General features: G+C 42.0%; 5 protein-coding genes and 2 long non-coding RNA genes across 12 annotated transcripts; 3 read left to right on the top strand and 4 right to left on the bottom strand.

Annotated features, from left to right (window-relative positions):
• The first annotated feature begins 566 nt into the window (after positions 1-566).
• Positions 567-13,893, top strand: DLD (dihydrolipoamide dehydrogenase). The gene is made up of 14 exons (XM_065840342.2): positions 567-663; positions 1,605-1,680; positions 2,433-2,512; positions 4,536-4,604; positions 6,963-7,032; positions 7,401-7,501; positions 7,844-7,987; positions 8,153-8,254; positions 8,527-8,717; positions 10,001-10,171; positions 10,583-10,772; positions 11,172-11,309; positions 12,690-12,779; positions 12,885-13,893. The coding sequence occupies exons 1-14, from the start codon at positions 625-627 to the stop codon at positions 12,948-12,950; spliced, it is 1,527 nt and encodes a 508-aa protein (XP_065696414.2). The 5' UTR covers positions 567-624; the 3' UTR covers positions 12,951-13,893.
• Positions 13,894-15,988: 2,095 nt separating this feature from the next.
• Positions 15,989-60,436, bottom strand: LAMB1 (laminin subunit beta 1). Its single transcript, XM_065840328.2, has 33 exons — positions 60,227-60,436; positions 59,897-60,066; positions 57,462-57,597; positions 55,395-55,468; positions 53,193-53,381; positions 53,019-53,082; positions 51,333-51,535; positions 49,958-50,078; positions 49,590-49,778; positions 48,419-48,598; positions 48,005-48,117; positions 46,982-47,061; positions 44,338-44,473; positions 42,145-42,303; positions 41,327-41,454; positions 40,775-40,898; positions 40,032-40,236; positions 39,728-39,871; positions 39,400-39,631; positions 38,747-38,910; positions 38,022-38,246; positions 36,931-37,148; positions 36,752-36,848; positions 27,149-27,518; positions 25,315-25,499; positions 23,878-24,119; positions 21,609-21,812; positions 21,085-21,229; positions 20,134-20,341; positions 19,775-19,916; positions 18,753-18,929; positions 17,287-17,446; positions 15,989-16,442 (listed from the first exon to the last, which is right to left on the bottom strand). Exons 1-33 carry the CDS (start codon positions 60,261-60,263, stop codon positions 16,306-16,308), a joined length of 5,358 nt encoding a protein of 1,785 aa, XP_065696400.2. The 5' UTR covers positions 60,264-60,436; the 3' UTR covers positions 15,989-16,305.
• Positions 60,437-60,504: 68 nt separating this feature from the next.
• LOC139826935 (uncharacterized) lies at positions 60,505-62,504 on the top strand. 2 transcript variants are annotated; one of them, XR_011737067.1, is made up of 3 exons: positions 60,505-61,272; positions 61,424-61,697; positions 62,105-62,504. It is a non-coding gene; the product is annotated as an uncharacterized lncRNA (long non-coding RNA). The 2 variants fall into 2 exon arrangements; XR_011737066.1 differs by having other exon boundaries at positions 60,515-60,712; positions 61,548-61,697.
• Positions 62,505-64,978: 2,474 nt separating this feature from the next.
• On the bottom strand, positions 64,979-108,357 carry LAMB4 (laminin subunit beta 4). The gene is made up of 35 exons (XM_071803425.1): positions 108,133-108,357; positions 106,929-106,991; positions 105,548-105,705; positions 101,785-101,920; positions 100,297-100,370; positions 99,464-99,652; positions 99,039-99,102; positions 98,303-98,517; positions 97,382-97,502; positions 96,521-96,709; positions 95,296-95,475; positions 94,401-94,510; positions 93,844-93,923; positions 92,705-92,855; positions 91,629-91,760; positions 90,713-90,898; positions 89,455-89,576; positions 88,635-88,755; positions 87,478-87,655; positions 85,992-86,135; positions 85,535-85,766; positions 83,797-83,954; positions 82,024-82,248; positions 80,716-80,936; positions 79,403-79,499; positions 78,631-79,006; positions 78,115-78,275; positions 74,768-74,973; positions 73,669-73,872; positions 71,938-72,082; positions 69,943-70,150; positions 68,306-68,444; positions 67,881-68,057; positions 66,733-66,886; positions 64,979-65,328 (listed from the first exon to the last, which is right to left on the bottom strand). Exons 2-35 carry the CDS (start codon positions 106,960-106,962, stop codon positions 65,189-65,191), a joined length of 5,427 nt encoding a protein of 1,808 aa, XP_071659526.1. The 5' UTR covers positions 106,963-106,991; positions 108,133-108,357; the 3' UTR covers positions 64,979-65,188.
• Positions 108,358-109,510: 1,153 nt separating this feature from the next.
• On the bottom strand, positions 109,511-118,163 carry LOC139826936 (uncharacterized). 2 transcript variants are annotated; one of them, XR_011737068.1, is made up of 5 exons: positions 117,712-118,163; positions 114,577-114,728; positions 113,988-114,247; positions 113,374-113,470; positions 109,511-109,859 (listed from the first exon to the last, which is right to left on the bottom strand). It is a non-coding gene; the product is annotated as an uncharacterized lncRNA (long non-coding RNA). The 2 variants fall into 2 exon arrangements; XR_011737069.1 differs by lacking the exon at positions 117,712-118,163 and adding an exon at positions 116,850-116,923.
• ERGIC2 (ERGIC and golgi 2) lies at positions 117,434-145,397 on the top strand. Of its 2 annotated transcripts, none has more exons than XM_065840181.2 (14): positions 117,434-117,456; positions 122,804-122,949; positions 125,792-125,900; positions 127,839-127,885; positions 129,052-129,122; positions 131,969-132,009; positions 132,768-132,869; positions 133,800-133,895; positions 135,613-135,668; positions 136,645-136,743; positions 137,909-138,006; positions 141,626-141,788; positions 142,647-142,726; positions 143,379-145,397. In XM_065840181.2, exons 2-14 carry the CDS (start codon positions 122,844-122,846, stop codon positions 143,442-143,444), a joined length of 1,134 nt encoding a protein of 377 aa, XP_065696253.1. In that variant the 5' UTR covers positions 117,434-117,456; positions 122,804-122,843; the 3' UTR covers positions 143,445-145,397. The 2 variants fall into 2 exon arrangements, with proteins under 2 accessions (XP_065696253.1, XP_065696243.1); XM_065840171.2 differs by lacking the exon at positions 117,434-117,456 and adding an exon at positions 120,363-120,520.
• Positions 145,398-151,455: 6,058 nt separating this feature from the next.
• LRRK2 (leucine rich repeat kinase 2) lies at positions 151,456-219,299 on the bottom strand. Of its 3 annotated transcripts, XM_065837539.2 has the most exons (51): positions 218,912-219,299; positions 218,743-218,828; positions 214,479-214,585; positions 213,527-213,615; positions 211,478-211,612; positions 209,659-209,793; positions 206,099-206,230; positions 203,181-203,300; positions 201,879-202,003; positions 201,262-201,341; positions 200,380-200,486; positions 198,595-198,724; positions 197,633-197,757; positions 196,009-196,139; positions 194,915-195,059; positions 194,478-194,617; positions 192,997-193,125; positions 192,739-192,909; positions 190,824-191,079; positions 190,411-190,599; positions 188,843-188,961; positions 187,999-188,068; positions 187,319-187,539; positions 186,561-186,811; positions 185,254-185,402; positions 183,356-183,449; positions 181,273-181,459; positions 180,720-180,901; positions 179,967-180,196; positions 178,802-178,929; positions 177,374-177,592; positions 175,016-175,217; positions 174,316-174,404; positions 173,175-173,362; positions 172,094-172,248; positions 170,941-171,087; positions 170,596-170,787; positions 169,699-169,845; positions 169,269-169,369; positions 168,906-169,096; positions 168,097-168,257; positions 167,113-167,283; positions 165,142-165,242; positions 164,797-164,991; positions 163,643-163,836; positions 163,278-163,350; positions 162,284-162,468; positions 161,225-161,377; positions 160,292-160,500; positions 156,991-157,065; positions 151,456-155,157 (listed from the first exon to the last, which is right to left on the bottom strand). In XM_065837539.2, exons 1-51 carry the CDS (start codon positions 219,069-219,071, stop codon positions 155,036-155,038), a joined length of 7,593 nt encoding a protein of 2,530 aa, XP_065693611.2. In that variant the 5' UTR covers positions 219,072-219,299; the 3' UTR covers positions 151,456-155,035. The 3 variants fall into 3 exon arrangements, with proteins under 3 accessions (XP_065693611.2, XP_065693622.2, XP_071659525.1); XM_065837550.2 differs by lacking the exon at positions 218,743-218,828 and having other exon boundaries at positions 218,912-219,000; XM_071803424.1 differs by lacking the exons at positions 200,380-200,486; positions 201,262-201,341; positions 201,879-202,003; ... (6 more) ...; positions 218,743-218,828; positions 218,912-219,299 and adding an exon at positions 199,662-199,805.
• Between the last annotated feature and the right edge of the window lie 10,559 nt (positions 219,300-229,858).

Raw genomic sequence — 229,858 nt, 5'->3', positions numbered from 1 at the left:
TCCACCCTCTTGGCCAAGAAGGCAAATGGCATCCTGTGGAGTCTCCTTCTCTGCAGACATTCAAACCCACCTGGACACCTTCCTGTGGAACCTCATCTGGGTGTTCCTGCTCTGGCAGGGGGATTGGACTGGGTGATCTTTCGAGGTCCTTTCCAACCCCCAACATTCTGTGATTCTGTGATCCTCTAACAGATGGGTAACTAGTCCATGGTCTGAGTGCTCTGTGTCTTGTGGCGATGGATTTTGCTATCGACAAATGACTTGTCAACAAATAAAAGCCAACAGCAGTGTGCTCACACTGCTACCAGACGCTTGGGGGAAGGAAACCCTGTAGGGGTCACTTGTGTACAGCTGGGACAGGTGAGTTACAGCGCTTGCCTGCGGCCTCGGTCAGCTACAGCAACGTGGCAGTGCCACCTGCCGCTTTAAGAGCCTCATCTGCACGGCCCCGCCCCAGCCCCTCAGGCCCCGCCCCCGCGCGCCGCTCTCAGCGCTGCACCGGGCGGCCGCCTCCGCCAGGGGGCCCCGTCGCGCGGCGGTGCCCGCTCCTCCCGCCGCCCCGCCCCACCGCGCTTGCGCCAGTCCGGAGTCCTTGCGGCGGCGGTGAGGGCGCGGGCCGCGGCCATGCAGCGCTGGGGACGTGTCTCCTGCGCGCTCGCTCGGGTACGGCGCTGGCAGGGATGGCACTGCCGCGGGTCGGACGGGGGAGCTGAGGCGCGCCGTGCTTGGGAGTTCGGGCCTGGGGCTCTCCACGCGCCCCTCTCCGCCGGGAGCGGGCGTGACGGCGGGCGGGCGAAGCCGGAGCAGGCGCCCTAGGGCGGTCGCGGGCCTTGGCTGCGGCTCCCGCCCTCCTCCGCTGTCGCTTCCGTCGCAGGGAACGGGAGGCGCTCCTGACCCGGCGCTGCCTCGGCACGGCTGCGGTGACCCGGGCCCGCGGTGCGGCCGGGCCGCAGGCGGGAGGTGCGTGGGCTCGGGGCCTGGTCCCTGCTGCCGGTAGTCTGGGCTGTCGGTCCTCCCGAGAGCCGAGACGGCTGCGGGCTGAGGGAGCGGGGGCGGAGACCCGTGTGGCTGTGGAGGCCGGGGCTGTCAAGACCGTTCCCGCCTTCGGGCAGCACCGGCAGCTTCAGAAGCTTTCAGGAACGTCCTGTACTCCGGTTACGGGATGATCAGTGCTGGTAGTAACACTGCTGTCCCATTACAACAACAAAAATCTTGTCCTCCAGAACCACCTCTGAGACATGGCCTGTTGACAGGAAGCAGCCAAAGGGCATGGTTATGGAACAATAAGACTCTTCATAAACTCCTGTGGCTGTGTAATTTGTGTCATCAAATTGTTTGAGACCCCGTGTGTAGGGTTGAAAGTTTGTGTGGTTAGAGGCAGCCTGAGGCAAGGCTGATGTGCACACAGGTGTAACCATCAGCCAGGCTGCAGAGTGGCTTCCACCTCTTATTCCAGCCACTGCCCTCTGTGTCCACTTAACTTGTGTTGTTCCTGTTTTGGTTAACTGTTGACTCTAACCGTTAATCTGTGTGTGGCCAAATGCTTATTTTTCTTCAAGGGTAGACGTAAACTTTTAAAACTAAGGGGTTTTTTTCATTTCTAGAGGAGCCATTTTGATAGAATTCATCATGGTCCCCAGGGAATTTGTGCAGTGCCACAAAGGACCTATGCCGATCAAGGTAATTAATTGCGAAGAGTTTCTTTGAACAAAAAAACCCCAACCTAACGATCTCCCCCCCCCAAAAAAAAAAAAAAAAGCTACAAAAAGCCAAAGCAGTGCTTCAAACTTAGAATAAATCTTCCAGGTGACAGTGAAATCCATGTCAGCATGGAGATTTAGATGAAAAATAGTGGCTTGTTTGCCTTGATGTCAAGCTAAAGCTATAAATAGAAGTTGAACTTTAAATAACATACAAACAGTGATGGTAATTGATATTCCAAAGGACATAGTGGTTACAAGATATGAATGATTTTCTCCTTTACAAACTACTGGTTTTATGACATTCAGTGAGCATTAATGTTTTACACTATATATCAGTAGAAACTTTGTTGAAAAAAATGTTATAATAAGCTATCCAGACATCTTTGGTCAAGTCCTTAAAAGATTTATAAGAAGAGGATGGGTCAGACAGAATTAAATTTCTTCATTTCATTTTACATTATTTGCCCTGTAGAATTTAAGACTGGCTGTTTTTATTGCACAGTGAACACCTCCATGCAACCTTTCCCTTTGTCCAAAAAGTTACTTTCAGATGTGAGATGTAATTTACTTACCTAAATCCAGTTTATTAAGTTGCGTCAATGTTAATGGCTATTTTGCTTTTAAAAACGTATTTTCAAACACAAATTATTTCAGAAATGCTAATCTGGTATTCCCGTGGTAAAATTTTAGTTGCTGAAACAAAAGTAACTCAAATGTTCTGTGTTCCAGTTGATGCCGATGTCACAGTTATTGGCTCTGGTCCTGGAGGCTATGTTGCTGCTATCAAAGCAGCTCAGCTTGGATTTAAGGTAAGATGAGACCTCGCTCAGGTGACAGAGTATTCATCCAGATGAACTTGAAAGGTGTTCGTGTGATACTGAAAAACTGAAATTGTTCTGTCATGTCCAGGGCCACCAGGTACTGTTGACCTGTTGGCAGTCTTTACCTTGCTTACCCAGATTATTGAGCTGTGGAAATGGAGATGCGAAGGTTTTTACTGTCTGTAGCCCTGCTGCTGACATAGCTGCTCAGGACAGCTGGCTTTTGACTGGAAGTGGTAACTGTGGTGGGCTTGTACTCTTGTGGAAAATAAGGTGAAAAAGAATGCTAGGGAGGAATTTTTCTCCAAAGAAAGAAAAGGAGTGGGGGAGCAGGTTGGGGAAAGAGACAGTGGCAAAAAGTCCGCTGAAAAACTGTCCTGAAGAGCAGACCGAAGGAATTCAAAAGTGGAGAAAATAGTTTGAACCAATGTTTTTGAATGTGAGTAGAGGAATTCCATTGCTGTGTGAGAATTTTAGAGGCAAAAATAAGCCTATAGCAATATTATGGTATCTCATTTACATTTATTTATGTTTGTCTCTGTTGTTCTGTCTTTAAATGCCTTTTGAAAGAGGCAGCTAGTGATGTGTCATTTAGTTGAGTGTATGAGAGTTGTGTGTGTTATATGTGTATAATGTATTTCAGATTTTCTAAACTTATGAAAATACGGAGTGTGACTTCTGCAGGATGTTTTGCCTTCACTCTTTGATATAAGACCAACTTAATCTCTTGGCATTGTGTTATTCTTATGTTGAAATCCGAGAAGGTGGTGCTATCAGTCTTGAGCATATTCCTGCTGGCTGGTATGTCTCAGTGCTTCTGAATTGTGGCACCTGGACTTTGTTGCTGAGCTATTAGTGTCTGAGAAGAAAGGTGCTCAGTGCTACAGGTTTCAGTTGAGACTGAGGCCTTCTGCCATATAAATTTGTCATCATGTACATCAGGTGCTGAAAACAGGAGGAAAGGTAGATACCGTGTCTAAGTGTGTTTCTGTGATTTGATACGGTGAATCCTGCTCTTTATGTTACCACCATCTGTATTTTAGCACAAAAGCAGGAATTTAAAAGAAATTATGGAAGACTTTCACCTGGGTAGTCACTTCTGTCAACAGGTTGCAGCTCTTAGAGTGTAAACTGAAGAACTATTATTTTGAACATGTATGCACTTTGCAAAGAAGTAGATGCCAATTCTTTTGCTTCTATATAAATGGTTTACAATACTCTTTCACCCCCCCTCAGTGATCTGGTTTTACTTGAAATTTTGCCAGTTGTTTGTGTGGTGTTTTTGTTTGGTTGGTTTTGAACAGTTAGACATTGGCAAGTTGATCACAAGGAGGTGAAATGTTTTTCTGTCCTTGTTGGTATTGACCTGATTTTTGCTTGGTGTTGCTTTACTTGATTTTTATCCTTTATTTCTAGATAATTGGCACAACCTTATAACAAAGGGTCTTGCAGGATAGTATGTTTGAAGACGGAAATGTCATTTGTGGCTTAGGAGTTTTATTTTCTTTAAATAATAGATTCCCTCGTGATTTTTAACATATATTGGTTCATTTGTCTGTTGTTTGTTTGTGATTACTTGGTTTTAGGAATCTTTTGCATTATCTACATTTTTTGCAGGTGTTTTGGGGTGTTCTTTTGAATTTGTAAGGGTAGCATCCTTCACAGAACTGCATGTTGTATTTGAGGCAACTTAGTGGATTTTTGAAGAAGAACAACAGCATTTAAACTTTCATAAAAGTATAAATAGTGCAGTGGGGAGTGTGGCACTCTTCTGGTAGGGAATTTTGTTGCAAAGAGCCATTTTGTGTTTTTTAATTTAAGAAAAAAACGAGGGAGGGGAAAGCTGAGAGACAAATAAATCTAGGAATGAATTTAATTACATACTTTTAGAGCAAGAGTTATTGGATAAATGCCTGGTCTTCGTCATTAATTCTAATTTGTCAGATACCCTGTAATAAAATTGTGGCATACTATTGCTAAAACGTTCTTTTTTTCCCCCCTTCTTCCTCAGACTGTCTGTGTGGAAAAAAATCAAACCTTAGGTGGAACTTGTTTGAATGTTGGGTGTATTCCATCCAAGGTAAGTGTACATGGTTTGTTGTAACTTTATTAAAACAACAGATATTACATGTATCATTTCTTAAATGCCTCCTTAATCTTTTTCCAAGATTGACGTACTTTCTTTAAAAATTGAAATTGCAATCCAAATGAGCTGAGGATCCAAACAAATAACAGAGAGGGTTAAAATTTTATTTGCTCAATGTAAATGTTTTGTTTGCCAACTCTGTTTTGTGGACTTTCCCAAAAGAAAGAGAGGAAGAAAATGAAAACTAGATGTGCATACAGATTTATCTTGTTACTCTGAGCTCTCAAGTCTGTGTTGTGACTGATAACTGACTACAGTGTTCACTGTTTGAGGGGCTGTACTATGTGAAATCCTTGATCATCTCATATCACTTCGTGCAAAATAAACCTTCAGTTTTGTCCCAGATGATGCTCTTGCATTGAAGGATGCTGAACTGTTTCACTAGCGGTAGAGAAAGTAGATCAGAGGGAGAGGGGCACCTCTGATCAGTCACGAACTCTGCTTTTGGCTGGATGCACCATGCTCTGAAGAGGGCTGTCTCTCTCCGTTGACTGCAGAAGAAAACCTAGTTGATTAGCTCTTGAAGACTTAGTCTAGGCTGAAATGATATTCTCATCAGCCCCAAAAGATGACCTGTGGAGTGGGGCAGTGTGGAGGAGTGCAGGTGGGGAGGGAAAAGGGAGAGTGCAAGATGTGCACTCCACGAGAAAGGAGAAGTAAGAAGCAATTCAGGAGAACCTAGAATTTGACGTTGTCTGTGCAGTTTTAAGTAATGTCAGAACTAGGGCCGTGTTAGAACAGTGCTATTGCTGGAGAGCCTTATTAGTCTGATCTAGTCTATCTAGCTGGGTGCTAATGAGTCTGCCTCATTAGCACCTAGCAGTTGAAGGAAGACACTGGTGATGACAGGTTTGTAAGGCTGTAGTAAAAGACATAATTTTCTTACCAGGATCCCTGCTAACTACATTGCTGTTTCTAATCTGTTGGCTCAGAGAGGTTCCATTAGGGTAGTTGGAGAAAATGCAGTATAAATACAAAGTTTTTTAAAGGCTATATTATTTTTCCTAAACATTGTATTAATAGTTCTAATGAAGTTCAGAATCTCTCAATATACTGAGGAAAAACTCACTAATGAAGTATCAATCAACACAGCGTTACTTTGAAAGCTGGGAACTTTGCTGGGATCTATTTAACTAACTCTTTTTTTCTTGAGTCTTTTTTTTTTTTTATCCTTTGAAGTTCTTAAGAAAATACCTCTTAACCCATGGCTAAACTTGGATGCTATCCAGAATATTTTTGAGTGGCAATAAGTTTCCTGAGAAGTGGATACTTAGGCTGCACACACTGAGGCAAAAACGAACTATTCAAAAACTCCTTTCCAAAAAGCCACCCAAAAGAATACATTTGGCGTGGAATTTTTTCTTTAATTGCTGAAGTCTTAAGTGGTGGCTGTGTCTTCAACCATATTGGAGGTTACAGATTCAAGGTTGTGACAGGATGCACAGTGGTCAAATGAAATTATCTTATTGTGACAGTATTAGTTTTACTCAAGTGTGTGTATATAAGGCGGTTATCTCAAAATGCGCTTTGAATGTTTTACTGTACCTGCTTTCAGTCTGTGCAGACTTGCACTGATGTCCTTGAAAAGATACATGATCATTTAATGTTTGGGATGGCTATAGTGAAAGACGTAATTCTTCTTACCAAGATCTCTCCCTCACTATATTGCTATTTCTAATCAAAATACAGGTTCTGCATTTCAAGCTGCTGATTTATAATCATAAAAAATATTCAAACTTTAATTTTGAGTGTCCAGTGACCTGAACTAGCTCTAAACCATCGGTAACTTTAGCACAATGCCTCAACCACTAAATTTAACTCACATATGTCTACACAGGCTAAAATAGGGATTTCAGTATAGATTTTCCTTGTTCAGTTTTTCTGTATCCTCTTTTTGACAAGTAACCTCTTGTCTGGGGTAATAAGGAAATTCTCCCATGAGTCACTTAGAATTGTCTTTCATTCCTCTCCTTAAAGTCTGTTCCATTTATTTTTTTTCATCCTTGTGGAGTCGTGTCCAATTTCTCTGGTGAAATGAGCAAAAAGGATGGGTGTGAATTTAACTATTTTCTACTTTTATGTTAAATACGTAACTTTATAAAACACTTTCGTAAGAGATATGGTGTACAATTTCTGTGTTTGAAATACACCTTTTTAAATACCTATGTCAGACTTCTTTATAATGAGAGTGTTTTGCAAATAGTATCGGGGGTTTTTTCCTGATAATATAAAAAATAATTAATTCAACTGCAAAAGTATGTCCCAGTTCACATTTTTCTGTGTGTATTTTAGGCCTTGCTGAACAACTCACATCTGTATCACTTGGCCCATGGAAAAGATTTCGCTAGTAGAGGAATTGAAAGTGAGTGTGAAGAGCTACGTGCCTGTTGGCATAAATGGTTTCCATCTACAAGCAAGTTTAATCATTTAAATCTGACTACTATAGTTTTCTGGTCAGAAAACTTTTTAGGCTTATAAATAATGTCCTTTATCTGTCTGTTGGAGGGTTTGGGACATGTGTCTGTTCCTTGAACCCTGAATCCTGGATACATAAGTTATATTTGAAAAGTTCTGTACTACTTTTTAATATAGCAGCTGTTGAATGTAACCTTGAGCATTTAGTAGGGCCATTCAATACATCTTACTATGTCAGAGCTGTTAATTGTGTTTAGGTTCACTCTTTTAAATAAAAACACTGCAATACTTATAGGAGGTTTTTTGTAACCTTAGTTTCAGGAATCCGTTTGAATCTAGAGAAAATGATGGAACAGAAGAGTGGTGCAGTGAAGGCCTTAACAGGTGGAATTGCTCATTTATTTAAACAAAACAAGGTTAGTTTGGGTTATATACTGAGGTATATCCATGATTTTTTCTGATCTGAATTTCTTGCTTCTTATGTTGTTTTATTCTTGCCACAGAAATTAATTGGGGTGACTGACTCAGCAAGGGCAGAATTGTAATGCTTCTCTTGTAGGAAATTTTTAAATGAACAGTGCCTTCATTCTTAATCTACTTAAAAGAATAGTATACAATTACTCTCTGATTTGTACCAGATGGTGATGCAAAGGTATGTGTTATCAGCTTCTCTAAAGCATTAGTGAGATTCAGGTTAAATGTAGCATAATTTATGTAAGTAATTTGAGTCTGAATTTACTGTGTTCTGATTACTAAAGGTTGTACATGTATCTGGGTTTGGGAAGATAACTGGCAAAAACCAAGTCACTGCAACTGCAGAAGATGGCAGCACACAAGTTATCAATACAAAGAACATACTTATAGCCACGGGCTCAGAAGTTGCTCCCTTTCCTGGAATTACTGTACGTATTTGAAATCCTCATGGTACTTTTTTTCAGTGTGTTATATCCACATAATTTAATGTGTAATACTTTTTTGCATGATTGCACTTCACCACCTTTGTACTTCATATGTCATGTATAAAAATAGATTGTGAAAGATCCCTTTGTGGGTTTCTTTGTTACTAGATTGATGAAGATAATATTGTGTCATCCACTGGTGCGCTCTCACTGAAGAAAGTTCCTGAAAAGATGGTTGTCATTGGTGCAGGAGTCATTGGCGTGGAACTGGTGAGAGGATGTTTAAACCACTTGGCCTTTAATTTATAAAGCAACAAGGTGTTATTTTTTTGTGTGACATTTGATTGTGTTGCTGTGATGTTCAGTTGAGCGAAAAAGCTGGGGACAGTTGGACTTGTTTTATTCTGCACTGTAACATTTGTAAAAAGTGATCAGTTTGCTGTTGTCGTGATTTTGAAAAATTTAGAGTCTGTGGTAAATATTAACGAAATCTGAAGTTTGCTCTTCAAAATCTCTTTTTACCTATATTGTTGTGACTACAGGGTTCAGTTTGGCAGCGCCTTGGTGCAGATGTGACAGCTGTTGAGTTCATGGGCCATGTTGGTGGAATGGGAATTGACATGGAGATCTCTAAAAACTTCCAGCGTATTCTTCAGAAACAGGGACTTAAGTTTAAACTGAACACCAAAGTTACTGGTGCTACCAAGAAACCAGATGGAAAAATTGATGTAGCGTAAGTGTTTAACATACAACTAACAGAATGCCATATATATTTTTCCTCCCAATCCATCAAACCTATTTAAATACATTCTGGTACAATTTTTTTAAACAGTTCATTGACTTGAGTTTCTGTGCTAGTATAAAACCAGTGTAGTTATAGTGAGATCAGTAACACAAACAGAACTCCAAATCATTCTTTTAAGGGAAGATCCTTGCTTCTGGTATAATTAACATAAATATTGTCCATACTGTAATTTTCAAGCCATTAATTTTTGGCTGCTTACTGGAAGGGTTATTTTGTCCGTACTTCCTCTTGTCTCAAAATAAGCGTGGCAGATTTCATTGCTTTTGAGCAGAAATAAATGAAACTATCCTAGAGTGTCTTTTAATGGCCACACTCAAATCTTTTCAATATGTGTGGATGAACAGCTAACATAAAAAGATGTAAAGCAAATTTGCTTTTAAAAAAGTCCATATGTATACGCTACTTCTGTTATTTTTCTTGTCAATCTCTATTCAGAAACTGTAGTTTTGAGTTTTAAGATAATTATTTATGTTACTTAACAAAAGTGAGCTTAAGTGTTTTTTCACTGAAATCTTAGTATGGTGACTTGTATTTGCTGTGTTACCATACCTTGGGATAGTCTGTCCTCCACCATTGTAAAGCTCCTGCATTTGGGCTTCTTTTTATACCATGCTGGATCTCTCATGTAGTCTGTTTCTGCATTTATTTAGAGTTTCGTTTGGGTTCAGGAGTACACTTTTGAAACACACTTCCTACTCATCCCCGCTTACCACGCTTTGGTTCTTGCACTCTCGGAGCACGTGACCCACACTTGTTCTGGGTGCAATGAAAAACAAAGATGCCCTTGAGGGATGCGCCTGATGCAGGGCAGCTTCTAACAGGTGTTTGGTTCTTGGGCCAGAAGCAAGCTTGCTCAGGATACGTGACCATACCCAACCCAAAATATAGGTAATTTGGATGTCAAGTACTCAACACCAATTATTTTGCTGTACAGATTTATCATATTAGGTCGTGCTACTTGCTAGTGGATGTATACCCTGAATTTCTGTGTCTGAGAGTTGTTAACAAATGTAGTTAAGAGGTATTGTCCCTTCGTCCCTCTTCTTCTCCACAGCTCCTGCAAGGCAGAAGCATGGGGCAGGCTGAAGATGAGTGTTTTGGATGCCAAATCCAGACAGGAGGTCACCATCTGGATCATATGAGTTACTAGTTAGAGAAATACAATGCTGAAAGTTTACAGCTTAGCATTTTTGCTACTTATTTTTCTGTAGTGTTGAAGCTGCTGCTGGTGGCAAAGCAGAAGTAATAACGTGTGATGTGCTCCTAGTTTGCATCGGCCGACGTCCTTTCACAAAAAATCTAGGTCTTGAGGAACTTGGAATTGAACTTGATAAGAGGGGGAGAATCCCAGTCAATAACAGATTCCAAACCAAAATTCCGAAGTAAGACTATTTTTTTTTTTTTTACTTAAGCAGAACACTTATTTTATTTTTAAAAGTTTAGCCTACTAAAGCACTCTCTGTCTGTTTTAAATGCAGAACACAGCTTTCTTTTCCGAAAGCAAAACTAAAGGTTTCTGCTTATTTCAGGAACTAAAGATTTTTAGTCAACCTTTGAAGTTTTGTAATTTAAAAGTCACTGTGTATATTTCATACTGCTCACACTTCTTGAAGTGTGGTCATTCTGTGGAAACTGCTCTTTTAAACTTTGTATTTCTTTTGAGATTTAGTATTTTAATCTGTTTTGATTAGAGTTTTCAGTAACGTGTTTCAAACTGACTGTTATATAAGGTAGCCTAGGTGTGCTTAGGATGTTTTTAAACAGTGTCTCATTCTGTTTCATTGATCTGATAGCATCTATGCTATTGGTGATGTAGTTGCTGGACCTATGCTGGCCCACAAAGCTGAGGATGAAGGCATTATTTGTGTAGAAGGGATGGCTGGGGGAGCGGTTCACATTGACTATAACTGCGTACCCTCTGTGATATACACCCACCCTGAAGTGGCCTGGGTCGGCAAATCAGAAGAACAGCTGAAAGAAGAGGTACTGTTCGTTTTCTTCTTGGACAAAACTGTTTTCCCATCTTGAGTGTGGTTTCACTGCTTAGTAGTTTAGCAACTTTTTCTGGGAGAATTTCTGCGTCTGAATTTATTGGTTAGGCGGTGTGTGATTGAATTATTCTCCTCTGCACACCACTCTCCCAAGGATCACAGTTCTCTTTAATGACTTTTATTTTGTGAAGTTAATATTGTTCATTTGTTAATTTTTTTTTTTTTTTTTTTTAATACCATCTTATACTCCTTTTGGTGGTTGTTCTGATGCATTGCTCTTTGTGTCTTATGTGTCTTGTTTTTGTATTGCGCTGTTCTGGTACTTACCAAATTGTATGTATGGTTGTGTTCTTGTTGGTCATTAACTCAGTAACACGTATCTGTTCTGTAGGGTGTAGAATACAAAGTTGGGAAATTTCCATTTGCTGCAAACAGTAGAGCAAAGACAAATGCTGACACAGATGGCATGGTGAAGATACTTAGTCAAAAATCAACAGACAAGATGCTGGGTGCTCACATCTTGGGCGCAGTAAGTATTGTAAATTGTGCTGCTGTCTTGGCCTTGTAAAGGTCTTTTATTCAGTGTTGCACAGTTGGAAAGTAGTTGTCAAGTTAGGAGAAGTGGTGCTTGTAAAAAGAAGGAAGATTTGAGTCCACCATAGCCAGTTTTATTTACTGTTCTCCAGCCCTGCCCTCCTTCCCACTTTTCTGTTACTTTGGTGTTAGACCCAGCATTTTTTTTTCCCCTAGAATTGCCAGGGTTAATTGCTTTCTCTGCTCAGTAACTCTTTTTTTTAATGAGTACTGTCAAATACTTGGAAGTTGAGGGAGCTGAGCAGACTGTGGCTTTTTCATAGGTGTTTTCTTTTTTCCCCTCTCTGGGCTTCAGAATTCAGCAAAGCTGGTAACCTTACTCTGCAGTCACCAAATCTGGAGTCAGCAGCTTATGGAACTCTGATTACAAATCCTTTGTAAAGATGAGAGATCAGAAAACTATATTTGGGAAAAGTATAGTTTTCTAATGTCTCACACATTACAAAGTTAAACTCTGATCTCTCTCTGTTTTCTTTCTTAGCTTTAAATATTTTTTTCCTAGAAAACACTTCCACTTCATTTTTTTATACAGCTTTCATTAAGAGCAACACTAAAACTGCTCTTCATTTTCATAGAAGGGAATTCCTATGAATCAATGTATCATCAAGACTAGTAGATAGGCTTTTTCTTTCTGAATTAGATTCTCATAATTTCCCTTAGGAATATGTACTAAGATATAATGCTAGTTATTTTCTTTTACAATGCCAGTCATTTAAAAATCAGCATGCCTTAAAGGAAGCACAACTTTGGTTTATTGGTGTTTACTTCATTGGGAAATGGCTGGGAGAAAAATCTTAAGATTGTGGATCTGAATGCTAAAAGTGCAACGAGATATCACTGTTTTTGACTTCACAAGTAAATGTTCTCTGAGCAAATACACATAAATACAACAAATAAAAATAGAGATGCAGATGTAGTAACATGCTTTTGCTTTTCTAATTACCTGACTTTCCAGGAGGGCTTTGAAGTTTTGGGGAGGTAGATTTCAGCAGTGCTAATATACACTGTATTAAGAGCTTTCAGAGTGCAGGTATTATCTGACCAGTATCTTGTAGTGCAAGAATGCTGAGATTTTGCACAACTCCTAGTAATGAGAGAACAAATACTCTTAATAAGAAATATGTTTAGATTTATGGTAGGCTTGAGGACAGTCACCAGACTGATTAAGTACTTATGACTTGGAAAACATCTGAAATGCTAGTTATAATACAACTTTTCTAGCAGAAGGTGCTTATTTATAAGCTGTTAGTGATTCAAGAGAACCTGGATAGCGGCATGAAGATTTGTGCTAACTACAAATACTGTTAAATTACAGGGTGCTGGCGAAATGGTTAATGAAGCTGCACTTGCTATGGAATATGGAGCATCATGTGAAGACATAGCCAGAGTTTGCCATGCCCATCCAGTAAGTTTTTTCTAAACAGACTGTTGAACACCAGGATTACACAGACATGCTATAATTACATGTAACTATTAATGACTTGTACCTTCTTGTGTTTGCTCTCTACAGACGGTGTCAGAAGCCTTCAGGGAAGCAAACCTAGCAGCATCTTTTGGCAAAGCTATCAACTTCTAAAATGAAAGTGTAGATCTTCGTATGTGTACAGTACATCTCTGTAAACAGACTGTGGGCCCTTATGGAAGGCTGAGTCTGAGGGTTTTAGGACTGAATTAAGTGAATCTCTTCATTTTAAACATCAAATATTTAAACAAGTAGAGTTTGGAACAAGTGGAATTATCCAGTCTTGTGAATTAAATACTTATAATTACATGTTTATTTACATTATGAATGTTGCAGAAAAACAACCTGACAGAGATTGTTCTCTTTTTCAAAACCAAACATTTTGCTGCTGCATGGAATTACCAGGTATGCTGGTCAAAGCTCTGAGGAAACGTCCAGCATACCTGGTGTTTTCTTATTTGAAGTAGTGATAGACTAAACCAGTTGAATGCTGGCACTTAAAATGCCGCTGGCACTTAAAATGCCACTGTCACTTCCGCACAAAAAAATGTGTTTCCTTCCGAAAGGATTAACTTTAGTATTTAAACTACTTCTTACATACAAGTACCAAAAGTTGTTTTGACCTAGTAGTATTAGGATGTTGGGAGAAGAGGGGCTTGTATAGATCAATTAAAACTATATTGACTTTTTAAAGAGAAAATTACTCTGTGTGTGATTCTCCACACTCGTGTTTTCATATTGAAAACTCATTGGGAAAAATTTAGTGCTGATAGAGAAATTAAAGATTGCAGAAAAATTAATCTTACTGCTACTTAATCTTTTTTGTTCTGAAAGGTTCCACTTTTCCACTTGAAACGCTAAAACTGGGTAGTGAAGCAGCACTTGCTGTTAAGTGCTGTGCCATGAGGGTTACTCTGCACCTTCCACACATAAGGGCTGCAGTGTCAGCTCTCCACACAATTAAGACATACTTCCTTCTCTTGTTCTTCTGTTTTCTATTTTTTGCTCTCTTGCTGTCTCTTCTGTAGCAAGAGAGCTTAATAAATATTTAACATGGCTGGAGTGTCGTCTTCGGTTTGTTTGCTCATCATCCCTGTTACTCCTTTTCATGTCTGGTTTGTCAAATACATGAAGTAACTCACAAACAAATGGCATCTTTGGAAGATCCCAAATGTGCATGTGGAATGTGCCCACTTCCAGTAGCTCATTTTAAGTTTTGTTTTGCAGGGTGCCATTTCTTCTTATTATTAGGTTCTTCTGCCTTGAAGGAAACCTTAATATCTGCTGATATTGTATGTCCTTTTTCATTTTGCCATTGGAATAATAGATGAGAAATGTGCATCCGGAAAATGCTACAGAAGCTACTTGGTTTTGAGTGGTTAGAGATGGTCATACCCTTCTGCCTTTCTTTAGAGCGTCTTATTCAAGTATTGATCCGTTATCCATACTGAGTGATGGAAATATATGCCAACATTACTGTTTTATTAGGATATCAGTTAATCAACAAACACCATTATACTGTTCTTAATTTTTTTAACTCCTGTTTTAAATGTAGATGGAGTTCAACCATGACAGCTTGTTAAGCTTATCACCAGGATATGAGATAATCTGACTCATGGATCTGCTGGGTTAAGTGAATTAACGTGCATCTGCTTTCAGGTGTTAGTAGGAAGTTTCTGAAGGGAAAGCAAAGGTAAGACAATAGCCAGGGAAAGAAAACTTGATTCTTTTGATAGATCTTGGCATTTTTTAATCACTTCTACCCCCTGCAGGTAAATGCTATTAAGTGTTAAGCTTGTGCTTCACAAGTTCTTTGTAGAAGCTTTGCTCTTTCAGGAATAGCTTTGTGTCCATTGCCTCCACCTGCCTCAATACTTGTGGCAGTCTGACTGCAGTTCAGCCCTGAGATCCATCAGTTACAAATTCTAGTATCTCATTTTGTACATGTTAAATGAAATTTTAAAGACTGGGAAACTTTCATCAAGAATACTACTAAAACTGTACTGGAGATTATAGTTTCCTAAACACTTGAAAATAAAATTCAAGGTCTTAAAATTGTTACTGTATTGTTACTTCTCTTGCTGTCATTCCTGTTCGAGTTTAGTGTACAAAGAGTGTTTGTAAAGTTAAGATGAGCTACTGAGCCACCTGTTGATGTGGTGGCAGTTAAGTCTGAATGTTGCAAAGCTTGCAAATAGTATTTTTAACAGCTACCAAAGTATACTAGCAGTGAAATGGATAGATTTCTGTTCCTGTGATAGATTGGTTTGTTTGTTTGCTGCAGCATTTGTAACCTATGGGCCTTAGAGGTAGTTATTTATTTAAACATACTGCTCTTCAGTTTGCTTAGGTGGTGATATGTTCTGCCATAATTGTCCTGACTTAGTCAAGGTTAGGTGAGGTGCAGATGTAGATTGGTTTGTTTGTTTGCTGCAGCATTTGTAACCTATGGGCCTTAGAGGTAGTTATTTATTTAAACATACTGCTCTTCAGTTTGTTTAGGTGGTGATATGTTCTGCCATAATTGTCCTGACTTAGTCAAGGTTAGGTGAGGTGCAGATGTATTTCTCAGGTCAGAGTTAGCAGTCAGGGTGTGTAAATGCACATCGCGGTTTTGGATGCTGGTTTGTGCAGCTGATGAATGTTGTAAATTGATTTGTGCAGTACTGTACAATTGTCTGAAGGTGCACTGTTCTACACAAATTTGATCTGAACTATGGTGAACTGGATGTTACTCTTGCTCTTTGAAAAAAAAGTCTTGTTTGTGTTTGTTAAGTGCAGGCTATTCTCAGAGCTGTCTGTGTACAGCTCCTTACCTGATTTACATTCCGTTGCTGGTGAACTTCTGTAGTTCCTTTTGCAGAGAGGCTTGATCCCCCAAGCTTGGCTTGTCACATAAAATCGGTGCTTGAAATGTAAACCATGTTCACCCTTTCAGTGCTGACCTCTGTTTTTACTTCATCTATCAAGTGTTTCATAATGAGTGACGTGAAACCAGTGTTAAGCCTAAACTTGATATCATGCAGAGAGTAAATAATCCTTTTTGAGTCCTGTGGTATAAATGCTAGCGAACCACACAAGGATGGTATTTCTTCATTCCCTTGTAATTTTGTTCTGAGCAACCATCCTGTATTTCATAGTAATTGGAGCCCTTATTTAGAATTACATAGTTGAAGCCAATATTTTATTAGATCTCTAACCAGTTTAAAAACAAGACTTGCTAAAGGATTAATTGATGGTCCATTTCAGCTACTGAAAACAGCAAGAAACTTAATGAGTCATGCTAGGTACATACATTGATACAAAAGTATTGTTTATTTTCAACGTCAAAAAGTTACTTTTCTTTGGTTCTGTGACTTGAAAGTCAATATAAAACTTGTTCACTTTATCAGGTCTTAGTGTAATGTCAAAAAGAACTAGTGTAATACTTGTAAAACCCATCCCGAACACAAGCATTTCCTGCTCTCGTTTATAAGCAAGTGCTATAAACAGCAACCTTCTGGCTGATTGTCTGTAAGAGGGAGCGAACTGTCTCTTCCAGCTCCACCAACTGCTTGGCTTTGTCTTCCAGAACTTTCTGATTGTTTTCATATGTATTTTCCAAGTCTGTCAGCAAATGAAAGGGAAAAACAGCTTAATTAGGGGTGGTTTGATGCAGTAAAATGTAAATAATTATTGTAATGGATAAACTACTACTCAAATTTATTTTTATTGTGGAGGAGAATCTGATTAGAAAAAAAAAGGCTCCAATGGCACCTTTTTGTTTCCTTAACACTGGGACATAAAATAACAAAGAAGTTTATGTAAGTGGAAATCCATGATAACAACTGTCATTCTCTGTTGTATGGTGGCTTTAACAAAACAGTGAAATGTTTTGGCTTATTATGGTTAAGACCATTTGGTGAGTCGTCGTAACTGTGCAGGAGCAGCTTGAAGGGAAGAACGAGACCCTGGACTGGACAAACCAGAAGGAAAACTTCGCTCCCTCCCTGGTGGCTACGGGCAGATTGGCCCCTCCTGTTCCAGTCAACTTTATCTGGCAATGGGAAATGTTAAATTAATCTGTAATCTGGGACTGACATATCTGATTTAATTTGTTCTAACAGCTTTCTAGGGTGGGGGAAGCACTGTTTGAGGATGGGGATCTTGCCTGAAGGGGTGAGTCCTCGTCCTAAGTGTGGTAGCTGTGTTCCTTCCCTGAGGTGGGTCTGGGAGCAGCAATAGGTGCCACACCAGAAGTTTGTGTCTCATTGTACACTTCAGCTTTTTTATGGAAATCTTTGATTCAGAAGACTGTGTTGTGTCCATAAGAATAAGGAAAGGAGATCAAACCCCAGTAACAAAGAATTAACTTCAATTTTTTTCCCAGCTGCTGATGAGTAGCCAGTTTAACAGTGTGACATGGTGTCATATTCCAAGATGACAATTTACCTCCTCAAAACAGCCTTACCTTTGAGTAGCTGGAGTTTGCTGTTTGCTTGAGCCAACAAAGCTTTAGCTTCATCTTGCAATATGCTGGCTTTCCTCCTAGCATCCGCCGACTCTTCTGTCTTCTTAGCAATGAGATCTTCCACTGTTTTATACTTGTCGTTTAACTCGCTGTTCAGGACCTGTTATTCCAGATAGAAGCACAAGATGGAGCTCATTCAAAAGGGAATGAAGGCAATGGGAGTTTGCATTTCCTCCGTCTTTACTGACCTGGGTGTAAAGGGAAGTCTGCAGACTGTTAGCTCAGTTAACAAAAACAGAAACAGTGTTGGGCTATTTCCTACTTAATATCCAAGACTATAGGAGTTGGGGTGAAGACTCATCAAGTTGCCCTTGTGCAGATCTGTGGCTGGTTTATGGCTTTAATACCAACACTTGGCAAGGATTTCTGGGATTCAGTTACACAATTCTGTCACTAAGGGAAGCCATGGCTCCTAGTGCAGCTGGAAAACTGCATATGGTAAGGACCTGGCCCTGCCTCTGGTTCAGTGTTTGCATGCAGGGAGGAATACCCTTGTTATACCCATTCAGTAGTGAGAAAAGCTGCTGAGTTTGCGTAGGTGAAGGTGCTGGAGAAGTCATGAGGTTGGGTTCTCCCCTGTGCTTTTCTCCAAGAGGTTAAAATTAAATCCTGTGACCCAGCTGAATTCAAGCAATAAGTAAGTTAACAAGCTGCAACAATGCTGCAAGTCTCTTGTGTTTACTCGACAAGCCACCTGAAATACTACTTAGTGTTAAGAAATAATTGATTTGATGGATAATACATCTTTCCTGGCAGAAAATGCCTCTCTGGAGACTGGTGGGCTAACTCAAGACAACAGACCGGAGCAATGAAACTTCCTTTGGCAGATTTGTCAATTGTGTTGTTAATGAGGATTCTTTTGCTGTTACGAAGGTGTGTAGCAGACATTGGGAGCAACGCCATGTGGTCACAGGGCAACATTTGCATCTCTGATATTTAGAAATTATGTGGTTTTATGTCAAGCTAATGATTTTTGTAATTTGATTCTGTATATGCCAAATTCCAGGTTGTTTGTCCTGAACCTGTCATTGTTGTAGAACCATTAATACTCTGTACAACGGGGAAAAAGAATTACCAGTTAACCTGCAGCAGATAGTGAAGCTGAGGGACAGAAACAAAGCTGTGAAAGGCTGACAGTGGGACAGCATGACAGGTTTCCTGCAGCTATTTTAGAACCTGGAACCTTCCCAGTACTACTTTGTATCTGGTAACAAAGTAAGTAAAAAGTAGTTTATCTTCAGTAACTGCGTTAAGTGCTTGTGGGTCTTTTTTATGTTTTGGTTTGGTTTTGTGTCCCCAACACCTGATGAATAAATGGAATCGCAAGTATTCACTAGTGTTCCTTTAGCCAAACCTGGGTGAGCGTTTTGTTGGCTTTCCCTTAGCATCTTTCTTGAGCTTCTCACCTTTTTAACTTCTTCAGCATTTTGTTTTGCAGTAGCAATTGTTTCTTCTATACTGTCCACGTTCTCTGAATTTGTAGCAGCCTTTTGCTTAAGGTCTTCAACACTCCTCTCTAGCTCAGACAGACGTAAGGTAGCATTGTTCAGTGTTTCTTCAGATGCTGCGTTTTCCGATTCAATCTAAGAAAAAGGAACAACAGTTACATTTACAAAAGACACTGACTATAATAGTAAGTAAGCTCTCTGGATAAGCCCTGATCAACTAATTGGTTTGTGTCCACAGGTCTGATATGAAAGCCAGTGTTTTATCTTTGTTACAAATGGCAAATTGCAGTCAGGATGAACGAGCCCACTGCTTGAAGATGGGGTATGTATGGGGCTGCCAAAGTGTTAAGGAACATAGCTAAAAATACCCGATTGTATTACACAGGCAAGAATTGTCTAATCCACAGCAAAACTGAAGTTAGACATTTGACCCCATCATTTAATAACAGACTGGTGAAGCTGCCTATCTTCTAAACTGGCCAAGCTCCATGAGTATAGATAGCAAGATGCTTTTGTGAGGGCTATGAGAGGAAGTCTGAAAATACATAATCTGACAAGAAAATACATAATCTGACAAGACTACGGTAATTACTATCTTAATCCAGCATTCGTTTATTTTAGTCTGATGCCGCGGTGGTGTGTCACACAGAGCACAGCTGTGCCAAGACACTACCAGTGTGGTGACAGGTACGACTTTCCAGGGATCCAAGCAGACCTGCTGCATGAGAGGGCTACAATCCTGCTCCTTCAGCTTCACTGGTACAGGACATGGGGTGAGAAAATTCAGAGCGAATGGTCCCCTAGCATCTGTCATACCAACTCAAAAGTTTACATGAAGGCAAGACTGGTTTAGGTTCATTTTAAGTACAGTCTTTGATTTGTACTACCCAAGAGCCTTCCCTAGACAGGCTTACATCAGTTTCTAAATACCAAACTTGGTGCTCTTTCTAGATCTTAAGAAATACTTATAAAGAACTCACAGAGGTCAGGAGGTCTTGAGTTCCTTTAATATCTTCATCAGCTTGTTTGATGGCTTTTTCAGCTGCATTTTGAGCTTTTTCAGCTTCTTCCAGTGCTGCTTTTACCATGTCTGCAGTGACCTTAACATCTGTTGCACCTTTGCTGTGGAGCAAAACTACGTTAATGCTAAATATGCTTTTACTTGGAACTAGACAAAAACCTAGTCATACACTGCAAAGGGTCAATTTTACCCCTTAGTGAAGGAATGAGAATCTGCATTGGAACAATTTAAACTCTGCATTTTCTGATATAAAGAGATGGAAGTCTCATTCCAGCTACTGGTGATGGAAAACAGGTAATACAGACCAGGGTTGCATACCTTGCTTTTTTAGCTTCCTCCAGTAGCATTTCAGCTCTGGCAATGTCTCCAGCACTCTGCTGCAGAATGACCTCAACATCAGAAAGGCTTTCTACTCGCTCACGAATATCTTCTGTCAGGGCCTGCAGCTGCTGGGGAGTGCTGGGCATCTCCATGTTCAGCACTTCATTAGCCACGGCCTCGATGCTATCCAGGTCAGCGCTGTCTTCTAGTAGATGCACACAAATGATAAAGATGTAAAGAAAAAGCTTCCCCCATCAAGTCTCAGTACTTAAATTCTTGTTCAACTGCTGCCTTAAGAAGGAAAGTCATGGGGCAAACATCCTCCCCAGACTTAGAGAAAATCAAGGTGTTAAAAGTGTTTCCATAGGGTGAAGCTCCCTTCTCAGGAGAGGCCCAGCAGGCGCGTAGGCCCTGCTGGCACGGCTCTCTTGGAAGCCGTTTGAAGATCCCGGTGATTAGCTACACCACGCTGGGGCCGTTGGGGGGAGACCCGAAGCCAACAGCTGCACGTAAATGTATTTGTGCTAACAGTGTGCTCAGCCTTGTGCAAACAGGGGAGGGATGGGTTTGCCATGCTGCTGCTCGCCAGCGAACAAGGCCCTCATTTAACCTCTCCTGCTTTCTTACAGAGAGATAAACTCAGTTTCTCACTTCCCTCCCCTTTAATAATACTTAGTCTTTATAATCAGAACTTAGGAACACACTTGGCAAACTACAGCAGTACAACAGCTTCAGCTGAAATGAATACAAGAATGTGCTACGGTTTGCTCTCACTATCCTATTGTCTTGGTTTTCTCTTGGTTCCAGATTTCATCATGCACACTAAGTCTGGCTGGAAGTGGGGGGATGACACACAGCTATTGCATTATCCCTTAGAAGATGATTCAGAGCTAAAGGTAGTTTTCACAAACCCAGAATTAAAATGTAATTTAAATGTAAGGTTTTTACGCATTAGGAAGTCTCTGATCTGTTTAATAAGCGCTCTCAGATCTTCATTGCTTCTGTCCACTTGCTCTTTTGTAGCATTGGTTTTGAGCAAAACTTCTTGTGCGTTTTGTTTTGCCTCATCAGCTCTCTGTTTTGCCTCAGAAACCTAAAGAGGAAAAATAGAAGGCTTGATTGCATATTTGCTTATAATTTAAGGCCTGGTTTAAAACAAAAATTCAGTTGAAGTCAGAGGTGATAGTAATGAGAAATGGTTTTTCTCATAAAACCCAGAGAACACTTCTAAGAGCTGGCCATGATCCGTACCAGCAATGCTAGTTTAAACAACTCAGGCTAATGTTTAGAGCTTCACCCTAGCATGCTCCTTTCTGAGGAGCTTTACAAGCATGATGAAATTACACAACTGAAAAGAGGTATTTTGAAATAAGCCAGGCACATACTTTGTCAATTAGTGTCTAAACTTGTATTACAACTAAAAGATTTTTTTGTTTGTTTTTTAATATCTAACAATTGATTTGGCAGATTACCATTCTGGAGAGTTGCTCAACTTCTGCTAACGCGCTGAGGATGTCTCTGTCAAAATCCATGGCTTTCTGCCAGGCATTGTGAGCTACGGTCACCAGCCCATCGCAGCCAGGTCCTCCACACTTCTTCTTTCCATCGTCTGTTCGACAGTTCAAACCGCCACACTCGGACTCGGCACAAGAGGCTCCTTGGGGGGTGCCACACGTCTGCAAAGACACATTTGACAAAGGGAAACAATCACAGCTTTATTTCCATGGCTGAGCCGCAGGGGAATGGAGTCAGACACTGTTCTACCACCACAGAAACACAGTGTGTTCCCCGTGTGTGTGTGTGTGTGATTAAATGAGCTGCAAGCTGGAGGTGGTTCCTGCAGCAGGTCTGTACCAGCACAACTTTAATTTTCTTCTGCGCCCCCCACACCTTCCTGCCTGTAACTTGGTTACAAATATGAAGCTCCCTGATGGCAAAGTAGCTGGAGGTTATGAGGGAAGCCCTGCCTTGCTTTCTTCATCTACTTTTCCTGTACATTGTCTTTCACTGGAAACCTGCCCTTAAGCTTTGGTTCAAGCTGGAAGCTACTCCTGCCTATGTGGCTTTTGTTTGCAATCAGTCTTCACGGCTGTTGGAGGAAAAACTGGCCATTCCAATAAGCTGTTTCATACGGAAGAACACGTTTGGTGCAGAGTAGTATCTTTTCCTTTGCGTTAATGCCGTGGAAATGGAATATGAGCTGAACTGCTCCAAGTTGAAAAGGAAACTTTTTTCATCTCCATTAAAAAGCTGTCCTGTTCCCTTCCACCAAATGTTGCTCTGATTTCATCTTTCCAGAACATTTCCCAGTTTGTGAATCGTTGTCAAGGATGTGTTCCCATATAAAATTTCAGGGTAGACTTTTTTTTTTTTTAAAGCAAAATTATTTTAATCAGCAACATTGTACTGAGAATTGTCCACTTGGTCAATTCTTTGGACAATGAAATAACTCGGGAGTTGCTTCAGCCAGAAAGAAACTTGGAAAATTGCTCATTCCTGTGAGGTTCTTTTCCCTTTCCACCCCACCCCTTTTGCCAAATGATAGTCACTAACCACTTACTTTGCAGCCAAAAAACCACTCTGGGAAAACCTGGGGGCTGTGCCAAGTTAGCAGCAGCTGCCTCCTGTGAAGTGTAAATGAGTCCCTCTTACCTGTTTGGCATGCAACCCGCGGTAACTAGAAAGCAAAAAGGTTTTTTTGTGTGTGTCCCGTGATTGCACCTCCAAGCAATTCAGTGTTTATGGCCTTGATAAACATCTACCCAGGATCTTCAGTCCTCAAGAACAGTGGGGCAGGAATGTAGGGGAAGGGAAGCTAAACAAAAAGATGCCTCTTTCTTCCCTGCTGAGAACAGAGGAGGGCTGGGGGAGTCGGGAGGGATGACTGCAGTTGTAAAGGACGGGACAATTCAGCGTGTGAAGAACTCATCCTCCAGCAGAGGCCTGGGCTGCCCAGGGGAGTTAATGAGCAGCCCCCGGCCGCTGGCCCTGTGCCGGGTCGTTCTCTGAAAGCAGCTGCCCGACTTCAAAGCAAAACCGAGGGAACACCCAGCCTCTCCCAAGAAAAAGCCACCCTCGATCGTATTTACAGATGAGCAGGCAGCTTCAACAGAGAAAATGCCCTTTTGACTCCAGCTCCCTGTACATTCTGCTTTGTCTCGAGCAGGAGGACGGGAGTGCGGTGATGCCGCGGAGGGCGGCGTGTCAGCGTGAGCAGAAGCGGTGCCTGGCTGGGTGCTTCAGCCACAGCCTGTTGCCAATACATAACCTGTACCCCACACATCATAACCTGTACCCATGGAACTGCAAGAAAGAGGAGAAGAGCCTGGAGAAAACAAGCACATGGACGGAGGACAGGCCTAAGAGGATGGATCTCAGTCCAACAGGCTCACTACAGTTTTTGGCCCATGGGAGATCTATCCACAGCAAAGAGCTTTGGGTTAGAGCTGGGGTGAGGAAAAGTCAGGTGCTCTGTGAGGGCTGGGGAGAGGTAGGAGGGCGCTCAACGTGAAATGCTGGTGCCTGAAAGCCAGTAGGTCTGACAGCCCACTGATCAAACAGCCCTGGTCTAGCCCACAAAATACCCCATGAGTCAAGAAACATGCACTTTTGACAAACAAACTGCATCTCACACTGTCAAGCTCTAAACAGTTCCTCCCTGCCAGCACTTCTTAGCAAACCCCACTTTATTTTCGCTACAGTTTTGCTACTGTTTTGCTACAGTGGTTCTCAGCTGTGTACCTTCTCAGCCACTTCGGAGAGGTCCAGGCTCTGCAGCTTGCCGGCCAGTTCATCCAGAAGGCGGGACTGCTCCTCTTGTTTAGCCTTGAACTGGGCCTCCCTCTCGCTGATTAAGTCTTCCACTTCTTGCCGTGTTTGTGCTGACAGCTCCACAGCGCTGTCAGGGTACACAGTGGAGGCATTGACCCTCTCCTCTGCCTCCAGGGACATCTGGAAATACTTGGTGATACTGTCCAAGGCCCCTGTAGAAATCAGATGGAGCTGCTCACAAATCTGTTAAGTAACGCTAAGTCCTTATGGAGGCTGGCAGGTGCCACATGAGGGTTAGGGATATGAATATCAAGTTAAAACAAACACTAGCTTCTGCAACTGTATTCACCACCATTGCTAAGATGACAGAATTTGGCCTCTTGTGGAAAAAAAAGTTCTTTTCTTGCTTGGTTGACGATGCGTCAAGTTTGCTAGATTTTAAAGTTAAGCCTTTCTGTGACCCCAATGATTGAATTCTGCTTGCCCTGAGGGCAAAAGGAGATCCACAGGGCAACAGTGTTTTCTAAGGATTAATTTATCCCACCCGTTCTTATTGCTTGCCCTGGGATGTCTGGCTTATGGAGTCACTGCTTGGAAGCTGGTCAGAGCTTTCCCAAGAAACAACTGCTTGATGAAAGATGCTGATTTATGGAACTGTTAGTTTTGGACAACTCCGGGAGAGGCCCTGAGTGGGTGTGAGGGACCCCATTTGGGGGGCACAATCTGCAGAACACCACAATTGGGGACTCCTCCATTCTACATCCTACTTGTTTTACTCTGCAAAATCCCATGTTTGCTAAAAACAATCTCAGGCTTCCTGCAAAGCAGGACAACCTAAAAAAAAAATTAAAATTCCTTTGTTTCAAATTGGAATTAAGTCAGCTTTCAAAATTTCCAAAGAATCTGGTAGCATTCCTCTTTCTCCAGCAAATTTGGATTCTCAGTCCCTTTCAAGGTGTCAATGGGATTGCAAGGCTTGGGTGGCTCAGAAGAACTCAGCCCTTACAGTGTGCTCTTAGTCACCAAGACCCAGGTAGTTTTTCCAACCAGGAACAGCAATTTAACAGACTGGGGAGAGCAAGGGAAATGTCCAGGTGTATTGTGGATTCTGCTGCACTTTCAGCTTTTTTGTCTTGTCTAAAATGTATTAATCAAGAGCTTTTGAGACAACCCTGTGCCTCAAGAACTTCAGCCAGCTTTGCAACATGCAGAGGGAGAGAGAAAGGGTGAGGGGGGCAGAACAAAATTCCTGCTTGCATCAGCAACCCTGCTCATGCACAGAAAGAAGCCACCCTCCTAGGAACTGTGCTTTATTATAAGTTAGAAGATTAGCCTGGTGTTTAAAACCATGCACTAATTAAATCCTTGGCTACCCCAATGCTTTCTCCCCCTCCCTGCGACGCTTACCCCGAACATCAGAGATCTTGATGAACTCTAGCTGTTCTGCAAGCTCTTTCACGACACGGTCTAGGCTTTTGGCATCTGTCTCCAGCGCACTCAGGTCAGTGTCTGTGCTATTGCTCTTCGCTGCTAAGGCTGACAGGTTTTCTTCTATGTTGGCTATCTTAACTGTAACATCTGCCGTCAGCTTTCTGTAAAACAGAGGCACAGGACAGGGGGAGGAGGAAGGGTTGTAAGCCTCGTTGCTTCACTTCACAGTGGTGGTGAGAGCGGTGCCGAACTTCTCCCACAGCAGGACCTGTCCTCCCTCGGTGGAGCTGTGATGTGTAACAACACGCCTACCTAGAACACTGGTTTGTTTCCTTTATCATACAAAACTGCTTTTTAATCTACAGTGTGTTTATAAACTCAAAGCACCAAATTGCTCAGAAAACAGCTGCTTTGTGTAAGATTAACTGGAAGCAGATTCCAGAGGACTGGTGTAATGCTCTTGTGTCATGGCAACTGCATAGGTCAGGGTTGACTACTATGATCCATACATAATTTGCTTCCCATCCCACACAGCTACAAATGCAGTTTTGATTACCACAAGCTCATGGGACAGATCCGAACTGCAGGAAGTGGGGCGGGGGGAAGCCTTAGTTTTAACACAACGGATTCTTTTAACTCATCTGTAAAGATGCCTCCTCATCAGCCGTTTCTCTAGGTCTATGAAGGAAAATCTCCCACCCTCAGAATTCAGCATGGCCTCAGTGAGCCACAGAGCAGGCTTCAGCTCATGGGATAACCCTAAAAGGAGAAGCAAGTGTATGTTACACATCAGTGCTGCTGCGGAAGCAAGCGGGCATAGGAAGCTATTCCCACCCGTGGTGATCCCACCAATCCCAGTGTTTCTGCATTCTGAAAGAATAAGGCGGTATTTAAGCTCTGTGAGCAATTTACAGCTCTCAATGGCCCAACAGCTTGCTGTTTTCCAAGAGTCCTTCAAAGCCCAGTACTACTTCTATACAGCCAGAAGGGAGCAAAACCAGATACATATACAAATATATACATATATAGTTAGGGAAAAGCAGCCCCTGTGCTGCTCTGACGTCCCTCAGTACACACAGATCCCAAATCCAGCAGCAACCCCAGCTTTCCAGCTGGAGAGGGGGAGCTGCAGGGCACAAGCCTATCCTTAATTGAGACATTTGTGCTTTATTCTCGCCCCTTGGCTTTGTGCAGTCCCCTTTACAATGCCCAAACAAGCTCAAGCAGTTGCACACACAGCTAGAAAGCATCTGTAATCCTACTTGATGTTAAACTGCCCCATCTGCCAAAGCACAAACTACCATCTTTTGTATGCTTAGCCCTGAAACAAAATAGAAGGCTCCTACTTTGAGAAAAATGGAAACAATCCTTGTTATGAAGCTGGTGCTTCCCCCCACACACTCAGAGTTCAGAAAGGATCCCAAGTTTCCAACTCATCGGTTACACACGGAAATCCAGGAATTTAATCTCTCCCCTCTTCATTCTCTCACATAATAGCAGTGTTTGTCCTTTGCCCCAGGGGAGCGCAAGGCAAACGAGAGGCTCTGCAGTAATTAGCTGCCTGGTGTGCAGTGGGAGCAGGACAACCCCTGCCCAGAGAACGGCAGCCATGCTGCTCCTGCCTTCCCTGGCCGGGATGCGGCTGGCAGGATGGATGCTCAGCGCTGTGCTGAGCATGGTGAGGTGCTTCGCCAGCACGGGAGCCCCAGCGCACCTCACCCAGCCAGGGTCACTCCAGTAAATCCCAGCTCACTGGCTCTCCCACTCCTTCCCACACTAGACTTATCCACACAACTGTGACCGTACTCACTCAGCTTCCTCAAATAGATTCCCAATGTTCTTCAGGGGCTCAGCAGCTGGATTTTGAGCAATGATGGTTTTAATTTCACCGAGCTTCTCCTCCAGGGTGCTGAGCGTCTGCTGGTATGGGCCAGTGACTCCAGTGACTTTGAGGGCATTAGCCCTATCCAGGAACTGCTGAGTCCTGTTAGCCAGCTCGCTGACGATCACGTCCCAGAGGGCGAAGCACTGGTGGCACGGCACGCAGTCAGGGAAGAAGCCCGAGTAGCCCCGGGAGCACTTGTCACAGCGCGGCCCTTCCACCCCTTCATTGCAGATACACTGCCCCGTGGCACGGTCACACTGCGGGGTCTGGATGCCACGAGGGTTGCAGTCACAAGCTGGAAGGAGAAAAAGGCACACGTGAAGGCTACGGTGAGGGAAATGATGTTGACATTGGCAGGGAGAAATAAACATCAACCAGTTTTAATGGAGTAGCGACGTATCGAAGTGTTCCGTGTCTGGATTATAATCAGATAATTACGGATGTGTCTGCTCAGCTATGGGGGAACCAGAGCCGAGTGTGGAAGGGGAGAAAGACAAGGCAATAACTCTAGCGGAGACCAGGATTTGCACATCTCAGAAACAACCACAATAATGGCGAAAGGATGGACACTTCTTGCAACGTTTGGATGTCACTTGGACTGGCATTGAAGACAAAGATTCCAGTTTCACTCCTACAATGAAGAGTAAGTAGGGTAAGGCTTTCCAGATGGGATAAGAAACAACAGGCAGACACATAGCAGAGGGGTTTAAGAGCAAAACATGGATGAAATAGAAAAAGTGAACAAGGAACAACCATGTGCTGTCTCCTCCAGCACAGGAGTAGCGATCAGCTGAGGAACCCAGCAGATCAAAAATGAACCACCCTCACATGCACCTCCCCAAACCAGTACAATAAAAGGACAGAGTTGATTCCACAGTACTTAGTTTAGTGGTGGAGCTCCCTACCGCAAAACACGTCCTCCTGAAATAGACTTTCTTATTTTTGTAACTGTGAACACCTTCCTATCCTTATATGCCAGTAGGGTAAGACCCAGGGACTCCAGGTGGTTGCCACATTTGGGCAACCAGGTTTGGGCAACACATTTTTTGAATAAGGTTTCAGAATAAAGATGCACCTCTTCAGCACTAACCCACCACAAAGAGAAGTTACTCAATTAACTTACTGATACACAGTTAGTTGTAGAAACACAGACACACACTTTGTACGGAATAAGGCTATCAGGAGAAGCCTTTCCATGCAGCTGAGCTGTCACTTGACCTCTCCTCCTTCTTAATTACACAGGTACCAGCACCAGCATAGGAAATTACCAACCTGCAAAGCTTTTAATAAAGGGATGGTAGCAAAGAACAGAAAGAGGGACCTTGAAAATAGGCAGGTCATCTACCTACCATCGTGGCAAAATACAGCCAAAGCAGGTCAAGCACACATTCCTTGACTAGGAAAAGGACCTCCATACCTGATAAAAGCCTTCACTTACACATCCATTTACCAGGCATCCTTGAAAGAGGTTAATGGCTCAAAAAGGTCCATAAATCAATTCAAACACCCCAAGCACATGCCCCCTTGAAAAAAGGGCAAAACACAAAGCCGTTTTCAAGATTGCACATTGTTTGCTTCAATGGCAAAACACAGTGGTGGTCTTCAGTTCAAAAATTACACAAAGAGCCTCAGCAGAACAAATCGCTCCTCAACAAAACGACTTTCTTGTACAATGTGAATATGAGAGGCAAGAGACAAAAATAACCTCTGCTGCCTGCACAATTGAGCAAAATGGTCCTTTGTTCTTTGAATTACACCCTGACACAAGAGATTGTTTTTACTTTACATCGAAAGTGCTTAAGTAGTCAACTCACCATGGAATATGTTCCCTGCAGGCAAACTGTCAGAGTTCCTGTTTGAAGGAGGTCAGTTAACCCTTCTGTCAACTAATAAGGCCCTCGGTATAATGATGAATTGTTCAAATTCCTCTGCATAGAAAGAGGCTAAATAGCATGTGGTTTTCTCAAAGATCCCAAGATTTGATCAAGTTACATGAATACCTTCTGCTGGCAAATCAGATCACTATATTTACTTGAGGATTTAAAAAGCTTAAAGCGAAAAAAACCCACAACATGTTGGTAATTCTACTCCTGAATACCTATATGTTCAGGAAAGCCAGACAACATGGCTTTAGTAGCATTTACATGGTAATGTGGATTCCAAAATCTGTGGTGCTAGAAAATGCTGGGGAAGGGGAGAGGAGAATTTAAGTACTGACTTGTTTGCAAAGTGAAAACCCAAACTCCATAGCTGCCTGTTGGGAGATGATAAAGAGCAAAGAACTAAACCATTCTTAATACAGCACAACAGTTGGAAGAATCATATTTTTAGAATTCTACAAAACTTCTAAACTGAGCTCTGTGGGACCCACAAGAAAATTGTACAAGGCAGCCAAAAACATTACCGGTTTGGTTTTTTGTTTTCCAGTGGAGGATTCTCTATCAAAGACAGAAGCAGGCAATGCTGGCTCTGCACTACTTCTGTAGTACGAATAAAACATATATAAAATGGTTTTCAAAAGGGCTGGCTTCACACCTGCTCTTTCTTTTCTTCATGATCTTCCAAAGTCATTGACTGTGCACAGGACCACACCAGCTTTCAACCCATAAGGTAAAACTGAAGATAATTTTACTTCCATTTTTAGGTAAAATCACTTAGTGTAAAGGAAAACAAGAAAAGCCTCCCTCGGAACTGGAGTAAGAAGATTCCAGTCAATTTTATTTTCTTTCCATTCTGAAAATTTCAGAGGCATTTCTACATGTTGGTGGTATGGTCTTTCTAGCTACAGCCCTTGGACAACTCCTTACTGTGGCCCGGACTGAAACATTTTTTAAATTCTCACAAAAGCATCACTGCTCCCCTTACAGCTCACATCCTCTAAGCAAACCTTTCATCTCACAAATGACACGTGCATGCCAGTGCTTGGTTACATGTGATCTCCTTTTTTAGAGTCTAGATGACCCTAGCCAAGCACTTCAGCCACAGTTGAAACCACTTCTGTTCCTTGCTAGAGTCAGTCCCCAAGCACTTCTATGAGATGCTGGGTCCAAATTTCCAAAAAGGCATTAAAAACCAAATTTGTCCAGCCAGAAACTCACAGAAACTGCTCTTCTGCTCTCTGAGGCCATCTGGAACAGGACTCCTCCTTTAAAGGTCCTGGAGATGGTGGGAGTCCTCTACCCTGTGCCCTGGCCATCACCATCAGGATATTTCACACCCTGGAATGGAGCACATCCAAAGCCATTGCAGAAAGCATCTTCCCCTATACAGGACAGTGGGAATCAAACCCTCAACTGACTTCAGCTGTGGTGACTTCCCAAGAGGAGGTGAGCAAGCCTGAGACAAGATCATATAAAGGCTTCTAGGTAGTGAGGAGCACCTTAAACACCATGGGCCACCAGGCAAATAGCCCAGTGCACAGGTGTCACTTTTTTGCCTCATGCAATGCCTGGTTACCAAGCACTCGCTGGCTTTGAGATTTCAGGGCACAACTTTTTCCTAAAGGGACAAAAGCACAGAGACAGTGGCAAGATCTGTGTGAAAGCAAAGGAGGACCTCCTAGTTGGCATGGAGCAGAAAAGGCTGGCACAGGATCGGCGAATGGCTCAAGGAGAATAACCATGTGCCAAGTTACACACTCATCATTTATGACAGTGGGTGAACACTCATCAAAAGGATTCATGTGACATTTGATAATCACCACTAATGAACTGGGATGCGAACACAGGAGATGCCTTGATTCCCATCACCTGCTAGAAACAGTGAACACTGTGCCAGAATAACCAGCATGCCATGCCCACCATCATTTTTGGCCAAAGCACCCCAGCATCACATCTAGCCACAAGAGAGTTCTTGCTCTTCTACCACCTCCTTGTTAATGTCCAACTACTCCTATGGCCACCACGTGAGCTGACTCCTGTGCGGTCCCGTACTAGTGATGCTCTCTATTACAGCAGTTTGGCTTCTGAGGTACTCAAACAGGCTAATGCAAACATGACCTTCAAAGTATAGTTTGGCTCTGGAGATTTTGGCTCTACCCAGCACACGCGTAAGTCTGATGTAACACCTGAGTAGCTATACCACATCTAATTTTAGCATATGCATGGTTTATCTAATTTTCCCCAAGGAAAAGAAGCATGCAGGCACACCTAGGGATGCAGAAGTGTTTCAGATATTATCCAGTAGCTGGCAATGGCTTTATACTTCATCTAACGTGCTGTCTGTGGAATAAGACAAAGTCCTGTAAGCTCTTTCAAAATGCGTTACCTGTGTTTATGTCATTAGCAATTTGGAACAGTGGTTCATTTTGTGCTGTAAAACCACACAGATACTGAGTTTACTGCAATGTATTTAGATGCCTTAAGCAGTTTGGGTTGGAAATGGCCTTCAAGACAAATGGCTGATTATTCTCCCTTCATCCAGAAGGGTAGATGAAGGCCAGGGTGAGGGGCTGCAGGTTAACACAGACTGGGCTGCTTGCTTTGAAGATCAGCTAGACAGGGATCAAATGCGTTCCCGGGCAAGCAGGGCAGGACACTGCAGTTCCTCCCACAGAAAATATACTGGATGAAAAGAAGTTTTTTGAAACCATTGGTCAAAGATTTGAGGGTTTTCAAAGGAGCATTTACTAAGTAAAACAATAGGTTTCTGTTTCGACATGTCATTTTGGAACTGGGTGTATTGTTTTCTTTAATTGAGTGTTTAACTCAATCAGACATTCTTCTGTGGCATACTCCGACTTAAGTGAAATCACATTTTTGACAGGAAAATCTTTTAGCCAAATTCTTCAGTCAGGATCTGCTGATCAGCAGCTTACAACTACAAAAGATTGGAGCTGCATCTGTCCACAAACACATGTGCACACATGTCCACGCACAAACAGTATCCACGAGTGATTTTTATACCACCTTGATCAATACATTTTGCTTTCAGTAATGTTTTTTTCCTGATCTTAAAAGATTAGAGTAACACTCACACATGTTTATTGAATGTAGTCTTGTAGGAACCTAAGGGGAGAAATCCCAAGGCAGTAAATTACTAGCTCAAGTGGTTTGCTTCAAGCTCACAAAGATCTATGAGCCGCTTTATCTTTCACTTACTCTGACAGCACTGCTACCTTTCCCTCTCATTTTAAATATTTACAACTCACTTCCATTTGAGCTACTGTAATTTATTATGTGCATATTTGCATATCACTTAATTTAAACTAAGGTGTGCCAGAGCAGCTGATAATACAGCCAAGATGATAAAATGGATACTGAAAGGGCTGTACAGAGATCAGTCTCAGTGTTTGATGCTTAGTTGCAGGAGGCTAGGAACAAGTGAGTGTCATACACCATCCTACACAGAACAGAAATCATTTTTGCAGAAATATTTTCTTTGAGACAGGGGACAGAGAGCATCAAATGTTTAACTCCTCCGCAGCAAAAAAAAAACAAAGGGTTTGTTCAAACATGATTTCCTGGCATCATTTCCCGGTGGTAGTGAGGCACTATGATGATAAAACCATTCAGCAATTTGTAAGGTTGAAAGTTTTGCAGAGCTAGCAAATTTCTTCCGAATAATCAGCTATTGATTTAAATTACCCTGTAAGCATATTGCTAGCTCCTCCGCATTATCATTTTCAGCAGGAGTGTTAAGATAAGATCCCAGCCTACAATTACTAGAGTTATGCTGCACTTTAACATGCTAGCAGACCTTGCCAAAAGGGCAATTTTCTGCAAACAATCAATATTTTAAGACCACAAGTCAACTGAAATTATGAAATGCAAAGTGAAAATTGTATTTCCTTTCGTGTAGGATGTCTGACTTCCTTTAGACACTTTGAAGGAAAAGAAACATCTGCTAATCTTTTTCTCTGCACTATAAACACCTCCTACAAAACAGCCTACATGAACAGTATAAGAACCAGGTGTTGAATTAAGATTACAAAGCCTATTCTTAAACGGCAATGAACAGATGTTTTGGCACCAGCTACGTAACAAAGACTAAAAACTGATAAAAACAACTTTCTGCCAATGTATGCAATGAGTATTTGATAAAAACATGGCTTTTTGTCATCTTAGTTCAATTAAATTCTGTTTCTAACAATCGGGCTTGGCAGTCAAGGCCAACACACAAAAATATTGACAAAGGTATGCTTCTTGTAAAGAGCAGATAGCAATACAACCCAACTTGCGATCTCATACAGTGCCTTTTTACTAACTGCACTCTGTTCTGTTTTGTTCAATTAAAACAGTCATGATAGTAAAATTGTCATCTTCATATTATACGAAACATACACTTTGATTATATACTGTGCAAGGGTACTGTTCGAGCTGCCTCTGCAGCCACACCGTATCTCAGAGGCTTCCTGGGAGCAGGAGCCTCCTGCCAGAAACGTGCTCCGCGGGCTGAGGTCGGCGCAGGGCTCAGCATGCTGGGTCCTGCACTGTGCTTGCCAGGCTTTGGAAAAGCTCCAGCAGAAATGCCTGGGAGACTCGGAGTTTGATGAAAATTGTAATCCTGCTATTTACTACCTTAGCAAGGATTATGCACACACACGTTCGCATGCGGGCTCGTGTAGAGCTGCTTGTAGCTTGTAGCTGAAGCAATGGCCAGAGAGTCCTGCCAAGGGGCTGCTGCTGCTGCCTTCGAGCAGACAACGCTCACTGCACAGCTCCTGCTCGCTGTAACCCTCTTGGGGACCCGCACCAGGCCAAAAGAGAGGCAGTGGGCTATTCCCCATCCTCTGTGCCTCTCCTGTGCTTGTTCCAGGCATTATGTTACATAAAATGAGTGTTTCGCTTTTTTAAAGCATGGGGTAAGCAGTCTCCAAGAAAACAGTCCTACAGACTGGCTGCAGTGTCTAATCCCCAACAGACATCTGTGGCTGTTGGGATCATACCCAGTACTGAGACACTGCCCAAATGTAGGCACCCACCTTAGCTTGTCTCGGAGATCTGGTTCCAGTGTGATCACTGGGGACATGCGGAGAGGACACATCAGATGACGCTTTCTCTCCACTGCAGGGAGCACAGACTGCAAATCAAAGCACCCAGAAGGGGTGCAAAAACCTGCCGCCCCCAACTTCTGCTTCACTCTCTCCCATCTTACCAAGATTTCCACAAAGCAGGTCACAGGCAGCAGCTGGCAATTGTCACTGCCACTGATGCGGATGGCGGTGAAGTGGGCCCTGGAGCCTGGTTTCCAGTGGAGTGTGCTGGGACCCTGGTGCCACATCCACAGCTCGGTGCTGCTACTGGGAACCCATGGCGGGCTGTGGCCCCTGGGCCTGCCCTGGGTGGGCCATTTTGTACATCTCCACATAGCTATGTCCAGAGGCTATTTCCAGGCACTTGTGTTCACAGGAGCTCACTTTTTTTAACTATTTAAAAAATTTGTAACGGGTGTCACAGCAGTGTGGGCAGTACAACCCCCACTTCTCAGCAGGAGCTTGTGTCTCCTGGTGCCAACAGCCTGAAGATCTCTTGTGAAGAGATGACACATTTCTGTCCCTTGATTGAGGCACCCTGCGATTTCCAACCGTGGGCAGGAGCCACTTGCCCCAGGTGGTGGAGGATCCATCCCTGGAGTCATTGGGACTGACATCCACATGTCTGCATCAGCTCGGTGCCCGCAGTGAGGACCACCCATCCATATTCACATGGTTCAGAGCTCTTTCATCATTCCACACCCAGATCAGTTTGGTTTTTCTTCCCAAAAGCGGCACAGAATGTGGCCGCTTTGGCTGCTCAGGCCACCACAAGTATTTCACTGAGCACAGGTGGCAAATGCTACAGCCAGGGGTCTGTGTCCCCCACTGCAGCTGAAGCTGATGTCTTCATGACAAATCCTCTTCTCAGTTCCAGCTTCACCTTGGCCACAGGTCATATTTAAGTTATTTTCCAGGGACATTGCTCTGCAACTCCTTAAACGGAACATTTCCCAGTTTGCTTGCACACCGCTTGCTGCTGAGAGCTGCTCCCTGCCCACGGAGCGGCTGCACAGCTGTCAGCCTGAACATCACCCCTTCACTCATGGGACCACATGAAGGCTGAGAAGCTGCTTCTCCTCCTGCCGAGGAAGGATGGGAGACAGGGCGGCAGCACCGTGGGGCTGGATACACTCCATGAGTGAGCCCATCCCTGGAGCCCATCCAGGGCATTGCACCCCAGGCTGGTCTGGCTCAGGCCTGGGCACCAGCTCTCCCCACCTGCCACAGAGACGTCCCATTGGATGCAATCCTGAAAGAATATCTGCATCTTCACCCAAGCAAGTCTGATGTGTCACTTGGAGGCAGAAGGGGCAGTGGGTTGGAAAGAGAGCACAGAGTTTGCATGGTATAAACAGGTTCCGAAGAATATATCCTCTCTTTACTTCAGAGATCTTAAAAAGTAGGTTTTCACATGCTCAAAAGGCAGCACAAACTCCGTGAGAGGCCAGAAATGCTGCTACATGGCAAAATCCTGCTGATAAGGTATGCAGATGGGCTCCATCAATAAATGCTGATGGAGACAGCTGATACCAAGAGACAATCCCTGCCCCAGAGCAGGCAGGGTCAGCGCCCCTCACCATGCCAGAACACACACAGCCTTCCCGAGAAACCCAATATGTACTCAGGAACCGGGACAATTCCCCAGTCCTTTCATCTGCTGCATTAACCAAGTAGCTGTGACCTGCCTATCTGGTTAGATAATGGGCTCTAAGGTATCTCTATTGTAAGGGATTTATTAAAGACCACAGCAAGCACATTCCTCCCTGCAGGAAAAAAATACCTTAATCTACTGCAAACCCTCCTGGCAAAGGCTCCTATTTGAACAGATCAGAGATACAAGTTTGTTCTGGTCTGGACAGTGTTTGAAGTTTCTTTTCCAGCTAATGAACAGACTTGTTTATAATGAAAGGACAGAGAGAATCCAGTTTTCTAAACAAGAGACTTCACGGCGCTCTGTTTTGCGGCATGTAGCCATGACTAACCCACTGCATGATCTCTGCTTGCTTCTTTATTCTCATCTGAAGTATAAGGAAAAGTCTCCTGCTAAATCAAAAACCTTATTTCTTCAGCCCCAACCTCCCTAACAAGACAGAAGAGGAGACAGGAGTCTTCCACTATATACAAACAAAGGGCAAAAGCAATTAATCTCCCGACCAATTCTCCAACCCAAACACTTGGGCTACATTTTCTTGCCACACTGGCTTACCTGGCAGCACTGCACCCTAACGGTTAAAGAAGAGTTGGTTACTACACAGGACAACTGTTCCTAAATAAGGGTTCAACAGAAATAAAATAAACCAGGCAAGCATCAGGCTGGGCTCCTGCTGTGCCTCCTGTTCCTGGAGGCACCAAAACCCCAGAGACAGACCCCACCACACCTTCCTCCCTCATTTCCAAGGCTCATGCGGGTGCTGGCGAGGGTCACACCAGAGGGGCTGCTCCTAGCAGTGGTGTCCCAGTGCACTGGGAGGTGACAGTGTGCCCGGCCACTGCCCAACAGGTCATTTCCAAAAGGAGCAGGTAGGGTGCACCAAAGTGGGTGCAGGACTCACCTTGGCACTCCACGCTTGGGTCACCCCAGAAGAGTTCCTGGCACTCCCGGCAGGTCCGGCCTCCAAAGCCCGGCATGCACTGGCACTGCCCTGTGAACTGCGGAAGAATAACACGAGACATGACCACCTGGCACCGGAGCAGAGGCCGAGCCACCACAGGGTGTCCTGAGCCCCCTCACCTCGTTGCAGGCAGGTCCCAGGGAGCGCGCAGGGTCGCAGCCGCACTGCTCGCAGCCGGAGCCACTGGCCAGGCGCCATGTGTTGGGGGCACAGCGGTCACAAGTCTGCCCCACCACGTTGGGGAGGCACCGACACTGCCCTGTGGCCACCTCGCACTGGCAGTTCTCCGAGTCTTCGCAGTCCTCCCGGACAGTGCCCAGGTAGTTGCAGACGCACTCTGCGGGAAAGAGCGTGGTGCCTCCATGTTAGCCTGCCCTCTCGTTATCAAACTGCCCATTGCATTTAGTTTATTCTCTGAGTCTCCCCCCAGAGGTGTGGGTAGATATCGGCATGTCCCAATGCCCATGGCCAGGCCTGGCTGACTCAACGCTGAATGACACCCAGCACCGCACAGGAGCCCTCCTCATGTCCCAGGCTGGCCACCCCTATGGCTTCTGCCCCAGCACAGAGGAGGCAGCAGGAGCCCCTCATTCTAGCAGCCCAGTCTTCCTCCTCTTCTTTCCTCCCTCTGTACATAATCAAAGCCCAAGCCTGCCTGGCTCCAGTCAGCTGGCTACGGTGATGGATCTGCTTGGAGCAGCCGATGGCGTGCCCAGCACAGCAGGGCCCTGCTCACCTGCCCAGCGACCTTCTGCCCTGACAGGCTGTGTCCAGCACTGAGGGAAAGGAGGGTCTGCCTGCCCACCACCTGGGTCAGCTCACTGGGCAGGACTCAGTCCCACTGCCCAGCCACATCTGCAGGAACACCGGTGTTAACAAAACCCAAACCCTCACCCTGCCACGTGCCACCTCTGGAGAAGAGGGAAACAAAGACGGCTAACATGAGGGTAAGAGACCCTCCTCCTACAAAAGCCTCCTCCTTTCAGCACATGTAAATGCTGTCCCTGCTCTCCCTGACAAATGTAAAGGACTCCCATCCTGGCCAGGAGCCTCACTGAGCAGCAGGGCAGCTGCACACAACTCCAGCTGGAGATAATTAGGTTTCCCTTCCACCCCAAGTGCTCCCAGGTAAATTCAAAAAAGCTCAGGCAGCCGCTGCCACCCCCTGACATCGCTGGCAGGGGGGACACAGCCACATCTCCCCACTCACTTCTGCAGTCCTGCTGCAGGGCACTCCCATAGTAGCCCTGTCTGCAGAGGTGGCAGTTTTCCCCCTCCGTGTGATACAGACACTTCACGCATCTTCCCGTCTTCTTGTCGCAGGCCTCCGGGTCAGTGGTGTCGATGTTGTTGTTGCACTGGCACGGCTGGCAGGCGCCGCCAACCTCGTCGGGGCTCCCAAAGAAGCCAGACGCACATTCATCACATCGACTGCCTGTTTGAACAAACAGACACGGTGGGAATTACCATCACGGCTTGCTAACGAGCAGCCCCGTAAATGGCAAGACTGAGGCAAGACAATAAAGGTCATTAATGGAGGGATGTTAATTGAATCATGCTCAAAGCAACAGAGGCAGTGCCTGGTAAGACTGCAGCAGCTTGGTGCAGGATGGATGGTACTGTCTGAGGCATCAAGGCACAGTGCTAGCAGTGCCAGCACTGCCAGCGTGCCCATCGTCTCCGCTCCCCTGCTGTCCTGTCCACATCTGCTGATCACCAGTCACCCCTCACCACACTGCCAGTGAAGAGGTTCACAGTGGTGCCAGCATCACCTGCACAAAACACTCTGCTCCAGCACCTTCCAAAAGCTGCCAACCTCCAGCAGCAACACACTGCTACTGGTGCTGTGGTCACATGCAACAACACATAGGAACATACACCTTCCCATCAGGAGCTTCAACCCAACCAGCCCCCCTTTATACACCCATGATGTACCTATGTATCCCACACTGCAGACACACACAACTTGCAGTGTGACTGGATCCTGGTAACAGCCGCTGGAAAACTGGCGTCCGCTCTCGGGGCCGTCAGGGCAAGGGCAGGGGCGGCAGTGGTCGCCTGATCCCAAGACGGGGTCTCCGTAGTAGCCAGCCTGGCACCTGCACAACGGGGTACACGGCATGTAGGGGCCTACAGGCAAATGGACTGAAGCCTTGCCAATAACTACACTTAGGTATTCAAACACCACAAAGAACGAAAGGACAGAAACATCTTTACAGCTCTCCTGTGCCACTGATGCTCTGAGCAGCCACAGAGGCAGATTTGTCTGGCTTATGCCAGCATAAGAGCAGGAGACCAAAGGCTGATGTCTTTCAGTGGAGAAAGACTCTCTGAAGCCCCAGGGTACCGCAGCATGCTCTCTGGCATCTGGGCAGGCACTGCTGGGAGGTTTGAGGCCATGGGCTGGGAAGATGGGGTCCCTGCTCCCATCCTCCTCCGGGATCACCAGTGCTGCTCTGGCTCCCAGGGTGCAGGGACTTATCCCCTGGATTCACACCCACCTGAGCACCAGCGCCAGAGGGGAAAAGCTGTGTGCCCATCCTGCCGGGGGAGGGAGAGTGGCCAGGGAGGGGACACACGTGCAGTACCTCTCGCAGCTGTGCCCCGTCGTGTGGTCACGGCAGCTCAGGCACTCCCCGGTGTAGGGGCTGCAGTCGTCGGCGTGGCCGTTGCAGTGGCAGGGCTGGCAGCTGGGGAAGCCCCAGAAGCCCGGCAGGCAGCGGTCACACTGCCGCCCGTACACCCCGGGGAAGCAGTGGCACTGGCCCGTCTCCGCGTCGCAGAAGGCGTTGTAAGAGCCTCGGACATGGCACTCGCACGCTGCAAGGAAAGGGAGAGAGGGGCTGTGTTTCCACGGCAAGCCCTAAACACAAGGCCCTGATGGCCACACAGCCCAGAGCCAAGGTTTGAACGTACATCGGCATCCGCTCGGCCCGAACCCAAAGGTGCCAGGGGCGCATCTGTCGCACTGTCTTCCGACGACGTTGGGACGACATTGGCACTGTCCTCCGCTGGGGTCACACACTGAACTCAGGGAGCCCTGGGGGTCGCACTGGCACGCTGAGCGGAGAAAAGCATTGGGGGGAATGAGTACCACAGCACAGGTGTTACTCACGCCTGCCTCATCCCACGCACACGCCTTCCCCGTGCAAACCGCTCTGCCTGCAAGCACCATCCAGCTTCCAGGTGCAGTTTGCCCCACAAGTAGGTGGTTACGTACATAACGCGGTCTCGTGTAATAGAGCCGAAATGCTGAATATGATGTTCTTGCAGACATCAGTCATGGGGGTTTTCACAACACTCCTGCTGTTTTCCAGACACCGGTATCTTTGGAAAGTTTCCCAAGCGCTGTTTGTGACCACGTCTTCGCCTGACCCTCCCACTGTGAATATGTCCAGTGATTTGCAGTATGGCATGAGAACGAGCTACAAAACAATTTTACAACGACAAAATGTCACTGTTTATCAACAGCCTCCACCAAAATTACTGAAATTCACTATTCTCCTACTTCCTATTACCCTTTTTTAGTCAAAAAGCAAACAGCCAAACAGAATTTGGAAGGGAAATGACAGGAAATCCGTAGTTTTTGGTGTAGTTCTGGTGTGTACCAAATTCTTACCAAATCTGCAAAATTCTATTCATCCAAAAGAAAAAGGTAGGCATTCATGACATACATGGCACACATTAACCTTTCCAAAGAAAAAAACTGTGAAAGTTAAGGTCTGTGGAACTAGCTGTGAAACTGTAAAATACAGCAGAAGCCTCTTAGAAGAAAAAGAACTTGCATACTATGCGACTGAAGAAACCTAGCTGCTTCCATTTAAAATCTCGCTTCAGCTGTAAGCAACGACATTGTAAAACATTACTTTGGATTTACATTGATGAATCCCAGAGGTGATGCAAACTTTCAAGCACTCAAATACACTTTTCCCCCAGAGCAACCCCAAAATAATTTCTACTCACGGAGTCAATAAGCGTGTACGGACTCTCTGTCTCTGTATCCACCGAGGAGTACTGGGGCAGTTCCAGGCGGATGGTGTAATTCAGCCCCTTCTCAAAGCAGACGGGTCGCGGGAGAACAACATATCTGCATTAGGAACAGGAAACAATTCTTAATTCAAACATCCAGCAACATAAAGTGTTTCAGGTGGCCCTATAAAGCAATTGAGATAACAGAAAATAGCCAAGACCAGGAAGAACAAAAACTATTATGTGAAGGAGGTGGTTTGGAGGTTTGTGCAAGTCAGAGCCAGAAAAGCTTATCAGCCAGCAAAGAATCACACTGATGTTCACTCACAGGCTGTGCAAACACTTCCCCCTCTCTTTAATCAGTGAAAAAAACAAATCAGACAATGAGGATAAGTTAAAAGCTTTGAGTCTACAGACATAATACTAAATATGTTTTTATAACTGGAAAATAAATTTAATTACTTTTCCAACTGAAAGCATGACATTTCTGTTTCAATTTTTTTAATGTTTTTTTTTCCTCCTTTTGGCCTGCCCAGTTATACTGACCTGGAGCCGGGTGACAGCGAGACAACCTGATTGTCATCATCAGGAACTGTGTTGCCACACCGGCTACCCGTGGGAATCTTGCCTGGGCGCGAGACGCTGATCACAGCTTTTTCCCACTGATCCGGCAACTAGGGGGGAAAAAAGGCTGATCAGCATCAGGCAATGGCTGTAAGCGTCTGGGAGCATCCAGAGCTCGGGTCAGAAGAGCCCGCGCACAGACACGGTGGTCACTGTACTTTGGGGAGGGAGGGGAGGCAGTTCCAGCATCAACGAGGCATCTACTGTCTGGGCAAAAACAGGACAAGGAATGTGTCCCTGGGCATCCTCCAGGCTCTGAGCATTTCACTGCAGTTGATTGCTACCTCATTCTAAGTAGCTGGGGAATTTTGTTCTTTCCCTCTACCCTGTGAATTATCCACAGCCAAAAACAACCACTTGCAAACTCTTGGCTGCAGGCATTCATCATCCAAGACTGAAAATCTGTCTCCTAAGGCATGTAGCATTGTTTCCACCCACTAGAAGCCCATCTGGCTGATGCCCAATTTATACTCTCGTCTATCCTGACGGGACTTGTCACTTTTTAATTTGCTCATTAAACAGGTGCTGAAACAATCCAACAATACATGAAACTGTAAAGCAAATAATACTAGGGATAATCAAAACCTTCCTGGATTTTCATGCATCTCGGACACTTAACTCAGCTTCCATCCTTGTCTTTGAGTCCTGATGACTCCCACAAGCACTGGGCTCCTGTCAGTCGTGCACAAGGACATACAGGCCCTGCCAGGAGGCAGCAATGCCCCTACTCACAGACCTACCTGTGGCTCATAGCGGACCAGAATATCGTACTCCATGGAGTAGGGGATGTTGTTGATGTAGAACTCCAGGTACGCCCCCTCAGGGACCCTTACAAATCCTATGCCCGTCCATGATGGTGTGCGGTCCGGTGTGTACTGGCGCTCTATTATGTTTACTCCCTACAGGAATAGGGAAGAGAGATTTTAATACCAATACACTAAATTTGCGAGCCCTCTGATGATGGATCACTTCTGGATCGCAGCATCCATTGTTTGCATCCCAGAGAACACGAATTCTCTTTTAAACCCGTGGACATGCACACCATTGCCCCTCTGCTTAACCATGTGCAAAAAGCAAGAAAGATAAAACAACATTGCACAACTCTTCATCCATTTTTCTGTTGCAACGGGGAATTAAATTTAAAAACTTGCTCTGAGTAACTAATCCACCAGCTACGACATCTCATTCACTGTAAGGACTTTCACACCGTACTTGTAGCAGTAGGATTTACTGCAGTGGTACATAACTGCTCTATTAACCGCCCAAGCTGAGTGCTAATTACTTCCTGACTACACTGCACTGCTCCAAACCAAACCACTGCTCCTGGTAACATGTGAAAAGCAGATCATGGCCATAATGAATCGGGCATCACTAAATAACAGAGATGCTAATCATCGATAGATATTTAATAGCAAAATAAATACATGTTCACTCCTTTCAGTCTGAGATGCCAAGTTTGTATCTGCTACTCTTTATATAAAGCAAAAAAGAGGAAAAAGGCAACAGAAAATGGAAGCGTGTTGTGTTCAAACTTCCCATTTCAAATATATCTGCATCCATGAATAGTTCTCTGCACAGAACAACATCCTGTGCATTCCTACGGAAGTTGCTTCAGAAGAAAGGGATAAAATGTAAGGAAATGACTATATGTATACGTATCGCTTCAGGATGTCCCCTCACGTATTCTCAAACTCTTTGAAGAGAGTCTGTCTGTAAGTTATTACCCTTTGACTTTGCACAAAGGGTCAGAGGATGGCACACAGGACTTGAGCAGGGGTGTGCAGCTGCGGGGAGCACAGGGGCTTGGCATCGCCTGAAAATTCCTGCAACTCTGCGCCACTTCATTTTGGCTTGTGCTGGGCCTCTACCTGGGAATTCAGAGTTTTATTCTGCCACCAGACTTGTGAGAAAGCTTTTCAATATTGGCATTTTTTAAAGCAGTTTGTTTTGAAGGTTTCAAAAGGCAAACCTGTGGCACATCCCCTTGCTCTGCTTAGCCAGGTAGGTTTTCACGCCAAGCTCCCCCAGCCCTGAGCCCCAGCAAGGCCTTGGGTACCACCTCTCCAGCCAGGCAGACACAAAGGCACCAAAACCCTCATGCCAGCTCACGCACCCTCTGCTGCAGTCCAACCTCTCCCCAGTTGTCTAACAGCAAAAATCTGCTGCCTGGGCTGAAACTGCAGAGTGGCTGCATTTTGACTGAAAAAAACAAATTAGGACCAAGTGCCCCAATTACAAGCAGACAAGGATCTGCTGCTATAGAGAAACCATTATCTCATGTCTCCAACTCCTTGCTGGAGGCAAAAATAATTGATGTAATCACCTCGCTGCTGTTAATGAATTAAAAGCAAGGCTGTAGGGTAGTGAATGGAAAAAGCCAGAGACCCTGATGTACCATCCCAGTGGGCTGAACAAGCTAGAGGGAACCTCACTTACAAAAGCAGCTTTCTGCACCACCAACCATGGTTTTAGTCATTATTAAAAGAAATGCTGCTGATGTACAGAAACTCTAAAAGCTATGGCATTGTGCTTAAATGAGCGCTTTGTTCCCTCTCAGTTTCAGTGGCACCAAAGAGCCAGTGTCAGTGTCCCATTGCTCTTGAGGTAAGAGGGGAACAAGTGGGTGCAGTGGGCATGTACGTAGAGGGGTACAGAGAGGGACACTGACAGGAAACAAACTGTGCAGTCATGACCAAAGAAACAGGTTTAAAAAGAAAAATGGCAGTTTCCCCCCCTAAATTACTAAATTATTTATCGATACAAAGATTGAAGAGCTACAGGTTAATGGTTTTCTGATACAATTCAGTTTTCTGTTTTCCACACATTAATTGCAAAACACTTATGGTACAAAGCTGATTCTTCCAAGAACTGAATGGTGAAACAACCTTCCCACAGCTGTCCAGACACGCCAGCCCACTTGAACTGCTACTCACGGGACCCAAGCTGGCTTCCTCCGCCTCGTAGATGTAATGATCGAGCGAAATGAAGTAATAGCCAGGTTCCACCTGGTTGCACTGACGTCCAAACATGTGGGGCCGGCATTCGCATTGGCCAGTTTCACTCGAGCAGCTAAAATGGAAGAGCAATGAGTTTACAACACCTCTTGGCTACACCGAGACAGTGCTAGAGCCACATCCCGCTTTGGCGTTTAAAGTGACGCAGGAGGAGGAGCGGTTCCGGACATGGCTGCACCGAGATACCAAATGTTCTCGGGCTCTGCAGCCGGACCACCTGCACTGCTAACATGGCAGCACAGTGCTGGGTGCAGTCTAAGCTCAACCCAGCTATTCTCCTCCCAAACAACTGCGAGGCTCAGGCTGGGAGCAAGCACAACCAGGGACCATTGCCAGAGGCATTTTGCCTGCGCCTTCCTTTGTCTGGATGGCAGAGGATCTCACGCTATGGATGCAGGAGGTTCCTTGGGGCTCCACAGCAGTCCTGGGAAAGCTTCACTTGCTACCACAGACACAGCTAAGAGGCATGTCTGTCCTGCAAGCTGAGGGCAGCCTTCGGCTACAGGCTCATGGGCCATGCAAGCAGCGTATCTGTACAGGCTCAGGTAATGCAAGAACATGCATGACCCTGCATGCCCCAGGACGTGAAGGTGCTATCGTACACTGCAAAGCGTGTCCTCAGAGATCACCCACCAGCAGCTATACACAGGAAAAAACCATACCCAGATGCTTTAAAGTGGGATAGACACAACCATTGCTGGGGAATGGACGTCTGTCCAGGGTGACATACAGCAGTTCCACTTCATAAAGAGCCATTCTCTTTTCTCAATACAACTCTATCCCCAAACTGCCTTTTGATGGTTTTATTGTTCTCAGAGAGTCTGCCCTGCATTATGAAGAACCCTTGGGCAGAATGTATTTCTGCATGGGCCTGGTTACACTTTTACATAGGAAGGTTTTCTGGCCCACCAAAAGATGTCCCTTTCTTTAAATTCGAGTTGAATTTAGAAACGTTCTCTTAAGTCGAGACCCCTGTTTTCCATGGAAAATCTCTAGCTTTTTCAGGCTCACATTCCAAGTGCAATTTTTAACTGAAACCATTTTTGAAGTTGCAGAAATTAACTTAAACGCTCGCTTTGAGATGCCAGAAGTGCCCCAGCTGCCCCAGAAGGGGAGCTGGGAAGTTTCCCCTCCAGGGACAGCAATGACTCCACCACCTGGGTTACAGAGCAGGGATGAATTTTGGGCAAGGTGCAGCTGCCCAGGTGCTGCAGCCCACACTCTGAACAGCAGCCAGGAGGCGGCAGTTTGGCAGCTGAGGAGAGGAGCCCTGGGGAGGATGATGCTCCACTTCCCAGCTGATGCTAGAGATGGAAGCTGGGAGCTGAGCTGGGCTTCGCAGCTCTCCTGCAGCCAGAGGAAAGCGCAGCTGCTCCCTGCCCACACCAGGACACTGCACGACCCCTCCCTGCCTGGTTTTGCAATCGCTGGGCTCAGCACATGGGAAACAGGCTGAAAAGCCTTGCTGAGCCACGGCCAAGCCAGACCCCAGACCCTTGGCAGCGGCTGCACCGGGGGAGCTGTTAAAAGCTGTGCGGTGTAACCGATCTGCACGCAGTGAGCCAGCACGGAAGAATAAATAATCACTAATGACCACGCAGCTGTCTGCTGAGGGGTAATAATTCACTTGGGAGTGGAGGGGAGAGACAGCCCACGGGACATTCCCACAGTGATCCCTGACACTGATGGGCTGTCCGCAGGCTGTGACGACCTGCAGGGACTCACACCAGGACCAGTCCCAAAATCCCCTGCTCTGGTCCTGTGGGCTCCAGTGGGAAACAGGTTGTTCACCCCTTTGGGAAACTTGTGTGGCTTCAGACAAAAGTAGGACTTTTCAAATGGTTTGTGGAGGGAAGGAAAAAAACAGAGTGAAGGAACATGCTGTTATTAGAAAGCCTTGGGTCGGGCACACACCTAATGGGCAGAAAACTGCTCTGGTCAAAAGAGCAGTCTGGCTACTCAGCACCCCTCTGACCAGGAATTTAAGCCAGGACTTTCCATGCTCTTACTGATGGATGCTTTTCTCTGAAAAATCTCTGGCTCCCCCCTGGCCAACATCCCACCCCACGCAGCACCTCTGGGGCAATACAGCAGTATCATGCAGCTGGCATGCTTTCGCCAGCACTGGTGGACAGACTGACAGACTGGCCTAAGGGACAGTTTGTGAGGAAATCAAAAGCCAGCCTGACAGCCCATGTTACGGCCTGATTCCTGCTTTGATCCTGTGACAGCAAAGCTCTGACATGGTCCACAGTCCAGGTTACAGCCAGGGCAGAGCTCACACCATGGCTGGCTCCTACCCTGGCTGACCAAAGCAAGAGCTGCCCTAAAAACAGTTTTACATGTTCATCTGCACTGGTGGCACTAATGGAGGCTGCTCAGCATGGAAAAGACAAGTATGCCTCTGTCACCCCTTGCTGCAATCAAGACTTGCCACTTTCTGCACACCAGAGCAGAAAGACAGTCCCAGACACCCCCGTCCACCCCTGGATGTTGTGGTTGCAAATGAAGCGAAATTTGCAGAGGTGAATGATTACAAGAGAGCAACCAGGCTGAGACTCACTTGTTGTTCAGTGCTCCTCCCAGGTCGCAGTCGCACGGCCGACATCCATCCATGTCATTGCTCAGGCCCCAGTGCTCAGGCTGCAAGAGGAAACATCACCGGTGCTGTAACCTAGTGCCAGTTTAACCCCATCTATCCCAAAGGTCTAGTCCGAAATACTCAGCATAAGCTACCCCTGACTGCCCCCCAACTCTACTCACACAACCACCAGCACAACTGCCCCACCTGGTCTACTCCACTTTGCTGACCATCTCAAGGGCTTGAGAAAAAAAACACATCTTTCTGCCTAGCTTTGAAAACAAGATTCAGGAGGACTCAAGCTCGGAGACCTTACTCCTGCTGCACCATTTACACCAGTTTGGGCTCTTGATCCAAGAAGGGCTTGGAAAATCACAGCCCAGTATAACACACCGCAGCAGAGACCCATGCATGGGGTGGTGGGGCTTTGTATGGGGCACTGCCCTTGCAGAGCTGCTACTCTGCAACTTGCTTGTTGGACAGGCAGACAGACTTGTTTAGTTTTTCTATGCAGTTCACTGTTAGATAAGACAGCCTGTCAGTGTTTATACAAACACATCCAGTTGTCTGACAGTGTGTTTCTATAACACTCCAGCACACATAAACACTCTATGGAAATGTATGTGTATGAAATAATCCCTGCCTAAAATAATGGCCTATATAGAAAGCAATTCTTCTGGTAACACTACTTCTCTGACCATTGTGTCTTTCACCACAGCGAGGGCTTCAGCAGAACTGCCCCAGATTCCTCATTTTCACACAGTTACCACAATGGGTATCCTAACATCTCACTCCATACCATCCTGGGAATTAATTTTTGGATGTTCTTGTGTGCCCTGACGTGCTTCCAGGGTGCTTCACAGCCTCTGACTTGTCTACTCCAGCCCGAACACCAGGTGCCCGCTCATGGGCAGAGACGGCAGCCAGCACCTCGCTCCACGCTTTCCACATGCCAGCCTCCCTCACACCAGCGTCTGCTAATTTATTTTATGGTAAACTACTTACCAGGCAGCGATCACACTGCCTTCCTGTCACCAGGCGCTTACAATAGCAGTTTCCTGTCTCCGAATCACAAGGATTCCCCCCGGGATGGGTACCCAGAGGATTACACGCACAAGCTAGATTGGGAAATACAAATAGGCAGGTCAAAACACAGGATTGGAGTTACATTTTAGACAGTATCAAACTTAAATTTACATTAAGGCTTCCCCTAAATTCCCCAGGACAGAGATTAATTGCACACTTTGCCCACCACTCATCACAGTAAAACTTCCCTGGCTTCGAGCCTTATCATTAAAAACAAATAAGGATGATTCTGCTATTTCCACTGAAACCACCCCACAAACCAACTTCTCCCACCCCTAGCAGCTCCTCAAAGAGCTTTTGATCACACATAAAGGAACATACATTTTTACTCACACTGACAACCCACTGGGTCATCGGCACTCAGGCCATAGAAACCTTCTTTGCAGAGGTCACAACGCTCCCCTTCCACAAACAGTTTACAGCGGCACTGTCCAGCAATGAGGCCAGTGGAGAAATCAGTGTAGCGATCGCAGATACCACCATTTTGGGAGCCAGCTGGGTCACAGTTGCAAGCTAAGAAGGAAGCATCGCATGTGTTTTATTAACTGCTATAAAAGAAGAAGCCAAGTCTCACACTGAATTATTTAAACTCAGTTGCTGTGTAGAGACTATCACTCCTGCAAATATTAGACATGACATGGGTTGAACACATAATGACCAGATTAATTTCCAGATTCTCAAAGAGAAAACAAAACCCAGCCAGGCTCGCTCATGACCTCCAAGACAGCCACCTTCTCCCAAGGAGAGACACTGAGTCAACCATGTGCCTTTGTGGCCAAGAAGGCCAACAGTACCCTGGGGTGCGTTAGGAAGAGTGTGACCAGCAGGTGGAGGGAGGTTCTCTTCCCCCTCTTCTCTGCCCTGGTGAGGCCACATCTGGAGTTCTGTGGCCAGTTCTGGGCTCCCCCATTTTAGAAGGCCAAGGAATTATTATAGGGAGTCCCCTGGTGGGCTACAAAGACAATCAGGGGTCTGGAGCATCGTTCTGATGAGGAGAGACTGAGAGAGCTGGTCTGTTCAGCCTGGAGAAGAGAAGGCTGAGAGAGGATTTCATCGATGTTTATAAATATCTCAAAGGTGGGTGTCAAGGGGATGGGACCAGACTCCTTTCAATGGTGTCCAATGACAGGATGAGGGGCAATGGGCACAGGCGGTTCCACCTGAACATGAGGAGAAACTTCTTTACTTTGAGGGTGCCAGAGCCCTGGAACAGGCTGCCCAGAGAGGTTGTGGAGTCTCCTTCTCTGGAGACATTCAAACCCGCCTGGACACATTCCTGTGTGATCTGCTCTGGTGAACCTGCTTTAGCAGGTGGGTTGGACTGGATGATCTCCAGAGGTCTCTCCAACCCCAATCATTCTGCAATTCTGTGATCTTTGCTTGGGAGCACGGCACTGGCCAAAAGAAGATGGGGTAAATCCTAAATTCCCCAGGGAAAGCCCTGGGGGGCCACAGCTTGAATCACCACAGCCATTCCCAGCCCAAGGAGCAGGGCTGCACTTACGCTCACAGACATCAGGGTCCCGCAGATCTCTCTCTGGGTGCTGGAAGTAGAAGGGCTTGCACTGCTCGCAGTTGCGTCCTATGGTGTTGTGCTGGCAATCATCACACACTCCCCCACTGGTGTTCCCTGTCGTCATGTACACAGCCATGTCAAAGTGGCACTGGCTGGAGTGGCCATTGCAGTTGCACTCTGTGACAAAGACAAAAAGCAAAATAAGAGTCTGGTCCCAGGGGAGATGCAAGTCTGCGGAAAAGACACACCAAAGTCAGCCAAAAAACAGGCAGGGCTTTATATATTGCCACAAGTTCCCAAGTAACAGCACATCATGCTCACATCAGACTCCAGATCTGTGTTTTACTCAAACTCACTTTTGCATGCATTACTATTGCGGCCTTCAGCGGGTCGCCAGGGTAAGTCATGGTAGAAATCCAAACACTGTTCACAGTTTAACCCTTTGGTATTATGTCTGCACATGCAGTGCCCATGGACCTGTCATTTAAAAAAAAAAAAAAAAAAAAAAAAGAGAAATGGAGTTAGTTATAAAAGAGGAAGAGAAAATAAACAAACGTGCTCTAATTAACGTGAAATATAGCTAGTACATAATCAAAATACTTTTGGAGACTTTAATGCACATAACTGCACAAAGACATAAAGGGCCACAGGAGTGTCCTTAACCTGTCAAGGTAAGAATGTCCTCATACAAATTTGGGGTTTTTTTACTGGAACTAATGCCTGAATAAATGCTTTCAGGCATGAACAAGGGGAGCATAGTTCCAGCTCAATAATCACGAAAGCCTCTTGGACCTAAAAGTCAACTGTTTATTAGCTGTTAATTAGCGACTAACATGCATCTAGTTACATCTATATGTCACTAGCCAAGCAACTTCTTCCCAGCCCTGTCTTTGTTCTCAAACCAAAGATAACAGATTGTTTGGATGGGTTTTATTCACCAGCCCCAGGCTTTGCTTCAGCATGCACAGAACAAGTGCTGAGCAGACCAACACTGACTGTGTGACAGCGCTGCCTTAGACGATGGGGACTACCAGCACTGGAACCTCCATTTTAAAGGCAAAGCCAATCGCACCGCTGCTCAGATGGAAAGCACAGGGCACTGGAGCATACCCGCGGTGCCGGGGGCAACCATCACAACCTCCCTGTGTGCCTCCACGTTTTCATCCAGTTAATAACTCACACATTAACAGGGGATCTATTTCTGCTTGTCAAGCAAAAATCATGGGGGAAACCAGAACCCAGAAGGGCTGGTGCAACGGTGTGCAGCGCAGGCAGCAGGATTCTGCTTCGGAGCCTGCTGTTAGCTAGGGTTACAGCCTCTGCTTCTTAGCTGACAACCCCTACAAATGTAGGTCATGTCTGATTCACTAAGGTGTTTCATCCTTTGGTGCCTCTATTCACTTAACTTTTAGGGCAACCTAAACCACACACCCATCTCTGGCTCAATGCGGTTACACTCCCTTTCTGCATTCCTGCCTTTTAATTTCGTCAGCTCTTTAACATAATTAGAAAGGGAATGCTAAAACACTTTTCACCCAATCTAGGCTCTCTGTGCTTGATTAGTGCCGATAATGACAGATATGTTTACTGAGGAGAACTAGTTCTAATGGTTTTCTCTTTTGAAAATTAATGGTGGTAAGGGGGGTACACTGCCATTTTAAATTTGTGTTTAAATCACAATCCAGAGGCACAGACAGGAACAGTTTTAGGCAGAAAAGTGCGAATATTTACCATTCCTTCCACTTCTTCATTAAAGCCATCCACTGGTGCACACTCGCTGGCATGTCCATAGCAGAAACAGTTCCCGCGAACCACCATGTCATAGATGGCGTAGTAGTACTTCTCTCTGATCTCCATCCTCGAGTCCAAGAGATTATCCCCCAGCGTGTGCAGCTTGACAAATTTGACTCTCAGATTTGTGATCTTTAAGAGGTCTGCAGGGGACACGAGAAAAAAAAAAACAACAAACACCGTTTTGGAATTATTTACCAGATATTGTATTGAATGGGAGGAAGCCAGGAGTGACTCCCAAAGCACACTTCCTATGGGCAGATTAGATCACATTTGATTTCAGCACTTACATACTTCACATCACTTCACACTCCCACACTTTTTTAAATATGTTATTTTACTACAGATTGATCACTATATAAGTTAGTTTAAGCTTAATTAAAAATACCAATCTATTTTACTGTAGGCATAGACAGGCACAAAGACATATGTTAAAGGCACATGCAACAGTACCACTAAGGAAACACTGGTTCCTTGGGGGTTTAAAACGTAAGAAGGGCAGAGACCCGATACTGAAGAACCGCTGACAAGCGGATCAGGAGCTTTAAGAGTTTTGAGCTTTTTGGAAAAAAATCTCAGTTGGAAACAAGACACGAATATATTCTTCTTTCTTATACGGCCAACTTTCCCAGCAAATGTAATCAGTTACATTTTCCTGAAAGAAGCAACACCCCATCACTGACCAAACACAAAGAAGTTCTCAAGGGATAATCCACAGGAAGACAATTTGCAGTGATTAATTCAATCCACATGTTCACTTTGATACTACGAATCCTGTGTAATTTCTTACAGCCTTGAAACTAGGCTTGAGAAAGCACTCCAAGCCCAGGAAAGCAGAGTTTGTCCTTTAAAACGTTGGTTAAAAAAAACATTCAACTCAAATAGCAACTCGCAGACACTCTTCTACTTCAGATTTTTTTCTTCTGCTCCAGTTAGTTTTACACTAAAGGACGCAAGCTGAAACTGAGACTGAATATTAAATTGGAGGTCAAGTTTAAGGCCAAGCACTGTTTCCTACTTGGGCCAAATGCCCCACAAGGTTTCCATTTGAGCCACGCTTAGCAGCAGATCTCTCTACCTTCGCATTCCTGGATTGTCACGACCATACACGAATGCTGCAGTCATTTGTGTTTTATGACTGCAACTGTGTGGTCCAGCCACTCAGTGCTATCAAGGCCAACTGTGCTGAAGTCACGACTCAGATGTTCTAAAAAATAAAACACAACCCCCTTGATTTTAGCTAGAAATTCAAAATGATGTAAGTATCTCTGTAGTTCTGTTCCTTTGCTTTCTGAATGCTGTACAGTTACAGGATCACATTCCAACATCTCTCTTGTCGACCGGATGTACTGGGGGAGAGGGGTTCTTTAATGAAACTACATCCCTTATCAATTAAGAAAAGGACCAACTACAATGATGTGTGTAAGAGCAATCACTTCAGTTGACAACAGCAATCGTTATTTCCCAGCAGGTCACTATCTGAGTCAGGACAAGAAGCCATAAAACAAACACATTCATAAGACTTCAAAACTGTTATCAAGGCTAATGTATGGTTTTATTTGTGGCTTACTGTTTTTTTGTACAGAAATGCTTTCAAATGAGCCTGGAAGGTAACTGCATACATACTTTGAATCCTTGGACTGTATGGATCTTCAATTCGAAAAGCAGGATCTAAAACACGATATATTACCTGGAGGAAAAATGGTACAACAAAAGATTCATCTTTAAAAATAAGATAATCTAAATCTGTATGGAAAAAATCTATACAATAAACATATTGGCAAAAAAAACCCCTCTGACCTCTCCCTCTGTTGAAGGTTCAATGTCAGAGTATCGCGAGTCACAAATGATATCATCTACTTTCTTCATGGGTCCAGTCGAAATCCCAGGAAATGAGCTCTCACAGTCGTATGCAAAATACCTATATACTTGCCACGTTTTTCCAAAATCAGATGATCTTTCTATCAACATTGCAGCGGGACGGAATGTCTAATAGTAAGAAAATGAAGAGATTTTATTTGGGTAATTACTACTTGCATTTACATTAAGTGTGAACAATCCACATATCTGGATTTGATTCTCTCTCCCTGCATTGACTATTTCCAATAAATTGAAAGATTGGAAATATTTTTTGGCCAACATTCTACTTTCTCCTCAGAGGTAGATCTTTGAAATAACACAAATCCAACCATGGACTAAACATCTTTAAAAAGATGGCACTCAGGGGCCAAGCGCTTAAACAATAAATAGGCAAACGTATGCTCTTTGGATTCCAAATCCTTTCTCAAACCTGGGAGGTTCAGCTTCACCCACTCTTGCTGCATGCGAGTCCCCCAGTCCCAGGGACCCTCCTCCAGCTGCCCTTGCCCAGACTCCATCAGGCTGCATTCACTTCACACAAACCACCATCCTTCTTACCTACGCGCACTCACCTCCAGAACAACTAGCTAATGAGATTTGTAAAAGATTTTTAATCCCTCTGACCTAAAAATCTCACGCTGCAATTTACACACTGCGTTTCAAAAAGCAGATATTAACTTAAGATCTGGTTTGCACCTACCAAGAAACACCAACAGCCTCTTCATTAGTTTCCTGTATTCAGAGGAGGCCCTCCAAGAGCCAAGCACAAAAGCGTTCAGTCACAGCTGGAAAGAAATGTTCTTTCAGCTTCCTGGCTGAAAATATCACCCAACTTACAAACTGGTATCTCACCCAACAAAAAATGTAGCAACCCAGAGGTAAGGCAGCTCAAGTGTCTCTCACACAAAGTCAACACATCATCATTAAAGCTATCTTCCCTCTGCAGTCTTCCTCCTCACAGCAGACCAAGCCACAATGGCCACAGCACCTGCATGGGGTCAGGGATCTCTTGGGAGTCCCTTGCTGCTGGGGCCAGAAGAGAGGACCACATTCCACCTCAGCCATCACCTTGGAGCGTGCGGAGAAACCCAAGCCAGTACCACAGGCAAGAGGAAGCAGCTCTTCTAGAATCACAGAATCATTTAGGCTGGAAAAGACCTAACACTGCCAAATCCACCGCTAAACTATGTCCCTAAGCACCACATCTACATGTCTTTTAAACACCTACATGGATGGTGACTTCATCACTGCCCTGGGTAGCCTGTTCCAATGCCTGACAACCCTTTAATTGAAGAATTTTTTCCTAATATCCAATTTAAATGTCCCCTGGTGCAATTCCAGGCCATCTCCTCTTGTTTAATTGCTTGTTACCTGGAGAAAGAGACCAACCCCCTCCATGCTACAACCTACTTTCACGTAGTTGTAGACAGCAATAAGTTCTCCCCTCACTCTCCTGTTCTCCAGGCTGAACAGCCCCAGTTCCCTCAACCACTCCTCACAGGACTTGTGCTCCAGACACTTCACCAGCTTCGTTGCTCTTCTTTGAACGTACAAAAGCTGACAGTTAGAAATTAAGAGATTAATTTGTCTACATGTAAAAAACAGGGATTTAGCCCTTCAGTAACTGCAGCCTCTGAAACCTCAGCTGAATGTTCCCACTAGTGCTTGCCTGCGATTTAGGGTGTACGGGACATAATCTGCCATTCCAAGACATCTGTTTGTAAAGAAACAAAGACACTTTGTGTACAGATGTTCCTTCTTCCTTAAGACCTTTCCATTTGCCAAATGAAAATGGATACCATGGCCAAGTTTGGTTGTTTTTTTTTTTAAGAAGAAAAATCCTTGCTAATATATGATTTAGTTAATTATCTTCTAGAACACAACCACCACAGAGAGAGAGAGAAGCAACATAAACCCCAGCTTCGGTGTAGCTCCTTCAGCAGCCTCACTGGAATTCAAACACAACTCACACCACAAGTCACAGCTCAGCCTTCCTGTGCTACTTCAGCAGGAGCTAATGCTTAACAGCTCTAAAAAAATCAGGCAAAACAGCTCAGACAAATATCAAATAGACAAGAAGGACTAAGAGACCTCTCATTTCCTTGTGTTTTGAGGTTTGGCGTAAGGCTGTGGCTTTCTTACCTTGAAGGTCATAATGAGATGAGTGAAATGAAACTCAGCCTCCAGGTTCAGCTGGATAGTCACGTTTTCCAAACCTGCAGGGGCAGAGAAAAGAAGCCGTGCAGCAAACAAGGACACCCATGAGCTTCTACATCTAAATTTTACCAAAGCTCTTTGCTTCAGTGGCACAGAGACTCTTTGCCACTTGTCTCGGTTATCAAAAAGTGACGTGAGAGTTAGTGCATTAATGGGGTATGGAGGAGACACCAAGGATCTGCTGAAGACTATCACACATGGGATTCCTGTGCGTTATCTGCACCGAACATCTTACACCCAAAGCACAAGCCTGCCCTGCCATAATTTCAGATGGTGTAACACAGCTGGCAGCACTAGCTGTGGGGTAAGGAGGGGGACTGCTTTGGGCTGGGTTCTGGCACCAAAACACCCAGTGGCCGATATGAGGGAGGATGCTGAGCCCAGACCCACATGGTGACCCCACGCTGTCCTCACACCCTGCAGCCCACCTGGCAGCAACAGAGGCGCGAGTATCTGCAGCCCTAACACCCCAAATCTCCCCAATGGCTGGTGGGGGTGGTTTCCCACCTTTCTTCACTCATTCTGTCCACCTGGACACAGGAACAATTCCTTTACAACCTGGTTTGAAATACCCCTACAGAAACTCTTACAGCCGTCCTTTGCAGCCGTGAGGGCTAGGAGACCAGTCACAGGTAAAAGGTTTTGCAAACACCACTGTGTGACTACCTACAGTCAAGGACTACACAAAAAGAAAGAAAAGTAGTTACAAATACTATTTTCTCGTGTGAAAAGACCTCTCAAAACAGCTGGATACTAAGTATATTGTAGTTAGAAATTTAAAAAAAAAAAAGTAAGATTTATGAAGAGGAGAAAAGGTAAAAAATGAAAACAATGAACCAATGAAGTGCTTAAATTTTTGACCATCTGCAATTTTATGTGGAGCATGCAGCAACGGGCCCGTCTGCTGTATGCCTGAATAAAAGAAAACTTGAATTGGATAAAAAGAATCATTTGTTTTTTATTGTTGAAGGACATTTTCATGACCTTATGAGCCAAGAACTTTTCTGTGTGAATGCTGCCAAGCCTGTTGCAAAAAACATGAATTATTTGGAACACTAGAAGAAAGACGCTGGAGACGAGCGGTTTGCTAGGCTGATCTAAATGGCTAAAAACGATTTAGTGAAAATCTTTCGTTACTGGGCAGCAGCAATGTTACAAATGTTACCATTTTACTTTAATATACAGTAAAACAGCTACTGTTTATGCATTTGCAGAAGTCCCATCCCATCCAGCTGGCTTTACGGCTTCAGGGCAGGACTGCTGTGTGAGAAACTTCGATGCCTTGTTTTGTGCATGAAGGCATGCCAAAAGCATAGCCATAAAAGCAGAAGGGCAGAGGAAGGACTCCAAAAAAATAAAAAAAGCCATCAAATTAACATGCAATGATTTTTTTTAACTAGCTGGTTTGCTTCCAATGCTCATTTTACTGTCTGGCACATGGATTAAGGAATTCAGGGAGCCCAGGAGGGGGAAGGCAGTTTGCAGGGTCAGAGATACCCCTGGCCTTGCTCTCCCGGGGCAGGGGAGGGGAGCAGGAGGGCTGCGGGCAGGACGGCAGCCCCGGCTCTGCGCCCAAACCTCCTCCTCCCATCTCCTCCACCCAGCCCAGCAGCTGGGGAAGCCCGGGGTGCTCCCTTGGCAGGTGCCCCGCAGGGCCGACTCCTGGAAGGCTGCTCGGCTCCCACTGCCCAGACAGGAGGGACAGCTGGAGTCAGTGTGGGAAACTTTTCTCTTCAGGAAAGGATTCTTGCAAAGTGGTGGGTCGGCTCTTTCTGACACTCCCCGAGGGCTGATGGGGCTTAGTTATGGATTAAGGACTGCTCCAGGGCACACAAAAGCAGCCAGTTTTACTCAGCCCTCCTCGAACAGCATGATCCTTCACTCAGCAGTAACCACCAGGCCAGAGATAACAGCAAACCCGCAGGTACCCTTAAACAAAAGGAGGGAAAGCAGCTCCCAGCCCTGGATTCGGTGCCCAGACAAAGCCCCTACCATTTTCTGACTGCCACCAGAGCTTCAGGCGATTTGGATCAAACGTGGTGACCACATTTTCAATGCGATGACTGTCAGGATTGAGAGTATCATGGAAGGGATCCTCGGAGTCACATATGAAACATTTTTTGTCCTCCTGAAACAACAAAATAATCAGCATTACTGATTTTATCCGTGGGGCAATAGTTGTTTCCTGCAGATAAGAGTATTTTCCATCCATATCACATTCCACTCATTTTGCCTGCAGGAGTCATCAAAGGTATTTGTTTTGTTGAAATTATAAGTGTGTTTACCTTTATGAATTAATGCAAATTGTCAAATGGAAAATATGCCAGGAATTTCATAAACTTTATTTTTAGGAGAAGTATGTTCTCTGTTGAAATTGTGGTTCCAGGAAATCTCTTCCAGCGCATGTATTCTCTAACAGAAGTCAGAACCAAAGGCAGCACCTACAGAAAATCGCTGAACTGCTCCTGAATTGCAAAACTGCCTCTTCAACAGCTTGCGTGAAATAACACTGGGTTTTGGTAGTTAACCTCGAAATGTACATTCTCTGCATTAGGGATACCTCCAGTGAGGCTCAGTACATATTAAGGGGCCATCAGTGGTTTAGTGACCAAGACCTTTCAGCATGGGGTTAACTTTACTCTGAATCCAGCTTGTCAAGCTCCTACCTAAACCTTGCATCTTCAACTGTGATCGCAATCCCAGCTATGCACATATAGTTTGCACACACTACGAGGTGTGCCTATAAAAAAAACGGTTGGGTGCAAGTCTGGCATGTGCTGCTTGGGAAAGCTGGATGCCTCTTCACCAGGAGGACAAAAAACCATCATGACTATTATCATGAATAACACTACTTTTTACATTGTCCTGGTGACTTAAACCATCACTTTCCAATTTTGCAAGGTAGGTTGCAACCAAAAGAGAGCCAACTTGCGAGGGAGCCCCAGCACACCAGCAACTCATCACTGTCAAAGCTACACAGGCATCATTTCTCCAGTGGGTTTATGGAGACAAATGTGGTGCTTTATCAGCTAAGAATGTGAGGGCTGGCAGGTCTCTGCCTCACACGCTTTCCAATTCACCAATTTTGGCTTCAGCAGCGCCTCCCAAGCCTAGCACTTCACCCCCACAAAACTCCTCCAGCAGAGAGCACAGCAGCAATTCAGGGTCCCAAGGAAGATGGCCCCTCCTGTCTGCTCCAGGCTCCTCTCCCCAGGGCCACAGCCCCTGCCTCATGGAACAACTTGCTCCTTCTCCCACCAAAACTGAATCCTAGAAAGCCCAATCCTGCAAAGCACTCAGCATGGCCAAGCCTCATGTTATAAAGAGGATACTTGGCATCTTCCTGAGATTTCTTCAATACCATCTTATGGTTCAGAAGTAACCAGAGACATCCCAAATGCTGAACTGGGGCTGTGAGATCAGAAATAAGGGCACGTGAACTTCTGAAGTGATGCTTTTTACTATGGCACTTCAGCATTTTCTGAGACAAGAAAACGTAACAAAGTTCCTTTGTTATTTTGTACCAGCAAAGAAGCTAATGTCATCAAAGACAATCCTGACATATTACAAAAACGTTCCAGCAAAGCTAAACCCCATGTTAAATCAAGTATTAACTCCACTAGACAGACCAGTACAGTAAAACTAACGGCAGGGGGAAAGATTTGGTAACTTCAGAGCACGAATGGGCCAAGTGCTGTAGCCCCTCAGGCAGGGCTCCTCCTGCTTCCCCTGGGTTTCCTTCCAAGCGCCAGAATCTGGCCCTATTGTCTCCACAGTAAATTCAGCCGGAGATTATCCCCTTACTTTCGGTTCAACAGAGTTCCACATATAACTGATATTTTATTTTTCCCCACCATCTCTTCTGTCTCAGAGATTTTAAGTCTGACGAGCTGCTTCTGGCTCAAGTAGGAAAGCGCTCTGTGTTTTCCACCAGATGTTCAGGACAACCTTATTTGCATCCTTTCACTTGGAGACCATATAAACGTAATTACATTACAGGAACAGTGGCCAAAACTCTACCCGGGTCCTACAGACCACTCTCAATCAGGAAGCTGTCTAGACGGCTCTGGCTAAGTTTGAAAATAAAGCATAATTGAACTTAACTGCGGCACATTCCTCTTCATAACCTCGCTGAGGAAAAGGGGGTCGGGAGCCGACAGCAGAAAGTGGTTCTCTGGACCCGCGTTGCTTTCACGGGGCGTGAGGTCCCACACCGGGGCACGACTCAGCCCCACGGGAGCCCGCTGCCGCACCTCCCTCCCTCCCGCAGGCAGCGGCTTAGCCCCCGGCCCAGCCCCGCCGCTGCCCGTGCGCTCCCAACGCCGCCTCACCCGGGACGCGATGCCCAGACCCGCCAGCCGGGACCGAGCCCTGCGGCCGGGCGGGGCGCCCCGGGGTGCTGCCCCCACGTCGAAGCGCGGAGTCACCTGGAGGTGGCTGACGATGCAGTAGGGCTCGGGCTGGCGGAGGCCGCAGGTGGAGGAGGCGGAGAGGCGGGCTGCGCGCCCGATGAGCAGGTCGCCGGTAGCAGGGTAGCAGCTGCCCTCGGCGCAGCCGTAGCTGTACTCGGGCTCTTGCGCCGCCGCGGACCACAGCGCTGCGCGGCCGCGGAGGGAGGAAGAGAGGGATGAGAGAGGGATGAGAAAGAAAAGAGGAAGCGCGGCCAGGCTGGGAGCCCCGAGCCGCCCCGGCGGGCGTTGCAGGGCTTCGCCCAGCCCGCCGTGCCCCGACGGCGGCGGGAGCGGGGCGGGAGTTACCGAGGCAGCAGCAGAGGTAGAGCTGGAGGCGGCCCATGGCGGGCGGCGAGCACCGGCGGGACGGGACGGAACGGAACAGGACGGGGCTCCCCCTCCACGCTGCTGCCGAAAGCTGTTGCGCCGGCTGCTCCACGCAGGCGCCGCAACTCCCCGCGGCTCTCGGGGAGCGGCTCCGCACCGCCGGGCGCCCCCCGGCCCGGCCCTCCCCTCCTCCTCCGCCTCGCCACCCCCGCGGGGCCGGGCCGGGCCGCCCCACGCGGCCCCTCCCGCCCCGGCCCCCCGCCCCCGGGACTGCCCCGCCGCAGCGCCAGGCTCGGGGGAGAGAGCGCAGAAGCGGCTGCTGTCGAGGAAGGCAGGGTACCCCAGGCAGAGAGAAAGGCTGGGGGAGAGCGGCCTGGCAGCGGGCCGGGGAGGGGGAACGACTGCCCTGCAGCAGCCAGGGAGTCCCGAAAGGCAGCAGGGGGACTTCAGTCCCCGTCACCCCAGGTCGTGCCCCCCGCCCCAGCTTTGGGAGGGGTCTCTGGGAAGGGTGCAACAACCGGGGGGGATCACCGATTGGGCGACCCCTCTCCCTGCCCCTGTCTGTGGGGAAACAATGGAGGAATCGAGGTTTTGACCCAGTCCTGATGTTTGCCGAGACAGCAGCGGGCCGGGGGTGCTGGCGGGGCCGGGGACAGGGCATGCCCATGTGCCAAGGCCCGTGACCCAGCAGAAGGTCGGGGGTTCGGCAGCGTCACCACGTGTGACGCTTGACGGTCTCAAATCGCCCGGTGCCCTGGTGTTAACACACGGGCTCAGAAGTGCGATTCCTGGGGCCGCTGCAGCCGCGGCTGGGGCTGACACTGGTGCGGGCACAGGAGCCCGCTGAGCTCGGTCCAGCCGCGCCGGGCTGGTTCTTGTTAACCGGGAGCATGCGGTGCCGCTGCTGGGGCGGCTGTGAGGGACAAACAGCCCTTAACTCGGGTTCCCTGGGCTTCACCGGGGGACACAGGGCTTTTGGCAGCTCTCGGCAAAGTCCCCTCGGCACGCAGGGGAAAGGTTTACAGGTAAATAAGCAGCAGGGAGCGGGTACGAAGGATGGAAGCATTTGAACAGCACAGCCCTAGCTGCATGCAGGCTGGGACAGATGCCTGGGTTTATACGCCCAAGTTTTGCTTGGGCACATGCAACATGTAAACTCGTGTAAATCTTTACCAGGTACAGGTGTCCCTCAAGAACACTTTGCCCTCGCTCTTTGTGGTGCCGGAGTAAAAACGCTGCAGTGTGTCCGTCCCAGCAAACCCTGCCGAGGTAGGTAAATATGTTCGTTCTCATTTTACAGATGGATAAGCAGAAACAGAGAGATACCGAGTGACTTGCCCTAAAGGTTAAACACCAGGTCTGAAACATAACCCAGGACTCCCGACTGAAGAACTTGTGCGGCTGTTTCATTAAAGATATCCAGGAAATTAAACCATTCTAAGCTAATAGGGTGGGTATTGTAATTCTAAACTGCTTTGGCAATGTGGTCTTCTAAATTCACAAAACTAACTCAGTTTCACAATCCTATCACGTAATTCACAGCATGGCTTTGTTTTTTAGCTTCAATACAACTAACATTTTTGTTCCAATAACAGAAAACGTTTTCCTCTGCTGCAGTTAGAAACTCCTCTGGTCCAAGGCAGACAGGCAGCGGCGTTCTGCAGCATCACTCCGTGTGCAACTGTGCAAGGACAAAGTGTTTCATTGCCACTGGATTTTTTTCTATTCCATATTTCTGCAATTTCTATTGAAGTTTTCTCCATTTTTTTCGTTGCTTTGGTTGTTTTTATGTGGGGGGGACTTTTTTGTTTGCTTGTGGGTGGTTTATTTGTTTGTTTGTTTTCTCCTATTTTATAGCCTTGTAGAAATCAATCCTCCCTTAGACCTACAAAGGGCTGAAGCTGCCCTCCAGATCTCCCTGCCGCTGTGGTCAGGCTCCTTTGTGCCTTGCTGCAGACAGGGTGACAACACACTGCATTCCAGCCTGGGGGTGACCTTGCTGCATGGCATCAGGGATTGAGTTGGCATCACAGCGGTGACCACGCACCCGTGTGGGGAGCACAGCCATGGACTGGGGTGGCCACTGTCACCCTTCAGAGGTGGCTGAAACCTGGGTGAGACCACCAGCATTCACCATGCAGGGAAACAGATGCAATGAACTTGTTTGTGTCCGTCCCTCTCTCCAGTGCTCATGAGAAATAGCTAGTGAGAGTATTTTGATTGATTCTTCAAATAATAAAAATTCAGTTCTGTGTTATATCCTGTCCCTGTGGTTGGTGAGGTGGCTTTACAGTCTTAGGGTGTCTGTGCTGGGTTGGAAGTCTTCTTGAAGAACCCAAGTTCAGAATTTGACCTCAGTGAGACCCACCTGATCACCCGCTTTCTTACGACATTGCAGCGGTTGAATGCCTAGCAAATACAGCTGATGAGATCATTTGATCATTGATTAAATATATCTTTGATTATATATGATTTTGGTTAAATGTTTGCATTTTGATTATTTTCATTGAAGTCAAAATGCTCTACAGCAAGACAGTGATTTCAATGATGTTTTCAATAAACACTTTTCTGAAGCCATTTCCACAAGAAGGAGAGCTGGGGGAACTAAAAAATACTTATTTTTGATCAAGATACAGCATTTTCCCACACATTAACTTTGCAAAAACACTAGAGGTTTTTTGCATCACTTTCAATGGTGAATGCTGCACAGTTGTAAACCTCGGAAGCTGTCACAGAATGGGTTTGGTGTCCTGCAGCCACTGGTCCTGCCAGGTCTGCTTGCTTTGTGTGTCTGAGCATTCCTGGAGGAAGGCAGGGCAGGTCGGACGCCACACTTTCTTCTTCCTCTTTCCGCTTTTCTTCCAGTGATTTCTGTTTCCCCTCATGGATACATCTCCCGTCCAGGCCACAGCCACAACTGCTGTGTGTTTACAGACTTATTCTTTGTTGAAAGCCATATGGGAGCTCTCACAGCCAACAGTCCATTTTAGGAGGAAATTATTTTTCAACCTTCTGCTTGTGAATTCTGAGTTTTAGAGCCATGAATGAAATAATTTTGGTTTATATGGGAATTTCTTTCCAAGAGCTGCAGTTTGCCTGTTTCGGGTGCAGTGCAGGTACATCAGGGCCACATTGAAACCTGCAGGAAATCCTTGATTAGCTGGAGACCTGCATGTGAGCAGCTTGGTGAGCTGTGTGCTCCAAATATAAGAGAGATACTCAAGCTCAGTATGGCAAAGTCAATCTAAATATATTCTGATTATAGTCTAGTAACTTGTAAATAAGCCTCATACCTCACAGATTATTTTTAAAAGTGTTAAAATTCAGAAAAATCTAAACCATGAATTAAGTGCATACCTGCATTCGGGTGTCTTTGTTAAATTGTATTGAAGTTATAATTTGATTCCTTTCATTTTCATAATATATGCTATTATATGAGTAATGCATGTTGGACACGGCCATGGAGCACAGCTGGTTTGAGTTAGAGGAAAATCTCTAAAATCTCATCCATGCCAGCAATTCCCACCCAAGCCCCCCAGCACAGTGCTAATTTAGCTATCCTAAACACCAAGTGATAACTAGGGAGGGTTTATCTCCAAGGGATGGAAACAATGCTTGCTTTTAGATAAGGATTGTTTATGTGTGCTCCTCCCATGAGGATGGGTAGTTGCTCCTGCAGAGCCTTCCTCCTTTTCCAGATGCAGTCTGGGCTGGATCTGAGTGCTCTGCAGCAGCTCTGGGCTTCTCACCCCAGCTGGATGAAGCCCATGAGGGATGCTTGCTGTGGGACGGTCCAGCTGGGAATTACATGACTGGTTTTAACTGAGGAAAAGCCATCTTTAGTCTGTTCAGCATCCTGCAGGAATATGTATACCAAGGGTGGGATTTTGAAACTGAAGCGTTGCTCCCTTTGGTCTTTTTAAAACTCTAGCGCTTCTGTAGCATTTGCTTAGCCCCAGTCTCCTTTTTTATAGTAAGAAAAGGAATTATAAGCTAAAATTTAGGTCAAATCCTGTGTTCTTTATGGCCACAAGAAACTGCTGAGTGAACCCTGACTTCTGCTTGTAGTAAAAAAAAATGGATAAACTGTTTTTCAACATTTGTGGCCCTTTAGACTCACAGCTTAAACCTAAAAGCTGGAGTTATCCTCCATTTCTTTGGATTAATGAAAAACATAGGAAATCCCTTATAAGCATATGAAAAAAAGGTATTGCAGGAGGGACATTGAGAAATTAACCTTAACAACAACTTGATGATTTGGAAGTTGTGTTTGGCATTAAGTGTGCACTGCCATCCAGTGGGCACCGGGGAATTTGCTCCCTGTCACCCACCTCCAATGGCCCAGTGCTGCAGTACTCAGCTTTTTCAGTTAACATAGGGGGAACACCACAGGGTCAGAGGTTCGTGGTGACCCTCCTGCTCTGTCCCAGCGAGGAGATGGGGATGGAGGAGAGAGAGTACCCTGGGGATGCTGCCGGTTGTCAGCAGGGATGGCTACAGAAGCCCACAGCCCTTCCTCTGCATGTGCCCCATCCTGGTCGGTGCAGCCCCACCCGGGGTCGTGGCACAGCCACAGGTTATTGTGGGGCTCAGCAGAAGACACAGGGTGTTGGGAGTCTCTGAGGCAATTACATCTCTGAGCAATCCTCCTTTTGCATTTCCAGCCCTCTGCAAGGAGAAGCCCTGGCCTGTGGGCAGGAGTGTATTTTAGAGCTCCCTCAAAAACTGCATCCTGATTATCAGCAGGTTTATTAAAAGGTATTTTCTTATTCCATATGAACTCAACTGGCCAAAAATTCTAAGAGAAAGTTACGTTATTTGCTGTGCCAAAACACTATATGCACCTTCAGAGGAATTTACAGACACAGCCACTCGTGCTGGGAAGGGAGGTGGTAAGCATGAAGACTTCAGTTGCACTTTACCTGATGGTCTGTTCAGACCCTAACTTTTGCATGTTGCATACTTGCTTTCCTGCTCAGTGATTTCATTTTTAATGGCTATTACTTGTTCTTCTAGTTGTCTCAGTTGCTCTGCCTTGTCTTGTTTGGTTTGATTCAGGTCCCGAAGCTTCTTCTCCAAATCTGGAAGAGTAGAGACATGCAATGATGCTCATATTTGTTGTGTAAGTAAAATCCAGGGATTAACAGTGTTTCTTTTCCCAGCAGTTTCAGAAGCAATAAGCCCATTTCAAATGAGGAATGTTATGTATGCAACTGGAGGGAAAAGTCTGCCTTCTAGATTTTGAGAGAAACGTGACAGAAATTAATTTCTCAGCATGTGCTTTTGTCCATCAGCTAGTATGGGGCAGGCCGTGGAGCTCTTAAAGGAGTTGCCTTAATTGGAAACACTCAGAGGAACAGTGTGTCCACTGACGTGTGTAAAGCCTGGACAATTCGGGCGTAATGGGCTTAGATCTCCCTCATTTACAGGACTCTTTCTGCTGGTCGCTGTGAAGCTACACCAATGTAAATATACTGGTAATGAGTCAAAATCCAATTCACTGCCTGTTTCCAATGCACTTATTATCTGGGCATTTGGAGTGACTGGGATGCTCTTAATACTGCTCTTCAAGGTGTCTGCTTCAAGTGTTCATTCAGATCCTGTCCTGAAGAATTCGCTCTCGGGATGGGGTTTCTGCTTCTGTTTTGCTGATATTACACAGTATTTTTGGACATCAAGTCTGGAAGGATCCTAGGCCCAAGGATTCCAAGTGGAAAAGGCCAGACCTTCACTACAAGCAAAATTTGGTCCCTGATGTGCAATCACATTACTGTTCTGTTTTGCTGACCCTCTAAACCTACCCAAGATGCTGTGTGAGGAGTAGTGCCACGGCAGCCACCGTCTCCACCACCCACGACCCCTCTGCCTCCCGTCCACAGCCCCGCAGGCCCAGGACACATTGGCTTCAACTGCACCGCGGTGCCTGTGGGTGGTGGCACCAGAGTGTGGACGGGTGTTTCTCTGCGTGTTCCAGCAAGCCAGTATTTGCCCCTGGTTTGGTCTGCTATTGCGCAGAGATAATGTCTGAAGGGAAACAACTGATGAAAAACAGCTGCCCTGCAGTTCTCTGTATCACAAGCCGTCACTCAGGTAATGTAAGAAAAAACAGGGTGCAGAGGAAAGATTCAAGGTCCAAATGCCCAGGCCAAGTGTATAAATGAAAGCTCCCAGGTATATCTGCAACCATGTTTTATGCAGATTTTGTACTTGTCCTGGTTTTGAACTGTCAGAAGCAAATCACCACAAGTCCCTGTGTGAACACTTGTTAAACTCTGCATATAGCAAACAATTTATGTCATAAAAAGCACATAAGCCAAATAAATGTAACTGGTTTTAAACTGTTTGGGTAGCTTCAAGCAGGGACTTTCACCAGTTAAATTGTTTTAAACCTGATTTCAGGTGAACTTAGTCTGTTAGTGTCTGTGGGCAAGGACTTCAATTCAGAAATGTCATGATTTTCACTGCTATGGAAGTGAGAACACCACCTGTTATCCTTTTAATTTTTCTTTCAGTCTCTTCAGCCAGTTTTTCTGCTGCTTCTTTCAGCTGCTTCACTTTTTCTAGTGTTACTTTTGGAGGTACCTGGGCTTTTAGCTTTTCTTGAAGAACGGTGTACTTTCTTTTAATGTCAGCAAATTCCTGTAACAAAAAGCCGTTACTTAGTTTAAGAGCATCTCATAATTCATCTGGCTTGAATAGCATATTTGAATAAAACTTTAAGTCTTTCACTCTCTTAAATCATAAAAAAAAAAATCTGTGAGTATACATTGAACAATGCTTTGCAAAACCTGATAAAAATCAATTAAACTGCCAGTGGAGCAATGTAAAATGTCAAGGGAGGGTGAAGATGTAAAGAAAATATGGTTTAAGATTTCTAAAGCTTATGCTGTTTTTACTTCTTTTGATAGGGCTTTTCTGTACATTTCATTTTTGCTATGAGGGTTAATTCTATCATAATGAATTACCTGTAGCATCATTATTTTTTAAATTTTATTTTCTTACATTTTTGTCTGTAGTAACTTTTACTGGCTAACTCCATTCCATGCCAATTTAGATTGCTGTTGAGGTTGCAGTTTAGATTTATACCAGGTTTCTTATAACCTGGAAGCCTGGTCATGCTCCAAGGTTGTGCTGTGGGTGCCTGGTTCTCCTTGCAATTTAGCAAATTTCTAGCTGCCTTCATGCATTCTCAAAAATTTGAGCTACTGAAAAGCACCTAGCCAACAAAAACTCCAAGTAACTCCCACAGCAACTTTCTCTGAAGGAGAATGGCATGGGATGAATGGCCAGGCTGCTTCCATCAGGCACATATTTTAATATCTGGTTTTGTGATTTTTCTGTTGTGTTTACTGGTGCCCATGGTGACTACAAGTCTTATACACAGTCTAAGGAAAAATGTCACGGAGTAGCCAAAGAAATGTGTATGTTTTCTTTCATTCAAGCAAACAGAAATGTTATTTGCCAGAAGCCTTAAAATAAAAAATTATTCTTAACATGTGGCATTTTACACTGTATGGAAAATGTTAACACAGTTTTGAGGAGACCAGGGCATCACAATTATACTTCTGAATCAAAAATACTACAAAACACGGAGCAAGTATTTTTCCCCTTAATACACAGCAGAAAGGCTTACATTATCAATATTCTGGGCTTGCTTGTGTGCTGCTTCTGCCCCTGCTCTTGCCTTTGTAGCTTGATTCTTGTTCATCAGCATTTTTGCTTGCAATGTGGCAATTTCATCTTCCATCTCAGACTGCTTTGCTGACAAGTCATTTAGTTCATCATTTGTCTTGTTCACTTTGTTCTCAGCCTAAAACAGAGCAATCGAATGCTGTGGTTTCTTATGCAATATCTGTCCAGCTTGCAGTGCATGATAATGAAGGAGATTTATGTAAACTAATTAAGAAGAGGAGACCCTTAAACATTATGGAATCAATGTCATATCTGTGCCACATTCTGGTTTTATTTATTTAAATTTAGATTAAGAAAACATCAAGATAAAGTATCCTTTCCTAAAATGTATGTAGTAAATCAATTAAAAGATTTACAGTGAGATACCTGTGAGATTTGTGTTCTGATGGCCCGTATCTCTTCATTTAACTTTATTAAGGTGTTTTTGGAGTGTCCTTGGGACTTCACAACATTTTTTAGTTTATTATTAATTTCATCCACAGGCAGAAGAGCTTTAGCTGCTTTGCTAAAATGGAAAAATAGAAGCATGTGTAGTATCATGGAGTGAAGAGCAAAGAAATAACATATTTCAAATGCATGTTCACATGCAGGAATGTTCCTCTGAGTCAAACAACAACTGTCAGAATTGTGGTTCCTAAGTTGGCAAAGCAAAACCTCAGTAAGGGACGTTGTGTGGGAGCACATGAGCTGCTGGATTAAAGGTGAGGCTGGATGCTGCCAGCTACCAGCTGGTGCACAGGTAGTAAGGACAGCTCACTTATGGGTGAACGTATTTTCTATCTCTGTATTTTAAACCTCCCAGTGAACTGTAGGTAATGATCTATAGGTCCAATGTGGACGCACATAGCTACTTCCTCAGTGTCATCCTCAGCAAGTTTGCAGATGACACCAAGCTGAGTGGTGCAGCTGACACATGTGAGGGACGGGATTCCATCCAGAGGGACCCGGACAAGCTCAGGAAGTGGGCTCACCTGAACCTCATGAGGCTCAACAAGGATAAGTGCAAGGTCTTACACCTGGGTTGAGGCAACCCCCGGTATTGATACAGGCTGGGGGATGAAGGGATTGAGAGCAGCCCTGTGGAGAAGGACTTGGGGCTACTGGTAGATGAGAGATTGGATATGACCCAGCAATGTGCTCCTGCAGCCCAGAAAGCCAATTGTATCTTGGGCTGCACCACAAGGAGCGTGGCCAGCAGGTCAAGGGAGGTGATTCTGCCCCTCTGCTCTGGTGAGACCTCACCTGCAGTGCTGAGTCCAGCTCTGGAGCTCTCAGTACAGGAAAGACATGGACCTGTTGGAGAGGGGCCAGAGGAGGGACACCAAAGTAACCAGAGGGCTGGAACAGCTCTGCTGTGAGGACAGGCTGAGAGAGTTGGGGTTGTTCTGCCTGGAAAAGAGAAGGCTCCAGGGAGACCTTATTGTGGCCTTTCAGTACTTAAAAAGGGCCTATAAGAGAGATGGGGATAGACTTTTTAGCAGGGCCTGTTGTGACAGAACAAGGAGTAATGGTTTTACACTGAAGGAAGGGAGACTTAGGCTAGACATGAGGAGATTTTTTACAATGAGGCTGGTGAAACACTGGCACAGGTTGCCCAGAGAGGTGGTAGATGCCCCATCCCTGGAGACATCCAAGGCCAGGCTGGACGGGGCTCTGGGCAACCTGATCTGGTTGAAGATGTCCCTGCTCATTGCAGGGGGTTGGACTAGATGACCTTTGAAGGTCCCTTCCAACCCAAACCATTCTATGATTCTCCTCTTTGACTCAGCTGGCAGAGAAGCCACAAGCTGGTGGGAGCTGCCGCCTTGCAGCAGGTCAGCTCCTGCAGCCCAAGTGGTCCTGACTCGTCCCTGCTGGAGGGACCCTGTGGAAATGCCAAGCTGAAATCTGCTGCCGTCTGAGCTTTCCCTCCAGTGCTCCTGCCTGGGGTATGGAGCAGCCCTGCTGTGCACTGCGCCACCCCAGCTCAAGACGTCACATCAGTACGAGAATACCCTACTCACTCAGCTTCTTGTGCCTCCACCAGCAGTGTCTGAGCTTCCTCCCTTTTTCTGTTTCTCTTACTTGCATTAATTTTGTACTTATCACAGGGCTTCATAATGCTCCTGATTTTGTCAAGCATGACTGTGAGCTCTCGTGAAGTCAGGGGAAGGTTTATTTGTAGAATGTAATTTGCCACCTTCTCTGTGTCTTCTGGAGGTGCGCTCTCATCTGCAACAGAAACAGAGCTGAGAGTATCCTGAAGTGGCTCCTGCCTCCTAGTGAAATGTAAATGATCATTATGGCTGCCTACTCTTTGAGTTATGTGGGAGAGTAAAGCTGACAGGCACAGCAAGGGGTAAGTGAATTATCTCCAACATTTTGTAATTTAATATTATGCTTCCAGGTACTGCTGTTAGTGTTGTCAGGACTGGCTAAATGAGGATTTGAACCCACTTTGAACTGGGTTATTAAAATTCTGATGTAGAACTGAGCCTGTGGAAGGTTTTAAATCGGTGCATGGCACAGCTAGATGTGTCAGAGCCCATTTCTCTGTCAGCCCCCAGATCAAAGAGGTGCTGGAGAGACTGGGGTGTGAATGGAGCTTTCCAAGTCGGCCGGTGGGTGTAATCCCTTCCCTGGAGCTGCCACAACATTGAGAGTGGGTCCTTCGCTGGCTAATGAGAAAGGCCAAGCTACAGAGGGAACTTGGGTCAGACTCAGATAGGATGGGAATTTAAAGTAGAAAAAACAGATTTTCACAACTCCCCTTACAGATGATCTCGTCATAGTTCTTTGCTAAGAGGCAGAGGCACACAGAATTAGAGTAGCCAATGCCTTGTGAAGTCTCAGCATCACCTCTATTTTCTGCTCAGTTCCCTGTATAGACAAGACCTCGAGTGTTAAAACAGTTAAAACATATTATATATTTGTGCTAGTGCCCCAAAGTAACTCACCAAGAATTAAATAGAAGACAGTTACTGTGCGAACAGTTGTGTATTCCTGAAAGCTATTTTCTATAGAAATATATTCATCTAAAACTACCATTCACATCATTATAGAGTACAGCAGATTTAATGTAACTGTACACATCTCAGATGTTACAGTTCTTAAACTTCAATTAACAGAATAAAAATTCACAAAAAAAAGCTTTTGTAATTGTTAGTAAATGCCAAAGGCGGAATTTGTAATTGCTATCAAATAAAAATCTGAAAACCTTAAGGACTTAAATAGACTTTTTCTTCCAATTCAATCAAATAACTTCAATATTCACCAACAAAGAAGGTCCTCTGGCCTTACTGCCGTTTGGATGTAGAGGTACGAGTGCCGAAGGACTGCCAACATGCAGTCCTGAGAAACTACGAGATCAGCTGCATTCAAGAGATTAAAAGAATCCTACCACATTTGAACTCCTTTGATGTGCATCTGGTAAAAAAACTTAGAGTCTGTTTCTTACAGCATTTTTCTGCAATTGCGAGGGTGGAAAAAGTTTTAGGGTATGTATGGTTGTTTTGTTACTTTTTTATGAGAGCTGTGAAGTTCTACCAGAATCCTTTGATTCCTCGAGTTACAGCTTTATGGAGATGACAGAGCAATATGTGTCCTAATTCCCACGCTCCCTGCAGAGAGCCTCTATTTAGGGGCCTGGAAGAAGGGGGTGGAATAACAATTTGAGGATGTTTTGGACAGGCCCGAACATTATATATGATATGAAATTGTGGTAGTAGTTCTTTACTCAGATACACTAGGAACTGATGGAATTATTTGCATTCTTCAAATAAAGCAAATTAATAAAAGCTGAAAATCGGAACATAATGGATATATTGAAAATTAATACCAGGTACTGTCACCTGGGAGAAAGAAGCACTAAAATAAGAGATTGAAAAAGATTGCACAGATCAGGAGGTAGACAAGAAATCTGATGCGTATACAGATAGATAATTTTTTGGCCATCTATTATGGTATATTTTATTGGAATGTATATTAAAAAGGAGTCAGAAAGAACTTTGCGCATTTACCTAACAAGAAGTCTTTCACTTTTCGGACAAACTCCTTAGTGATCTCTTGGTCAACTTCAATTTGATTCTTAGCCCTCTCCAGTTGCCCTTTAAATTGTGAGCCTTTCAACTTGCTCTCTTCTGCCATTTTCCTGATGCTTTTGACCTGGAAGTATTATTAGAAATAGTACCATTTTCTGGAAGTTATCTATCATTGCTTGGCAAGTTGAGCTCTGACAAAAAAATGAGTTTGATCCAAGCCTCAGCTGGAATCACTTGATATGGCTTTGAAAAACAGTAGGGGACCCCTTTGGGGAACTCCAGAAGTTGTTCCATCATGCCCTTCATCTGGCCTCAGAAAAGGCCTAAATCAAGCTTTTTTTTTTTTCTCTTCACAACCACTGCTAAACCACAAGCCCTTCTGTTTCTGAAAGAAGGTGCTGACTGTTACTTTCTGTTGCAGTATTGCAGCACATCAGTGATCAGGTTCAGTACAGAAAAATGCATGTAATTTCATTTTCCTTTTCATATTGGAATTGCTGTTAAAAATAGACTTAAGAGGACACAAATAACACAGGTAGAGTTTAAGGCTTGTCTTTAGAAGTTACATTTTGCCATTACATTAGTATTCTTGATCATTTAAATGAGAGTTTTAGATTAATCATCATATTCCAATAGTATTTTACTTTCTTTGGGCTATGCTTTGCCTTAAGGAAATGCACAGGTACAGCTGCTTTGTGGTTTGTGGAGGGAAGAGATTTGCTGTTTCCTCATGAAACCAGGAAAACTGTGATTTTTTTTACTGCTGGAGCATCTCAAAATACTTGGCACATATTACCACAGAGCTGCCTGAAGCTGGGGAGTGCTAAAGACAGGGTCTCAGCAGCACCAAAGGCAATGTCCCTGCAGCCTGGAGCTCCTCACCTCGGTGTGGGATGTCTTTTGCTGCAGCCCCTCTGTGTCCTGGGGCCCAGGCATGTGCCCAATGGCTCATTTCTAAACCCATTTGCTGGGATGCAGAGTGTATTTTAAAAGGAGGAAATGGATGCCCAGGCACCCGCCAGGGACAGGACAAGGCCAGAGCAGAATGACATTTCTATTGGAAAATGTGTTTTGCCTGTAACTGTAACAGGCATCATCTTTGATTGTTAATGAGAACAAACTGTCTTAAGTGGTGTTTTGGTATTTATCATGTTGCATTTGCCACACTTTGCTTGTGATATCTTCACTGCTGCTGTGCAGTACAGCCAACTACTTGATGCCCTTCTAAACATCACTGGGGGCAGAAAATCTTTGTCTTGAAATTACTTGCAAAAACTATTTAATGGCAAATGTAGGAGTAGTAAGATGTGTAATTTGACCTTAATGCCATGCACAACAGCAATCCCATTGCAATAAGCATGGGCCATACTCTGGCTGCTGACTAATGGCACCATTTGAATCTTTCCCAATAAAAATATAGACAATATTAGCCTGATGCCACCAATTTTCATAGGCACAGGGCATCATGACCCAATGAGACATTGACAGTTGTGAGGGAGAGGAAAGCACAGCTAGAGCCACAGTCGCTCAGTGGGACTGGCACCTAATACTCCCAGTACTGAGCGATGGTAGGTCTGTGGTGTTGGGACAGAGTCCATCACTAGGTCACTGCTTTGACCAAGGAGCAGGTGATTTTTTTTAGATTCGAGACCTCCCAAATGTCATCCTCCATCCATTTCACTGAACAAACGTAGGTTTGATATACAGTACCTGATTCTCTGGTTCCCGTAGCTGAGTAGTCAAGTTATTTAGCAACAGAGCAGTCTCCTCAGCTTTCCTGAAGGCATCAGTGGACAGTGGAAGAGCTCCACTGCAGTTTGGGCCACCGCACTGCCTAAGTCCGTGCCTGTCCCGGCACAATGCTCCCCCACAGGCTGCTGTGACACAGGGCTGGTCTCCTGGCACACCACAGATCTGCAATAAGGAAGATGCTTATGTCAGAACTCCTCTGGGCACCTGAGACACTCCTGAGGGAAGGAAGATGTTTGACATCATATGAACAGTGAACACAGGATAGCATTTTCCCAAAGAGAGAGTGGTCTGGTCTCTCCAACGATGGGTATCGCTGCCAGTTACGGGTCCCCCTTCCCCAACTTGAAGGATTCAGTGGCAGCCCATGGCTCCAAGCCTGTCCTTGCAGGAGCTGTTTGTTTGGCTCCATGTGTTGCACTAAGACCCTTGCTTCACTTCTTTATGGCAAAAGGGCTGAAACTGTCCCCTGGCCACATCCAGCCCATGGGTCAGTGACCTGTTCTAAAAGATCCAGATCACCTCTCACAAAACATGGTACCATGTCTAGCCCTCTGTATATTTTGACACAGATGTTGAGACTAAAGGCCAAGATGGATGATCTCTTGCAGATCTGGCAGTGTTGGCTGAAGGTGCTTACAGGCACTAATTGCTGCCATGCAGAAGGACAGAAATTCCTTCCCCTCCCATGGGTGATGCAAAGGTTGTTTGAGCATTCCCCATCCACTCCAGGGCAAAGATGCTCTGCTTAGTTTAAGTCACTGATGGAGGAGGTTTGGGTTAATCTTTCTGAATATACACTGAAGTCCTCTTGAGACTAGAGACTGCTGAAACAGTTCCTTGCACTGGGCCTGCCCTGGGAGTAATGGCTTCCAGAAGGTTGGTAGGAACCACAGCTGAGAAGTGCAGCTGTTTCTGACATGACTGCAAGTCTGTGCCAGGGATGCGTTGTTTTCCAGATTTAAAAATGCATGTAAGCACCCTTTTAAAACAAAAACTACTAACAGCACCAAAAAAGAGACTTTTGTTTAGCTCCCATTCAAAATTCACAGTGCCTTACCTTTTCGTTCAAGTTTTGGATGTTGGGAATCTCGATGCTCCTGAGCTGCTCCAGCACATGGCTTGCTTTCAGAGCCTGACGTCCCAACATAGCGAGCGCATGGTCCCTGGTGTACTCTGAGTATCTTACAACAGGAGTTGTCCCACTGGTCTTCTGCTCTGCCAGCAATGATACTTCAAAGTGTTTCCTGATGTTGCTGATGGCCTCTATAGCAACAGAAATAGGGTTTACTACTGACTGCATTTTGATTGCATTTAATTCATGTATTTACTTCAATTCTGGACAAATGGTGAGTGACAGGTGGTTCAGTTTGGTGTCACTGGTGTTTGATTTGGGACACCAGGAAGGGACAGGAGCTGCCATTTCCCCAGTCAAGCTTTTTAGTCCTTTACTCAGCCAGTTGCCAAACAGCAATAGTTACTGATCCCCATAAAACCTGCTAAAGTAGATGCACGTTCAGTGATCCCATGTCATTCTTCAGAGACCAAGGTGTATGAGAAGCCAATGGAAGGTAAAAAAGTAGGAAAAGGATCCCATTAATGACACAAACAGCTACTGATCTGCATTAATCAGTAGCACATCCATTGCTGCGTTGATTTGATAAAGCTCCTGTAATTTATGCCGTTTTGAAGTTTACGCAGGAGAATTGTTTCTGCCAGTTTTAAGACCTATGAAATGATCAGCTCTCTGAGCGCAAGTCAGGAAAGCATTTGTCCTGTCTCTGTTCAGCATAGCACCCAAAAGTTAAACAGTCTGTTGAACTGAGGCCAAAATTTAGATTACAAACGGGAATTTATGAGTTTTCTTTGGCTCTGGAAAATTCAGTTTCAGAGTTGATGTATTTAAAAAAAAAGCATTTCCATGATAAGCTTATAGGCCAGGCAAAAATTACTTTACGGCAAGTCTTTCTTGTTTGCTTAGTGTAAGCTTTCCCTTAAGCAGATTCAAAAGGGTTGGAGAATATTACATTTTTTGCAGATTCATAGCCTAAGGAAAGGACTCTGGCCTTTTGCAAAACACATAATTTAAAGCTGCTCCTGTCGAGGCTTCCCAGATCTCCAGAGAACCCAAAGTTTTCCTCAAATCTCCAGACAGAAGTATGTGCAATGAGCCAGAACTGACGCGTCTGCAGTGAAAAAGCATTAGAGATCACTGATTAACATCCCTCTTTGTACTGGTAACCGACTCACTGGCTGAAGTCAATGACAAGGCACTCGTCAAGTCCTGCCTACTTTGAATCAAGCACTAAAGCCCTTGACCTTCGTTTGATTAAAGCTGAACAGTGTTTAGTTATCGTGTGGAAGCAGGGCTATTTATTTTATCTTGTAACTCTGGGAAACAACATACAGTTTAAAGTTAGCTCCCTATACAAAATACCTGGCAAGAGGCTGCTGTAACTCCATATATAAGCCAGAGACTGTTTTCTGTGCAACAATTCTATCACAGCAATATTTTACTGTGGTTCAGCTCTCCATTAAGTGGCCCAAATGCATTTTCTGATAGAGCCATAAAGCTTCCAAGTTCCTTTATGTTAAACACAGCGTCTTTGCACAGGCTTGATATACAGCCTAGGAAGACGTACTCACTGCATTACCATACCACGGTGGCTGCAAAGCTAGGGGCCAAGGCTGGAAAGCCGTAATTTAATGAGATCTCATAAACTGCAAACATTCTTTTAAGGACACTTGTATCTTGTTTTTTTACAGCGATTGAAATTCATCATTAGATATTGACATTTCCAGGTCAGCCAGCTGAGTTTATGCCTTTGAGGAAGTCTCTGAGTCCTGAATTCTTGTTCACTTGATCTTCTGCAAAGAGAGGTAGGTAGGATCCTATTCCAAACATGTCTCTAGAGCACAAGTGCCAAATGTGCTCCAGATGGGGTACATGGCACATCCTGCTCTACCCCATCTGCTTGGGCCAGCAAAAAAGAGAGGAAGAAGCAGACAGAGCCATACCAAGGATGTGCTGCTGGTCCTGAAATGCAGATGCGGTGAGGGAGCCAGGCTTTCTTCTGGATACCAGAGAAGCTGGTTTTCTTGAGGGAAATGTTATTTCTGTGCTGTTAGATGCCTGGTAGCAAGACCAATGAATGGCCCTGACCAGAATTTCAGCTTAAATTCAAGGTCTTCTCCTCCCCACACCCCCATGTGCTTTTTATAGGGCTGTTTATCTGTCTCCTGAGGCTGAAAGATGAAGCGAGTTTGGAACATGACCAGACAGCACCACGGATGCTTCAGCTGTACGTCCAGTGACCTCTCTGGGATTTATTGGGTTTTTTGCCTTCCTGCCTTTCTCAGAGTCTGTACAAGACTCAGTAGAATCAGGAAGCGGAGCCTGGGAGTGCTGTGATGGCTGCTCACATGGGGACCTGCGTGAAAGAGCTGGCCCCAGGGAATTGCCAAGTACAACAGGGCAGGGGAACCCTAAATCTTAATTAATCCCTCTTTCCCTCTCTTCCTGTCCCTCAGCTTTGTATTCTGTTGACTTTTCCTTTTTTTTTTCGTTCTTGTCTAGGCCAATCTTTTTCTCACTCAAATGAAACACAGAGGAACTGTAAATGGGCACACATTGCATGTATCTTGTGTCTTCTGTGGTGCGCACATTATCTTCTGGGTGTTCGTATGTTGGCAGCAGTCTCTTTGGAGAGTATACTGCTGACAATCTCCTGCTGCTGTGGGTGATCTAGCATCTGTTTGAGATTCCTGACTGATATGTCCCTTTCTTTCTCCAGAAACCAGTCTGTGACACTGTCATTACTGCTATTAGCAGTTGATGGAGACTATACTTAGCTCAAGCACAGATGGTGTAATTCTTTCAAAAATTCCAAGGAACTCATTCTGACTTCACATTTTTTGGTGATGGAGAGCTAGTTCCTTACCACATAAAGTCATGTATTTTCCCCTGGGAACACTACAAAGTTGCACTATGACTCTCTGCTTTAATTAAACAAACCATTGCTGTCCAACATTCTTTAAGTATATTGCTAAGAGCAAGAGGAGCCAGAAGTGGGGAAAATAATCCTTTGCTGTTCTACTGTATGATCTGCGAGTCTATACTGTGAAACGAGGGGTCTTTTAAATCCTGATTCGTCAGGATTCATGAGACTTCTGACTGACATGACCCTGGCACATGCATCTGAAATTTAAGATGCTAGAAATCATGGCATTTTAAGATAAAAAGGGGCTTGGAAAGTCAGTATAAAGTGTTGTTAGTATTTACATGTTTGCACTACTCTAGGGAGCTAAAATCTAGGGATCTTTGAAATGTTGTACGGTTCAATGGTGAGAAAAGCATTCTGAAATTTCATGGAAAACTTCACCCATTTCAGTTAATAGCTGCCTTACCTTGGAGGTTCAAGTAGTGAAAACTTTGGTGCAGATGTATTTTCTGCTGTAGAAGTTCATACACTAGGTCAGCTTCTTCCCCAATGTCTTCTATATTCTTGTCAAGGTCAGGAAACTCATACAGCGGACTGTGAAGGGGACCCATTTGTGCAACCTTTTGTCTGAAAGGGAAATGGCAGTTATGCAGAAGTCAGACTGGGTTGTTCCTAAACTAGAATTGAGATACACAATATTTTAGAGGACAAGAGAAATTTCTAAATTATCAGAAACATTTACTTGTAATGGCTTGTTTAGAAAAACTTTAGAATGAACTGGAAAATTCCAGCATTTAAGTATATGCCTGTGAGGGACAGATAACATATATAAGGATTATTTTTTTCACAAATCTATTGAAAACAGTGGTTTAGTAGGGTGCTGATCAGAAGCGGGACTTCGTGTGCAGGGGTGGCTGGTGCAGCCCATGGGAAGACTGCTTTGTCAGACAAGGGATTTTTTCAGGAGCAGCCGAGCCCTTACTGAATGTAGCCCTGAAAATCCCTGATGTCTGAGAGGGTCTCCAGTGAAAGAACAGGATGTCTCAAAATTCTTTCAATTTCAGAAATGGCATCTTCAAAGGCTTTGAAGCGCATGTCACAGCTGGGCCTTCGTCCTCCTTTAACTTCGAGATTTGCAGCAAACCTCATTAACACCTGAACAGTCTGAGCAAGGGCAGTAATTTCAGTGTCCCACTGATCAAAACAAAGATGACATCGATGGCAAGAGGGAAAGTCTTTCTCAAAGCCACGGCCACACTTGTCACAGAACCGTCCGGTGACGCCAGCACGGCAGTTACAGGCGCCGGTGGCTCTGTCACACGTGGGCTGGCTGGTTCCCTCTGGGTTACACTCGCATGCTGCAAGAAAGGGACAGCGAGTTACATCCAGTTGTTCTTTTTTTTATGGCATTAACAAAGGGAAGAGGTAAAATCGTGCATTTCAATACAATACAAGCAAATGCAAAAGGAAATATCATGCATTTCAAGACAATAAAACAAACCGGTGCTTGAGTTAGAGACACATGGACTGCCTGGCTAATGGCTCTTCTTCATCTCTAACTTCCATAGCCCCATCATAATCATAGAAGGAACAATACAGATAAACAATATAAACACTTTTATGTATCTCATAGACACCAATGTATGAAAGCCTTCTTCTCTAGATATACGTCCTATCTCCCCTATGAATATAAAAGGTAAATGCTTCTTTCGAGGCAGTTTCTAATCCAGTTGTCCCCACTTAGTAATACTTACAAATGCAATGTGTCTGTGAATTGCCAAAATAATTTTCCTCACATTCATCACAACATCTTCCACTGTAACCTGGCTTACATGGACACTGGCCTGTAAGCTGTAAAGACAATTAAGGATTAAATAACTTCCTGCAGAGTCATATGGCTGGATATACATTATTTACTGAGTTTCTTTTTCTCCCTGTGACTTATGTTATATAGTATATGGGCACTGCAGTGACACTGCTTGCATATGATCTTTGAACACCACGGTTTATGGAGTATTGGCCCACACTTGCCATCTTCCTCCTGAAGGCTGTGAAAATAAAATGGGCTTTGAGAGGCAGCTTTACTTTACTAATACAAAAGATTTTGTATGTTCCAGTCTACAGATGCTCTTTGACAACCCACCCTCTGACTATGATCTGAGAGAAGATTCTTTTCCTTTACAAAACAGATTAATTTTTTTTTTTGCTTGAGCAAAGTACTGATCTTAACATTTCAACTTTTAACTATATATTAACTGTAACTGAAAACCTCAAGGGTACATTATGGACACTGCCCTAGAAAATTTATTTTGGAATTCAGCTCTTAAATTAAACCACAGGGAATTACAGATCTGATAACTGGTACAGCTCAGAAAAGCAGTAGTAGTTCTTTAAGAGCTACATTTGCTAGGAAAAATAATAAATCCACTATATAGTCTGCAACAAACAGAAATCATATTGAAAGGAAAATGTGAAAACACATCAGCAAGAGCTTGGGACAAGCTCCTGGTCCTCTGAAGTCAGCAGCAAAATTGCTGTTGACTCCATGGGACCACAATTTCAGCTCTCTATTCTGAAATGTTGGGGTTTTTTCCTACATTCTAGCCCTAAAAAGTGCACAGGAATTAAAGATGAGAAAAGGTATTCTAGTGGTCTGATAGATGAGGCATGATTAATGTAATGGCCACAGCTGCTACTTTATGAAAATATACACTTAAAAAGTACTCATTAGGCTCTTGGGTCCAAGCCTGAACTTCCTTCTTCCCTATACATATACTTGTGAGGCAGTTTTTTTCCTATGTGACATTTTCTTAAAAAGTATTTCTAAGGCCCATTTGACAAAGAAATACACAGGCAAAGAGAAATCGCTTATAAGCAGAGCCACATCATCAGAACATCACATTTGACATAATGATTCAAAGTGTGATTGCATCAACTGCAGACTTCTGAAGACTTCTTGCTTTCAGGGAGCACAACAGAAAACTCTCCTCATTTATAGGAGGGTCCCCATTGTGCCACGCCAAAACACTGCCACCCCAGTTCCCAGAAAGCAGAGTGATTTTCTTGCCTGGTTGCACTGGTTGCTTTGGGAGTTTTTTGGATCACAATCACAGATCTGACATCCTTTTCCACTAGCCAGGTCCCAGTAGCCAGGGGCACACTGGTCACACGTTGTGCCCACCACGTTGGGCAGGCACGGGCAAGCCCCGCTGGCTGGGTCACACAGACAGACTGCGTCCCCCCCTGGGCACATCGCAGGGTGAACACCCGCCGGATTGCATGTGCATCCTGGAAAAAGAAGGGCAGTTACTGCAGCAGATGATAATATGGACAGCGGATGGACAATCAGAGCTGTATATAAAGCCCATGCTGTATGTTTACTTCTCGCACGCTTGAATACATTTTTAATCATCTCATACAATTTACTTATATTTCTGTTGTAGCTTATATATCGCTTTGAGCAAACTTACCAGGAACTTTCAGTACTTTTAATACAGGCACAAAAATGAAACATAGATAATTCTGAATCTTATTAGAATGAAATGTTAAATATTTTGGACAAGGAGAAGCTGGTTTACAGTAGGAAATATCCAGCGTGAGAAACTGCAGTAACCCAAGTATGATAAGGAGCCTTCCTTGTGAGGAGCCAAAAGTTAGTGCTCAACCATTTCTAATGGACATCATCTAAAAATGAATGAAGAATAGGCTTGAACTGTATTTTAGAGATTCCCAGAAAGAAAGTTTATTGAAAATACCTATATTTGTCCAGCCTGCAGGAATTAGACTCTCAATCAGGCATATTTGTGAAAACAAATTTGAGAAACATTGGGAAGAAATTTACGCCCTGCATCTTCTTACACTCCTGCTTTTCTGTTAAAAGTGAGGAGTTATTGACTGTGTCCTCATGAAATCTGTTAAATTGCCTGAACAGTCTCATTCTAGCTGCTTAATGAGCACAACTGGTAAGGCAGGGAGCTCAGCAAGGGATCATCCGGTTAACTAACTATTGCCAGGTTGGCATCAGCCAGCAACATGGATAAACAATTACCTTTGATTCCTTTACTTTTGATTCCTTCCTGAATGGGCTGAGTGCATATTTATTTTCCTAACATTTTCATTTCACAAATGAGTATTTTCCTAGGACTGATATTCAGTATGACATTTAGTGAGACTTGAATTACAAAGAATTTAATAGATGTCATATTAACAGTTATTTGTATCACTGAATAGAAATGTATTTGGTATTCTCATATTTTGCTCCATTCGTCTGCTTTAATTTTACTGTCCATCCAACATCTAAGCTCTCTCTATATCCTAACCTCTTTAAAGCTTTTCTTGGTGGAAATACACAATTGCAGTGCTGTTGCTTACTTACTTTGACAGTCTTGATTGAGGGCTGAGCCAAAATACCCTGGTTTGCAGAACTGGCAGTTTGCTCCATGGGTGTTGTGTAAACACTTGGTGCATTCCCCGGTGACCCTGTTACAGGACTCTGGGTCTGTCACATCAATGTTGTTATTGCAGGGACACAGCGCACAGCCGTGCCCACGGCTGCCTGGGTTTTTGTAGAACCCACTAGGACAATCGTCACACCGATCGCCTGTGAGAGAGGAAGGTAAAAACATCTGCTGGCTGATGGGAATACAAGTGAAACATGTAATTCTCAGTAATAGTGTTAAAAGACTCAGACTGTCTGTTCAAATGCACACTTCCAATGGGAAATATCCAACAGTATGAGACTGTTGCCCTTTAATCCTATAATCAGATAAATTACATCTCCTACACTGAAATCTGATTGAAATGCACTCTCCTTATCGCAAGTCATTTTTACCAAGGAAGTCCTTTCAGTAGGAATAAATAGGTACAACATCTCAGACAACACCTCCAAGTATCTTTTTTCCAGCAAAATCCTTTCAATGGCAGGGTAGTCAGGGTTGCCCATATTTGCAGGACATTCCCCGTGGAGCTTCACCCCAACAGTGTCATGGGAAGATGTGAGGTGCCCTTTCCCACAGCAACCCGGAGCCCATCAGAAATGTCCTCCATTCCATAACCCAGAGGAGGATCCTCAGGAGGCCAGACAAGCTCTGGGACGCTCTGTCCTTGCTTGCTGGCATAGCAATTACTTCTGCACACTATCCAAACGCCCAACCTGACCGGGGTGCTACTTCTCTGCACCTCAGAAACCTTTCTGGACAGGCTGGTGTTGCTGGCACCTCATCCACTGGTTCCTCAACCAAGGACTCTGCTCCTTCGCCGTGGTCCCCAGGACCAGAGCCTTTTACAGTTTCTGAGGAAGTGAGCCTGGTGCCATAGAGGTGACAAAGAGCCCTTCCAGGAAGGAATAGGAGGAAGGAAGTCCAGAACTGAGGATTATGGTGGTTTGTGAGGACAAAAGGCCCCTGAATAAGTACCAACAAGGATCAGTTGGCCCTCAAGCAAAACTGTTCTTGACTTATAAAGGAACCTGGCCTAAGTAATTAGTTATTGGCAGTGTTTCCCATTAGGGTTTGCTTCTATCACTGGAGATCTTTCTAATGCCCAGGGAAAGGGAAATATCTCCAGTTTTGCTTGCAGAAATTCAAGCTAAGTCAATGGGATCTTAGGAAGCAAGACAAAAGTCTGCTGCAAAAATATTTGCACTTGAGACAGCTGAGAATGGAAACCTCATTTCTAAATTGACCATTTAAATGGTGAAACAGTTGCTTTTGGGCATAATGTCAAAGCAAGATTCTTCTATATGAGCTCTGATCGTGAAATCTTATCAGCTCCTGTTGGTTCCCCGTTCTTTCTGAGTTGGGCTTCCAACGCTGCTTTTTTGGAGGTAATGAGCAACTGCAGTTCTCCTCTCCCCACCAGGATAACATAGTGTCCCTGGAAAGGAAGTTTGCAGAGAGTGCCATCAGATTAATTATCTGTATCTATATAGGTGAATCCCTTTCTCAAACACTAATTGCACAATTCCCACTCTTCTCAGTCTGGACTTCCTCACCTCATTTCAGTAAATTTGGATGTTAACTTTTCTTATCTATTTTATTACAATTATCTTACTTTTCATTTCTGAACAGAGGATGTCTGGAGGATGGTCATTTTTCCCTCTTACATTCATTTTAATAGAATCAAAACCAGTCCTTATTTTGCTTTGTACCTGAATATCCCTCGAGACAATTGCAGACTAGTTGTGCAGACTGGGAGTCTTGGTAACAGGAATGTGCAAAATACCTATTGCTTGTAGGTGCCCCTGGGCACATGCATGGGCGGCAGGCTTCTCCCTTCAGAGGGTTTCCATAATAGCCGTCCACACACCTGTCAAAGCAGTCAACATAAAGCAGTAGGGCTTGTCAAGCGCTCCTTTCAGTCTCCGCAGGTGAATTAAATTATATGCATGTATAATTAATTTAACATTCCAGGTCATTGTAATGCTATCCCCATTAATTGGTACAGATATGTCCAGCTTCAAAGGCGTTCTAAAATGGAAAATCTGAGCTGCATGCCCAAAATCTGGAGCAAAAAGAAAAAAAACATGTGGTTTCTTTTCCAGGAGTATTTCTGAAGACTTTCATTTACCCTGGAACAATTTTAATCTAAATGAGAATATATACGTATGACACATCACAGATGCTCTGCATAGACAGTTAAAAGATACCAGGTAAAAACTGTGTATGTTCACCTATCACCACAGTTCCACAAAGAGTGGCTGGTGTGACATCAGAAAGTCCTAGCATGGGCAAAAAAGCAACGATTCATTCAGAGCACCCAGAGAATATTGCATATTTTAGATGCAGCATATGTATTGAAATCAGTGCCCTGACTTGTTCTGCAAACCTGGGGTGCTGACTGTGTCGAGGTGGTGGTGTCTGTGCTGTTACCCACACAGACAGGGGGCTCTGGAGGTTCCCTGGAGGCTCAGCCACCTCTACCACCCTGCCGGCCATCGCCACCTCCATGTCCCGGCCCCCCACAGCCTCGCAGCTGCGGCAACACAGCGGCTTCTGAAACATCCTCAGCCTTTGATCTGCTTCACTATGGCAAATGGGAACTCAATTCTCTGTGTGTATACAAGCCTGGCTAAAAGCCTTGGATCTTCGATTATCCTCGCCTTGGGGTCTGGAGCTCCTGCAGAGGTGCAGGGCAACAATTAGTTCAGTCTCTCATTTTTAATCTATTTGCCAAATACAAGCACAATAGGCAAAGGCTGTATTGTCCAAAAGCACTGCAAGAGAAGCTAGCTCAATAGGTGTCATGAGGAAATCCTCTTAAAAGGGAATGACAAGGTACAATCCAGACAAACTAAACTAAACAGCTAACGAGTTTAATTCTGATGTCTGTGTTGAACTCTGATACTGATGCCAGTGTATGGAATAAAAAAGATGAGCATTTTGAAAGGAGCTGCAACACGTGGGAGAAATAATTTTCTGGTCATATGGAAATAATATGAACCAGCAAACAGGGCATGTTTATTTAAGCTCCTCAGAGATAATTGCAAGTACTAAAATGAGTTTTCTGCATGAGATTAGCCTCTTGGCAATTGAAAAGCTGGCAGGAGTCAGCATGTCTCACATGCAGCGCTTTGCACATGTCTCCAAGCACATGGGGCCCTGGTACCCATCTCTCAAATGCCTTCTTGCAGGGAGTCCACTACGATGCCGTGTGTGTGCCAGGCCCGCAGTTCTCCCACAGGCATTACACACACTTTTCCACTCACATTTGCTGAAAAAATAGTTACCTGCCAGTAGGCAGTGAGGCCTACTTTAATGCTGGGTTTGGGTATGTGTTTCCAGTTAAGGTCATTGATGCATTCACGGAGATGCAGGTGGGTCTTCAGCTACACATTTCAGAGCGTACTGGTATTAGGGTGTGCTTTTCAGTGCTGCCCATTGCCCTACCTTTCACAGCGGCTTCCAGCTGTAAACCCTCGGCAGTTCAGGCATGCTCCAGTCACTGGGTCACAAAGCTCCGTGTAGCCGTTACATGGGCAAGGGCGGCAATGGGGAAATCCAAAATAGCCAGCCAGACATCGGCTGCAGCGCTGGCCATCCACCTCCCGCCGGCAGGAGCACTGCCCCGTCACCTGGTCGCACAGTGTGCTCAGTGAGCCTTGAGGGTGGCACTCGCATGCTGGAAAACACCATAAGCAAAGCTGCATTCTGAATGTGTTGTCACCAACCCTGCTCATTGCTGATGCTGCTCAAAAGCAGTGTGAGCAGCGGGGATGGAAAATTCATTATTTGTGGAAAAATTTTTATATTGCATCACGCATAATAATGGATTCAAAGCCCTAAAAAGTTGAGGTATGCATGAAAAGCCAGATATTGGTACTGGTGCTGGCTGCCAAATACTCACCATAGCAGCCGTGGAAGCCAAAGCCGTAGCTGCCCGCAGAGCAAGTGTCACAGCAGCGTCCCACGACGTTGGCTTTGCACTGACACTGGCCACCCAGTTTATTGCAGCTGGTGCTCAGTGACCCTTGGGGATTGCACTTACATGCTGCCAAGGGGAAAGAAAATCAAAATGGGTTTGGTTGTAAACGACTGTGACTGCTCTTGTAAACTTGCAGGTTTTACACCTAAAAATAGGAAGGAAAGAGTTTGATTATTCTCATCAGGGGTTCACTAACCATGGCTTAGATTATTTGATGCTGTAGCATTGATCATGATGGTGTACCAGGCACCAGCACAAGTCCTGGTGTTGGAGCTACCACATTCAGGACACTGCCTTCAGCACATATTTGGGATAGGAGAGAAGAAAGGGTAGCAAAATGTAGATCCAAATTGAGATATCCTGTAGTCTAGAAGGGTTTGATCTATGTCTAACTGCATCACTGGGCATAACCTGCAAGCAGTCCTTAGACAGCCGGCACCTGTGGATTGTTTGCTGCTTTCTGGACACCTTGGACTAACTTGTTGAGTGCAGCTGGTCTGCTAACTCACAGAGGATGTTTGTATGGGATGCTCAGATGTCAGCACTAGAAAACCAGAGTGCCACATTTCATTGGGAGAATCCCATCACTATGGGAATCGGGCTAATGGGGAGTCAGCATGGCCCAAAGTTAAATGAAGGGTGTCTGTGGTTGCATAGCCATGACCACATCACGTGATGTGTGGAGTGATGCATCAGTCGTTCTAATGATAGCTCAAACCCAGCAGATGCTGCCAGGTCCATTGGACGCAAAGCTCCCTGAAAGGAGCTGGCCACCAAAGTTTTCCAGAAAGTCCCTTCCTGTTATTTGAGTTGCAGAGAATCTGAATTTCTCTGGGCCCAACACAAGGGAAGTCTCTTGAGCCATCAAGTCCATCTACCTTTTCTGCGGTGGGTCCAGGAGAATACCTGGGGCTTCAAACTTCAGCCACCACTGTCCCTTCCTGGGACACCACCAAAGTTTTCTTGGTGAATCTTTTCCAGAACATCAGCTTCAATGCCACCATGGACTACCAGGGCATCCAGCTGGCTTGCGGCATCCAGGGAGAGGGCTTAAAAACACCTCTGTCATTTTACAGCAACCGGAAAAGTACAAAAGTTACTGCTTGGGCCATCTGGTAAAGCTGTGTCTGATTGAAATGCTCCTCAGAAACCACACAAACACTACCATAGTTCCTGTCATGATGCTCCATGAAGCTCATCCGGTGTGATGGTCTCCAAGAGCCATGCCACCAAAGTTGTTTGCAGTGCACTCAGGGTTCAGCAGGATGTATCCTGCACGTCCATACATACCACATGCTGATCAACCTCACTTACCTACACCACCATGGGCTGAGAGTCAACATATCTACAAACCGAAGGGAAAACCAGTAACTGTCCAAAAGAGCTGCCTGTGCAGCTTGCTCCTTACCGACAGCACCGTTATGAATACGGGCTGACATGCTCCCTATGAGCCGTGCGCACGCTTCGGGCAGGACGTGAGGTCCAACTTCTGATGCAATTTCAATACAGTGATACTTCTGGTACTCATCTAAATCCTTTTCAGTGCATAAGTTCTCCACGGAGCTGATTCTGGGAATAAGTCCAAGCTTTGGCGTTAAGAGGGAAAAGAAAATATTTTTGCTTAGATACACTGAAAACCAGAATTTCCCACATTCTCTAACTGTGCTCTACAGTGCAGGGACAGAGGCCTGGAGTATTGCATTTCCAAATCTGCCATTATGCTGCTCAGTCATCTGAGTTCACATTTATTCTGAAGGTCCAGACATTCCTCGAGTTATTAAAATAAAAGAGACTGTGTATAGAAAAAGTCAGATTATAATAAGACCTCAGATACATGCTCAGAGCTGGTTTTGCTTCTAGGAGGTGCTGCGCTGATGACTCCATAAGCAGTATTTGGCCAAAATCTTTACTTGTATTACGAAGACAGAAAAAAATCTGCCGAAGGTTCTATATCCAAGTATGGACAGCCCTTGTCAGGTCCAGTTCTACAGAAGCAATTAGAGGAATGGGCTTAAAAATATTTTTCTCAAGAGAAGGACCCAAAACTAACACCCAGTTCCTGACTTGGTGGAAACTTGGGCAATGTCTGGACCTGATTCCCAGGAAAGTACAGAACTAATTTTACTTTTCTAATGTCATCTTTAAATATATCCATGGGTTTTCAATTAGATTCGGACAAATTATAGAGATTTTTTAAAAACCTAAGAGATTAAGAACCACATGAATTTATATCCCTAACCACAGCATCTTGCCAGCATATGTGGAGTGAGCTCATAATAAATGAGCAACAGATAGAGGTACGTACTCTGACTATTAACACATGCAACAAGTATGACTTAACGAGCTTTTATGGTATTACTCCATGAAAATTAAAACAGATCCAGTTCTTTCTGTACAACAACATGCAAACACAGCATCAATGGAGGTAAGCAGGAGCATGCTTCCCTAAATTTCCATTAAAACACATTATAAATGATTTTTAAATATTTTGAGTAAGTCTGTATAGAAAAAAAAATCACACTGGTATAAATACAGTCTCGAAGGAATTGTGACAGAGCTACTCACTGAGTCAATCAAGATGAACGGTTTCACCTTTGGGTCAGAGGCAGAGGGCTGAGAAAAATACACATCCACAGAATATTCTGTTCCAGGCTCCAGGCAGACAGGAGTTTGCAGAAGTGCAATCCTGTTTAGCAGAAATAAAGCACATTTATAGCCAGGAGTGGAGACAAGGCAAGTGTACTGGATGCTGTGAGCACTCCCTCCCCACCGTGTGCCGAGCACACCCCGCTGCTGCTGTTGCTGTGGGGAGTACCCCCAGCCCTGCTGCTCCCAGGCTTTGGGAAAGCTGAATAACTTCTGCCTGGATGGCTCACCCAGTGCAATTGAAAACTGGTGAAATTAAGCTGAAAATGGCAGGTTTTCCTACTTCAAACACAGGAGTTTGCAACTCACTGTTCCTATTTGTCATTTCCTATCCCTGTTTGATCAAGACTTCGGTCACATCCTCTTTGCTCCTCTCTAGTCCTTTACATAGGTCCAAGCTGAAAAGCTGGTTTTGAAAACAGGCTAGGACAGTGACTTTAAGTCAGTATTTCCTTTCTATACTGAAAGAGTTGCATCTGGAACTTTGCCAACACAATGACTAGACCCAGCAGGATCTTGGGCTGCTCTCCTGGCTTGGGCAAACCTTTGCCAGGCTGACAACTGAAGCACCAGGCTCTTCCTTAAGAGCCTATGTGGTATTGCAGCGCAACAGCAACAGGAAAGGCCACACATGTGTTTCTAATATTCCCACTTTCCCACACATTTATTGCTCTGCAGCACTTCAGTAAAAGATCTGTACACAGAAAATCTACAGGCCAAAGGACAGGAATAGTCAGACCTCTTTGCAGCTGAGAGAGGCAACAAACGTGGTTCCTGTGAAAGGCTCTTGTTTTCGCAGCGTTGACTTGACAAAATACCAGTGGGCTGGATGGCAACACTTGCTATCCAGTCTTCCAAGGACTATAAACAAAGGACAAAAATTATGGTCATTTTTCACATCTGAAAAAAACTTTGCCAGCATTAACAAAAGCCATCTGAATGATTGCACACTGCAGCAACAGAACAGATTTTCTCTTTGTTCTTCACTGAACTTAAAAAAAAAAAGTTATTTGTGAAAAACGCATTGTATAATATTTGCAATGGATAATTGAAGAGCAGAGACAGAAATGGGACCTCAGCTGGTGCAAATGGAAACAGCTCTGTTAAAGTCATTGGAGTTATTTCCTTTCTTAGCACAGTGTTGTCCCAGAGATATCCTTCATTATCTGTCTCCTCTTGCATCTAATAAGGAATAGCAAACATAAAAGACTTAGTAACAAATGTTTTAAAGATTCAACTGTTTAATTCTTAGAAGGAAAAAACTACATCAAACCAGCCCACTGCAAAATTGTTCTCATGTTGTAAGACACTGAGAGTTTTGTTTGCCTCGGAATGGCAGCAAGATAACAGAACACAATAGGCAGAAGGAGGATCTCGAGTGGTGGGATTGTCCCAGGGAGGTGGAAAAGCCTTGCCTGTGTTTTTACAGACATGGGTGCGGACTTGGGTTTAATGAGATTTGGGTTAACAGATTTCCCTAGACATGTCTTAATCACTGAGAAATTTTGTCCAGGCAAAAAATAAGATTTTGAATATTTTCCTATGATTTTCACACATCTAAGAGCCCAGCTGGAGCAACTGAGAAGCTGGATGTCTGCAAAAGCCCTGGATAAATATCTACTCAGTTCACTCCTGTCCGTACACATTTTTCTGCCCAGAAAATCCCAGATATAAATACAGAACACCCATCTAAAAGGAGCTGCATTTTGCACGTCTGATTTGCGAACAGAAGTCCAGTCCAAGCAAAGGTACCCAAAGAGGAACTCCAGAAGATGAAGTCTTGGCCAATGCTTAGAAAATATATGTGATGCCGATTTTTCACATATGAGTGGAAAGAGTTAAGGGGATCAACAGAGGGCAGGTTACTGTGTTGATAAAGATTAAAAGGCAAACATTTTCAAATTTAAAGAGTGCAACAAGTTGCTGTGTTCTACTATTGACAAAATAGACCCTGCATATGTCACAAAATCACAAGACACACAAGACATCTCAAGTACCTCAGGCTCATAACGAATTGTGATATCAAAGTCCATAGCAAAGGGAATGTTGTTGATGGCAAATCTGAGCCCAGCTCCACTGGGAACGCGGGCGAAGCCAGGTCCTGTCCATGTGACGGACCGGCCGGTGCTGGGCTGCCTGAAAACCACCGACACAGCCGAGTCCTGTCCAAGCTGTGCTGCTCCCTGCAAGGGCATATTGACATTTTCAACAGCATGCAGAGTCAAGTTACAAAAAAAACACCAACCCTCAGAAAAATAAAGGAAGTATTTTTGCCATGTAATTTACTTATTTCAGTCAACTTCATTTTCTGAACAAGCATGGGATTGACACTCTAAGAACTCTCCCATGTATAGGATGTTGAGGGTCACATATAGAGAAAAGCTTCTCCCAGCTTTGCAACAACAGTAACAAGAAGGACTAGAACAATCCAGCCATCTCTGCCTCTGTGTCGTCTCACACTGCAAACCTTAAACAGCTTGATTTCATACAAGGCTGGACTTTTTACTGTAAGTTGAATAACCAAATATCAATACTTATAATAACAAAGCTGACAGCATTTAAATGGAATAGGTACCACGTTAACATCTAGGTACACTTAAATGTTGAAAATGTCTTGAAAGCAAAACAAAAAAAAAAAAAGATTTAACCTTTCATGGGGCCTCTTCCCTCCTAAACAATTCTTTGAACCCGAGCCTACAATGGCACTGGACATAGCAGAGCAAACCTTTCAATATGAATTATAAAATGTCCTGCCCAACTGCATACAAAAAATTTATTTAATTTGTGTCAGGATTGTAACATCTAGGATTGTGAATCCCAGATGCTCAGCCATTTCCTTGCCCTCCATTGCAAAACGAAATTTTAGTATTTGGTGTAATCTTAAGTAACTATTAAAGTATAATACCTATTTACCTGTTCCAGTCCAGATTTTCTTACACTTCGTTTCTTGCTCCTGTTTAACACAATCTTTCCATTTTCAATCATGAACTCATAGCCTTGCTTCTGGAAGTAGATGTCACACCTGGGAAGAGTGCTTGGTTTAACCTATGAAATAAAAGTAATGAGAGAGGGGGCAGCACCGTTTCAGCAATGTTGAAGGGTAGGTAAGCACCTAAATGAAAATCTACATTTTAAAAATAAGCTCAATTCTCTACTGAGTGAAACTGTAAACTATGGCCCAGCAGCTGCTGGAAACCCTTTTCCCTTACTCTCTTACAATTAACTTGCACTTCCTCTTAAGCTATGTCCCAGACATCTGTTTTCCATTTAATTATTGGACTGTAAGATGATTACTTGTTGTGATTATAGCTAAATATTTGAGGATGTGACCTGCAAATAAACATTTTTTTATTATTCCTTCTCTATAGCTTCTGGGCAACACATTGGAGAAGAAACATTGGTAAAAACGTAGGCAGCAGAAGGAATGCATTCCAGACTTGCACTCTGCATAGGCAACAATGACCCCCATTTTGAGAAAAAACAAAACAAAACCCAACAAACTATTTTTTTTCTAAAAACACAACAGATGGGTTCCAAATTCTTGAGGAAATGGGGCTACGATTAGTGCCATTATATAAGGCAGCAAGAATGAGTCTATCAGAGCAGAGAGGAATTTGACTCTTCCCTCATCAGAGATTCCCAGAAATATCAGTTTGTGATAGCTGTTGGCAACTCAAACACTTTCCTCTAACTTAAATAACTAAATTAATTTCTCTAATTGATACTAGACCAACCCACACTTCAGGAGCAGCAAGGACAGCTCTGCAGGTCACACCATGCTGCAGGAACTGTCCCCTACAGTTAGGGGACAGTCATGTCTGTGAAGAACAGGCTGGACTGAGGACAGGCAAGGGCCTTGCTCTGTATCTCCTGCTGAAGAGCCACTCTGGCTGCTCCCCAAGCAAGGGCTCCTCTCCTCAGCCTCAGCTCCTGGGCCAGCATTGCATGGATCCCCAACCAGCACACCACCTAAAAAGCCAACTACATACCAAGGGTGCAGAGCCAGAAAGGGGCTTTGCATGCTCAGCTTCATAAATATAATAATCCAAGGGTAAAAAGAAGTAGCCAGGGGCTGGCTCGTTACACTGGCGGCTCACGATGTTGGGAAGACAGTCGCACTGACCGTCCTTCGGTGAACACCTGGGGTAAGAGTGGGTAAAGGGAGGATGTCAGAGTGCGGCAGGGCTGGGTCCTCATGGCACGTGAGCAGCTCAGCTCCACCCTTGTTTCAGCTTCGCTTTGTTTCTTCCATTGCCGGATCGCCTCCCCTACTAAACTTCTTCCTACCACCCACCTCTTCTGTTTCCTCCTGCCGATGCTGGATTTATTCAATGCCACCTTTTCGTTGCTTAGGTGTGATATGCTTTGTCTTTCTCTGTCCATTCCATATCTGAAGCACATGTCCCTTTGTTTTCTGAGCATCCATTATTATCTATTCCTGTATCCATTACTGTATGTATCACTATTCTTAAGTTTTTATCACCTATAATTTTAGGGGCAGGACATGCGATCAGAAGGACCTTCAATTTGATGTGATATGGTAATTTTCATACACTTACACTCTTATTTAACATGTCAGATGATTACTAGCTTTGGTTTACCTGCTCACAAGGAGCTGCTCTATGGCATTAGACTATGTGATCCTACATCTGAAGTCTAACAGCAGTAGTGAAGATCCCTGCCCATCAAACTCCTGAAGGAACCCAACTGAAACCAAGCTTGTTTCTGAAATTATATATTTTGAATAGGAGTCAGTGCAACAGAAAAAACCAAATATATCTTTTAAAGTAGATGTACAATGCTAAGTTAAAAATGTAATCTCTAATTTACTTGTAATTTCTATTAATATTAGGGCCTTTGGTTCCCTCAAACCATGCAGTTTATATTTTAAACAAATCTTGACACAGGCTGATTCAAAGTTGGCTTCAAATTTAAAAAAAAAATCCACTTTAAAATCACACATAAATTTCCAAGATCCCAACATAATTTTATGCTGTTTGTATGTGGTGAAAGTACATCTACAGTCCATTTTCCCATTTGTATTGAGACTCTACTAACCTAATTAGAAAGTGTAGCCTAAGAGTTTATAAAATTAAAACCAAGAAAAACTTGAAGAACACTAACTTACAAGTTATTCTGGGATCCACCAATGTCACAGTCACATGGAGAACAGCCATGCAAGCTGTTGCCAAGACCCCAGTATCCTACCTGAGATAAAAAGAAAGCAAAAGATTTTTTATAGCAAATATTTAAGTATGTAAAGCACAACAGAACTCATTCCCGTGGATGAATGATGCTCCAGAGCACTCTTGGGCTGCCTGCCTGTACTCGGCCATGTGAGATTGCTTCTCTTACCAGATAGCATGGGTGCTCAGCCACTGCAAGAATAGCCATATATTTACCCATTTGTGCAAGCAAGTTGTTCTGGAAATAGCAAAGAAGCTCTGAGAACATGGTTTTGCATTTCCTTTGTTTCCTGCGAGCACTCCTCCTAGTGCAATTTGATTGCATAAATATTTGCAAGCAGTAAAAAAGAACCAGATGTGTCCAAATGGGAACATACAGCTGTAAAATCCTTTTGAATTTTCACTAATTGTTTACTTTTCTAGCAATGAAAAGATGGAAGATGGGAGAGGGGACTTCTAAAACCACATGCAGAAGTAATAACAAAACCTGAGTACGTACAAGGCATTTTTCACAGCGTCGCCCTGTGGCAAATCGCTGGCAGAGACACTCTCCGGTGGCTGGATCGCAGATGGAGAAAGGCAAACTGCCAGCGGGATCGCAGTTACAGGCTGCGGGGAGAGAAACGCATGGTTACCTCTGCAGCAGGACTGGCGTTGGCTTTAGATGTGGCATCAATGTGATGGGCAGTCTTTCTCCTCCGGACAGATGCCCTGCAGATGGACATGGCCTGGCATCCTGCAGCCCTCGAACTGCTCCCCCTGCAGGGACTCTCTCCAGGGGGAGCAGGGGCACTGGTGGAAGGCTGGTGTGGCGGTTTGCCATGTGCTGATCTGCACTGCGCAGTCCTTGCACGCTGCTGAGTATCATGTGGTGGGTGTAATGTGCTTACAAACCCACCATGTGCCTGGGTAGGGGCAGGATGGGTTTTCCAGTGAGCCTCACTCAGAGCAGCTGTCTGAAAGGTCTCATGGCAAATCAGCAGCTCTTGCCATCTTGGTGATGGACCATGCAGTGCAGAGTCCACATATCCCAACAATGATTCCTGGGATTCCCTCTGTGGCTTTTCATTCACTCTTGTGCAGATTTTGATTCTTAAAAATATTTTCAGGTGCTTCAATCTCCCTTTTCAATTAAATTGTATATCTAATAATGCTTCTATTAACAACAGTACAATCCATTATTATATACTAGGTATTCTGCAAGTGATTTTGCATCTTTTCCATCTCAGATGCTCCACCAGGTACATTAAATTACATTGACATTAAATTATAGTAGGCAACTGGGTATATTGTGAAGCAGGTAGTATCTGTGCATTAGTATGTGCATCTCTGCATTTGGCTGCCTCCATCTTTTAAAAGCGCTTTGGAAAGAACAAAAGAGGTGGTTTACATACGTTGGCAGCCCAGAGGGTCACTGCCACTCAGCCCGTAGTAGTTTGCCCTGCACTTGTCACAGCGCACACCCTCCACGTTCTCTTTGCAAGGGCATCGGCCCGCGACTGTTCCCAGAGCAGGATCTGTGAGGCTCTCACACATGCCGTTGTGCAATGTACCTTCTGGGTCACAGTTGCAGGCTAGAGGCATGGCCAAGGAGACATGCAAAAAAAGCATACTCAGATATAAGCATGACAACACAATTACAGAGTTGCAAGCAGGCACAAATACAAGATTCTTGTAAATATTAGAGATGTTTATCCATGCTTGCTGTGTTGGGTGCTTTACAGCAAAGAAATATTATGAGGGTGTTTCCAAGATCTACTTTTTCTCTGGAGGAGAGTTACAGCCTTCACTTTAGTAGAAATATACCCTTTGATTTGGGTAGAAATAGGCATTACTCATCCACTCCCCACCCTCTCTGAAGTACCTGGGGATGGGAGTGCACTATAACTATAAAGTATAGCTTTTGGGGATGTTCTCATGACAGCTGTAGTGTTGCAGAGGGGTACCAAGTATGAGCCACCTCCCCAGAGCTGGTCTGAATTGGCCATAGCTGAATTATTTACTGGAAGCAATGGATTCAGCAGGGGACACTGCCTTCATGACACACCCCATTTTTTCCCAAGGCACTAGCCATTTCTCACAGCAGAGATAATATCTACCACACTGCTTCCTGGGGTAATCTCCCCTTGGCTCTTTAAGGACTTGTCATGCCAACCAATTACTACAATTAAATTATACTCAGAGCATTTTTCCCATCTTCTCTTAATACCGAATTTAGCTCCTCTTTCAGAAGAAGGGCTTTCATGCCTGTAAGCTCATTTTTCTTATATATGGCAGGTATCTAGTAAAAGTTATTGGTCCTCCCATCATTTTGTACCTCTCCTGTAATCCCTGACTATCACAGAAGCAACAGCACTATTACTACTAATATTTATATTGATGCTGTTCAAGAATGATAGACCTGTAGGATTTCACAGCTCAGTTTAGCAATGAGTTTGAATAAGCAGCCCTGGTCCAAGGATGCTACTTGGTAAGGTAGTTTGGATGTTATAGGTTTGGTAACATATTTGCAACCCTACGAACATTTAAGCATGGGGGTGCCATAGGGCTCAGAGTAAAGAGAACCAGAACCACCCCATTTTGAGTCATTCTTGCAAAAGCTAAAGAAGCAAAGCCTACGGAGGCATGCATGAGGGTCCGAGATGACTTTGAGCGGATCCCGGTAAAAGAAATGTTGACACTGGTCACAGTGTTGCCCCGTGGTGTTGTCCTGGCAGTCCTCACAAACGCCACCGCTGACCCCACCACTGGTCTGGTACACGGCCATGTCAAAGTGGCATCTGCCAGAGTGGCCATTGCAGTTACAGCCTGAAAACAAAACAAACAGTGGGATATTTCACACCACGATTCCTGTTACCATGGTCTTGCCACCATCACTGTCCACTGTTATCAGGGGGTTACTTGTCACTCATATGACTTCAGTGCTCCAGCAAGACTGTATCTTCCCAGGTCTTGTGCTTTACAGCCGAAGGGAAACAATGGAGACTCAGGACAGAACTGGGGCCTACTACTGGGCCCTACAACTGGGAACATACCCGTGATGGTAAGTGTGCCTGACACGCAGTGGGGAACACTGCTCCACTGAAGAGAGATCTGGCTGAATATTTCTTACAGATCTTAATAATTTATTCTCATATATCCTACATTACTCATTATTGTGGAAATAAATATTTTAGCCTTGTCTAAAGTATTCTTTCACAATAAAGACCCTATGCAAACCAACAAATGATCTTTTCTTTTGCAACTTATAGCTGCTTTTTCCTCTATTTTTTTTTTCTCTTTATGAAAAATGAGAAAATGAAACAGCTCTCCTTCTTGTAGGGCAACACAGCACCGATGGATAGAGAAATCCATTCAGTTTTCTAGATAAGGCGTGGAAAAGTCTCCTTTCCAGAAACCTAGCCACTTGGTTACACATTGCACAGGGATTGTGCTACACCCACCCCCCAGCTTTTGAAAAGGAAAATATGTTTGAGTTACGTTTGCAAGCGTTATCTTGTGCCCCTTCAGCTGGCCTCCATGGAACATCATTGTAGAAATCTTTACATCTCTCACAGGACAAACCTTCAGTGTTATGGTGACAGATACACCTCCCATGGACCTGCAACGCGGTGAGAACAGAGAGGAGGTGAGGTGACATGAGGAGAGGAGATAATCTGCCAGAGGTCAGCCAGTAAGATCAGGAAAATTCAAAGCTCTTTGGCTCCCTCAGCTGACATAATTCTCAGTTATTTGAGTAAAAGGTCTGGAGAATACCTGCAAACTTTAACCAAATAGCTTTAAAGCCACTCAGCAACATTTAGAAAAAAATACTTGTAGAGATATCAAAAGAGACTTCAACTTTTAAAATTCTGTATCTCTCTCCCTACATGTCTCTATATTGAGACACGTATTTTCCAGAACAAAAAAATCTCATTCCCAGAAGGAAAGAAATCACAATCATGTTCCTGAAGTTTTTAATGATCTATTTTTCATGGTTTAGCTTTGTAATATCAGCTATTCTTTGTGCCAATGCCTCCTTTCCTGCCACAGAACCTCTGGGCCCAGCTGGAGTGTGGAATGCACCCAACCAGCAGCCATTCAAGTCTGTACACACCACAGGCTACTTACTGCATTACCTTTGCACCATTACAGCTCTGGTATTTTGCTGCTATTTTCAACATGTCTTGTCCCAGTTGCTTTTGAAACACTATCCTGGTGCCAACAAAGAGACAGCTTCTGAGCTATTCAGCCCAGACTTTTAAAGGAAGAAGCTGTATTGAAACATTTCACAACTTGGAGGTCCAAAGGTCAATTCAATGGTCATCAGAAAAATTCCTTCCTCTCCCGCCCTCCATCTCTTCCTTCCCCCAAAATACCAGGTGAGGACTGCCCTTTTTGGGGACAGCGTTAAAGACGCACCATCCCAGACTGATGGAAAACATCTCCCCGCAGATTCTGCACAGGAGCACACTGGCTGGCGTGGCCATTGCAAAAGCAGCTGCCCCGTACAACCATCTCATAGACAGCATAGTAGTACTTCTCGAGGGGATCACTGTGCCTTCTTCCAAGCAGAGCATCCCCAAGGGTATGGAGTTTTGTAAAATTGATCCTTAGGTTTGTCAACGTAATGAGCTCTGGAAGGAAAGAAGAGAAGTCAAGAACCCAAGTTGAACAGTATGAAATCTTCAACTTGGATCCGTCATCCAATAATTCCCTCACACTGAAGAAATACTGAAAATGATCTGGTATTGGCCGAGACCAGTAACCCATACAGTGCCAGGGCACAGTCCACTCCTGGCATACAGCTGTGTAAGTGTTAGCAGCCTCCTTCTTGACTTTCATAGTCAATGTCTTTGTGGGTTCAGGTACAGCTCTGGGACTGCTCCCAAAAGGCACTCTGGATTGGGCCACCCCATCTCAGAAGGAAAGATAGCTCAGTTGCATGCATGAGCTCTGCAGAGCTGTGCTGTTTGTCCTCAGGGCTAGAGAACAAGACTGGCCCATTTTATTTATTAATACAGATTGTCTCCCTATGATTTTTTTGTAACCAATTTTCAACATCTTTGACTTACACCAGCTGAGTTTTTCACCCTTTCAGCGCACAAAACAAGCAACACGAGCAAAGTGTCTTTGAAGAAACCTGTACTGTTCATACCTTGGATATGTGGCACATACGGATTTTCTATTTCAAAGCTGGGATCCAAAGCTTTTAAAACAACCTGCAAAACAAATTAATATAGTTCTATAAATCATTGAAACTATTCTTTCTGGATATAGATAAAGACAGTTATCTGAGACCCATTAGTTACCAATGCCACCTGACTGATCCCATAAAAGAAAAAGCACAAGGCTGTGGCCCTGCTTCAGCAAGTGCTCAAGTGTTTTATGAGTTCATATGGATGTGAAACTGAGGGTAAGGTGCAGTGCTTGTCTTTCCCTCTTACTTCAATAAAGCAAAGAGCACTTCAGGTCTCAGAACCTGTATAAGTGGATCTGATGGATACAGACAAGAGACTCTCAGCTCCAGAGAAATAGCCACTCATGATCTGAACCTATACAAACACAGACACTTGGCGATACCTCGCCTTCAGTGGAGGGCTCGATGTCTGAATATCTTGAATCACAAATGATGTCTCCCACACTTTTTGCTGGACCAGAACGGATGTTGGGAAAAGAAGCTGTGCAGTCCTGTGCAAAATATCTAAATGCTTTCCAGGTCTGACCAAAGTCGGCGGAGCGCTCAACCAGCATCGCTGCAGGTCGAAATGTCTGCAAGAAACAGTATTTCAAGAATTCCTTAACCAGGTGTTGATAAGACATCTCAGGGATTGTTCTGCTGAGATTCCCGTTTGGGGGATGCTGACAGCTGTCAATCAAAATTCTGTGTTTGGGAGCTTGCGGGCTCCATACAGGGCTACTGTGATGGCTACATGATCCTCTGACAAAAACAGACTCCTCATCTGAACCCTCTCAGCAAAAGCGAAGGGTAACCTTCCACATAAAGATTACTTTCTAAGGAAGGACATATACCATAACAATATAGGGATTTTGTAGAAAAAGAATCATCTGGATCATATAGCATATGTGTAAGAAGACTGAATTAAATGGGAAAGAGCAACCTCAGTTCAGAAATGTCCTAAATTTTCAGAGCTTAATTTTTCAATTTTTTTTTTTCAAGTTTAATTCTCACACTTAGAGAAAATAGGATCAGAAGGCCCATGAATAGGAAACTATTCAGTCTATCCTTCTCCCCTAAGGCAGGATCAGCTATAACTTAACCATACTTGACAGGTGTTTAACTTGTTCTTACAAACCCCTAAAGATGGAGCTTTCACTGCCTATCTAAGCAATTTATTCCTGTGGTTAAGTACTCAGTGTATAACATTACATAAAAGCTCTGGTAAAAGAGGTACCTTAAAAGTTAGGATAAGATGGCTGAACTGGAATAAAGTTTCTAGGTCCAATCTAATGCTGACGTGGTTAACACCTGAAAAGAGAATGAAAATGAAGAGCACAATGTGCACATTGGAGGGGTTGCTGAGACAGCTTTTCTGTGGGGAATTTAAAGATGTCTTTTCCAGCACGGCAGCAAGCTCTTTAGGGTATCCCCTATGTACAAACCTGGTGTGTGACTGCATCACTCTCCAAGGGCAATGTGATATGCTGCCTCTCTGGCACTGGCAATGCCCCTTGTCACTGAGACTGCAGGAGATGGGTAAAGGTCCTGTTCAGACCACTCGGATTGTAAGTGATGATGATGGTGAGGTTATGGGTTTACATCTTCCTGTATCCTGTCAGATTTTTCTTAAATCCATGCAAATAGTTTGCTTATTCCTAAGACAAACATGAAACCCATCAAAAACATCGGGTTTTCTTTATACTAAAAAGATCTGTTAAACCCTTCTATACTGCCAGACCTGAAATTTGTCATGAGCAGAGCTATCACACCAGGCATCTTCCAAAACTGCAACAAGTATGGAGAAAACTCCACAGTTCAAACATTCTCTGTAAAGAGCTGCAGGAGCTCAGCTGATATACCCATTGTTCACATCTGCATGCAGCATCCCAGGGCTCCTGCTGCCCAGGCTGTGCATGAGACCTCATCCCAGCAGAAAGATGGTGAGAGTAAGAAGAGACCCTCACAGGTAGCCACAGTTTCATTGACATTGGTGTACAAAACTGATGACAGTTTCTTGCTAAAGTCCATGAAAAAACAAGGTTTATTAATTTTAGTTGGATACCCCAAATAGGGGTAGGATATTATCTTAAGTTTTATATGACTTAATTTCCAACCAGTCAAATATTTTTTATGTATTCCCTATATGTCAACTAAAGTACAGTAGATGCTATTCCTCCTATCACATCTTCACAGAGAAGCTCTAAGGATATATAAATCAGTATCAGTGAAGAACTACTACAGAAAAGCTTGCAACAAAATTAACATGTGTCAATAAGGGTGTTAATAGCCAGGCTTTATTTAATTATTTCCTAAAGTACTCATGTTTTACAACGCAAGCACTATTTTTTTTTTAATGGATGAGTGTGTTTTACACACTCTGTCATACACATCTCTAGGCAAATGTACTTTTTGCCATAAACCACATTTCCCTGAAAAGAAGACATCTTGTGAAAAATATGCAGCCACCATGGATAACACAGCACTGTCACAGGTCCTCTGGTCAGCTTTTGGAGCTACTGTGCTTAAAATTTTTCTGCAGAAAAACAGAATTTTTCAAATCTTCTATTGTTACACACAAATAGGTTTAAATCATTCAGTGTTACTGAATCAAAGAATGATGCAGTTTTGGTTCATCTCTCACAAAACCAATGTGATGAATCACAATTACACAAATAAATCTCACCGTAACATTTTGCAGTAATATTTTCTGAAAGAAACTCACCGTTTTCTGACTGCCACCACTTTCTTTTCCTATCAGGCTCAAAAGTTGTGATGACATTTTCAACCATGTGACTGTTGTGCTGTGTATAGGGATTATATGGGTATCTGGAATCACAGAAAAAGCACTTCTGTTCATCCTAGAAAACAAAACAATCAGGATAAAAGATGAATTTATTCTCTTCCCTAAAGATCCAGATGTACATGTATTTATGCCATTCCAAGTTTAGAGGCTGTCATGTTGCTTTGGATGCCTGTGCTTTTAATATCTCACACTTTCATATAAAAGGGACAATACCAAGAAAATCATTAGAGTGACAAACCATGCTTAGAGCAAATGTTGGCCTCAGTTTGCCCCAGGTACTCTATAGACAATACACTTTTTTGGCTGTGGAAAAGGGATCCCAGCAAGACCAAAGAAATAAGTTTTTCAAGGTGTTGATTCTGGATTTAACTGCCAGAGGGTTTATTCTGCAAGAGTTTCTTGGGAGAAATGCATTTTTTTTTAAAGTTGAGCTTTTATTTGTGTCTGATAAAAAAGCTGTAGAAACTTTCAGCCAGAGGTGGCAGTGAGGAGGCAGAAGGGATACAAGGGAAGATCAATCCTTCAAGATTTGAAGAAGCCTTGAAGAGGAACATTCACTAAATCATTTATAGACTTTTTTCCTCTCTCTTTTGCACATTTTCAAGCAGCTTGGAGACCCAGCCAGGAGCAGCCGACAGGTGAAATGGAAGGCAAGGCTGGATCTAGGTATGATGTCAGGTGGTGGTCAGGGCTGACACTACCACCCCGACCACTGTCAGTGCCTTTTTGTAGGTGTACGAAAACCAGAAAAGTTTAAAAACAATGCAAAGGAGGAAAATTGGAATGTCAATAAGATGAAAGGGTCTTGTATGAAAATATGACAAACAGAAGATGAAGGTGGCAATGATTAGCCAATATCTCAATACTGAATGAGAGGCTTTTGTCTGCAAAAGGTCTTTGGAAGCAAGGGCAAGGAGCTCCTATTTAAGGTGATGAGATTGAGTGGGAGATGTAAGAAGAGGTGACAAGGTTAACATGCAGGGCTGGGAGATGACCCATGCTGAGCCATGCGGACGAGCCCAAGCAGGATGCGACTGCAGCCTGCAGAGCCTTGGGACAGCGAACGGCGGTGGCTGCACTAGGGGGGGCAGGGGTGGCTGTGCTACACAGAAGGTTTCCACAAGATTTGGGCAGAGCCTGAGTGTGAGGATGCAGGGATAAGCCAAAGCAGAAGATGACGCCCACGCTGTGTGCCTGGCTGGCAGGGAGAAGGGGGATGACACAGCACCCCAGAGGGAGCTGAAGGAGGAGGGACAGATTCAGTGCCCTCAGCTGGGAGCTGGCAGGAATGCTGCAGGAAACAAAAAGTGGAAGTCAGCAGCAGGGTCTGGGCTGGAAAAGACCCAGAAGGGGACAGGCAGAGAGGCACCCCACCAGGTATGCTCAGAATATACAAACAAGTATCAGGAATGGTTTGGAGATCTTTATATTATGAAATCACCTTGGAATTATTCACATTTAAATAAACAAAGTTATATAGATTTACAGGTATTGTATAATTTATATGCTTTAAACATTAAGAGAAACAGAGATTATATTCAGTCATTCTATACCATATTTGACAAATGTATGGATGTGCAATTTAGAAGACAAGACAGAAATACGAAAAATTCAAAAATACAAAAAATTCAGCTGATTTCACAAAGCTCTGGTAAGAAGAACTTTGGTTATCAAAGCATTTGTCATGACTGTGCATGCCCACTCTCTGGTTTATATAGATACATACAGTATGACACTCAGTCAACTTATGTATAAGGTTGCTCCATAAAAACCTTTTTGTGCCCCAAAGGACAAGAATGTGCATGTCCACGCAAGGAAGATCCCAGTGTGCAGCTTTACACTCTCCTCAATACTGAGTCCTCTTTTGTTTTAAAACATGCATAATTATAAAATCAATCATAGGGCTAAAAACGATTTGACTTACATTGAGAAACAATAAGACACATTAAAGACTGAAAATGATTTGCAGTGCTTCTTTTCAAACACAAAGCAGTCAAACTCTAATTATTTGCAATCTGAATTTTCAATAAGACATCCCAACTGAGTCCTGGCTCTTGGCAGCTTGCCACATTGACTAACAAACTTTCACAAGTAAGGTTTGCTCCAGTCATCATGCCTGACACAAGTCATCGGGAGGGGAGTTGGGGGAGGAAGCATTTGGCTTTGCAAAATTCAAAACTTCCTGGCCTGCCTTCAGCAAAGCATTCATGTGCTGGTGAGAATCAAGTTGAATGGGACTCTCTAATATACCTTAGGTGGCACGCATACTTAAGGGGAGCTGGTACAGCAGATCACACTTCCAGAGCCTAAGCCTCTGTCTCTCAAGCTCTGCAAAGCAGCAGAATTTGTAGCTCTCATCCTCTTCAGGAGACAGTCACCAGGGGTCAAGGTATGTTGAAGTAGCATTAAATCACAGGGATTATTGCAGAACAGCTGTTCCTTTTCATGAGCCTGTATTTACATAATTCAAAGGATAAGTACAGGCAAGTGAAAATATTAATTTTTTATTGCTCTTTGATCTCCTCTTAAAAAGATTTAAAAAAAGGCAGTCATGCAGTTGAGGGCCAGAAAGACGATATCTCTGGGATGGTTTTGTGCTCGTCTGCTAAGCAGTGCCCAGACCCTGAGCACAGCCAGCAAGTTAGTGCCCAGGATGCACTTGTTCAAACAACATGGGGAAAACCAGCAAAGGGTGTAAAGTGGCTCACAGGCTCTTTTGGAAGAGGAAAGAGGTAAGAGGTATTTACATTTTGCAGAAAACCATAGTTGCAATGAATAACTTGTGCAGTGCTTGGCGCCACCTCAGTGTGGCAGAACTTTGCATTGTAAATGTGTCAGAGCGTTTTGCCACAAGATCATAAATCATAATCACTTTCAAATGTTTATAAATTAATCTGTTTTTTATGAACTTCCTCTTCAGCCTACAGCTGGTATTTCGTGAAAATATTTCTATTTGCGACAATTTATTAGCTCAGTGAGGGAAAGTCCTCCAGGGCACACAAGAAGGGTATTCCCATTCCTGCCTGCCCTTGGCTCCTGCACACCTGCTGGTCCCCCATAGCCTCATCACTGTGGCCAGGGAGCGAGAGGGATCCCTCTGATCACCCATGTTTTGGATCTGCCCGCCTACAGGGCCGAGGACTGGACTGCATTAGGTTTTCCCTCTGTTGGAGATGGCTTTCTGCGTTTATCAATGTTGGTCTCATTTCAGATCAAAAACATGAGAGAACATGGTGTGAATCACTTAACAGGCTGCCTCAGGTCTCAACACTGTATGGGACATCTCCAGCAAAGGCCCATTGAGGCAGTGCCTACAACCTGCAGGACCACAGTCCTCCTGCTAAGTGCTCACACACATGGAAACTGTGGTCTTCACCTCTGAGGCATGAGTGGGAAAAGGACCTGCAGAGCAAAGATCCGTCAGAAATCCATGTGCTCATCTGCATCTCATGGATGTTTCTCCCCCTTGAGAAGCTATGCATCACTGTGGAGCTGGTTGCTGCCAGACTCTCCATATGAGCTGCAATAAGGCACAGCCTTCCACCAAACTTACACCACACTGTCTGGTGTTTTTTCAGAAAACTTCAGTAGAAATGTCCTAGTCTGGACAATTTCCTTTTACAGATGAGAATACTGTTAGTAGGCAGAATTCAGTTTATTAAAAAAGAAAGAGCAAACCAACCTCTAGGTAGCCTATAATGCAGTACTTCTGAGGGCCGTTCATTCCACAGGTTGACGAGGCTGTTAATTGCTTGCTGCGACCCAGGAGAAGGTCCCCAATGGCTGGGTGGCAGGACCCAGCATCACAGTCATCCTGTGCATGCCGGAGTCTTACCAGCGCTGAGTGCAAAGGAAGATCAGAGAGACTAAATTGTTTCGTATACTCAGCAGTATTCTCCAGAGAAAATCAGTTACATCCTAATGTCATAAAGTATCCTTTGCTTGTGCTCCTTTTGTCCTTAATAATATCTTTTAATGGAATATTTAAGAGCTTTGGTAATGAACACAGCTGCTGCAAAATTATTATTGAAAATATAGCTAACATATCACAATTCTATTCTAAAACTTAAATCTCAGCACATTATTGTGCAGCAAACCAATCTGCTATGAGCAATAATTTATTATGCTTCCTATCCTGGCACAACCATAGCCAGCCCTCCTGCAGCAGAATCACAGGCATTTCAGCTGACTATGTAAGCAGAGCCAGATTTGGTTTAGTTCTGATGATTTCTGATTATTTACAAGTGATAATGGGGAAACTGAGACTAGGATTGATGTCTGAGATCCCTCAGATTTTCTGATGATTTGCAATGGACCTCCTAGTCCAGTCTCAGAACCCTCCATTCAGACCCCATGGCATGGTCATTAATAATTAAACAGGATAATTCTGACTTCTCTAAGTAATTGCAGGATCTTTTGGTTTATTTTGCCTGAAACAACTTTAAATATTTTTCCTACTACGTTAAGACTTCCCTTACAGGGCCTGTCCTTTTAAACAAGTTCTGTCCTGAAACTCTGAACAGGAATGGGTACCTCGGAGGCTTTATCAGTTCAGATTTACTTGGCTTAACTCGTTATAAAAAGTGCAGTTAAAAAAAAAATACAATAAATACATTAACATCCCATAGAATACTAGAAGCAGTAATGCAATTACAGCAGTAAATATACAGTATTTTACAGCCACGCTTCAGTTTATGGCTCAGGCTATACTTCAGATGATGACTGAAGCTTGACTCTTTAGGTATACAGCCACACATATGTTTGGTTAGCCTGTCCTTTATTTATCCAGATCCATTATATTAACTGTCAGGAGATAACGATTGTCCCTTTCAGGACCTGATTCTGACTCAGTTACAACAATTACTCAATTAACTTTTCTTTGTATTTAAATATTTCACGTCACTCATAGCTCCTTGGCAGGAGAGTTAGTAATAAGGACACAATGTCATGTGTGTCTTGATAGCGTATACAAAAGAAGCACTCTAACAAAACCTTGGACAGATATGTAAATCACATGGTAATATTTCAAAATTGGCCTGAACGACTGTAACATCTGTACTTACTGAGGTGTAACAGGATGGCCAGCCCCAGCCTCATGCCGCCCTGTGAAACTCAAACCGGTGTCGCTGCAAGAGAAGAACCAGTGGGTCACCCAGTGCTTGTCCTCACCAAGGCAGCCCCGGCACATCGGCTTACCCAAAGCTAGACTTCAGTGAAGTGACAGAGCCATAACAAAACCATAACGCTTAAAAGGATACCCTGGCTTTGATTTTGTTTTATTAATAATTTCTCCTGACAATTTTCAGCACTGAAATCAGGATTAAAGGAGAGATACACCTCACAAGCGCTTTCAGAGAAGACTGTAAAAACATCTTCACACTTAGTTTAAAGTAAAAACAAAATTCTATCCAGACAAATATTGTAAGATTTGGATATAAGCTATTTAATCCTAACTAAATCCAGCAGGGCTGTTTGCAGAGGTCTAACTCCTTCTCTGGAGGCTCATGTTTCTTGCATTGACTTAAAACAAAGACCAAGGTCCTAATGAAGATGCCACTGAGAAATGCCTGAAGTCGGGTTCTACGAATTTTGGCAGAGTCAAGATTATAACCACATCTTCTATGTGCTGTGAGGAAAACATGTAATGTCAGTATCAGTGCAAAAGACTCACACAGGGAAACCTCTGTGTGAACCCAGGAAGGGTTCATTTTGGCATTTACTTCAAACCCTTCCTCTTCCTACTCACCTGGAGGAAAATAATATTTGCCAACACAAAACCTCTGTTGGAAAAACAGAAGGCAGCCATGGGTAAAAAAGACAACCCAGCATCCTGACACCAGCTAGAGCTCACAAACAGCAGCCTGCCCCCCATCTTTGTGCCTTCCACCTCTTTCTCCACCTGCAGGCACCAGCGGGGCCAGCACATCCTGACGCAGCTCCACTGCGAGGGCATCTCCACTAAGAGTGTGCAAAAAGTGCCGCTTCCCAGCTCTGTTCTTGTTCCTCACCTTCATCCAGCCATCACTGTGCTGAATGTGCTACAATGAGCCGCGGAACAAAGCAAAGTCACTCCAAGTATTTCAGACGTTATGGTAAGAGTAATCTTGGAAGTTATATGTCCCAGTCTCTACCTTAACACTATAACGTTCAACACCAGTGACGCTCTTTAAAGATGACTCACTTTAAAAGGGAAGCAAGGACTGGCAAAACCTCAACACGCTTTAGTTTCATGCTTAGCAGAAAAATTAAACACCGAAGAGGTCTTACCTGGGTTTCAGACAGCCAAGTGTTTCAGCTGGAAATGAGCAGAGCCGACTGAGGGAAGCAAGCAAAGGCATACCCGCACGCTTCAGCTGGAGAAGATAGCATGTCCCCCCAGGCACTGAGGTGTAGGTGAGAATGAGACCCAGCCTACAACCTGCCAAAGGCTTGATTTGTGAACGCTTCCTGCCAGGGCTTCTGGCATCAGCAAATCTGTGCAGTGAAAGAAAATTGTGACAGGTTAAATTAACAGCAGAAAAAGTTCATGCAACTGAAAAGAGAAGGCTGGGATTCTTAAAGTACTGGCAAACAACCGTTCAGTTGGTCCAGTTTGCAACCAAACATCGAAGTCTTTACAGCTATTTAACATCAGAAGTCTAGTGGCACTGGTTTATCTGAACATAGGGTAGAAAGGACAACTCCTCACAGTAGGTGTGCAAATGGTCTGGCAGGGCTTACTTAGGGTTTTGAGGTGACTGTAAACGTCTCCACCTGAAAGCTGTGATTGCACCCATGTGACATTTTGAGCCAGCTTCAAATCAACTCAAGCTCTGGATCACTGCTGTGAGCACCAGGTTTTTTTCAATTTCAAGCTAAAGACAACATGGCAACTGGAGTTTCAGCTTTGCACTTTAGCTCAAGCTCTGCCTGGAACCACTCCAAGCCACAGACCCGGGTCAGGGGCTGCGCGGGGCACCTCACGGTCACAGGGAACATGGTGATGGAGCAGCTCCACAATGGAGTTCACCAGCTCACACACATCACTGGCCACTGGTGTCTGATGTCTTTGTTGAAACCTGTGATGCTTTGATTCCAGTTTTCAGAATGACAGGCTGTCTTGGATGCACTTTTTTAGTTGTAATATATTTGTTATCAGTTCTCCTCTGACTGATTGTAAGGATTAATTAATGATTGTGTCTGCAAAGTATCAGCACATCCTCGAATACAAGGTTTTCTAAAGGTATTAAATATATATATTCACTGCTTTCCATTTGGTAGCTCCTGTTGTTTCAGAGAAAAAAAAAAAAAAAAACACACACACAACCCCCCCCCCTCCAAACCACAAAACTCCCCAAATCCACAAAACAAAATAAATACAAGTTCTTTAATCTTATTGCAGTATGTAGGTACTAAGTATCCTCTGCCATTACTATGATTGCTCACTCTACCAGAAATAACTCATATACTTGCATTTTAATCTGCATCTGGTTTGTATTCATGCATGATTAATTACTGTACAGATGGTTTATATTTAATGGGTTTCAATATTAAGAAATAAAAGACTAAATGATATATTAATTTTACTTTTTATGTATAAGCAGTATGTCAAGCACTCTCTGAAAGAGCGATATATAACTGAAGAAGGTATTATTCTTATGATGCTACTAAATTACAGAATGGTTGACATTTTATTAGCATATTTGGTAGTGAATTCAGATTTTGTTACAGAGAAGTTATGTGAGAAGTAAATATCAAGGAAGATTTATTTGCAGAATATAGTCAGTCCTGTGTTTTGATTTATGTAGGACCCCAAACAAGAAGGAGGTTTTAAACTGCTTGAGGCAGGGATTAAGAAACTTCTTTCTTTCTTCTTTAATCTCTGCACTGGTAAAGGATCTGGATTTATAATGCATCACTCATCCCATGCTGGCTGGAGGGCAGATAACATTGGTGCATGGTTTTTCAAGTCATCACAGGTCCTACAGTTGTCATTTCTTAGGCCCAAGGCATATCTGTAATACAAGGGAGAGGAATTGCTCACACTTCGGCATATATTCCCTTCTCAGACACCAGCCAACAGTGAGGGAAGGCGGCCGGAGTGGAGGCACCAGCCCTGCTTCAGAGCGTGGCCCTGGATGCTGTCTGACAGCAGGCACCAGCTGGCACCAGCCTGTACAGATCCGCACTTTCCTCCAAGGGACATTCTGAATAAAAACGTCTCTTTAGGTACATGGATTCTTTCCCCTGTAATTAAAACATGAAAAACATCAGGAAAAAAAAATCTGGTTTCCTTTAAAGTTTCAATATGAAATAAAACTATTTAAGCCTGGAATTATTCTCAGCATGCGAAAAAATAAGTATTTAATCTAAACAAATCACCTGGGCTTCCTTTAGAGTAAATGGAGAAAGACAGGAACCCCTATAGGATCCATCCTACCACCTTCTTTAGATACATACCTTGAAGGCATAAATCCTCCTCCAGAGGTACCTGCTGCTTTCCTTCGGTCATATGCAGCCCAGTTTCCCATATTAGGACAGGTGCCAGTATTTTAGGCAGCTGAAGTATACTGAGATGAATCCCATGCATAAAGAACTGGCCAAAATAATAAATTAAATCTTGCTACTTGTGTGTCTCTCCTCTTCTGCTTCTGCTCTAATTTCCTCAAGTGTATCTTATGCTTAAAGTGCAATTTCTCAAAGGTAAAGTCTGTGCATTTCTTGGCTTTCTACACATTGGGAGAATGGAACACTGAATAATAAAACCAGAATGAAGTATAAGCTTACAATAAAATAAGAGAAGTATTTGATTTGACAGATCTGATCACGAGAGAGCTAAGGACAGCAGAAGAGTACGCTGCAGAACTCGGGGCAGGCGTGGAGGGAGGACACCATGTCCTGCGGCCTCTTCACCTCCACATCCCACCAGCCAGCTGCTACTCCATACCTTGCATCCTGGAGCAAACAGCTACTTCAAAAATAGTATTTAACAATTGCTTAAAAGAGCTTTTCCACATTCCAGAACAATGTAAAGTCTATAATTCATGAGAAGCTTCTTCATTTTCTAACAGCCACAGCACCTCATGGTCCCCTTCACCTTCTGTGTGCAAGTCAGGTGTTTGAAGTCTTTGTTTTTTCCACCACAAACAAGAAATGCAATGTTAATTTGAATATTATCTCCCTGGCAGGCACAGCATTGCTGATAGTAGTCATCAACACTTCAGACAAAAAAGACAGAGCGAATGATGAACTGTACTGTTTAAACACGGTGTGATTTTCAAAGTGCTATTCAAGATACATATAGTCAAGACACAATATTGACTGTTATTTCCTAAGGTCCTGATATTTCCAAGCTGGCAGTACGACTGGCAGGATGAGAAGTTCGTCACATTCCTTGTGACAATCTTATCTTAGTTTACTCAGAACGGGTGATTTAATGCAGAACAACTGGACAAGGTTGTTTCTAGGAACCTTTTCACATTACTAAACAAAAGTGCTTGATATTTTTCACTTTTCATTGCTTTACTCGCCTATTAATCAGAAGTAATTATTCTCCCTAAGTACAAGAGAAAAATAGATTATTGCACATGACAACACAGCAAAGGGGACTAGACAGAAAAGGGAAAAAAAGGGAATATGCTCAGGCAGAAATAACTGAAGACACATACAAGGAAAAGGAAGCGAGAGTTTTTCCAACCTGCTCAAGGTGTCGCAGCCTGGTCTCCAAGGCTGCCCCTGGCCCCTCTCCCTCTCCCTCCCTCAAATACCACTCCTCCTTTGGCATGCCCAGCTCTTTTCTTGCACATAGCAAGATTTCCACAGCAGTTGGCTCTGCTACAGGTTTTGAAACACCAACAAAGACCCAGATGGAAGAAGTGCTTCACCCTGTGGTATTTGTTCCTACAAGATGTTGTCACCCACAGCTGCCCTGGGGCATTTTGCTGTGTCCCTGCTGACCTACCACAGGGGAACACACGAAAAGTACACCAACGAAAGTAGATTTACCCTCCCAAGCACACTCCACACTCTCTGGGTTGCTGGCTTTATTCAGCTCCATTAAGTCCACACACAAGTTTCCTCCATCATTATGAAGAGAAAATTGCATTTTGAGGCTTTAACAGAAGTGCTGTAGTATATATATGTAAACCCCATAACTGCAGGAATTAAACATGCACGTTTCTTTTCTAAAACAGGGTCTCCACTAAAAAATGGCTATTTTTAAAGACAACCATTTTTTTAAGTCATTTGTTAAATTACTTTCTTCAACAAAACAAAAACTGCAGAGTACACACAACACAGGCCAGATGGTATGGTCTGTCCAACTCTGCCAACAGACTGACTTGAGCAGCACGAATAGCAGTTTTTGAATTGGATTTACCTATACGCTTTCAAAGAATCAGTCATACTTTGTTCTAAAATATCAATCTATATTTTGGCAAACAACAGACCAAAGAAATTCCTTAGCAAACCAGGGATTAAAATTCTATTATAGCTTTAAAGTACAATTTGTATGAGAACAATACACACAGGAGCTAGGATGGTGGCAATGGTGTTTCACATAACAGCCACTATCCTGCAACATAAAATAATGAAGCTTCTCAGTGGAAAGCTTTTTCCAGCACAGTATCTGTTAATAGGGCATAACAGTGCTCTTATTCTGCTAATGGTCTCTGTACTGTTGAAAGTGCTAACAAAAGATTGTCCCATTTTTATTCACCCATATTTGTGGTAATGTTCTCTTTTAAATCTCTATTATTAGATTTTTCATACCTGTCAGCCTAAATTATCTTAAGTGTTTTTCTCTAGGTTAAAGGAAATTCTTCTATAAAGGTTAAACTGATGTTGTTTAGAAATTACCCTCAGCTCAGAAAATCTCGCTGGCCCCTGAAGAACCTTTGAGGCCAACTGGCTTAGAAACATTTTGTTACCAATGCAGAAACCTTCCATACTGTAGTCTGTTTGGGAATTAAGGTGTATTTTTTGGTTTGGTTTTGTTTTTGGGGGGTGTAATAAACAAAATTGTGTCCACTGGAGAACAGCAGCAGCAAGAACATCCACTGCAGAGCCATCAAAGCCTGCTGGTCAGAGAGCTCCCATGGGAGCCACCGGCTTCTGTTCTCCAGTCAGAAGCATGAAGTGAAACCAGCTCTTCCACTGTCAGGGGGAGCATCTGAACTACTTGTTTCTGAAACAGAAGAAGTCTGCTCTAATAGTTTCTCCTTATTTTTTACGAGAACCAAAAAATTTAAATATTTTGGTTTAGATTGACCTGAAATAAAACAATTTTGATTCATTTTGGTTAGCAAACCTGAGATGGACTGAAAACCACCTTTCTTCCTCATTACTTCACTGCTTGGAGGAAATGTTTTCTTTCTCACATAATTGGAAAACAGACGTAGCGTAAAAGCACTAGAAATCTGATGAAGTATATTTAGACTGAAATGAATAAAGCTGGACAGCGAGTGTGCTTCAGGAAGCTGTGGAAAGGTCTGCATGGGTATAATAACTGGGAGATTTGACGTTTTCTACCTGTGATCGCCAATGCACGTGATACAGATGGCGTCCGGCTGTGACCACAACAGCGCTCTCTCACACGGCCCCTCTCCCATGGTCACCCGAGAGGTCCCTGGTTGCAGAAGACAAACATGGGAGAGTGAACAGGCATTAGATGATCTAGCGCTCAGTCAAAGGCCTCAACAGCTACCCTTGCCTAGCTTGGCAATATAAACAACTAAACAGACAGTTTGGAGATTCTCTGTTTTCAGTCCCAAGTGAAATTCAATACAAAGGCTTCTGGGGAGTATTTAAATCTATCAAAATACATGTTAATTACCTAAAAGTATGGCAGAATGATGGCTGGCTGTCTATCAGCTGTTTAATTTTACCTGTGTCTATTCTGTAACAGGACAGATCTTGATCTTCCCAGGATCAAGAATATAGAAGTTCTGCTTTATCTTTCCCTCAAGTATGTAATTATACCAGATGGGAGAAAGTAGAAAAATTAATGTCTCCCTTCACTTTCCTGATCCCCCTTGTCATTTGGAAGGGAAGTGTTGTCATCAGCAGGCAGGAGCAGCTGGGTACAATGGAAACCCAGCCAAGCGCAGAAAGTGCCAGCAGCAAACCTGGAGAGAAGGAAATACCTCTTGCTTTCAAATGCTATGACTGAGGCAGTTCCTTCTTGGCAGAAGGCATCAGGAAGAAATATTTCCCTCGCTGACCATCTGTGCAGAGCACATTTCAACAGCAATCGGTTTGCTTGCACGTTGCCCATCCTTTCTCACAAGCCAGTTTGTGACCATCACCCCGAGCTCCCTGCAGCGGAGTTAAGGCAGAAGGTGTCTGTGAGCACCAAGCCCAGTGGCATTTCAGACTCTCCGCTGTATCTTGATGGGTATGCAGCCTGCAACACAAAACAGGGTAGAAAAGGACCAGAGTTTTGGGGAAGCCCAGGTCATTTTGAAGTTGGTGACTGAGAGGGAAGAGAAGCAATTGATCTAGTAAACCTGGCAGGGAAAAGACTTCATGTTTTGAGAAAGTCCACAGGTCTCACAGGGACCCAGACTGGCCAAGGAAGATGTGGAGAGAGCTGGGCTGGGGAGTACAGAGATGTTGAAAGCTGTAGCTGGAAGTTGCGGCTTAATCAGATGGACATGACAGAAGTGCCGTGTGCTAGAGTTGGGAAAAAAGTACTGCCACCCAGGAACAGAGGCTGAAGAAAACAAGGCTTACCAGGGCTGCAGGGTCTCCACTCACTGCATGGGCAGGTCTATGCAGGAACACGGCGTCTTTTAGAACAGTTGGGATGCAATGGACCTAGTGCACATCTTGTGGTGCTCACCTAGGAGTATCTGGTCCCCTTCAGACTGCCTTGCAGACGTGTCCTAAAAATTAATTGAAACCCTGGTGATTGCCAGATTACACTTAGACTAGATAAAGCTTAATTAACAGTTGTTATCTTTGCTAGGTTCAGCTCTCACCAATCGTATTAAAATTGCCAGGGAAACCAACTGGCATGGTTAAAAAAAAAACAAAACAAAACAGACCGCACAAAACAAAAACCACCAAAACAGGGAGTTAACGTTCTTTGTTATTAAAACCAAAAGAATATTCTTGTAAAGCAAAACCTTCCTAGCAATTTGCCAAGATTTTCTTACAACCTGCTGGGCCTGGCAGAACATCAAGGGACAATTTTCAAGAAAACTCTGAAGATTTATTTATTTCAGAGCCCAATGAACCAAATGTGCATACTTGCCTGCAAAGATTTCACAATAAATTTGGGGAACCTTGCTTTTCTGATTAAGCATCAACTTAGATGTGTGCTACTAGTATATAGGTAACACCACAAGGGTCACAACAACTTGAGAAGTTTTGATAAAATATTAGTAAGACTATGTCAAATTTATTATCTATGAATATCCTAGCATCAAAGCAGCTCTCATATGGCTTATCCAGACCTCTTCCAAACCCTGTTTTTTAAGCAATTAACAAATAGCAATACCTTTCAACTCTATCAAAGGCAAATCATTCACATCACGCCACTATGCCAGCCAACACTGTTCTCAACTAGGCAGCCCTGCAGAAGCCCAAATCCTTCATACCATACAGGTTTTTAAGACTAGTGATACTTTTCAAGACTAAGCCTTATGCTGGGACACTTGTAGCAAAGGAGTAAAAAAAGATTATTTATTAATACAACTGCAAATAAACATTGAGAAACCTATTTATTAATGGTCATCTGTTTTTTCACGAACCAAAGAATGGAAAACAGGATATTAAAATCAAAGAAATACTGAATGTCACAATGTACACTAGGGTGTCTTTGTTTCCTGATAGTTTTTGGCCTTGTCCTGAGCATTTAGACAATTCAAGAAGCCAGTATGTGAAAGGATTAGTGTTTTTATGCAACTTAATCAATTATCAGAATATTTCTGTTTTGTAATCATGATCTAATTACTAAAAATAGCCAAGTGGTGATAGATCAGGATTTATTACTAACCTGACATTTGTAATCTAGACAGGAATTCAGCTGAGTGACTGATGTTCCCCTCCTCCCCACACCATACAATCTATCAACAACATATAGCAAATCTCTGCTGAATGAAAGACACAGCTTCGAATTAGTTATCTGTCTACACCAAACAATTTAAATTCTTGGGGAAAAAAAAAAAACAAACAACAACAAAACCCACAACAAACCAAGGTTACATTGTAGCATTTTAACTGCAGCACTTCACTGAGTACAGTTCTTAGCCCAGCTCCCCTGTGAGTGAAGTATGAGCCTCGTTAAGCAGCTGTTCTAAATTGCATTTTAAATGTTATCTATGTCACATATTTTCAAAAGAAGAATTAGAATTAATATCCCTTAAACAATTCATAGTGGTAAATAATTTGGGATCCAGTATTAAAACAGTGGCCATTTTGTAAAACAGTGTTGTTCTATTTACACAATGAATTAACAGAAAACAGGATTGTTTCAGATAGCTTAAGTAGCTTTAACATATTTTTCCTTTTGGTGAACTGGACTGTTCTGCCTTGTGAGACTCTATGAAAAAGAAGTTGTCAAGAAAACCAGAAGCAAGATTGAGTTGGAAAAACTATGTAAAAGATTAGTGATCCATGCCTCCTTTCATTTATTTAAACTGACTACTGATGCACCAAGAAAATGGAAGACTGCAAATAAATACCACCACAATGATGACAGCCACTTGCATTACTGCATTGCCACTCCTGCCCACGGAGGGACGGTAACACTGCCCAGGTTTTGGGCAAGTAACCAGCAGCTCTGGACACAGGAGTTGCCACCGTAGTGACGGATAGCGTGAGCTGATGGTGGGATTGCAAGCTCCTGCTCCTTGGCTGGCGGCTGCCTCCGATGAGGCCTCACCAGCCTGCACCTCCACCCTGACTGGCAGGGTGTCCCTTCACTGGACAGACAGATGTACATGTGGTGATCTGTGACTCCACAAACCGGTTTCAAGCATTAGCTAAAGTGGGGGACGTACAAACGCCGAAACACTCCTGCCATCTAACAGCTCCACCGCCGAAGGGGCGGGCGCCAGGCACAGCCGCCCTGAGGTAACACGGCGGGACCAGCGGCCGGGCGGCAGCGCGCAGGGCGCCGCTCCGAGGGCGCCGCTCCGAGGGCGCTCGCGGTTCACCCAGCACCTCCCTGCACGGCACAAGACGGGCGCTGGCAACCAACAACGCGACTCGGGCACGGCGGCGTCCGGCTCCCCCCAGCGCTCGGCGAGGGCCAGGCAGGCAGGAGCGCCCCTTCCCGCGGCCTCGTCTCGCCCGTTCTGCGAGCGTGGTTCTTCCTGATTGGCCGAGGGCACCTCCCGCCGCCATAGCCGCTCTGGGCCCTGACAGCCGACCCTCATCTCCCCACACCGGCATCCCTCCCCGCCCTCATTGCCCCCTAACGGCAACAGCTACCACCGCTCACCCTCCAAATCTCCCAATCCCTCCAGTCCCCCCTCCCCGGACTAATTTTCTTTCCCTCCACCCCCTTTCCAGCCACTCCCACCCCCTCATTTTCATATTCGCTCTTCTGCACCTGAGTCTCCTCCTCCTCTTTCCTAAATGCCACCTCGATGCCTCCACGTTCCGGTAAAGCGGCTGCTCGCTGCCCTTCGCCTCGGCCTCGCCTTATCCCCCCGCGCTGCCCCCCTCCCCTGCCGCCGCCCCGGGTCCCCCCGGTCACCCCCGCTGCCCGACCGCTTCTCTCGCTCTTTCTCGGGAACAGCTTCAACGCGCCTTTCCAGCCGTCGCGAAGCACCTGTGCAGGCGGCTGTAGAGCAGCAGACGGGGCTCGGGTTTGGTCCCGAGGTGCTCTAGCCGGGTTTTTAGTCTTGTCTTATGTACCTTGCATACGGCTTCCAGCACGGTAACGCTGAGGGGTGTTGGAGCACAGGTGGGAGATCTCCGCATGTTTACATCTGCTCCTCTTGCTTGGTCTTCCTACTGTCTTTAGTATCAATGTGTTCCACAGCCTAATGTTACTGGGATTATTTTTTTTTTTCTGTCCTGCTTCATTTGTGGTTTGCGAAAGTGTACGGATATGAGACATCTTATGTGATTTCCCTTCTTTGCGCACATCAAGGGACATCATAAATCACCAGCGTTAAAAAATGCTGGGCTTTTTGGCAGGGCAGCTGTATTTTTACATAGATGACTGCACTCAATTCTCAGGGCGCTTTGGGGTCTTGTTAAACACCATAGTCAAACAAATGTGTATGAAGCAGCAGCTGGGGAGCAGCCCCTTGGCCTGCCTGCCTGGCTTGCAGTTGACAGCTGGATTTCTTCCCCCTTCCCTGCTCCCTTCAGGCTCTCAAAGGTAATTTGGCAGGTGCTCATAGGCTACCACCACTGAGGTGTGATCAGGAGAGTAGAAAACGAGCATGTAGCGATGTAAGGACAGGAGCACAGTTTGAAATAGAGTAGTCTGGTACTTGATGGATGCAGAATGATCACTGTTCTGTCACTTCAGTGCAGTCAAACATATAATGGCAGTGTAATGCACAGTGTTGTCACTATATAATTTTCTCTTTTTCTTACATTCTGAAAAATATATACTGTATTTGCCCTCAAAATCCTGTGGAGACATCTGTAGTTAAAAATATGACTGTAATGCTGCAAGCGGTTTTGTCCCATGCCACTTCTCCTCCATAAGAGGCATCTCAAGGCGGCGTCAAGCACTAATGCCAAAACGGTTTTTGTCTGTGAGCGGATTGGACTGCTTTAGTTCATAGCCTGTGAGAACATCTGCTGAGCATCTCTGATGCACAGCTAATAACCAGATATGTCGGTTGCTCTTTTCAGGCCTCAGTGCTGAGAGCGTTTCAAGGGAAAATAAGGCTTAGGCAGCGAAATCCCTGGCTGCTGAATTATACCCTACAACCACTGGCATGTCAATATAAGAGCTTTAAGTGCTATAGCTAAAGCTGTCTGCTGTTTCTGAGATGAGGGGAAAAATGTACAGATAAATGTATTTTCTGCCTGGTTATTTATCTCTTGTAGGATCGTTCTCCCACCCTCTTCTTCTTTCTGACTCTCCAATCCAGTTGTTATTCTAGTTGCCAAAATGATCAGACAGATCAGAATTCAGTGAGAACACTGGTGTATTGCTGCATCTTCCTTCCTTCCTTGAAACCCTCTGTCTGCCTATCCCTAAAAAGCAAAAAAAAATATTTGAATCTGTTTGTACTACTTTATGGTTTTTAGGTTCCTTTCATTCTCAAGTGCTGTAGATTCCAAAACGAAGTTGTTTTATTCAAATTGGCATGCTACTTGAGACTACTTGGATCTGCTTTTTCCTCTAAGCCATTAAAAAGAGCAAATCTGTATTAACGTTGTGGAACTCATAACTTTCTATGTTTCTGGTGTGTGGATTTTATCTGCTTGCCTCATTATAAAAAATGGTGGTCTTCAGTCTCTCCTTTCTGATCTACAAATCTAAGTGTTTGGTATAATGCTTTTATTTTTTAAAAATCTTATGTGGAGCACTTTTCTTTGAATAATTTTGATGTCACTGAAGATGTCAGTACTTCTCAAAAGATGTTGGAGAGCCCCTTTTATGGCTGTAGGAAGATGTCTGGGTTGGGTCAGCCAGCTGTGGACTTGGGGGCAGAGTGGCAGTACCATGATGTAACCCTGTTGCAACTGCAAGTCTGTTTTGATAGCAGGGCAGTTGTGAGGAGTACAGGGAACACCAACACAGATGAGAATGAATTGCTGTAATCTTAAAGAAAAATCTGGAGATAAACTAATAATGTTCTTATTAAGGGGTGAGGTGTTTGGTGAGAGGTGGTGCCTTTTTATTAGCTCCACAGAGAAAAGAACAGATATTTTGGGTATAAATAGCCCTCTTTTTTTCACTCCGGTACTGAAGACTGGCTTGTGAGCTTAAAATCTGTTTTACCCCACTATTACAGCCCACTGCCTTAAAACATTTCCCCTCATAGTTAACCTGAAAGAAGATAATTGCCTCTTTTAAAACATTGTCTGCTTTTATATTCATAGCATCTAAAATAGTATTACCACTGCAAGCCAAGTTACAGTTATTTTCCAATATGTTTTTGGAGACATTGATATACATAATTTTAAACCAGCACCCAGTAGCTCGCAGCTTCACAAATTCTTCCCGATATCCACTTTCCCTCTTCGGAGCAGCATGTTCGTTCTGTTCGGATGTTGCTGTGCGGGTGGCTCTGGACTCCGGCGCTGCAGGAAGCCCCGGACACCTGAAGGCTCCGCCGCGGGGCTGTGTGGGGAGCGGAGCTGCGGCCCGTGCTTCACGGCTCCAGGGATCGGCTGTTCCCGGCTCTGAGGGGCCGCCGCCGCTCCCTCCGAGCCGTGTGGGCGGGGAACAACGACCATTTTTTCCACATAGAAGTATTTTTGCCGATTCCTCCCTGCCGCTTCCCGGCCGCCGCGGGGGCTGGCGCCGCGTGCCCGTGAGCGGCGAGCATGCGCGCAGGCGGGGCGGGCGGGGCGCCGCCGCCGCCGCTCCCGTCGGCCTGTGCCTCCCGCCGGGCGTCGGCGGCGGAGCCAGCCCGCCGCGGGCCACGCGCGCTGCCATGGTCAGCGCGGCGGGCGCCGAGCAGAGCGTTGCGGCTGCTCCCTCCTTTCCGGACTCGCCCGCGGCGCTGGGTAACGGCGAGAGAAGCGAGAGGTAGGGGAGGGCGGGGGTGAGGTGATCGGTGCGGCCTGTCCTGTCCCGCGGCTGCCCGGTGCCCGGCTGCGGGCCTGCGCCCGCCTCAGCGCGGCGGCGGCGGCGGCCGGGAGCGCCCGCGGCCCGCACCGGCGTGTGGGCTCCTAGCTGGCGGCCGCCTCCCGAGCCTCCCTCGGCATGGGCGTCCGGGCGGCGCTGGGTGCGAGGCCCCGGGAGGGTGTTCGGGCGTGGGTCGGCTCCGCGGTGTGGAAGTGGGTGTCCAGGCGTGCACCGGTAGCGGCTTCGCTTCCACGTTCTCTGAGTAAGAGAGAAGCGCCCGAGCCCCCCAGGTGGGTCTGGGTTGAAGTCGCTTTGCGTGGGTGCTCTGGTCTCAAGTGGCGTTTGTGCTGTACTTTTTCCTTTTCTTAGCTTGTAATAATATATGTTTTTTTAAAAAAAACGTAATCGATGTTTGAATTCATAACATGATATTTTCGTAGCGATGGATTCCAAATTTTATACTTGGTGTTTCTGAGGTAGTTATGTTGAGATGGGCAAGGGGGAATATACCAGATGGCTGTCTCACTTTGTAATGGAAAGTGAGTCTGTGTATTTGGGATCAAAGAAACAAGTGAAGAAATTGGGTGCTCCTAGCTAGATTACAGAAATCTGTGCACTCACCGATGCAGAATGATTTAGAAAGTTTCTTGATAAAGTACTCAAATGCTCTAGGTTTACCTGGTGCCTCTTTGTGGTGTGCTGCTCCACATGTGATAGCGGAGAAGACGCAGGGAAAACAACGTGTTGCTAAGCTGACCTCAGTGCTGTCTGTGTAACACAGCAGGCAGCCCCGTCCCGTTTGCTCTGTGATAATGTTATGGCTCCAGTCATTGTGTCCAAGTAGCTGCTTTGCCGTATCTGTGCTCCTAAGTTTTGCAACTTCTCCTTAAGGTACTCTGAGTGGAGTTAAGATGATTCTTTAAAACACAGTTATATAGTGTAGTAAGGACACAACCTTGCTTCCCTGATTTTTTTTTTTTTTTTTTAAATGCCATATAACCAAACTTCTGTTAAGCACCTGTGTTCTCTGCCTGCTCTAACTGTGGTTCATTTGGATCCTCTACAACACACAGGGTATCATTTAGTTGGTCTCTGCAGGCTGACTTGACTGATGCTCCCAACAAGATAGATTGTGATTCTGCACATGTGAACTTACATTTCCAGTAAAGTATAGTCCTTGGTTACTGCACAGTACAAAGCCTGCTCAGCACCAGGGAGCAGTAGAGCAGGGAGTAGCTCTCAGGTAATTTCACTAGGCCACACTGGAGGCTTGATGTGCTTTTGAAATGGGCGAGATGAGTTACCAGATTTTTTTGTACAAGACAATGATGAGGAGGATTCACATGGTCGGCAGTGTAGGTTAGTTTGCCTGCCTTGGTGTCTTTAAATAGGGAGGGATAATATGACATAGTCTTAGAGTGCAGTAAATGCACAATGGTTTTTGTAGCTTCAGAAATTCTGGGCAAAGTGCAGCATTTCCTCAGAAGGAAGACAGCAGTGCCAGCTTGTTAAAACATGCAGCATATTGGCAGGACTGTGTTATGAGCATATTTGCATGATTTGGAAACAGTTTAAGACAGTAGTTCCTGGGCAGGCTGCTTCTTTTGGCATACTGGTGCTTAGTGTATTGGCAACTCCAAGCAGGGCAAAGATCGCCTCATAGACAAAAAGGATTCTGAAGGATGGAGCTAGGATTTGATTTGCTCTATTTGCTTTGGGGGGCATTTTTATAGAGGAAAAAAAAAATGCAATTTTTATTATTACTTTAACATTTTACAGCTGTAAAAACACAAAATGCACTTTTTTTCCTTTAGTATATAGCGTGTTCCCACATTGGCTCAATACAGGAGCCCTGAGAAGTTTGATGTCCTCCCGAGTTTATGCAGCCTATTAGATATTTTCTGGTAGGTCAATGACTTCCATGCATTGTCAGGTCTGTTTAGCAAGCTTACTTTAGAACTGAGTTTGGTTGTTTTTTTTTTTTTTTAATTTAAAATTGAATATATCCAATACTAATAACAATTTAATTGACAAATTAATCATAGTAATTAAATGGTGAATGTGCTGGATGTGGCTGCAGTGTAAGCAGCAGTGAGCAGGCCAGTTTTAAGTTTTCTTGAAGCAAGAGTGACCATTCATATTTCTTAGGTTTAAATTGTCTTATTAATGCTTTATAGTTATAGCCAGTCAATTTGAGCAATGTTGCTTCTGTCTTTTAATCACAATCATTTATTCTCAAATCAGAGGGAATATATGAAGGAGGAGGTGGAAGAGTGTGCTGAAGATGAGGCGACTGAATCGGAAGAAGACTTTGACTTTGATGAAAGAATTGGATGCTTTTCCAAAGGTTCCTGAAAGCTACGTGGAGACTTCAGCTACTGGAGGCACAGGTAGGCCTTATTAAGATGCTGATGTGATTGATGTTGGCTGTTAGCTCAGTCTAGCATGCTCTGGGAGTAGAAGTTTCAATAGGAGGAAGACAGGCATCTGTGTTCATTTGAATCTACCCAAAATTGGTTTCTTGATTTCTTTTGTGGGCTGATAGAGCTCATCTGCTTAAAGACAAGGCATAGTATCTTATCCAAATAGATGAATCGCAAGGGAGGTTTTTGTGTAAAACTGGTGAGACTGAAACCAATGTAGAGGTTTGAGGTAAAAACTTCTAGCCAGTTATCACTGGAAGTTCGCTGTACCAAGGCCGTATTAAAATACTCCAATTTGTTGTCTCATTAAACCTTTTCTCTGTGTCAGGTTTCTGAGTGATGCTGTGTCAGCATGAGCTGAAATTCAGGTTGTGTTTCATAAAAGAGGAAAAACATTCTCCAGTGGTGTCTAAGAGCTGGCTAAGTTAAACAACGGATGAAGAGCAGCTCTCTAAAGCTTTTTGTCTTGAAGGTGTAGTTGATTTTAGGAGTAAGGAAAGCCCTTTGAAGAGCTAAACACTTTACTCCAGGGCATGTGCTTGTATTGTCCTTCTTAGTCACTTGAGCTTCTTTCAAAAAACTGTAGCTGTAAGAAGTACCTTTTCTGTATGTATCTGAACAGAAAATTGTGCCTGTAAGTTGGGTTGGGTTACAGTCTGATCTGGAAACGGTGACTTCGTCTGTTGGACTACTGGAATTGTTTGCAGTTAGATGGGGAACTGCTAGCAGTTTGAAATGGAGGACAAAAATCTCTCATGTGATTGTTTGAAACTCAGTTGAATAAAAAGTACAAGAAGCAATTGCAATCTGTAGATAAGCCTTTGAAGTCATTACACCACTTGTAGTGTAGAAGTAAATATCACAAGGATCTGTATTACTTTGCTACATTTCCTGAATTGCACTGTTAATAATTAAAGGATTATTGTACATAAAATAATCTCTAAAAGCTGGTTAAATAACTCTTTGTTAAAGTTAGTCCCAGTTCCTGAGAAAGCAAGTGAGTTGTTAACAATAAATGCTTAAAAATTCCTATTTTTGTGTTATTGCATCAGAGAACTTCACTTTGGTGAAGGGGTGCCTTAAGGATTTCTCAACACCAGAAGTTACTTTAGCATTCTTTGGTTTATCCCAGTAATCTTTATAAATGACAGTATAGGATTGTCTTATTCTATGCTGTTATAAAACTCAAATGTAGTATTCCTGTCACATTCAGGATTCAAGTGCCAGGCTTACATTCTGGTGTTATAGGAATGCCAAACATAGCAAGACACTATTCTCAGACTTGCAGTGCCTTAAAACCCGTTGCAGAAGAAGTACTGGTGTCTTGAAAGGGCTGAGACTCCAGCTGAGGGCTCGGAGAGCCTTCAGAAAAGAGGATCTGTCTTTGGAAATTCTACAGACTTTATTTTCTTGTTCAGATCCAGCAATACCTTTGCTCAGAATTACCCATAAAGCAGCTATGGCTCTATTTGTTTCCTCATGTTGGGAAAGACAGTGTGGCTCCAGCTTTCCTCCTGCAGTAGGATAGACAGTGCTCCAGCTTTCCTGGGCTGAGTCTGGCCTGCTGGAAATGGATAACCAGCATAATTAGCTGATTAGTGCATCTGCTTTCACAGTGTGCATTGCTGTGAAGGTTTTCATATGTCTGATGGCTACACAACTTCAGCAGAAAGCTAGGACTTGAAATGTTGCTGATCAATGCAGCAGTCAGTGCTGCAGCCAGTGGCTTCTTTCTGGATCCTGTAGGACCATTGCTTCGTGTCCCTGCTGCAGACCACTGTGTAGTCAGTCAAAGTCCATCAACAGGCTTGTTTTTTCTCAAGCTGCCCTTCACAGAATCTGTAGAAATACTCCCCAGAATGCAGATATAAAACACATACTGCTAATAAGCTGTACAAATCACTACTGTGCTCCATAACTGAAGTTTCTTTTCAGCTTAACAAAAGTCATGATTTAATAAAAGGGGTGTAGCAGGCACTTCTGTGCATCTGTTACTACATTTCTGACTATGTGCAGCAGGATAATATTCCCTTTGCATTGTACAAGGTTGTGAGTGTGATGAATAGGCATCTTTGGAGATAAGTGAGGCACATATCCTGTTAAAATACACCATTTAGTTTTCTTCCTAAAAATAATTTCATATCAGTTCATCACTTATTTAGTTGTTGGTAGAATGGATAGCTATGTGTTACTTATCTCCAGAGGAAGAATTGTTTGAAATATTGAGGTGGAAGTCCTGACTGTACATCTAACCGCAAGTAATACAACAAGGACACCTTTTGCAAAGTGGACAACACATATAATGCATATTATTTCTCTTGTCTGATAGCTTCTTGGCTCTAAAACTACATATATAAAAGAAGCGTTATAAAAACTTAGGTTGTAGGCAAGTGGAGGCTTGAAGGGACTTCAAGGTGTACCTTCTAATTTCACTCTTGAATTTAGGATTGAATTTGCCTAGACAGTGATTTGTGGGCACTTTGTTTTATGTGCAGAGGAGGATCTATCCTGTTAAATCTTCCATAAAGGGATTTCACAATCTTCCCATCATTCTAGGATTTGACTGTACTTAATGTAAAAAGTTCTTTCTTGATGCAAAGGTCAGACTTGTTCTTTTCCCCTTCTATGTAAAAACAAATACTGTAGATACGAAGATATTTCTCTAAGAGCAGTTTCTGGATTTATAAATCGAATATACCAGTATTTTACTGGTAATGCTTAGATTCTGGAATGTTAGAATTTTGTTGTGCTTGTGTTTCTGAATAATATTTCTCACAATCTAAACTTCTTTTTTCTTTTGACCACTCAGTTTCTCTGATAGCGTTTACGACGATAGCTTTCCTGACTATAATGGAGTTCACGGTGTATCGGGACACATGGATGAAATATGAATATGAAGTAGACAAGGATTTTACTAGGTATTTTTTTATTAATTATAATTACTTTTAAAATTTTTCTGCATTTCAGGAAGAAATACATTTGAAATGTTCATGTGACTTGGAAGCAATTTATGGTGGAAATTAAAAACTAAATACTAAAGGGACTTGATTTTTCTTCTGTTGATTGATTTGGATTTTTTATTTTCTGGAATCTACAAATAAGAAAAATTGAGATTGCTGCAGTGAAGAAGTCTAAATAGTGTAGATTTGTTGGTGGAGTCCCTTGAGGAATTATTTGTTAACAATTCAGAGGACGTTGTAATACATAGCTCCACATCAGCTTTGTAAAGCCACCAGCTTCACATGATGCTTACTCTAGCTCATACAGTTAGTATATCGCCATTATACTTTGTGCTGCTGGAGATGAACCTTAAGCACTCAGAACTCTGACTGCGTTATCTAGAGATTGCTGCTGATCTTGTCTTCAGTTATGGCCTTTGAGATCAGCTGAAGATGCATTTGCTGTTGGTTTCATGTGCTTGTCTGGACTGCTCTCCTTTCTTCCTGATGTGGTCAGGCACCTGTGAGTCCTTGTGAAGTTAATGGAGAGTCTGTGCACTGAACACCTTTAAATATCATGTGTCTGAAACTGAAATAATTTTAAAAGCTGTTTGACTAGTTGCTGTGGTAACAAGCTAAAAATATGTATATTAATTGGATGTCTTGAACAGCAGAAATACCAAAGGTTTCTGTAGTAAAAAAACCCAACAACAACAGAAAAACCCAAACCAACAAGAAATTTAAGGGAGATGCATTAAAAACTCGATTTAGATTAAATCCATTCAGACAGATGGGAGTTTCACATTCAGGTCATTGCTAAAGTAGGTTCTTTCCCTAGTGAAGCTATTGCATGGGAAGGACAGTCTAGAGGTTAAGAGACTATTATGGGGCTTGGGAGACATCATGCCGTAGATTTTCCAGTTTGATTGCGGGTTTATCAGTCAGCCTGCAGTTCTGTGACAATTTAAACCAATGGCAATGGGTACCACTGTAACTGCTTTTCTCCTGTCTGCTGGCTGTGTCTGATCTCAGGTTGAGCCAGTGTTTGTTTGTGGTCAGCTAAGTTCCCAGAAGATCCCTGAGAATTTATTCATTATAGTTTAAATTACTTTTGTGAAACTAACATGAAAACAAGAAATACCCAGAATATTGGGGAATGCCATACAATCAGACTTTTGGCGTGATGGAGTGTTTTCGGATTTTTTTTTTCCCCCTACTCAATGGGAAGAACTGTGTTTCACCTACCCTCATTATAGAAACATTCAGGGTAAAGAACATACAAGGCATTTAGCTATTATAATATAGGAGCATTTTTGAGAAAAAAACTATTTCTAGAAGCATTGCTAGCAAAACCAACAATCTTTTTGACATTGCAGTGTTTTCTGGGAAGTGGTTTTAGCAGCCTCCCAGCCTGATCCTGAATGTCACTGTACTGAAGAATTCTGGTTAGGATTGGAAATACAGTATCCTGTCTTAAGGACAAAACAGGAGGAAAGTGGTCAAATATTTACTCAGGTTTAGATTTGTAACTCCTGCATAGCCCTAATCCATTGCATTCTGTGGAATTTATTGCACTGTTGTGTGGAAAAAAAAAAGTAAACTATTGAAAAAACTGTACTTAGTGACAAACTCTTGGGCCAGTAGCATTTCAAAAAAATGTTAGGAGTTTCATGGTAAACTTCAACATGGAAATCTGGTGGTTTTATCTCTAAGTTACGAGTGGTCATCAGTGCTTTCATAATTAAAAGTCTGCATTTGTTTGCAAAAATTTTAAACGGCCTAAATTTATATTTATTGGTGTAAATGTTATTTGGCAGTGTTTCTGCAAGTAGTCTGAGAAGTTTAGTAGTATATCTCTTGCTACTTGTCCTCCATATTACTTATATAACTATTTGCCTTTTTTTTTTTTTTTTCCAGTAAGTTAAGAATCAACATAGATATTACGGTTGCCATGAGGTGTCAATGTAAGTATTCCATCAGTTAAAGTTTTGAAACACTTTAAAGGCTCTTCAGAATATGCATTTGCTTATACTGTAGTTGGATATTGTTCAAAATATTCTAACACTGAATTTTTTTGTGATCTTGATGGCATGTAGTGATCTTCATGGTATATGACTCACTGGAAGAACTGGTAGGAGATGTGAAGAAAAATATTTATGCCATCTTGTTCACATCTCGCAGAACTTTGCTTTGTCTGTCAGGACAAAAACCCGATCTGTTGTTGCAGTCTCTCTCTAGCTGGAGTAATCTAAAAGCTCACAGTGAGGTAGAACTCAGCAGCAGGAATTTATCGCAACTTTTATTTATTTATGAACTTGGCAAATATTAATCTAGTCTATTGTTTAACAATACTAGAACCCTCAGGTGATTTCATCCTTCCAATGAACATATGTATGCCTTCCCTTTTAAAGGCAATACTTAGTGTTCTTTTCAACCACTGTTTGTGGTTTTGGTCATCCTGGACTGAGAAGGAGAAAGAATACTGCTACCAGGAATGTAAGCAAGTCTTAAGACTCACTTTTTTGGCTAGATTCAATCTTGCATTAGTTTTATGGTACTAATGTACCATACAATTTGTGTTTGTCTCACAAGTATTAATTCATAAGTTATCACGTCTTACTCTTAAAATTTATTTTAATATTTTTCAATTATTTTCCAGTTAAAATATTTTTTTTTTTAAATCTGTTTTTTTAAAAAATTTGAAAAATAAACAAGACTTTATCCTCTGTTTTGACTAGTCTTGGTTTGGTTTCAGTGCTTGTGAGATCCTAGAAAGTTTGTGTATGTGGTTCATGCAAGACCTCTGAAGGTGCTACAGCAGTGAGACAATACTGCAAATTTGAAAAGTTTGTTTCTGGTCACTGTGTATCCGTTGATGATACTCTGATATTATGTCTATGATTCTATGATAGGTTGAAAAGTAGGATTCTGTGGTTTCCCCCTACTTCCGAGTTATCTGCGTCTTGCCAGAGTTGTTTTTCCTTTTGATTTGAACTTTATTAACAATTAATAGTAACTTACACTGAAAGTTTACTGCTGTACTGTGAAATTTCATTTCAACTTGAACTTTTTTTTGTTTGTTTGTGATAATCTGTAAGACTCTTAATATTTTTCTCCCTGTTAAAAATAGATGTGGGGGCTGATGTTCTGGATTTAGCAGAAACAATGGTTGCCTCTGCAGATGCGCTGATCTATGAACCAGTAAGTTGATACTTAGCTTTTTATTTAAAAAGGAAATTGGTCTTTACTTGGTGCAGAGCACTGCTGGGCTGGCTTGCTTGCTTGTGTTTTTTTTGCCCACAATTGGGCTCCTTGAGTAAGGTCTACAGTGGTTACCCTAGGAATCTGTTAGGGATAAAGGGCAGCATTGGGATTTCTAGTGATTTCTACAGTTATTTTTACATGTGCAAACTCTAAGGCTAGATGCTAACAGAATTTGATATGGAAGGAAAACCATTGGCGTTCTCGTCAAAGGAGAATTTACGTAACTGCTTTTTAACTAGAAGAAGATTAGGATTCTAAAAAGGGGTAGAAAGTCACCGTTACATCCCTATAATATGGAATGGCATTAAAGATTGTAAATTGGTTTAGTATCCTTTTAATTTCTGTATTGTGAACTGAAGCCTCTGGAACGGTGTAAGCCTATGTTCTTAAGGTGGTTCTGCTTGCACAATACAGTAAGCTTTGAGGTAATTATGCTGTATCAAAGTATCATTTTGTCACTGTTTAATTGCAGGGTGACAATAAACCATGGCAGATGCTTTGTTAGCCCCCTCACTCCCCTCTCCCCACTAAGGAAAGGCAAAGAGAGAGAGGACTTGCCAGTTGGAAGTAATGTTTTACTAATGCTACTAATAAAATAGAGAAAATAATACAAAATATACAAAACCAATCTTGAATTTCCTGGCAAAGCTCAGAACTGCTCCAGCAGCTGCAAGGCGGGCACCCGGAAGTCCTGGGTTGGACTCTGCAGCAAACGGGAACTGGATTCAGGGATGCAGGGTCTGTCACTAGGCCTCAGATTGCAGGCGGACAGACGTGGTCCTCTCTAGATGTCAGCCGTAGTGGAAGAGAAGGAGACCCTTGTGATCTCCCACCTTATATGATGTATGACGTGGATGGGATGGAATACGCAGTTGATCAGTTTTAGTCACCTGTTCAGTTGGCTCCTACTTGCCCCTCTCACTTACGGGATGTGCATTCTTGTCACCAACCTTGCATTCCATTGCTGTGTCTACTAAAACATGTATCCAACTTCAGAAAAGTGCAGTTACTTAGAAGAACTTAGCTGAAAGGAAAATTCACTACAAGAGAAGCTGGTCTCGTTTTTAACAAAACCAGGACACGTTTACAGAAAGCCTATTGGAGAATGTAGCTTCCTGCTGGAAGTATTACATTCTCTAATAACTGAGCTGTATTCCATATTATAACAGTTTTGTCCAAATTCCTACTCGTGTGTGAGCAAGAGGAGATGGCTCAGTGGAAGGATGGGCTCAGGAAGGGGAAGGAGCTTGGTTTTGTTTGTTTGTTCTCCTTGGGACACTTCCCCTTTTTGTCAGGACAGTCATCTCTGTGCTGCTGTAGCTGCTGCATGGTAGCAGTTGCCCTAGTGATTATAATCTTAGAAAGAGGAAAATTCCCATACTTGATCTCTTTTGGCCATGGCTCTGGGTAGGTTTAAGCATTAATTGCAATTGAATTTACTGTCTGGAGTACATCAGCATTAACAGTACATAGATTTGAATTCAGTGCACAGATGTTACTGGTGATACTAAAGAAGTGCTTAGTGTGGGATAACCCTAGAAATAAACAGTCTGCACCTGCACCCTTGTCTTTCACAGATTGCTCCTCTGCTTGTTTAATTGCTGTTTGCATCAAAACCATGCATGTCAGTTAGATCACTTAGAATTAAATTGCCACTCACTGCTTCTTTTAGCCCATGTTAGTCAAAGGCTAGAAGGGCAGAGGCTGCTTACTGAAGTTACAAGAGCTTTCGGAAAATATGCTGAAGTTATAAATGGAAACAAGTGAATAATTCTAGGGAGAAAGGGACAGAAATTTTCATACTTGAACACTAAATGTATTATTCAAAATGCAAAGTCCTTTCATAAACTCCAGTATGTGGTACCACCTATGTTGGGTGGGGAAAAATTTAATGAAATATAACAAGGGCAAGTGTAGAGTTTTGCATCTGGGCAGGAACAACCCCAGGTTCCAGTAAAAGTTGGGGAACGACCTGTTAGAGAGCAGTGTAGGGGAAAGGGACCTGGGGGTCCTGGTGGACAGCTGTGGATGACCATGAGCCAGCACTGTGCCCTTGTGGCCAGGAAGGCCAATGGCATCCTGGGGTGTATTAGAAGGGGGGTGGTCAGTAGGTCCAGAGAGGTTCTCCTTCCCCTCTACTCTGCCCTGGTGAGACCACACCCAGAATATTGTGTCCAGTTCTGGGTCCCTCAGTTCCAGAAGGACAGGGAACTGCTGGAGAGAGTCAAGCGCAGGGCAACAAAGATCGTTAAGTGAGTGGAGCATCTCCCTTATGAGGAAAGGCTGAGGGAGCTGGGTCTTTTTAGCTTGGAGAAGAGGAGACCGAGGGGTAACCTTGTTAATGTTTATAAATATGTAAAGGATGAGTGCCATGAGGATGGAGCCAGGCTCTTCTCGATGACAACCAGTGATAGAACAAGGGGTAATGGATACAAACTGGAACACAGGAGGTTCCACTTAAATATGAGAAGAAACTTCTTCATGGTGAGGGTGACAGAGCCTGGAACAGGCTACCCAGGGGGGTTGTGGAGTCTTCTTCTCTGCAGACGTTCAAAACCTGCCTGGACACCTTCCTGTGTAACCTCATCTGGGTGTTCCTGCTCCAGCAGGGGGATTGGACTGGATGATCTTTTGAGGTCCCTTCCAATTCCTAACAGTCTGTGATTCTGTGAGGTGGATTGTAACTCCACACCTCTTCCCGTACCTCAGTTCTCTTCTGGGTTTCATGAATGGGGTTTCAGTGCTTCCTGCATGTTTTGTTACATATGTGATTTTTGTTTCAGGTAGTATTTGAACTCAGCCCACAACAAAAAGAATGGCAAAGGTAAAGCACTGAGATACACACATATGTTTTGTAATATTTGTACTGAAAGTGACTCTGAGGTACACCAGTCATGTGACAGAACTATGTCTTTGGTGTAACAGTTCCTGTTTGTAATTTATGAGTGCCAACTTGTGAAAAGATATTAATTTACTTTGCTTTCTCATTATCTGAGAAATGGGAAAAAAATGAGTAATGGAGAAAAAAAATTGGCTTTGGGCTTATTTGTGGAACTGGGTCATGCAGTTGCAAGCCAAGATGTATGGGGTCATCCAACTTATGTTTCTGAACAAATGCATGGTAGCACAAGTTTTAATTGCAGGTTCAGACGTGTAGCACAGCTTGGTATCTAAATGTCACAGATAGCTTGATATCTAAATAACCAGTAGTAACAAATTGTCATGTTATTGGGAAAGCAAATGGATTTGAGTCTTTCATATAACTGAATTGACACACTGTTTATCATTTAAATTGGAATAGCTTGGTTATGTGTGTGATTGCTATACTGCTAATCCTGTAATAGATCCTGAAGCTTATTTGGGAGTCTGGCTAGTTTTCATATTTTGGTAACACACTGCTGTGAACACCAGAGCTTTAAGCTCTGCATAAAATATAATTCTCAAAGTTTACTGTAACACTTTAATGACATGAACCTTGCTAACTTCTTGATTTATAACCTGCAGCTGAAACTGGTAATTAATTGTGAAGTTATGTTTTGTTTTACTGTTACATGCTTTCACATTTGACTCTGTAATCTTTAGGATGCTGCAGGTAATTCAGAGTAGGCTGCAAGAAGAACACTCTCTTCAAGATGTGATATTCAAAAGTGCTTTTAAAAGTGCTTCTACAGCACTGCCACCACGGTAAGAAAAATTTGGCTATTGGTGGTGGTGTTCCCCTCTCCCCCGCCCTATTTAATTTGACTTCACGTTTTATTGTGGTTGTGATTTTTTTTTTTCCAGAAGATAAGGTTTTAAAGAAAGAAGACCTTACTGCTTTATATTGCATTTTAAAATGAAAGCTGAGTTTCTTTTCCCCTTCCAAGCAAACAAAACTCCCATACAAGCAAACCATAAATGAAACAAAGCAAACACCAAAAATACCGTATGCACTTTCCATGTTGTAATCTCCCTGTTTGAGGACAGAATACATCCTTTCTTCCTAAGGCAAAGCTAAAGAAGGCTTGCGAAATCTTTTCTCTCATTTAATTGATATATTCAGATTCACTAAGTCTTTCTGTGCCCCTATGATATTTGTTAGTGCAGTATTTTAGATTATATTTATGCTTGAGGTATGTTTAAAATTTTTTCATATCTCTCGAAGGAGCAGATTTGGAAATATGTTCCAAGTTGTGGACATCCCAACAAGTGTTGGAACAGGAAGGTTTCATAAAAAATCAATGTTGAAAGCTGTTCTTGCTACAGTGTTCATTGTAGCATTAAACCTTTCCCAACAAACCATTTTGGGTACAAATAATTGGAAAAAAAATTCCCCAGGGCAGCAAGTTATACTTAGTCTTATGTTTTCTGTTCACATGTTTAGGTATCCTAAGTTAGTGTTGTAGGACAGATCTCTGAATATAAGTACAAGCGAAAGCTTATTGTTTTCATCAGACTGACCTTTATTAGATTCCTTCACTTCTACCACCCCTGCTATAACTGCAGAAGAATATGATAAGGAGAGGTAGATGATAATGACACATTATGCTAGGAAAAGGAAATCTAGTTGTACTGCTGTTATTTCTGTTAATGAATATTCTCAAGTACTCTTTATGTTGTTTTTGTTTCAAACAGGGAAGATAATTCATTACAGTCTCCCGATGCATGCAGAATTCATGGTCATCTCTATGTCAATAAAGTGGCAGGGAACTTTCACATAACTGTGGGCAAGTATGTTCTGTTCAGTTCTTGAAAAGAAAAAAGAATTGACTTCTACGTTATATATAGTGCATGCATGTATATGTGTGTGTCTGCTTTTACACTTTTGAATTAATCACTGGGTTTTATTAACCTTCCCATACACATGCTTGGTACTCTTTTCCATGTGGTATCTTTTCTTGCTCAGTTCAAAACAAATTACTTCACAAGGTATTAAAACAATGTATTGCAGTACAGTGTGGCATGCAGTGTAGTGGTTATGAATTCTAGCGTCTTGCAGGATGAAAACTCTTGAAAATAGTGTATGACATGGAGTGGACTGCTTGTACTTGCCTCCAGTCTCTGGACCTGGCCAAACTTCTCCTGTCTGTTGGTACACAGTTCACTAACGTGGATGCAGTGTAGATGTGTGCCATTTTGGTGCTGAGATCACATAGCTGCAGAACCATAGTTAGGGAGCTAAATGCCAGTTCGCCTTCCTTTGGGGAGACTTTCTGATACGCTTCAGCAATGGTATGAGCTTATATACACTGCACGCAAACTTGTGTTCACTTTTCTCTGTGCCTCCAGCCCTGCTGTCCTCACTTGTCTTCCTGCTGTTTCTGTCACCTGAGATCTTAGCATGCAATCTGTACTCTCTAATTTACCCATGTGTCATTCCAGCTGCTGTCTTTGTGTGGATGTTTCTCCAGATGTCACTTTTGCCTGGTCCTGTACCACCTCTCTGATTTGTCCTTGGATGTCCCACTTCTTAAGCGCTTTTCAGAGCTGATAGTTTCAGCCTTTCATCTATAGTGCCATCACTTCTCTCTTCCTGTCTCTAGTTCTGCAACCCTGAATAATCTTTTGCTTTCCTTTGCTTCCTTTTGCTCATCATTACATTTGTGCTTCTGCAAAGTTGCTTTTTGTTGTTTTTGTTGTTGTTGTTGGCTTTTCTAACTGGCTGCCTTTGTACCTTTTTGCCTGGTTATTTATTGTAGTCCTGTCTTGACTGATTTCATTGTCTTTCTCCACCTTCTGTTGATCAAAAACTTACATGCATTTGGCAATGATTTAACTTAAGCTAAGCAGGGAAAGGTTCCTTCATTGTTGGCTGGACAGGTAAGGATGAAGTGTGGCTGAGAGGCTGTTTTACTTTCCAGACAGAATTTCACTTTTTTCCCCCCTTCTTGCTTTTACCAGTCTGTGCATTGGCCTTCCCTTGCAGCATCCAGACCTGAAGTTGTCTTAATTAGTCAGGGAGCAAATACAGAGCGTAGTTAACTTTCTTAGTCATAGAGCAAGTATGGTAAAGTTTCCATCAGTCACATGAGCAGTTCTGCAGCTTTTCATGTGTTAGGCCTTGGTGACTCTTCTGGGAGCCTGGGGACTTGATGTGGTTTTGACAGTTCTAAAATTTTGAGACAGTAATTTTGTGTGAGAGGGTTTCCATGAGTCTTATGTACCTGTACTTTGTAATTCAGGCTGTCTGTACTTGGCAGTAATAAAAAAATCATATTTTTACAAATATATATAAATTGTATCTATATTTCAAACATATGTATTACAGATATTTAAACATATGTATTTTATACACATGTGCATTATATATATGTATAAAAAAATAAAGTATTTATTGAAATAGAGGGGGAAAGGTATTTTTTTCTACATAGTCCTCTTTAGAAAAGCTGTGTCTTTTGTGTGGATTCATCAAACAGATTTTTCATAAAATGTATCTTGCTTTCTTTAGGGCAATACCACACCCTCGAGGCCATGCACACTTGGCAGCCCTTGTAAGCCATGAGTGTAAGTTCTTTTTGTCACCTCCATTCGAACAAGTATCTTTTTGTTCTGACTGCTGCCATACGTTAACATAGGTTGCTGGTGTAAAGATGTTCTAGCTGGGCAATTGCATTGTAGATGAAAGTGAAGAATATTCTTTGCAATGTTATGACTCAGTAGTGACTGACTTTCATACGTTGAACACTATTAATATTATCTTTAGGTTGCTTCTACTGTAGTGATAACATAGGAATGTCAAATGTTTTTTAACACAGATACCGTATGAAATTCCCATATTTCACTCTGAACTACACATTTCCTGCAAAGTCTGGTTTTTTAAGGTTACAAATTTCTGACCTTTGTGCTCAGAAACTTCATTTTTAGTTTATGGGTCTAGATATTAAATGTGTGTTCCTGCTGTGCTTAATGCGAGGCAAGGGTGACTTTCTGTGAAGAATGAACTTGGTGTTGGTTAAACCTCCAAACGTCTGCACATGAATTTATGTCAACACAAGTGTATAATATCACAGAGCTTTAATATCTTTGGAAAATCAGGCAATGCAGTAACTTGATAGTTGCTTCATGTTTCCTCTTTACATTTCATTTATGAAATTTTAGTCTTCTAGATACCATTACATACAAGAACCTGGATAGTAGAATAACTTCAGTATTTGGTCAACTGGGAACTTTCTGTCATTAAATTCCAACTTTGTTCAGACCCAGGGCTGATTCAGATAGAGTTATAATTTGTTTCAGAAGTTCTTTAATAGAGAAATGTAATTATTTGTTAAATATTTTGGATGTGAGTTTTGTTTGAAAGATGTAGTAGACATATTGATGTAATCACAGGCACAAATCCAGTGAAATGCACCAGTGTTTGAAATATTCTAATTAATATGTTTTCCAGTGTGAGAAATGAGTGCATCTTTTGCTCTGACAAGAGTGCAGAATCTAGTAGTTTAAAAAAGACCTTGTTTAATTCCTCTGTATTGTCTTTCAGCCTATAACTTCTCTCATAGAATAGACCATTTGTCATTTGGAGAGCTTATTCCAGGAATCATTAATCCTTTGGATGGAACAGAAAAAATAGCATCAGATCGTAAGTGTTGTGTGTTAAAAAAAAAAGCATCTTGTTTTCTATATATTTTCCAATAATTACATTTAAATTATTATCATATTTCATGAAAGTTGTGATTTACAAATAGCATGTCCTGCTGAATTTGGTAGCAAGCAATGCACTGTTTGGTTATCTACGTATCATCTTAAGTGGATGATTTTAGTATCAATATTGCTGTACTTTGCTGTGTCGCTGAAGTTCATTTGCAGTTTCTTCTGGATTTGCGTTACGTTGAAGTTACAGTATGTCTGAGCATGTTGCAAAGAATTTTGCAGCAGTATTCTACAGTGGAGATTGATACATCTGGTTGTTGTCATAATGGGGGAAAACAAGCCTGATTTGGTTTTAAAAAAAACCACCAGCATCAGGAGTCTTGGATTCTCTTCCTGTATTTGGTTTGTCACTTCCACAGCGTATTTTTTGAGGCTACTGCAGGCAGGGTTTGTGTATCGCTTTGTTTCATCATGTGTAAATAAAGGAGTGTAGTAACCTGCCTCACAGATCTGCCCTCGCCTCATCCCCTGATGTTTGTTCCCCAGAGTGATCCCCAGAACCTTCTGAAGCTGCTCCAGCCAGAATGGCTGAAACAAATTGCTTCAGTCTGTCAGTGTTTGTTCTCTTGGGGAATCGCACAAAGACAGAACGATCATAAATGTGTAAGCATGCTGGCTGCTGTAGATGAATTCTCTAGAAGTCTGTCTAATCAAGAGAAAAACTGTTATGCGTTTAGAAGGGCTTCCAGCGTTGTGTAGACAATTCAGCGGGTAAAATCCAGTCAAGCCACTGTCAAGGTGTACGTATCATGCAAAATGTGACTGTTTGAAACTTCTGGTGTCCTGGAATGTCTGTGCCTTTCATTTGAAACCTTGCGTGGCCTGACCTTAACAAATCTTGATATCACATGGGTAGAGTGTAAATTACTCTGAGTACAGATGTGACATAGGCCTTGCCTGTGGAAACTAATTTTGTTCGTGCTGGTGATGCTGAAGTAGCCTTGGCAGTCCTGGGTCTCCTTGAAGAATGTCCCTAGTGTGAATGGCTTAGCTGATTAACTGTTTTAAATATTATTTGTTTGATTTATTTATGAATGTCTCAGATGATTCTTGGCTCTGTACTTAATTCAACAGTGAGATTTGTTTTCTTCTAGACAACCAAATGTTCCAATATTTTATCACAGTTGTGCCAACCAAGCTACATACGTATAAAATTTCAGCAGAAACACATCAGTTTTCAGTGACAGAAAGGGTAAGTAGAAGAGAAAACCATGCAGAGGAAACAGTGATTGTTCTTTACAAAAACTCAACTGTGAAAATGGAGACTTAGTTGCACTGTGGTTTTGAAAGCTCTTGTAGTGTGAAGAGACTTGTGCAGGATGTTCTAGTGCGCTGGATTTATCTCTAAATAATGTAATACTGATATTAAGATATATATGCTTGGTGACACATGCCAACTTCTCGCATTACTGTTTTGCAACCATAAATCTGGAATCTGATACTATAATTAGTGATAGATATCCAGTCATTTCTGTTTCGCTGGATTCTAATGGTGGTGGTGGTGGGGAAATCCTGTAAGTTTTAGTTCTGTGATCTTGAGTGTAGCTTTACAAATATTTAATCCACCTTTAGCTTCTTATCCTTGTAGGAAGCAAACAAAAAAACACAGCTCATGTGAATGTCATGAACTTGGCTGTGGAGTGTTAGAAATGGAAACAAAGGTAGTTTGCATGAACAATTAACCACACAAAGTGTTTCTGTCTCTCAGCTGTCTTATTTGACCTTTGTTGAACCAGCTACTTTAATTATTCTCCAGGCTAGAGAGCTTTTGCTTCTGGGCTTGGAGAGGCTTTTAATTCTGAATCTATACAGTAGTTATTGCAGCATAGTACATGGGCAAAACATAAAGTACTCATTTTAAAGACTGCTGTAAATAAGAAAAAGACCTTCTGTATACCAGTTACGTATCTCATTTCCAGACACTGAACTCTGTTTTGATCTTCGATTCAAAAGCCAAAGAAGAAAAATCCTTGCCAAGAATTTAATTAAAAATTACAGATAAAGCGAGTGTTAAGAAGGAAGCCTTGAGGTGAAAGGAAATTCAGAGATTAGGATGGTACTTCCCTGTAATACAGTTTGTGATGTTCTCCAAGGGAGAACAATCTTTTATTTCCTCACAATTCCATGCTGTACTTCTGAAAAATATGAATTTGAGGGAAGCAGGGTGGTGATGATGTCTTGGAGTTCAACGTGGGACATGTGGACCACTGAAGGGAAAGGTTTGCTCTAAAACTCTTGGAAGTAAGGAGAGGAACGCAGAGGAATTTCATAATGCAATATACTCCCGCCTTCTGCTGGTCTAGCAATCCACTTCATGTTTTCTCGGCACAATCTCTGTGACAGCTCAGGCACTCATTAAACTTCGAGACATCAGTCAACTGCTAGTCTTACTCTTTATTGCGTTTTTTTCATCTTGAATTAAATTTTTCTCTCCTTCTGCTATATAGTTTCTGTGAATTAACTGTGCAGTCTTGGGTCTTTAATTTTTGTGGGGATGTGCGTTTTTAATGGAAGTTGCAACACAGCCACAGATTGCTCTGGAGAAAAGCTTGTGAATAGTGGAGGTAAAGTCGCATTACGTGGTTGCTTGCACTGTCAGTAGGTAGCCCTGTTACCTGTAAAGCTTGTTTGTGTTTATCTTTGGAAAACAGACACCTCTAGTAGGTGAACTGGGAAAGGCTGTTAAGACCAGTTAACACTGAACAACTTAATGCATTTGTTTTGTAAGAGTAGGCACATATGCAGACCTGGAAAAAGGCGGTCAGCTGCCACGGCTAAAACTTGAGTACAGTGAGGTTTAGTTGCCCCTGGTGAAGAGACTGGGAAGCAGAGTTTGAAAGGTGTGGGCAGAAGCATCTGAGCTGTTGTTGTTGATGTTTGAGATGCTGTGTTTATCTGTGCTAAAGGGATTTAATCCTTTCAAGGCTTCACTGATATCTGAGATGTATGATACAGGGTTGTTATTTTCAGCAACCTTTAGCAACCGACAATTAAATCATCTGGAGCAGCAGAAGCTAGAAGCAGACCAAAATGGTCTGTGGAAAAAGAATTATGTATCTTTTGAGGGTGGAGTTTTGGGCATTCTATTTAACTTTGTTTTCTTTTTTCACCATTTGACCTCAAAAGACCACTGAGGCCTAGGGAGACAATAGAGGAAAAACAAAGTTATATTTTGTCATCGGGCAATGGCAAAGTTCTGTTTAGCTACCTGTGGTCTTCTCTTCCTCCTTAGTGTGTCCGACCATCCGTCTTCTCATGCTGAATGTTGTCATGCTCTTGAAACAGAGAAGGCATTCTGTACTTCGTTTTTGTTTTTAAAAGCCGTTGCAAAGTTTCTGTGACCTGGTATCATAACTGATACTCGATTTTGACATCCTTTTTACTTTGGTTTGGTATCAAAAGCAGCAATATGTTTTATGTCAACGTTAGCTGACTGGAGAAGTTGCCTAGTCTGTATTTGACGAAGTGGTAGTCTACTTTTGATTCTTGTACTGTATTCTGCACATTTTTTTGAGCATAAACCATTAAATCTGCAGGTGAAATGGAGCTGTGATATATTGCTTTTCTATTCAGTCTTGCTTGTCTGTCTTCTCTACTCTTATTAGCCTAGACATGTCTGTGTTTATCTTCAGTAAATTAGGTTCTTTTCTGCTGCTCTTGTATATTTTCAGCCAGACTTACCTGGCAGTACATTTATCAACACCTTTCACTAACAACAATGGCAGCAAACTTCTGAAAGAAACTTAAGATTGTGTTGAAGGTTTTTTTTTAATCCTGAAACCTTTTTTCAAAAGTAGATATTTACAGCAGCCACACTCTTTGGAGTCTTTTGCTTTAAGAATTTGGGCAAATGAGAAGAAACTATAGAAGTTCTTGGATTAGAACTAGGGAGTCTGATGTGTTCAGAGTAGTCATGGCAAGTAAGTAATTATTTTTATCTAGGCATATTTCGTGCTGTGTGACTGTCTGAAATGACCTGACTGACAAAAATTGTGAAAAGAGGCTTGACTGGCTTTCTGTTTTCAGGCCTCAGAATTTTTGAAACTTAGGAATGTGATTTTTTTTTTTTTTTTTTTTCCCTCTCCCCATCACAGTAACGGATTATGGCATATGTGTAAGTATGCACTGAGGAAAAAAAACTAACATTGATCTGATTTAACTTAGGCTTCTGAATTTCAGTCATGGTAAACTCCAGTTTAGGGTCTCCCCTGGTATTTTTAAGAACCAGCGACTAAATCCTTTGTGGCATGTGAATCTGGAGATATGCTCCGAGAAAGAAGGAGGATGAAGCTTAATGAGTCTTAGATGCAATATGTAGATTTATATACACCCTCTGGGAAAACTGCCCCAGCTAAAGTTGTTCAACAACTTAAATGTCTCTTGAAGGACTCATCCTGATTTAAGTGACTAATAGTAGTGCATAAAGTAGGAAGAATTGGGGTGCTGTATTATACCAGTGCCCTCATTTGATTTCACAGGCTAGACCAAGACTGTCACACTTGTCCTCACAGGTACCAAAAGCAACCCAGTTATAAACATCATTGTTTAAAACACCAGGTCAGCAAATCTTGAGAGGATAGTTCTGAAGCATGATAGTGAACATTGACATGCAGCACAGAAGACCAGTGACCAGGACAATAGGTTATTTCATGATGTTTGACTTTTAGAAGGTACTGGCCAAAGTTGTCTTGATGTTCCCTGGTCTTCTGTTGATTCCCCGCTCTGATTGAGTAGCTCTTTGTCATCACACCTATTTAGATTGTTTCCTTGTGACTAATAAGAAGTGACTAACTTGTGTTTCTCTTTTTCAGGAAAGAGTAATTAACCATGCAGCTGGCAGCCATGGGGTGTCAGGAATATTCATGAAATATGACATCAGCTCACTTATGGTGACAGTGACCGAAGAACACATGCCTTTTTGGCAGTTCTTAGTGAGGCTCTGTGGCATTATTGGGGGAATTTTTTCAACGACAGGTAACTGTTGGTGCTTTGGCTCTGAACTCCTATTAAATTTTTTTTTTGTCACTGTGATTATGTTATGGATACATTTCAGGGGAGTTCTGAAGCTCTAGCAGGTTTAAGACAAAATACTCATTTGTGTGCACTGAAACATGCAGGGAAAGCCACTATTTTTTGGCATTTCTGCTGTTCTGAGGGCCTGTTGTTGTTTCCTTTTTGGTAACTATAGCATAATTTATGTACTTCTGGAAGAACAAGGACATGGATATATAGATAAATACATACATACACACACTGACTTCTAATATTCTATGTATTTCCTATAGTTGGGATCCAGTGCTAAATCAGTGCCGAAAACTGAGATAAGATTTCCGTCTGAAGTAATGGGGAGGATTTTCCTTGTGTAACTTGTCAATGTACTGCAGGACTTGCTCCTTCAAATAAAATAAGTTGATTCACTTATAAAATAAGGATTCACTTATTAGTCATGACATAATAGGATATTTTGATTAGAAGTTATTTCTTCTCTTGACTTTCATTTGAAGAGGGAATAGTAAAGGGACCTTGAACTAAGAGCTCTCTTTCAAAGTAGGTATTTCTGTCCCGCAGAATGTATTTTCACTTAGGAAAGCTGGGCAGAGGAAATGACATTTGCTTGGATAGCTTGGGTTTTGCCTTTACTGATGTTTTTCAGAATGTTAGAATTTCCCCTACCCTTGATGGTTCCTTTTTAATGTTAATTTCTCTGTGTTCTACACACCCGTTTACTGCACTGTATCCTGTGTAAGTATTGTGCAGAGTTTTGTTGTAATACTTGCATAAGTACTACAGTTTTACTGCTTGTGACAATTTAAATCTCGTTTGACACTGCAGGAATTTTACATGGCTTTGGAAGATTTGTAGCAGAAGTTATTTTTTGCCGTTTCAGACTGGGCACTCACAGATCCACATCGGTAAGAAAAGCTTTCTCCAAGTATTAAATGAGTGGTACAGCTCCCCGAGGATGGATGGATGAGCAGGATGACTTTGGGATTGAGTCCCAGCAGAATTTAAGATGTTGGCAATAAACCCTCCCCTTGACATGCATATGGGCAGAGATTTAACAGCTTTTAAAATTAGGTGGAAACTTTAGCATGTAAGGAAGCGAGGTGTTTTCTAAGAAGCTGAATTATTGAAACTGTGTCTCTTAAAGATGTGCCTGCTACATTCCCTGCATCGTTTTTGCTGTATTATTTTCACATTGCTACAAAGATGACAAGCAACTTGAAAGAGCTTAGCAGTCTTTGCCTTTCCCTTCATTGGGCATCAATAGACTTGCTCTTCTAGCAACTGCTTGATTTTATTTTACTTTTATTTCTGCCATTTAAGCCTGTAGGTAGCCTTTAAGATTTCTGCCTTTCTCTCAAATTTGGTTGAAGTTTGCCAGCTGACAAGGTTATGTGAGTGGGGAGAGAGTTGGAAAGGGAAGCAGGTTTGTATAGTTTTTGTTTGGGACACCAGGCAGAAGGCATACAAGAAATGCAGAAGAATAAAGAAATATATGTTTGGGGGGAAGATTCTGTTTCTGGACAAGCCATTAATAACCCTTTGGTTTTGTTTGACTAGGTCCCACTTCCTGATGGCCACACAAGCAACCACTTACCTCTAATTACAGACAATAGTACTCATTAGACTCCTGAGAAACTTTCTTCCTGCTGGACACAGAAGACATTTTTATAATAAAAAAAACATTGTGCAATATGCTGAGACAGTGCTGATGGGCAGCAAAATATGAAGCCTTTACAAAAACAAACCAGAACAAGCCCCCAGAAAACAACAAAACAATTTGTGTAATTTTTTTGTCTTTCTGTGTGCACATGGAGTCACGGGAAGTTGTGAGACCAGTGAGGTGGACCATCTGCTGGAGATCAAAGAGGCGTTGCTGCCAACACAGTATTCACGATTGAGCTGAATGTCATTGTGATGACTGACATCGACCTCTGGAACATCTTGGTGACCTTGGCTCTGTGCCCAGGAAGGGTCTGAGGAGAGCAGAGCACACGTGGGACGTGTGGAAGGGCTGGGCAGCAGGTGAAGGGCAGTACCAGAGCTGGGGTTTGGGGTTTCTTGTTCTTTTGTGATGGTGGGGCTTGGGGCTAAGATGCTATTCTTACAGCTGGGGAGCGATCCCAGAAAATCCTGAAGAAGAGGGAGACGAGAGAGAACTCAGGGAGTAACGTGCAGCCCAAGCCATGACTTTGGTGATCACCGCTGCCTTTCCATAGTCCCATCATTCCTTGCTGGAAGAAACATGGTGCGGAGCAGGGGAGAACCTCTGTTTTCAGATAGCCACTTCACAGCAGCGAGAATCCCTTCTGGTGTGGATGTGGAAGTGCCCAAGGATGCTGAGAATGGGCTCCAGTGTGCACAGTCTTTTTGAGCTGGAATAAGAACTTGCCTTTTGAACAAGACACTTGACTGTAGTTTTGGTAAGAAGGCAAGACTCCCTAGCAAAAGATCAGGAAATCTCTTTGTACTCCTTGGTAAAGAAATTGCTTTGGTGCATCCTTTGTTGTACCCCTGCTGCTAATATGCAAGCCATGCCCTGTAAATCCTGGAGATGGGGAGGAGAAAGAGCAAGAAGCTGCCTTGCTTGGCTCAGTGAAACTGCAGAAATACGGAATTCAGTGCAGCCTGGGCAGGGAGCGATAGAGTTGGTAGTAGGTGACTTCAGGGAATCCGAATCATTTTGCTGCAGACAGATGATGAGAAGGGATCTTCAGAATTAATCCTTATTGTTCATGAAGGTTTTTGTAAAAGAAATGAAGAGAGCAATATCAGTTTTATATTGTAAATATGCTACTAAGAATGAATGTTACTAATGCAGATGGTGCTTTGAGAAGTAAAACATCCTCTTACACCTGTGGTTAAACAGTTGCCCCACCAGGGTAAAAAATTAATAATATGATTCCTTCTCAGCAAAACTGATTTAATAATATATTAGGAGATGATGCTGACCCTGGCCTCACTCACCATGGAATGAATATTACAATTGAGAGGACTAACTATGGAAAAATAAAAATCTCTGTGGCATTGTCAGATTTTGCTGACTTCTGTTAATGTACTTTAGAGGACACTTGGGTCTTGGTGATGAGCACGATGTAAATAATATAGCTGAATTGCTATGCAAAGCAAAGGGCTTCCTAAACTGAGAAATCATATGAAATAGTAAACAAAGCATGGGAAATGAGGCAAGAATTTTGTTCAGCTGTTGAGAAGGACAGAAGTTGAAGGAAGCCAGGTCCTTGGGGTTGACAGCCAGGTTTGGGGTGTTCTCTTTTGTGGGTTTTTTAACGCTAATTAAAACTCAAGCAGCTTGAGAAACTCTTGTCCTTGGTAAGTAAGAAAATCAAAAGCTGTAAATTTTTGGTTCCCGTTTCTCTTTGGCCTTTCCCTCTGAGGTTTCTTCCCTACTTCTGCTCGGACTGATTCTGCTTTGGGCTTTCTCCTGACACTTGTTTCTTATCTGCCTGGAACAGACTGTACTGGTGGGTGATACTGATCTCAGTTGACTTTCTGTACCAGAACTTCAGTGTTATTTTCTATTCTCACATAAAAGAGCCAAGTGGCTTGGTGTGTCTTAAATCCTGCGTGGCGTATTCATGTTGTTCTGTCCAGAGCAAAGCTTGTGTGATGGCTGCTTGCTAATGGAAAAAAAAAATAGGGATTGACTTCCAGCTGTGAGATGCTGCCTTGTGGAGTGGATCCAGGCTGAGCTGCAGGTGTGTTGCTGTGCTGGTTGGTTGGTACAGCTGTTTTTACTGTGTTGTTTTATTGTTTGTTTTGCTGTTTTTACTGTGTTGCTCTGCCGGTTGGTTGGTACAGCTCGTACCACTGCAGCCTTGTACTGCCTGTACTTACCTTGAGCAGCGTGTGCAAGGCTTTCCAGAGAAGAAAGGTTTTTATTGCAGTGATATTCTTTTGGTCGTGTTTATTTGTGTTGTGGACAAAAAGCGAGAGTGTGGTATGGAATAATGAAAGGAGTGGGTGTGCTCTCGTGGGGTGCAAGTTGTGTCAGCAGGAGCCCTGTCACCTTGACTCCCTGTCACAGCTGGAGTGCTGTGCCTGGATGTGGCTGTCCCCATGTCCCTTGAGCTGCATCCCAGTGTCACGCTACCAGAAGGGGTGGCAAGGGGATGGGAACAGGTAATTCCTCAAGTAATCTTAGTTTTAGGGTTCAGGAGGAAACACTGGTCTGGGTTTTTAACAGGACAGCACCTTTGGCCCGGTCACCTGTGAGCCAGAATTGCACAAGAACTTGCTGTAAAATCTCCAAGTTAAGATGACACGCTTCACTTCTGTGGTTCTGGGTGTATTTTGCAAAATATTTCTAATTAGGGAAAGAAAAAGGTGAGGATGGAGGTAGCCCTGACACCTCTGGAGTTGTCAGGGCGCTTGCTTGCTCTGTGGTGCAGCGGAGGGGACGAGAAGTCCGGGCAGGGGAGGCCTGTTCTGCGGGGGCTGCAGCAGCCGGTGAGCAGTGTGAAAACTGCAGGTGTGCTCACACCACAGCTGGGAGAGAGAGTTCTGGGGGGGGAAATAATTCATGTAACTGATAATACTGCTGTCTCCTAGCTGAGTGAGGTGCTGTGGCAGCTGCAGGGGAACTAACTGTCCATGGGAGTTGGGCTGTGATGAATCCTGCTGTATGCTGTGGCTCCTGTCTTTGTGCTGCCTGTTGCTCCATCGTTCTCACCACCTCCTCTGCTGTGGATATTGGTGCCTGGCTCAGGACACACCATGAGAAGAGAGTGAAATGGGTGTGTGAATGGAAATTTCCCTACTTCGGGCTTTCATTCTTCCCCCCTGACTTTTCTAGCAGATGTTTGGAGCTCTTGCTGGCAGGAAAGTGAAGAAGAAAGGCCTGTGTTTCTGAAGCAGGAGGGGGCTGTGTTGAGCAATGTAGCAGACTTTTCTTTAAAAAAGCAGAATCAAGCTGCTCTTCTTCCCCTGAAACTCTCATCCTAGAAATAGGTAATTTGAGTTTGAAAGAAGATTCAGCTCTCTCCATCCCCAAAGCAGTGTGGTGGGGTCCGGCGCTGTGGGGCAGTGCCCAGCCTTTCTGTGTGGCTGCCGGCTCTGCCCTGGGTGCCTATTGGTGCCCGTGAGGTGCCCCACGGTGGGATAGGGGGACACGCTGTGCCGGTGGAGTCAGTCCTGCCCACGGCTGGGCAAGGACTCTCCCTCCTCGGCCTCGCTCTGCTGGAGATCCTCTTAAGCTTTTCAGGTACTGATGTGACAAACTGAGCCCTAAGCAGTCGGCATAGTTGCTTAGGAACGGTCAAAGGCAGGATGTATATCTGATGTAAATGCAGCTGTGATTAACTGCATGGACAAAGCCAAGGCCAGGGGGCAGCGGTTGCCGCGTCATTTTGGTGTCAAGTTCTGTGTGAGCAGCTCCAGCGCTGAGGACATCTCATACAACGTGTTCCTGGTGCCACCTGAAGCAGGAGGGATGTGATTGCCCTGGTCACATCTCCGGTGGCACTGATGGTACTCAAACTCCCTGCCCTGTTTATTCAGAGGTAACCAAGCACCACAGCTTTTTTTTGTAATTGTTATTTTCTGGGAAGATGGGCAATGAGAACAGATTGTTTGGGGATACTTGCAAAGACCTCCATCTGTTTTTAAAAGGCACCCCAGAAGGTGGGGTTGTCGGAGGATACATCTACTATACACATCACTTGGATTGCTGCGTAGTTGCAAAGTTACTTCTTGTAAAGATACTTATTTTTTTCTACCAACACTCAGTTAATGCAAATCACGTCCAGTATTTGGCCTTGGCAGTGGTCTGATGTTCAGAGAAAGTATTCTTGCCTGCATATATATTTAACATACAGCAAATGCTTCAATGAGCCTTAAGGGACTCTGCCGGCTGCCTGCAATGCCCTGGCAAAGGTTTGACGTTGTAGGTCTGTCCTGCACTGACCTGCATTTTAGCTGGTTTGGTTAAAATGGTGTGAAGTGTTTCATCTTTTCCTTCTGCCATGGCTTGGTGTGCTTTCCAAAGCATTTCTGGTTGCTGCTGACCCAGGATCAAGGCAGTGTCACTTTTTCCTGTCTTCCAGAAGAGTTTTCTGAGAGTTGGTCCCTAAATTCCTTAAAGCAGAGGCCTTTGAGGCTGGGTGGTGCAGTGTGCTTTCTCGGGGGGCAGAGCCAAAGGCACGCTCTATGAACACGAGCTTCTCCCTGGCATCGACATAACAGAAATCAAGCAAAATCTCATGTTGTCTCGTTTGTTTCCTTTTGTTTTTTGTGTATGAATAGAAGTGTTCAGAGTCACAGGACCAGCAGCTTGAGGTGTGGAAAGCAGCTGGCCAGACCAGGCTGGGTTCAGGAGGACACTGGTGTGCTGTGTGGGCCAGAGGCGGCTGCAAACAGGTGCCGGGTGGGCTCGGGGTGAGCAGAGCTGGGCCAGGCTGCTGTGCCCGTGTCTCTGCAGCATCGCGGGCTGGAGGTGTCACAGCGTGTCCCTCTGCGCAAGGGCCCTGCGCCCCCTTGCCCATGCCGAGCCCAAAAGCCGTTCCTGGGGAGGCCCACAGGTGGGCTGGCCCCACAGGCAGCCTGCAGCCCCCGTGCAGGACCCTCGCCCTGGGCAAAGCAAGCGGCTGCATGTTGCTGGGCTGTGGGACGACGCTGCCCTGTGGCACGAGGGTCTGCAAGGCTGCTGCCTTCTTCCTGCAGCTCCTCTCCGGCAGAGAGCGATGGGTCCTCTGGTGAAACCAGGACCCTGGAATTTGTCTTTCAGCAGTGACGGGGTAACTGAGCAGCCACCCAATTCTGTGCTTTGCTCTCCTGATGTCTTGGAGACGCCTGTGTGGAAGGGGAATGGTGCTGGTCAAAGCTCACATGACCAAAGTCCAAAGGGCTTTTAAACTAAAAAGCAAAGTTCATCCAGGATAAAATCTTTGGCTGGATAAAAATGGGTAGGTGAGGTGGAGCAGAACTAAAAATGATTCCCTCTCTGTGGACCCTTGTCTCCAGGCCTGGATTCAGGCAAGCTGGTGTTCTTCTGATGTCCCTCAGGAAAGGACTGTCCCTGCTCCTCTCCAGGGCCAAGGCCACTGACATCCTCTCAGCAGGAGCCTCACCCTGTGCCCCTCTGTGCCCCCTCTGACATGGGCTCCTTGCAGGGCGAGTTGCATCATGGAGTCACGGCTTGGAGCTGCTCAGCCTGGGCACCCATGTGCAGGGAGCTTGTGGGAGCCGGGCTGCATGGGCCTTGTTGGAATGGCAGGTACTGAATATTGGGTTTTTTTTAAATTATTATTATTTTTATTTCACGCCCCCCTTCCAGCAATGGGGATTTCAGACACTTCCATCAGCACTCATTACTCTGCACCTGCTACTTCTGACCCCTGCAGAGCCCAGGTGCTTCTTTCCCTTTCTGGTTCAGCTGCAATGGCTCTAAAACCGGGGAACTGGTGTTTATTGTTTTCTTTCCCTTGCAAGCTTTCCCGTAATCACAAATAACAAGGTGGGAGTGTGTTTTGCCACGAGATTTTTCCAGTTGCAGAGTGCTCAGCACATATTCCTCTTTTGGAGGAGAAAAATAATTGGGGGGAGGTGAGTTTTGACAGATGGATAATACCTGAAAATTACCATTTTCTGAAGCTTAATGACCTGGCTGATAGTCATTAAAAGCCACTATGGATGACGGTGGCATTTAACCGAGCACGGCTGCCGCGCAGGGCTGGGCAGCCCTGGCCTCGGGCTCCCGCCCGTTAGGGGCTGCTGTTGCTCTGCTGCAGCCGGGAGCGCGGGCTCCAGCAGGAACTTCTCTTTAAAGTTTAGAAATTAGTTTTTCAAATGTTTGAACTTCGGAGTAACAGGAAATTCGTTAAACAACCTTTACTTGTGCGTGTGTGATTTAACAGCAGCCTTTGAGTTCTGCCTGAAGCTGGCAGCGTCAGGCTGATGAAGGAGCCATGTCCCCAGCAGCCTGTGGAGGCAGGCGGAGGGGCGGAATATCCGCCTTGGTGTGGCCGGAGTGGAGGCGCTTCTGGGCTGTCAGCGGCTCCCAGAGAGCCTGGCTGGGCTGGAGGAGAGGTTGGCCCCTTTGCATGGATGGTTTCCCTGCAGAAGGAGGCCTGGGGTCACGTCTGAGCCCTGGTGGCTTGTCCCGAAGTCTGAGGTGGCCTCCCTCAGTTCTGGGAGATGAACCACGGGTGCAAATGGAGCACTCGGGTTAGCACACACTTAGTTGAGCCCCAGCACATCAGCCCGACTGTTGTTGCTTCGCCCACCCGTGAATATAGCTTGGCAGAGCACTGTCAGAGCAGTGGCTTCGCAGTGACAGAATTCATGGGAGTTTTATATGGCCATTCATCAGGAAATGCTGATGATAATGTAGAGTAATCACTAGCGCATAAAACTGACTTCCCCGTACATCTGCAGAGGGTTCAGTGGCATTTTCCTGGCTGGTGTGCACAGATCTGCTGCACAAGGGGCTCGCGGGCAGGAGGAGCTCATCCTCCAGCATGTCCCAGCACAGTGCACCTCTCTGGGAGGAAGGTGTCAGGGGCACGGATGCTGCCAGAAGTAGCTGGTTTTGGCTGCCCTGTGTCTTGCCAGCCCACAGAAACCCCATTTGCACCAGGGAGGGTAGCTGGGCTTGACAATTCCTGAGCCTTCCATGGCCTTTACTGAGGAAAACTGAGCACATCTTTCCCCTTTTCAGGCTGCTGTGGACTTGGTCAGTGAGCAGGAGCGAGGGAGGGGAGCCGAGCCACGCTGGGGGTGACCGTGGGGGAGCTGCCACTGTGTCTGCCGGCAGCTTTGCCACTGCAAACCAGCCCAGCCTCTGCTCTTCCAAGGGGGAGCAGCTCTGCAAGAAGCTCTGCAGCTTTAGAAAAAAAATAATAATAATAAAAAAAATATATTTAATGTGACCTCTAATGGTAACAGTGCAAAACTGAGGTACCTGAGGTTTAGAATCCAAATTGCAGAGCCCAGGAGACTGGGGGATGGCTGTGAGGGCAGATGGTTCTTGCTGCCTCAAGGAGAACAGATGTTTTCAAGGCAACTGCTGAGATGGCAAGCCAAGAAAAAGCAGAACTGAGCATCAGTGATGTAAAATTGATATATTTACAGTGCGATGAGCTGGGTGCTTCCATTGCTGCTGTATGATTTTCTCTCTGCAACATAAAGGCCTGTTGTGCAGCGCCATGTCCTCCTGCTCGATGGCCCTGGGCTCTGTGGGAGCAGAAAACTTGGAGCAGGGGAAGAGGCGGCAAGGCTGGAGACGTGTGACCCTGTGAGCTGTGTCACTGCGCCCCTGTCACAGTGTCAGGCTGATCCAGGGGCTGCAGGGGGGCCCAAGGCCTCTCCTTTCCTTCTGTGACTAGTTCTGGGTTGTCCTTCCCTTGAGAAGGGATTTAAAATGGGACCTTGTCACAAACCATTTTCGTTTCCCCTTTTGCAGCAGTCCCTGTAAAGGACATTTTGCTGGGCAGCCCCTGTTGCCACCCACCTGCTCCCTCCCACCCCGCCGCCCACAGAAGGGACAGTCCGGGCGCTGTGCAGTCACATTTTCTGCCCAGGGACAGCCCTGCCGTGGGGTCCCTCACGTCTCAATGTGGGACGGGAAAAATGTGGCGAAAGGCAGAGAAATAAATGGTACAGAAAACACAAAACACTGGAATAGCCACAGAAGATTTTAATTGATTTCACCTTTTCTGTCCACTTTAACTTTTCAGGTCATTGGTGGTGATGGGCAGTGGTGGAAGTGAAGTAAATAATTACATATGCCAGAGACACAACATTGATTTTTTAAGTCTCTTCTCACTAATTAGTGACAGCATTTATAGGCACTGATGGCTTAACAAACCCGCCAGTATTCACCTGCTGCCTTCTCAGGCAGCAAGAAAATCAAAGCAATGCAGAAGGAATAAAGAAAAGGCCTGAATTTTTACTTTCATTTTGGTTTTAGCAGAGTTGTATTATGGTAGTTTTAAAAAATTACTGAGGTTCTTTTGTTGTTGACTTACTTGTGTATTGTTATTTAAAATAACCTTAAAAAAATAATTCCAGTTTACTGCTCAGTCCAAACACACGATGTCAAGGGCAGGAACCAGGCACCATCAGCTCACTGCAGGGAAGAAGTTTTCATAATTTGATTACTGGGATTTTGTTGCTTTATTGAACAGGGCCTGGTAAAGCAGTGAGGCCGCCCAGGTGTCTCCGTGCTGTCTCTGCACAGCCAGCAGACACAGTGAAGAACGTTCTTAGAGGTGAACACGGGAACACTTCCGCTTGCTTCTCAATTTCTGCTAAACTAGGTTTCCCTTTGCTAATCCAACAATAATACATCTTGTAGGATTCCCCCCTCCCCCCCCTTTAATTAATTTCAAAATACAGCTATGCAATGAATGTCAGCTCTCATGTGATTACACAACTCTGTATTTATAAACTAATAAAATTGTTCTAAAGATACATGCCTACCTAGCAAAAAATAAATTGGAAAAGTGTACAACATGGTTCACTGCTCAGCCAATACATATAATTTTTATTTATACTTGTTCAAATGCCTTGAATGAGTTTTAATAAGCGAATGTGCAGGTGAGTAGTCCTGAGATGAGTTCATAATACAGATGAAGAACTAATTCAGACAAAGAACCTGAAAAACTGCTAGTCCTGATCAGAAAATCTGGGTTGGTTAAGACAGGTAATGGGAGCCGTTCTCAGATTTTTTTTATGAATGACTTGAAGGCCATAAAATAAGAAGAGGTATTGTTCATATATCTTTTTCTACTTGAAAGACTGATCGGAAAATACGAATGTAATTGTCTTTTCCTCATTCACGGAGCCTCATCCTTTTCCCTTACTCCTTCCTCATGTCTCTGGTATCTGAGGAGCTCATCACAAAATGCATTACTTGTCTTGCTCCCTCCAGGTAGATGGGTTTGGTTATTAAAAGCAGCAGTAATGACAAATGCCCAGGTGTGGGGATCAGCTCACACCCAGGAGGCCTCGTTCTCTTTCCTCCATTACATGTCCCAGTTTCACCCCAAAGTGGTACACAGAGAAGTAATAGGATACTAAGGGACGCATTGAATCGTGGCCAAACCATACTGCTTGTTTCCCGCAAGCAAACAGGCTGAAGTAAGAGTCATCCTTCTGTCTGCAGGTGCTGGGTGTTATCCTGCGTACACAGCAATTGTTACACCTGGTAGGGCTTATACTCTAATGTCAGCATGTCAATCTCATTTTCACCAGGGGCCGCATCAGCCTCGTGGTTGTCTTCAAGGGGCTGAATGTAATTTTAGGACTGTATCAATGCAGGAGTAGTTGCTCTTGTCTCTTGTTCTTTGCAACCCCTGTCATACGTACCCTGGAGGCCAGATTCAGTCTACAGTACAGGCAGCACAGCCGCAGAACTGGGCTCCTGCGTCAGTCATCCTGAGGTAAGGGACGAAGCTCCACAAAACTGCACACAAAAGCTCCTCCGTGGAAATTCAGTGAGGAGAAAGTAGACTATGTTATTAACAAAGTACAGTTTTAATAAAAAGGTTTAAGGCTTGCATCTCAAATTGACTTATAAATAAACATAATCACAATACATATATTCTGTGTTTTTTTTAAAAAAAAGTATTCATAATAAGATATATATTTTCTGAGTTATAAAATCCCACATAAATAGCAAATTATTCTCAGTATGCAGAATACAAGAATACATAAAAACTGGGGTGCATATGTGAAAGGAATCCTGAGCACACACTCAGTAAATGGCAGAAAATAGAACAATGACACAACTGGACACAATAAATGCTGTTGTCCTAGTATATAATTTCTCCAAAACTGTAAAAATGCAACCGAGAACTTTTTCGTTGCTCAACCCTGTTCAGCTCCATAGAAATAAACTGAAGAATGGCTCTGGATACTCCATGCCTTGAGATTTCAGGAGCACCCTATGGATTCTTTTGGTATCAAGAAAAGAAAACGACGTCTGTCTTCTGATGGACAGAAATAAGGCACTTACTGAGAGCAGGTCAGTGCAGGCTGTAAGATGCCGCTTGGACTTATAGCCAGAGAGCAGCAAAGGCATCTCTTGAATGAAGATTTGTGGCGACAAATTCTGGTGGTTACAGGCAAGAGGTGGCCAGTTCTCAGTATTTCTGAAGGTTCCCCTGCTTATCCTCAAAATCGCAATATAAATTAAAACAAGTCAAAAATTTGCAGTTTATAAATATAAAAATGAATGTTGTTGTTTTCTGGTTTTGTTTGTTAGGTTGGTTTGGTTTTTGTTTTTTTTAGATTGAGATACGGAAACCAGCAAGCTGGACTAAGAACCGGCAGCCTGGCTACAGCAGCACGCTTCTTTCTCTGTGGTACGTTTGTAGCAGCATTTAGAGCAGAGCTTCCCCCTGGCTTTCTTCCCTTCCAACCCAAACTATTCCATGATTTGATGACTCTGTGATTCTTTCTTGGCTTTTCAACGTGATGTGCACAACAGCTGGATGTGAATGGTAATGTTCAGAATGGTGTGACGACGTCCCGTAGAACAAGGCGGATGCCGGACTGCAGGAGGGCACCAACCTGCAGAAGCCTGAATTCTGAATTCGGAGTTATTTTACTATTTTAGCACAACTTTTTTTTTCTGATCATAACAAAAAATGTCCATTATTCATGGAATAAAGCCTGTTCTGTTTGTTGTTTTCAAGGAGTAATGTAGTCATTGTATGTTCCTTTAAACACTGCTATTATGTAAATAGTATGTTTTCTGTCACATGCTCAGGGCCATGAGCTCTGACTTATTACTAAAACATGAGTCATTAGAGCAAACTCACAGATGCAAACTGCAATAAATGCGTAGAGGCTTAAAATTTGTTTCTTATTACAGCGTCAGCTCAGTAGAGATAATGAAGCAAATAGGAACCATTTTTAGTCTCCTGGCTTATTCCCAGTTTAACTGGGATCAAAAATTGGATGAACAATGTTGTATTGAAGTTGAGCCATAGTTGGTGAGAGCAGAACGTCACAAGTAAACAGATGCGGGATGACACTTCAGATTCAGAAATTCTTAATAGTTTTCTGCCCTTTCAAATATTACGAATAATTTATCCTTCCATTTCCATGGTATCCTGTGGATACTGACTGCTTCTCTTGTGGCAATTTTCTTCGTGCTTTTTGGTTAAAAACCCCAGCAACAAGAAGTTGTAAATATTGCACAGTACATTAGGATGGAAGACTAGAAAAGAGAATGGCACTTGCGGGGTGACTTTTCAGTCCAAAGAAAAGCTCTTCATTTTTTCTGCTAATTCCTGTCTCATTTCTATATGTTTTTTCAGGTTCTGCACTTCATGTGGCAGGTTAATGTCCCACACTGACACGCAGGATTGTAATTCTGGAAAAAAAAAAAAAGAAAATTAAAAGCTGCAACAGAGAAGAATTATTGCATACTTAGAAGTGGTTTTGTTTATCTGCTTGTTCTTTAATTACTTGTAAATTGTCTCAATGGAGCATGACGCTTAGGACCTGGAAGACAAGTTATATGACACATTGTGTGTGAGGTAATGCAGTTATGGGCTACAAGCTGTTTGTACCTGTACAACAATTCAGATCCTAGTTCCTAAACTTAGAGTATACTATTTAGAAGCACTTGAAAAAATCATTTGTGGGGCCTGCAGACCATAAGTTACTGACCTGAGTTACAGTTAATGCTGGTACTGAGGTGCCTGCAGAAAATTTTGTCTGTTTTCCTGAGCAGACATACCCTAAAGGCTTACAAGACTCAAAACCTGTAAACTAAAAATGGAAACTGATTTCATAAAGCAGCTGGAAAAGGTAATGTCTTCAATCTCTCTTCATGCAAATGACTTTTTTAACAGAGAATTCACATTGCTTTTAGTGGAATAAGGATAACTGAGAACACTTGCGTGAGTAGGGACTCACAAGCTCACAAGGTTTGTGGAGTCTCCGATTCTTCTCTGTATAGTTAATGGCACTGTTAAGTACAATAAAAAGGCTAAAAAGGCAATTGGTGTTCTTATGGTAAAAACCAGGGAATATTAGAATATAAAAATCACTGCTGTAAGTTTGATTCTTATTTTATTCCAGTCAGCTCATCTATACTTGCCACTCTTAACTTCCTACTGGCATTGCCACATTTTTAGGGGTCACTGAAAGTGGGATGAGATAAAGGTAAAGAAGGGCATTGATCAGAGTATCAGCTGTAGCTGTTCTTGGAAAAACCCAAAGATGCAGATTATCTTCCTTTTCCAGCACCTGGCTACCCTAATTGTCAAGAAGCTTTTCCCGATGTCTGACCTAAATCTCCCTTGCTATAGTAGAAACCGGTTAGTCCTTATCCTGCCCACAGGCAGCTTGCAGGAGTCTTTATTCCCTTCCTCTTTATTTACATATGTGAAGCCTATTATCACATCCTCTCTAAGCTTTATTTATATTAACCAACTCAAATCCCCGCAGCATTTCCTGACAGGTCGCATTTTTCTCCCCTGGACTGTTCCCAGTAGTCCAGATCATCAGCAATGTCCCACAAGGGAACGTTCCTCCAGCAGAGGGGAAGAATCAGCTCGTGTCTTACAGACACCACTTTTCAGTGCGTGTGAGAATGGTGTTTGCCGATTTGGCCGCAACGTGACACAGCTGACCTGTGTTCGGCCTCTGATCAATTATAGCCCTTTTTTCTGCAGTACTGCTGTTTAAGCTGATCATCTCATACTGGTACAACGGATCATTCCTAATTAAGTACAATGTCTTGCATTTGTCCTTACTGTATCCTGTTTCCTTCCAGACCGTTTGCTCTACATGTGAAGGTAATTTTGAATTCTCATCATTTCCTCCAGTGTGCTTGTGGCTTTGTCTTAGCTGAGAATTGTCTGAACTCTGAAAAGCACATTCACTGTTCCTTCATCCGCATCATTCATGAAAATGTTGAGCATTCCAAGCCTAGGACAGACCCCTCTGGAAATTCATTTGATACATTTTCCAATTAGACAATGCCATTTACTTTCCAAATATAGTTTTCCAGCAAATTATATTACATCCTTTAAATAGTGGCTTCCTCTGATCCATGTTTGGAAGTTACTGTTAGCTTGTATGGAGCCCAGAAATTACATCAAATGATGATCATCAACTCTCCACTCTCAGTGGGTAGTCAAGCATAATAGTGTCTACTCCACTAATAATGTGAATTAATAAAACGTAGTTCAGGTACCTTTGTGATATTTGTTGTCTTCGGTGTCACTTTTATAGCAATATCCCAAAACCAGGACTGCATTCTTGAGACTCCCTTTTTCAAAGAAATAAAATGTCAAATTTTAATGGGAACTTTGCAATTTAAAGACAGAAAAAATAGACGACATCATGCCACTAAGAGGACAGAAAGCAGAGTTCAGTCAACTGGACCTTTTATTCAAAATCATTAACCAAGACAAACCCAGACACGAAAACAATGCAGTTCCCGTCTCCATTTAATGTAGGGGTTTATCAGGGTTCAAAGGCATGAGCACCAGACTAGCCGGCCAGGCTGTTGAACAAGCCTAAGAACAAAGCACCTGTTCAACACCACAAGCAGAGGCAGCAGAGTCACAGGAAACAGATGTCACAGCGAAAGGACAGGCTGCAAATGGAGTCCCAGTGCAGAGCACAAGCAGATGATGCCAGTGATCAGTTTGGTTATGAAAAACACAACCAAATATGATACAAACTAATTACAAGCGTTCTGAAGTAAAGATGGCACGTATGTAGGTAAGGAGAGTTAGCAGGGAAGCAGAAATAGGGGATGGATCACAGGAAGGTGCCTGCTGAATAATGTGAAAAAAGACCAAGAAGACAGGAGTGGCTGGATGACAGAGGCATAAAGTGAATGTGCTGGTGTTTCAATAACAACTTGTTGCTTATTCCCAACACAACATGTTTATAAGTGTCTTGCAAGACAGACGCAAGCTGTCAGGTGTCCTCCTGCCATGGCCGCTCCCTGTCCTGCTGGCAGCCCAAGGCGGGCAGCCAGTGGGGGAACACGGGCTGGCAGAGGACACAGGACCAGCTCCCCAGGCCACAGATCAGGCCAGGGAAGGACCATCCCTATCTGCAGACACCCCAGCTCCAGACTGCACCCCACATCTCTTCATACCCGGTGTCTTACACACTCCCCAGGGAAAAGCTTAGGAGGAGGCAGTTTCAGGGGTATAAGTAGGCTGGATTATGGCTCACTGTGATACCACAGTCTTGGAAGTTTGGTGTGACTACACCACAGCATTACTGCCATGATACATTCCTTCTGAATCAGCAGACACTTCTAGTGGGTTGCCCAGGACCCCTGCAAGGCAGAGGGAGATTTTTCCTGCCCTCGGGAGATGTGCAGTGTATTCTCCTTCGATATTGATGTAGATCTGTTTATGGTAGATGATGGCTCGTGGGAACCATAAGCATCCTCCATGCTCAGATTTTTCATCACTTTATTTTTTTCTATAACCAGTCTCATCCATATTGCTCACAAAGTGATTGGAACTTAAGTATAATCTTTCTTATTCAGACTGAGGTCCTTCCTTATTATATAGAAGTCTAAATTTTCACTTGCAAAATGAACTGCAGATTTACATATAAATAATTCTCTACGATAAGTAAGTCTCATGTCTATTATATGTCAATATGTTAGGTGACAGAATTAGAAAAAGACATTATATTTCCATATTCACAGATGAACTACTGATAAAACTGATATCTTAAAGTCTGACAATCTCTTTTCCCTGAAATCTTTACATCTGGTTGACGTCATATATTTTAATCTTAAATGAAACTATTTAATACAAAAATGTTTCCCTCTACCTTCTCTCATTTCACACCAGCAATGAGTTACTACTGAAGAATTGCTCAGCAGCCTCAGTGCCACTTGCACTGAATCTGTGAAAATCCCAGTAAAAACATTTTTTGAATTTAGGAAAAAACCCAACCCTTATAAATAATTGCTGGGAAAAATGATCAAAAGAAAAACAGTACTCATCAAACTGCATGTATCAATCTTCCTTGCTATTCTTGAGACTTATGCAAATGCAGCTCAACTATTCCTACTGAAGTATTAACTTTCCTACACATAAAATTTTGAATAAAAATGCTGTGGTGACTTGAAACAAAGAATATGAGACTCAATGTTTAAAAATCTCACTGTATTGTTCTACACAATGTACTTTCCCTATCAATGCCAGTAAAAAGCAAGGGAAAATTTTGTTTTTGTAGTAAGTATTCTTTACAAAATGCTAAAAGTGAAACGTCCATTTATAGTACTAATATTGTAACTATCAGGACCAGAAGGACTGAAAATGCTGCGGTAGTGAATCCGGACTGTATAGCTGGCACCAGCTGAGGACAGAACAGACTCTACAAACCTGCTCCCAGACAAAGGCAAGTTAGAGTAAGATGTAGCTTTTTTGACTTGTACAACACTGTCAGCACTGTGAGCAAACTGCAGTCTATGGATGCTTCTGGTGTCAGAAAGGAAAAAACAGCCCCCAAATTAAGCTCATGGTGGAACTGAGAAAACATCCACCGCCTGCAACAATCATGTGTGCCAGCAGGATTACAGCGTGTTTCTGAGTCCACAACAACAGCTTCAGAGTCTGTTTTTGACAGCAATCATACTTTAAATCACACTGACACATACTCCAGAGTTTTTTTCAAAATGCAGCGGGAGGCAATGGGAACCCACATTTTGTACTACAGAGTACATTTTGAAGTCGTGCGTATTTTAAGTGTATCCAGCACTGCAGTAAAATGAACTCTGGAGTTCACTCATGGCCCTCAGTACTGTTGAGAGAGATGCAGGTGAGTGTACAGGGCAAGGAAGTTACAACAGCCAAGAAGTGCCCCATACTCAGCTATGCTCCTCTGGCTGTTCGTAATTAGCACAGAAAACCCACAATTACTGCGTGCCTACAGCAGCTGGAAACAACTGGCCCTGGTGACAGGAACAGCTCATCTGCACAAGTCTGCACCCTGAGTCCAAATATGTGGTTCTGCTGGGATCTGCCTGGGACCCAAACCTAGAAGAACCATTCCTGAATAAGGATGGGAGAGGAAAGCAAGGCAACAGGCAATTAAGAAAAACTTATTAAAACCTAACAAGCTCCACAGAGAGAGAAGTCAGAAACACAGAACTTTAGATGGAGAAAGAACATGGGCAGACACAGATCCAGACGAAGATGATGGGACAGAATACGGTGAGAGCTGCGCTGAAGCATGGTACAAGGATGCAGTGAAGGTGGCTGTGTCCATGTGGTGATCAGCGACCAGCCAGGGCAGAGCTGTGGTTTTAGGAGGGCATGGGTGTGACAGCCTTCCGGTGTTCAGCGAACAGCCCAGCAGCTGACACTGACTGAAGGTGACAGCAGCGAAACAGAATGAATGAACAAAACACAGAAAATGCTCATCTGTTCTTGGAACAGCATGGCAAACAGGAGACAGCAATCCTGAACTTGGCACTGGTTTCAAAGTTCTTGTCACTCGATGGTTTTACTTACCTAGCTGAGCTGTTATCATGACTCTAATAGAATCACAAAAGTTGTCTATAACTCGTACAGGACGACGTGTTGATAAATCAAGCAGCAAGATATGGCCTCCTCCTGTCCCTATCCACAGTGCCGTATTTTTCTGCAGGCAGATTGTCTTCACTCTTCCAGAATAAGCCAGTTTATGTTTTGATTCCTTAGTTAGTTTTTCCGCTTTGTCCCTATGAGTATGGAGAGAATTTGTATTAAAATCTCATGGCACACTATTCCACAACTGCTAAAATGACTCAATACCAGCCTTTTAAACAACCGTTGATCAAGACAAGCTGCACAAATCTCATGCTTATCAGTTGATTGACTTGAAACAAACCGCGATGAAAACTACTAGACTTGTCAGACCCAGCTGGTCTCTTCAAAAGACCTTAAAATAGGAGGCAGGTATATTTCTCTGTTCACTCCCAGTCTGCAGGAGAATAACACCATTGCAAAGTGGGAGAAGGACACCTAGAGCTGCTCCAAACCTCAACAGGAAAATGGAATGGACATGGCACATTAAGGGAGAACAAATCAAATGCAAATGAAAATCAGCATCACTGTTAATAAAACTCTGATCTCATACTGAATCTGTGCACTGGAGAGAGAAGATATTTGGAGATGCAGGAAGTAATCGGATGCAAAAGCATTAGTATCTCTTCTTTCTTGAGCAGAGTTAAATGAATCTTCTCAACTTCACAGACAAATTGTGAAATATCATAAGGGTCTTTAAAAATTGAGATTCTACATGGGATATTCTCAAGTTCTGAGCCAAAAGAGAGAAAAGGAATTCCACATTTGCCCAAAGAACTGGGCAAATCCCTTACCTCCAGGAGGTTAAGGTGCTAGAATAGAGAAAGCAATCTGATATCCAGCTTTCATCAGGCCATCAATCTGAAATAAAACACTTACTTAAGAAAATGTGCACAGTCAATTAGTTCAGAAAGTTTTTCTGTCTTCTTGTCCCAGATTTCCACAAAATGGCTGTTTTTCTTTGCCAAGTAGATGGATTTGTCTATTGCTATTGAAATAATGTTTGCATCACTGTAAGCATTATGACAGAACCTACAAGAGAGAAGAACTCAAGTTAAATACACAGAAAAGATACGGTAGAAAAACTTGACTATTATGAGGGGTTATCTTCCCTGTAACTCTTAGAGAATCATTCAGCCTTCAAACCAAACTGGGCTAGGATACAACTGAAAAGGTTTGCTTTAATCTTCCTACAGTTTGACATAAATTCTCACAGTAATGGAGTTGTGCTGATGATATCCCTGGAGGCACATTCATGCCCCAAAACCTATTAATAAATCTTTCCCATCTATCTGCTCAAATCACATATGCTCACAACTTGCTTTATATTAACACATTATTTTCCAAAGAAAATGAATTTCCCAGAACAATGATCTCTACTATCATAAAATCAAACACTGTGTTCCCTGCTCAGGAAAAATTCCCCTTAACTTCAGAGCCGGATTTGCCCATGTGAGAAGTATATCAAACACTCCAAAAACTTCAGTCTCTATTTTCTAATAATTAGAAGTCAGCAACCATATGTGATTTAGGTCTATAGGGCATAGACATGCACACATATCATACTGGCAAACATGTAAGAACAAATACTATGCTAAGTATGTGTGTATAATTCTAAATAAAGTAAAAAGGGCCTGGGCAAATGCAACTGGGGAAAAAACCTGATCTGTTGCATCTAGATATTTTTTAATAGATACTGACTTCATAAATCCTTTATATAGTAAAAATGTATATCCCTTGTTTAAAATCATACTTTAAACATTACTTACTGATCTTATTTTAATGCACATTATATTCCATCTGTATTATGGAAGGAAAAGAATGGAAACAAGAGAACTCAAAGAATGAGCTCTAGAACAAGACACCACATCAAATACTGCCAGAAATCTTCAGTGAAAATGATAGAGCCAAGTAACATAATTTTAAAAATAAACTTACAGTTGACTTGTTTTTGTTTCAATGAGCTTTTGAATAGAGAAATCACTAGTTAGGGCAATGATCTTTGTTCCACAGCCTCCCCAGATTACATTTTTCTCAGATAAGTGTGAGGATTCATTTAAGCACATGAGTGGTGTGCTAACATTTCCTATAGTTAGTATCTTCAGAGGTGAAGCACCCTTACACTGCAAGAAAAAATATACTCTCCATCAGAAATGAGGAGCATACACACACTCGGAAATTGTTAAGGAGACACCACACGGCCTGCAGAATTCAATTTACATAGCCAGATTTTCTGAACCATTACGGTATCTTATCAGAATGTTAGTAACTGAAAAGCACTATGGTCTCATTATAGATGTCCCACAGAAAACAGCCTGTGTGAGCGGGAAGGGGAGAGTGCTGGCACTGATACTTCTGCGACCCCAGCACAGCTCAGTAACTGGACAGAAGGTCACATCTGTATCTTGGAGATGTCCCACACTGTGCCATATTCTGGTTCTGCAATGCACTGCAAACGCATAATTGCTCTAAATTGCATACGGCCAGGAGCCAACCCTCGGGAACCAGCTGATACAAACTGCCCCCAGAATTTCTTTATCTGTTCTGTGAGCAGCACTATGACCTACAGAAAATCTAAACAACATTGTGTTTTGGAGATCTCCATTCTATGAAAATTTAGTGGGAACAAAATCAAAAAGTAGCTATAACAGCAATAACGGAAATTAAAACTGCTATATTCTTAATAAGAACCATTAATGTCACTCTCTAGTCAGTTTGCCGGGTCTTTTGAAGTCCTATAATGAGAAACTTCCGCTCTTAACTCTATTGGTTTAAATAGACATTGTAAAACATGTGCAGTTCCACCAAGACTGCAGCAGAAAATTATTTTTAGTTTTAGAGAAGCAATTAAAAATAAGCTTCATGAAAGAAAGCTGCTATTGGTAGTTGCTTTACATACACTTTGTAGAACAGACAGCAAAAACAAGTCTACCTTTACTGCCCTGTCTTCAAAAACCGCCAGTTTGCCATCAGCTGTGCCTACCAAGAAGAAATTCTTCTGTTTGCTGAAATAAAATAAAATAATAAATTCTAGAAATGCCTTAATCAAGTAAGAAAAATTTAAATGAGTAGCCTCTGGTATTTCAAGAGTTTCACTGAACACTAAAAGCAAATACAACCACCTGTGGTCAGGAATGTAGTCTCCAGTTACATTGGGTGCAAAATCAAGTGAATGTGCAGGCAAAATAAGCAACTGTCTGAACAAAACCGCGTGAGTGTGCAGATGCCATCTTTTAAACATCTCCATTCAGTCGTATTTTCAAAATGTAATCTGAAATGTTTAAAGTTCATTCATACCTTTTCTTTGAAAGAGAATTACAGTATAAACAAGTGATGGAATCTGACATTTTCTGCAGACGATGTCTTCTTGTTTCATCTTCTGTGTTAAGTGCCCACAGGGAACCAGACTGGGTTCCTGCTACAATCCAGTTTTCTTTATCAGTAGGAAGGGTTACTAAGGCCAAACTTAAAATTTTACTGTCTGTGATATCCTGAGTCAGAAAAACAAACAAAAAAAGAAAAGCAACATGGTTACGATTTCAGTAAGGGTAAATGTTAGTTAATTGCTGGTAATAAAAATAAAGTACAACCTTCTCGGACCCTGGACAGACCCAGGTCCTAATCTCCCCATTAAGAAATCTAATTCCCTAATAGCAGAAAACATCTTCAAGTGTATCATCTATCTTGGAAATTCTGGGAAGGACCCCTCAAACAGTAGACAGGAAAATCTCTCAGCTGAATAAGCAAATGGAACTACACTGCAATATATGTTCAGTTAAATTGCTAACAATAAAAGTACTTGTCTAATACTTGTGTTTCTCATTCTAGTTTTAGAAAAATAAGCCATATGATTTACACAAAAAGCTACCAATTCAGATGTGTCATGGTCAACAGATGGCAGATGGAAATATAACTTAAACAACTTTGATGGTGAGTCACAGTTCTGGCACACATGCTCATCATAGCACATCAAACCTGGGTCAAGCCTTTCCCCTTTTCTGATGGCAAAGGACCAAGATGCACAAAAAGCAAATGAAAAGAGCTGGAGGGTATCACCCAAAGTGGCACAAGGAGGTGGTATCCACAGGAAGAGAAGAATTGTTAAGAGACCAGCTGCACGGTTAGGGAGGTAGTGATACGAAGGGTTGTGTAACTATTACTCCTTGTTCTTTCCTCCGTGCTAGAAATAGCTTCCATCTGAGGGGAAGACAGGAACCCAGTAGTGGAAAGACATCACTATGAGAAAGTTCAGGCTGGATGGCAGGAAGAGAAAAAGTGACTGTGTTTCTGCTTCATTTCATGGATACAATGATGACTCACTTATGAGCAAACTTTGTTCTCTCAAAGGTTAGCTTTCCAGAATTAATACCCTACTGTTAAAATGCAATTAATCCTTCTGAAATACATCTGGGTGACAAAAAATTAGAAGAAATGGCAACTTTCCCACGTACCTCACAGGTATGTCCATCTGTATTTAGGTTCACAAATGAAAGCTGTGCTTTTTCTGTGTTCCCATTGCCTATCCAGACTCCTGCCTTCTTGCAGCTTTGATTGGCAGCTACCATGCACTCTGCTGTGGACGTGCTGGGTATTGAAACAGACCTCATCAAACAGATAAGCTCTGCAGAATTCAGGATCTCGTAAACCTACAAAGAAAGCCACAGCATGTACATGGTAATAACGATGGCTTGTACTGTGATAAATAAATAAAAAGCAATGGATAACATTGTGAGAGATGTCAACTGTGTTATGGTATCACCTATAACAAAAATAGAAATGAATAGACTAAGTCATACCTGGGAAGACGTTGGTCGTTCCTGAGGGTTTTCCTTCAAACACTTTTTAATTAAATTTTCAACTTCAGGCCATGGGGCACATCCATATTCTTTGACAGGATCTAAAATGTAAAATTAGATAACTTATTAACCAGCCTTTAACATAGCTCAGAAATGAGAGTTCTGAATAACTTTGTTCTTATATAAAGAATTCACCTAAATTCTTACAGAGCTGCTCTAAGAAATATCATACTCTTAGGTAAAATGTCAGCATGAACAGCTTGGAATTGCTCATCTGCCATTAAATGCTAGAGCATGAAATGCCAGAGGTAGAGTCCTTTTCATTAAAAGCAGTTAAAGCAAATGGATTTTGCTTTAACATTTTTTAAATGTCCCTACACTGGGACCGAAGCACAGGTATGTGACAGTTGTGTTTTGATTAATGCTGACCATTCAAGGGCATGCCATTTCAGTCTGTAGTCTTTTCAACTCCTGTGGACATTTTTCTCCACATTTATTCTTCTGTGTTTGGTCAGAGTACGTGGAATACAGATGAATGCCCAATAAAACGTATAGCAATTTAGATAAACAACTCCATATAGTATTTATGAGATGTGGAAGTTTAAATGCTCACACAGTGCTTTGAATGTGTATCTTATGACTATAGGTGCTGAACTTTCTAAGAACAAATCACTCATGAATACTGGTGCCTGTGTTGCTTTTCCATTTAGTTCACCATAATCCACAGCAGGTATTCCAGTCCTACATTGACAGAGGTGACATTAATGATAAATACCTGCAAATGAAGAAATCCTGTTCAGCAAATGACAGGCACTGTTTACTTGTGAGCTCAGCCAGCCCCTTTTTTGGTGGAAATACAAAAATGATGACCATGTGCACCAATGGGACTGTATTATCTCCAGAAATGAATACTTCTGATTATTTCATAGGGCTCACAATACAGAAAACAGCCAAATGCAGAGCTGCACTCAAGAGATACTTAGTCATCAGTTCTTGGGATGGCCTCTTTAGGGAGGGGGTTTAAACAGCCTGAGCTATGAACTGAACTATTCTCCTTCAGGAGCAGGAAACGCATGAACTGTCTGTCCCTCCTAACGGAGAAGCCATGCCACATGAAGTGCTACAGTTGCTGCCCTTTCCTAGACGGAGTGACTTTTCAATCTTAAAGGATGTTTCACAAGTATATCCGCTATTGCAGGGCAATAAATAAGAACGCCACACATTAAGCTTGTAGTACTATAAGAATTCATCAGCTTTTTTCCACAGAAGTTGCCAAATAGTGAATTCCACTGTCCAGCTGACTACAGCACATCTAGTCTGACAGTCCGTTTCATCTCCCTTCCAGCAGCCAACAACTACATGCTCTAATACAGACAGAATATGAAGAACGTTACATAGCTGTGCAGGGACCTCACACTCTTGACAAGTTAAAAGTGAATTCCTATTTAAAACCTTAAGGGGTAGCTGCCCTTTTAATGTAGTGGCACTTCTTTGTTTTTCAAGAAGATTTCAAGGGCTTTTTTGAAGATTTTAAGATATACAGCTTCTCAGTAATGGAATTTTTAATGTAAAGTATCATGATCAAAGAACAGAAGTGGAACTGTGTTTTTATTAGTGCAACATATCCACTACCGCAGCAATATGTAAGGTTCAGGTCCAGACATGGTATTAGAAGGCACCTTCAGCAACATCAATTTTTAGCTGGGTCTGGATAAAGTCCCAAATATACAAAACCTCTGTTTCTTTATAAAGTGAACCAGCTGCATCCCTTGAAATTGCAGTGTGATATTGAATAGATGCCTATTTCTCACTATTTCAAGACCATGTGAAATTAGGAGAAGCTTCTAAAAATTGCTGTTATTTAGTCTCCTCCTCTGATCACTTATCACAAGATAAAACATGAGAGGTGTCATTTTTGGAGGAGACAGGACAAATGGCCTGCTTTCATGTTAAGACTTAAACAAGGCATACCTGGTAACTTTCCTTGTATTGCTAATTCATCAAATTCATTTGGAAACTTCAAGCCTTCCATTATTCTCCCTCCTCCTGTTAAAATGTCATAAAGCAGCAAGCCAAATGAATAAACATCAGCTTGCTGATTGTAAATAACATTTCCTCTGGCAACCTCCGGTGCTCGAAATCCTGCAAATAAATCATTCATTAATAGTTATGATTCATAGCACGATGAAGCCATCTTTGTCCTTTTAAGAGCAAACACTTACTGATAAAAATGTCACAGGAAGTAAACCAAAAATAGCATGTTATTTCTGGGCTGCCAATAGCCTGCTTGTGGCAGACCTCCAAAAATATCAGCAATGAGTATAATAGAAGGGGACAGTACACAGTTACAGAGCTCCTGCACCACTACACATAAATTAACTCATTTATCAATGAATATTGAAAATGAAGGACAAGTCTGCAGACTTTACTGAAGGCCTAACATTTAACACTTGAAGTCATGCCATCATGCAGAATTTCCAAGACCTAATGGCACTTTTCAAAGTTGTTGAATTGTTCAGTGCTTTAAAATGGATACTGATATGCTCTCTATAAAGTCAGGAAACAGTGAAGGTATTTATAGTCTTTGAAAAAATTAAGACTTACTTATGCATTACCGAAAATTAAAACAACAAACAATTTTAGTAGTATAATTTCAATATTACAATAACCATACTGAAACAAGACAGAAAGAAATCATAACAAATGCATATAATTTATTTTTTTTGCTTTTTAAACTTTTAGTATACTCCTTGATTCTTCTAAAAGGGGTTAAAACATGATTAGGAAGAAAGGCCAAGAGGTATAAATCTGGCATCACAACTTGCAATACAATTAAGACTACATTTTGTGATTTTGACTGGAGTATAAATTCGAGTTACTTCTTACAGACTAAGTAAAAAACGCATTAGCTATTTTTTGACCTAATGCCCTGTAAACCAAAGCATTTTTCCATACCTGGTGTACCTTCAGAGGTTTTTATTCCCATTCGGCAACAATATTGGGCAATGCCATAATCAGCTATTTTTGCAATAACAGCTGAATTGGGATATAGGGTAAAGAGCAACACGTTGTGAGGCTTTAAATCACGGTAGATGATCATTGCTGAATGCAGGTACCTGTTAATCAAAAAGGTATTTATTGAAAGCATTCCTAATTCAGGGATGCATCTATACACACACACAGAACACGTTATTCCCAGAACAGTAAAGCACGCTTTCAAATATTAAAAAATGTCAAACATCACCAACGTGACACCACCTTATGGGATACTGACTTCAGAATAGTTCTGAAATACTATTTACTGGCACATAAACATTGCAGTATTCAAGTCTCACGTGAAGTGTCACTGGAAGTTGAAAACTGAATCTTAGAAGTTTAAGCTTTATTGGTCCCTGGGCTCCTTTGCAGGTTTTGTGATTTTACAGTCACACTTCAATAGCTCTTGAAGACATTAATGGACTTCGAGAACTTTAAAAATGCATTATATTATTTGACATTTTAATAAGAAATCAAGAGCCACATAGAAATTCTACCCAGAGCTCTTGCTATTTCTCTACTTACATGAGCACAACTTGTTAGCAGAAAAAAATAGGTAACCAAAGTTTGTGATATACATATCAGCTGAACAATTATAAAAATACAAGCATTTTTCTGACCCAGGGAATATTCTGCTTGAGATACAAGAAAAGATAAGCTTTTCATTTGCAGTATATCCCACTTGCAGCTGTATTGCATTTTTACAGCAACGTATATGTTACATTTACCTTAAGCCATCAGCTACATGCAGAGCTATCCTGTGCTGAAGCGTTCGAGTTAGACTCGCATTGTCTTGTTGGAGCAAACGATCGAGAGACCCTTTAAGGGCTAATTCCATCACCAGCATTCGGGGACGGATTGCAGCAGCCAGCAGAGACACTAAACTGGGGTGATGGAGGTGACAAAGCACTGCAAGCTCCTGTAAATTGTAAAATCAGATGACATACTGCAAATAGCATAACCTCTGCAGCTCAGAAGTAAACTCGGCAATGTTTTGGAGTGAAGTCTTGCACTTCACTTCAGCATTTAAGCTCTTCACTAGGGTTGGTATTGCAAGAGCAGCACTGCAGAAAAAAGGCAATATTTCTTACTTGTCTTAGGAGCCTGAGGGAAGTGTGTTTATTGAAAATCTTTACAGCAACCTCTTCTCCACCATAGGATGCACGGTACACGGACCCAAACCCACCATCGCCTTTTCAACGATAAAATTGTAAAGAACATTAAAAACAGAGGCGCATCAACCATTTCTTAAAAAAATAGCTGAAAGGGATCAATTTTTAAATGTTTGGATCATCTGCTGTGTTAAGATTCATGATCAGTAATCTAAACACATAAAAAACTGTCCTAGCATACAAGTTAATGCAAAATTCAAAACTCGATAGCCTAAAATTCAGAATACTTTAAAAAATACATTTCCATAGAGGAGAAATCTGTAAAATGTTTTCCATATGTTGCAGAACTGATTTCCATGTCTTTATTTACACAAGCTCTGTTAAAAAACCCCTACAAAACAATGCATACCCAAGAGAAATTCAGGAGCTTCATCAAATTCCAGGTCATCATGATTCAACATAATATTTCTAGGCAAATCAGCCAATATCAAATCGGGAGCAATCTGAGCTATTGGAATGGTATGTCTTGGTTGATCTGGATTTACCAAAAGATCACCTAAGGAAAAACAAATGAGACAATGGAACAAAAAAATCCCAGAGGTAGTCATTACTCAAAAGGCACAGAAAGGTACATGGATCTCTGAGAGTTCATATGATCAATGTACCTAAAATTAAATCCATATGTATGTGTGTGTGTATTTATATACAAGCACACGCACGCATAAATACACGTACACACATATATATATGGAACGGAACACTATGTTTAGCATTCAACTTAGTGTAACCTACATGTTTAAGTATTTTCCCGGTTCTGTATATGTGCCAATCAAATGTGATATAGCAACTGTTGCCAGGAAACAACACCAAACTAACCAAGAGATTACTTTCGGTCTATAAAAAGAAAGAATCCTACTAGTATGTAGAATGTCATCTGAATATTTCATTTTAAATTACTGTTCTATGTGGTCCAACCAAAAGATCTAGTATCAGTTTTACTCTGTGCTGGATTGAATTTCACAAATGAAGTTGCGTTATCAGTATGACAAAATTATTCTTTTCATTATTGCCATTTGTACATGACTATGCAGAGTAGCTGCAAGCTCTCCCATATTCTATATCTATATAGATGGCTCCTATATAAAAAAGAACAAATGGATTTTGACGTATACTGTAATTATTTATTGGAAAAATGAAACATTTTTAAATCAAGTGAAGTACCCAAACGTTATAAAAAGTATGTTGTATAATATTTATCTGATTACACATTTACCTCTAAATACCACAAAATGGCATAAATATATACCTTCTTCAGCTTTTTTAAGTAAGTCATCAAGCAGTATTTTTTGGTGTTCTTCACCATCTTGAAAGCTGTACATAGCCCATTTCTTCAACAGGGTTTCCCCTTCACCACACACATCTATATCCAGCAAACCTGGAAACCATTCTTCCATAAGAGAATCTATGTGATCCACAACTTGCCCCAAAAGGATGCACCCTTCAAGAAACCAAAAGAGGGAAATTGCAGCCTTAATCTGGCATTCTTGTAATTACAAAGCTAAACTCTACATTCCAAAGGCAAAAGCACAACAAACGAAAATGCCAAGCTGCAATAAAATCGGAGCAAAAATCAGTCTCAGGAATAATTAACCTTTTCTGCCAGAAGGTGCTGTAATTTTCAAAAAACTGTCTGGGTTGTTGTCAAATACCGCCGATTCCACTAGACAATAGGCTTCAGGAGACCAATTCAAGTAGATGCCTTGTCTCCAATACATTCTATTAGGACGAAGAGCTCGCGCTAGAAAATACAAAATTAGATTAAAAATCTGATCTCCAATATGAATGTCATATTTTAAAATGTTCAGAATAATTCATGGTACTTAAAATATTTAATTATGATTGTAATTTTATGCCTACCCAAATAACAAACAAAATAAAGGCTACAACTTTACAGACAGAATAGTCCCACAAAAGCTGAATACAGGTCAACTGGTGTTCAGTTCTATGAGGTATATCCACAAAATAATCAGATGGTAAGTCATGTAGCAGGTGATGCATGTAGGGATTACAGAAATGCTTAGGTACATTCAGGTTCTAACACAGAATATCTTAGGCAACATATGAAAAAAAGTCACTGATTTATATTTTCCCTCTATCATACAGTCATGAAATAACAAGATGTGCCTGGAATTCTGTGCTCGGAAGGAAACTGAATGCCAGGAGAGCAGGCAGTTATAAATCATACTTGTAGAGCATTAGCAATGCATATTTTTCATACTTTGTCACCAGTGTTCATAAATCACACATTAAAAAAAACCAAAGATGAATGAAGTTGCAAAGTTCAGCAGATAGATCTGATGTCGAAGCACAGGATTATTACAAAAAGATTAAAGACACCCCCCCCCCCCGCCCATCTGATAAAAGCAAAGTTTGTAGACTTTCATAAAGGGAGAATCAATGAACTGCACAAAAGCAGTTTGTTTTTCTCTGTGAAAGACATATCCTTTCCGGTATTCGCTGTTGAAGCCAGTGGCAATATTGCATAAAAATAAGGATTTCCTCCATCTTTAGCATGTGAAGGAAAGAAATAGGCTGCTTACAACCTTCACTTTCTTTTGCACACTACTGTAAAGATCAAGCACTATCTGTTCCTGGATGTTTCTAAGTTATAAAAATGATCGCTGTGCTTTTTCTCACATTTGTGAAGGAGACAGAAATTAGGTAAAGCAAAACAATATTGGGCATTAGAGCTTCAGAACGTAGGTGATGGCATTCAAAGCAAACATGCTCACTATTGCATGTACCTCTTCCTGACAGCATGAAAGGCGATATTTCAAGCAACCTGTTGATCAGCCTGGACCAAAATCCCATAGGAAAGTATGGCATCTCATAAAGCCTGATGATAATTTCTGAATTTTCACAGTGGGGAAGCTCTATAACAGGTCTGTGATCAGACAAACTGAAAGAATAAAGATATTAGATCATATTTAATGATGTACTTTATCCAAACTGACTGATGACATACAATATTTATTACGTAAAATGTATTCTTTATTAATGAATGAATGATTCAAATGATCAGGGAACAGGCAGTGTATTTGCTTATTCTGCTTGCTTGTGCTAAAGTGAAGTTCTGCTGTAATTTAAACCCAACAGAACCTCACTGACAATCATTATATATTGAATGTGAAGGTGAAAAAAACCTGAGACACATATAAGGCAGGTAACACATTAAGATAAAGTCTTCCTGTCCCAGGACTTTGAAGAACACAGAAACTAATCAATGCAACCATGCAACATTTGCTCAATTAAGCAAAATAACCACTACAAAGCACATTAGGGAAATCTCTTACAGGCAGAGAAACTGTTTTACCTGCTTCAGATAAAGCAAAAACATCGCACTGAAATTCATAACACCTTTTTGTCACCGCATTTAATAACTACACTGTTTGGAGGAGATACTGCCTCTGAGTAACTTGATGGGGGTTCTTGCTCCGAGCTTATAGGTTATAGACAGTCATGGTTATCTTTTATATTGCAATAAATATCTGTAATGCTGGCACACCACAATGTAAATCTAAATTATAATCTTCCTGCTGTAGACTGAAAGCACAGTAAATGTAAAAGAAATATTATCCTCAAAAAGCATTTTCTCATGTATAGATTCCATTTACCCTCCAAGTTAATGTGATGTAAGCTTTATCTGCTACAAGATCAGCTTCACATGTCTGTCAAAGCCTTCATTAAATGTAGCGTAGTAAGTATATATCATGCTTTCATATACCAAATTGCTTTGATGGTCAGTTAAACTAGTTAGCCTGATGGGAGGTTTTTATTTTGATCGATCTCTATGGCTCTTGTTTGTGAGATGAGCTCTTTTCTTACCTGCTTGGGATTAGTAGTTGGTCCTCTCCTAAGGGCAAAGCAATCTGAAACTTTTCCAGAAGCTTAAAGTATTGTGACATGTAGATCTTAGGAAACTTGCTCTTCTTTAAAAGGAATTTTTCCACATCTGAACGCTTTACAATTCCCTTAGGATATTTAGAACAGCCTTCCACTTTCACAGTCAGAATCTTTCAAAAACAGTAAAACAATTTCAGGTGTGCAGTCATGATTAGATTGCATTTTCCTGCAATATTTGGTAGCCTATCATTTAGGTGGAAAAAGGGACTCAGATTCACAGTGAAACCAAACATTTCCATAATACTAGTCAGTCAGAAGACAGCAGTGAAAACATTTTGCCTGTCCAAGCCATTAATCTGCCACCATTCTCCAGTAGCGTTCACTGCTCCAAACTGTACAGAAATTATTTGTGAACATGTTCTCTGAAAGGAGCCTGTGTACAGTGATTTTTCGTATCAGCACTTCACACAAGCATATTGATCTTAAACTTGATCTTCTAGGTCTTTTCTCACTCTTAATCCCACCAGCTCTAAAAGCTCAAACTTATATTTTTGCCATCCCATTTCCTGCACTGAATGAAAGGGTAAAGTTTCAGAGGTTAGGAAATCTGAATATATATATAAAATTTTGAGAGTGTTTCTAGATCAATGTATCAATGATGGTTTCACTTAAGCAGTCAGTCTGCTGCTACTCTCCCACCCCAACGTATAAATCCATATCACTCACTTTCCTCTGCCATCAGTAACAAGCTTACAATGACCCTTCTTGCCCCATTCTTACTACTTTAAACCAAAGTTCTAGTTATCATCTCAACCTGCTGCAACATATTACAGGATTACTCTGCATCCCTGGAGTTTTTCTGTTCTACATGTATTCTTGTGTCCGGTGCAGTTTAAATTACACTGGACATTACAGTGTAAGAACATAGAACCACTGAGACAGACAGTTGTGTAGAAAGCAAAGGAAACAGAAAGAGTCAGGTGAACCAATCTGAGCCCTGAGACAATTTTAGATCATGAAACAGTAAAGATATAGTGAAGAAGAATCACTGGTAAGGTACAGTGGTTTGAGACAAGGGAAAAATTTCCACGAATTTAGATAGAAAAAATAAACAGAGTCTAACCTGTGCCATGATTTTACATAACCACTTAGGATCTACAAAATACAGATCTCTCAGCTGTAGTGCTGGGTCTTGAAAATGAAGGAGTACTCCTGCACAAAGAATATTTTAATTAGCAATACATTTCTCAAGCTCCACATTAAGCAAAATAAACACCCCACTCTAGGCTATTTTTCTCACATGACTTGACGTAAGCCACCTGAATAATAAATTCAGCTATTGAATTTATGTCAGTATCTCAGTAGAGTAGAATGCAATCAAGGTTTGTTCAGCTTTACCTTTATTTTCAGATGTTTTGTTAGATTTGTAATCTGACCTGGGTTTTTGCCAAGCATCTATGTCCTGTGTGGTTTATTATTTAATCTTATGAAGTCTGTATGGCACTGAGATAAGCTGTTACATATATTCACCTAACTACCATTCTATTCAATTGCGCGTTTCTTCAGAAACTGTGCTAACTTGCAGGCCTGATGATTTCAAGGTCAGATAAAATACATATATTGATACAGTAGTGATCCTTTATATCATGGAATTACTTTATGACATAACAACCTGGATTATGAAACTAATGTCACCCAAGCTTAAGCATTTCAGCTCAACACTTTGTGGCAACCCTGTGCAAGATTTAAAAATGTGTACAGGTCTGTCTGCTGCAGATGTGCACCCAGGTGCTAGCAAACATACACCAAAGACAACATTTTACCTGATTCATTCAGAAAGTGAATGGCGTGAGGGAGTTCATTTTCATCCAGTTGTAACTGGCTTTCTTGTACCAGCTCCACTAAGCGTTTCTGATCAATCACAGGAAATTCAACTGGGACGTTTTTACGTTCCAGCAAAATTCTCTTCTCCAGCTCCAGGTAGCTGTCAGGAATTAGCTGACCAACCACTGGCTGATCTCTGATCTGCATAATAAACTTACATGTAATAATTCATTTATGTGAAACGCAGACAGTAAAACTAAGATGTTAGGTGGGGATTTCCACTCAATAGCAGCAGCAAGAAGGAACAAGAACACTCATTTATTGACTAACATGGCTCCTGAAAGGTCAATGTAACTAATTATTATTTTGTGATTATAATATGAAAATATTAATTCTATAAATTAACAAATAAGAAAATATTTCCATATTACATGCACATAAAAATAAAAAATATGTCTTCTGAGAAATTCAAAGAGAAACTTTGATTTGAAGTAAAAAGAAAACATTCAGTATATTAACAGATTATGTCATACATCTCAAGTTAACAAGAGACAATAGGTACATGATTAAAAAACCAATACCTCTTGTAATCTATAGTATCTCTAGGCATGTCTTTAGCTAAACCATGGGGAAAAGGGCTGTAGCTCAATTAAGAGTCTCCACTGCTGACAGTCAGTGGTCAAGAGGAGCGGAAGAAATAAATTTGGTCAGGTTAGTAACACTGAAGGGAAATACAGGCTGGTGCTTTGCCCCTGTTTCCTGAGCTTGAGTTCCTTCCTGGAGAAAATGACTTCCAGTATTATCTGGCACCTGACCAGGTTTTTCATTTTCAGTGGGCACTGAGCTAGTCATTTTCTGAGGAAACAGTAAACAATTTTCCCAACATTTCCAAATGGGCTTCGTAGTTTCTAATCTTCCTCTCAAAGTTAAGCACCAATGCACTGTGGCATTTTATGTGTCAAAAATGTAACCGGTACCTTGTGTAATTTCAAAGAGTCAGAGCACTTGATGAGAATGGTAAACACTTGCCTATCTTCTAAGCAGGTACCTTGTAACACTCCTTTCACAAAGTGTCTACATTATTTATGGAAACTATCTCCTTTCCTTCAGGCTACCTTACCTTAAACATCAGTTTAAGTCACAAGAGATGTGGATGTTACAGGAAAAAAATTTAGGGACCTAAAAGTGAAATATTTTCAAAAAGCAGAACTTCTGAGTGTTGTAGAAGTACAGTGAGCTATAGGGCTACATATATCTCCGTGAACACCAGCTCGGTTCATGCCAACTGATGTATGAGAAGTGGAATCAATCCATTCCACCTGAAACGGCACACTTGGTGCCACTTAGCCCTGGTTAGCTGTTCCTTGGACTGCTGAATGAAGTTGGGCAGATTGTAGATGTGGCTGAGCTGGTAGTTTCTGAGAGAGAAAGAAGAGGTGTGCGTACTCTGTCTCTCATTTGTAACACACCAGCGTGAGGTGGCTCATAAATACAGCATTTGCTCTGTAACAACTTCCAAGCAGTAATTCAGAAGAAATCTGAGCTCTACTGTGATATATGAAGTTCTGCCATTGACTTCAGTAGCACAGGACATCACCTTATCTCTCTAACATCTTATGACACTTTACATTATCAATACTGTAAAAATTAAAAAAAATCAATTATGTATATTCTTTTTGCTACAGATTTGATCTTGTTTTCCTATAATCTCCTTGCCTGGGCTAGTCTCTTCATACTTGTCAATCACACTTGGAGCTTCATGCTGTGGCTAAGGAAACAGCAGGGAATAGGTGATAGGGATGACTTTGGAGACAACAGAACTACAAGTACAGATTCTCTGATTTAAGAGGATCATTCAGTCCAAGGGGTTTTCTTTTCCTGCTTTAATTCACTGTCCTCTTTCTAGGAATAGTTTCACACTATGTAAAATGAAATCAGTAAATGGAGAAGAAGTTTGCTGTCAGAAATCACAAAATCTTATTTCCTGGTCCCCTGAAATCTCACAATACTTACAATTGCAATTACATGTTGCCATCCAAACAAAACCAGGTATTGATCAGCTATCTTAATATGAAAAAGATGGCCTATTTTTAATTACATATTCTATTTATAGCCCTAGTGCTTGAAAACAATGCGGAGATTTTTACTAAGTTGATTTTTTGGTAGAAAATGAAATGAAAACAAAACTAGTCATGTTCATTCATTACTTCGCTGTGTGTAACATTTTATAGAAGGCAAGATGAGTTTGCTATCACACTAAAAATGTATTTACTTATGTGCTTAATTAAATGTTTAAAAATGTACTTACTTAACTAAAACTAGGATGCTTTCTACACCATGAGCAGTACGTAGCTTACCTTGAAGTGAAGACTCTCCTTTATTATGATTTTCCGAAGCCTGATAATGGAATCGGATTCTTCCGTAGCGTTCACAAAGTGGTAATCTTGGATTGCTGGGAAGCCTCGCTTATTCAACAGCTCTCTAGTAATTTTAGTCATGCAGGACTTACGCTGCATTTCATCAGAAACATCTAAATGAGTGCCAACAAGAATGACGGGGGATGTTGAAGCTCGAGCCTGTTAGTAAGAACCACACAGTTGATGAACACAACTGTAAATGTTGATTGTTTCATATCCATATAAAATGTGATCAATTTAGTCAATCAATACAACGAAAAAGCTACTTTTTCTCCCTCTTTAAATACTCCTCCTCTAAAGAAGTTTGAAATCTGAAATACTATTTCATGCCTTTATTAAATGTTTAAACTGTAATCCCTTATAATAGCCTTGACTGGATAAAGCAGTAAAAACGTATCAGTCTACATACAGAGAGCAGTCTATTTCAAAACAGAAATATTAAAAAAACCAGCTTTTTCTAAAAGGAAGCAGTGTAGATCTGGATTGCATACTTTGCAGATTAATAACATTGTCAGTAAAATACAGAGACAACTTTTTTTTCATTAGAAGTGCCTAACAAAATGGAAAAGTAAAGGGTGTTCTGCTAGTCGTCATCAGAACAGTGCAGCAATGAAAACCAGCAAGTACAGCATAGCAAAGAACGTATCAGAAATGGCCTTCATCAACACTTAGCTGGCTGTAACTCTCTGTCCTGTATCACTGCTTAAGGTGAAAAGAGTGAAAAAGATACATTTAACAAACAGGATCAGTATGCAAAATCTTTGGGTAATTGTATTGTCCAGCCAAAGCTAACCACCATACAAAAGGAAAAGACAAGTAATGCTCACTATGGGGTGGTTCCATCAAATAAAATACTTAAAGCAAAAGAAAAACATACAGGCACATTCTCAGACCAATTTCCCTACGATAGTCCTGGAATCATTCCTATTAACAATAGGATGCTAAGCATACACTTAACAGCATGATTTCATACCTGCATCTAGTCAGTTTTAAATGAGTCAAATTCTGCTTTCACCAGAATTTACAGTAGTGTAAAAAAAACCAAACAGGTTTAACTCATCATTCCTTTAATACTACCCCTTTCTTAATCAGTCAATTCAAAATATTGCAGAACATAGAAGTGGTTATTCTGCACATCACACTGTACCATTTCAAGTACAAAATGGTGCTGATTATGTCTTTGTATGTCTACAGGTATTTTCATATCCAGCATATGATGCATTTCAGCTCTTGCTTCACCTTTTTTATTAATATTTGCTGGAGAGCTTCTTTCCTCTTCCCATCTCTAAAAATATTTGTGGTTAATTTGCTGTTCACCAACAGTGCCCTGGGAAGTGGAATTCCATTCTGTACCTATCTACAGCTTACCTTGATGTTAAAAAGCCATGGTTTCATAGCATCCACCTCTGCTAGTCCTTTGCTGAGGTCATAAACAGCAAGATATAAAGCTCTTTGGGTCATAAAATGGGGATGGGTACTGTAGAACTCTTCTTGTCCTAATGATAAAAAAATGTCTACTGTTTAGTACTTCTCTCAATGAACATCTTCAGATCACAAAAAGGCAGCAAAACACTTATTCTCAGATCACTAATCCACAAATGAAATTAATGTTTACGGAACACTATCTAAATTGACAGGAAACCTGTAATAACTATGAATTTTAGGTAGGTACTCTGTGGTAACCCATTGACTGAATTGTAATGTTGAAATATGCATGCTGGTTTTAAATCAAGAAGCGTAAGATTTATCAACTGGATAAATCTGGTTGCTGCAAAGACAACCTGAAAGGTTACGATCCTTTTAAAACTCCAATACTGAATTTCTCCCTCACTCTTTCCTTCCCTCCCTTCCTTCTTCCATCTTTTTCTCCTATCCTTGCAGCAACTTCAAAATACAACTCCTAAGTTGACACGATTAAGTACTTAAAATCACAACTGAAGCTGGACATGCAGCTTGAGTGCTGCCCTTCTGTGCATATCCATTGAAATTTATAGACTGTTTTTAAGTGATCACAGACCAATGCTTAAAAATTACTCTTCTATAGCCTAAAATATGCCTGAACTTCAGAAGCGTTTCTGGAGTTCCCCAAACTTAGGTTTTCCAAAAGCCCAAAGTTCAAAGACTCCCCCTAAGTGCTTTGTTTTCTTTGACTTAAGGAAGCAGTGACACTGTAGAGCGTAGAGAGACCCAGATTGTAAACGAGAGAGAAAGAATTGAGTGGAAGATGATTCCTCTGGTGACTACAAGCAGTTTCTTACTGTTCTGAAATGACAGTTCTAGAGTGCTATGGCTGAAATTAGTGGTCAGACCATGTTTGGTGATAAGAAATACCTGAGGCTTTATATTAAATTTGAGGGATTAGCTGCCAGTTTACAGAATTCACTAATTTATAAGCAGTCACTTGACTTCTGGTACAAGTTTGCATGATTTTACTGTCCACAATTTGAAATTTCACAGGCTGACAGTAAGAATAAGTAATGCATTAAGGTGCTAGAAAAAAACAACAGTGAAGAACAATAAGCTCTTGAAATACCTCCAAAATCCCACACATTTAATATAAGCTCTTTCTTCATTTTGCCCTTCCCTTGAATGATCCAGTCTTTTACATCAATGCCCACTGTAGCTTTTGGAGACCCCAATTCTGTTCGTTTGCATTTCATTAGTTGTTGTAGCAGGGTCGTTTTCCCACTGCCAGTGTTTCCAACAATCATGAGCTTCATTCTGTTATAAGGCACAGCCTTCTTCAGTCGTTGTTGAAGAAATCTGGCATAAAAAATTGCAGAACTCACAGAAGTGTATAATAAAGAAGAATACCAAAACAACTCAAGATCAAGGAAAAATCTAAAACCATACCATTTTCATCAAATTTTCAGTATCTGTTTGATATTTGTGGGAATTTAACAGTCCATTGTAATTTCTGATTTGAAAGTTACAGCTTAATTCAGAATGTGTCTCTTTTTTGTTTTGTAATTACCCAAAAATGTGCTCTGAGCAATGCACTTGAGAACACAAGAAACATATCGGAAATAACTGGTAAGCATCATCTATTGCATGGTTTACCAAAGGATCAAATTCAAGAAGTAATACTACTATAGTCTAAATTGCTATATTTTATTTTATATGTATTGATTTGATATGATATATTATACCTTCTATAGAGCAGCACACTGGATCTCATATGACAAACCAGCATGTCTTTTCAGAAGGATATGCTGTTGTTTTTAATGCTTATTGCATATCCCAAAAAAGCAAAACAAGAATATTCAAGAACAACAGGGCAACAAACCTGATAATGTCTCTGGCTTTGTATCCCACATGTTTGAAGTCTAAATTAAGATGGAGTCCTTCCAAAGGAAGGTCCCAGATTTTGGACAGTCTTCCCATTTCATCTGGAAAGAATCTCAAATCAGGATTGTGACTTACATCCAGAGAGGTCAAGTTCTCTAGGAAGCCAATCTGAGGAGGAATCTAAATAAAAGAACATTTAATGAGCAATTAAACATTAAAAAATGTATGAGCATGAATACATTAAATATTTAACAAAACATCACTGCAGTTTAACCTTTTTTAATACACAGGCCTAATATCCCATACCAGTAGACACAGGACCTCGTAATGAATTAATTATACAAACTGATCATATGACACATTCCAGACAGAAAAGTTTAAAAGAATATGGTGACTTTCATTCACAGGAAGTACTATTCGCACTTACGTTCCATTTTACTAATACAATTCGCAATGCTATGAGAGGTGACATGAAAATCAAATGAACATTGAAAAACCGCATTCAATTGAAAAGTAATTTAATTTTCTTTAGGTAGAATCTTACACTTTACCTCCTTTAACTTGTTGTGGGACAGGTGTAGCTTTTCTAGCCTAGACCATGCACAAGCCTTTTCACTCAAGTCCAAGACATCTATTTGATTATGATTAAATAACAGCTCCCTTAAGTTTAATGATTTCCAGTGCACTGGTCCCGGCAGGCTTATGATCTTGTTTTGGCTTAAATCTACTGATCGCAAACTAAAAATATGAAAATAAAAAAAATGAAGAAGTTAGCAAATGAAAACAATAAAACCGAGATTAACTGGAATTCTTTTAATATTTAATAAATAAACAAATGGATTAGATATGAGAACAGTTAGTTTTCTGACAAGACTGTAGATGGAAGAAGAAAGAGAACTACTTCTATGAGCAAAAGTAATTGAGATGATCTTGTAAGTTCATTACCTCAGAAAAAATGATAAGAATACATATATGATTGATTCAGTATAATATTCTTTCAGTATATTTGTCTGCGAAGGCAATTGCCTGGTCATGAAAATAAACATCCACACTGTACTGTGTGTATATGTTTCAGACAGTAAATTGAAGAGTCACTTTAAATAAGTGTACGTATTGTGCTAATAGTCCACTTCCTCCTTCTTTCTACAATTTGCAGACATGCATGGCTCTGGTCAGTTTAGTAGCAGACACAGATAAATAAGCTTCAGACTCCTGTAGGGCAAATATTCAGTCATTCAACTGTAACCAGTATAGTTACAGTTGTATTTATATTTGTACATATATTTACAAATGTATATTATACCAAATAGACATTTAGACCCAGGTAACAGAGAACAGAGTTTAGCTCAGGATTCCAATTACAGGTGAGTGCGGGACCAGGGAGGACACTGTTACATGCAGTCTAACTTACCAAAAAAAGTGTATTTAAAAAGACAAGTGCAATTTAACGTCATACTAATATGCATTTTCATGTGCTTTTAAAATAAATAAAACAACGGGGAACTTCCTGGTATTATCAACTTTCTAGAACTCAAGATTTCACTTATAAACTATGGATCCTCACACAGTGATCAGAACTCTTTCTTGTTCCGAACCCGGAGACTAACATTAGAGGGTACAGATACCTCACTCTTTTATCAGAGTGTTTCTATGGTATGTGCATAAATTATACAGTTCAACTACATATGTATTTAAGAACTTAATAAAAAAGAACATTTCATTTCTGTAAGTCACCTGTTGGGCAAATGCTCTTTATGTTACTATGGAACAAGAAGCATGAAAAAAATCCATGTAACTCCTGATTGATTTGTCTGGGCTGGGAGACGTAGAACCTGAAAGCTGCACCTTTTTCGACACATTCATTAAATTTTCTGCTGTGAATATAAGTGCTAGCATGCTGAAACAGTGTAATATCATGTTAATAATGACGTGCTGTATGGAAATGTGATTAATCTAGGTTCACAAACCTGTGGATCTGCCCTCCCCACGGTGTCATCAGCACTAACATCTAACCACATCTACCAGTAACTGATCTGATCACCCCTTTCAAGCACTCCCTTCACAACCTGATTCTAGTGACCTGTTAAGGTCAGGAACTTCTATTAAAAAAAAGCAGAAGTCTCACTTCCACATGAGCAATGCTTTGAAGGTATAGCAAAATCGATGTCACATGCATCTTTATCACAATTCCATCTAGAGGAAGTGTTATTCTCTGCGAATAAATATCTTGTGATATTTGGGAAGTGAAAAGCTAATCTCAGTAGCCTTGTGCAGAAGTCTGCAGAACTTATTGAAAAGGATAAATTGCCAGTATCTTTTTACTGTTGGTTTCAAGATAGTAACAAATTCGTTCTGGTCTTCTCAGGGAGAACTGTCAGCTTCAGCAGTCAAGCAATATGTTTTCAGTTACAATGATGGGAAGCTGAGCAACAGAATTTCTCGAAAAAATGAAGAAAATATGACTGATACAGTAGCTTTAGTTAAAAGCTACTAGGCTTTGGATTTACCCTGTTAGAGATGATTTCCTGAAAATCAGTAAAACATGAAGAATTTTCTGCTTAACAAAAGTCTTGCTATAACATTTTCTTCAACAAGAACTTGAGATTAACTTCAAAAAATAAAGGAATAACTTACTGTGGCAGAAGAAGAATTGCTTCTGGAATGTTAATAAAACAATTCTGGGATAATTTTAAGCTTGTTATGCTGGATGACAAGTCAGGTATTATTTCTAGAGCAGAAAAAGAGGTTAATCCTATTAGTTTTCAGAACTGTTCACATTCTTTTTAAGACTGGAATTTTCTAAAATCAAAGATGGACCAAAAGGTCAGTCTATCATCTTCTATATACAGGTGTTTGCACAAGATACCAAAGGTAGAATCTGAATATTTTATTTTAAAGCTTATTTAAAACTAAAATCCCCAAATAAAAGAAGTTTAGAAGCAAGTTAATGGATTGGCTTTTATCACATTACATATTACTACATTTAATCTCCTACTGGCATTAAACACTGAAATAATTTTACTTAACCTTTACTATATTGCCAGTATACATAATATTCCCATAATTCAGCCAGTGAGTGGTGGGTCTTATGCATATAAAAACTACACTAACAGTGTAGCTGTGTTTAATGCAGGTGTATGGGCAACCTTCCGAAATACTGCGGCAATAATTTTGAAGTGGAAGACTTTATGTATGGAAGACAGAAATAAATTCTGACAATAACTTATGAACTCAAGCAGCATTACTAAAGTCTCGTTTATGTAATTGGTATTTTCCATAGGTAAATTAATTTTGACACCTTTGCATAAAATATGCTAAGCCACTGAAACATGCTCTGGACTCAATTTATTGCTTGAACACTGGGTTCTAGTGAAGGTGACGTGCCCTGTGGTACCTCAGATACCTGCACATGGCTTGGAGAAACAACATAGGAGCTATGAAGACCTGCTTTTTCTGGACCAGAAGCTGAAAGCCAAGTGGGATACTTCAGGGCATCTCAAATGACACTTGCGTTCAGGCAACTGAATCAAACATTCTGTCTTATTCACAAGACAACACTGGATATATAGTGTGGTAATATTTAGAATCATAGAATCATTTTGGTTAGAAAATACCTTTAAGATTACTGAGGCCAACTGTTAACCTAACACTACCAAGTCCACCACTAACCATGTCCCTATGCACCACATCTACATGTCTTTTAAACACCTCCAGGGATGGTGACTCAACCACTTCCCTGGGCAGCCTGTTCCAATGCCTGACAACCCTTTTGGTGAAGAAATCTTTTCTAATATTCAATCTAAATCTCTCATGGCACAACTTGAGGCCACTTCCTCTTGTCCTGTTGCTTGTTACCTGGGAAAAGAGACCAACACTTCCCACACTCCAACCTCCTCTCAGGTAGTTGTAGACAGTGATAAGGTCTCCCCTCAGCCTCCTGTTCTCCAGGCTGAACAGCCCCAGTTCCCTCAGCTGTTCCTCATCACACTTCTGCTTCAGGCCCCTCACCAGCTTCATTGCACTTCAATGTCTGTCTTGTAGGGAGAGGCCCAAAACTGAACGCAGTATTTGAGGTGTGGCCTCATCAGTGCCAAATACAGGGGGACAATCCCTGTCCTGGTCCTGCTGGCCACACTAGTGCTGATACAGGCCAGGATGTTTATTTGATATATATTTCAGTTTAGTATTAAATCTGTATTAGTACCAGATTTGCAAGCTAACTTTGAATGATTTCCTTTGTCTTGAGCTTTCCCCAACAGTACGTACAATCTCAAGTACACTTAAGCATTTTCATAGTACCCACTACAAATGTAAAAACACGGTGAGTTACACTGCGTTAGATCAAATGTCCATCGAGCCCCAGTGGAAGTACAGTGCTTCAACACCGATCAAAAACTGATGCTTAGGGAACTGGATAAACAGGACAAGCATACATTTTTCTGTTCTCCCAAGACTCCAAATGCTGGTGAGTGAGGAATTTTGTGACTTGGAATGGCTTCTAGAAGATGGATCCTATTTTCACAGATACTTACCAAGAGCATTCATCCTGGCGTTGAACTGCTCCAGTTTTGTACAGCCCATGAAAACATTCTCAGCAAGGGATGAAATATTGTTCTTACTAATGTTTAAAATTTTCAGTTCTTTCAAGCATATGGGTGAACACAAACACGAAATTTTGTTTCTGTGATAACGAGAAGAAAAAAAATGTTTTATTCAGAAACTATTAGCTAAAAAGTGAAAGAGTAACCTGACAATGTTATCCTTACACTGGTTAACAAAAAATAAGACTTTTATCATATAAAGACTGACCAGTCAGCAAAAAAACTGGTACATTTGGCAACATGGAGTAACATGACTGATGTTACAATTGTTTCAATTAATTTGGAGAACAAAAGTCAGAATGTACTACAAGGTGTCATTTCCTGATTCGCTACGGCAGCCTAATCCCACACAAAGAGAACTGTTGCATTTGTGAGTAGTTCTGGTTACTAGAGATATACCAGAAGAGAACGAGACAAAGATCCTGAAAATACAGAGATAAAAGAACCATGCAACACTGCTTTGCAAGGGTAATATTGCTAATAAAGTTCAAAATAAAGCTAATGAAGAAATGCAACAGGATTTTGAATTTAAAATATTGCTTTTGTAAATTTGATTCACATATTTACTATTCCTTGCTTTAGTTACCTATGTTGCTAACACACTCTGTGTGGACTTTGGTATAAAAAGTGTTACCATCATATTTGACATCAGTTATGGGAGATGAATAAGACAGTATCTGAAGTTTGTAGAGCGATCGATAACAGCATTCTTAAGAATTTCCTTTAGGTCTGAATTATTTAATTCACTAACACATATGATAAAAAGTGCTGGTAAAATAAACCACACAAAACAAACATATTTTCTTTGCTTCTGTCATTTAAACCATATCCATACCAATAAATGCAATTCCATGAATCATACTTCCAAAAAATCTGTGGTGATTGTGAAATACAGTGGAAACTGTATTCTGTATACAGAAAACCTAGTTGAATATGTTAGACAACACAGACATCCTGTGGATGAATACTATGGCAGTAGAAAAATGCTGAACTGCATTTTCAGTATGTTACTGAAGCTACAAAGCTATTAGATTCTGCCAAGGCCCACAGATATGTTCATGTACTTTGTAACACAACACTGAAAATTGTAGCAATTTGCACATTTGGAAGATAATGTCAGTGCTTCACTGCAGACTAAACAATCCTTTCTGTGCTATAACAGTCATCGTTCTGGATAACAAGTGTATGATTTTCTGTTATGTTTGTTACACTGCAGTCCATTTACTAATGCTACTCACCCTTCGAGCAACAGCTGTTCCAGATTTTCAGCAACATTTGTAAGAAATTCAGGAATGCACACCAGCTGATTGTATGAGAGATTGAGTTGCTTTAGAGTTGGACATCTGAGGTATGAATCCAAAGCAAAGGAAGGTCCAATGTCATTTCGAGAGATATCAAGATTTGCAATACAATTCATTTTCAGTATGTAAGTCGGAAAATAAGTAAATCGGTTACTGTGCAAATCCAAGTATATCAAGCATTTCAAGTTCTGAAAGAAAAGGATAATTTAAAAAAAAGAAGTTAAATGGAAACATGAATTTATAGGTTTTACACTGAGTTACATTTTATACAATTCATTAATTTACTTATATTTCTCTCACTAGGAAAAATACCAGAAAATGTAAATAATACCAATGAACCCATAATATTTCTATTACAGAATAAAATATAAAGTATTCTTCAAAATTAATTAGCTCAGTTTCATAAAATTAAACAGATACGAACTGCCTGCAGTTCTTGCCTCCAGTTATTATGTTACTCAACATAACATGTCCTCAAGCAGCTCCCTGCAGTAAATGACTTAAAACAGTTCCATGAAAATACTTTTATCTCTATCTTAACATAAATCCACTGAATGAAAATTGAGTGAATGTATGAAGCATGCGAAAATATACACCCATATTAATAAGTAGTATTTTTATGAGTACATTGTTAGAGACAAACAATTTATTGTAACTGAACTCAACTTGTATTACATAAAATTATACAGATTTACTTCACATAGTTGTTCTGGAATGTTTGTAAGAGCATTTTGGTGGAGTTCCAGTTTCTCAAGATGTTCCAGATGACTAGTTAAGCAGCTATTCTGGCTGATGGCATCAACATTCTCCAGCTCATTTGATGAAAGATCTAGTGATTTAATATATTCTTTCTCTGAGATCAATGAAGAAAGACTGTCTGATGGTCTTATATGTGGAGAAAATTTTGAGACGCCTTCTATTAAAACAAAAACATCGGAAAAATAGCATGATTTCATTTATCACATAATTAAAATAAAAGATAAATCAAGTTGGGATCTAAAGACGCAGAGGACAGTAAATGGTTTGATATTGGTTAATATCCAAATCCATGACAACTTCTATCAAGAGACAGAAATTTGTAAGACAGTAGGGAAGAGATGGTCACTTATGCACTGCACAACAGAAGTAGCTTTTGAAAGCTCATAAGGACACTCATGGAATCTCCCTGCCTGTTTAATTCTACATAAATTATTTGTGAAGTTCAGCATAAAATTTCCCTGTATATACATTATTTGTATCCCACTCTAGTATTTCAAAATGTATCCTCACCTTTGTAAACAATACATAATCTGACTAAAATCTTTGCATACTATGCTTTTGAAATCATTAAGGACAAAAAATCTGTTACATATGTTTAATGGTATAGTTTACTTACTGGGAGATTCATCTGAAGGCAAGAATTTTCTTCTTTGTTTCAATAATGGTTCATAATCTGAGCCAGGTCCCTGGAAAATCCCAGAAAAGAAAAGAAACAGTTACGGATATATACAGATACCTGAAATGACCTGAATTCAGTACATTTCTTTTTATTGTGGTTTCTTTTTATCAGAACTTCCAGGGCTAACACAAAGAAACTGTACCTTTCAACTAAAAATAACAATAGGTCAAGTCTTTCTAAAACTTAGTGATCCATGCAATATGAAAGAACAGCAGATTTAAAGTGCAATGGAAGTAGTGCATTTTTTGGCAACCTAAAATGACTTTCACTAAGATGGGGTGATGGGATGGAGCAGGATATTACAAAAAAGAACTTTCTCTAGGGAAGCCAATCTCTCCAGTTTCCCTTTACAGTCAATGGAAAGAGACGAGCTCCTTTCAAAGAACCTGACTTTGATTTGTCCTCTTATGTCTTCTTGTGGAATCGGTCTCACTTCATTGATGGCAGCAGCACGCTGAAGTTTGGCTTCACTAAAGGGTAGGTAAATCTTTGTGAATAGGCCCACAGTTCCTGTGTCTGCATTTGAACATCAGACAAGAAATACAAGCAATTCACAAGAACTTTTTCTTGATCATAAATTTTTGCTGAAATAAACTCTCACCTCTACAGTGATCCGGAGCACAGTAATTGCACAGCAATAGAAGGAAATATTAAATGCCAACAGTGAGACAAGAGGCCATATGGTTACATGACCTTTCCTAACACTTGATTATTAACAATTTTGCAGTAGGCAACACAGATGGACTTTAAGAAGCCTGGAATGAACAAAGATCTGACTTACCATAGAGTAGGAATGTCGTGGCAACGTAGGAGAACCTCTTTGAAATGCCATTTCCCTATAACAGTCAGGAACTGCAATGGAATTGGACTTCTTTTTTGTAAGCAGTGAACATTCACTTCCTAGTCCAAAACAATAACACAGGAGGACAAATAAGTAGGCAAATGTATTTAAAGATGAGGCTCCAAATTCAACTGTAATGTAGACGCTAACATACAAAGGAGAGACACATTTCAAAAACATCAATATTGGCAGGATCTCACCGATCAATCGTGTGTGCAACAGGCCAAGAATACTGTCAACATGTGTTAGAGTACATGGGCCATACTAATCTGACATACTCCAAATCTGACTTGCAGCTTGTTACATTGATGTTTTACGATTTAAAATTTCCAGCAGGTTAGGATTATTATACATGTTTTATAACACATCTCTGTGCTACTCCAGTGCAAATAACTTTTTAAAACAGAAAACGTTTGTATTTTAATAGACAATTTTGCACTCCCACATTTATCAAGAATGAAACATCGATTGGCACTCTGGTTCTGGTGATTTAGGGTTATCTGGACCCATTCAGCGTTACTCTCCTCAAAGCTATTTTTAAAGCTCCTAAAATCACTCATTAGTGAAGCCTGTATTTTTTTACCATAATTTACATATGACTTAACAACTTTTCTATGTGGGACAACAAATAGTACCTATCAGTATTATATGCCTGTGCTACAGTCCTACAGAAATGAAAAATGGTGCTGAACAATGTAATGGAAAACAAAAAAAATCCTTAGGATTCTCTGAATCCAAAATTTAAATTCTTCATCTGTGATGATTTTAAGTATCCAATAGTTCTAAAACAACAGTGGCACCTGAACAAACAAAAGGCATCTTGTAAATTAAGGCCACTTACTCTTATTATTAAGTTACTGATATTATAGACAGAAATGCTGTTTTTTAGAAGTTAAAGGCATTCAGATTTCCTAACATGGTTACCAAGAATGATGTTGGACTAAACACAGACTTGTCATTCACACTTTCTGATCAATTAGATATCTTTGGGATAGGGCTTGTTTCCCCTGCTTTATTTGTTAACAATATAGTTCTCGATATCAGACTTGGTTGTGCAAACTTTATTAACAGAAACCCCTGAGACCAGGGATTTCTAGATCACAATACACCTGACTTCATGATGAGACAAACTGTGCTCTTGAAACACTTGCTTCTTGCTATTGGCTATAAAGTCAGCATACCAGAGTAGCTCAGAAACAAGACATCAAAACAGTCACTATCTAAATTTGGCTGGGTGAACCCCACTCTTTCTCTCTACAAGAAACTGAATGCATGAAGAACTAATTTTAAATGGATAACTCAATAAAATGCTTTAAACTCCTAAATTTGTAGATAAAGCACATACACATCATTAACTATTTTCCAATGTTACCACAAACAAAATTTTAGATAAAGGTATTTTTTTCATGGGAAGAGTTTTATCTCAAATACAAATAACTGATTTATGGCTATGGTCTAGCTTGGTACACTAGATTGGGATTATAAAAAGAAAAAAGAAAAGCAATTACCTTCACTATCAATATCATCACTCAAAGGAAAAACACTGTCCACTAATGGGTCAGAAATGAAATTCCAATCATAGTTTTTATCCACTCCATCTTCAGAGGAGTTTAGATCCGAGGAGGTTTTTGATCTATCCTCTGAAATATTCTTCATCTGGAATTTTAGCACCATTCTTGCCAGTGCTGAACCTGCATCTGTATGTGTAAGAAACCAACAAGAGCATATTGTCCAAGAAATCCAAGTAGCTTTAAAAAAATAACAGAAATAACTTGATTTATTTTCAAAGTTTAGCAATCTTTCTATACTCAGCTGAATGCTATGAAGAGATTTTCAACTGAACGGATTGATCTAAAACACTTACATTGTAGCATCAAGAGATATTAACACATTTCATATAGCAAATTCTATCTATACTCACTTTGTTTTCTTAATGGAGTAAGCTTGTCGGGGAACAAAGGAATGAGCCAGGAAGGTTCTAGTCTCCCAATACCGAATCCTCCAAGACATATACTGCTGTTGGCAACATCCAGGCTAAGTTTCTTTAAGAGCAAGCTGATGATTTGGCTGTCTCCTCTTTTTATACTGATGGTTAAGGCACTCCGAACATCCTGCTCTCGAGCACCATTGGCTAACAGCAATTCCACCAATTTAGGATTATCTCCTTTCTCACAAACCTAACAGAAAAAAAAAATTAAAAACTCTATGTGAAGTACTCAGAGAACTGCTCAGATGGCACTAAGAGACTTGTCTCAAATTTGGATTCATTGTATTTTTAAGAATCATGTCTCTTTTTCAGTTACACAATTCCCCAGCCCTCAGAGCATATGCATGATCCCATTTTCCTGCAGTTTTTTCCCAAAATATAACAAATGTTTGAGTTCTGTAATTGTAATTTCTGCCATGAGTGCACACAATGAATGGTAATTTATGCAGTTTGGTTATTGCATGCAGTCTATGGCAACTCCATTGATTTATGTGTTCAGTCAAAAAAAGACACTTAGGGGTTATTTTGCGATGCCATTTAGGTATCAGATGAACAGGCAACAACAGTGAGACTCATCAAGCCTTGCCTAGTGCTAGTGAGCTCAGGTCCACTGGTTTCAGTCAGCTTTACTCCTTCCAGTCTCTCAGCCAGTATTGCTACATAGACCAGTGTTGATTGTGAATATTACAAATATTTTTAAGAAATACTTCTAATCAGTTCAGTATTTCCACTGTAGTTTTCTAACACTGATTTGCCTACCGCAGACTCCATGGACAGATCCAAACTCAGCTGTGCTTTATCACCCAGCCAGCCCTGCCAGCAGAAGCGAACACTTCTAATTTGCTTCAGGCAGGACTGGTAGGGTTACCTTAGACTGTTTAAAACCTCGACACTGAAGCAAAATTCAGCAGTGTTTATACACACCGTTTCTCAAAAAAAAATTTTAAATGCAGTCACATTTAGCAAGAAGCACTTGTAAGCAGCTGGGAACAGTCTCTGTTGGCATAGCTGAATCCAGATGGGATGTTTGCCTATGGTCTTACTTAAGACACCAACAGATTTCCAATAGTTGATGATCTGCATGTGGCCACAGTTTGGATAAAGTTCTTTGCAGCTAGTTTGACTGCAGACATTCCAAGATGTTATACTACTTTACGTGTGCTAATAAAAACTTAGAACTCTAATAAAAACTGTTAAATCAGCACAAAATCTGATTACTATATTAATCTTTAAGTACAACACAAAGTCAAAAAAGTCTGCCATTCCAGGGCAGGCATTTTGGCCACAGACTTCTTCGCAGGTCTAGAAGACAGTGGGACTAAGCGCACTGAAATCTGTCTACGGACAGTGCTGCTTGCTGGTCCATCTGTACTTCAGCCTCACAGAGCTTGGGAAGAGCTGAATTTGGACTGAGCCCTAATGGGCTCGAGGCCATCTACATCTGATTAGTTCAGAAAAAATGACTGGAAGTTTGCAAAGCTTGAACTTAAGTCTTCTTGCTCAAAGATACTCCAAAGCTAAGGCTAAGTCAGAAATTGATTGAAGCCAGGTTTCCAAGGGAACAATGTAAACCATCAGAAAGGATGGACTTCAAAGTGAACTTGCATCAGAACTGGCAGTGTGGGCACTTTCTAGGTGACAGTGACCCTATGAGCTTCAATAAAGTGAAGGGTGTTCAATGAGACTGAAGTCACCATGAGCAGCAATGGTTAACACCACTCCTGTCACAGTCAGATTGCACAGGGTAATGCTGCTGTGTTCTGTCAAATATACGTGTACATGAAAATAGAAAGGAACACAAAAGCATAAATTTTAAAGCGATAAAACTATATATGTTTCCGTATATTACCTGATAGATCAAAGAGTTTGTCTTTGTCTTCTTATTAACATCAGCTCCCAGGATAAGTAAGCATTCAGCCATAATACTATTGTACTCAATACACGCTTTTTCCAGCATCATATTTTTCAAATCGTCGTTTTCAGCTATTTTAGCAAAACATCTACAACACAGGCTTTGAAACTAAATGGGAAGACAAACAATCAAAGTTAGGACAAAAAAAAGTACCAAATTTTTTTGGCTGTGGAGCTGTCAAAAGAGAGAAGATACCTGTCGATCCCGCTGGTCAGTGAAACACATGGACATCTGGTAGAAAATGACTGTGTCAAATGATTCATGTATCAGCAGCTTTGCAAAACAAGGTGACAAACCAAGAATTGACAAGATTGCATGAAATCCCTAAGAACACAATAAGAAGATTGCAGTAAGTACAGTGTTGAAAAGTGTATCTTAAAACAGGTTGTGCAATGAAATAAAATTTCAGCCAAAAGATACATGCTTTTTTTTTTTCCTTGTTTTTAAACATGCAATAATACACAAATTGGACAAGATCAGGAGAGAAAGCAGAAACACCTGGTGCCTCTGTGTTTATATAGCTGTAGTTTTATGCTTGTTTGGCTGTTCCACTTAAACAGATATTAACTGACACTTTGAAAAGCCAAATTATGCATCATAATTTTTGACAACATCCTGCCTGGCAGTGACAAATGTACTCATGACTTCCTGAAAATGCACAGAGGAAACGATCTCCTTCCAAGGATATGGGATGAAGATGCATCATATGTCACTCTGTAATCCTTGAATTTGAAAATAATCCCTCGGCTAAATGAAAAACTTAACAGTTGACTCTAAAAACTAAAAGAAATACAAAATTATGCCATGATTCTGCAAGTAAAGTTGATCTAGAAGGATGAACTGGGTAAATTACATAATCTTTGCCCAAATGTAATTGAGACTAAATCACTTTAAGTAACTTCCTTATTCCACCACATTATTTTGATTTCTTTCTACACTGGTTGCTAAGCTAAACTTGGAAGGGTTGCGGGAAAAAACAGCAGTAAAGAAGGGAGGCTGCACTTGTCACATTTCCATATGGATCTGGAACAGAAGTCCAGAATCTCTCACAGGAAGCTGATCTCACAGGAAAGCCCCATTCCGCTAGAAGAACAAAACTGGCAACAAACAGGGAAAGCCTCTGAAGTAAAGAGAACTTCCACACATGGATGACTCAATGTCTGTTTGCAAACAGAGTAAGAATTCTCCTTCCATACTCAGAAGTAGGTTCAAAGTCTGACACAGTATGCCAGTAAGATTCTTTGTAAATACAGCATTCCTGCACTAAACTTATTGCTGATGACAGGGCTGGGAACTCAGTTATTTTTCAAACATATTATTTTTCAAAAAAGGGCAATCAATACTATAACGACCGCTACTTCATTGAACGGTTATAGATTGCCTGAATGATGGACCATAACTGAGAAATTTGTTCTTGTTTGCAGATCTCAGAAGTGTTAGATAAACACCTAAACCTACACTTACATATTGTGAATTGAAGATATGCCTCCAAGAAAACCATCTCTATGACAAATATTTTGGTTTAATTTTAAAGGCTTATACTAATCTAGTAATTGCAATAAAATCAAAATGAAGTAATTAAAATTAGGAATTATATTTCAAATATAAGTACATTTAAATAGTTTTCTAAAGTTTTCCCTTTGGCTTTCACCTTTGTATATAGAAATAACACATACATGCATCTGGATTTCAGTGACCTCTTTAAATCGCCGCAGAGTAGAAACCAGAACTGTTGACAGGACATGCATGGTTGCAATACACAAACTCTTCCTTGTAATCAAAGAGCGTAGAAGACTCAAACCCAAACACTGTATGTCTAGAAGAGAAAAAGAAAGATTGATAATGTTGATTATTCCAACACTCTGAGTGGAATAAACCCAGTAGTGTTATACTACTAATATTCCAGAAAGTTATTTGCATAAGTTATGACAGGGCCAGGTACAACCACAAAGTAGATGAACCTGAGGACTGTGCAGTATTGCACCCTTTTCTTGCCACGTAACCTGCGTCACAACCAGTACTAAAGCGTGTAATAGGTACGTTACAGCTTCTGTGGCTAATAAGCCTCTCCTACCACATCATCTGTATTCAGCTAACAAAATACCTTCCCTACCTTGTTCGTCCGGATACATCTGCAGGGTGTGAAGCACTGTGTCAGTAGCTCCTTGCTGGGTTAAAATTTCTAGTGCACCAGTGCACTCAGCTACGGAAGCAAGTAGTTTGAATCCACACTTCTGAATGCTCGGATTTCCAATAAACTAATGGAGAAATGAATATCAAACGAGATCAAGGTTGTTCTGCTTACAATGGCAACAGAAGAGTTGTTTGTTCTTAAAGCTGTTTTTTGAGAATAAGTGACTGTTGTTCTTAAAGTATGAGAAATTACAGCTGATGTGACAATAAATAAAAGTAATCACGATTTAAGAAAGGTTCCCTTTTCAACCATCAGTTTCAGCTGCTCATAATCTCTCCAGTTTTTCACCTTTGATTCTGAAAATATTCCCTAGCTAGTTTTGTAATGGAGAGTGGGAATTTTTTTCCTCAGACTTTCAGTACAACCACTGATTGTGGTCATGTGAACTTTGTAAATCTTGTAGAGGTGGGATTCTTCTGAAGGCCACAAAATTGTATCCTTCCTATCATTAGGATTTAAGGCTAGTCTGCTGTGCAAAGTGCTCAGTGCTTCCTTTGTTTAGACTTCGTCTGCTTCAGCCTTTCACTTTTCAGCTTCCCCTTCAAGGCACTTTGATCATTCTGTTCTCAAGTGGCTGGAAAAAGTTATAGAATTGAACAGTGAAAAGAATGCAGACAATTAAGAAACACTGCTCTGCTGAAAGAAAACGAGTATGTGTCCATGAAAGCCATAATAAAGAACCACTCAGTTCTGTGTGTAGTTGAGGTGTAGGTATGAGGACACTTTTCATGTATAAACTAGTCCACTAAAAAATCAGAAATAAACTGTATGCTTGGAAAAAAAAATAGCCCTGTTTTTATAATTATCCTTTAGAGTTACAGTATAAAGGATCATCAAATACACTCCACAAGAGAAAGTAAGAAGAAGCCCCAAATGATAAATGAAACACAAGACTTAAGATTACTTCAATCAAATCAACAGGAAAATCAATGTGGAATTAATACTTACAAATGATTCACGATTGCAAGTGTAAAGTAGTGACAAAATTAATTAGAATAAAGCTTTAACTATACCCTGTTCAAAGCATTAAGCACCAATGAATGAGTCCCCTCCAGCAGACACTGGCTTTTAATAACTTTTACTGTAAGTGCAAAAGCAGCATCTCCCACATCTCTGGAAGAACCATTCGGGTCATTCTTTGTATCTGCAACAATGGAAAACAGCCTTTCTCAGAAGAACCGATTTAATATCCCCCCCAGTATTAACCCAATATTATGAACTTAATACAACAATCAAACTGAACACACAGGTTTTATCAGCTAACTCAGAGGGTGTATTTCTCATCTCATGACATTTTCAGAATGCTGTAGTTACAGCGACTGGAGTCCCTTCAGATTTACCTACTTCAGAATGTCTCTTCCTTTTGGAAGGAGACACTATAGAGAAGCTCTCAACTAGTTGCCCTTTCTTACTTGGCAGTACATCATAGGCCAAAATTTACCCAGAGATGATGTAAGTGAAAGGTGAATGCAAATAAAAGAACAGAGAAAGTCTTTCAGATTTGGTTTTCTTGTAGATATTGGCACTTGCAGTCAAGTGGCACTACAGAAAGTACCCAGAAATCCTTTAGAAGTCACTTCAAGCATTCATATTTGTTCCAGTTACTATTTTCCCCATGAAATACTTTTTATTCTCTAAGGAAGCTGCAAGTTCCAACATCCAGTTGGTGTTCTCTTTGTTTGATTATGCTTTAGAAGGGCCTCACTTTCAGGACACTGGCAAAAAAAAATTGCCATGCCTACATGATAAAATACATACAACAATGTTAATTTTGCTGCTTATTGAAAAACAGAAAAAAACCAAAACAGAAAAGTATTAAGATTATAATTCAAAGTATAGAAGGAAACGGAAACCCTGCAATCAGTGTGCATATTAGTCAAGTTGCTAGTTTCAGAGTTATTTGTTTTGTAAATGTTCAACTACAGCTGCTGAGAGACACTTGCAAAAGTTGTTCTGAAAAAAAATCAGTACCCTGTGTCTGTACTCTCATACTTAATATCAGAGCAAAGAAACAGGATATACAGTAGTAAACTGATAAGAGTTAAAACTTTCCCCAAATTTTTCCCACTGTAGCTTGTCTTTAAGGACTCTTTTTTTTCCAAAGGAATTTCTAAGCTGGTCAGTTTGTCTTCTTTTCTGTAGAAAATAATATATAATAGTATATTTAACATCTTTAAATCACTATCTTTCTTTTTTGGTGTCAGACATCCGGTTTCTATGTTGCTTCCAAGAGATACTATTAAAACAACTGCATTTTGTGGTACAATAATGCTGATGTCATTGTCACTGTTGGCTCTCACTTAAGGGATATCTATGATGAAAATACACAATCACAACAATAGCTCCACACTCATTCTCTGAATTTGTTAGATGTAATGGAGCTAACTCTTCACTGATAAAGTAGAGAGGAAATCAGAGGGATAATTTTGGTCTGTTATATTCAATACCTCAAAAGTTTTCCTCCATCTTGTATGTTCTTAAAGAGTAACAGCTGCTCTCTGCTATGTCTCCAGTAAATTTTCTGAAGTCCCGTTAAAGGTTGTCTCATTACATAAGAAAGACTAAATCCCAGCTATCTAACTCTATTTTCTGATTTGGTGTATGATGCCACACTGTTTATATTTTTAGATGACTTACCAGGCATCATAAAGTGTAAAAGGACTCGAAGTGCTTCCAGTTGTACAGAGAGCGATTTTTCATGTTTCCTCATGGCTTTTACAACTTCTGATGCAGTTACTGTCATTGTATCCAGATGAGGAAAACTGAAAATAATGTTTATAATATAAACAAAAAGAATGCATTTGTAAATTTTACATGTATTTCCTTCCTTAATTAATGCAGTGTGATAACCTTTCAGAACACTGTAAATCTGGTTTGAGCTACAAAATATAAATCAAACTATGGCACATTTCTTCATCATAGCAAATGTATTTTTTTCACACTATTCCATGAATTCAGTCCATGTAACTAATTCCATTCTAGGCTACTGAGAGGTAATTTTCAATTCAGTCCGGAACAGTGATCCACAGAGAGTACAGTATCTCACTAGGATGAGTGGTGGATTCCAGTCTAGATACGTGAGAAGACACGTCTTCCTTAATTTAGTGCTCCACAACTGTCATAAAGTACTGATAAATTGACAGATACTTGTAGAATAAACAGAAAAGTATCAGTCATGTCATATTCTAATCTTGAAGAAAAAAAAACCTCAATGTCATTAACACTCCTAGAAACGACATTAGCCAAAGGCCACTAATTCACTTAGAATCACGTTCTCATCATCTATACCAGTATTTATGAGTCACACGATTGATTTTCCAGTCATGTTCTAGAGCATTTGCAAAGGCCAACACAAAAGTAACATTAACACAATGTTATTTAAACAATCAGAGTTAATATTGTGGGCTTGAGACCCACAAAGGGAACAATCTGCAGCTCCCTACACACCCACCTGGGCATGTGGCTACACGGCTTAAAAAATTCAATGTCTTGAAGAGGGCTGTCAGTGAAACAGTCACCAATTTGAATGTAATCACTTACAGCACTGAATCTCACCAACCTTCACTTTGGAAGTGGCCATGTATTTCTAAGTATATTACCTTCCTTCGAAAACATGATTCAGAATCCTGCAGGCACTTTCAGCTACTTCAGGACAATGTGGATGTTTCCTCATTATGTCCAAAACATTCATGTGCATTCCTTTAGCCAAAAGCGTCTTCCTAATATTTACTACAACACAAAACAGCAAGCATCCTGTAAGTAAATCTCTCATCATGACTAGTTCTCAAAACCAAGAGACCTGCTAACATTTTCCCCTTTTTTCAATACTTTTTCTCACCAAATACAATATTTATAGAAATATAAATTGGAATGGGAAACAAGTTGAGCTGGAGGTGACTTCTGTTTACATAGCTTAACCAAAAGCATTATAATTCCTGAATGCCTAATCAGTTTAAACACATCCGCTATTTGTACTTATATAAAGTTAACTTAAGGGAAAGAGAATGTACAGCTTTATTTTTATTTTCAAAATTGTTTATTCTTAAACAAATTCTCCTCTTAACTGCATTCTGTGTTCATGTAGGAAAGCAAGAATTTAGAGCTTTCAAAAAACCTTCTACCTCCCAAAAAAACGCTTCAAAAATGAAATATTTGTTCACTCTGTTTACTTTGTTAATTGATATTTTAAAAATTCAATACCCAAGCACATGTTGTAGCTGTAACTATAACCAATACAGATTAGAACACTATAAAAATATTCTACATTATCATAGTAACTACCACCAATTCTTGTCTTTCCCAGTTCAGTATATCCATTTCAAATGGTTAATTGAAGCAATATTGCATTATGTGAGGGTTTTATCAAGCCTATTTCTGTCTATAATTTCTGGTGTAAGCACATTCATTTAGGGGGAAAAAAGAAGGGAAAAAAAGACAAAATAAAAATTTGCTTTAGATTTCTAAAAGGAATCAGAAGCCCACTTGTCAGTAACACGTTACCAAAGTACCTGGTATAATATATGATAACAGTATGCATACATTTATGAGATCTATTTCTTGATACAGATATATATTTATCTCATAAATAACTATAAAACCTTTTCATTGCTAGGTTTTATGTACTTGGATGGCTAAGTAACCTAGTGATAAAACAATGCTTTCTCACCTAGAGAACAGGAATTATCTGCTAGTCTTTATCTTCCTATCTAGCCAGTGGTTTTCAATGGGCAGTCTACAAACCACTTCAGGTCCATAACCATTTCAAAGGGTTCTGGGAAAGGTATCTAATAAAAGCAGGCCAACTGTCAGTAGGCTTAAATACTCTACACGTGGCTCCACATCTCCACTGAAAAATTTTGAGGGGGCCTGCAAACTGAAAAAAGTTAGGAAACCATGTTAGGGACACAGTCAGGACTAATACAATCTCGAAAACTGTTACGCACGTGCTTAAATTTCTACACGATTGGATTAACTGAAGTCAACAGGCCTGCTCAGATCCTCTGCGTTAAGCAAGAACATGGTATTTGTTGTAATCCCTGTTCACACGATTTGCAACAAATGCTGCTCTTGATGAAATCCAAACACGTGATAAATGTTTAAACAAGTATACAAAGAGAACACACTCTTTTCATGTCCCCTGCTTCAAAAAATAGCAATTGCAACACATAAACTGGCAATGAACTCTTTCCTTCCACATACTCTGTTTGACACGAGCCAACAATAGCTTTTTCAAAGCAAGGAATAAACTTCCTACTAAACACAACTGCATAATATTCTAATCACAGGGAATACTCTGTTCACATAGCAGCACACTAAATATTCTTTAATATTAAAGCAAAAACTTTCTGTTGAATTAGAAAGAAAAGATAATGGAATGCCCTTACCATTTTGTTGTGACAAAACTGCCAAGGTACTAGCAGCTGCCTGGAACACTTCTTTTGAAGAGGAGTGCATCAGCATGGAGAGCATCACTGCCCTGTCTATTGGGAACCTTTCACAGAGAGACAAATGACCTTATTACAGCAGTTACTTCATAATTGTAGTTCAGTTTCCTAAAAAGTTATTAAGCAATATAATTAAATTTTCAGATGATTGCACTTGGCTTCTAATATGTTTCCAAAGCAACATCTGACTGAAAGCCCTTTGCAAACTACATATATTTAGCCTACTCTGAATATCACTGAATTCAGTTTGAACCGTGCTTTCCAAGTGACTTGAGGTCCAGAAAGGGGTATGAAACAGGCTTACTAAAATTTGAATGACTAAAACTTTAAGCAACTCTGAGAAATATTTTAAGTAAAATGAAAGACTGTGTTTTATGCATGCCTGGATTCTCCTTGATGAGGCAGCACCCCCTCTACTATGCCCTTTCATCTGCGTTGTGGGAAAATGAGCACTGCTTTACCATGCTGCTTATGTAGTAGCTATCTTAATTGTCTCCATTTTGCCTACTCTTACATTCTTTCATTCTCGCTATCCTTGTTGCAACTAAAGAAGAAATTCCTTGTGAACTACAAAAAATTAGCCCCATTAGGCTGTTTTCTGACTCTTTATTAAAACACTAGCAATTTTGCCAGAGTCAAGGTTAGTACGCTTTTCAAGAAAGAAACTTTCCTGAGTGGTGTTGGTTACCACACATTTCATCATGATTTAGAAAACAAGAAAGAAAAATAAAAAATAATTGAAACAAGAGACCCCAAATGCCCTAATAGCAGGCTTCAATTTTTTTCATTTCCAAAAATGCAGTTCAAGATATTAATACTGACTGATTATTTCCATCTCCAATCTTCTCATGAAGGTTGCGTTGATACAGAAACAGATTTTTCAAAGCCCAGCATGCAGCCTCCTAAATATAAACCAAGAGGAGACAAAAGGATTAAGACAATATGCCTTGAGAATATCAAAAACATAAGAAAAATTTAAATAGTTCAACTGTTTTTCAGTTCATGACAAAGATACAAGGTGCTTTGTGTAGAAATACATCAAAGTGTGGACTGTCACATTCTTTACAGCAGGGATAGGTCTGAGTTACAAACATGTGCCATGATCTCGTTTGATTTGCATTTTGACACCTATTTTAGGCCAAGATTAATTCTGCTCTTGATGGGCCTGTGTTTTGCTGCTGTATATAGAGGAGCTAAGTAAACAACAGTCTTTGGATGGCCAAAGTTTCAGGTAACAAGTCTCAACTACCCACATTTGATCCAAAAAAGTAACTGAAACCAGTGGAGGTGAATAAAGATAAGAAAGCTTAAGATTATTCTAAATCTAACCCAGTCCTTATAGCCTTGTTTGCCTGAGGATGTACAGGAGAAAATTATGTTGCTAAATATTTAATGCATAATGCAGTCTTTCCATACCCCTGTCATCCAGAAATTCTCACCAGCACATCTGTGTTTTTTCGGTGTAGTTCTAATGCTCTGTAACATGCTTCCAACCAGCATAATTTTTCTTCCTCCTCCTCTTCTTTTCTTTCCTCTAAGTCTCGGTTTAAGAATATTGTTTCAGCTTGAAATAAAAAATATTTACAATAAATTCTGATTGTGCAAACAAAACAATGATGTCTTAACCTTCCTGTAGTCATGAAGGTGGTCACACTGCCTACATGCAAGAATCATTGGGAGCGTTAGCCTTTTCAGGGGACAGAGAAGTCTTTTAACATAAACTTTATGACACATTTGAAAAATGCCTTTAAGGTTATAAAGGGACTAAACCCCTCCATTATAGTGTGGTAAATTAGATACATAGTTACAGATCAGTCAATGCTCAGGCTCTGAAAAGACCTGCACATCCTTTTTTATGGTGTGTATTTACATACAGAGTACAACAGATATAAAATGTAACTGATACATTTGCATGTAACCACTTATCACAGAGCCATCTACACTCTGAAGCAGTGCCATTAAAAAGACAAAATGCAAATTGCAGTTGCTAAGAGAGAAATATCTGGTCCCAGAAAGTGCAACAGAACTTACAAGAAATCACTTAATACCTGTGATTTTTCAGCATTTAAGAAAAAAAAAAAGTTATCAAAAATATGTATGTATGGTCATACTACATATGACCATAATATCTGAAGCTTACTGGAGTTTATACTGATTTCTAATCTTTACTATTTTGGGGACTCTTAAACAGCATTTCTACTGCAAAAATTAAGATCAGATATTTGTCTTTTTGCCACTAGCTAACTAACTTCTGTTTCAAAATAATAGCTAGATTGTACTTAAGAAAAAGTTTAATTTTTTTAATTGATTTCAGAACTCAAGCACAAGCATTGATTTGGTGCTGCTATCAACTGCCACAATGTAATGAGTATTGTCACACATGGCAAACACTGCATCAAAGAAGTGCTGTTATTTCCAGAGATTTTAGCCTAATTAGGCATTATCCAGTATTTGCCTATGGCTAAACAGGTTGCTTTGATAAGCTCTGCCAACATAACTTTATCAGCTCTGAACGCTGTGAGGATGTCAGGCACATGGTTTGGACACAGCCATGTCACAGTCAAACAACAAACTGTGAGCATGCAGGAAATGTAGCTCTGTCAAAGTGACCCTGCCTGAGGCTTTCATGTTGAAGAAATGGAGTTTGAAATGATTACAGGAAATCACCAGTACAAAAAAAATTAAAAGTGGACAGATAAATGATGTAATTTATTTATGCAATTAGAAAGGAATTTACTTACTCAGAAGAGCTAAACAACTGAGACCCGCAGCTTGTAACTTTGCATTTTCAGGATATGTTTTAACAGCCTTCACAATGACTTCTGGAACCTTATGTAATACAAGGATATTGAAAAAATTTCCTGAAAATAAATAAGATATTAAATGAATATAAACACATATGTAGAGTTTTGTACACATTTAACACAAATTCCTCAGAACACAACACACAAACCTTGTCTGTAGCAAACATTGGATTTCTTATTATAGAGCATGACACAACAATGCTTTATTTCTGGAATAGAGAGGTCAAGGATAAAAAACAGTTGGGGTCTAGGTCCTTTATGTTTTTTTTTACAAAAGACTGAGGTTTAATGCAAAAAGAAGTGCACATTGTCATCAAAATTAGAAAAATACAGTCAGTGTATCACTTGCAGACTTCCTGCCAGGAAGCGAATGAAGTCCTGGTCTTGAATTCCTGCAATGTTTTGATTTATCCTATCAAGCAAGTGGTGTAACCCTGTTTTGCACTCTGTTTTTGCCCTCCTCATTAAGTAGATCAAGGTCAGCATTATAAATACAGAACACATACATTCTGGAATAGCAGAAAGAATTACCTTTTGATGATAAATGTATTTAAAGCATAACTTTTATCATAGGCTGTACTGTATTTTATATTAGAGGCTGAATATAAGGAACTCTGTAAAAAGCAAGCAAATGAAAAGAACTTTCCCATTTGTTGTAAAAACAAGTATAATGCATAAAATAATTCAGCAACATTCTCTTTGTAAAATAGAGTTTGATAGCTATGGTTTCTCTATTGGTATCCAATTTTGTTTAATTCTTGATTAGTAAAAATGAGAATCACACTAGCAACATAAAAAGCCAAATTAAAATCTACCAGTGTTTCTCAAACCTTTCAGATAATGTGTGAAAGATAATGGATGAAATCCAGAAGTCTCCCATATTTGAGCATTAAAAAACATAATTACAGATGAAAAGCTAACCTTATTTCTTTCCCTGAGGTCTGGTCCAGAGCCCTATAAGTGCTGACTACCATCAACATCTAGACTTTTCTCTGGGAGCTAAGTACCTCTCCCAATGTTTTATAATTTGCTTCGATTAGACCAAGTTAACAGAATGCTAAAGAACAGACTTTAAGGCAAGTCCTTTCCAGATTCACCATTCTAAAACCCTGGCCTTAAAACCTATTACAAGTGAACTGGAAAAGGTTTTTTTTTTCTTATTCTGTAGTAGTGTGGTCATGTTATATCAGCATTGCTCTTTCTTATAATTTTTTAATGTAAATAGTATATTCGCGTAAATACATTACTTACCACACATAAATTAATGATGTTAGGCTATGTAATGAGTAATTATGTCAGTTTGTGTCTGGCCAAACAGGTATCAGTCAGTTAAAATTCTGATGACAGTCAAATCTGGGACAGTCATTACCAGACTAGCAAGAACACATGATGGTGACTTTGGAAGGCAGGAGATGCTGACTTTATGATTTCACTGCCAGCGAACATGTGAAGACAGTGTCCATCAGAATAACTCAGGAAGCCACACTGGCTACATGGCAATCTTCCAGACTATTTCCAGGAGCACATAGCAATTTCACATCTGTTTCCCTAACTGTGTGGTGCTGTGGACACCTCTTCCCATAACTCTCCTGAAGTGGCTTCTTATCAAGATGAAGGACATCTGTTATGCTGAAAGAAGAAATGATCTCATGGCTCCTTTACTGCCACTATTACTTGTTAGTCAGCACAAACGCATGACAAACGTGTGACTGAAACCAGGCTGGTCACGCTTAGGGCAAGATTAAGGCATGTCAACAGAGTTGCTGTGTCCCCACAAGTGCTGGGCTTCCCTGCCTATCTTCAGCTAGTCTTAACTGTAAATACCACCTCAGTGGCCACCACATTTTCTTGCAATTTTTATTTGGCTTTCTGACGGGGAACTGGAAGTTGCTCTGGATTGCACTCAAGTTTGATCTGTATTTTCTACAATATCCGCATGAAGAAGCAGAAACAGATGGTGAAAGGATGGGGCTGACTTGATTAAGGGGAGTCATGCAGAGGTACCAACGTCTGCAGTAGCTTCAGGCCACCACCTGCAAGAATTGGGAAATCTAATTCATAAGAAAGACCTTGGCTGATGAAGAACCTATCATGAAGTGTGAGCTCCTCGGGCAGCTATTTACAGTCTTTTTCTATGCAGCAGGGGGAATATCGTATTTATTTTCATTTGAACTTCCAATTACATTGTCCTTGCAACGGCTCAGATCAGCTTATTATAGTGGCAAGAGAGAGCACAGAGCTGCTTAGAGGCACAATAAATCCCTTTTCAACATTGCCATCATTTCTCTTGATGTGTCACTAGCCCATGTTAGCCCAGATAAAGCACTGTCTCCCAAGGCAAGGGAGGTCCAGGAACCAGTGGTTCTTTCACTGCTGCAGCACAATGGGGCCCAGGACCGGCACCACAGCTGGGCAGGAATGCAGCACAGATCTCTAAAGGTGAATGCACTGCAAGGAGTTAAAACACAGCCTTGGAGAATACCTCTCAGGTAATCCTCTAGCACCAGTTGTCTCTCACACATTCTGCACTGCCACTTCATGGAAGAAATCTAGAAGAAATTTTCTCCCTTTCCATAGTAACTTTCCCATTCTCATCTTGTGCTTCTCTCACTCTTTTGTCTCATTTTTTCCCCTACTCTAGTATTTTATGGCAGCTTCTGTCATTGTCACTAATGTTTAACACAGATGGACACCATATTCACTGCGGTCAGTGTTCCCTCAGTATGTTTACACCATTACAGACATGGAACTATACACCTCTGAGGAGTAACTGGGATAGTAGTTCTCTCCTTGCCTGTAACAGTTGCTGTCATTTAAGTCCAGCTCTTACAGAGTCAACAACTTTGCGAACTTACCCACTGTGAGCTTATGCAACAAACAGCAACTCACTTCCTGAACTGTTTCACTATTCGGGAAGCTTTGCATCATATCCACTATAATGTTGTAGCAGCGAACATTTCCAGACATGAGCACTTCAACATTGCTGGCTAAAGAAAGAAAACAAAAATTGCTTCTTAAGAAAAAGCAAACAAACAAACAAACTTGTTCCAATTCAGACTTTATTTAAATAGATTTACTTAGAAAACTGGGCCTATGTTTCAGTTTTTGCCTTGTAACTCAAGAGCAAGGTGGCAATTTTTTCTTAGTACTGTCATAGAAGACACTAACAACTACCAACACCTGGAAATAATTCATTAAGTTCAGAGTCCATACTAACATTCATGGATTTGTTCCATTCTGTAACAGGTCATGTAAAAGAAACTTCCTCACAAACTATTCTTATGTAACGTTTTTCTTAAAGCTGAACAAATTGTTTTATAAATATTAATTGAACCTTATAAATGGTGTTTATAACAATGACTGTGATCAGGCAAACATTTTGCAGTATTTCAGTAATATTCCCAGAGACACACAATTAAGAAACAATTTAGAAATGTTTTTAGCTAACAATGGAATTTAATTGATTTAATCACATTTTTCTAAGTGCTCCTTCCTTTTTAGGCAGAAGTTAGCAAGTTATTATTTTCTTTTAAATTAGTTCTACTGTACACCTACTGTGTACTGAGGCTACAGTAATGTTCATCTAATGCTCCTGCAATATTTTGATATTCATTGCAAATTCCATATTTCACAGAATGGCTGGTGCTGGAAGGCAGCTCTGGAGGTCATCTGGGCCAACCCCCTACTCAAGCAGGACCAACTAGACCTGGCTGCCCAGGACTACGGCCAGATGGCTTCTGAGTATCTCTATGGTTGGAGATTTCACAGCCCCTCTGGGCAAGGTGTGACAGTGCTGGGCCACCCTGACCCTATTTACTGCTTCTTATGCAGGCCAGGTACAGAAACCAACAGGACACTCACATGAGCCAGTACAAAGACAGGATGCATCCCCTCCTACCAAGGACAGAGCGATCCCACATGCAGCAATTTCAGACAAAACAGCATAATGGCAGTTAAAAAACAGCATACAAAAGCATCCTTGTAGTATGTCTATTCAGGGTATGAGACAGAATATGAACCCAAAAAAGTCTTTGACAAAATCCCTCCAAGGGAATTAGCATTATTCTGCTGAGGTCTATGAGCTTTCTTACTCATTCTTTCAACAGCTTGGTTTTCCTGTTTAAAACGTAAAGGGCATATTAACAACTGTATTATTGAAGATAATTAGTCTTTTTAAAACTGTGCGATATCTTCACAATAATATATCTGAATATTAAATAATGATACTCTGTAAATCGAGAAAGAAAGCTCTGAATGGGAAGCACTTCTGAAGCATTCTATTTGATAGTGAAGGAAGGTACCTTTCACAATGCTTTAAGATGACAGCAATTTATTAATGTCATTCTCAACTAAAACCACCTTTTTAAAGGTATGTTCCACAAAATCACATCACTTCACAGTAAGTTATCATTTCACAAGTGACAATTATAAACGTATTAAAACACTCAGAAGATTCTAAAATTGTTTACTACAGAGAGAGAATAATTAACTGCATGTTTACTCTGCAAGAACCAAGCAGGGAGCCACACATTTGCAGGGAGCCACCATTTCCCAGAACAAGCTTGAGAAAAGGAGGTGAAATGGTTCTCATTTAATCTTCACCACCAAAACTTGGTCATCTAGGTTTTCACAAGTGATGAAGAGATCTGAGCACTCTGTATGGTGACTGATCCCACCTGTAACAGTTACCTCTCCCAGGGGTAGCTAAATTTCCTCTCAAGGTGCCTGTTTCTCTCCATCAAACACAGGAGAAGCCTGGATGGCTGCCTGTGACTACTAACACCATTTAGACGGTGAACACGCTGTGGCCTGTCATGCTCCTATGAACTTTGGAGGACAGTCAGCAGCAAAGCATTTTCTCATTCCATTGAAGTAATGAGATTTAAAAGAGTTCTTGTACCACATTGCAATAAACGCTTACCCTTCAGTTTCTTATGACACATAAGCTGGAACAAAGTCTACATCTGTATTAGTGAAAGAAGGCACAGTGAGGTACAAATCCTTAATGTAAATCATTTGGAATAGACACTTGAATTTCACAGCATGGAGAGACAAACATTTTACTCCTAGATAACCTAGAGTGTGGACTTACAGTGGATGATTTTCTTCATGGTGGTCTTAAAGGAATACACTTTCTTGCTGGTATTGTGGTATGTCACAGATCAAGAGCTTGAATGCTGGCAAAAGTAGCCTAGCTTTGCATGCTCATTTGCAAGCTGTTTCTCTCCCTATTTTCAATCTTTCATATCAGAAATGAGAGTGATAACCCCCAAATAAATATTAATACCTAGTTCAAAGGAGGTCTTTGTCATGCCCTTCTCTTGTTATGTTTTGTACTATTTTAAAAAGCACTTAAAATATGGCATACTCTTCCTTAGAAAATGGCTGTAACTTCTTGGCTAGGGTAAAATTACTTCCGGCTAAAGGAATATTTAACTTTTTAAACACAAACTGGAAGAGTTGAGAAACAGAAATTAATTAGCTTGGAGCCTGACTAAGTGTGGGATTTTCTAGTCTAGTTCTTGTTTTGAGGCACACATGGGGTCAGCACCATCCCCATAGAGCCAGACAGGATGGATGAGCAAGGCTTTGTGAGGAATCACGTCTGCAAAAGTACAACATTCTGTACCTCACGGAAGGCCTGGGGAGCAGGACACTGCTCTATGCTTGCCAGAACTGTGATTACCAGCAGAAAGCTGACAAGAGCTGACTCTGTATCGACAAGATCAAATTGCTGTCAACACACTGACACAAAACACGAAGCACATTTCTCAGGACCTGGTTTTGCCCACAACAGGGACGGCTGCTGTAAGAAGACAAGACATAATGAAGACATTTTCTTCCAGTCTTGTTGCACAACACCCGAGGACACTGTAAGACTCCTATAACGTGTGCTGTGCTACAAATGCTCCTCACTGATCGATCAGACAGGGGTGTCGGGGCTCAGATACCTTTTCTCAGCCTTGGCCATTGGATTTGTGTGGGTGATTTTCCCATTGTGGAACAGCCTCTGCCAAAGGTGTTCTTTACCTGCTACCTAAACTCTCTGAAGATTTATTTAGTCAATAAATATATCTTATTTGTCAAGCATTAGCAAAAGACATGGCAGGGTCTTGAAACTTTGACCTCTAAAATCATGATTAGCATCTTCATTATCACTTACTCCAAGCAGAAGAAAGTCTCTGTTCTTTATGAGACAGTTCAGCTTTATCAGAATGCCTCAATATGAACATTTCCCATGAAAAAATTACAAATCAGTATTTCCCAAAGAGAAACAGAGAAGTCATTTGTCTGGCAACTCCCAACCAGTTCTCACTGATTTTTTGCAATTTCTGAAAGATTACCAAAAATTGAGGTGAGCTGATGCACACTACGGGAGATGAGGAATTGAAAAAACTTCCAATAATGCACTTACATGGACCAGCTAAAGAATGTAATGAATAAAGTGCTGGAAGAATCACCTCTTCTTTCGCTGGAAACTCTTTAAATACTTTCAGTATGATCATATGATCTTTGCTCTCAACAAATTCAGTCAGCTGCTCTTCTGGAACTAAATTAAAAAGTAAGAGAGATAAAGTATGTTTTGAGGAAATAGTTCATATCCTGGTACAACATGAGAAAGACAACTGTTTTTATAAATTTTCTTGTATTTATTTTCTAAGTTTCACAGAAGTACTCTCCATCCCCGCAATCTTCCATAGTTATGACTCCTTTTACTACAACTGAGCTACTTTATAAAACTGAACTAGTTTTTTAGCTACTTTAAAGCTACTTTTTATAGCCTACACTTTATGTAACTGAGTTCTGACTTCTAAATGCTGCCCGATGAACCAGTATTTTTAAAAAAGTCTTGTGGTCTCTTTCACAGAATGAACTTCAGATATTCCTCACCAAGACAGTATATAAGTCAAGGAAAGGCTAAACATACAATGAAAACAATTTGATGGAATGCTGTTTCGCATACTCCATGATTTTATTTCATTTCTCAACTTCTTTTTTTTTTTTTTTGTTATAATGGAGTTCTTTCTATAAAGACTACAGCCATGCTTTAATAATACCTTATCTTCATTGTAATAGTGGCTTCAGGTTTTTCCATCCTTGCCCCCTGTAATTTGTGCTGACACAACTGCGTAGCTGTGCAATGAACCAGATAAAGAAACTGATCCAGGTTGAGAAAGAACAACGCATTTTGAATTTTGTAAGCAGAACCATTTTTTTAATCTGGTTCAAGCTAAGGCTAGGCAAACATTCACATTACAATAACTGAAAAAGTAGACAGGGGCAGCCTAGGAACTTGTTACATTGGCAGTGCCACCAAGAAGAAGGCCTGCAGGTCTGTACCTGAAGCACTTTGTACATCTGTAAAAATCAGGCTCTAACAAAAGCATGCACAGAATATCTAAGAAGCTCAGACCTTTCTTGAGATTGAGAGGAAAAAAGAGCGGGACAAAGCTATTTAGGGAGAGTGGAAGAGGGGGAGGAACGCAGATGATGATTCCAGGCACACATGTATGAGCAGAAATCTTAGAAAAAACGATATAAAATGGTGTCAGAAAGAAAAAATCTAAGAACTGGAGACTTTTAAGCAAAGTAGCACAGCAGACCTGGCAGGAGTGCTAGGATTTATCGGTATTTATTTTAAACCAAGAAACTCAATGCAATGCAAGGTTGCTACAACAATGAGATTTCTGGACATTACATACACAGTTCCTAAATTTTTTGCAGAAATTCGGTACATGGTGACTTAATCTCTAAGCAGAAACACAGGAATATCATACAGATACATACTCATCTTTCAGCATTATCAGGATCAAAAGCAGAATCACATATTTTTCTGAAGTGTAAACATTTTGCTTTATTTTAGAACTGTTACAAGTTTCTAAAATTTTCAAGTCTTTAAATAAACAACCCCATTTTTTGAGAATTAAAATCAAATACCACTACTTTTTGTTCCAGTGTTACTAATGTTGAATCCCATCTCTCCAGTTAACTCTAGAAACAGAAATTAAGAGACCTTTTGATTTTTTAAAAATTTCATATTCATTGCTCTAATTTACAAAGTTTGTGATATTGCTTGAAAAGCCTGTTTTGTGCTAACTCATTTGAAGAACAGATATAATACACAAAATGGAATTTGAAATGCAAGAATCCATTTATTGCAGTTACAAAAACATTGGCAGTCCCCTCCCAACGTACACATTTTTCTAACCTCATAAACTACAAGATACAAATACCTTTCTCAAAAAGTTTGTGTAATGCTTTACATCCATGTTGCTGGATATCTTCATTTTTAGGGAAGGTGTGCATGGCATTAAATACCAAGGAAAACACATCCACCTCTTCCTCCAAGAGCAGGAAAGCAATTACATCTGAATAGCAGAAGAGATTACATGTTGCACTGATTATTTTTTATTGAAGCACTGTACTTAACCATTAAAATCCAATATTCTTTAACACTGTTCTTAAAATTTACCCTGATGGTTCCAACTCAAGTTTTTGTGTAACACACGAGGATGTTATCTCCTAAGGTAGTATTTTAAAATAGAACTGAGACATTCTAAAACATTCCTGCCAAGACAGTTTTCCCTCTCTATACTCACTCCCACCTTGCACTACTTTGGTAATTGCCTGACCTGTCAATGAGCCAGTTCAACTTAGTAAACTGGCAGAAAATTAACCCATCAAAACCAACCTTTTTGCAATCATAGCAAGCTGAAAAGCTACCCTAAGAAGTAAGGTCAGTGGAAGGAAGAGGGTAGGACTACACTGCTTGACAAAAGGAAGAGGGAATTTGAAATGTACAAGTCAGCTACAGTGAACCATGAAATCAGATCATCTGTGTCATGAAACCCTGTTCTCACTCTCTCAGCCATTCATTCAGCCTGAAACTGAACGAAAAAAAAAAAAAATCTCACTGTTGCTCTTGTGACATTAAGAAAAATCGGAAAAAAATATTACTCTCTCCATAGCACATGTAGGCAAAAAGATTCATATTCATGACATTTTTCAAGCTTACAGCAATAACAATAGAAATCATAATGCCTGTTCCAGTGTTTCGGCTGCAGGTGGGTTTTTTTTGGTGTGTTTTTGTTAGTTTGTTGGGGTTTTTTTAAGAGAAGATCTCTCTATATGGCATTCATACTGGCCTGACAGCTTCAGCTATAGTGCAATTCAAGTTTACAGACACATAGAAATAAAGAAAACTAAGAGATTTTTCTGACAAGGTAAAACTTCCAATATTTTTCTGAAGTAAGGTAGCTGAAATTAGAGTTTAAGTTTGGTTAATCAACTGCTGAGAAAAGTAGCAGCCAGGAATAAACTGTTATGGAATATATAGTCAACAGTCTAGGATCCTTTATGATACCTCACAATTAAAAGAAAACTGCTAGTTACAGTTACTAAGAGCTGGATTTTGCTATTATTATTAATCACATAGTGTAATGTCTTATAATGAGGCCCATACTACCCAATCAGATAAAAAGTTAGAGATCTAGCCTAAGCTAGCCCTCCAGACCTCTACAATCAAAAGGCAGAGGAAAACTGGTTCAAGAGGTAACTCATCTTATAAAATACAAATCAATACCATGAACCATCCCCTGAAAATGCCTGTCTCACTCTGCTGCCTACACTAGAAGCCTGAAGGGCTGGAATAGCTTTAACTACCTAAAATCAAGTCTAATCCTTAGTTTTTAAATAAGGCAGATTCCAAAGCCTGCTAAGAACAATGGAAACATTCCGATTCTAACAATAGATCGTGCTAATATTACATGCCAGCTCGAACAAAACTAGCAGAATCTCTCCTTTAGGGTCTCTCTCTACTTTCAGCAGAAGATCAAGAACCTCAACATCATGAGAAAAGCCCTCAGGACCTTGTAAGATTAGGTCTCTGCAGAGCACAATAACAGCAATGTCAGAAATTATTTACTGGTTTTGCAAGTACTAACCAGTACTAAAGGAAGCAAGTCAGAATGCCACCAAATGTATACTTTGGTAAGAAAAAATACTTATTTTACTTAACTATTTGTGTCTCTGCCAACAAGAAGCTGGCAAAATTAATCAGTGATGTTCTTCACAGTCTTGCAATTTGGAGCATCCTTTCTATCTGGGTAAAAAAGGTGCAAACCAATATTCTTTTTGTATACAAATACAAATACAAATGACAAGGGACTTTATGGACTAAAACAGAGAGGAAAATCAGGCCTGACATGTACAGTCACACACTTTATACCACAGTTCTGAGTTTTAAAGGCTTAGACAAAGTAGGGAAGTAAAACACACAATACCTGACATGAGGAGTAGATTTAATGCTTTCAGTCCTGTTACTGAGAGATTTATATTTCCCTTGTGGACTGTCAGCATTTTAAGAATCTGCCTAGAAATTTAAAAGAAAAAAATAATCGTTGTGGTTAAAGAAATATTAACACACACAAAATTCTATCAAACATGTACTTTGAAACCAAAAATAGTTACAGAAATTAGCAAAAGCTTAAAAAGCTCCAGATTATTTTTTTAAAAAAAGTTTTATTTCAGTTTATGGTTAGTAATGAAATAATGTTGGCATTTAAAGTATTTTCATATGTCATTAATTTAATGATGCCTAATTTATCCATTTTACTTTCATTTTTAATTAGCTATATGTAGTAATTCTATAGGGGACAAATGTCATGCAGGATGGGGTTATTCTACAGAAAGCAGGGTTGTGGTGTACAGCAGACTGGATTTTTAGACAACTAAGACTAGGTGGGACAAATACTCTTCCTCTTGATTTCACTGTGTTAGGCTTATGGATATAATTGATCACATCTGAAAAGAACACACAAACACAACCATCCAGATAATACCGCATCTGTTTATTAAAAGAGAAGGTCTTGATAACCACAGAATCCCAGCATTGCTGAGATTGGCAAGGACCTCTGGAGGTCTCCTATTTCTACTGCCCTGCTCAAAGCAGGGTCAACTACAACTGATTGCTTAGGGCCATGTCCTGTCAAGTTCTGAACATCTCTAAGGCCTGGCTCAGTCTCCTTTACTTTCTCCATCGGGTATTTACATACAAAGGCAAGATCCCTGCTTGTGTGAGGCTCCCATTCTGAAGGCTGAAGAAATCAACAAAAATCTTCAACCACACAGAAGCTGATGTAATAATTTATATAAATACATTTCATTGTATATATATATATATGCTCCCAGGATAACCAAGCATTTCAGAAGACTCTTTGCATTCAAAATACTTACTGGTGAACACCCAGTACTTCCCAGTCCTTCCCAACATCCTTAGGAGCTATGTTCTGTAGAGTACTTGGACAAATTTCTATTAATTTACAAAGAAGTGACCAACCCATCTGTAAAACAAAAATGCATCTATTTTAGAACAGATATTCTGTCGAACTTCAATGTTATCTTCTAACATTCTTGCTGTTTGGAAGACAGATGTTTTGAAAGTTATCTAGCTAAATCAATAAGGGAAAAATAATTAACACAGGACAAGACAAAAATATAAAAAGTTAAAAGACATAGGTAAAGCAAATATGCTAATGATTGAGAATGCATGGCTTGTAGGAACGTATTAGGCTCAATGTGCTTCAGCACCGCTTGACGATAAAGGGTATATAGTTGAAAGAGATGCTGACAGAGAAAAAAATATTACATAATCCACAGTATGTCATCATGGGCCAGGGAAGACCTCTGCACTGTTACAGGTAGTCAAGTGTTATTGTAAAGAACATGTGTTTCCATAAGAATTTGCCATTTAATTGCAAATTGTAAGGAGAAAGGATAGGTTGTTAAAGGTATTCAATGTTTTAAATGCAGATGAGATCCCTAAACAATACTATGTATTTCATTTTCTCACTATCAATCCTCAATACTGTGTGCTTTCAAAATGTAACAAAGGCAGTGAAAGTTTTGATATCACAAGGAATGAACTAAAACCACTAAATTTGTTCTTAATAAATATCTGCTCTACCTTGTGCAAATTATTCGACTTTCAAACATCTCTGAATAACGCCAAAACCGAATAATGTTCCTCTTTCGTTTTCCGTGTTGGAGAAATCTGCTCTCTTAAGAAAGCCTGTAGGCTGATATGATTGAATAGGCTTTAGTGAGGATGCAGTAAGCAAAATCTGTACAGAGGATTAACTGACGAGCAAGAAAATCCCACTATATTGAAATAGAAGAAGTGAAATGAGAAATGTCGAAAGTCAAGATGAAGCAGATTTTTCAAAAAGGAATTAAAACAAGGCATAAAAGTTTCCTTAGCCATGTAAATAAAAAGAAAAAAAAAAGTGGAAGTAGGTCTGTGTGTTTTAAGAATAAGGTCACAACAGAAGATAATCTACACGTGGCTCAAAAACTATATGCGTACCTGGATCAGTTTTCGGTAGAAAAGTTATGTAAAGCAAAGGGGTCAGGCTAGGATGGTCAACAGCAGGAATGTAAATGGCTACCTCCAAAGAGTTAAACTGCAAAGTTCATGATCTCTAACCGGACTAGACACTTCAAATTGCAAGTCTGGTAGTGCAGAGACACCCATAGGAACAGCACAGGCTTGAATCCAGACAGCTTTCATGGCAGTTTTGGTGAGTATGAAAAAGGTGATGTAGCTCCCTGGGAACTGGGATTCTGCTTTTATCTTTCACACACTTGGTAACACAGGCCATGTTCATACTATCTGCAGGAGTTTTGTTTCTGTTTCAGTTTGGATCTGCAGAGCCAAATGTTTTAAGTCAATTACAACCTTAATGTCTGCAGACTGAGCTCGACCACATGCCAGTTTCCATGCTCTTCTCTTGCTTGGGTAGCAAGCAATTCTCTTGCTTGCTCTACATGAGACAGCAAACTAATTACTACAGATATTCAGAAAGATTAGGCTGGTCTGCATAACTAAGTCCTGACTAAACACAAGTGCACAGAACGGTTTCAGCAATCATCAGTCCTCCTCAAGAGGAGGATGTGTAGTTACCTAATTTTCCATATTCCAAGAAAAAGAGAGTTCACCAGTAACAGTCAATCAGGTAAAAATTTCACGTCCCACTTAATGACATCATAACTGTTCTTGTAAAATTTAGAACCTGATGAAAATTAGCTCAATGAGTATAAAAACTGATTCTGATGGAATTTGTATTTCCATTAAACATTTTTATTTGGATTGTTGTGACTCTAGGTATTGACAAACATTTATAAGAACTGTGGATCCAGAGAAGACCAAAGGAAACATCTGACTTGCTGACATGTGGTCTATTTCACAATATTAAAATCACAATCTGAGATAATAGAGAGGTTATTGTCTCTTTACTATTGCATTAGAAAAGGTCTTCTAAATAACAGAAATCCTAAAGGTTATAGGGAAAGAAAAAAAAAAAGTAAACACATTCTTACAAGCACTTAAATGGGTCCCTGTACACAGAAACAGTTGGTGGCAGCACTGCAAGTCTGTTATTTTTAAATCAGACCCTTTTCATTTTTAGCATGCAATGAATTTATTCATTCACCTCCTACATGTGACAATAAAGCTCTGCTAACTGCTCTCTACTAAAGTGTAACATATTTTGCTCTAGAGTTTCTAAGCTGCTCCACTCAGTGCCAGCCAGTAACTGCAGAAAGAAATTACCATATTTACTTAAAGATGTCTATTTTACTTCAAGGTACTATTAGCTTTCCAGCCCAGTACCTTCCTACTTCTAAAGAAGCTTGCATGGTTTATGTCTGTAGTTCAACTTGCACCAGCACTTGCAATATTGATCTATTAAACAAATTTACTCTGTACAAGCCAGTGGAAAAGCAGCACAACATGATGCTTTGTAACCAGTTAGGGAGGGGTGGGAAAGAAAATCCTTACCCAGATATGTTTCTTGCTGTGTTTATTCTCTTATGTGAGTCAATTTTATCACAATGTCAAAAGCAAATGAGGTTGATTTATTCAATTTAAATTAATTTATTCAATTAAAATTCATTACTAGTGTAAAGACATTGCACTGAAATCCGGGCTACATTACTTCACCACTGCCATAAAGTAAGAACTATGTATTCACAAAGACTGTAAATTAATTGCATTGAATGAAGCAGGAAGACAGAGCTCTACTAACATATTGTGGATGTTTGTAAACATCATAACTGAATGTGAAGGAAGAGCTGCCTACAACATTTTATGAGGAACAGGATTTGACTTTTCCACTGGCTATGAATTTCACACTTTAGTACAATTTAGTAATGCAACTTCTAAGCTGAAACACTACACGACTGTAAATGTAGGCAGAGAAAAAGATTAAAACCCATTTAAAAGTCTATGTTAAATTAGAATGAAGCATTGAGACATGGTTAAAATTAAACCACCCCTATATACCTTATGCACTTCTAAGATTCTTGTGTTGTCATTTCAGACCTACTTCTGGTGTAGTTGGATTGCACAGTTTTTACTTCCTAGCCTAATCTTCTGGGCAGTGGTTTTGCAAATTGTTATAAACATAGTATGGTTCAGCCTGAAAACAACTGCTGATTCTTCCTTCTGTAGTTCTTAATGACCTGACAATTCAGTAGTAAAATAAGTTAAAACTTCGGACTCTGCACAAGCATTTAGTCTTCAAGGGAAACCTGAGATCACTGTTACTCCAGATTAATCACTACACAAGCACAATTTCATATTTTTATATGAATTTTATGCTTTTGACCTCTGGCTAAGGTCTACCAGACAAAAAAGAACGCCTTAAAAGATACTGTTATTTAAGAGGCATTTACAATATAATTTATGCTTTGCCTTCTAGTTGAACTGAAAAAAGTAAAAGATGCCAAAAATATTGTAACCACACAAATTGGCTTAAGCCTAACATAGTCAGAAATTTAATATATGCCTGCCAGGAAGGAACTGTTTCTTATGGCAAGTCTGGTGGCTGTACCATAAATTCAATGCCAAATTGTTCAAGTACTACACCTGATCTAAACGAGCCACTGTTAAGTTACAGCAGTAACCTAGCAGAACCCCAAGTTGCAGAACCTCTTCTTAGCTAAAAGATTTCCCCCCCGCCTTAAAAAACGGGACTAGTACAACTCTCCTTCTAGGATAGCACTACATATGTATTATATAATTCTGCTTTACAGAAGTTTATCTAACTGTGGCAAAATTTAATATAGACATGTCAAAAATATATTAGATAACAGTATTTGTACTGTAATTCAGAAGCCTGTGCCATACTGTGTTCGCTTTGTTTAATTTACATCTTCTACATCGCCTTCTCTTGCCGTTTCAATGCAGATGCAACGAGGGTATCAGCAAAAAGCTGGAACATTTGTCCCTTTAAACGCAAGCGGATACAGCGCCCTTTTACAGACCAACAGCACCTCATAAAGTGGCTCAAAAGAGACCAAGATAACAAGCCGTAAACAAGCCGAGCGGTAACTTTACTGCGGGAAAGGACCGCGGCACTCCGCTCATCCCGAGGGGCGAAGCCGGAGGGCGCGAAGGCGACCCCGGTCCCCCGCCCCGGCCCCTGAGCGCCGCCCGTACCTGCTGCACGCCCGCCGCTCCCGGGTACAGGTCCACCACCAGCAGCAGGGGCACATGGACGTTCTTGCCGCTGAAGAGCCGGGGAGCTGCGTAGGACACAGACAGGCCGTGTTACCGACCGGCGGCGGGCGGGGCTGGCAGGGCAGGGCGGCCGGGCCCCCACACTTACCGCTCTGCCGGGCCGCCAGCTCCAGCAGGTCGCTCAGGGTCTGCACTAGCGTTTCCAGACGCTTCCTTTCCTGGACGTTTTGGAGCCGGACGACCAGCTTCCTCAGGGCTTGTTCGTCCCTCGCCGTCGCCTCTCCCTCCTCAGGGCCGGCGCTGGCCATGGCCGACCCGCTGGCCTCCGCGGCGGGCGCCTCACCCCATCCGCCGGCCACCGCGGGCCGCGGGGACAAGGGCTGAGCGGCTCGGGCCCACCCCGCCGCCGCGCTGCGTTGCCACAGCTGCCCGCCGCGCTCGCAGTGCCGCCCGGCCGGCCGGCGTCACCCGGCCCTTTCCAGCTGCTCTCCCCGCGGCCTCCTGCCCCTCCCGCCGCGCCGCCCCGGGACACCGCCGCGGCCACGGACCGGCCCCCGCGGGCGGGCGCTCCCCCCTTGCCACTAGGAGGCGCTCACGTCACTCGCGCTAGGGCTCGGCCGTGGGGCCAGACAGGCGGGCAGCGCTCCCCTTTCTGGTGATTGACAACAGAGCTATCCAATAGACTGGCAGACCTGGAGCATAGGTTCCGCCCCGTCGTGCTTTTCTGTGCTATAAAAGAGTCTGAAGGCCGCGCTGAGGTAAGCGTGGATGAGGTGCGGGAGTACGGAGAAAGATGTAGATCTGTAGTTCCCTACTGGGTAGGGAAGGACAGGGGAGGTAGCTGTGGTTAATGTAACTACCTGTTGTGTGGCTCCCTGTGCAGGTGGTAGGTGCTGAGGTGCCTCCTCACCTTGTGTGGTGTTTGGGGCTGTCAACCCTTCCCTGTGTGGTGGGTCTGTGAGGGGCTGGGGAAAGGGGGCTGTGCCCGTGGGGCTGTTGTGTGGCAGCTGAGGGGAAGCTGGAGCTCACCCTGCCTGAGGGAGGCTCGTGCTCTCTGCTCCCGAGAGCCTTGGCCTCGTGAACTCGGGTCTGTGGGTTTGTCTGAAAATAAATAAATAAATAAATCCTTTTTACTTAGATTTCCTTCCAAGCCTTGCGGTGAGAGATTGCTGTTCGGAGATTAGAAGGTTCTCTCACTGTGTGCATGTGTTGCTTCATTTGTGGTTGATGCAATCTTCCCGAGGTCTGGCAATACTCCTGATGTCTCTGCTGCCCTTCCAAGATAGTGATGTGTGAGTAGGATACTAGTAATCACTTGTTTAAATAGTTCCTGATTTAAAAGGTAGCATCAGTAGAATATGTTACATAAAAAACTTGCTTCTTAAATGTAGAAGAATTAAGGGAGTAAACTCCTCAGCTGAACTAGACTTTTTTTAGACAAGTATTTAACATTTTGGAGTATTATGGTGGGTATATGTATTTACTTGAAGCTTTTACATAGATTGCAATGTTTGTTTGATGGAGATGCATAATGTTCATTAAATAGCTCTCTTACAGGTCACTAATTTATTTGTTTATATAAACTTCAAGAAATAGTGTATAGTAATGCCTCTGAAGCCACATGGTCCTGGGTAAACTGCCTCTGGTCTGTTGGTGTATTGGTCTTAAAGCTTGTATGTTGTTCTTGTCATCATTCAGTGTTTCTTAGGTTTCTTTGCACAAAGAAACTATTGTCTTGGTATCTAATTATAGCCTGTTAGTGAGGACTGCACTTGTTAAATGGTGAGCTAGTTTCTCCCTCTGAAGCACTGGAAGACAAATACAAATGTGAGATAGCTTTATGAAATAGTGACTCATAGTTTGAGATGTGTGGAATATGTTACATATAGACTAAAACAAGAATTAGTTGAATTAAATGGATTAGCTTCACTTGAAAGATATTTTTCCTTTCTGCAGAAGCAGTAATGTGAGCACAAAGAAAAACTTCAAAAATTATTTTCTAAATTTAAAGTATCGTTGCTGGCTTCCTACAGTTTTGACAAGATTCTTTTATCTTGCAAATGGTATGAATGTTTGCATTCATACAGTCTTTCAGGTTATATCAGTAATAAGCTTTCTCCAGTGTCTGCATAACTGTAGCTATTACCAGATTTTAGCGACAGATTTTAAAGGTCAGCCTTCGTAGTTTATGCAGATTGGAAATGCCAGCTGTAAGTTACAACTAGTGATATCGATAAAGTTGCATTAATACAAATTTCAAATCCTCATCTTAAACTGAATTTGTGGTTGTTTTGTACATTTAGGAGAGTTGCTGTACTGCGGCTCTGGACCTCCTTGCATTCTGGTTTATATAAGAATGCACAACTACAAGTTACACATTACACTTATATTCACTGAAACTCTAAAAAAGTTGTGGATTTCTTTAAGGAAAATTGGGAACTAGACTTTTCTTCTGAAATATGTTGAGGTCTCTAACTGTGCTAGATGCAGACTACTTGAGATGATGTTTTGCTGCTTTTAGAGCCTTTTCTGTGTTAGTTCTTTTCTGGTCAGCTCTGTCCCAAGCAACCGGCAGCTGCTTAGCAAACTTAAGGCCAGGGAACTGGAGGATAGATAAGTGGGAAAGAGAAAGCAAAGATTAGAGCAAAATGTGACCTTGATTTATCCTTTAAAAGATTTATTTTCAGTCTCAGATCTCGACTGCAATTTCTTCAGCATGTCCTAGTTAGGCATCAAGTGGTTTTGTTGTCACTCTACCTCCCTTGTTGCTCCTTAAATTTGAGATGACTTTCGCTTCCTAGTACTTATGTTCCCTTGAGGTTTCCTTTTCATGGTTTTTTATGAAATCTGCCAGATTTATGTAGCAGCCGGTTCATTCTTGAGGCAGGGTGCTTTTGGTATAAGAGAGTTATTTCCCCTTGTTGTTTTTAATGAGATTGGTAGCTAACTAACTAGTTTGGACTGTTCTGTATTTATCCTCTTAGTGTCAGATGGGACTACTAATACTCATTAAGCACACATCTGTGGTGTGTGACCACCTAGACCGATATAGAGACATGACATGCTAACATAGGAGAGACTAATAAATTGTTCTGTCTGGTAGTGTGTAAGAACAGATGTTTACCTCCAGCTTTTGCATTCCTGTATCCCAACTGGAAAATTGTCTGACAACAGTGATCCCTGAAGTTGACACTTGTTCAAATGAATTGGGCCTTTACTGCTGCTGGGTGGTGGCATTATTGATGAGACTCCTATTGTTTTAGGCCACCCTGCTGCTTCTTCTGTAGCTTACAAATACCTTGAGGTATCGTGGAGTTATGTGGAATATTAAACATAACTTGAAGACTGAGGTTTGGCTTGTGGAGAGAATAGAGCACAATGTGAATGTGGGTTTCACCTTGATCATTGTCACTTTAAAACACATACATGAGGAACTCTTTGTATTTACTTGTCACCTAATTTCAGTGGAAAAAGTAGCAGCCCGATCACACTGAGCATTTTTCTTGTACAGAACTTGAAATGAAGCTACTACTGAACACACTTTGTTAAAGCTGAATTTTAATGTTTAGAACATGGTTAGGGTTCACTAGCTTACTGTAGTGACTGTATGAATGCTGATGTCTGACCACATGTACTTGGTACAATCACTTCTGCATTATTCCTGTTTTCATCACATATGTATGTAATGGGATTTTGGCAGCATTGTGTGATATAAAAATTAAGCAGTCACATCTATATTTACTACTTCAAGATTCCTCAATTGCTGATTTTTTTGGGGGGGTGGGAGGGGTGCTGGTAGTCAGTATCAAGATAGTGTCTTATCTCTTGTTTTTCACATGGATGACGGGTGTCCCTGTGGAAGGTACAAGAGGCAGAGAAAGCAAATTACACCAATGTAGTAGCTTAGACAGTACTGTAAACAAAAAAACCATGATCAGTTGTACTGGGTTTGCATGGCAAAGTTTTGGTAGTGGGGGGGTTACAGGGGTGGCTTCTGTGCGAAGCTGCTAGCAGCTTCCCCTGTGTCTGACAGAGCCAATGCCAGCTGGCTCCAGTATGGACCTGCTGCTGGCCAAGGCCAAGCCATCAGCAATGGTGGTAGCACCTCTGGGTTAATGTATTTAAGAAGGGCAGGGTGGGGGCAGAACTGCTGGAGAAGAGCAGCTGAAGAGAGGAATGAGAATATGTGAAAGCAACAACTCTGCACCCACCAAGGCCAGTGAAGAAGGAGGGGAGAAGGTGCTCCAGGCTGTGGAGCAGAGATTCCCCTGCAGCCTGTGGTGAGGCTGCTGTCCCCCCACATCCCATGGGGGTCCACAGTGAAGCAGATTTCCACCTGCAGCCTGTAGGGGCCCCATGTCAGAGCAGGTAGATGCCCAAAGGAGGCTGTGATCCTGCAGGAAGCCCATGTTGGAGCAGGGTCCTGGCAGGACCTGTGGCCCTGTGGAGAGAGGAGCCCCGGCTGGAGCAGGTTTACTGGCAGGTCTTTTGAACCTGTGGGGGACCCACACTGGAGCAGTTCTTGAAGAACTGCAGTCCATGGGAAGAACCCATGTTGAAGTTTGTGGAGGGCTGTCTATTGTTGGAGGGACCTCACGCTGGGACAGGAGAAGAATGTGGGGAGGAAGGAACAGCAGAGACAAGGTGCGATGAACTGACCACAATCCCCATTCCCTGTCCCCTGCACTGCTTGGCAAGGGGGGAAGAGGTAGAGAAATTGTGATAAATGCTGGGTACTTGCAGTCTCCTTGCCAGTTCTGTCCTGTTGTATACAGCTGGCATGCTGTCCATGTCATTTGTAGCAATTGTAGGTTCCTGAGTTAGACGGCTTGGGGGTGGGGATTAATGTTTAATGTTAATGTTGGAGGGGATGCCAGCTTCTGCTAAGTCTTCATAAGTCTGGGAGAGTTTATGAAAAGTCTTCTGCAGTGTGTTTAGTTAGACCAGAGGAGACTGGATAGAGCAAGGTGGCCCTGGTAAGCATCTATATGATATAGTTTTGCTATGTTTTCCTGGTAAAATCAGGTGAAGATATTGATATCTATAGAAGAGATTAGGGATTGTAGACTGACTGGTCTTGTCTGATGACTGGCAGAGAAGCTGTGTCTGGATGGCTTTCTTATCAGAGCATGGGAAAAGTGGCAATGGGCTTTACCTCTGGTGTGCCTCTTTAGTATTTTCCCTTCTGGTAGCTGACTGTTGCCAGGCCAGGTTCTCATGGGCAGCCATGCTCATACCACAGCCATGCTCAGCAAATCCATTTTAGGCTGTGGGATTGCGTTTCCCAACTGGTGTGTTTGAACCCCACTGTTTCAACTCTGACTCACCCCAGCTTTTGTTGTAGCTGGTGACTTCCTCTACCTTTTGGGACTGATTGCCTCTGGCTCTGGGAGTCTAGGACTCTTTAGGGATGGGGTGGGATTAATCACATTGGTAGTGCATCTGATGAGAGCTTGTTCATGTGGAATTCAGGCATTTGCCAGGCAGACTACCCTCTTCTTGGCAATTAATGGATGTGGCTGAAAGGCTAATCCAGAATTTGAAGTGGGGCCATGTAACAGTGTGCTTGATGTGCAGCTGGCCAGTTGCTGAAATGAGTTTATACCACTGCAGATGTAATCCTTCTAAATATAACAGAAGAAACTGAGAAATAATTGTTGTCTCCTCTTTGTTGAATGGGTAATTTCCTGTAAGAAGCAAGTAGTCATTTCCCTATTCTTTTTGTAGCTGTAGCAAGAACTGAAACAATCAGTGAAGACTAGACAGGTGGAGATTTTTTTTTTGTGTGTGTGTGTGTGTGAGCTTGAATTTAATTTTTCTTGTCAAATGGGCTGTCACAGACCACACTGTAACTGTTCATGTTGGGGCCATACTCCTGGACTGCTAAAGTCTAAGATGTTATGTGTATAACATGGGGAAGTACTACTCTGGTTTCTGTTTCTTCCTCATTCTGTGTGTTTGTGGCAGGGAAGAACTGACCCTGAATGCTCAGCCACGAAGCCAGGCTCAAGAAGTGTCAGCCCACTTCTGGTAAGTCTTATACCTCTGCACGGCCTGTCCTGTGTTCCTCTAGTCCTGTTCTTCAACCATGACTTAAACCTGTATGCCATACCAGGTCTTATCTGTACCTTCTGAGAGCTTGCTGCTGCACCTCCTCGTCAACCAGTGCAGCTTGTAACACTCAGGAGTGAAGCATTTCTGTCCTCTGTGTTGAACAGAGAAGTGCCATATAGACTTGTAAAGTAGCTGATTTTAGCCATCCTTTTAATGTATTTGGTTTGGCCCCCTCCTTGTTATTATCCCTCTTCATTCTCTAGAGAGAAGACTGTGGGGAATGAGAATACCAGGGACTATTATTTCTACTTGGTGTAACTTTTCTGCCAGTGTGTGTGGTGGTGGTTGCAACTTCTTGACTTTGTCATGTAGCTTCCCAGAAGCTATGGGCCCGTGTAGGGAAAGTGTTGTGTAACACTGTTGCTTTCCATTGCACCCTGAGTAGTCAATACACCTCGTTGCAACTGCTCAAAGACCTTGTGATTTCCTGGATCTTATATTTAATAGGTGTTAGCAGAAGGAATGATAGCAGCTGTGTATCCCAAGTCTTGAAAGATGGAGTTGATAATTGAATGGACAGGCATCTTGCAGAAACCATAAATGGATGGGTCAGTAGAGGGTATACCAGGAAAACATGACATCCAAAGCAGGCTGAAAGAGAATTGCCTCACTAAGGCCATATAACCAGTTCCCTAAAATGAGAATTGTCTCTTTTGCAGTTGTGTGGGCAAATGCATGGTGCCTGGCCATGGTGATGTCTTGGGAAGGTGTTGGTGAGACATGAGGCAGTCCATGATCCCTTTGGAGGGCTGGAGCAAACTGTAGTGTGGCTGTGCCTCTGATGTGGTTGCATGCAAAGTGCTTGTTGGGGCCGTGACCTGTGTGCATCATCTCACCCTCAGAGCTGCTTCCTTTCACAGGTGCCCCAAGTATGAACTCTGGGGAACTGGTGTGTACCTTGCAGTGACCTAGTAGAGATACCCAAGAAACTGGAGACTTTTGCAATCAATCTTGAATCTACTAAGCAAAAATTTATATATTTTTCCAGATTGTAATAGTATTCACTATTACCTGATTCTGAACATTGAACTATTATTTTCTTTGCATAAGTTTCTATAGATCGGTAGCTATCCACCCAGTGACTCAAAAGAACTCTGGTTCATTTTCTGATCTCCTGTCACTTTTTCTGATAGTGTGGCTTGTGATGTTGCCACGCAACAGTTCCTGCAGTACACTCTCCTATTTCTCTGCATGTGACCTATTTTCATTTGCTTAAGCACAGCCATTACCCTAGCCCTACACTGAAAGGCAAGATATGTGATATGAATGAAATGGAAGTAACAGCTTCACAATATTTTACTGGAGCTGTAGGACTCATTGCCTTACAGTATGAATGTGTAGCAGAGTTAAAGGAGCACAGGATATTTTTCAGAATTCCAAGAGCTAATGTGGTTAAGCTTCTTTAGGAGTCTAGAGATTTGTGCTTTGTGGAACAAATCTTAAGTCAGATTTTCCTAAGTCTCAGTCAAAGCTTTTTGCTGTTTTCTCTGGAGAATTTCTTGTTTGCCACAAGCTAGAACTCCAGATCAGCCAGTGTTCTGATTTGATGTAACAATTTTCACAGCCTCATCATCCAATGTACAATTAATATTGTTGTGCTTTTCAGAATTAGTGTAGTGTTATGCATGAATGAAGGTGGCATTGAACCATATAGAAACATTCCTAAGTGAATGCAATGATAGATTTGAGTCTTGCACAATTGAATTTTGTTTTAACTCCATGTAGTAGTTGATTTGGACTGGAATACAGAAAACAAGCAAAACATTCATCAGTGCTGCCTGCACATGAGAGTGTGAGGTGATAGTGGGCCGGTTTATGGGCTGTGGGAGGAGGGACTACAGATCATGGGACTGTCTGGTTTCAGTTCTGAACTGTGCTTCCCACTGTCCTCAGATGTAGGAGCTGACAGGAGCAATGCGCTCTGCTCAGCATATTAATAGACATTAGCCTAATCTTAAAAATTAATATAATTGTCCTTGACACTATTTGACTTAGTATTTTCAGGAAATATGTGTATTATCTTGGACCTTTGCCATCAGACCTAGAGGGAATAAATAGTGATAATAGTTCACATGTTTTCCTGTTGTATTCCTGTCTGGGAGCAGAGAGGTAGTATATACTAAACTGTCTGCATCAAGAAACCTGTATCCTTACAGTAGCTTCCTAGCTGGAAATCTTCACTAACCTGCCAATATAGTGCCTGGACCCTGATTGATATTTGGTCTAACACTTTGGACCCTGATTGATATTTGGTTTAACACTTTTGGTTCTGACTGTATCTATGCAAGTGGCAGTCTCAAGAAGTTTTAATGTTGGTGATACTGTGTTTTACTTCCTTTTCTTCTACAGAGGATTGCCATGATGAGTTTCTCTTAAGCCTTCTGGACACTGTACTGTTTTATTCCCAATGAGCTCCCCCATCTCACCAAACAGAACCTTACTGCCAATTCTATTCTTCCTTGACCTTTGATATTATTTCAGTTTGCCTTCTGTGAAAAGGCAGTAAATTTAACTGTCTGCAGCATTTTTGACACCTATAGCTGGGTTTGACTACTGAGAATGCAATGTTGTTTTTTTAATCTTACTGGAGATTACCACTAGGTGTCTACTGAGCATTAGCTGTATGAACACATTTGTGTGGAGTTTTTCCTAGACTAAACTTGTTTTTCCTCTCAAAGATGATGCATATAGCTGGCTGGCAGAGCAACCGAGCAGTCAGTGCTTTAAGTATCTCATTCTCAGCTGGTGGCTTGCTCATACTGAAGAAAATTCCCATTACACACTGTTTGTGAGCAACACAAACTTGGTTGAAACATGGCAAAAATGCTCTCTCAGATATTCTGGGGGTTATATGTTAGAAATAAGGAGGAACTACCCTGGAGTCCCAAATGGCAAAATGCAGCCTCAAAAATCTCAAGTCCCATTTTTGTCTAGAAGTGAAGACATATAAAGACAGGAGACCAAAAAGCTATTGTCTGCATATTGCAACTAATTTTATTTCTTTTTGACTTCTGCTCTTTACAAATGTGGCTCAATGAACTATTCTTTATTTTTTGCACATTGCATATGCCTGTTCCCACATTGTGATGGAAAACTTGACTGAATAAAGCCCTGACCAGCCTGGCCGACCTCAGAGCTGACCGCTTAGAACAGGAGCTTGAACTGGAGACTTACAAGTATCCCTTCCAATCTGAATTATCTTGTGAGTTATGTTTTCCATTCTGTTCAGTGGCAGATGTTAGATGATAAGCTGTTGCTTTATCAAAGTTCCAAGTCTTAATGAAATGTGCTGTGATTCCAGACATCTGTCAGCATGGTTATGTTAGATGCCACTGAGAACTTCTGAATAGTTAATAGCGTATTTAATCGTGGACAGTTTTGCTTTTCTCATGGATAAATGGTAGTAAAATCTCGGTGCACGTGATTGTATGACTAGTGACTGTGCAAAATTCCTAGTTAGATTGTCTTTCTGAAACCAGCTTGTGATGGCAAGACTTTGATCTCTTGTTTCATGCCATCTTGGAATACAGAGAGCAGAACCTCTCCTGTGTCAGCTGTCAGCACAGGATGCTTTTGCCTTTGTCCAGACGGAACTGAGGGGCAGTGGGGGAGAAACAGACTGTCACTCTGCTGATCTTCATTCTGATATGATTCATTTTGTGAAATCTATGGGACAAACATAGAAGTAAAGACAACTGCTCACATTGGCATATCTTATTGAACAGAACTGTCAGTATTGTGACTTGACCTCTTGTGACAGTTCAACTGTTGCTTTTACTTCTGTTTAAGTTTACATAACCTGATCCTGACCTTTCTTACACTACAACCTTCATAACAGCTTTTAAAATATTTTTCCTGAACTTTTTCTGATATTTTATTGATATTTTTCTATTTGTGACAGTTAATTCCTGCCCATCTAACCAGACAATGTGGCATTGTGACTTCAGGTGCTCTTTCACTGAGCTTAAATTGTATCTGTATGTAAAATGGACCTGGAAGCTGCTCGGTTTTGACCTTTGAGCTTTATACACTTACATCAGGCTTTAGCATTATTATTTCACTGCCAAGTCAATATTCAACAGTAATTAATCCCAGGATCACAGAAGAGCTGAGGTTGGCAGGGACTTCTGGAGACTGTCTACACCAACTCCTGCTCAGAGCAGGGTTATTTAGTGCAGGTTGCTCAGGCCCATATCCAATTGAGTTTTGAATATCTCCATAGACTGAAGGCTTTCTGGACAGCCTATGGCAGTGTTTGGCCACCCTCCTAGTAATTTTTTTGTGTGTGCTTAAATGGTATTTCCTCTTTTAGTTTGTACCACTGTTGTTCGTGCTGTCACTAGGCACCACTGAGTAGAGCCTTATTCTGCTGTCTTTAGTGTTCCCTATCAGGAATTATCTATCATTGATAAGATTTGCCCTGAGCCTTCTCATCTTGAGGTTTTTCAACACAGTTCCTAATATGCATGCAAAAATATCTTTCTCCTTTCACAGTTTGTTCCAGTCTTACTCATTTTTGATGTAGTGATTATCCTTTCAGTTTGAATATTTGGATTTAAATATGAGGTATCTCTGTCCTCATTCCCCCTGAGCAGGAAAAGTAGCAGTTAATAAATGAATTCTAGGAGCAAATGGGATGTCAACAACAGTTGTAAACAGTATGATAATATATAGGGCTCTGAGCAGAAGCTAAGAATGCAATAGCCATTATATAGCCTTTGGTGTTATGTGCTAGGAAAGCCTCAAAATTTTGCCCTTTAGCAACTGAATAAAGTCTGCAAGGCATGTATCCCTTTGAACTGTCAGCTTTCCTTTCTACGTCTTCATACTCTTGTGCTTCCAGTACTGTGTGACAAAAATGTAATTTGGTATATACCATGCATCTCTGGATGCATTCTGTCACAGAAAATGTAGCCCTGCCTTCCTTCTCCATTTCTGATCACAGACATGAAGAACTGCTGCTGGATTTTTGTCTAAGATC

Source organism: Patagioenas fasciata, chromosome 1, assembly GCF_037038585.1.
Source record: "Patagioenas fasciata isolate bPatFas1 chromosome 1, bPatFas1.hap1, whole genome shotgun sequence".
Taxonomy (NCBI): domain Eukaryota; kingdom Metazoa; phylum Chordata; class Aves; order Columbiformes; family Columbidae; genus Patagioenas; species Patagioenas fasciata.
This window is presented reverse-complemented; position numbering and strand designations above follow the sequence as displayed.

Excerpts from the sequence above, each read along its gene's own strand:
- LAMB4 (XM_071803425.1), bottom strand. The coding sequence starts at position 106,962 with ATGAGGCTGGGGCTGGCCATCCTGTTACACCTCA. Across the intron at positions 105,706-106,928 it reads GGCCATCCTGTTACACCTCA|CGCTGGTAAGACTCCGGCAT; the intron begins GTAAGTACAGAT and ends CTTTGCACTCAG. Across the intron at positions 78,276-78,630 it reads GATTTTCAGGGCTACATTCA|ACAAAAGGTTGCACAAATGG; the intron begins GTAAGGGCTCGG and ends TTTCCCTTTCAG.
- LRRK2 (XM_065837539.2), bottom strand. The coding sequence starts at position 219,071 with ATGGCCAGCGCCGGCCCTGAGGAGGGAGAGGCGACGGCGAGGGACGAA. Across the intron at positions 192,910-192,996 it reads CTGACCAGCGGGATCGACAG|TTTCAAAGCCTGTGTTGTAG; the intron begins GTATCTTCTCTC and ends CTTCCCATTTAG. Across the intron at positions 177,593-178,801 it reads CATGGCTTTTTAACATCAAG|GCTCGAGCTTCAACATCCCC; the intron begins GTAAGCTGTAGA and ends TCTTACTAACAG.
- DLD (XM_065840342.2), top strand. The coding sequence starts at position 625 with ATGCAGCGCTGGGGACGTGTCTCCTGCGCGCTCGCTCGG. Across the intron at positions 1,681-2,432 it reads AAGGACCTATGCCGATCAAG|TTGATGCCGATGTCACAGTT; the intron begins GTAATTAATTGC and ends TCTGTGTTCCAG. Across the intron at positions 7,033-7,400 it reads CGCTAGTAGAGGAATTGAAA|TTTCAGGAATCCGTTTGAAT; the intron begins GTGAGTGTGAAG and ends TTGTAACCTTAG.
- ERGIC2 (XM_065840181.2), top strand. The coding sequence starts at position 122,844 with ATGAGGCGACTGAATCGGAAGAAGACTTTGACTTTGATGAAAGAATTG. Across the intron at positions 122,950-125,791 it reads TTCAGCTACTGGAGGCACAG|TTTCTCTGATAGCGTTTACG; the intron begins GTAGGCCTTATT and ends TTGACCACTCAG. Across the intron at positions 127,886-129,051 it reads GGTTGCCATGAGGTGTCAAT|ATGTGGGGGCTGATGTTCTG; the intron begins GTAAGTATTCCA and ends TGTTAAAAATAG.
- LAMB1 (XM_065840328.2), bottom strand. The coding sequence starts at position 60,263 with ATGGGCCGCCTCCAGCTCTACCTCTGCTGCTGCCTCG. Across the intron at positions 25,500-27,148 it reads AATCTATTTGAGGAAGCTGA|AAAGCTGACGGCAGATGTTA; the intron begins GTGAGTACGGTC and ends TCTGTTTTACAG. Across the intron at positions 18,930-19,774 it reads CTCAAGACCTCCTGACCTCT|ATTGAATCGGAAAACGCAGC; the intron begins GTGAGTTCTTTA and ends CCTTTTTCTTAG.